General features: G+C 46.1%; 14 protein-coding genes, 4 long non-coding RNA genes, 28 other non-coding genes and 1 pseudogene across 59 annotated transcripts; 26 read left to right on the top strand and 21 right to left on the bottom strand.

Moving 5' to 3' along the window:
- Positions 1-1240: 1240 nt before the first annotated feature.
- Positions 1241-13827, top strand: BTN3A3 (butyrophilin subfamily 3 member A3). Of its 5 annotated transcripts, XM_053915667.2 has the most exons (12): positions 1241-1457; positions 2098-2246; positions 3769-3960; positions 4625-4757; positions 4977-5318; positions 6965-7246; positions 8505-8705; positions 8816-8836; positions 8917-8943; positions 10159-10185; positions 10601-10627; positions 12405-13827. In XM_053915667.2, the coding sequence occupies exons 4-12, from the start codon at positions 4679-4681 to the stop codon at positions 13139-13141; spliced, it is 1743 nt and encodes a 580-aa protein (XP_053771642.1). In that variant the 5' UTR covers positions 1241-1457; positions 2098-2246; positions 3769-3960; positions 4625-4678; the 3' UTR covers positions 13142-13827. The 5 variants fall into 5 exon arrangements, with proteins under 5 accessions (XP_053771642.1, XP_045059690.2, XP_045059689.2 ...); XM_045203755.3 differs by lacking the exon at positions 2098-2246; XM_053915668.1 differs by lacking the exons at positions 1241-1457; positions 2098-2246 and adding an exon at positions 1707-1727.
- A 926-nt stretch (positions 13828-14753) lies between these two features.
- On the top strand, positions 14754-15362 carry LOC123480761 (butyrophilin subfamily 2 member A2-like; annotated as a pseudogene).
- Positions 15363-21122: 5760 nt separating this feature from the next.
- BTN1A1 (butyrophilin subfamily 1 member A1) lies at positions 21123-28453 on the top strand. The gene is made up of 8 exons (XM_024570201.3): positions 21123-21201; positions 21814-21911; positions 22114-22467; positions 24350-24631; positions 25443-25592; positions 26077-26097; positions 26187-26213; positions 26577-28453. The coding sequence occupies exons 2-8, from the start codon at positions 21833-21835 to the stop codon at positions 27248-27250; spliced, it is 1587 nt and encodes a 528-aa protein (XP_024425969.2). The 5' UTR covers positions 21123-21201; positions 21814-21832; the 3' UTR covers positions 27251-28453.
- A 1849-nt stretch (positions 28454-30302) lies between these two features.
- TRNAT-AGU (transfer RNA threonine (anticodon AGU)) lies at positions 30303-30376 on the bottom strand. The gene has a single exon. It is a non-coding gene; the product is annotated as a tRNA-Thr (tRNA).
- A 3391-nt stretch (positions 30377-33767) lies between these two features.
- On the top strand, positions 33768-33840 carry TRNAR-ACG (transfer RNA arginine (anticodon ACG)). Its single transcript has one exon. It is a non-coding gene; the product is annotated as a tRNA-Arg (tRNA).
- Positions 33841-34260: 420 nt separating this feature from the next.
- On the top strand, positions 34261-34333 carry TRNAV-CAC (transfer RNA valine (anticodon CAC)). The gene has a single exon. It is a non-coding gene; the product is annotated as a tRNA-Val (tRNA).
- Positions 34334-34340: 7 nt separating this feature from the next.
- Positions 34341-39486, top strand: HMGN4 (high mobility group nucleosomal binding domain 4). 2 transcript variants are annotated; one of them, XM_024570268.4, is made up of 2 exons: positions 34341-34599; positions 37851-39486. In XM_024570268.4, the coding sequence occupies exon 2, from the start codon at positions 37907-37909 to the stop codon at positions 38174-38176; it is 270 nt and encodes an 89-aa protein (XP_024426036.1). In that variant the 5' UTR covers positions 34341-34599; positions 37851-37906; the 3' UTR covers positions 38177-39486. The 2 variants fall into 2 exon arrangements, with proteins under 2 accessions (XP_024426036.1, XP_053771675.1); XM_053915700.1 differs by lacking the exon at positions 34341-34599 and adding an exon at positions 34664-34787.
- Positions 39487-40647: 1161 nt separating this feature from the next.
- Positions 40648-41344, bottom strand: LOC123480764 (uncharacterized). Its single transcript, XR_006656872.2, has 2 exons — positions 41070-41344; positions 40648-40986 (listed from the first exon to the last, which is right to left on the bottom strand). It is a non-coding gene; the product is annotated as an uncharacterized lncRNA (long non-coding RNA).
- A 2988-nt stretch (positions 41345-44332) lies between these two features.
- TRNAK-UUU (transfer RNA lysine (anticodon UUU)) lies at positions 44333-44405 on the bottom strand. The gene has a single exon. It is a non-coding gene; the product is annotated as a tRNA-Lys (tRNA).
- An 802-nt stretch (positions 44406-45207) lies between these two features.
- TRNAA-CGC (transfer RNA alanine (anticodon CGC)) lies at positions 45208-45279 on the top strand. The gene has a single exon. It is a non-coding gene; the product is annotated as a tRNA-Ala (tRNA).
- Positions 45280-45780: 501 nt separating this feature from the next.
- Positions 45781-45854, top strand: TRNAI-AAU (transfer RNA isoleucine (anticodon AAU)). Its single transcript has one exon. It is a non-coding gene; the product is annotated as a tRNA-Ile (tRNA).
- Positions 45855-46823: 969 nt separating this feature from the next.
- Positions 46824-46895, top strand: TRNAP-AGG (transfer RNA proline (anticodon AGG)). Its single transcript has one exon. It is a non-coding gene; the product is annotated as a tRNA-Pro (tRNA).
- Positions 46896-48029: 1134 nt separating this feature from the next.
- Positions 48030-48102, top strand: TRNAK-CUU (transfer RNA lysine (anticodon CUU)). The gene has a single exon. It is a non-coding gene; the product is annotated as a tRNA-Lys (tRNA).
- A 1879-nt stretch (positions 48103-49981) lies between these two features.
- TRNAY-GUA (transfer RNA tyrosine (anticodon GUA)) lies at positions 49982-50069 on the top strand. Its single transcript is given in 2 exon segments — positions 49982-50018; positions 50034-50069. It is a non-coding gene; the product is annotated as a tRNA-Tyr (tRNA).
- A 2574-nt stretch (positions 50070-52643) lies between these two features.
- Positions 52644-56466, top strand: ABT1 (activator of basal transcription 1). Its single transcript, XM_024570221.4, has 3 exons — positions 52644-52919; positions 53947-54152; positions 54305-56466. Exons 1-3 carry the CDS (start codon positions 52679-52681, stop codon positions 54683-54685), a joined length of 828 nt encoding a protein of 275 aa, XP_024425989.2. The 5' UTR covers positions 52644-52678; the 3' UTR covers positions 54686-56466.
- Positions 56467-58794: 2328 nt separating this feature from the next.
- ZNF322 (zinc finger protein 322) lies at positions 58795-70769 on the bottom strand. 2 transcript variants are annotated; one of them, XM_045203766.3, is made up of 4 exons: positions 70615-70743; positions 69856-69922; positions 63663-63737; positions 58795-63071 (listed from the first exon to the last, which is right to left on the bottom strand). In XM_045203766.3, exon 4 carries the CDS (start codon positions 62894-62896, stop codon positions 61670-61672), a length of 1227 nt encoding a protein of 408 aa, XP_045059701.2. In that variant the 5' UTR covers positions 62897-63071; positions 63663-63737; positions 69856-69922; positions 70615-70743; the 3' UTR covers positions 58795-61669. The 2 variants fall into 2 exon arrangements, with proteins under 2 accessions (XP_045059701.2, XP_024425975.2); XM_024570207.3 differs by lacking the exon at positions 69856-69922 and having other exon boundaries at positions 70615-70769.
- Positions 70770-70893: 124 nt separating this feature from the next.
- Positions 70894-76154, top strand: LOC112313682 (uncharacterized). The gene is made up of 3 exons (XR_002975715.4): positions 70894-71231; positions 75484-75648; positions 75960-76154. It is a non-coding gene; the product is annotated as an uncharacterized lncRNA (long non-coding RNA).
- A 2767-nt stretch (positions 76155-78921) lies between these two features.
- On the bottom strand, positions 78922-78994 carry TRNAM-CAU (transfer RNA methionine (anticodon CAU)). Its single transcript has one exon. It is a non-coding gene; the product is annotated as a tRNA-Met (tRNA).
- A 3524-nt stretch (positions 78995-82518) lies between these two features.
- Positions 82519-82591, bottom strand: TRNAM-CAU (transfer RNA methionine (anticodon CAU)). Its single transcript has one exon. It is a non-coding gene; the product is annotated as a tRNA-Met (tRNA).
- Positions 82592-83104: 513 nt separating this feature from the next.
- Positions 83105-83177, bottom strand: TRNAA-AGC (transfer RNA alanine (anticodon AGC)). The gene has a single exon. It is a non-coding gene; the product is annotated as a tRNA-Ala (tRNA).
- A 1853-nt stretch (positions 83178-85030) lies between these two features.
- TRNAA-AGC (transfer RNA alanine (anticodon AGC)) lies at positions 85031-85103 on the bottom strand. The gene has a single exon. It is a non-coding gene; the product is annotated as a tRNA-Ala (tRNA).
- A 2082-nt stretch (positions 85104-87185) lies between these two features.
- On the bottom strand, positions 87186-92839 carry LOC112313681 (uncharacterized). Of its 3 annotated transcripts, none has more exons than XR_006656869.2 (8): positions 92600-92839; positions 92280-92395; positions 92092-92185; positions 90235-90366; positions 89463-89676; positions 88916-89055; positions 88634-88771; positions 87186-88263 (listed from the first exon to the last, which is right to left on the bottom strand). It is a non-coding gene; the product is annotated as an uncharacterized lncRNA (long non-coding RNA). The 3 variants fall into 3 exon arrangements; XR_006656868.2 differs by having other exon boundaries at positions 89022-89055; positions 92600-92838; XR_006656870.2 differs by lacking the exon at positions 88916-89055 and having other exon boundaries at positions 92600-92838.
- A 5630-nt stretch (positions 92840-98469) lies between these two features.
- TRNAS-GCU (transfer RNA serine (anticodon GCU)) lies at positions 98470-98551 on the top strand. The gene has a single exon. It is a non-coding gene; the product is annotated as a tRNA-Ser (tRNA).
- A 1862-nt stretch (positions 98552-100413) lies between these two features.
- Positions 100414-109576, bottom strand: LOC112313685 (histone H2B type 1-K). Of its 2 annotated transcripts, XM_045203769.2 has the most exons (4): positions 109444-109576; positions 102934-103312; positions 100814-100884; positions 100414-100718 (listed from the first exon to the last, which is right to left on the bottom strand). In XM_045203769.2, the coding sequence occupies exons 2-4, from the start codon at positions 103308-103310 to the stop codon at positions 100714-100716; spliced, it is 453 nt and encodes a 150-aa protein (XP_045059704.1). In that variant the 5' UTR covers positions 103311-103312; positions 109444-109576; the 3' UTR covers positions 100414-100713. The 2 variants fall into 2 exon arrangements, 1 of the variants encoding a protein (XP_045059704.1); XR_002975717.4 differs by lacking the exon at positions 109444-109576 and having other exon boundaries at positions 102775-103439.
- Positions 103513-104095, top strand: LOC112313638 (histone H2A type 1). The gene has a single exon (XM_024570238.4). It carries the CDS (start codon positions 103618-103620, stop codon positions 104008-104010), a length of 393 nt encoding a protein of 130 aa, XP_024426006.1. The 5' UTR covers positions 103513-103617; the 3' UTR covers positions 104011-104095.
- On the bottom strand, positions 104194-109844 carry H2BC12 (H2B clustered histone 12). Of its 2 annotated transcripts, none has more exons than XM_045203773.2 (2): positions 109444-109844; positions 104194-105208 (listed from the first exon to the last, which is right to left on the bottom strand). In XM_045203773.2, the coding sequence occupies exons 1-2, from the start codon at positions 109818-109820 to the stop codon at positions 105196-105198; spliced, it is 390 nt and encodes a 129-aa protein (XP_045059708.2). In that variant the 5' UTR covers positions 109821-109844; the 3' UTR covers positions 104194-105195. The 2 variants fall into 2 exon arrangements, with proteins under 2 accessions (XP_045059708.2, XP_053771672.1); XM_053915697.2 differs by lacking the exon at positions 104194-105208 and adding an exon at positions 107839-107962.
- Positions 107740-108569, top strand: LOC123480762 (histone H4). The gene has a single exon (XM_053915699.1). It carries the CDS (start codon positions 107748-107750, stop codon positions 108057-108059), a length of 312 nt encoding a protein of 103 aa, XP_053771674.1. The 5' UTR covers positions 107740-107747; the 3' UTR covers positions 108060-108569.
- A 289-nt stretch (positions 109845-110133) lies between the features above and the next one.
- LOC112313665 (histone H2A type 1-H) lies at positions 110134-110525 on the top strand. Its single transcript, XM_024570266.3, has one exon. It carries the CDS (start codon positions 110139-110141, stop codon positions 110523-110525), a length of 387 nt encoding a protein of 128 aa, XP_024426034.2. The 5' UTR covers positions 110134-110138.
- Positions 110526-115135: 4610 nt separating this feature from the next.
- Positions 115136-115209, top strand: TRNAT-AGU (transfer RNA threonine (anticodon AGU)). Its single transcript has one exon. It is a non-coding gene; the product is annotated as a tRNA-Thr (tRNA).
- Positions 115210-116943: 1734 nt separating this feature from the next.
- Positions 116944-117017, bottom strand: TRNAI-AAU (transfer RNA isoleucine (anticodon AAU)). Its single transcript has one exon. It is a non-coding gene; the product is annotated as a tRNA-Ile (tRNA).
- A 140-nt stretch (positions 117018-117157) lies between these two features.
- On the bottom strand, positions 117158-117230 carry TRNAV-CAC (transfer RNA valine (anticodon CAC)). The gene has a single exon. It is a non-coding gene; the product is annotated as a tRNA-Val (tRNA).
- Positions 117231-120529: 3299 nt separating this feature from the next.
- On the bottom strand, positions 120530-120612 carry TRNAL-UAA (transfer RNA leucine (anticodon UAA)). Its single transcript has one exon. It is a non-coding gene; the product is annotated as a tRNA-Leu (tRNA).
- Positions 120613-122116: 1504 nt separating this feature from the next.
- TRNAV-AAC (transfer RNA valine (anticodon AAC)) lies at positions 122117-122189 on the top strand. Its single transcript has one exon. It is a non-coding gene; the product is annotated as a tRNA-Val (tRNA).
- Positions 122190-124793: 2604 nt separating this feature from the next.
- Positions 124794-132884, top strand: PRSS16 (serine protease 16). The gene is made up of 12 exons (XM_024570202.3): positions 124794-124863; positions 124939-125099; positions 125916-126015; positions 126153-126282; positions 127575-127698; positions 127932-128009; positions 128095-128142; positions 128645-128941; positions 129175-129316; positions 132248-132427; positions 132507-132652; positions 132773-132884. Exons 1-12 carry the CDS (start codon positions 124794-124796, stop codon positions 132839-132841), a joined length of 1545 nt encoding a protein of 514 aa, XP_024425970.2. The 3' UTR covers positions 132842-132884.
- On the bottom strand, positions 130053-135995 carry LOC123480763 (uncharacterized). Of its 2 annotated transcripts, none has more exons than XR_011650641.1 (2): positions 135912-135995; positions 130053-134080 (listed from the first exon to the last, which is right to left on the bottom strand). It is a non-coding gene; the product is annotated as an uncharacterized lncRNA (long non-coding RNA). The 2 variants fall into 2 exon arrangements; XR_011650642.1 differs by having other exon boundaries at positions 130053-134077.
- Positions 135996-140843: 4848 nt separating this feature from the next.
- Positions 140844-140915, top strand: TRNAQ-CUG (transfer RNA glutamine (anticodon CUG)). Its single transcript has one exon. It is a non-coding gene; the product is annotated as a tRNA-Gln (tRNA).
- An 8325-nt stretch (positions 140916-149240) lies between these two features.
- Positions 149241-152252, bottom strand: POM121L2 (POM121 transmembrane nucleoporin like 2). The gene has a single exon (XM_045203673.2). It carries the CDS (start codon positions 152250-152252, stop codon positions 149241-149243), a length of 3012 nt encoding a protein of 1003 aa, XP_045059608.2.
- Positions 152253-159711: 7459 nt separating this feature from the next.
- ZNF391 (zinc finger protein 391) lies at positions 159712-164608 on the top strand. Of its 3 annotated transcripts, none has more exons than XM_045203765.2 (3): positions 159712-159975; positions 161361-161440; positions 162422-164608. In XM_045203765.2, the coding sequence occupies exon 3, from the start codon at positions 162502-162504 to the stop codon at positions 163570-163572; it is 1071 nt and encodes a 356-aa protein (XP_045059700.1). In that variant the 5' UTR covers positions 159712-159975; positions 161361-161440; positions 162422-162501; the 3' UTR covers positions 163573-164608. The 3 variants fall into 3 exon arrangements, with proteins under 3 accessions (XP_045059700.1, XP_045059699.1, XP_024425979.1); XM_045203764.2 differs by having other exon boundaries at positions 161168-161440; XM_024570211.3 differs by lacking the exon at positions 161361-161440.
- Positions 164609-168320: 3712 nt separating this feature from the next.
- Positions 168321-190628, bottom strand: ZNF184 (zinc finger protein 184). The gene is made up of 6 exons (XM_045203750.2): positions 190535-190628; positions 189847-189977; positions 183061-183128; positions 176374-176500; positions 175920-176015; positions 168321-170728 (listed from the first exon to the last, which is right to left on the bottom strand). The coding sequence occupies exons 2-6, from the start codon at positions 189851-189853 to the stop codon at positions 168783-168785; spliced, it is 2244 nt and encodes a 747-aa protein (XP_045059685.2). The 5' UTR covers positions 189854-189977; positions 190535-190628; the 3' UTR covers positions 168321-168782.
- A 2604-nt stretch (positions 190629-193232) lies between these two features.
- TRNAS-AGA (transfer RNA serine (anticodon AGA)) lies at positions 193233-193314 on the top strand. Its single transcript has one exon. It is a non-coding gene; the product is annotated as a tRNA-Ser (tRNA).
- A 7597-nt stretch (positions 193315-200911) lies between these two features.
- TRNAQ-CUG (transfer RNA glutamine (anticodon CUG)) lies at positions 200912-200983 on the bottom strand. The gene has a single exon. It is a non-coding gene; the product is annotated as a tRNA-Gln (tRNA).
- A 1924-nt stretch (positions 200984-202907) lies between these two features.
- TRNAS-AGA (transfer RNA serine (anticodon AGA)) lies at positions 202908-202989 on the bottom strand. Its single transcript has one exon. It is a non-coding gene; the product is annotated as a tRNA-Ser (tRNA).
- Positions 202990-203681: 692 nt separating this feature from the next.
- On the bottom strand, positions 203682-203788 carry TRNAL-CAA (transfer RNA leucine (anticodon CAA)). Its single transcript has 2 exons — positions 203751-203788; positions 203682-203727 (listed from the first exon to the last, which is right to left on the bottom strand). It is a non-coding gene; the product is annotated as a tRNA-Leu (tRNA).
- Positions 203789-205916: 2128 nt separating this feature from the next.
- TRNAK-UUU (transfer RNA lysine (anticodon UUU)) lies at positions 205917-205989 on the bottom strand. Its single transcript has one exon. It is a non-coding gene; the product is annotated as a tRNA-Lys (tRNA).
- A 3072-nt stretch (positions 205990-209061) lies between these two features.
- On the top strand, positions 209062-209134 carry TRNAT-CGU (transfer RNA threonine (anticodon CGU)). Its single transcript has one exon. It is a non-coding gene; the product is annotated as a tRNA-Thr (tRNA).
- A 3442-nt stretch (positions 209135-212576) lies between these two features.
- TRNAI-UAU (transfer RNA isoleucine (anticodon UAU)) lies at positions 212577-212670 on the top strand. The gene is made up of 2 exons: positions 212577-212614; positions 212635-212670. It is a non-coding gene; the product is annotated as a tRNA-Ile (tRNA).
- A 3648-nt stretch (positions 212671-216318) lies between these two features.
- On the top strand, positions 216319-216391 carry TRNAF-GAA (transfer RNA phenylalanine (anticodon GAA)). Its single transcript has one exon. It is a non-coding gene; the product is annotated as a tRNA-Phe (tRNA).
- The last annotated feature ends 4719 nt before the right edge of the window (positions 216392-221110 follow it).

Genomic DNA, 221110 nt, shown 5'->3' with positions numbered 1-221110 from the left:
GTGTGTGTGCTCAGTTCCAATATGAAATGTATTTCCTACTGTGGATCCCAGTTTTTAAAAAAAGATTTGAACTTATATTAAAGAAAGACGTGGGAACCTGCCCCCCCCCCCCCCCCAGCGGAGGGAGGGCAGAACGGTTCCCACGCGCACGGCCTGCAGTGAAGCGCAGCGGCCACCAGGGGGCGGAGGAGCCTCAAGATCAGCGTCCGAGAAGTTAGAGGAAGAGGGGGGTCCGGGTACGGGGACGTGGAGACAATGATCCGATGAAGGGGGAGCGAGAAGAGAGTAGAGAGGTGCAGCACGAGTCCTGTAGTTCCCGGCCCCTGAATGGAGAGACCCGTGGAGCTGACCTCGTTAACCAGGCCCAGGCGTGCCCTCCCAAACCAGCTGAGCTCTGCGCCGCAGACCCACGACGGAGCGTCCTTAGAGTCCCCTGACATGTTGGGTGTTTGTTTTGAAGCACAATTGCAATAGTGTATTTGGAGGTCGCAGGCTTCTGTTTTCCCCAAAATCCCCTGACAGACGCATTCACAGCCTCTCCCATCCAACGTCAGAGAACAGAACCTGCAGGAGAGGAGGCCTGCGCACACCTGAAAACCCAAGTGCAGCTCGGATGAGGTGCAGAGGACGAGTGGACCTTCTCAGCAACCCCCACATAAACCTTCTCTGAAAAACACAGAACCTGCCCATCGGCCCCTGACAGCACCGCCTGTGGGAACCTGCAAACGGTGCTGCTTGGGAACGGATCTGAGACCTGATTGTCGCAGGTGCCAGGACAGGTGGCGTGGGTCTGCGTTCTCTCTGTCACACGTTCACTGGTCTCTGCAATCAAAGACGTTAGCAAAAGACCACAACGACCGTTTAATCCTGCACCCCTTCCTCTCCTCACACATTGCCATCTGCGAATTTGTCCCAGTTCCTCTGCTAAGCATATTATAATGCAAATGACATAAAGCAGGTGTATACAGTGAGATACTGCTCACACCCACCCACACCCAGGAGTGATTCACACAGGTGACCACAGAGAGAGACACAGAGGGTGGGAGTCAGGGCTGGAGCTGGTCTGCACTGTTCCATCCAACATGGGGTCAGAGTTCATGCCAACCTTTCTGCCCAACAAGTGACGAGAGACACAGCTCTGAGCCAATCAGGAAACAAGTGTTTTCATAGAGAGACTTTGCCCTGATTCCCTTGGTGAGCACCCTTTCGTTTTCCTCATCCTTTCTTCCAGATAAGAGACTCACCTATAATAGAGAGCAATCCAGTACCTTTGCCCTGTGATTTTCATCTGGGAGAACGAAGGGGAATTGAGGGGAGCTGGTGAAAGCCAGGGCCCCAGTCCCCCTAAGGAGGGAGGCTGAGAAGCTGGGGGAGCCTGCAGGGTGTCCCTCACCCAGAAGAGTGTGGTGCTGTGAGCCTGCAGGTGAGGGCACAGGAGGAGCGTGGAGCCAGGGCAGGTAAGGCCTGAACTGGGAAATCTGTGGGAGGGACACACCCGGGACCAGGGAGCTGGACACCTGCCCATCTCTAAGAACTTCCTGTGGTCAGAAAGGAGCAAGGCCCCTTACTGTCTCTCCTGCTCATCTCTGGGAGCATGTTCCTAGAGATTCAAGAAGAGAGATTGATACAAAACCCAGGTTCAGCTGCCTGCTGCTCATAAACCAATAATGGAGAGATGGACTGGTGGGAGGAAAGCAGGTCTATTCAAGGGTCAGCAGCTTGAGAAGGTGAGGATCTCACCTGAGAATTGGACACAAGTAGGTATTTTTGTAAGGAAAAAGAAGAAAGGAACAAAAAGAACTCAGCAAAGACACGGAAAGGAGGGTGTTGAGAGTTCTGCATTGAAGGGACAATGAGCAAGCAACACAGTCTGCTCAGATCACCGGTTGAAGGTCAGCAAATCCCCGGGACTGAATGTCTGAAGGCCAGAATGAGCTTCTTTTGAAGTTATCTTCTAGAATTGCAAAGCAAACAGGCTGTTTATCTGCAGTCACAGATAAGTTAGCAGGCCATCCTTTATGGAAATAACGTTAGAATGGTGGGCTGTGTTATAAGGTGTGTGTCTTAAAGATTTATATGTAAAAATGTTCATTACAGAATTATTTGTAACATAGAAAAATCTGAACCCACCACATACACATCCGTTGGAAAGTGGATCAACACCACATTGTCTGGCCAGAGAGGAGCTTCCCATCCATGTGTCTGCTGACCTTGCATGCCTCCTCTGTGGAGAATTGTCTGTTCAGGTCATCTGCCCATTTTTTAAACCACATTGTTTGGGTTGTTTAGTGTTATAGTATCTGAGTTCTTTATAAACTTTGGATATTAACGCTTTATTGGACGCATCATTGGCAAGGATATTCTCCCATTCAACAGGCGGTCTTTGTTTCGTCGGTGATTTCCTTTGCTGTGCAAAACCATCTTATTTGATTTGGTCCCGTTTGTTCATTTTTTCATTTGTCACCCTCACCTGAGGAGACATATCCATGTTACTGAGTGGTGTCAGAGACTTTATTGCTTATGATTTTTTTATGGTTTCATGGTTTCAGGTTTTACATTTAAATCCTTAATCCATTTTGGTTTTATTCTTGTATATGGTATAAGAAAATGATCCACTTACGTTCTTTTGCAGACGATTGTCCAGTTTTTCCCAAAATTTTTAAGGGACTGTCTCTTTTTAATGGTGGGGTAACCATTGTATATCCCTGCCTCCTTGTCATAAATTAATCGATGGATGAGTGAGGGCTCGTTTCCAGGCTCTCCGTTTGTCCCACTTGTGTCTGTTCTTGTGCTTGCACTTTGATATCAGGGAGCCTAATGCCTCCGATTCTGTTCTTTCTCAAGATTTCCTTGGTATTCTGGATGTGTTTGGATCCATATGGATTTTAGGATTAATTGTTGTACTTCTGAGAAGAAGGCCATTGGGTTTTGTTTTTTGCTTAACAAGGGTTGCCTGGAGTCCGTACATGGCTTTAGGCAGAAAGCACATTTTACCACTGTTACTCCTCCAACCCACGAACACAGCGTATCGTCCTGGACTCGCATCCTCTTCAGTTTCTTTCTTCCTGGAGCACAGCTGTCAGGCGACAGGGCTTCACCCGCTGTGGTTACATCTGTTCCTAGGTATTTCATGCTTTCTGATGAAAGTGTAAATGGGGTTTTTAAGTTTTTTCTTCTTGATTATTAATTACTGCCATATATAAACATAGCATGTTTCCGATTTTGTATCCTGCAATGTTATTGAACCATTCAGTACTTCTCAGAGTTTTTTTAAAAATTTGGTGGCGTCCTCAGGCTTTTCTATATATTGTATCATGTCATCTGCAAATAGTGAGAGTTTTACTTTTCCTTTATGGTTTCTGTGCTTTTTATTTCTTTGTCTTGTGTGATTGCTATGGCTAGCACTTCCAACACCGTATTGAAAAGAAGTGGTGACAGTGGGGGTCTATTTCTCATTCCTGATCTGAGAGGAAAATGGTGATCTTATTTCACCATTGAGTATTATGGTGGTAGTTGGTTTTGGAATCATGTTTTAAATAAAGAGTTCTCATTTATAATTGTAACAAAATTAAACACAATTTGGGCATTTAAATTGAATCTACATTTTGCTATTGTAGATTTTACTATGACAAACAGCTTTAACATAAACCTCTGTGTTCATGCATGATTTTTCCTTTTTTAAAAAGATATTATTTATTTATTTTTAGCCAGAGGGGAAGGGAGGGAGAAAGAGAGGGAGAGAAACATCAATGTGTGGTTGTCTCTCAGGTGCCCCACACTGTGGACCTGGCCCACAAACCAGCATATGCCCCGACTGGAAATCAAACCACAGACCCTTGGGTTCACAGGCCAGTGTTCAATGCACTGAGCCACACCAGCCAGGACTGATTCTTTTCTTCAAGAGCTATTGCTGCAAGTGGAATTTGTGGATCACAGGACAAAGTATTTTTAAGGCATTTGGTATGTAAATGTGGCTGAGACACATCCAAAATATTTACATTCCTATGAAGCAAAGTATAAAATTACCATTATAAATTATTTCTTTGTCCATTTTTTTGTATTTTAAAACTGTCTATAATCAGGTATAAAAAACAATCAGTAACAACCCAAATAAATAGAATATATTCTTCACTATCAAAACTTGTAAAATTTAAAACATTCAGATAATTGTAAAAGTACAGGGTGCAAAGGACTCAGCTTCTGCCCTGGATGGATGGAATGGGAGCCCCGGGAAGGGGTGAGGGGTCAGGATGAGCTGGCTGCTGTGCGGAGCATGGCCTGCAGGGGACAGCAGTAGGATGGGGACTCAGAGAGGAGGGGCTTGCGTTCCTCAGAGGGTGATGCTGGAGTCGGGCGCGCACCTGGCTGTGGCAGGGAAGTGTGGGCAAGTGGAGGGCTACTGAGCACTTTCGCACAGAAGAGCCCAGGACTCCCTGATGGAGACGGTTAAGGTACGTACACTACTGTTCCATGTTTCATGGGTGATTTCCATGTTGGAATCCAAGGTGAAGAGACTCCCCAGCGGGCATTTGCATGGAAGGCTGTCCCGTCAGCACCGATCACGTTTGCGCCTCCCGTCCGCCTTGGTGAGGCAGCGTCTCCATATGGAATCCATTTCTTCCAGGTCGTCATTGCTACCCAGCTCCTGTTGGTGTCTCTCTCTGCACAGCAACTGAGGATGGTGCGGTGCCTGGTCCTCCGTCTGCCTGTCCTCCCTGTCTGCCTCGTCCTGGTCCAGCTGCTCAGCCCCTGCTCAGGTAGGACCGGCTCTGGGTTTATGCATCTAAAGCGTTTACATTTGGGCCCCACTAGAACCCTGGGCTGCACCCCATCCCTGCAAGGCCCGTCCAGACGCACCTGTGTTAGGACTGAGTTCCTGTCTAGGTGTCTCTCACCTCGCCCTCCCTGTTAGTTCACCCACCCCCGGCCCTGTGGCCCCAGCTCCCCGTGATAGAGCACCCCCTTCTGATGACCAGCTCAGTTTGCTGTGGTTGGACCCCGTGAGCCCATCCTGGCCATGGTGGGTGAAGACGCTGAGCTGCCATGTCACCTGTCCCCTAAGATGAGCGCTGAGACCATGCAGTTGAAGTGGGAGCGATCCAGCCCCGAGCAGGTAGTGCGGGCCTATGCACATGGGCAGGAAGACACACCCACAGCAGAGTATCGAGGGAGAACTTCAATTTTAAGAGAGGACCTCACTGCGGGGAAGGCTGCTCTCCAGATTCGCAACATCAGAGCCTCGGACACTGGATACTACCTGTGTTATTTCCAAGATGGAGATTTCCTTGAAAAAGCCCAGGTGGAGCTGAAGGTTGCAGGTGAGCCTCAGGTTTGATCTGTGCTTGTTTTCTGTGGGGTCAGGGGCAGAGGCTCCAAGCCTACCTGAGAGCACTCTTGGCTCCTCACCAGCATCTGCCCGCCCCCTGCCCCAACTCTGCTTCTCTGAAGCCCGTGACAGACCCAGGTTGTCCCCCAGGAAGAGTTGCTATTGCATCAAGTAAAGAGTCCCTCCCGCCGCCCACCAGGTCTCAGCAGGGTAGTGAAGGTCGGAGGTCAGGGTCGGGGAAGGATGAGGAGACCTCCTCACAGTGGGTGGCACACAGGTGTTTGGGTTCAGCCTGTTCCAGACAGTGGTCGTGGGCCCCCCAGGTGCCTGCTGCTGTGGGACCAGGGGTCTGAGCTGCAGGGACAACACCTGTGGTGCCCACATCCTCCAACCAAAGGCCCTGGGAACACACGTGCAGTTGAACAGGGTGTGTCCATCCCTGGTGCAGTGAGGGAAGACACACCCGTGAGGAAACCGGTGTGTCTCAGAGAGAGGGTGTCAGAAAGAACTTGGTGTAACCTTTCGGCTGTTAGGGGCCTTGTGGGGGATGTGGAAGCAGGGCTTTGCTCTGGATTGGATGCTGTCAGGGTGGTGCAGGGGTGTCATTGGCCACTCACAGCCAGGATGGGGGAGGTTGGTCACTGCTGAGGTCTGCACACTGTTCATGCTTCCTCTTGCTCAGACCAGACTGCGGACTGGCCTTGACTTTGTCCTGACCCATCCCAGTGACAAAGCACCTTGTCTGAGGTGCTGCTTCATGTAAGTGCTCATGTCCTGGCGTCAGGGCCGCACTTCACCTTCTCAGGAGACAACCCTGCCCCATGGATTCTGCCTGATTAGTCACAGGGGAGCTCAGCAGAAGATAGAAGGTGGGGGCTCATGGCTTTCTCCCTGCAGGGCCTCCTCAGCTAGCTGCTCTCTTCCTGGCGTTCACAGCTTCTCAAGGAAGCTCTGCCTACCGACTCTGTTTTTAAAGGATTGAAAGGGCTTCCTTTGACCACCCATTGGAATTAGAGGTTTAGAGGCAGATGGTCACAACCCTACTGTTCCTGGCTTTGGGTCAGCTCTCTCCCATGCAGTGTATTTCCCTCCCCACAACCACATTATGAAAGTTTCTCTAGGCCAACAGACCCAAAAATAGTCTGACAACTCTACCATTAATTTCAGCAAGAGTTTCCCGCAGGCACTTATATACACACGCAGCCAGGGAGGCGGCAAGACAACGTGCATATATTTCCCCCACATGGCGGGACAGGCGGGATGGATAGGGGCACTGGGCTGTGACTCGCTTCTGCTAAGCAGAAACCATCTCCGCGCTTGTCCTGGGTGGGGTGAGGGGCTGTTCCAGGCACCAGCATGTCTGGGACATGGCAGAGGGGAGGGTCCAGCAGTCTCTAAGGGGATTTAGGGGAAGCAATGTCTGTTCTGGCCCAGATCCCCCTGGATCTAGCACAAGGGTCCAGGGACCCTCAGGCAGTGGTCACACTGTGGGTCAGTCTCTCCTGCACAGCACACTCTGGGAACAGCTCCTGGTGAGTCCCTGAGGGGCTTGTCCAGGGTGCGTGTGCCCCTCCCTGCTGTGGGGGCCCTCACCAGTACAGAGGGCTCCCCACGATTCAGCTCACTTTTCCTCCCCAGCGCTGGGCTCTGATCCCCACATTGAAATGAAGGGCTATGAGGCTGGAGGGATCCGTCTGGAGTGCGTGTCTGCCGGCTGGTACCCGCAGCCCCAGATCCAGTGGAGAGACGCCAGGGGACACAGCTTGTCTGCTGAGACGGCCACAGAGGCTGCAGACCCCCAGGGCCTTTATGCAGCCTCAGCCTCTGTGATCCTGGAAGGCAGCTCTGGGGAGGGGCTCTCCTGTGTCACCAGAAACCCCCTGCTGGGCCAGGAAAAGTCTGCCAGGCTTTCCATTGCAGGTGAGTGCCCTGTCCACTGCCCTGGGCTCCTGGGCGGCCCCTGTGGGAAGGTGTGGTTGTCTGCTGCTGACCTGGGTCCTTGCAGGGAACAAAAGGCACAGAACAGGGACCTGGTGCTCCTTCTCCAAGAAGCTGTTTACGTCACAGACACCTTCTGAGCACTTCCTGCACGCCACTAACTGTGACAGGCAATGGGAATTGGGGTCAAATGGTCAAGATGAGCGAAGGCATGAGAAACAGGGAAAAGTATGCGCAACGTAAATCTTAGGAAAAGGGCTAATCTCCTTAACATATAAAACAACCTAGTAGAAAAACAAGCAAAGAAGATGAATTATCAGTTTACAGAAAAGGAAATAACTCTGGAAAGTATGCAGAATCTCACTGTGAGACTGGCAGCAAAAAGAAAAACAAGGCCACTGATGGCGGGACTGTGGGGAGACAGTCACTCTTAGACATTTATTGCTATTATTTGGTATATTTTTAAATATATTTTCACAACTTCTGGAGGGGTAGTAAGGCATTTTCTTATTCAACATATTTAATTATTGGTCCAAACTCCAGCTTCTTCAGTCTGGCAGATCAGCTCATGTTTGTATGAAATGACCCACATAAAAGGTTATTTCTTATACGATTAATCATTTTAACAAAGGGCTGGAGATTGTGCAAGTGCCCCCGTGGGGCCCGTGCGTGCAGTGGGTGCCGCACTGTGAGAACGAACAGCCCTGCTCCCTGTGCTGAGGTGGGAGGGTTGTGGCGACACAGGATGAACAGCTTGTAGAGACTGCTATTTTGGGTATGAAGAAAAATATATAAGAACATGTATTTTTTAATTTAATAAACACTTAGGTATCAGTGTGTGCCTGGCACTTTATAAGCATTAATTTAATCCTCTTACCAATCAGGACACCAGGAACGCATGGTTAAGTCATCCATTCAAGGTCACAGAGCTAGTCAGGCAGAAGAGTCGGAATTTGAACCCAGGCCCTCCAGCCCCAAAATTCACGTTCTTAATCACCAGATCAAGCTGACTCGTGAGACGCTAATAAATGGAGATGGAGGGATTGGAGAGACACTTTAATAACTTTGTAAATATTTCTTGATATTTGAACTTATCCCATGTAAGAGGCAGACATTTCCAGAAACTGTACTTATTATGTGACAGTAAGAGTTCTGGACACTTTGGGAAGAGAATGATCACCTTCAGTCCTGAGGTGCCCGCGACCCCACTGTGCCAGGGGCTCAGTCTAACCCTTTGCAGGCCCCTTCTTCCGGAACGCACAGCCCTGGGTGGTGGCCCTGGGCACGACCCTGCCGACTCTGCTGGGGCTCCTGGTGGGGACGTGGTGGTTCCTGTGGCGACAGCAGAAGAAGAACCAGGCCCTGTCCAAGGAGAAGGAGAAGGAGCAAGCAGAGAAAGAAGCATTTCAGGCACAGGAGCAGCAAGAGCGATATGCCAAAGGTGACGCCCCGCTGCAGGGGGTCGCTACCTCCCCACCCCAGCCCGCGCCCACCAGGGGGTCCTCCCCTCCGTCTCCTTATCAGGACTTTTTTTTTCCTGCTTTTTTCCAGAGAGGCTGCAGGATGAACTCAGTAAGTCCACATCCTCGGCCCCACGCATCATGGGGTCCCTAATGACAGTTGTCACTGACCCCTCACGTTGTTCCCTGCAGGGTGGACAAAGACCTGGTACCGACCACGTGAGTGCCCAGACCCGCATCTCTCTGCCCGGATAGTTCAGCCCCTTTCCGCACCCCTAACCGCCCAGGGGAAGAATGAGGACGCTGATGGGGGACTACTCAGTGGTCTTTCTCAGTGGGGAAGGGGCAGCCGTCTCTCTCCACCAGGGGGCGCTCGCGCAAGACACCTCCCCCCTCCCCCCTCACCAAGGAAAGGAGAGGGGTTGTGGGAGGTGACTCATAATGTGAGTCCTTCTCTCCCTGGTTGGTTCACAAAATCTGTAACCGCTGAGAAGAAAAGCAGAAGGAGAGAGAGAAAAGTGTTTCTTAAAAAGGGGAGGGGCCTGTGTCAGTTCATACAGATTTATTATAACTGCCAAAAACTAAGAGTATCTAAAATTTTCTTATTACATTGCCCAATTGCCTAGGGAAGATGGCAGGAAATAATATAGATTGAGGTGGATAAATTCTAGCACACAGGTACACACACATATGAACAAGGCGAGCATGTGCCCAGGTACATCCAGGTAAGGTGATCGCCCCTGACACGAGTGGGACATGGTCCAAGTCCCCAGTGGATGTCTGACCAGAGATAGTGCCGAACCCTGAATATACGAGGTTTTTCCTTTTCATGGAAAGGAAGGCTTCTCATCGGCATACCAGCGGCATATCACTGTTCTTGCACGTTGGAGCCATTACTAAGTAAAATAAGTGTGACTGAACACCAGCACTGTGATACTGCGACCGTCCATCTGTCTCAGAGACGCTCCGCAGTGACTAAGAGGAGGGGTCCACAGGGTGGACGTGCTGGCCTCAGGGCGGATTTTGAGGGGGCAGGTCGGAGCGGACCACATGAGGTCTCACCACGCAGCTCAGATTGACGTGCAATTTAAAACTTGCAAATTGTTTATTTCAGGAATTTTCCATTTAACACTTTATCAGCATGGTTCAAGAATGTAACTGCAACTTTGGAAGGGAAATCTGGGGATGAGGGGTGACTGCGGCACAGACACGGACAGGAGAGCTGTGCGGTGACAGCGGGACAGATAGTGGAGGGCGCCCGCGGGGTGCTGAGCTGCACCTGATGGAAAGAGGAGGGGGAGCCGAGGAGGGAACAGGCAGAGGGAGAGGTGGGGAGGGTGGGGGGCAAACAGGAAGATGACAGGGGTGCACAAGGGACAGAAATGAACCGGCTCAGAAATGACAGTTCAGGTGACTCTCTGCCTGTCTTTGCAGGTTTGGAGCCATCTCAAGCCTATGCAAGTGAGTGAGTCTGATGCTCTCTAGTTTCCGGGCTCCTGTGTACAAATTGTTTACACCCTTTCTCTGCTGGGTGAGGAGTAATCACACCCAGCTCAGAGGCTCATTTGCTGTGTCTGATCCACCCCTGCCTTTCTGGACACTCAGAGAGGACCTTCCAGACACAGAGTCCCCTCACCCTGCTGGCACACACGCCCACACCCGGCAAAGCATGGCTTTGTCACCAACGACCCCAGTGTGATAGAGGGAAGCCCAACAGTGGGAGGAGAGGTTTTAGCCTGGTCCGCAGAGCTGTAGATGAGGAAAGTGGACATTGGAGGAGACTGAGGAGAGGGGAGAGAAGAGGCTCAGCGAGGACAGTGGGTGGGGGGAGGACAGAAATAATGACCTTTCCTTGTCTGTGTCTCCTTCCTTCCAGAGTGGAAGATGGCCCTCTTCCAGCCTGGTGAGTGGATGACTCTCTGTTCCCAGGACAAGCCCCAAGGGCCCCTGCTCCCTCTTTCTTCTCCAAATATTGACGGGGACAGTTCTGGGGGGTGACCTAAGGTCCGCGTCTCAAAGGTGTGCCCACCTGCCGAGAGCCCAGGGACCAGGGACAGTGGCTGTCCTGGGGTCCACAGGTCTCTGTGGGAGGAAGAGGCAGGAGGAAGGGGCTGCAGGGAGAGTGAGGGTGTGACCTGACCAAGCTCCTGCCCCTCCTGCTGCTGTGTGTCCTTGAGTCATGCCGTGTTCCATAGTCATTCCTGCTCTGTGAGGGTTGGGACAAGGACTGAGTGAGGTGATGACTGTGTTGGTCAGAACACCCACAGGAAACAGATGGGCTGTTTAGAGTGGGTGTTTGTCTGACGGTAGTGCCCATGGTGAGGAGAAGGTGGTGTAAGACCTAAAATCAATGTGGGCAACTCCTAGAATGTACAGACTGTGTTGTAGGGTGATTCACTCACAGGGGTGCAGGATCAGAGTGCACAGAGGACCCCACAACCTGCACAGATTATTCACTGATAACAGACCCCTTACAGAACTTTTTTACACCATGACTCGGGCACTAATGACTGAGAGGAACAGGGACCAAGAATGTGGCAGCACCAGCCACACCTCCTGGTGGTCTTGTGACAGATGACCCTTCATAATCAATATGATCACAGGTGTGGAGTTGACCTCGGTGCTCCTGTCACTCTAGCTGTTACTGACAAAAGTGCTCACGGCCATGTTTTAGGGAACACGGATAATCGTCACCTGAGGCTTTGGTGTGCTGGCTGAGGCCAGTGAGGTGGGTCAAAGGTCCCAGCATGAAGAGGTGAAAGAAACCTGTGACACAGAGATGGGGTTGGATTTGTTCACAGCCACAGGTGGGATGACATTAGGGAAACCAACAAGGACAAGTGGGGCCCCAGGGCTCACAGCAGTGGGAGCTGTGACCACCTCTGGGCCAAGGGCACAGGGACAAAGTGGAGCCTGAAGGCAGCTGGGGCTCAGGGAGAAGCTGCCTGGGAGGAGGCGTGCTGTGGTGGAGCACCTCCCTGGAGGAAAATGGGGTATCAGCCTGTGCCTCCTTTCCTTCCTCCTTCCCGTGTTCAGTCTGCGCCTCTCCTTGGCCAAACCCAAACAGTAACCAGAGTCTAGTGAGCCCAGGGATGTTGCCCATGGAGGACTGACTCCTGGGGCCAGAGGGGGTGGGGACAGGTGGGGAGTGGACCCCAGAACACATGGAGCCCCAGCCTGGCCCCAAGCACAGTAGGGACATGGTGTCTTTATCACATCTGGCACTTCCTCCATGCTCAGCCTTGCGCTAAATGTCCCACTGATTTTGTCTTCTTCCACCACAGAGATTAGTATTTTACCCCCATTCACAGATAGGAAGTTGAACTTGAGATATTACGTAGTTGGTGTCTGTGGAAAGAGAGACTGCAGAAAAGGACGTCATCCAGCTCAGGGGTAGAGCCAGGGCTGATATTTAATCCACGTGACTGTACAGCACAAGTGGGCACCCGAATTTGGGAAGGGAAAGGGTAGAAGGAAGGTTTCAGATGATTGGCGGTTCCACAGTGCACTCAAGACCCCTGTGGACCTCTTGGCATGGCTGAGGGTCACTTCCAGGGTGGGATGGGGACCCCAGACTCTGGCCTCAGGCCTCCTTCCCAGACCTATGTCCTGAATTGAAGGCTGAGGCTCAAAGGTGTGGGAGCCGTGACTGACCCCACCCCATCCTAAACTCTCTGCAGCGGATGTGTTTCTGGACCCAGACACCGCACACCCCACCCTCCTTATTTCTGAGGACCAGCGGATCCTGCAGAGAAAAGACACATGGCAGAACCTGCCTGACAACCCCGAGAGATTTACCTGGTATTACTGTGTGCTGGGCTGTGAGAGCTTCACATCGGGGAGACATTTCTGGGAGGTGGGTGTGGGGGACAGGAAAGAGTGGCTTTTTGGAGTGTGTAGGGAGAACGTGGAGCGGAAATGCTGGGTTAAAATGACACCTGAGAATGGATTCCGGGTCATGAGGCTGTCTCATGAGAATGACTACTGGGCTCACACAGACCCTCAAACCAAACTGACAGTTGTCAACTCTCTTGAAAGAGTCGGGGTTTTCCTGGACTATGGGATGGGGGAGGTCTCGTTCTACAATGCCGTCGATGGATCTCACATCTTCACCTTCCCACACACCCGCTTCTCTGGGCCTCTGAGGCCTGTTTTCAAGATTTTGGATGTGAAGCACACTCCCCTGACCATCTGCCCAGCTCTGGAAGGAGTGGGGAGATCTGTTGTGCTTGACCCAGGGCCTGACCCTTCCCCGGAGACCCCAGTGTCCCTGGGCTCAGCTGAAGGGAATGGGGACCCTCGGGCCGAAGAAACGTCTCTGCTTCTGGCCACCCAGCCTGGAGCTGAGGGCCTCCTGAACCGCAAAACGTCTCAGCAAGAAAACACTGAAAACACACTGAGGGGCAGACTTCACTAACAGTCCCTCGGTTTTACCGTGTGACATGCAGAGACAAAGGTGCAGACAGCGCATCACCATGCCGCAGCTGACTGAGCTGGAGTCGAACAGTAGTAGCTGACATTTAGAGGTAACTTCACATGCACTGGTGTCACGCCAAGTGCTTCGGGTGAATCTCACTCACCCTCACAACCCTGGGAGGTAGCCTCATTCTGAAAGTGTGGAAACTGAGACAGGGCCAAGTTAATGAACATATAATTCATACAGAACTTAGTGCATCTGAGAGATATTCGGCTTCTGTCCTTCCTTTTACCTCTCGTCTGTCCCTTTGCAGCTGATTGTCCCTGTTGGGCAGGGTCATGGAGCCCTTAGGGTCCCTTCCCAGGGTACCAAGGGTAAAGGTCACGTTATCATCACTGTGACTGTTCACCATGTGTCCCCTCCACCCACATGTGGTTGTCATGTGTCATTTGTTAAATTAATTTGTCAATAATCACCCTGGCTGGTGTGGCTCAGTGGATTGAGTGCCAGCCTGTGAACCAAAGGGTTGCCAGTTCAATTCCCAATCAGGGCACATGCCTGGGTTGCAGGTCAGGTCCCCAGTAGGGGGCGCATGAGAGGCAACCACACATGGATGTTTCTCGCCCTCTCTTTCTCCCTCCCTTCCCCTCTCTCTAAAAATAAATAAATAAACCTTTTTAAAAATTTTGTCAATAATCTTCACTGTTCAATACACTTCTAGATTTAAGCCCCCAGAGATAACTCACCACAGTTTCACGGTTTAGCTCCTTGCAACATTTTCACAAAATCCTAATTGTATTGGTTTTGTACTGCTGCTGTGATAAATAACCACATTTCCTGATCTCACACGGCACACATTTACTCCCTCACAACTGCGTAGGTCAGAAGTCCAGCATGACTCTTGCTGATCTACAGTCCAGGGGTCACCGCCTGGGTGCTCTGTTGAGGACCCAGGGCCCAGTCTGTGTCTCGCTAACTCTGACTGCTGGCAGAGCTGAGTTTCCCGCAGGGGCGGGACCCAGGCGGCCCTCGTGCTGCTGTCAGAAAAGAGACCACTCCAGGCTGGGAGCTTCTGGGGTCATTCTCACAGGGACAGATGTGAGGAACAAGACAGGTGAAAGGAACAACATGGGGACAGAGTCCCGATCCTAGAACGATTGTTTGGGGCCATTGCTCTGGGGTAAGCGCACTGTCCAGTTGAGGCAGTAACAAGGGGGCAGGTTAGTTGCCTGAATTGCTTTACTGGGGTGTGGAAGGGACGGTCTCAGGTGTTTTAGGCAATTTGGAAAGTTTCCAACTAAAAAGAGTCCCCAAGATCATGACTTGAAAAAAAAAGGGGCAGATCTGAGAATGTGGAGAGAAAGTGGGAGACAGTAATTTCAGCTTCTTTGCTAAACTCTCCGCATCACTTAGCACCCAGGTGTCTCTCCCTGAGGCCCCTCCTCCCTCACTCAGCAGGTGGACATGCAGCCTCAGGGACTCTCCTCTGTGAGCTGCCTGGGGTCTGGGATCACCTGGCCTTCATGGAGGTCGCACCCTGTCAGGATATCTCCCCACTTCCTGAGACCCCCTGAGCGCCCAGACCTCATCCCAAGAATTCTGGGTGGCTGGCATGCTCCTGGACCCAGACACTGCTCACCTGGAGAACTTCCTGTCCCAGGACCGGAAGAGTGTGCGGCGGGGCCCCTCCAGCCACAGCCTGTCTAACAACCCGGAGAGATCTGCCTGCTGGCCGTGTCTTGGGTGGGGACAGCTTCCCTCAGGGAGACATAACTGGGAGGTGGAGGATGGAAACGTGATGGTGTGGGCTGTGGGTTTCTCTGCAGACTGTGTGCAGAGGAAAGGGGAGGCCCTGCTGGTCCCTCAGATTTCTGGGTCCTGGAGCTGTTAGGACACCAGTGCCGAGTCCTGTCCTCTCCTCAGAAGACCCTTCCCCTGAAGGAGCGCCTTCGCCAGGGTGGCATCACCCTGGACTACAATCTGGAGATATCTCCTTCTATAACATGAGGAACCGCTCACACATCTACACGTGTCCCCGCTCACACTTCTCTGGGCTCCTGAGGCTCTTCTTCAGGCTGGGGTCTGATGATAGCCCCTCTTCCTCTACCCAGCATCATGGGGGCCCCCGTGGGTCACCATGCCTGAGGGTGGCCTGGTTCTCCACGGGGCAGGGACCCACCGCAGCCACCAAGGCCAGCGCCCTGGTCTCAGAGCCCAGTAGAGAAGGCCTGGCCATCTCTGCTCACACAGCACAGCACCCAGAGGACACGGCCCCTCCCTCTGGCCACATCAGAGAACATGCTCCACAGGCCCCGGGACCCCCTCTCCAGTCCCAGCCCATTTCCCTCCACAGGCTGTTGCTTTAGCAGCTTGTGAGCTTGTCCCCACGAGGCTTGAGCCAGTCTCAGGGGGACCAGTGCTTCCACGTGGCTCCCAACCAAGGAGAATGTGGGACAGTGACAGGCTGACAGCCTGCTCCTCTGACATCAGGGTGACCTGTCAGCATGGGACCTGAGGTGACATCAGACCCTGTGGACTTAGGGTGAGGACAGCAGGACGCACCAGGACCTGAGAGGGTGAGGAGCCACCACTGGAGGTCAGAGGTAGAGGAAGGGGGACTGAGAGCCAGAGGCCCCAGGCTGTTGGCGTGGTGGCCCCACCATGACAGCCAGGGGTCCAGCACCAGAAGGTCCATCCCCGCCCTCCCCCAGATTTCCAGCCCTCACAGCAGAGCTCCCAGGTGCAGAAGGACAGCAGACAAGGACACACCCGGATCTGGCCTGGCTCAGGTGTCCCTGCATTAAATGTTCTCAGTCAGTGAGGATGGCCCCAGGTTTAAGGTCCTGGCTGAACAGATGAGTGTAAACCACACCATTCAAGGTCAGGGTCAGTGTGGAGGCCAGCAGTTTCCAGCTTCTTGTTCTCAGGATGCGTTAAAAACTTCAAAATTACCAAGTGCACTTAAGAGCTTTTGCTCATTTTGCTTATGTCTGACAATATTTACTATATCGGATTGAAAAAACTTAAGGCATTTTTATTAATCTCTATTTAAATGACAGTTATAAAAATTACATGCTAATATAAATAACATGTTTTGTGAAAAATAAGTTGTTTGTAAAACAAAATAAATGCTAGTGAGGTGTGTGGGATTGTTGGATTTGTTTGCACATTTTAAGTTTACTTTGAAAAGACTGGATGCTCATCTCTGTTGGCATTAGCACGTGGAAACCTGCAGAGAATGTTTATGAGAGTTAATTTGAGCCAAAGTGATAACAATGTGGGGAACAAGAACTTAAATTCTTGGCTCGGTGACAGATTCACAGTTTCTTTCCTGTATTTGGAATAATGGGGGAAGGCAAGGATGCCGAGAATGTGGGAGAAAGGAGAGGGAACAAGACCCCGAGCTCCTTGGAGGGCGATCACTCTCCCAGGGCTCTGAGGAAGATGACTTCTGGCCTCTCAAACGTACGTTAATCTAGATGCCCAAGGTCAGTGGACAGGGTTTGCTTAAGGTGAAGAAAACCTCTTACTAAAGAAATATCCTCCTAGGGCCTGACTCCCAGCGTGACATGCCCAGGTAGGGGTTTGCAGTCAGATCACCCCATAAGGTCACTGTGGTCACTGATTTGTTTCAGAGCCTTCTTCACTTGCAGCACCGGAGTCTTGAGAATGTAACAGAGTGAGAGGCATCATATTGGGTTGGCCAAAAAGTTTGTATGTTTTTGTCTGTAAAATAAAAGATACACTTTTTGTTTTCAGCAATGACCTTACTGATTTGGATATTGTGAGTATGTTGGCTATCTCCCACAGGTTATAACGTTGCTTGTTCTCAATTAATGTCTCTACTTGATCACTATCAACTCCAACTGGTCTACGCAACCATGGAGCACCATCCATCGAGAAATCTCCGGCACAAAACTTCGCAGACCACTTTGGCACGTCCCACCAGTCACGACACCATCTCCATACACTGCACATTTCTTCAGTTGCATTTTTACCTTTTTTTTAAATGATGAAGCAAATATGCCAAAAATGTCATGTGTTTTATTCTGTCTTCACTATTAAAATGGCTACACAAAATTCACCAATGTTTGATGTTTTTTTTAAATGCACACTGCCATGACAGCTGTCACAATACAATCTGACAAAATTGTTTTGAATGACGTTAAAGACAATTACGCACTAGTAGAGCCATTTTACAGGGAAAAATATGAACTTTTTGGCCAACCCAATAAATGCCAGAGTCCAGATAAATAGATAATCCTGGTTTCATTTTCTGCAGGGCAATTTACTGTGTGAGAATTCCCCTCTTCCTTATCCGGGCACTGTCCGTCCCTTCTCATTACCACACCCAGATCCAGAGATTGCCACTGTGTGCCCTGTCTGTTGCTTCCCTGGAAGCTCTCACCTCCAACCCTGGTCTTCCTTTGACCGAGTCAGAGCTCAGCCAGTAAACAGCCTTTTCTTCAGGGGAAGTTTGTGAAACCAATTGGTAGCAATTATTTAACTTGCACCTGCTTGAGGTGATGTATAGCAGTTGGAAGTAAAGAGAGGAAAAAACCTACCTTCGATGGAGGGGGCGTCTCTCTCCAGGTGACAGATAAACTCCTTTCTACACAAGCGACAACCCAGCCAAAAGAAACCTGAAGCAGCCACCCAGGACAACTCTGATCTTATTTATGTACTTTTAGAGAAAGGAAGAGAGGGAAAGAGGGAGAGGGAGAAACATCAATGTGTGGTAGCCTCTTGAGCGCCCCCTAGTGGGTACCTGGCCCACGACCCTGTCATGTGCCTTGACTGGGAATGGAACTGGCAACCCTTTGGTTTGCGGGCTGCCACTCAATCCACTGATCCACACCAGCCAGGGTGCAAACATGTTCAATTGTATGCAGGTGGGTGGCTCTTCACCTCCCTCGACTCTGAATCCACCCCCCATGGATTCAGAGCCTCGGGACATACAGAAATGGAAACACTGAGGGCCTCTTGCTGGTGAGGACAGAGGAGAGATGGTGCTGAATTGTCCTCTTCTCCTCAGGAGACCAGCAGGGCTCTTGGCTGGTGACCTTGAGATTGGCTGACCTATTTTTTCTTCCCAAGTAACTTGAAGGCTCAGGAATCTATTGCTGATGACTAGAAAATAGGTTGGTCTGAAAGTGGGCGGGTTTGGGGCGTAGGGTAGAGGGCTGGGAGTGGAGACCAGTGCGCAGGCAGAAGAAGTCTTCTGAGAAGACTGACAATCTCTAGCATGGTTTCTCATATTTTTGGAGAAAATGAGATGCCTTCTGAATCTCACATTCCCTTCCTCTCAGTCTCTCCACTCCTCTCCTCCTCCTCCTTCCTCTCTCTTTCTCTCTCACACACTCACACACATACATACCCTCACATCTAAGTGTTCATTCTAGGAGACCCTCAGCCATAAGGAGCTGGACTGTGGATGAGTCCTTCTGCATTCTCACCCAATTCTAAGTTGGGTGGCCTCCAGTTCCACACGAGCTCTCAGAGTCCCCAGCAAGATGGAGCCCCAGCGCGCCCACGGCACCCAGGTTGCATCACACTCTCTCGGCTCCTCCCTGTCTCATTTGCTTGCTCCCCCACAGTGTTTCCTGGGACCGCATCCCAGATAAACTACTGGCTTCCCATCTGTCTCAGGGTCTGCTTCTGGGGCACTCAGACTAAGACCAGGTCTGGTAAGGGAGCAAGAGCGTAGGCCATGACAAGAGGGGAACACCGTGAACGAGTTCATGGCCTGCTGCTGAAATCCCTAAACTCTGCATTCTCGTGTTTCCTGGAGCCTGTCCTCCAGAGGGTCAGTGGAGCCCTGGCTCTGCCCCACCAGGGGCAGGGAGAGGCTGCCATGGGGCAGATGCAGGGAGAACTCAGAGCAAGTCAGTCTCCCTGCCCCTCTCTGCCTCCCCCGAGTTCCCCTTGCTCAATCCACCCTCACTGACTGGCGTCTCTCAGTTCCCTGTCCACTCCTTTGCTTTACTGGAGGCAACCTCCTCTCGAAAAGCATTTCCGGCTCTAGGATCCGCGAGGTCTCCCCTGCACTGACCCCAGGGCCCCTCCAGGTTCTTCACGCCCATTGGTCCCTCCTCTGTCCCCGAACCTTCCCCTGGCTCCTCGCTTCCTGCGGGTCCGCACAGACGCAGGCCTGGGGTGCACGGTACACAGAAGCTCAACAGGGGCTTGGAAATTAGGGGGATGATGTCAATATTACAGTGTTAGCGTATCATTGGGTCACATCTGAGTATCCCCAGCGTGCCAACAGCCTGTGCACAGGACAGAGCGGGGGCACCGAGCTCAGCAACGAGCCACGGAGCGCAGAGCCCTGCAGGGGCGTCCCCAGTGCTGTGTCTGAGCTTGGTTCAGCCACGGGCGAGAGAGATGAGCCCTAAACTCGCAACCGGCGCCCTGTCCAGGGCGTCCCCGCAGTCAGGGAAGCCGGGGGCTGAGAGGAGGGGAGATGGCACCACTGTCCAAAGGCCTGAGCAGGTGCTGAGGCCTGAGACAAGCACATCTCCACCCAGATTGGGCCGTGGGCGGGTCGGCCGCGGAGAGCAGGGAGGGGAGGAAGGAGGCAAGAGAGCACTAGACCCTACAGCGTTTTCGTGACCACATTAAGGGGTTGGAACTTGGTGCTGGGTCACTGAGGAGATGTGCATGGATTTTTAGGCAAAAAGTGGCAGGATCAGATTTGCTTTTGGGAAGTGGTTCTCCTGGCGGGCGGGGGGGGGGGGGCCGTCAGTCTTTTGTGGGTCTTAATCACCGACCCAATTAAAAGGCCAAGGACAAAGTGTGGTGGTGCAGGATTTTTGTCACAAATATCATACAGTGAACCTCTTTAATTTATACAAAGCACATACAGATTTATAAGAAATAACAGAATCTAAGGGGAAAAGGGTGTAGCGGGGGCAGAAATTGGCCTGCGGAGCTCACTTCCAGAATATATTTAATTTTTAATATGAAATGTGACCCACCTCACTATCCTATAAATGCCCAGTCCGACAAAGTCATCAGTCGTCCGCGTCCAATCAGGGATGAGGAGGAACAGCAGCCTAGGAAACGCGGCGCAGATGGTGCGGTCAGCTCTGGGTTTCAGAAAGGTGCTTTATGTGCTCATACCGTTTGCCCAAATGACGATATTTCTTGGAATTTCTCGGGAAATGTATTAGAAAGTTATCAAAAACGTGGACAAGGAATATGTGTAAAGTGCACTATTTATAGAAGCAAATACCCACTATGTGCTGCAATCTTGGGAGCTATAAGACCCTACAATATGATATCATGTAGCCGTTCACCATGTTTAGAATTGTGCAAAAACCTCATCAACTGTTTTTATTTTACTCTGTTGTTGTTGTTTTAATATACATGAGCGTGAAATAGACACCGGGAGGAAACACGTCAAAATGTCTGTAGAGGTTACCATTAGGTACTGACATTATGGGTGATTTCTGTTTTTAAATTTTTTTTTTACTTTTTAATTGTTCCGTAAAAATACGAGGTTTAGCCTCAGATAAGTAACTGCAGGCCTCGTTACTGACTTTTAGGGCGGCCGCTCGGGGCCCAGGAGACCGAATCGCAGGCGTGTTCTCACGGGCCCCTTCGGCTCTCGCCCCCCACACGGTGATGGAGAAAGAGGCCCCTTCGGATTCTGCGTCCCCACTGTGCGCCGCGAGCGCTGCGCGCTTCTTCTCCTTGAATCCGCCCGGCGCCTCCCTGACAACCGCGGTATTAACAACATTCCCGTTTTGGAGGGAGAGGAACTGAGGCCTCTCGGCGCATCCTGGGGTTTTCTGTCCCGTTTCTTCCATCCTGGCCGTGAGCGCAGAGGCCGCTCCGTGCGCAGCAGACCAAGCGGCCACACGCCGTCCGTCCGGTCCCTCGTCTCAGGACGTCCAAAGTAAACACCTGAGGACGGGCGGGCTTGCCCAGAGTTCCTCCCCGCCCTCCCCCCGCGGGCCTTAAGAACTGCACCCCGGCCGCTGCCCGCCTCGCACTCCGCTCCGGCCCCTCCCTGAGCGCCGCGGCCCCGGGTCCGCGTCTGCGACTCCTCTCAGCCGGTGCGTTCCTCTCCCTCCGTCCCCCAAGCCCAGGCCCTCTGCGCCCCAAGCCCTGACTGTCCTCAGCTCCTTCCCGCCCTTGCCTCCGACCTCCCCTCTTCTCCTCCACTGCGTTCCCCAGACTCCGCCGCTGCCTGCATCGCTGTATCATCCGGGCTAAAGGCAAACACCAACTTACTGTATTCGAAAGAAGAGGGTTTCTTTTCTTTTCCTCCTTTCCTTTCCTTTCCTTTCCTTTCCTTTCCTTTCCTTTCCTTTCCTTTCCTTTCCTTTCCTTTCCTTTCCTTTCCTTTTCTTTTCTTTTCTTTTCTTTTCTTTTCTTTCTTTCTTTCTTTCTTTTCTTTCACAGTTGTTCCAAGATTTGCTCACTTAATTGCACCCCACTAACGGGCACTACGTCTTACCGTTCTCCTCCCCCAAGTCCCCTCGGGGTTTCAGGCCGGTTTTGTTGCGCTACCCGCGCCTGATCCGGCTTAGGGTGGCGGGTGGCGGGCGCGTAGCAGCGGGACCGGCGCGGGAGAACTCCGTGCGAGGACTGGCACCTCCCTAGTGGGGGGCCGAGGAGAACAGTGTCCGGAGGACCCGGGTCACCTCCTGTCCGTTGTCTCCTAGACTCCAGCGTTGGTGAGAGATGGCAGCTTCCCGCAGCCCCTGCCTGCGCGGGGGGTTGCTCACCCTCCTTCTCCTCCAGCTGCCGGGGCTGCATTCAGGTGCGTCTCCCCTCTGTCCCCGGCCTGCAGGGCCGTTCGGTTTTCCCCGGAGGCTATCGTGGGGCCCCAGGGGGACTCCGTGGGGCTGTCCCTGGAAGAAGAGGAATGGTGGCAGGGACGAGGTCCTTCGGCAGGGAGCCGGGTCTTGGTCATTCCTCAGCCTTCTGCCCCCATGCTGTCTGACCCGCCTGGTTTCTCACAGCTCACTTCGACGTGGTCGGGCCCCCGGAGCCCATCCTGGCCATAGTGGGCGACGACGCGGAGCTGCCCTGCCACCTGTCCCCGAACTCGAACGTGAGCGCAGCCAGCGCGGAGCTGCGGTGGCTCCGGGAGCGGGAGTCCTCCGCGGTGCTGGTGCACCGGGCCGGGCGCGCGCAGGACGCGGAGCAGATGGCCCGCTACCGGGGCAGAGCCGCGCTGGCGCAGGACGGCCTCGCCCAGGGCCGCGTGGCCCTCAGGATCCGCGGAGTCCGGGCCTCGGACGACGGGGAGTACCGGTGCTTCTTCAAGCAGGACGACAGCCACGGAGAGGCCAGCGTGCGCCTGAAGGTGGCGGGTGAGTACAGCGGGTGCCTCTCCCCGTGACTTCCGTGCGATGTCCGTCTTCCTACGGGTCTGTGTCTTTGCAAACTTTCAGACATTCCCCAAATCCCGCGGAGGTTGGAAGGGGTTGGCAGGCCTGGCATGGAAGGTGAGTGGGAAGGGGTTGCGGCTGAGAGTGCAGAGAGCCCAGTGAGTTGCCGTTCTTGTAGAATTTATTTCGCGCATCTCCTGCCTTTTCCTCTGGATTTTAGGATAAGCACTTCCTCGTTGTATTCATTAAATCCATGTTAGACGTAACGGCCCTCTGACACTATTAGTACTCCAGGTGTACCTGATCGAGTCCCCGACCTGAACACTCGCCTAGCGTCTCTGCTTCATCAGCGGCAGAGGCTCCGGCGAGCGATCCCATGCGTGCGTGGAAGCTGCTTTACGGGTTAATACCCAACATCGTGTCCCCTGATTCCCTAAGATCCCAAAGCATGCCTGCGTGTTTGATGCACTTGGAAAAGGTCTTGCTTTTGTTTCTTTCTTTTCTTTTTTTTTTTTTTTTTTTTGCGTCAAGCCCAAATTCAGGCTGTCACTGCAAGGAACATGGTAAACCTTCAGGTGGAAAGTGTGCCCAGGCCTGACTTTCCCACTGCCTGGGCGTCAGGCAGATCTCTTCCTGAGCCGTGTTTCCTCCGGTAAAACCTGGAAGCATCTACCCCACAAGCTTCTGCAAGATTGGAACAAAATTAGGCAAAATATGGCAAACTGTCAACTCTAAACGCATTCTACTCTTGTAAGATATACTTGCCCCTCGGGCAGCTCTAAAATATGTGGTATACAAATACATCACCCTTCATGTCTGCATTCGAGTGCAGACCGTTTGCAAACCTTGGGTGAAATCTGGGTCCCTGCCTCCTAACAGGCTGCACCTGGCGGCAGCATCACCTGGAAGTCACTTTTCCTTTTTAGAGAATTACCTTAAATGTGTATTACAAAACCCCAGAGAGTTGATATCATCAGACTGTCATTGTCACCTTTTACGAGTGACAGGCACCTTTGAGAATCTGCTGAGAGTGGCAGCCCTCTTCATGAGAAATGTACACTTTCTCTCATATACACACATCCACTTGGAGTATGGATTTAAACCGATAGTAATGGACATGCATTTAAGGACTCTTCTTTGTGGCTCGGCATTTTTCTGTACTCTGTGGAAGTGTAAGAAAATAATCAGGCTGAAGAAAACAGAAAAACAGGTGTTGATTTATGTTAAGATATAATGGTTTGAGGGAAATGAGATTGAAACCATTTAAGAAAATTTCTGAGTCAGTATCACAGGTAAAGGAAACTTAAATTGTCAGCTATGATCTCAGTGCAAAGGTTCTCCAGCCAGCTCTTTCTCCTCAAGGATATGCCTTCTCTGTGGGTTTTTGTGGTTTTTTTTTTAAGATTTTTATTTATTTATTTTTAGAGAGAGGAGAAGGAAAGGAGAAAGAGACGAAGAGAAACATCAATGTGTGGTTCCCACAACCCAGGCATGTGCCTTGACTGGGAACTGAACCTGTGACCCTTTAGGTTACAGGCCTGTGCTCAATCCACTGAGCCACACCAGCCAGGGTTCTATCACCTGCCATTGGTCTTGGTGTTTCTGCTGACTGGACAAGCACCCCATGTCTTCCCATAAAACCCACATGTCAGCCACCAAATCCCAGCTGGTGTCACTCTCTAATGAGGTTATGAAATTCTTCTTATTGACGCCTCAGTTTCCTTGTGTAATGAAGAATGGGAAGGAGTCCCCTTTCATTTCCCATCCTCCTGTGCTTTCTGTTCTCAGACTCTGTAGCCCTGTGGTTATAAGGCTCCCAGGGGCGTACCCAGTGAGGGAGTCAGACCAGCTTCTCTCTCTGCAGCTCTGGGCTCTGATCCTCACATCCACGTGGAAGTTCAAGAGAATGGGGAGACCCGGCTGGAGTGCACCTCAGTGGGATGGTTCCCAAAGCCCCAGGTACAGTGGAGATCACCCAAGGGAGAGGAGTTTTCATCGACGTCGGAGTCCAGGGATCCCGATGAAGAAGGCCTGTTTTCTGTGGAGGCTTCAGTGATCATCAGGGACACCTCTGTGAGGAATGTGTCCTGCTGTATCCAGAATGTTCTCCTTGGCCAGGAGAAGGAAGTAGAAATTTCCATACCAGGTCAGTGACTCCCATACTGAGTTCCAATTTGACACAGCTTTAGGGCCACGTCACCTGGAACCCCCGTGCAGTGTGACCTTGTGGCAGAATGGTCTACTTCCTCCACCTCAAATCCTCCCACTGACTTGAGGGAGCCCCACCAACTCACTTGAAGAGTAAAGATTCTGACCTCTATGCCTAGACCTCATGGAAATTCCAGATTTTCCGTCTTAGGGGATACAGCTCAGACAGAGAAGCTTGGTCCTGGGAGGCCTGCCTGATCCAGAGACTCTCTCGTTGAGTGACCACGGAGACTGAGGTCCCTTGTTTCCACCCCATCCCCCCACCCCAGGGTAGTGCTCTGTCCCTGTCCTCAGGGAGCAGATCTTCTCATCATCCCCACCACACGGCCTCCAGTCCAGGAGGAACTGTCCCTTGACCTTTGGCCATTGAGTTCTCTGCGGTTGCGGCAGAGGTGGTGTTGCCCCTTCCTCATTCCCTTCCCTCATCCCTGTGGCCCAGATCCTCTGCTGATCACTAAGGAGGGGTTTCCATAACAACATGAATTAGTCCATCTTTTCTGTGTTTCACAGGTTCTGCCCCAAAATGACTCTTGTTCATCTTCATTACTCTCTTTTTCTGCTCTTTCCTACCTAAGACCTAATACATTTTTGAAAAACCCAACGGCATTGGGGGTACTGTTTTCTCCATGGGAGGAATGGGAGAGGTTCAGGTTATCTATCTCTTCCTCCAAGTCCCTTTGGAACCAGAAGAGAAGCTGGACTCGCTCAAAGTTTCTTAACAAATGTCCATTTTGGGGACTTGGTTTCAGCTCCCTTCTTCCCAAGACCGACGCCCTGGATGGTGGCTGTGGCTGTCATCCTGATAGTCCTAGGAGTTCTCACCACTGGGACCATATTTTTCACCTGGAGACTCTACAAGGAAAGATCCAGACAGAGGAAGAATGATTTCAGCTCTACAGGTAAGTCAGTCATAGAATCCCAGGTGACTTGCCAGGAGTGCTTCCGAGTGAGGTCGGAGCCAAGTCCTCTAGGGTAACTGCCAGCGGAAGATATTTGACTCTAGAATCTTGAGAGTCAGGGGATTGTACGGCTCCTGAAGTCACTGATATGCAGCCTGAAGAAGAACAGAGGCTCGGGAGCAGGGGGAGTCAGAACGAGTGCTAACAGACAGTAGACCTGGTGTTGGCTCACTCCTCACCCCGAGGCTCTGTCCCTGGTTTTCCCAGCAATGATTGACGATCTGAGCCCAAGCCAGTAGGAACTTCCTGCAAATTTCCTAGAAAACAAAACAATCCTTGTTCTTCATTATCAACACTGTTTCAGTAATCGGGCCCCAGTGAGCAGTCACGAGTCACAGTCGCTGCTTTGTGTGTCTCATACCATTTCGTGCCTCCCGCCATGTCCACAGTAGAAGGTCATTGGGTATTTCTGTTTGTTTTCCAGAGAAACTCCTGGAGAAGCTCAGTAAGTTCTGACTTCTTGTCCTTATTTCACCTTCAAGATTCCCCCCTTTTGTATAAAACCTGTCTGTGACTGTCTCTCTCTCATTGCAGAGTGGAAGAAGGCTACGCTGCATGCAGGTTAGTGGCTGTCAACTTCCCAAGGGCTTCAGGGCGCCATTTTCCCCAGGATTCAAAGTCCTACGTTACTGGGAAATAAAAGTACCCACACATGTTAGTGATGAGGATAGAGAGGGGAAGAATGATGGCAAATGGCCTCAACTTTTTCTTGAGGCACATGGCGGCCCTTGGGAGGTGACTGGGAGACAAGCCCTGTCGGACACAGGGCATTGGGCACTGGGACTGTGGGGGGGAGAAGGGAACAGAGACAGCCCAGCAGGCCCAACAGCTCCTAGGCTGCTGCCCCCGTCTTTGGAGGAAGAAGAACAGGTCTCAGAGCCTCATACTCACTCACGCTCACCCCCACTTCCTCTCCATGTCCAGTCGAGGTGACTCTGGATCCAGACACCGCCCACCCCCACCTCTTTCTGTACGAGGATTTCAAGTCTGTCCGGCTGGAAGACGCTCGCCAGCAACTGCCTGAGAAACCAGAGAGATTCGACTCCTGGCCTTGCGTGTTGGGCCGGGAGGCCTTCACCGCGGGGAGACATTACTGGGAGGTGGAGGTGGGAGACAGGACCGACTGGGCAATCGGTGTGTGTAGGGAGGATGTGGCGAAGAAGGGATTTGACCCCATGACTCCCAAGAATGGGTTCTGGGCTGTGGAGCTGTATGGCAATGGGTACTGGGCCCTCACACCCCTGCGGACCCCCCTTCCCCTGGCAGGACCCCCCCGTCGGGTTGGGGTGTTCCTGGACTATGAGTCTGGACACGTTGCCTTCTACAACATGATTGATGGGTCCCTTATCTACACTTTCTCCAATGCCTCTTTCTCTGGCCCACTCCGAGCCTTCTTCTGCCTGTGGTCCTGTGGCAAAAAGCCCCTAACCATCTGCCCGATCACTGACGGGCTTGAGGGCGTCACAGTAGTTGTTGATGCCCCGGACCCTTCCAAGGAGATTGCACTGTCCCCAATGGGCGAGGATGCTGCCTCTGGGGAGACAGACATGCTTCATTCTAAACTAATCTCTACCCAGCCCAGCCAAGCTGCACCTTAAGGATGACCCCAGCCCAGCGGTTCCCCTTTGCTCTCTGTCTGCCTCCCCCTGCCCCTGGGGCCTCAGCTGCACCCAGCTCCCCTGCTACCTGTTGCATAGGGACCCTTAGTCAGGAAAGTGTCATTGCTGCTGCTAGAAAATGTGGGGTGTAGGACCTTCCAAATCTGTTTCTGTACTGATGCTCAGGGGCCAGGGAGGTGAGTCTTCAATACTCCTGTTCTCCTACCCCTTGAAGCCAAATCATAAGGGGAAGGACTTGAAACAAATCAAAAGAAAGCTCAGGGATTGAGATGGGGTTAGGTTGTCATGGGGTTATGACAGGAACATCCAAGTGTCCAGACTAGGGGTACATAGAGGAACAGGCAAGCAGAAACCTCAAAGGGTTTTGGGAACATAAGACTGAGGCTGAAACCCCATAAAGAAACCTGGAAGGGACATTATGATGGAAGAAAGTGAGGTGACCCCGGGCCAGTGATGTACAGCTGGCCTGCCCCTACAGGATTAGGCCTGTATCTTGAATTCCCTGAGCCTGCCATGCAGGGCAGAGGAAATGGCCCCGCTGTTGCGGGATCTGAGCAGTGGGCAATGTAGAGCAGAGAGGAGATGCTGGAGTGGCCCACAGTGTCAGCCACAGCTGGAGAGAGCAGTGGATTTCAGACAGAACCCAAGGCTGTGTGCAGAGCTGTCTCTCAGACCCTGTTCTCTGCACTGGCTTGTACCTCCCTCGCCTGGGGGTCACTCCTCCCCCATTCCGTGGGCTCCATAGTCTCCACTTCTTCTCCTCCTTACGACGTAGACTCTCTGTTTCAGGGGCATTTCCAGAATCATCCCTCAGCGATCCCACCACCACTTCATCAGCCACTGTTGCAGCCTCGGGCCCCCTCAGCCTTCATCCCAACGTCGTGTTTAACCCCACAAGCACACCTGCAGTTAGCACCAACTGCTCTCTAATCCCACACGGCGCCCCATGCACTCTTCCCCCCACGCAGCCTTCCCACCATGCTCATCTCCTTGGGTTCCCTGAATGCGGTGTCTCTGCTCAGCACAGCTACCCTGATTGCTCCTGCCTGTATTTGCCTTTTCCTTGTTTCCTTGTCTAGCCAACAGGCCACAAATTTATCCACATCTCCCACTTTGATTGTATTTTTCCAGTGTTCAGATGCATGTCGCCAGGGTTGTAACCTAATAAATAAGTCTGTCTGATTTCTGAAAGCAGCAACTGCACCTTCCTTTCTGTATTCCAACAAGTGGAACCGAAACAAAAACAGGAGCAAAACCTTCATGGGAATGCTGCTTGCCAAGCAGTGAGTCTATTTATCCAAGACTCATCCCAGACCCGGTGGCCGTGGGCCCTCCAGGGAAAGTGGCACAGGGGCTGTTGTCCCATGAGGGTCCAAGCACTTAGAGAATGGCCACAGTGCCAGTGGCAGCCACCCTCAGCCCCTGATTGGGTGGTGACTCCATTTCCTCTGCTCAAAAGGTAGTTCCTGGTGAGGTGAGTGAAGCCACATCTCGGAATTTTAACAGTACTGTTTCCAGGAGGAGGAAATGATTGGGAAATTTTTAAAGGTGATGCCTTGTAACCGGGAAACAAACAAACTTGGGTGATCTTTGGAAGTGGTTCAATAGTGGTTTCCTTGTGGTTCAGTGAGATGCCCTCTTTCTCCTGCTTTGCCCCAAGCGAGGATCAGGAACAGGTGGTTTCCCAGAAGGTCTGACTTTACCAACATTCAAGCAGCTCTGCTGCCCAGAGGGACAGCAGGTGAATCTCCAGTGTCCTTTCTTCATCCTGCCTCAGACACCATTCCACCCCACACTGCCCCCTGCATGCCACCCACCCACACTGGATCCCTGGGAGAAAGATACGGTTTGTCCCTGCTTTAAAAGTATTCATTTTTGTTCAAATTGTGCTTTTAGGAAGCCAAAGGGAAGCAAAGCCCAAACTTTCTTGAAAATACTTGGGAACCTCAGGCAGTTGTTTTTCTGGTTTAATGTGTAACCTCACCCAGAGTAGACAGGGCTGCCACATGGACCCCTGCGCTGAGGGTAGAAAGAAAACTGGCCACAGATTTTAATCAGCCGACTCCCCTCCTCTCTCCTTTTCCCCTTCAAGGAAAACGGTCACCAGACACAGCACTAAGCTGGCACAGATTCCTAGGAAACATCTGTGTCCTTCCTTTCCCAAGCGCTGGCCTCCGGGCCTGAGGCCCCCAGGTAGACCTTATCTGATGAGCCTGGAGGCCCCCTCGGGCCGGCGCCAGGTGCCAGTACTTGGGGGAAGTTATCTTCGTAATCCTGGCTTTACTTCTGAATCTTCTGAAGGAGAATTGTCACCTGGCAGAGCCTGTCTTCAACCACCTGAGGCAGAATCAGTGATGCTGTGATTTCAGAAACCTTCCAGGTGTGGGCACAGAAGTTGCTGGCTGGAAGCCTGGTGTCAGGCACCCTTTTTGCCAGGTTTACTCGACACAGAAACTACTCGTCCTTTTGTTTTCTTTTAAAAACTATTTATTGCAGTGTAATGTCCATTCAGCAAAGTCCACCGATCTTTAGTGTACAGCTAGATAAACCCGGAACAAGCAGCAAGATCCCCGACCCCTTACGCCTTGTTGTGTTAGGGGGTCGGATTTCAGCGGCTGCTGTGCACCGGGAGCTGCGGCCTTCTCTACAGCACATCTCAATCATTCCTTCCTCCAATGGAAACGCTGCCTGCCGATTGTGGGAGGGCGTCCACTGGGGATTTTCTCGGGAACGACAGAACGCTCGGAGATTATGATGTTGCTTGTAGTTTAATTTTGGCGACTTTGCCTTCTGCTTTCCCTGGTTCTGTTCTGTGCTTGCCGAAAAAAATATATGTGGCACAAAAACATAAGAACAGGAAGGATGGAAGTTTTCTTCAAAAGAACCACTCATCTTGGTATCCTGTTTTTGAAATAACAACCATCTTCAGACCCATGTAAATGGTTAGTGTGAAACTCCTTGGGGGAGAGTAACCTTAAGATTTCACTTGGATCACCCACCCCCTCCGTTGAAAGGGGAAAAAGCCACAAAAAGGCCCCGCTGGGATTCGAACCCAGGATCTCCTGTTTACTAGACAGGCGCTTTAACCAGCTAAGCCACGGAGCCAGCACGCCGGCTCTCGTCCAAATCGATGAGGAAAGAGAAAGATCTTTGCTTTTGCTCGGCGTGCTGAGTTATTTTTCCTCTACGAGAGTCAGGAGCAACCCAGAAGCTTCCCCAGACTCCAAGGATGAACCTCCCCCTCGCCCCAACAGCCCCAAGAAACCGCGCAGCTGTAGGAAAACAGTCGCCTCGGCGCGGGCGGGGGGGACGTGGGAAGAGAGGACCAGCCACACGTACACGGAGACACGCCTTCGGGGCGTGTAACACAGTGACACCTGGACACTAGGACACTTCTAGCACCTAGAACTGGGCCGTGCAGGAAGCAAGCTCTATATCGTCTATTTCACGGTTTTTAATTAAAATTCCAGCCATTCCTTACCACAAGTCTTTGAGTAAATTTGGTTTCCGAATGCCTGCTTCTAGCTTATCCTGATAACCGATGCAGTTCCAGAGTTGCACCTTGAACATTCAAGCCTTGCCAATTAAAACCTAGTCTTGGAAAGAAATGATAGAGCGATCCCCTCTCCTCTGAAGCTACGGACGGAGAGACGCTTTCTTATCCTAAAATTTGTCCAAAGGACCTGTTGTTGATAAGGTATCACATTGAGAGCATTCACAAGAACTTCTACTTTGTTCTGGGGGCTTGTGTGAGGATTCGTAATTGTTCCCGATTTATTCTATGCTCTGTAACGTAAACCTGTCCTTGGGAATATAATTTGAACAATTGGCTTTAGTGAAACTTGGAACAGTTTACAACTTTGCGCCAGAGCTGTGAAAGTATCTTCCCTAATGAGGCCTGTAATTATGATTGCCTGTCTTGCTTGGTATCTGTTGTTAGGGTGATAATGCTGAAATCAACTGTACCGATATTTGACGGATTTCTCTGAAACACTATAAGGCACTTACTTTCGCCTATGTACATGAGTGGGGGCTGCAAGACTCTGCTAGATTTATTTTTGTTAAAATTTGTAAGTCAGTGACCTCAACACACAGTTGGATTGAGACGCCATGAAATAAGCACCTATTTCTTTAATATTATAAGATGAGCTATCATATCATCAATGTGCTTAGAGCCAGTATGGCTTTGAGCAAACTGTGGCAGACTATCAGAAAGACAGCAGAGCCTGCTGTATCTGGTTTGCGTTTTTTCCTTTGACTGTTAGCTGTCAAAATTGGCCCAGAAATTCTGGGAACTCAAAGTTGTTTAACAAGCCCGAGGCAAGTCTTGGGAGAAAGTTGAGACTTAGAACAATCACTTCCAGAAATCTGGGCAGGAACACTATCTTCTACTCAGTTCCAAGTGTGGCCATCAAGGACCACGGAAAGGCCCCTCGTGCTGGTTTTGTTCCACACACCTGAGATTGGAGAAGGTACCAATTGCTGAGTCACAGATGATTACAACAATGTAAAGATACGTGGGAGTGGCTGACAGTGCCATTTTCCCGTTTGCTTGGGAGAGAAACAAAAAATGGAGTAGTTCGTAAACTTGGATGGGAAAATATAATTTTGACTACTTAACAAGTAATCACTGAAATTTTGTGTTTTAGTCCATTACGAATATAGGCAACAAATCACAGCTGTATTTTAGCAGTTTTGACTTTATCACTCTTGGAAATCCCAAATATTTTCTTCCAAATTTGACAAGTCCCAACTTTCTTAAAATATCATTATGCTCATTACTGCTTTGAAATTTCAGTATTTATCAGACGTCCTGCTGATATATTCATTTAGTGTATTAATAAAGGAGCACAAATATTACTGTACCATAAATTTTTAATATTTTAAGAGCATATTTCAATATAGTTGGTTTCCTTTTGAAATTTTATGGATTTATCTTTTTATGTATAGTTAAAACTATTATTTCAGGATGGAGTCCATAACCACCAAACTGCCCTTCGGGACAGAACAAAACCTGGACAGATGACTCCTGTGCTGTGGTCCAGAGAAGAAACCATGACTAGGTCCACCTTAGTAGGAGCAGGAACATGTGTATTTTTCATAAGGACTGTGGCGACCTCACCAACCGAAGACAAATATTCTCTAATCTCAGTGTATTTGTTCTCAGTGTCAGGCAGGTTTACCCCCTCTGTTTAGTACCCCTCACGTGATTCACGGAGCTCATGGGGCATGGGGATAATGCTTCCTCCTCAGAAACGTGGAGAGGCTGAAGCGCACACACGAAAAACACGTCTGGGTTTCTGGGCAAGTAAACAAGTGAGCATTCATGTGCGTGCGAGCTGTTTTCCAAGGTGTCCTGTTCTGAGATGTAGGTCGCAGGCAGAGAGGGTGCTTAGCGCAGTCTTGCTTAGTAAGTTTTAAAAAATAACTTCTCTTAAGGACCCAAGAAGAGACAAGAAAGAAAGTCAGATCGTGCCACTCTACATTGGCTTTCAGTTTCCTAGAGCAGCAGCCAAAGTCCTTACAAAGGCCTGCGAGGCCCCGGTCCTGTCCCAGGGCTGCTGCCCCTGTCCACTCAGCACTGGCCCCTCACATTACTGGACTGGCCTAAGCTGGCTCCCACTTTCAGGCCAGGATTAACCCGGGCCCAGATGGCTCTGCTCCCCAATATCTGCATTTGTCTGTCGTCCACACCTTCCCTGCTGGGCTGGCTTTTCTATTTCTCCACGAAGTTTTGCTTCGTTTTTCTCCAAGCGCTCACCAGTGTTATTTTACTTATTGAACCGAAATATGGGTCAGATGATGCAGGACGGAGGGAGGTGATGCTGGGGTGAAGAGGGACTGGGCTGCCTCCTCTGCCGAGAAAGGAACCCCAGCCTAAACGATCGCAACCTGTAGCGAATTTTTATGAGTTTATTTGAGACGAACTGACATACAGGGAAGCAAGATCTCAAATGCTCTGGAGAATGACAGTTTTATAGCTTGTCTGCATTTGGAATAAGGGAGAGAAGGTGGGAGAAAACGAGGTGCAGGAGAGTTAACACGACCGTGTGGTCCCTGGAGGTTGGTTTCGCCTCCGACGCGCCTGAGGAAGAGGATTACTTCTGGCGTTTCAGAGGAGTGTAAACCTAGCGGAAGGACAATGGACAAAGTTTGCTTAAGGCGAAAAAATCCTTTTACTAAAGAGTCCTAGACCGGGTGTGACTCCCCACCACGACCTGCCCAGTTAGGGGCTTGTGTTCAGATCACCTCGTAAGGTTACTGTCGGTCACTGATTTGTTACTGAGCCCTTTTTCGTTCACAGGGTCCAGGGGCTGGTGTGAACAGGAGAAGGGGCGCAGGTCTTCCGGGGCCGCGGAGCCGGGAGGTGCGGAGACCCGGCTTTCAGCGGGGTGGCAGACCCGGCGGGGGAAAGGCACCGCCGTCTGGCCTCCGACGCAGACGCCCGCCGCCTGGTTTCTGATGAAGAAAACACGTCGCCAACGAGCCTCTGCGTGGGCCAGTGGCGCAATGGATAACGCGTCTGACTACGGATCAGAAGATTCCAGGTTCGACTCCTGGCTGGCTCGGTGGGCGCAATTGCATTTTACTCCCTCCTCTGCGGACCCGGGAGGAGCTCGCAGAGGAGAAAGGCACCGCAGTAGGCGCGGGCAGCCTCTGCTCTGCGTTCGGCGCGCCCGCAGCCACGCACCCCAGCGAAGGGCGGGTGGGGTGAAGGAACCTCAGCAAAAGGGGAAGCAATTAAGATGTGGAGATTCAGGCTGAGGGGTTCCGGCAATAATGAAGGACAAGTCGTAAAGATCAGAACCTCTCTTTTGTTCTCCCCTATGCGGTTATTTCCGGTGTAAGCGGTAGAATTGGGAGCGGTGGGGGGCGGTGGGGGGAGGGGTGGTTGATGCACGCAGGCGCACAAGGCGAATCTAGTGCACCAGGCAGGAGGGGCGAGTCCATTGGGGTAAAGTGTGAGATCTAGCGGCCAAGCTTGCAGTGTTTCCGTAGTGTAGTGGTTATCACGTTCGCCTCACACGCGAAAGGTCCCCGGTTCGAAACCGGGCGGAAACAGGAAGTGGCTTTTTACTTTCCCCATTACCGAATGAATTCCTTAAAAAACTATTTTGCTTGATTTTTTAAATTTCACCCCCTCATAAACACGTGCATCCTCTTCCTGTCTCGCACGCCCGGGACTGTGGAGCTGACGAGGGTGCGGAGTCGGGCGGTTGCGGGAGGGGAGACGCGGCCCGGGCCCCGGAAGCGCATCCCCAGCTCGCAGCCTTCCTGCCCGCGGATCTCGGGTCGTCCGCCCCGCGAGGGGACGGCCTGGACTCTCGGTGAGTGCGGGGCCTCCGGGCGCTTCCTGTCCCCGCGTTCCGCGTGGCCTGGGACGGCGGGGTCGGCGGCGCCACCGCAGCCCCAGCGGGGAGGTCGCGGCGGGCCGCGCCCTGGTTGGCCTTGACCTGTCGGGCACCCGGCCGGCGGCCACGTTAACAGGATCATCAAACGCGTTCCTGCGAAACAGGTCTCGTTATTGCACCTGTCGGGCTCAGGGCCGCGTTTCTAGACGCGGTATCTTCACTGCTTTTGTTTCTACCCCTATTTCTAAGGGTCAGAAGCATTCGCTCAGATCACGTTGCTCAGGTTCCCTCAGCGCCTGGCGTGACCGGGACATTGGTGATGTGTTTATGGCGATAAGGAAAGGGCACGCCTTCCCTAAAGACCTGTTTTCTGTTTTCTGTATGTAACCAGGCTGCTGGGCTCCGGGCTCCGTTGCCTTGCCGTCCTCACGCCTTAGACCCGTGTTTTTCGCCTCGCTGGGTCCCTTGTTAGCCAGAGAGTAAGCTGGGGCCTGCGCTCAGTTCCTGTTTGTCTAAGACAGCTTTGTTCGTAGCCTGGTCTACACCGCTCAGGAGGCAGGGGCCCGAGGGCCAGGCGGGGGACGGAGATTGTCCCCTCCGCCTTTCCCGAGTGTCAGAGCAGAGCGGTGCGTCAGCTGGGAAGGCGGGTGCACGTGGTGGCAGCTCGTTCCACGCTTGTGGCTCAGCGCACGTGAGACCCCGCCCTGTGCCACCTTCCCTGTGGTCCTCATCCCCTGCGTGGGAAGCCCCGTGAGCGCCCAGCGGCCGCCGACACAGAAGGAACCCAAGTCCAGCTTGCTGGCTAATGAGTTTAACAGGAGATTTAGTGCAGAAGCGCAGTCCCGAGCGGCGGGACGGAGGGGGTCTCCTCGCCCACCCGCAGGCCCGCGGTTTCGTGGATGAACCCCGGGTCTGTGCGCCCCGAGAGGAACGTGGTTGATCCGAAGGGCCCGCGCCGGGTATGAGTGGAGCTTCTCGGGGACACGTCCAGGCGCAGCTCCAGAGAGAGCTCCCGGGATTCTGTGACTACACAGCGCCCTCGTGAGCGCCCCAGTACACGGAGATTAGAGTCAGGGCAGAGTCGCTCGGGTTCCGAACACGCTCCCTAACACCCCAAATGGGAACTCAGAATGCGGACTTGCCTGACATTTCCTTTGAAAAGTAGGGAGCATGTATCCTCTTGCCCTCCTAATCATTCCGAGGCCTTCCTGGAAATAAAATGACCTTTTATCCAATGGCCCTTTTTCATTATTTGTGTATGTCTCCTACAGATACACAAATAATGTATCTATAGGGTCTCTGGAAAGTTAGCAGCCACCTGATCTCCTGATAAGTTCCCCAAAGGTTTCAAGGAACTAATCAGTTTTCAGATACTCAGATACAGCATCTAGCCAGTGGGCTCCTTGCCTTGAACTTATCTTTATTGTCATCTGTTGTGCTTTAATGATTGTGGCCCCCTGTTGAGAAGGGAATCTAACACAAAGAACACCGAACCAAGATATGTAAGCATATATGTGATATCTCTGCAATTCAGAGAGCATTTACATACCAGGAATGGATGGCAAACACGTTTGGAACAAGATGGAAGGAGAATGGTACACAGTGCTGTAAAACAAAAGCTCATTCTTTGGTTTGTGAATTGTGATAAAGAAGACACCTACTAAGAAGGGCCCCTGGCGGCAAACTGAGCTAAAATTTTAAGTAAAAGAAAGAAGGAAGGTAAAAGAGGAAAGGTGAGGAAAGGAAAAGGAAAGAACCTAGCAGCCATTTCTGCACAGGCATTTCTCACTTTTCCCATTGCTGAACAGCCTGCCTCTGGCTGCCGGCACGTGTTTCTTCCAGCTGAGCCAAATTTATAAAGGAGTTCCTAGAATCCTATTTCAACCACTAGGACTGAGGTTCCCCCATCCAATCAGCACCTCTATTCTGACCAAGAACAGTATCTTGAACCAATCAAAATGCAAAGAGTTAAAGTCTTCATTTGCATGAGACAGACCAGTCAGGAACCAGGAGTGGGGACTTCTGTGCTCACAAGCCAGCTCTCCTTCAGCGCGAAGAGTAGAGTTTCTGTTTCCGCTGAGGTTTGAATCTTGCTGAGCTGAGACACTACAGGGCGAGCAGACCGTGAACGAGCTGAGCTGAGCTGAGCAGGGAGCACAGTGAGGGAAGAGTAGGGAGGGCCCAGCGAATTCCACACAAGCTTTTCAGTGAGCTGTGCAACGTGAGAACAGAACTATTTCTCCTCAATCTTAACCCCTGTTCCCAGAGTTCCTCACAAGGCGACAAAGGAAATCGTGACGCACTCTAGGTACACCCAGCTTTGGTCCTTCCCTCTCCATACAAATCTCATCTCTCCCTCTACAAGAAGGAGGGAAAATGCAAATTTTCCAGTAGTTCTCGTTAAATTAAAAGTATGGGGGAGAAAAAATAAATAATTTGATGTTTTAGTACCTTTTGTAGTGGCTGCTTTTGTTGACCAAGGAACATAAAAATCAAATCTACCCTCTCTCAAAAAACACCATGTTTGCTCACTGTATCTAGGTGGTGAGGTCAGCAAACCCCTCTTGCAAAACACTCACACAGGCGCACACAACATTCTGGAGCAATTCAGAGATGAAATATTTTTCTTTCCAATTTGATGGGTGTAAAATATATCCTACCATTTTAGAATGCATTATCCCATTTTACTAATGATGTTTATTACTAATGAGCATATTTTTATGTACTAACTATTCCTGCTTCTTCTCAGAAGTGCTTAACACTTTGCCCATTGTTTTTAAATTCTTTTTCCTTTACTCGTGGATCTGTAGGAACTCTTTACATATTCTGGATTCTAATCCTTCATCAGGTATATGTGTAATGAATATCTTTGCTCAGCTTTTAACTTATTTTTTTACATTTTATGCTATCTTTTTGATATACACAAATTATTAATTTTTAAAATTATTTACTTATTTATTTTTATAGAGGGGGAGGGCAAAAGAGAGGGGGAGAAACATCAATTATGGTTGCCTCTCTGGGGCACCCCCTACTGGGGACCTGGCCCACAACCCAGGCATGTGCCCTGACTGGGAATTGAACTGGCAACTCATTGTTTCTCAGGCTGGCACTCAGTCCACTGAGCCAAACCAGACAGGGCCAAATGATTAATTTTAATATAGTCAAATGTGAATTTTGTCAGTCTTTCCCTTTATGGTTTACACTTTTTGTGTCTTGTTAAACTCTAGGAGCAGGGTAAGGGAGACAGAAGGACCTCCTGCACTAGCAGAGCCCTGCAGCCGCCATGCCCAAGAGAAAGGCAAAAGGAGACACCAAAGGTGACAAAAGGAAAGTGAAGGACGAGCCACAGAGAAGGTCGGCACGGCTGTGTGCTAAGCCTGCTCCTCCAAAACCAGAGCCCAGGCCTGAAAAGGCCCCTGCACAGAAGGGGGAGAAGCTGCCCAAAGGAAAAAAGGGAAAAGCAGATGGTGGCAAGGATGGTAACAACCCTGGGAAAACCCGAGATGCCGCCACATCCCAGTCACAGAGAGCAGAAAGCACCGGGGACAAGTGAAGCGGACGTTTCAAATAGTTCTGTACTTCTAATGACTCCACTGTTTGAAATGCTATTTTTAAAATCAGTTTTATTAAAATGTAGGGTTTATTTAAGTTACATTGTCAGCACACAAGACTCGCTGTCTCTTGTGGAAAGGGCAAATGCCACTAGTAGAGCATTTAGGAGCTGAATTGAAATGGGGCGGGGGTAGGATTTTCTATCCTTGTTTTTGAAGGTTATTCTTGATTCCCTGCACACGTCAGCCAATTTGGCTCAAAAGCCTGGCAGTTCGGGGAAGCCAGATGTCCCATCTTCTTTTCCGGTGCCATTGGCACGGACCTGGCTTCCTGAAACCAAGACCTGTGAAGTGGCCTTGGCACCCCTGAAGCCGGTGGTACGGGGTAGCATATCCAGGGTTTCTGGCGGGGACATCGAGATGGTGTTGCTCAAAAGATCCAAGATTTCTGTCTGTAGTTTGTGGATCATCCCACTGAGAATCCTGCAGATTTCAGGGGTTTTGTCTAGGTCATAGGTGACCTGTGAAAATCTGTTATGTGCCTCATACGAAATGTCTGTCCCTTCCAAAACGTTTCCTGTTCAAAACAGCAACAGAAGAGTTCCTTGACTTTTGAGGAGGGGATTTTGGAAGTTGTAAAATTTTATAGATTGTTACTCAGATTTTGCTGGAAGTAACTGTTTCTGTTTTTTTTAAGTATATGAAAAAGTCGGATACAAATTGGCAGTGGGAGGGGGATCATTTGCTACCCAAACTCACATTTCTTACAGCCTTGTAAATGTATAGTTTTGCTTTTCACATCTATCTTTCATCTTTCCTGAACTGATTTTTGTGAAACATACGAGAGAGAGGTTCAACATCGTGTTTTTTCCATATGGATGTGTTTGTCCCGGCACCATTTTTTGAAAAGTTTATCCACCCCTCACTGATCTGTAGCACTGGCTCTTCCATAAACCAGTTTCTGTGTGTGGGCGGGGTTGGGGGGGGTTGGTTCTATTCTGACTCATCAGGCAGGCACTTTGCCTAACCTGTGGCAGTGCTACACAGTCCTGGGTACTACAAGTTTAGAAATTGACCTTGATATCTCAGGTCAAATCCAGCTTCCACCCCCAACACCTCCACCAAAGTTTTCTTCCTCAGGAGTATTTGGCCATGCTTAGCTGGTGTGACAAGTTGTTAATCAAACCAAACAAAAAAGTGTTGGAATTTTATTGGGCTTGTACTGAATTTATAAATTGCAATGTTGAGTCTTTCGATGGATGAACCCATTTATTTAGGATCTTTAAATGTCTTTCAATAAAGTTTTGTAATTTTCTCCATAAGTGTCTTATTTTATTGATATTTCTTAGGGACTTTACATGTACTTTTTTATCCTATTTTATACAGTATATTTGTAGTTACTACATTTTCTGGTTTTAGCTAAAGTTGATTTTTGTATCCAGCAACCTGCCTGAATTCTCATCAATTCTTGAATTTGTGTCTTCTTGTGGGTGTTCTACATAGACCACTGCAGATTCTGTACATGTAAAAGACTTTTTTCTTCAGCACCTTATACCATTTTTCCTTTTTCTAATGCTAGACTTTGTCCAAGTACCCAGGGAGAGGGGAGGGGGTACAGCAAACCAAGTCTGTGCTTTCACCAAGCTCATATTCTAGTGGTGGGTGAGGTAGAAACACACACATTTATAGGACAGGGGGACTTAAGTAAAAAAAGTGTAAGTAGGTACTGCTTAAATAGGGTAGTTAGGTGGTATTTCCGCAGAGCACTTAGTGAAGTAGGGGAACAAGAGATGTGACTGAGGGGAAAGCATTCCAGCTGAGGGAATAGCAAATGCAGAGGTAGGTGGAACTAGTCGTGCTGAGGAAGAACTAGGAGGCACAAGTGGCTGAACTGGAGTGAGGGCAAGAGTGATAGTTCACATGATTGCAGAGATGAGCAGGGGCAGAAAACGGGTGCCTCTCCAGGCTATAATGTCTCTCTGAGGTGGGATGCCTTTAGAATTTTGCGCAGACAAGCGACGGTCTAAGGGGTGGGTGTGTGGCTGAGGCATTGGCTATAGGCTGTAAGCCGGCAAGAGTGAGAGGAGGAAGACCAGTCTGTCGGCTGTCACAACCGAATTGCTGGAAATCCTACTTCATTGCTCTGTATTACCATCCTTCTGCTCAACTATGCCCATCCCATTTTTTTCTATGAACAAACATTTATATGTGCTTTCTTGCCAAACAGATCAGGATTAAAAATAAGGATTCTCTATTCTCAAAGTCAAGTGATAGATACCACCACGTGGCCGTGTGCTTCCTGTTGTGGTAATGTGCAGCAGACCTAACTCGGAGGTCAGAGGTTGACGGGTTTTAGGGAGGGCTTCCGGAGGGCATTCTGACACAAAAACAGCAAAATGAAAACAAACAGAAGTTGGTCGAGCAAGGAATGGGGGAAAGGCTTCTTGTAAAAGTAATAACACTCGCAAGAATGTGAATATGCTGCACAGAAGATGTTTAATGAATTGTTAAGTCAGTAATTAAAATACACAACCAAGTTAGTTGTACACTACTCCTTGTGTTTGCCAAAGACTGTGTCTGCTCAATGATTTACATGCATGATTTTATTTCCATGACTATGAATTCAGTATTATTATCCCCCTTTCACTTCAAATGCATGTAGTAAAAATATTCTACAAGCTAAACAGTGGTAATTTCCAATGACGAAGAGTAGTAACGAAAGGACAAACTCCAGGAGGAAATTGGGCGTGGAATTCACAGCGTTGGTGCGTCTCCAGCAACAGGAGGTCAGAAGGACAGTTTCTGTACACTCCTGGAGCGGGAAAGAGCAACTTAGGAACGCTAAGTCAGCCTTTAAACATGCTCGCCCACTCTTCCGATCCATTAGGCACTTACATTTATTTCTGTAAAGTCACAAACTAGCATCCTAGTTCACAAACACCCTGAGAAACTGGGTGTCTGATTTGAACAGCCTGGAGATCCAGAGCTGTCGGTAATCAAATTCATTATCCTCAAAACGGAGGCCTTGGTCCTGGAAGGGTTGGGAAGAAGACGAGGGACACTTGTTCCCCCGTAGCCGCCTTCGTCTCTCTTCGTTCCGTTCTCAACTGTGCTCACAGCAATCCCGCAAAACAGACAGCATTCCTCTCCAACACGCTCCAAGGGTTGCCCGGCCTGGTCACAAAGAGACTTACGGAAGCTTACCGGAGGTGTTGGAGGACACGCCGCACCGCGCGGATGCACTTCCGGTCCCCTCTAGGCCGTTCGGAGGGCCGCCTTCTCGCTGACCCGCGCGCCCGCGGGCCTGGATTGCGCGCCGATTCCCAGGCGGCTGGGAGGCTGCGAGCGTGAAGTTCCCTCCTTGGGTTGCCCCTCCCGCCCCTCCCGCCACTGGCACACCAGGCTTGGGCTTCGGTGCCGGGCTCTAACCCCACATCCGTTGTAGAGAAATTCGGGCGGAAGGGAACTGCCAGCAACCAGGAGGTCGCGTCGGGGCGAGGCATGGAGCCCTTCGCTAGATTATAGTTTTAAAAAGCAACAAAAATCAAGACATAGGTAACAAAAAAAACCAATTATACTACGAAATAGTGTAATTTGCAATATAGTCATATGTGTGCATCTTCATTAGTGTAATGCATTAAAAATTCAACATCAAGACCGTTCTTTGGACATCCGTCTTTTAAAAATAGTTAAGTAGGAGATAATTTGTAACAATTATCTGTGTTGTAACATGATAATATCTGCGATTTTTCTGTGTGACAAAGCCACAAGTACTACTCTTCTGACTGTAACTTGTTGCTTACATTTAGGCATGAAGGATATGCTAAATTTCAGTTAGAGGTTAGAGATTTTTAAAATGTAATTTTTAAATCTCTTCTCATCTAAATTAACCGGTCCCCAAGTTCATCTCTGCAAAAATGCTTAACACGGTGCCCGTCACATAGAAAGCCCCTCCTCCACAATGTAGATATTAGTAATTTTATTATTACTTTGTTTGCCCCTGCTGAAATTTCTTTTAGGCGACATGATGGAGTCGATTACATGAAGTGCTGAGTTGGAACAAAGATAAATTGAGTTCAGTCCGTCAATTCAGGTATGTTAACCTAAAAGTAAAAGGCCAAAGTGAGAGTCAACAAGGATTCATTTGAGATCAATAAGAATCGCTATTTTGGACGAACCGGTTCAGGCAGAAGCCCAAATAATGTTCTCGTTAGGAGACAAAGGCAAGGGGTATGCGTGAGAAAGGGAAGGGGAACAATTACTGATATATCCATAGAAGGAAGGCGTTGCTAATGGTGCAGATAAGCTAGCTTAGGAATATTTATTCCAAACAGGGCTTTTAATTTTCAGTGCAGTAATCGTTAGTCCAGTAGTCATTGTATCTGCTTTCTTGTCATCTTTGCAAACAGTTCTTTGGGGCCCAATGTTGATTTGGACCCAGACCAAAGCATATTTTGTCCTGTTTTAACGTCCAAAGGTTTGAGACATAAGATGTACAAGGTAGTTGCAAAATGACTCCATTTTGAAGTGACTCCGTTTGTGTTATTTTTACATTCTCCCCCACTTTTGAGTAAGATTTTTCCTCGAAGGCCCCACTGATCAATTATTGGAAAGCAGCACTCATCAGTTATTAAAGCAGCATTAGTTCTCCATTGGTAGGTGGCCCATTTTGGGCATGTCATGTCATTGTAGGTCTCTTGTCACCAGGAAGGCTCATTCATGGTGGGTCATGTCCCATGTAGGAGGGAAAATGGGTTTTTAGGAGCCTGAGCCCATGTTTGAGCAACGAGAGCGCCAGAACAGAGGAAGGCTTTACTGTCACGTTTCTTTATGGGCAGGAATGCATTTTTCTCTATTTTCTTTCTTTTCTTTTTCTTTTTTTTGTCTTTTCTTTTGTGTTCTTTTGTTTGCTTATTTCGTCCGTAGTTTCTGGAAGTTTCTCATATGGAGCCTCATAGACCTTAGTGATTACCTCAGAAATGTTGAGTAACCATTAACGGAGGTGTGTCTTTCTAACACTGAGTTGTGCAAAACAAGCAAAATTTTCTGTAATAGTAAAATGCTAAGTACAACTTGAAAAATAGATTTGAACTAGAAGGCAATATTTGAGGGCAGTCAATTGAAGATTTATCTTTACAGTTAGAATTAAGGAGGAAAAGAAAACTATTGCAGCAAGTATTTGGCCTCTCATGTTATCTGTGAGATAGGAAGGAATTAAAGCAAGAATAAAAAAGAAGAATGAATGTACAGATTATACAGGCCTGCTCCAGAATCTTGGGTTAGCTGTCCACCACAGATATCATCTCCTTTATTTCTTAGTAATTTTAATTTCAACCCCCCTGTTGGCTGATTGGTCCAGTTAGGAGATGTTCTTTTTTTTTCTATAGGTTTAGTGCTCATTTGCCGATTTTTAACAGCAAGGAAAAAAAATCTATTTTTTCTGTTATCTTCTGGATGCTTTAGGATGAAGTTTCTGCCTTGAACAATTACCAGGTGAAGTCAAGGGCTGCCAAGCAAGGCAGGGAAAATGTCAGTGCCCGGGGAACTAGGTGACTTGAGTCTTTGGGTCACTCCAGGTCAGGGGACTCGGGTTTAGGAGAAGGAATGGAGCAGGCAGGTTACTTAGCACAGCACCCATCGCCCAGTTCACCTTCATGGTTCCCCTACAGTCGGATATTTTCCAAGGAGGAGGACCTGAAATCAACGTAATGGCGGGCAGAACCAAGAATTTTAAAAAATCAGAATCTGAAATAGCAGAATGCAGAGCACGTAGAAGAGTGATTGCCAATTAAGCAACCTTTGGTCCTGTAACCTGTGTATTTCTGGGTACAGAAGTAAACTAAACTTCAAACTGGTCCTGGCCAAAGAAGTCTGGAAGCCACCAGGTGTTCTGAGTGCCGGCCCCACTACAGGCGTGCAGTTTACCCGGGCATCCGCAAGGCTGAGAGAAACAGGCGATTAGAAACGAGCACACTAATGAGGTGGTGAGGGAGCAGTTTCACGCTTTCGTTGCTTTTTAAAAACAGTCTGACCTGTGATAAACGGTAACTACTGTTACTAAAACTTTTACTAATGCTGTAGATGAAATATTTCATACGCTGTGGCTTCCAAGCACCTTACTATTTTTTTCTTTCTATATTATGAAAGCAAAACGGAAGCGCCCGAACAGGGACTTGAACCCTGGACCCTCAGATTAAAAGTCTGATGCTCTACCGACTGAGCTATCCGGGCCCGTACAAAAGCTCTTGCTCATATCAACTATATTTAAGTTAATACGAAATGGAAGGAGCAAGTCACTTTAGGTTTTCCTGGGATTTTTGTTCAAAGCTAGTCATTCAGAAAATGCTTGTTAGTACTAATAAGCATAGAAACTCAACCACAACGAGAGTTTTCTTTAAGACCGATGTCAATCCTATCACATTGATGATAATGTCGCCCAAATTCTATAGGCTATAGTATATGTACAGATCCTGTATATAGTATATATAAACACATACTGGACTGCATAGAATTCAGTGCGGTCAAGAACGCTGGCCTTCAGTTCCTAAGATTTCCGGAGAAATAGCTCAAACATTCCACACTTGGGCCCCAGCAGAGCACTTTCAAAAGGAAGCCAATCCGATGCTGTGCGTTAACGGCTTAATTAAATCACCTTTTTCCGCAGCACTTTGGACAGCTAATGAGGGACAGAGGAAACAGTTTTATTTTGTGCTGGGCTTTAGCTGCCTTTGGAGAAAAGAAAAAAGAAAAGAAGTAAGCTTTTAAGGGAGAGCTCCACTCTCTTTTTCTCGGGTGGGTTTCCAGCATCTAGCTCTATCCCTGTATTTCTAGGTTCAGCACTGACAAGGGTCCGATGGCTGCAAGGCTTCCTCCACTTGGAATTCCGATAAATGTCCCATGAACCATTTCAAGGTGTTTTCTGACTAAATAAAAGAGAGTTTGACTTTAACATTCAGAGAATATTAGAATTGTGGAAGGGAAAAGTCGGATTTAAAAAGTAGGGGAGAACATCAAAACGCCTGCTTGCAAGGTGGGGGATGTAGCTCAGTGGTAGAGCGCATGCTTCGCATGTATGAGGCCCCGGGTTCGATCCCCGGCATCTCCAGACTTTTTTTTTTATAACTACATTTTAAAAATGCCTAATCGTTTCGCGCTGTATGCTCCTTTTCATTAATCTGGTACAGTGTTTTATTAGCGTCTCTTTATAGAACTCTTTATGTAGAGAAGGAAATTGTATTGCTTTAAAGTATTTTGGGATATCTTTACTTGATACAAAATTGAAAGAGAAAATATAGAGGCCGAAGAGGGGCAACCTGGAGAGTTGCCCAGGATTCATTAAATTAACGGCCATCTTGTGTGTGTCTGGCTGGCCTTTAGGACAGAAATAATCTTATCTTGAGAGCTCAGAAAAAGAAGGAATCCTATTGTTATCTTCTGGCTGCTGCGTCGCAGCACGAAAACACAGGCCCAACAAGGGAAAAAGGAGAAGCCCAACTTGGTGTGGTCGAGTTCAGCTGCCGGGACTCACCACAATGATGGCAGCTAAAAAGGAAAGTCAAGAGTAAGATTTCCTTCTACTAAAGTTTTGACAAGTACCTTCCTAAGCGGCCGGTTAGCTCAGTTGGTTAGAGCGTGGTGCTAATAACGCCAAGGTCGCGGGTTCGATCCCCGTACGGGCCAGTCACTCTTTTTATTTCCTTTTTACACCACCACGCACCTTCCAAGACAGCCCAGACCGCGGGCCTGCGCTGGCACAGCGCTCACAGCGTTCGCTCCGCATCAGCAGAGAAGCAGCAGGTTACCTTAGCAGTTACTAAATCCATCAGGAGGAAAAAGAAGGTCGCCAGGTTAGTGGCCAAACTCTTCCCTCGAAATTCTACTACACAGATAACTCTTGAGCGAGTGGAACGAGGGCCCGTGCGACCAGGCTGGACTCAGGATCTCCAATCCTAGTGAAGGGTTTCCATCGGGGTTATCATCAGACTTACCCCACCTTGAGTCTTTTTCCAGGATCTACCTGGCCCTTTGTCATCGACCTGTCCCTCTGTTCTGTCATTTCATGATGTGACGCCTGTCGAGTCAGCCTCATTTTCCACCAAAACAGTTTCAGCTCCCTAATTATGTATCTATCTTCTTGTTCCTCGTGCAGCCCATATCCTTCATTAAACATTACCTCACAACTTCGTATCCTGCTGAGTGAACTTTACCTGTTTTTACTGTTTTCCGTGGGAAATGCTGAGACCGAGTCAGGAGCTCCACGTGGATTTGGGAATGCAAACGAGGCCTGGTTAGCCTGGCACTTACAGCTTCGGGGGCCTTAGGGGGCTTGTCAAAATGCAGCCTCTGGGGCCTCGCTTCAGAGAAAGGGCCAAGGTTTCTGCTTTTCTAACGCCAAGGTTCTTTCTTACAAAGGATGGGTCAACGACTTCTGAGAAATAAGACTTTATACAGTCTTTAGAAGATTGGGTAGGGGGAAAATACGGGGAAGGTCTGAGAGCAGCGTTACTCTGGTTTTCAAAATAGGAAAAAGAGGAGCGAGGGCCGGGGAGAAAAAGGAAATATCAGTCATAATTACACATTTACAAATGAAATGCAAAAAAATCAGAATTTACTATATATTTAATGTATTCAAGAAACGGAACATCGTGGGGCTCGTTGGTCTAGGGGTATGATTCTCGCTTAGGGTGCGAGAGGTCCCGGGTTCAAATCCCGGACGAGCCCACTTTTTTGTTGCTTACTGGACATTTGTAACCGCGTCACCCGCAGCAGACCTGGAACAGCTACTTTCCGATGAAATTAAACTCCTAGAACTCCACGTAGAAATTTGCAGGCTGGGCTCGACCTGCGCTTGATCCCAGTAAGTCACTTGGTAACTTCTAACAAAAGGGACAAGTACTTTCGTATTTAGGCTTGTATTCAATTTTCCATCAGCTGCAAAGTAACTCTTGCAAAGGCAAATGTTTCTTCTTCCTGAAGGTCCACCTCCACGTTTGTGATCATATAAAATGTATAGGAAGACGATGGCCACATCTCAGGTGGCTGTTATCCATAATTCCCTCACCACAACAGACACCTGGATTTAAGTGGAAAACTCCAACACTGATCTATAGAGTTGGGATGTTGGAAATCTTTGCATAAGTGATTTACTCGTGAGTATAGCGTTGAGTATTTCCCGTAGTTCAGGAGACGGGATTCTGCATCCTTACTGAGAAGTGTCAGATTTGTTGAGCATCCATTATATTCAATAAAAGTTTGCGGTCAGTGGTAAATAAAAAATACGAAAATCACTGGATTCTATATATTTCAGTGGTTATCAAGTATTTTATATTAAAATAAAATTGCAACCTCCCCCACCCTTTTCTCTGTGTGTATCAGCCTAGCCTGTGAAGGACAATAAAGAAGCAAAAGGAGCCTGGAAAGGAGGGCGAAAACCACAGAGATTTTCTGCAGGGCCATGTCTGTCTACACAGGGTGGCTGGAGGGGTGAAAGTTGACAGGCGACGGACACAGGAGAGGGGGGCCTCAGTGGGTTGCAGAGACAGCCTGGGGCTGTGACTGGGCTCCAGGACCTGGGGCCTCCCACACTCTGTGCGCAACCAAGTAGGCAACCAGGTTGGAGCGCCGGGAATGCCAGAGCTGGGGTCACTGTGGTGTTTGTGGTCTGTCACACTACAGGTTGGTGAGAACGGGGCAAAGAGAGAAGATGTAATCAAAGTGGGTGTAATGTACGCTAATAGTGTCACAGAATGTTTATATTCTTTGAATTTCATGTTATTTTGCCTATAAGCAAGAACAGAGGAACTGCTAAAGGAATTTTGATGTTGTTAGAGTACATAGGCCACCCCCTTCCTGGGTGCCCGGCTAGCTCAGTCGGTAGAGCATGAGACTCTTAATCTCAGGGTCGTGGGTTCGAGCCCCACGTTGGGCGAGTTATTTTTAATCTGCTTCCAATGCTTTTCTACTTGATCTGTATACACCCATTAGCTCCAAAAAGGGCCTGTCACTTCAGGCCTCACTGTAACTCCTGTGTCCTCATCGCCCCCTGGCGGGAATGCATCTCTTGGGATTATTACTTGTGTTCATACTGGGTCTGTAGCAGGGAGTTTACTCTTTATAGTTGAAGCTCCTCGGATGATTCTCAAGCACTATGCCAATCAAAAAAGTCTAGAATGCAGAAGGAAGGTGCAGAGATGTTGGGAAAGGTAGAGACTGAAGGTGGACAAAACGACCCAAAGGGAACAGTTTGATGGGCAGGGGCCCAGAGGCAGCAAAGTCCATGGAGACTCAAATTTTCTATGGTCACTGCCTCCTACGCCCTTTCAATGCCTAATCACTCACACCCAGGGAGCACAATGGACCCAACAAAAATGTTTCCAACCTCTCTGCCCTTCCTATGGCAAGGAAAAGAACCAACCAAGCCACTACAGGTTTCAATTGCCTACAAAATAAAATCGAAAGTTTTAAGCCTGTGTTTCAAAATCCAGACTGCATTTCTACCCCAACTCCTCTGAACTTTCTACCCTGTAGAAAATACTGCCCTGCCCAGCCACCGATGATTGTTCGCTTTGCACCCACCATGTACCCTTTTTGTTCACACAAATCCATGCTGGTTGTAGAGCAGACCATTTCAGCCCTGTGCTTCGCCAATATTATCCCAGATAGGGGCAGATTTTGCTGTTAATAGAGTGACTTGAAAATCAGCCCTTTGGCCAAATTGACCAAGGCTTTTTGAGATTTCCCCACCCCTCTGCAAAAATCCTACTGTGCATGTGTTCTTTTTTATTCCTTTGAAGCTTTTGTAGGTTCATTGGTATGTGTTTCATCAAAACGCCCACGACAATGAATAGGAAAGGCAGACATGTATACCTCTCCATTGATAAAGCCCAATTAAACACACACTAATGTTCTTTCAGGCCTCAGGACAATTCAAAAGAAACGCTTGAGTTTGGGTATCCAGGGTCTGGCTGTATATGTGAATCACCTGAGGAGTTTCTCGAATTTCAGATTCCTGGGCTCAATCTCAGACATAGTCAACCTGAATCTCTGATGGTTTAGAAACCATTGCTTTTTGCTGAGGCTGCTGATCCAGTTTAACATGGTGGATATGCAATGTGGCTGTCTATTCAGGCTAGAATTCCCCAGGAAGTCTACGGGAAACACTATTCTTATGGCCCTGTCGGCAAAAGGTCGGTGCCACCAGTTCAATGTCAATAGGAGTCCCCAATCTGGGTTTCGGTGAAGGGAAAAACTTAATGCAATCAAGAGGCTGCATTGGAGCTCAGTCGTTACATTACTGAAGACATTATAACCAGTAATGGAGAACTTTGTGTTGAATTGTGTTCTGGTTCCAAAATCAATACAATACATCATATTCGTGGGATAATTGGAGAAATTGGACCATGAGCTGATTATTAGATACGGTGGAATTATTGATACTTTTCTTAGGTGTGATAATGATGGGATATGTAGAATGCCTTCACACATAGGTATGCACGCTGAACTGTCTAAAGATGAAAGTCGTGATATATGCAACTTATTTTCAAATGTTACAGCACAAGAAATGCGAACGCGCACGAAAAAGCGAAAGGGGGAGAGTAAGGAGAGTGGCAAGAAGCAGGGACTTCTGTGCATGGTGCCGATTTCCTTTTTGCAAACCAGCGGGTGCTCCCCTTTTCTCCTTGGTCCACGGTAGTGAGTCTTTGAGGGACAGGGCCGACTTGTCCAAGACGCGGAAGCGTGAAGCCAAGGGCATCTGGGGCTGCGAGCACAGAGTTGGCACTCGCGGATTGATAGGTAGTGGCGTGCTTCCTTCGATAGCTCAGTTGGTAGAGCGGAGGACTGTAGTGGTGTTCCCCGGACATCCTTAGGTCGCTGGTTCGAATCCGGCTCGAAGGAACTAGCATTTTTAAGTCCTTTTTCATCCCTGATCCATCTTAGTTCTTTAAGTCTTGAATGGGCATTTCTTTAAGACTATCCTTATTGTGCAACGAATCAATATTTTTACATCATTATTCTCCACCATTATTCACTGTAACCAAGACTAATACCTTCATACTTCAGCCCCTCGGCTCACGCGCCCCCTGCTGGTCCTGTAGTCCTGAGTCTCGGGAAGGATTTTTCCAGGTGACGTCCACTGCCCCGAGGGCAGAGAGAAACTCGGGCACTGCGCCCCCCCTGCTCCCTTTAATTAAGTAACGGCGATTCTCAACCCTGGGTGAGAACGGTTGGTGAGAATCAAAATCTCCTGCGGAGATTTTACAAAGCGCTTCTGCTCCGGCCACTTTGCAGCTGGGCCCCCGCATTAGTAGTTTCAAAAAGCTCCCAGGTGATTTTAACGTGCTGAAAGATTTCAGAACCACTGCTACGAAAGAAACAATCATTTTTGGATAAAAAATAGAAAAATGCGTACGATTTTCTACTCGCTTTAGAGATTACAAAGTAGAGATCTCTCCTAACAATAGAAAAAGACTTGTAATTTTGTGCCAATTTCATTTCTCCCCTGCCTCAAAAATGTGATCCTGAATACTTATTGAAGACTCCGCACCAACAAAGATACAGATCAAGGTAAGGAAGAGTTGCTGAAGATTTTGTGCCTGGAAATCCCTTGTATCTTTCTCCTCAGGGTTTTGAACTTTTGTTCAAACCTGCAAACGTGAGAGAAATCCCACAAAGTTGACTCTTGCCTTCCTTATTCTGATGATGAGGTGGTCCCCAACACGTGGCTCTTAGCACCATGTCCATCCCCTGTCCTGAAATGTGCTATGAGAAGTCCGGAACCCCGTGACCTACGGGATCTGTGAGCTGAGAATGTTTTTTCAATGCTTTTTATAAAACTGGAGAATGCGGGCATCGATCCCGCTACCTCTCACATGCTAAGCGAGCGCTCTACCATTTGAGCTAATTCCCCACCCGACGAGACACACTTTTCCCTTACTCACCCTAATATTTGAAAAGAATTTAGAATTCCAGGATGTAAGTTATAATTGGTCTATTAGCCAATAGGCCCAAGAGTGGAACTGTGGGTCACTGGTGATCAAACAGCCCCCGCACGAATTCAGGCCACCAGCGCCACCTGTAACCTGCTGCACGGAGCTGGATCCTGTGTGGAGATAATCCTCAGAGCGCGGACACCACTTTACTTAATACTGGAATCCACCTCTTACTGAAATTGGGGCAAGAGGATCAAAACTGACACGCAGAAGGTGGAACGTCTTATTTGAGAAAGTGACTGTCCCTAGGCTGTGCAGGGCATACACGGCAGACCTTTCCAGGTCTTCACTATGTCCTTAGTGCTTGCTCTCTCTCCTGCTTGCTTTTGATTTCTTTTTTTTCTTTCTTTCTTCCTTCCTTTCTTTCTTCTTCTTTCCTTCCTTCCTTCCTTCCTTCTTTTTCTTCTTTCTGCAATCAGAGCTGACATAAAGTGCATAAATTTCTGTGGGAAGAAACCCGCCCCTCCCACACCGTTTTAGACAAATAAGTTCAGAACTTAGATGTTCCCAAAGTGGCTCAAGGTCAGCCTTGCCTTGATTCTCACCACCACCTGGGGGCTTTCTCCATACTCTTTCATGGACAGAATTTGCCCAGCTACAGAACTCCGTTTGGCGTCTGCTCATTTGTTTATGTTCTGTGGTTCTATTGGAGTGCAGGTGTAGAATTGGAGTGAAAGAAAGTAGCCCGCCCCATCCCGTCGCTCAGACCCATGGAGCTTTATCACGGCTGACTGTGAACTGTATGAGGTCTTCACTCCCCAATCCCGGAGAACATACTGGACATTGACATTTTACAAAGGCAGATTTGGCAAACTTCGATTGGGGAATTCAGCCTCCGAGTACGAGTAACCAAATCAGTACATAGAGGCAGGGATACCGAGAGCCCATTAGGGGAGCCAGGGAGGGTGGTGACCCGCAATACCAGTAACGGGGAGGACACACGGAAAAGGTCCAGGAGCGCCATCGTGTGGGCATTGTGAGCCCTGCACAAGGCGCCTTTAAGAGCCTGTGTCGCGGGTAAGAAAGCCGGACGGCTCCTGAAGAGTGACAGTGGACTGTAGAGAACCGAACAGGTGCTGCCTCCTATTCATGCAACCATGCCTAATACTGCCACCACACAAGCCACTTCAGCCACTCCCGAAATCCCGGGACAGTCTGCTGCATCCCGCCATTCTCCGCCTCCCGAGGCGTTCTGTAGGGTGTGTCAGACTAGAGAACCGGCTTCTTCTATGAGCCTCTTCCAGTCTGCATTTCCCAGTCAGCCTCTCCAGCCCGGAAGTCAAGCGACTTCCGCTTTCTTGAGCCCCGGACCAGCTCTCTTGGTTTGAAACTCCCGGGGACTTGGGACCCACTACTGTCCTCCGCACTAGACCTGGACCCACCCTGCTGCCCAATGTCGTCCTTTCATTGGTCAGAACCCTCATTGGCCCCGCCCCCTCGTCGCAGGCTGTCCCACACAGCGCGCGTCAGACGGCGCGGCGCTTTACGGCTCTAGTGCTTCACGTCTCGGCAAATATGGAGGCGCAGGGTTCGGAGGAGGAGACCGCGGAGCAGGAGACTCTGGAAGGCAGAGATGGGGAATCAGAGGCGGCGGAGGAACAGGAGGAACCCCAAGAGGCGACTGGCGGCGCCAAGAAGCGGGTGATTCCGGGCATTGTGTACCTGGGCCACATCCCGCCCCGCTTTCGGCCTCTGCACGTGCGGAACCTTCTCAGCGCCTACGGCGAGGTGGGGCGCGTCTTCTTCCAGCCCGAGGGTAAGTGTGGGGGTCGGAGGCGCTGGGGTCAGTCCGTAGTGTGAGCAGGTCCCGTAGGGCTGGGGTGGGCAGTAGCCCTATAGGCCTGTCCTCGGAGAGCTGACTTGGATTTTAATCTCGCCTCCGTCCACCTGTCTTCTCTGGCCTGAATTTACCACTTTTTGTTAAGTGAGTACAGCCGCCTAAATAAAATATCAGCGGCTTTTTCACAAAACTGAAGCCATCTCATCACTGCAGCCTAGGTGAGGAGGCAATATTGGTCAGTTGCCCCTAACTCCCCAGCAGTCACTCATTGGAATGGGAGTTGGAGTCCTGTGCGGGTTTAAAACAGAGCATTCAGGGGAGTCCTGAGTAAGGAGTGTTAACCCCAAAATTAAAGGCCTTTCAAAGTGAGAGGTAACGAGCACTTACTTGACATCAGTAAGAAGAGCTATTCGGAAAAGCACTGATTCAGGCAGAAGCCCAAGTAGTGTTCTGATTAGGAGACCAAGGCAAGGGGTGTGTATGAGAAAGGGAAGGGGAACAATGACGTCAGTAGGAGAGCGTTGCTATTGGTGCAGGTACCATGACATCGTGATGCTAATCCTAAAACAGTGTTTTTAAATTTCAGTCTGCTAACTGTCAATCTGGTAGTCATGGTATCTACTTTTCTGTTATCCTTGCAAGCAGTTCTTTGGGGCACAAAGTTGTTTTTGGCCCAGTCCAGAGGTCATTTTGCCCTGTTCAAAAATCCAGAGGTTTGAGGCATAAACATGCAAAGCAGTTCCTTTGGGCTGTCAGCTCCGACTCCAGTTTAAAGTGGCCCCATTTATATTTTGACAGGAGTTCACATTCAGAAAGGGTTGAGTTAGGCATGGGGGCGAGGGTGGGGGGAGGTGGACTTCACAGTTCTCTGCTGCTTTCCTGGCAAAGACCTTGAGGTGGGATCGTAGCCCGCAGACAGGCTTTGAGAACGAGGCAAGTGGGCGATGCAGTGAGTGGGTGCTGCGTCTGTCTCCATGACCACCCCTCTATCTTTGGCACACAGAGGGGTTTGTGCGGCACAAGAAGAAGGCAGCGGCAGCCTCGGCGGCCGGAGGGAAAAAGCGGTCTAAATACAGCAAGGACTACACCGAGGGCTGGGTGGAGTTCCGAGACAAGCGAGTAGCCAAGCGTGTGGCCACCAGCCTGCACAACACGCCTATGGGTGCCCGCAGGCGCAGCCCTTTCCGTTATGACCTATGGAACCTCAAGGTGAGGGGATAGGCTTGCCTCCCACATCTTTCATCCTCCTACCTTCCCGACCCCAGACGAGGCACCTCTGTGTCCTCCTGTTAGCCCTGCTCCCTCGCATTTTCTTTCCACCCCTGACCTACCCAGAACTTTTCTTGTGTTCCTGTCTGCAGTACCTGCACCGTTTCACCTGGTCCCACCTCAGCGAGCATCTTGCCTTTGAGCGCCAGGTGCGCAGGCAGCGCCTGAGAGCTGAGGTTGCCCAGGCCAAGCGTGAGACTGACTTCTATCTTCGAAGTGTGGAGCGGGGGAAGCACTTCCTCGCCGCTGATGGGGACTCTACCCGCCCAGATAGCACCTGGTCCTTTGCCCAGCGTCCTACCGAGCAGGAACTGAGGGCCCGGAAGGCAGCTCGTCCAGGGGGTCGACAACGGGCTCGACTGGCCAATGCTCAGGACCAGGCCCGCTCCAACCGAGGGCTCCTTGCCAGGATCTTTGGAGCCCCACCACCCTCAGAGAGCATGGGGGAACCCTCGGTGGTCAGGGACTCTTGAGGGGCGGGGAGTCCCCTTTATCTTCTAGCCCAGCCCAGAGTTCTGTCTACCTGAGAATGACTCCTCAGGCAGGCATGTGGGATCTCAGACCAGGAGTCACCGGTGAGTGTCCAGACCTAGTTTTGCGGGCCTCTTTCCCTCCAACTCCATACAAGCCCAGCTGAAGCACCTAATTCACACTCGTAGTGTGATTATGACTCCTGCAGAGGCCTATTTTCTTACTTGATTCTTGGTTGCCTGCCTCCTGCCCATTGAGGTCATATAAAAATCCCACTTCCTGGGCCCAGGAAAAGCCTTATATCGAGGTAGAGTGTAAATGGCCAGTCCAGGAGGCCACATACCAAGCACAGGTTGCAGCCTTGCATTTAGAAAAGGTTCACAGGGATGGGGGTTAATGGGGTGGGACTGGCTGGGGAACCACCTTCCAAATGTATTTATAGAAAAGAAATGTGTGTGTGTATTTAATACAACTTTGCGGGGGTGGGTCATAGGATAACTTCCATCTCCCGTGTCCCATTTACTCGCCTTCACTCTGTTCTGGTCTCGGAATTCATTGAACCCGGACCCCTTCCCATCTGCCTAATTAATTTTTAGCCCATTTTATCAGTCAGTTATCCAGTTCAGTGTTTACCAAGTCACTCTGTGAGCATGTGCTGAGTACATGACATATGGTGCTTGGCACTGAGAGTCTCACAGACCACTAGAAAAAGCGGGGTATTTCAGGAGTAAATGTTCAGAGGTGCTTCCAGCATCATGGCAGATGTATAGTGTGTAAGGGGTGGAGTGGGGTGGTGGGAGGGTTGGTGACACCATCTGGAAGGTAAGAGAAGCCCTCTGTGGAGCTGAGTCCCAATTAGAGGGGGGCATTTTTTACCAAGTTTTCGGAATCGTCCCTGGAAGGTGAAGAGAAGTCTAGAAGAGCCTGGTGAACTACAACCGCACACAAAACTCCCTGGGTGGAGTGTTGGGTTGGAACCATTTCAGAGGTAGCGGGCACTGTGACTCCTTCGGGTGCACTCTGGTGCTAAGACCAGAGGGTCACCAACAACACACAGAGGCGACAAGACTCGGTGTAAACCACTGAAGACAAAGCGGTGTCACTACAGCTGAGAAAGGAGGCTGCGTGCAGTCTCACAGATTGAACCTCTGGTCAGAATCCAGATGTAGCTGGGCAAATACAGTGGTAGAAAATCGAAGTTCAACTAAATTTAACACTGTAATGATAAAAACCCTTAGTAATCCAATAATAAAAACTTTTCTTTAACCAAATGAGGGGAATCCAGAAAGATCTTATTACAAATCTCAAAGTGTGAAGCCTTTAAAATACCCTAAAGTCAGGAATGCATGAAAATACTCCCTATTCATACACTGTCCAAGGAACCTTGGAGATTCAGAGACAAAGATGAAAACAAAAGTCCAGAGGAAAAAAATTGACATTATCTGCAGGTGATATAATTTCAACATAAGTCTCCAGAAAATGGGTTTTGTTGCATATTTGAACATAATATTGTACATAAAAATAAACAGCTCCCTGATGCACCACATAAAGATGCCACACACATGACAGAGTACTGAGGTGGGCAGTGAACGCAGCAGAGACTCACTGTTGCCACCAGGCTGTACAGGAATGGGTGAGTGTTCACAGCAACCAGATCAACGTCAACCCGGGCAGTCAACGAGGCAGGAACTGCTAAGTCAGCTATGTAGCAGAATGCTGTGCAAGTGTTTAAAACAAGTTCATGTGAGTGAGCAACAGGTTAATTTTTTTAAAGATGCAATTTTAAGAATTCTATGTAATATATACCAAGCACAAAATGTCTCCATATGATTTTTACAAATACCTATGGATTCAGCAAAATAAGCCATTACTGGGAACGCTAACCAGAATGGCAGAAGGGTAAGAGGGAATGACTGGAGAGTTACAAGGAGGCATCAGCTCTGGTGCAAATTTATTTTCATTAAAAAAAGGGGGGGGTCATGAGGTTAAGATATAATAAGCTCTAACTTAGATATTTGCCTACTATGTCATTTCGTACCATGTGTCATTACAATATTTTACAATGCTAAAAAAATTTTAAAGTGAGTTATTGCTAGGAATAAAATACTTATTTACCTAGTACCTAAATGAAACTTCATGAGAAGATTCAGCTGGTTACTGGGAATGACACAGTCGGTTACTCAGTCTGTAAGGGGAAGATCCTGGTCTGATGCAATGAACACAGTGGAACCTACTGTAGCACCATCAGTAGATAGAAGTAGTGATCTCATGGCCTAACTATAAAGCTGATTACCCGATTATACTTTCCGTGTAAAGTATCCTGGATTCATCAGAAGTGCCTTTAATTCCAGATGTATACAAATTTGTTGTGATGTGATTTTCATGTTACAGTTGGATTTGGCCTGCAGGAGACAGCATTCCTGTCAGAACAGGTCTAGTTCTACTAATCAGTTAGCGTGGGCTGGTTACATGGTAGCTGATTTGCACACCACTTTGGCGGATGTCTATTTACTCCTATCAGGTCACTCCCGTCACACAGCAGCAAGGTAACCAACAGCTGTGTCCTTTTGAGTTTGCTAATCATGGCATTTCCCCCCGTTCCTGGCTGCATTTTGCTGCTAGGCCCCAAAGAACCACACCAAGTTTTATACTTTCTCAATTATGCAGTTATTTAACTGGATTCCCTGGGTCTTCAACTCTGCCGTGCTCATTAAAAGTTTTTGCTTCCCACAGGACACCTCATTTAATGAGTCTCTGAACACTTCTAAGTCCTACTGAGCTCAGGATGGAGACCAACCTTCTAGCACTCACTCAAGATGGCAGCCACTCCAACCCGGGGTAGAGAACATCACAATCACACTCAGAATAAAGTTTAGATTATAACTTCCAGACATGTTGAAACCTAAAAGACATATTCCAGCAATCTCATTATGAAAGATAAAATTAGACATAAGTGCACAAACTCCTTCAATGAACTGGTGAAATTTACAAGTTCAAACATAAACTTGTAAGAAATATATAGGACCAGAAAAAAAGTGACCACCACAAAAAAAAAATTTCATTATGTGAGTGTTTGGGTCCTCTCCAATCTTGAATGTTTGATGTGTTAAGATTCCTGAAGTTTGTAAGCTTGCTTTGATGAGTCTGTACAATAACCAGAAATCTGACCTTGATGAAATGATTTTGAATCTGGACCTCAACAACTACGCATGGTTAGTGGTGGGGTGTAGAGAGGTCCTTTGCAGCTTTATTGTTATAGTAACACAGTGGAACTTACTCTAAATTAAGACGTTAGCTGAGTGGATTCTGAGAACCCTAAAGTTATGCACACTTTTGTGCCTCAGTGAGAATACTTATCCCGACACCAACATCACAAATGACAAAGCCTCCCCCTCAGCCTCAGACCAGAGAGGCTGGAAGAAATGGTTCACTAATTATATTGAAAAGGATAGTTAACCCATTCCCCACACACACCTAAAGATCTCTATCCTCTCTCAGCCAAGGGCATGTTCTCACACTGATGCGTTATTAGTAACAGCACTCCTGCCAGGGACTGGAGCAGAGAAAATCACAGCTGAGCAGAATTGAGCTGCTCTACAGGCCAATATTCTCCCAAGTGTCTTTCTCTTGCAAACCTGGATGTGTTTAACTTCTGTGAGTAACGAGGGCATGGACTCCACGTGGGTCATTGATGGAGCACAGGTCGCTACTGAGTTTTAGCCCCATCTGAATTTTAGTCAGATGAAGCTAGGACTCCTCCCTGTGCTATTATGCCATGCAGTGTTGGGGAGCTCCGAAAGCACCCACGGTCCAGAGAAGAGCACAGACCACACTCCCTCTGGGTTTTGTTCACTCCCAGCCAGAAACTCCTGGAATTCTAGAGACGGTGCAATGACTGTCCCTGCACCAGAACTGAGGCCCACATGAATATCCACTTTATTCTTTTTTTCAGCTTCATTCAGGCATAACTGAAAAGTAAAACTGTAAGGTATTTAAAGCATGCATCATAACTGATGACGTACACATACACTGAGAAAGGGTTCCTGAGTATCTGCTCTATTCTACTGCACGTGTAGGGGGACATTGTTTTCTTAGTACAGTGGAGACAAAATGGAGTTTTTCAGAACAAATGTTTATTTAAGAATTGAGGGCAAACAAAAACATTAAAGCATAGGAATACACTGGATACAAGTGTCTCGTTTGGTCTGAAATCTTGAAAGTGACTCTAACTACTTACCTGAGGTAGATCTAGGTTGGCACTGTTTCAAGAGAACCTCCAACCATCCCAGAAGTTGCCTTCTAGTGCTGGTTACAGGCTCCCAGGTGGTCCTCCCCAGCCTCAGGCTATGCTACGTGAGCAGTGCCAACACCTCTTCCCCCATGGTTAAAAGACCTTGGACCTGTCTCGAACCCACAAAGTTCTGCTTGGGGGATGGTCCATCCTTAATTTACTTAAAGACTAGATACAGCTAGTTACCAGTGAGATTAGCCAAAAGAAGGGTCATTACCCTGCCAATGAGGCCAACTCTGTCCCCTTCTGCAGGTTCTAATGACTAGCAAGCAGCCACAGGACTAATTTTCGTCGCTGCCGTGCCATACACCCATACTATTTTAGTTACAGTGATCAAACATACACTAGCAACAGGCATCAAAGAAAAACAAATACATCTCGTGTGTTTTACCACACTGGGCAACTTTCCATGGTATAAGAGCTACTTATGGAAATAATCCTAAACCATACCAGAGTGAATAACCTTCCAGGATCTGTTTACTAAAAGAAAAACCCTAGACCCAGATTCCTTCCTATCACTATGAGCTATCCCACGACCCTAAGATTATCAAGGTCATTAGCCAGCCATTAGGATCAGAGATCAGAGCCACACACAAAGCAGCCGCTGGCCACCTCCATGAGTCCGAAGGCAAGCGCTCCTGGGTTCAAGGGTTTGCTGAGATCGACTAGATTAGTCAGACACAGACTAGCAACAAAATATTTATTCACCAGTCTACAGTCCCAAATACTGCAGGAATCTTAACTATTTTTATTACATGTCTTTTGAGGGGAAAACCCCCCTCAGAACTGTTCATTTATAGATCCCTGGATTACAGTACTTCTAGAGAATGTTGAATATAATAGTTATTCTGTTAAACTGGAGATAAGTGCTAATCCCTAAACCTCTGATGTATTTGGCAACTACTTTTCCCTTCTAGCATTTAGAATCCTACATTCCAAGCCAAATAAATACCTTATATTGTAGTGATTGCAATCCTTTCCCTGGGAATAAAAAGTAGTCTCTCCTTTCTTGGCAGAACTGAAATAAATGAAAGGCATATCATTATGGGACTGAATTAAACAGCAGGATAATGGAGAGAAAAGAACACTGGCTTTTGGAGGCAGGATACTCAAAACCAGAAGCATGGCTCCTCCATTAACAAAGCGTCACCAGGCGTCACCTGCCTGCGCGGGCCTAACATCCTTGCAGCCCTCCCTTGGCCATTCTGCACGGAGCTGCTAAGGAGATGTTAGCACCGGAAGAGGCGGCACATGAAGCCACAAAGATGTGGATACTAGCATGTGGACACTAACACCATAACTGCTCCTCGAACTGGCGTTCTGAGTTGAAAAGAGATGAATCTCTGAAGCAGAAATTTCAAACACCCCAGTGATACTCATTTTTGGGAAAGGAAAACTTTGAAAGTTTGCTTCCACTCACACCAAGTAAAATGCTGAGTGTCCTGCCTGTGTATGAGGTTGGCCCTGCAACCTCATACACAGGAAGCTTCTGGGAATCCTGACCCAGGAGAGCTGATCCCCAGCTGCCTAGTTTCCACTTCCAGCAAGTTCCCCAAGTGACTATCAAAATCAGTCCCCAATCTGGCCAAGAATTTTTAAAAGAATAGTAACCACCATGAGGCAAAGTCAGTCTTCTCCTGTCCCCCACAGTAACACATGCCACACCGTCTGTCACAGGGCACAGTCCTTTCCTTTATTGGATTTCCACATTTTAAAAAGAGAAAGAAAAGCGATCATAATGAAGTGGTTCAGATAAAAGAAAAGGATCTTTACCTGAGTTTCCCATCAGGCCTGCTCTGACCTGCCCGAGCTCCTCCCACAACAAGCTCTTGGGCATCTAAGAACCCTCCAGGTATGGACTCCATGAAAGTCACCCCTACACACGGGCCAGCTAACTGGAAGCGCAGTTACCCTCACACCTGTGATATGTACACCGCCCCCGATTAGATCTCGCACTAGAGCATGATTCCCTGCAGAGCAGGTTCTTTGGGGCCCAGAGGTGGAGGTTTCTAGCAAGGCCTTTTTCAGACTCAAGACATTTATGGGGTTTTTCACACGTGTGAGTTCCATGGTGTGCCAGCCAAAGAGCTGATGGCTGACAGCTTTTCTCCCTCAGACTTCATAAGGTCTCTTCTCAGATCGGTTTTGTTGTTGTTGATACAAACCCGAGAAGGCTCTACATCTAATGCTTTTGCCACACTCAAGACAAATACCTAAATTTTCACTGATATGGCTTCTTTGATGGTTAGGAAGGTCACAGTTCTGTTGGAAGCTTTTACCACACTTGCTGGGGTTTCTCCCGAGCGTGGGCTCTCTGACGTCAGCGAGCTGTGCACACCAAGGGCGTTGTCCTCTGGTGTGAACTCCCTTGGAGGGAGGGGAGTGAGTGTGGCTAGGAGGCTCTCTCCCTCTCGGCACCTGCAAGGTTTCCCACTGGTAAGAGTCCTCCTGTGAGTGACCAGACTGGAGCTCGGACTAAAGGTTTTCCAAGCCTCAGGGTCTTCGAAGGTTTCTCACTGGAGTGACCGGTAGGATTCTGTTAGGGCAGCTCTCTGGGCAAACCACTTCCCACACTTCCTACAATCGCAGATTCTCTGGTCCCCACCGAAGTCTGAGCTCTTAGAAAAATCTAAGCTTTGCCTAGAGTTCCTCATTTTAATGAGTTCTCTGGCTCATAAATGTTTTTTTTATGGTGTTATAACTTCTTGTCTGGCCAAGACATTTGTGAGGCTTCTGGTGCATGGGGAGGGCTGAGCTCAAGCCCCTTCTCCCCTGCATTACAGATACAGGGCTTCTCGCCGCCGTGCACCGTCTGATTCTGCAGGAGGGCCGAGCTCTGGCGGAAGCCTTTGTCGCACACACTGTACGGATAGCGCAGCTCCTCTGTCTGAGTTCTCATTTTCGGCTGGGCAACAAAGCCCATGCCCAGGAGGAAGCCACTCTCACAGGCAGACCACTGATGGGGCTTCTCTTCCATGTGAATTCTTTGATGCACAATAAGGTCTGAGCCACAGCTGAAACTTTTCTCATATTCAAGGCATTTAAAAGTGTGCGTGTGAGTTGCCTGGTGCCTGATTAGGTTGGCACTGCGAGTGAAACTTCTCATACATTCCAAGCACTTGTAGGGCTTCTCCCCTGTGTGGACCCTCTGGTGGACGATGAGGTCTGACTTCTGGCCAAAGCACTTCTCACAGGCACCACACTTGTAGGGCTTCTCCCCGGTGTGAACTCTTTTATGAACAATGAAGGCTGAGCGGTGTCGGTAACTCTTCTCACACTTAGTACATTTGTAGGGCCTTTCGCCAGTGTGAGTTCTCTGGTGGCTAATGAGATCGGATTTCCCACTAAAAGCTTTTTCACACTCCAGACACTTAAACGGTTTCTCACCAGTGTGAGTTCTTCGGTGCCGAATGAGGTTCGTACTTCGACTGAAGCACTTATCACATTCGCTGCACAAATACGGTTTCTCACCGGTGTGGCTTCGCTGGTGGACAAGCAGGTCAGAGCTCTGTCCAAAATTCTTGCCACAAATGTCACACGTATAGAATTTTTTACCTGCGTGTGTTCTCTGGTGTCCTGAAAGGGCTAAGTGGTGCCAGAAGCTCTTCTCACATTTGCTACATTTATAGGGTTTCTCATAATTGTGGATCCTCTGGTGTGAAATGAGATCTGAGCGTTGGATGAAGGTTTTCTCACACATATCACATCGGTAAGGTTTATCTCCGCTGTGGGTTCTCTCACACATAATAAGAGCTAAGTTTTCGCAGAAGTTTTGCTCACGTTCAAGGCACTGGTATATGTGGTCATCTATATGAGTAATCTCATGCACACGAATAAAGATCTTCTGACCCTTCTGAGGGTGCGCACGATGCACTGTCCTCCTCTGAGTTCTCTGATCACGTCCCTCTTCTGGAGTGTGCATCTCTGTGGCTCCCTCCTAGGGCGCCTGGCCACCCTGGCCCCTCATCTTCTTCACTGTCATTTTCCTGATAAGAACTTGAAAGATACGCCTGTTTTAGGCCTTTGAGTCATGAGCTGTTCATCTCTACAGGTTTCCAGCATCATATACACTAATTCCTTACTTGGTATTTCCAACACTGTGAGACAAAGAAGAAGTATTATTTATATTCCTATAACTGAGAAAGAATGCTCAGAGTTAAAATCACTGTAGAAAAGACAGAAGTTCTGCATCAGCCTGTAAATGCCCCAGGTGTTGCAGGGGCTGAGACCAGTTAGTTTCCCTCTTTGCCAATATAAAACCAATCAGCTACACCAGTGCAAAGTACTAGGGATAATTATTCCTTTCGTGACCTGGGTGACCTCAAACCCAGGTTTTTCCTCTTCCCCCTCGCTCTGGCCCAGGGGTGCTGGCCCCACTTTCCCTGCCCCTCTGCTGCTCTGCTTTTCTCCACACGCTGTACTCACTGCCCAGTACAGCGTGCACGAAACTCACTGATGTGCTGTCTGTGGCTAGAGTATGCACGCTGTCTGTTTTGATTTGCTGCTCTTTCCTCAGTGTACAGAGCAGGCATACAGTTGGTGTTTAATAAGCAGCTTATTGCAGTTCTACTTGGATCCTCAGCTGGTAAAGGACAGGGCTGAATGCCACATGGTTGGAGCTGGTCTGAAGGGATGTGGTTCAGAAGAAATAAGGTGTGCTTCAAAAGACTGAGGAAGCTGGAGCTCACCTGGAATGTCAATGGAGAGAAAGCAGCATTTACTTCCTGGTCCTGAGACTTTGATTTCTCAACGAAAATCGCATTCTGTAAAACACAAGGACAAGAAAAGGGTAGACAGTCATAAATGAAATGATCTAGACTCAGCACTAGATCATTTCACTCAAAGAACCTAAAACAGGTACAGTTTCCTTAAAAAGAGCTGCAAGGTTTTCTTATACAAGCCCTTAGGTACAGTACTGAGGAGAGTACTCACAGTCCTGTCACCCCATGTGCCTCTTGGAAGAAAAAGGACATAAAGAGTCTATAAACCACCCATGGGAATGTAACGGCATCACAGGAAAGGGCCCCTATCTACCCTCACTGGCACACTGAGGAGCCACCTTCCAAAGGAGCGCAGGCTGCCCTGGCCTGAATTACCTCGGGGACCATGTGTCCCCAGGGAGGGACGACACCACCCCCACCTTCTCGGGCAGGCATGCCATCATCACCATTTCGGCTATTCACAACTTCTATTTCAGCCACATACCAGGATGCAGCCAACTGTGGGCATACTGAACCAGACAGCCAGACCTGTCGGGGATTTCTTCCCTCGCAGCTCTAACCGGCCTGTTCCAGGTCACCAGACTTTCAGGTCCCTCCACCACCCTCCTGCCACTAAGGAGCAGGAGGTAGCATGGGCTTAGATGTAGACAGCGGCGGGCACGCGCACCGAGGCCACGGCCGCCAGGACTCACACAACGCGTTCACGGTTCTGGTTCCAGCAAAGGCGGAGTGCACGCATGCCAACCGGTTCTCCCACAGAACGTGAGCCTGAGCCCTGCACAGACGGTATGACTGCACGGAGCGGGGCCGGGGACCAGCAGGGGCACGCGGACCACGGGAGCCCAACCCGACCTGCGGCGAGCTCACTATTTTTTGTCCTTTCTGTATCCCTTGGCCGAACTCAGTACAGGCGGAACCGCAGAAGTCAGACTGTAAAATGTGAGAGTCCCCTGGCATTTTTCTCAACGCCATGGGCTTCCTGCCGACGGCTTAACACTGACTTCAGTAGGTGCACAGAAAGCAGAGCTGGGCTGCCCGGGGCAGAGCCGATCTAAAGCCCACTCTAAGTACGAAAACACTTTAAAAGAATTCTGATCAGAGAAGGCCACAAGGAGGACACTTAGCATGCACGCGGGACTGGAAGAGGCGGCCCTGGAATGACAACTGCTCGCTGGCAAAGAGGAGAGTGGAAAGGGAGGAGAGGAACCCTGTGAGCGCACAGCCAAGGAAGAAAGGAGCAGAAAAATTTCAGGTCCTTCAAAATGAAGGAAAATTTTTAAATGCACAATCTCTCTCTCCAGTGTCTTCTAAAAATGCCATCCAGTTTTCAAACAAAAGCAAAACTTTACCACAATGGCAAAGTGGTAACGTGCTGCTACATGAACAACCTCGTAAAACATTTTATGTTCCAATAAAATCAAAACAACTCAACCAAACACTGGGAGAAGAGGAAGAAAACAAAGTCAAATAACCTCACTGGTTACTGCATTAATGGGAAAATCAGATAATTAAAGGCTCAGTAAGAAAATGGGACTAGAGGCATTTTAAAAGGTAATTGCGGGGTCGGTGGTGGTGGTGGAAGAAGGTATAAGGGGAATAAATGGTAATGAGAAAAGTACAATAAAAAGCGACATTAAAACATTTTTTAAAAAGGTGTAAGTACAAAGATAGCCATAATAACAAAACTCAGACATTGTCAAAACTTTTAAACAGAAGAGCAATGAAAACACATTGGACAAATGTTACATAAACAATATGGCAGTGATGAGACCAAACACATCAATCACATCAATAAATGTGAATGAGTTTAACTCACTTATTAAAAGTGATTTTTAACAGGGCTCACAAAGCAAGGCCAAATGCGCTAAATACAAGACACCTACAACAAGATGATTCAGAAAGGCTAAAAATAAAGGGATGGAAAGGAGCACCAGGCAAACGGAAACAATAACAGTAGGGCTTCTATTCGCAATATCGAGCAAAGTGGAGTGCAAGCCAAAATGCATTAAACATGATTAAGGACACTTTTTAAACTGTGAAGGCCATAATTACAATAAGCTTACAACAGTTTTGATTATCCATGTACCAAATTACACAACAGTCACCTGTTTAAAGCAAGACCAAGAAGATGCCAAGAAACATAAATAAAAACATTAATAAGAAAAAATACTACTGTCAGTAAAAAGACATACAAAGTGGACCAAAAATAAGTAAAGATGCAGAAAGCCTAAGTAATGTAATCAGGAAGTGAATCTCATGGGTAGCTGATGAAACTTACGCCTTCATTACAAAGAATAAACTTTCTTTTCAAGCACAAATGAAAGAGTCATATATTATTAGGCTATCGAGGAAGTATCAGTAAGTTCCATAAAGTGCCATAAACAACACTCTGCAGTAAAACTAGAAATGCCTCAAATAGCAAATAACAAAGAATCACCCCCAGGAGGAAAACTAAACTATTGTAACAACTCTTCGGTGAATGAGAAAATGGAAAATTAAATGAATTTCTAAATGCTGATAATTGACTATTACATATTAAAACCTATAAAATAAATTTAAAGCGGTGATCAAAGGAATATAGTCTTAAATAATTTTTATCAATAAAAATAAAATAATTAAATGAAGAAACTAAACTCTCAGATCAAAAAGCTAAGAAAAATAAAAACAAATAAGGAAGAAAATCAACATAAAAATAGAAGCCAATGAACTAAATAGAAAAACAATGAACCTAATTATATATCAAAATCCTACTTATTTTGATAAACCTAAATAAATAAAGTACTAGCTAACATCATCATGGGGGCAGGGGAAAAATGGAGAAATCACACATTTACAAAATAAGAAAGGATGAGGAATAAATAACCACCAAAACAGAAAAGGAACAAACAAACCCACATATACACGAGACCACCCTGTAGACTTCTACACAAATAAATGTGATAACCCCTGAAATAAGACTGTTTCCTTATGAAATACAATTTACCCAAATCAACCCCATTAGAGCCAGGAAGTTTTAAAACAGCAGTATGCACAGAATGAACTGAAAAAGTCACTAAGGAACTACCCCACAAAAAACCACTAGACCTCGAGTGTTTCAGAAGAGAATGCTAGCAAACCTACAAAGATACTTTATAACTGTTTTCTAGAGCACTAAAGAAAAACTTCTAATTCTTTTGTGAAAAAAGTTTAACACTGATCACTACATCTGATGAAGTATAAAAAGCCACAGCCCAGTATCAATGTGAAAATTACTAACAAAGTCCAACACCACATCCTTATACAAACTGAGGCATACATTTTGGTACTTTTTATATTGTTGCATATAATATACATTATTACACAAAATGTAGCATACTCTTTTATACTATTGCTTTTTAAAATTTACCATTTATCCTAGAAATCACTCCACATCAGCTTGTAAAGATTTTCTTCATTCTCTTTCACAGCTGCATAATACCCCATTATATGTGGGTATATCAAGTTTATTCAACCATTTTCTTGCATTTTTTTTCCTTTCCTTTTTTCAACCACTTTCTTACATATGAGCATTTCGGTTGTTTTAAAAATTTCAAATTACAAACATTGCTACAATGAATAACTTTATGCATGTGTTCTACCATATCGTTGCAGGTGAATCTTCAGAGTCAATTTCTACAAAAGGGATTGTTGCTGAGTCAGATGTAAACTGCATTTCTATGTGTATAGAGAGAAACAAGTAAACAGAGTCATAAAGCAAGCATAGTGAAGTGTTAACATGTAGGAACTATGGGCAAAGGGTATGTGGGCCTTCTTTGCACTATTTTACAACATTTTTGTAAGTCTCAAGTTATTTCAAAATTAAAAGGCACTTTATTATTTTTTTAAAAAGCATGGTAGGAGAGCTGGCATACTGTGCTAGTTAAATTAAATGTTCAAGCTCTGAAATCAAATTTTGGTTCAAGTTCCCCGTATGCTCCTTTGTAGCTGTCAGAACTTGGGTAGTCAAGGTCCTGCGGCTTCGATTTCCCCTTTGATTCAGTAGGTGAGCTACCACTACAGGCCTCACGGAGCTGCTGCGAGAACGGAGACGGGGTCAGGAAAAGACACGGCTCAGTAGTGCCTGGGTCTCCGCGGGTGCTCAGTGAATATCAGGTTCTATTTGCCCAATCCATCTCCACGTGCACAAAACCTCTGATACTCATTGAGCCCACCCTCTGTGCCTGTCTCTAGCACAGTCTCGTTCAAAATCTATATAAAATAATTAATAAATAATAAAATAACTCAGCAAGTTAATGATTAACATGAAGAGAGTGCAAAAACTACAAAAGCAGTTGTGGAGAAATGTTAGGAGGGAAAGGAAGAATAGAGAATCGCAACTTTCTATAAAGATATGCAGGCCATCTAGACAAATAGCTAATACAAGATGGTGGGTTTACGGGAGTTTTGCCTTTGAAAATATGTATTACTGTTAAGGCCAAAAGGATATTAGAGTAGAAATAAAGGATAGTGAGCCTGAAAATAACCTGGTAAATGAACCAGAGTATTTCCTAAAGTTATCAGCCCAGGGTATTCTATTTTCCCTAAGGCTTAGCTGACAACTATGGGGCACAAAGAAGAAAAAAAAAACTGTAAACAAGGAAATAATTTTCTTATGCATATCTAAGTCTTTTAGATGTCAGCTCCTGGCAAATTAACAGTCTAGTTGTCAAAACTCTAAATAGACCATAACACTTCCCTAGTTCAAACTATTTTAACTATCTCCTATCACTAAGAATAAACACAAAATTTTCACAGCTCTATGTAATGTGGCACCTCCACCTCTCTCCAGCCCCACTGGCCACCTCAGAACCTCTGCACTTCTTCCTTCAGCCCAGAATGTTCTTTCCCCAGGTAGCTTTTTCCTTTAGCTGATTCAAGTGTCTGCCTAAAAATGACTTCCTCAAATAGAGGCACATGGGGACTTTATCTGACATAGCATTTCCCCTTAACCCACTTTATGTCTCTGCAGAGCAGGCATTACTCAACTTTGTGGGATACGTTTTGTGTTTGGTTCATTGGTTTTTCTGCCACTAGAATATAACTTCCATTTGGGTTAGGACTTAGCCTTTTGTTACAAAAGAATACACTAGTTGAATGAATGAAAAATATGCATGAATAAATGCCAGAACGCCCCCCCCCCCAAGAAAAGGTCCATCATCACCCTTGGAGCCCCAGCTGCAACGCAACTGGCTAGGCTAGTAGCCCTGGCTGGTCCATCCGGCAAACCTACATGTATCCTTCCAGTCTTAGATTCAGGGAACCCTCCTCCAGGAAGACAGATACTGGTTCTCTCTTCCATGGCTAGGTCAGAGGCAGGCAATAAAAGTCCAAGCACACAGGCTAAGTAGAGAACTTCAAAGCTGAAGGTAATCCTTACAGTTAAAGGCTATATGGGGCAAGCAAACAAAGCCTGTAAAGCATTATCTAAAAGAAAGATGACTCTTACCCTAGGTTAGAGATTGTCTTACTTATTTTTCATTGATTACATGGATTGCCTCATTTAATCTTCCCAAGACCTCTGTGCAGTTGGTGTTAATACCAATGTTTGCACCTTACCGATAAAAAGCCTGATGCTTAGGGCAGTTAAAATATTACCCAACAAGTCTCAGCTAGTAGAGCCAGGACTTAAAGTGCCATCTCTGACTCCTAAGCCTGCCTAAACCTTGGGCATACTGCCTTTTGGGGGACTGCAAATCAATCAAGAAGCAATTACTACAAGTCTATTGCAAATAAACATGTTGGAATGGAATGTAAAATACACTTAAATTGGTAGAATAGGACTCAGTTTTATCACTGCTCTCTCACAAGCGAAAGGGGATCATTCCCCTTTTCCACGGATCTTCTATTACTACCTGTCCTCCCCCTCCGAAACCCACCACTTTCGTATAGAAACATACAGCCTGGTGTGCCCCTCACCATAACAACAGAGGCCCAAGGCTGTCTTCCTTTTGGTTCCAAAAGGTCTCTCTCTAATCCATAACTATTCACAACACACAATTCTTCTCTCTCCTAGAGAAAAAAGAATCAATAATGTTGAAATTTATAATTTTTTGTGAAATTTATAATTTTTATGAAGCTGAACATCTAAATATTGGTCCCATTTTCTCCCCACTCCAGTCAGCATCTTTCAGCCATATCTTACCTTTTCCCACCTCTGCTTGCATTCTGTTTCTCCTGCAAGAAGTACCCGCCACTGGTAGCCACGGTTCCTTCCCATTTCAAGACAAAATTATCAAGAATCCCTCTGGATAACTAACTTTATAAAAAAGCCCCAAGACCTCTTTTGCTAATTGTTTTTTGTTTGTATTATGTCAACCTCTAAGGGCAAGGACCCATTCTTCTAGCACTGGTAAGTGTATATAACAAAGTTACATATAATGCAGTTTCCAAAAATAGCTATGGAGTGATTAAACCAACCGGATTCTCCTGCATCTAGATTCGAATGCAACATAACTAATCTCTGCGTTAAAGACGGGGGTGGGAGGGCTCCATTCAAGGCCCTCGGGTTTCTTCCCCAAGACGAAAGGCACAGGTCACGTAGAAAACTGCCCGGCAGCGTTCACTGTTACCATCTGCAGAAACTACCGTGCTGAGCTTCTCTTTTTTCAACTTTTCATTGATCGCCTTTCAGTCGGGGTCGGAGGTCCCGGAGCCGCGGGGACGCGCAGAACAGGGCGGCTCCCAGGGTCTAGGCCCGGGGGTTCCAGTCCGCCGCGGCCCAACCCGACCCTGTAGGCCCAGCCGCCCAGGTCCGCGGCCCGCTCGCCCCGCGGCCACCGCACCGCCCCTAGGCCGCCGCACTTCCGGTTACTCGCGGACACTGGGTCCCGGCTTCCCGGCGGCCGCAGGCTCCGCGGCCATAGACCGAACGGCCACCCTCGGGCAAGGAGGGAAAGCAAACCTGGGGCCGACGAGAGCCAGGAGCAGCTCCCTCTGCGCGCCGGGGCAGGGAGCTGGAGCTGGGGCCGGACTGTCCGGAGAGCCTCCACGCTGACCAGGCCGGCTACGCCAGCCTTTTCAGCCGGGCCGGTGGTGGCGGCGCAGCCCCGCCCCTCGAGTCACGTCGTCACTCGCCCGCGGCGACAGCGCGCCCCGCCCACGCCTCTGTGCCAATGGGGCCGCACCTCGGGAAGGGGCGGGGCCCGGGCGCGTGCGCGCAGGTCCCTGGGCAGTGGTGGACGGAGCCAGCGCGGCGCCGCCGCCTAGTCCAAGCTGCCGAGGCCCCGGATGTAGAAGTTGTTCGCGGTTTGTGTTGCCGTTTCCGAATCCTGCTCTTTCTTCAGGGCTGTGAGACCCGGACTGGACGCAGGAGCGGAGTCGCACGGATGGATGCCGCCAACCCTGAGAAAAACACCCGAAGAACCAGGAAGAAATGGAGGATCCCAAAATGTTGGGCAGGACGAGGGTCTCAACATCTGGCCGTTCTTAATAGATGCTGTTCTTGCTGAATATTAAAATGCACGCCAGGATTTTGTGGGCGAAACTGTAACCAGATGAGCTTGACCGGAACACAGCCAGGTAAGTGTAGCCGACTGCGAAGAAGAAATCAATGTGCAATGAACCAAACAGTGTGCATGAGCCTTGGCCCAGCCTCCCTGCTGGCAGTCGGAACTGGGGAGTGAATCCTGGGCCCTTTACCTGCTTGCCAGTCAATAAAACCCCCTTGTGACAGCCACGTCTCCTCTTTGAATACAGCACCCCGAGCTGCGCGCCCCCTGAGTGGGTATCGAACCTCAGACGGGGCTCCTCTGGGGTTCGGTTGGTCCGCAGCTCGTCCGGGACTCGCTCCGGGGTCCCGACCTGACGGGATAGGACTCGTCCTGGGCGTGCCCCCCAGGGCTGGCCGCGGCTATGCCGTATCGACCGGCCTCAGCAGTGAAGTCCGGTGGCCACCACAACCTCCTTGTTCAGACCGTTCAAGAGGAGGTGGGTGAGTTGGTCCCAGCTGCCTCGGTAATTGGTGTTTCTATTCCCGTTTGTGGCATAGGGTTGTCAGAAGGATAGTTTCATTTCTGGAGCGCACTTAGGTTCTGGGACTTAACAGGGAAAACAACAAACAACACAAAGCAAGCCCTTTGTCAGGATGCCGACTGAAGGTGTTTCTGAAGGGGATTTTCAGGGGGATTGAAGGGATTGTAGAGAGACCTGAGACAGCCTGGGGCCCTGCCTGGTTCGGGATTTCTGGAGGTCATCCTGGGGGTCCTGTTCCTGGCCTTCCTGCGGAGCCAGGAGCCTTCGCGTTCGAAGACCTCTTAGGGGAACAAGAACAGAATTCACTGATGCATGGCATACCAAACCCATAAGGTTTTGTTCAGTCAAAGCAGCAGGTTTTTAATTTAAACCTCTTCAATTAGACTGTGAACTGGTCGCTAGTCAATGCCGGGTTGTCTGCGAAGTTGGAAATACCGCTTAAGAAAAATGGGAAATCAACCTTCAGTTCCGAATTTCAGTCCCATCCTGATACACTGGACACTTTTTGAACATGACCCTTTAACAAAGAAACAAGAAGTTTTCTTTTGCAATGTCACATGGCCCCAATGTCTTTTAGGGAACCAGCAACATTGGCCAGAAAATGGCTCTTTTAATTATAATACAATATAAATGGAATGAAATCTCATACCTTCAGAATTGTATGGCATTATATCAAAATCTCAGCTTACAAAAGAAATGTGTGTTAAAGAGGACCCAAGGATTAGAAACTGAGCCCCCAGCTCTGACAGCCAGTCCTTGAGGGCCCCTGGGAAGACCTTGATTTCTCACCTCCAGGTGCTCCCAACAGGGGCCCTTGTCTTCCTCCTGGGGAGGTCTGTTTTTTTTCTGAGTCCCCTTTGCCTCCCCCTCCCAGCCTTCAGCCTCCTGATTCCTTTGGTCTCTCTAATCTGGGAGGGATGCCTTTGAAATTTCCCCAGAATAGAGAACGAATACTGCCATCCTGTGTCCCCCGTTCCCTGAGTCCGCTACCCATCAAGGTACTAGTATTCACCCAGAGGCCACACTGGACTCTGAGTGGAGAAGGAGAAATGGCTACTATCTGTGTTCCTGTCTCGACATCAGATCTGTATAATGAGGAGGGAAATACTGAGGGACTTCAGGCTGACTTGAAGTTTGTTAGCTTGATTAGTGGTATATTCACCCATAATAAGTGGAATCACCCATAATTCCACTTGGGGAGATAATTAATCCATCCTTACCATCCAGCCCACTGCTGAAGATAAAAACCTTTACTGTTAAAAAATAAGGAAGAAGCTGATGAAAACATGCTCTTCAACCTAATAATTAGAACTGGTGGCTGGCAGATGAGTCAGTTGCCAGTACTGACCCTCAGTCATTGGCCCCAGTGACTGATGAGGCAGGGCTGCCTTGTTATTATGGGAGCCTACTGCTGAAGGTATGGTCGTCACCCCACTAGAAACATTCCACAAGAGGTCAATGAGAGCCCTTTGACCTTCTGAGAAAGACTGAATGAATGTTTAAGACAATACACTACAGTAGGCCCTGAGGACACAGGAAGTGACACTATCCTGAACACCTATTTCATATCCCCAAGTGCTCCAGACTTCTGCAGGAAGTTACAAAAGATAGTGGTGGGTCCTACCACTCCCACCTCCTATTAGCCAAAGCTGACCTTTAGGGTTTTTAACAACAGGGATGTGTCAGAAGAAAGGAAGGAAAAAGAAAAGATGAAAAAGCAGGCAGCTTTTCTGGCCATCTCCCTCCAGGCTTCAGGTAGTCTGGGGAGGAGAAGAAAAAGACCACCTTGGGTGAGTAACCCTGCCCCCCGTCTTGGGACCAATCAAAGGTGTCCAGCAAATCTGGAGTCTAATCAATGTGTGTTTTGCAAACAAGGGGGACACTGGAAGAGAGAGGGCCCCGAATACTCTGAGGAAGAAGGAAAGGGAAGCTCCCAATTCTCTGCAGTTGCCCCAGGTGGAAGGGGAGGACTGATGGGGCCAGAGCACTGCCCTCTTGCCTCCAATAGATAACATTTCAATCTCCTGTGAGGAGCTTCAGCTTACTCTGAATACAGAAGTGGAGGAAATTGATTTCTGTTACATGCTGGAGCCACTTACTCTGATTTTACCACCTGGAAGGGCCCCCTTTCCAAGACGGAATGTGATATTAAAGGGGTACCAGGGAAGCCAGACACAAATTCTTTGAGCTTCTGACATGTGACATAGGATTAAAACGGCTGTCATACTCTGTCCTCTGTGTACCTGACTGTACTGTTCCCCTCTTAGGAAGGTACCTACTAAGTGAATTAGGGGCTGCCATCTATTTAGATCAAAAAAAGCTGAAGTATTGATTCCCAAGGGTAAAAAAACTGAGTACATGGCCCTACTTCACCCAAAGATCAGGGATCTATATGCCTAGAGATTCTCAATCAGGTTAATCCAGCTGTTTGGGCACAAGAAAATGTTGGAAGGTTAAAATATGCCCTACCTGTTAAAATAGTACCACTCCCAGAAATTTTTGTCTTTGAATGGGAAGATTCTGACACCCATCAAAAGTCCCAGTGTTGCTGAACTGTGTTACCACATGGTTTTAAAAACTCCCCAACCCTCTTCGGGGACCTCCAACTTGAAAATGAAGCTGTTCTACAATATGTAGGTGCCATTCTAATTGCCAGTCCTGGTAAAGAACTTCAGACAGGAATACCAGCAGAAAAGGGATACAAAGTAATCCAGAAAAGGGCCCAGATATCCAAACCAGAAGTACCTGGGTTTTCTTATTTCCCAAGGACAGAGAAGCCTACATCATAGTAGGAAGTAGGAATACCTAGCCACAATTGAGAGGTTTTCTCTGAATAACAGGACTCATCATCTGAATCACTAATTTTGGTCTTACAGCCAAGTCCCTGTATGACAAATTGAAAGGAGACCAGAATAAGTCTGCAGTGGGACAAAGAGTGCCAGAATGCTTCTGAGAAACCAAAGATCAAGGGAAAGGAAGCTCCTACCCTGGGCTTTCCTGATTTGGAGAAGCCTTTTGAATTGCATTGTGTGTGCCTGAGACTCAAGGAATTGCCCCAAGGGGTTAGTTCATCTGTGAGGCCTCTAAGTCAGGCAATTGCCTTTTTTTCTTAAAGCAACTAGACACAGATGCTGCCTGAGGGCAGTGGTTGCAACTGGCTATTAACTACAGAAGCAGGAAAAGTTAACAATGGGACAGCCTCTAACTATGTGGACTTCACATCAGGTAGTGAGGTCCTCGAAAGCAAAGGAGATAATTGGCTAACAAGAGGAGAATGATTCAATACCTGGCCATGTTCTTGGACAATCTGAGCATCACTATAAAAGTAGTCCCGGCCTCAATCCTGCTGCCCTATTTCCAGCCTCCTTCAAAGCCCCAGATCATAACTGCTGAAATAATTGTGTTCTAGTAAGAACAACCTTAGGAGTTGAGCCATTAGCCAACTTAGAAGAAACATGGTTCACCAGTGGGAGCAGTTTTATAGGTGGGGAGTTAGGAGGGCAGGGTACCCAGTGATACCCTACCATTGAAGCAGGACCCTCCCCTGGGAACTTCTGCTCAAAAAGCTGAACTCAGGGCATTGGCCAGAGCCCTGGAATTAGGAGAAAACAAAATTGTAACTACCGTATTTTTTCGGACTATAAGACGCACCCCCCCAATTTGGGGGGTGCATCTTTTAGTGTGAATGTAGATTACCTGACTCACTGTAGGATTTCTGCTTTAAAGGATGTTATTAAATATTTTACCACATTTTTTGCTTCAAATTTTTTTTTTCCTATTTTCCTCCTCTAAAACCTAGGCACATCTTCTGGTCCGAAAAATATGGTATATTTCTTTAAAATACAAGACAGAGCTTCCTGCATATATCACTCTCAAGTGAGACCAGCCGTACCACTGAGAACGAGGGGCCAGATCCACAGGACTCTGGTGAAGCTCTGCCTGTCCTCAAGCTGCTCTTCAAAGGGTAAGTGATGTCCACTAAGTCTGCCCTTACCTCTCACAGTATTTTACTTCCTGTCTCTGCGCACATTCTTTTTCTCAGGAGTCCCAGAACCTGGAGTACCCCAAGACTTTGATAAGTCAGGTAGCCAGAGACTTTCACTGTAACAAAGACATACTCTGTCCATGTTCAGTGGGACGCATTTACAAAAGTATGACCCTGTCCCCATTCCCTCAAGAATGAGGAGTGGAAGACCTCAGGGGTGGGGGAATTGTTAGACAGGACAAGGGGCTAAAGGTCGGGCGGTTCTTACTAAATGTTAAAATGTACAACAGTATTTTGCAGATACAACTGTAACTGGATGAGCTGGACTGGAACCCAACCAAGGCCAGCCAACTGCAAAGAAGAAATCAGCAGGCAATTGACCAACTGGGGTATATAAGCCATGAATAAGCCTTCCTTTGGGGAGGCGGAGCTTTAGATACGAATCCAGTTCCCTTTACCTGCTGCAAGTAAATAAAACTACGTAATAACAACCACGTCTCGTTCTTAAATAGACACCTGGAGCTGCAATCCCCACGAGTTCAGTAATGAAAGCTCAGCAGAAGAGCTCAGTCACTGAAGGTGTGTCCAGTGAGAGGGATGAAAGGCTGTAGGAGGGCTAGTGGTGGCCTTGTGTGGGTGGAGACCACTGCAGTGGAGGATGGGGCTGCTCCCCTATCAGGAGGTTTCCCAGTCTTCTATGGTTATGTTTCCCAGCTGGAGTCAGCTATGAGTGGTAGCAGAAATGAGATTTCCTTCAGAGTGAAACATATACATTTACTTTCCATGCTCAGTTGTTACATGAAACAATGTTTTTAAAAAGCCCTCACACATCAAAGGGAAAGGATGAATACTAACAACACAGAGGTCAAAAGCCTGGGCCAGGTGACCAAGGATTTGGATTGTGAGCAAAGCACTGAGCTTAGGGAGTGAGTGGTGAGAGCATCACCGGCTCTTCTACAGCCACATTCCAAAGTCAACTAATCACAGGCTCTGCTGCTGGAATTCTTCACCAGAGGAGAGGCAGCTTAGTTTCATGTTTGTTTTCAGTGAAAACTTCTAAGTAAAGCCAAACTACTCTATCCAGGGTCTTCTTAATATCTGAGATAATAGATTTTATTTACTTTTTGAGTATGTGGTATGTTCCAGCCACTGTTCTAATCACTATTCGTGTATTATCTCTAACTTGTAACAGACATTCTATGAGATGTGTATTATTGTTTTTATCTTAGCAGAAACTGGTGCACAGAGAGACTCAGTAACTTGTCCCAGGCCCCGTATTTAGTCACAGGAAGCTGAAATATTAACAGTCTGATATGAGAGCCTGTGTTTGCAAGCACTACATTTGCATGCTACTGCATTAAGCTTTTGTGTTGCCATCTAGCATCCTTTTATTTCAACTTGAAGGACTCCCTTTAGCATGTCTTCTAAGAGTATATTGAACTCTCTTGGTTTTTGTTTATCTGATAAGGTCTTTATTTTTCCTTAATATGTGAAGAACAGTTTTTCCAGATATAGTATTCTTAGTTGGCTACTTCTTCTTGCAGCACTTTGAATGTGTCATCTCACTCCCTCCGGCCTGTAATGTTTCTGCTGAGAAATCCACTGATAATCTTATGAAACCTCCCTCATCATCATGAGTCACTTTTCTCTTGTTACTTTCAGGTTTCTCTCTTGTCTTTGACTGTTGACAATTACAATGAGTCTTGATGTGGGTTGGGTTCATCCTCATCAAAGTCCTTTGAATATCCATTTTCTTCCTCAGTTTTGGTAAGCCACATTTTATCAAATAAGCTCTCTGCCCCTGCCTCTCCATTTTCTCTTTCTGAGACTCCTATAATGTGTATTTTATTCTGCTGATGCTGTCTCAAGTCCCTTACACTTTTTTTTCTTTTTGTTTCTCTAACTTGATAATTTCAAATGCCTTCACATTCACTAGTTGTCTGTGTTCTCTCAGAGCTCACCGAGCTATTTAAAGATGATTCTTTTGAATTACACCTGTTTCTTTATAGATTTCTGGATATTCATTTTTTTCTTTCATTCGGTCAGATTTCCATGTTTCTTCATATGCCTTATTTTTGGCTGAAATTTGGGCATTTGAAAATATTGCTCCTTCCAGTCTTTGTAGATTGACTTTGATCTTCACCAGTCAGCCTGGCTGGAGGTTCCGAATACCTCTCAGAGGTGTGTCTTCTCTGAACTTGTTCCTGTATGATGATTTCCCAGAGAGGTTGCAGGTACGCTCAGCCACCACCCCGCAACAAAAAAAACACCTCACGATCTCTTGCTCCCTCTGGTGTTTATCGCTGTTGCTGCAGGTTCCGTGGTGCAGTCGAGCTCTTTATTCTCAGTGACCCCCGGGCATGAAAGTCAGGGCTCCCAGTCAGCGCCGCTAGTCAGGCGAGACAGAACCCAGTTCCCTGGGCAGTGTCCCGCCCCTCCCCCCTCCCCGTCCCAGTGGCTTATCCACTTCAGTGTGGCTGTTCTTGGCTTTGCCCTTGCTTGGAATACTGCGACTTCACTGGTTTCTGGAGTTCTCATAAAGGATTTGGGGGCCCTATATTGGTGCTAAATTCGGGTCTCTGTCAGGGAACAAGGTCTGTGGCTTCCCACTCCGCGCTAGCACAGTAGGGGAGAGGCTGAGCGGGAGGGTTTGGGGGGCAACTTGGTTCTCATCGGTCAATGAAGCTGGTTGTTCATTAAAAAACAGACTATTCCTCTGAAAGCTGGACGTGCTATCGCCACGCTCCCCACTCCCTTCACTGCCTAATGACTACCCACGGTAGACATCTCCTCGTCTAGCTTATGAGTTTTCTCCTTTGCTTCCAAATGGGAGTTCCAGGACGGAGGGAGATTTTTGCATTTTATTCATTCTCTAATCACTGCACCCAGAACAGTGCCTTAATGAGGTGTGCGCTCCAGCAATATTTCTTGGATGATGAAAGAATGAATGATTTTACCCTCTGTCCACCCGTTCAGTGCTATAGGGCGGGCGACCTTCAGAGCGCGAAGTCGGAAGTGCAATTTCCGCTTCTTCCACCAGAGGGAGGGAAGAGCCTAAACAGGAGCAGCTGGTGGTTTCTGGTGTATTTTGAGTTTCTTCCCCAGACATTTGAACCAAAGCCCTGGGAAGCCCAAGAAAGTTCAAAAGTGACTTCCCAGTGCGGGGGCTACGGAGTCAGTTTGGAACGGTTACTGGTAAACAGTTGCCAGATTTCCTTTCTGTCGCGTACGGGCGGCCTGTCACCAAAAACGTGCCCTCTCTGAGGCTCGAACTCAGGACCTTCAGATTATGAGACTGACGCGCTGCCTGCTGCGCTAAGAGGGCACTTTGAGGGTGGCGTTTGCATAGCAAGTAACATAGTAAAATTACGTCCCAAGTATCTTCGTGTCACTAGTTTCCAGATGTAACAGAGCGCAATAGAAGCTATTTGAAAAATCACTCCTCAGGAGCCGGTGCTGCTCCCAAAGGACTCCACCGAGGCACCGCGGAGCCCACACCTTTCCCGTTTCTCCCGACGGTAAGATCCTCTGGGCTGTGGGACCAGGGACAACTGTCCTATTTTCTGCTGCTCTTGTGTTCCAGTGATGTGGTTTTTCCTGCCCATACAGATCTCAGTCGATCTTTCGCCTCCCATGGTCTCCTTTGTTGAAAAAAATGTAGGAGGTGCCCAGTTAATATTAGTTCACTGACCCGCTGCGTAAATGAATAAGTGAGCAAATAAATCGTCCTCAAAATTGTCTCTGGTCCGCATTTCTCTGTCTTACTCTATATCTTGTATAACAACCTTTAATCTCATATATAACAATATATTGAGTTTCTTTTAGTCACATTTATTTTTAATACATTCTGACAATCTCTGATTTTTAACTGATGTGTTTATATTATGTACACTTAATGTTATTATTGATATGTTTGCATATAGACTTACTAATTAATAACTTATTAATGGTTTGTTTCCTTTGCTTTTTATTCTTCTTTGTTCTGCTTCCTATCTTCTTGGGCTTATTTCAACATTGTTAGTAGGTGGTCTACTGACTACCATATACATACTTAACATTCACAGCATACTTAGAATCAAATTATTGTTCAAGTTGAATATAAAACCCTCCCCACCATTTAGTTCCTTTACTATAACCCCCTTATGTCATGTACATAATAGATACAATGAAAACTCCATCAGGAAATGTTATGATTTTCACTTTCAATCATCAAATATACTTTAAAGAACTCCAAAAAGGAAGAATAGTCTATTATATTTACCCAGATATTTCCTATCTCTGCTATTGTTTCTCCCTCCACAATATTCTAAGTTACCTTCTGGTTCATTTTCCTTGTCTCACTAGTCTACTAATTCTTTTCTTATCCTTCCACTACTGCTAGCAATGGATGCTCTCAGTTTACCTTCAAATGAGAAAGTATTTCTTTCACCTTTATGTCTGAAGGATATTTTTTGCTATTCTTAGCATTTTGGGTTAACAGGTCTTTTCTTTGAGCATTTAATGAATGTCATGTCATTTCTGAAGGCCCTAATGGTTTCTGATGAGAAATCCACAGTGATTCAGATAACAACTTTTCATTTTTCTCTTGCTGCTTTCAAGGATTTCTCCCCTTTTGTTTCCAACAGTTTAATTGTGATGTGTCTGGGTGTGGGTTTATTTGTGTTTATCCTACCTGAGATTTGCTGAACTTCTTGAATCTAGTTTATGTCTTTTGCCAAATTTGGGGAGTTTTCAGCCATTGAGAATCAAATGCCCCCCCTCCCCGACAAGGTCCTCTTTCTCTTCTCCAATGCTGTGAATATAAGATCTTTGTTATTTTCCTAGTTGTCCCTGGAGCCCTGCCACTCTTTTACAGTACAATTTTCTCTCCATCATTTAGATTGGGTAGCTACCAGGATTCTCTCTCCATATTCATCTACTTCTGTCATCTCCTTCAGCTATTGAGACAATCCAGTGAAGTGTTATTGTTTATAATTTTGGCAATACATTCAGTTCTGAAGTTTTGATTTGGATTGATGTCTTCCCATTATTTGCTAAGACTTTCTAACATTCCATTCATTTCAAAGAGTTCTTACCCCTAATTCTAGGAGCATTTGATAATTATTGTTTGAAAGTATTTATCAGATGGTTCCAACAGCTGGGTCATCTCAGTATCAGTGTCTGTTAAATTCTCTCTCTCACTCTCTCTCTCTTGAGTGAATTACGATTTTCTTTGTCCTTCACATGCTGAATAATTTTGGGTTAAAACCTGGCCACTTTTCTATTATAAGAGTTTGTGTCTTGTTCAAACATTGTGGAGAATTTTCCAGTTTTGCTTTTGCTGGCACTTAACAGCCTTGTGTTCAAGTTCCAAGTTCCAACCAACATTTTGTGCGGTGGTTTCAAAGTCCACTCCATGTTCAAAGCCTGTTTAAATGGGTAGTATCTGGAGATCTCTGGAGTGCGTGTAACCCAGTGGCCTTGTGCAGGGGGCAGCACTTGCTCCGTTTCTCAATTGGTTGTTTAGGGTCCGAGGCCATTCCTTATTCACAGCTGGCAGGGCATCCAGGAGCTTATCAATAACTTCAGGTATTGCTTCCCCACTGTTTGTCTCTGGCCTCCTGGAAGAAGGTGGGTGATTTCTCCCGGATTCTATTAGGAAAAGGGCAGTACCTGTTTCCATTCAGTCTCAAGCCAAGGATGTCTCGTGCGTTGGGCGAGTATGATGACCACTGCACCACAAAACCCAGTCTGCATCTTATATCTGAATATGTTCTCCGTTCTTGCTAAGGTGTGTCATGTAGAGGTTACGAATCCACGCTGCATGGGAGAACAGCAAACTACAAATACTACAGGCAAGAGCCATATGGAGTAAGAGGCGGGATCATAGCAGAATGAAGGATAAAACAGGAACATTTTGTGTACAGAAGAGGAGTGAACACGGGGAAAGGAGCAGGCATGGACGTAGCCATTCCTGTGTTGAGAAATATCCCTGTTCAATTGGAGTGGGGTGTGTATGAGTGTGCACGTGTGTGTGTGTAGTAACATGGAGGGGGTAGTGATTGACGAGCCTGGACAGCACCTGCAGATATACTGGGCAGAGCGTTGGAGGGGCTGAAGAACCTTTGGTAACACTCCAGGCAGATGGCTTATGTAACCAAAGTAACATTTTAGGAACACTTTTAAATTCTGAGTGCCAAAGAGGTTAGAAAAGGGGAAGCTAGGATTGGAGAGAAAGGAAAAGAAGATATAAAGGTATTAACGGGTTCAGGTTTATGCTGTTAGCCCCTGAGATGAGCAGTAGCATCAGCCTTTCTGCATCTCCAGTGCCCAGTACACTGCATGGAATACACCCTCCTATCCCTCTAGAACGAATGAAGAAGTAGGTGAATGAGAAGAAAGATTCTGGAGAAGCTGTGCAGGAAGGATCCACAGTGTTGGTCAAGACGCTGGGTATTCAGCACTGAGAGGGAAGGAAGAATCAAAGACACTTAGAAGCCTTGAACCGAGGTACAGACACAAAGAGATTTTTGAATAAATGTCTGATGAATGGAAGAACAAATCCACTCATTCATAAGTATTTGTTATTTAAAAAAGAAGAAAGACTGATAAGTATAAAAACAGATGGTGAGACTGTACAATAGGTTAAAGGGAAAGCTCACATTTTTAATTTACAAAAAAAGAAATCAGTTTCCCATTTTGCCCCTAACAGCTATGTGACCTTAGAAAAAGAGGTTTGGCTTCTCCTGTTTCTACGGAAGACTGAGACCCGGTTTGTAACGGGTTTCATGTTGCAAACCTGTGTTTTTTAAAGGGTGGTGTCTCACACGCTCGCGTCCTTTAATCTGGATGGACTGTAACCAAAACACGTGCCCTCTCTGAGGCTCGAACTCAGGACCTTCAGATTATGAGACTGACGCGCTGCCTACTGCGCTAAGAGGGCAGGCTGCTTTTTCTTTGCACATTGCAGGTGAAACAGTAAATGCTGCTTTCCAAGAGCACCGCAGTGTCATCGTTAGTTTCCGGCTTTCAAAGAGCATAATGGATCCCTCTGGAAACTACTCCGTTTGAGTCAGTGTAGGTAGTTGCCTTTCATTTTCCTCTGGCAGCGTTAGGACTTTTCTCTTCTTTAACCTGTAACAGTTGGTAATATGCCTGAATGTGGCTTTCTTTGGGTTTGCCCTGCTTAAGATTTACTCAGCTTCTTGAGTCTGGGTTATGCGTTTTTCACTTCCCTGGACTGTGTCGAATTCAGGGCCAAGTTGCATGGAGAAAAATAGCACCGTTGCGGGCCCAGAGCTCCCCTTGGGAAACAGAAAGGGTCCTTTGTCGGCCCCGCACGCAGGTCAAAACTCGAAAAACGGCCCAAGGACTGCAGCGTTGAGAACACCCCGCATTTTCTTCAATGGGGCAGAAGATTTAAGGATGCCGCCGAGGGACCCGCGGCCGACAAAACTGGAGAATGTGGGCATCGATCCCACTACCTCTCGCATGCTAAGCGAGCGCTCTACCATTTGAGCTAATTCCCCAGCCGCTGCACGCTCTTTTCTCTTACTTTTTTCTTTTATAGCAGATGTGCCTGTCTGCACTATTCATTCTTTCTGGCAGCTCAGGACACAAGGGGGTGGAACCGCGACCTAGAGCGCATCCTCCCCGGGACGGCGGGGTCAGAGCGCGGTAACCCCCTCTGCTGGGGAAGGCGACTCGTAAGGAGTAGAGAGTCTGCGAGGGTAAACTGGCGCCCTCAGCACTACACTTTCACGTTTTGGGGGACCAAAGACATCACGTCCCAGCTGGACGGACCCGCCCAAAACAGCTAAGGCGGCACAGCTATCGCAAGATGATACATGTCCCTTAAAAAAATTAAAAACTGAGATTATCACTTGTTTCTTGCAGGTGGGTCTGCCTGGAAGGAGGCTGTGGGGCAGCTTCTCGTAGGTTCTGGAGGTACAAAAACAAACAAAAAAAACCAACAAAACCTGTAACCTACCAGCTGTTTCCACTTGGTTTTGAAACAGGACCTCTCACGTGTGAGGCCAGTGGAAAAGCCTCTACCCTACAGGACCCTCAAACTTGAGTCCTATCTTTGCTTATTTGCATTGAGTCCTACCAGGTGTAACATGTAGAACTCACACGAAAGTCAGACCACATGAAAGTCAGCAAAAAGCACAAAAGTGTTCCAGACAACAGTCTTGGGGATTAAGATTCAAGATCACGTTAGAGTAAAGGACTAAGCATTGGTCTTGAGGGTTAGGACGGACACATGCAGGGTGGGAGGTTCAGTCGTGGATGGAGGAATCCCTCCGTGAGGAAACGTACCTCTTTCATTGGATTGTGGGGCCTGAGAGTGCATCCACACCCACCATAAAACACACATGAAGGGAAGTAGTATTAGAAAAGCCTTGACCCTTGGAGATATAACCAGAAAAACATTCTAGACGCTTAAAACTCATGAAAAAAGTCCAGGCAGACAACTTATATAATCAATTTTACATTTTAGAAAAAGGGTTTTAGTTTTGAATGCCAACGACCTTGGATATAGGAACTGAAATTGGAGAGAAAGGAAAATGAGTTATGAAGCGACTAAAGTACTGAGCTTTATTCACATTTATCCTGCCAGCCCCTGAGGCAAACAGCATGAGTCTTTCTTTCTCCAGCTCCTGCCTCCACTACCCTGTCTGGCACAGAAAGTATCTCCCTGTAAACATTGCTGAGTGAATGAAGGGGCAGGTGACAGAGAGAAGACAAAGGTTCTAGACAGGCTGTGAAGAGAGAATCCACAGTGTTTGTGTGTAGTGATGTGAGAGAGAAGTCTTAAATATCAACAGGCACACACACCAATGGAATAGAACAGAGACCAGAAGAGACCTCAGCACATTACTTTTTTTCAGCATTTAAAAAATATTCTATTTCTTTCTAGTGTCTATGGTTCCTGTAGGAAATCCCCAAACATACAAACATACAAACTGTAGCTGCCCTTTCTTTTTCCTCTAGCAGCTTTCAGGACTTACTTTCTCCTTTTCATTTCTTTTCTTTTTTTTTTCTTCCTTCCTTCTCCCCTCCCCCCTACCTCTCATTTTCAGACATTTGATTGTGATATGCCTGGAGGTGGCTTTCTTTGGGTTTGTCCTCCTTAAGGTTTGTGGAGCTTTTTGAATCTGGTTGTACGTATTGCGCTTTCCAGGACTGTGTCGAATTCAGGGCCAAGTTGCCTGAAGAAAAATAGCAACTTGGTATATCGCACCCTTGCGGAATCAGAGTTCCTCTGGGGAAACAGAAAACTAGTTACAAACTGGTAGACCTAAATACACTGGTCGCGGTTCTTGTGTAGGCCATGCCCACAGGTCAAAGCCTGAAAAGCGGCCCAATGAGGCTGCAAAGCTGGAAAATGCGGGCATCGATCCCACTACCTCTCGCATGCTAAGCGAGCGCTCTACCACTTGAGCTAATTTCCCGGCCGCCGCACAGACTTTTCTCTCGCATTTTTCTTTTATAGCAGATGTGCGGGTCCGCGTTATTCACTCTGGTAGCTCTAGGCCCACGGGCGCGGAGCCAGGACTAAGAGCGCACGCTCTCCGGGACGCCTGGCTCAGAGCCCGGCGGTTTCCCCAGGCTCTGCTGAGGGAGGCGGAGAACAAAGTCACCACGAGAAAGCTCTGGCGCCGCCAAACCTTCCTGTCACTTGTGATGGACACAGATCAGATCGTCCCGGTCACCGTGTGAGGGCCTCATTTCGCGAGCTGCGTTTCCTCGCTCGCAGTGCTTTAAAGCGGACCCGGTGCGCGCGCTGCGCCAACCCCGCCGAGCTTCCCTTCCAGCTGTGTGCTCAGCGGTCTTGCCCATTCATTGCATATTCCTAGGGGGCAGCACCCTCAGTGTCTACAGTCGCTAATTTTACATTAAAAGCCCGTGCGTGTGAATGACCAGCTGCCTGAGAAACATGCCTTTGGGCACCGGGAACGAAGTGTGACTGGTACAGGGAAGTCCCAAGTCTGCGGTTCCGTCTGCCACCCATTTGCATGGAGGAGCAGTGGCGTGCTGTGTACAGTGGTGGTATTCTCATCTCTGAACACAGCTGTGAGGCTCACAGTGGCTGTGTATGGGCTCAAGGGCTGTGGCTGGGCCCGCGTCCGTTAAGTCTCCAGCCTGTGACGTCAAACAGCACGGCTGGGCTGGGCTGGAGCCAGGCGCTGAGGAGGCCTCTTAAGTGAGGAAAATGTCTAGTCTGCTGATACCAAAGAAGAGTTCAGTGAAACAAAAGCACCCCAAACCCCTTTTCATCAGGAGGATTTAGAACACAATGATACCACACTTGTAAGACCTCCAGCCAAAGAACCCTCTGCAGCAACAGGAAGCTTTCAGTGATAGCTCCACAACAGTTGCAAAAACTTGCAACTGGCTTAAAGTGGCTTAGTTATCACATCGAGCAAGTGCAGGATGTGGCGAGACTAATGTCCGGTTAATTCAGTGGCTCCATGGCGTTATTGAGATCCAGATTTTATTTTGAATCTATGCATTCTGTCATTCTCAACATACAGATTTCATACTCCAGCTGGTTCCTCTGCAGGACCTCAAACTCTCACAGTCTGGAAATAAAGTCCAGAAGAAAAACAAACAGGCCTTTTTCTTGTATCCCTTGTTGAGGATAACTCCTGCTACATGCTTCCCTCACGTTGGCTAGATCTGTATCATATGCTCTCACTGAATCCACTTAATGCCAGGAGTGGGACCTGATTGATGAGATCCATCATCATTCTGCTGCTGGAGCTGAGGATGAGGTCCACCCGCTCCAAAGCCAACGCAGTACATGGAAGCCCAAATCATCCTTCTGTTGGAAAGAAGTGGGAGCCCTGGTGTTGATGGCTGGTGTGAGCAAGCAGTGTTAACTGCTACACCTGGCTCCATCCCCATATTTGAAACAAAATGAAATAAGCATTTTTGAAAGCCAAGAGCTCTCTCTGTTCCTTACATTAACCTGATGCTAACAGGTGCATCATGGTGTGGAGACCTGAAGCTCCGCCCACAACAGCTGCCTCCATGCCCCTCTCCAGGACAGGGCAGGAGTCCTGTTCTTTACTCTGGAAAGCAGTAATTTGCACTACCTTACTTTGTCTATGAAATATACAACTCTCATTGGCTAGTAAAGTGTGGCCACTGTCGACAGAATGTCCAACTCCTTCCCAGTTCCCTAAAACTTTGTCTCAGTAACTCAAAGAGTACTTATTAGATATCCATTTGCTTTACCAAGCAAAATGTGAAACCCTAAAAACTCAAGGAAACAAGGGCCCCAGGATTCAGGATGGGTGGGACTAGCAGCTACCACAGGTGCCCGGCAGAACCGGAGGAGAGCAGCGCCAGGAGGGACTGCAGCGGCTCACTGCGGCTCTCTGATATGCTGGCGATATTGTGTTTTTCTAGATCTGGTGGCTCCTTTCTCATCCTTCCAACTCTATACATACATTTAATACTTTTCTCACATGTATGACATGAATCACAATAAAAATATGTTAAAACATTTTGAAAGGTAGTTGGTGTCAACTTGTAAAGAACTTTATTTATCAAGACAAGGAATTTATCCCGAAGAAAAGACCAGGGCAAGTGGATTTTTAAGGGGAATGTTCTCAGCTCTGTGTCCTACGCAGCTGGGGTCGGCAGCATGGCAGAGGTAGACTGCAGTGGAGAGGCACTGCACTTAGAAGCCCCCTCGTCTGGCCCATGGGTGTGAGGAGGGCTCCGACAGGGGAGCAGAGGTCTGCCTGAGGTGGAAGGGACAGGCTTTGAGGGCTCACTGAGAGTTGTGAGCAGGGGAATTTAGAATAGTGCTTGCATTTATGGAGCAGAGAATTCCATTCACCTTAACTGAACAGTAAAAGAACAGTATCCTGAGGCAAGAGCTCCGCTCCCCCCACCCCCAGTATCTTGTGTAGCCCCCAGTCTATCAAAGTGTCCTGCGAGTCCATGGGCGACCCCTGCGCTTGTCCAGTAAGTTCATTCTTTGTTATAGTTTAAGGTAGTTTGGATGAGGGTTTGGTATCTGCCACAGAGTCCTGAATAATATGACAGGGAAAAGGTTCCACTCGTAAAACGATCAGAGGGCAGAGACTTTATATCAAAACTCAGCCTCCACAGGCAGAGAAAGAGCTTTGTTACTGTTAGAAAATGACTTCCAGGTTACAAGAAACACATAAGAGGGCGGGGCGGGCCTTGGTCATCTTCAAGGTGAGGCGATTTTCATTCCAAGTCCCCAAGACTCAAAGCACACTCATCGCTCCCCACCCCCAACTACGTCTTCTCTCTTGTGAAAACCCACGTTCCTGGAACCCTAATCTTCATGTGAACAACGGTTAGGAAGAGGCCAACCCTTCCCAGTCTTACACGGTAATTAAACAAGAGAGTGTGTGTAGCTGTGAAGTCTTGAGTTACAGGCTGGACATGCGTTTCCGCTGTTAGCCTCCTCACTGCTGAGGTCTGGCTAGCTGTCACCCCCTGGTTTCTTCTCTGTGACTGTCACTGGGCTCCCATTGGCCACGGCTGTTTGCCTGGGTTTCACGTGGATCGGCTGCGGTAGCACACACTGAAGCCAACAGCGGTGGGAGCTGAAGAAGCAGAGAATTCCTGAGGAAAAAATGATGAGGCTGAAGATGAAAATGACTCAACACTTGATGTTTGTTAAGAAATTCACAGTTTTTAAACAGGCTGAGCAAATGAGTGTGGAGTCACCTCTTTTCCCTATGACAGTCTGTTCTACAAATTCTCGGACATGTTTCTTATTGAATGTGCAGGAGACAGGGATTCTACTTTTCTATGAAGGCACAATTCTAACATAGAGTAGGGGAGGCTGCAACAAGCCAATGAGGTGTCTTTGCACCAAATCCATGCCCAGAAACGAACAGTACTCGACTGGGACATAGTTGAAACCCATGGGCATGATTGTTCTGGATTCAGGACCTACCCCAAGAACTCACACGGCCCCCAGAACACTCACCAGATAAGAAAAACAGTGTGATGCTGAATGAAAGGATGAAAGACGGGTAGAGAAAGGTGATTTTCGCTTCCTTGAATATGTCCGTTACTTTCAAAATATGCAGAGAGTGCAGCAGTAATGCAAGGAACACACAGACACCTGTCACTCAGGAAAAAAAGTGGGTGGGCAAAGACAAGTCAGGTTAGTTTAGTGTTCGGCCTTTGGGCTAATTCCCAAGACCTTAAGTTGTCATTCCAGCTCTTCTACTCCATTTCTTTCTCTTGCCATTGCATTATCTTTTACCTTAGCAGTCCTTGAACAGTTTCTAAGGAGAAACTGTGTCCAGTGGAATGTCACCCTAGCCCAGAACCAGGACGATTGAGGGAACCCTCTTCCTCCCATCGCTTACCTATAATGAAGAAGGTGATCGTGAAGAAAAAGTACTGTTTCCAGGTATCAGGAAGAGAATGAGGGAACGCCAGGAGTATGATGTTCAGGAAGAAGGAGAGAACAAGGGCGCTGATCATGAAAATTCGACCAAATATGAAGTAGTCTGAATTGGGGAGGGAGAGGGGAGAAAGGCCAGCAGCTCCCTCTAGGGCCCCCTCCTTCCTGGGTCTGAATCCACAGAATACTAAGGAAGCAGTGTGGAGACTGTAAGGAAGGAACCAGTGGTAGGGGACCAAAAGGCCTAGGACAGCGATTCTAGTGGCTCACCCTGAAATGAGCCAGTGTTACTGGGGGGAGTATAACTGCTTGGTCCATGTGAGCTGGGCCAGAAAAGGAGGCCAGCAATTCCTGGAAGGGGCAGGGTTGGAGCAGGGCCCTCCCTTTCCGGGCCAGAGCTTACTTGATTTGGATGGAGGAACCCAACATGTGACCTCGCCACTGCAGATTGCGAAGAGAGCGCTGAAGAGGGCTTGGGAGGTGCCCGGGATTTCTATCTTCACCCAGGTGGGCAGGCTGAAGGCCCACCACAGAAGGGCAGAACCCGTGAATGCACAGGTGAGGATGACAATGCGATATGGTCTAGTTATCCCACATTTCATACAAAAGGGTGCTGACTAGAAAAAAGGGGGTATGGTAAATGTGTTATTTTCCCTCAGTTCCTTTGGGATTTCTCCCCATTCTTTGACACCCGCCCATATAAGCCCAATCCTCTTGTCTTTTCTCATACTCAGCTCGCAGGCTCTCCCTCCTCACCCCCTAACCAAATACCCTTCAGTCCACAGGCTGACCTGGGTCCCTTACCCCTTGGGACTGAGATCTTTCTCTTTGGTCTTTGCATCTTGTCTGAAACACTACTCACACACAATCATCCACGGCCTATTTTGTTACTATGATTTTCCCCCTTGTCCTGTCCCACCACCTAGATTAGAGTCCCTAGGAGACAAGAGCCCTGACTCCTTCATCGCCCGCCACATTTAGCACAGTCTTTACATGTGGGAGGAGCTCAGTGAACACCTGTTAACCGAAAGGGGGAAAATCATAGCATATTCTGAGTACATTCCTTGGTGATGTCGAGAGAAGTAAAACTTTTGGATGCTCTTGCAGCCTCCGCACACCTCCTCCTCCTCATTACCCTCAAATCCCTCCTCCTACTGTTAGTGATCCCAGCTAACCTTTTGTCTTATTTCTTTTTTGATCCTTTCTGTTTCAGCGTCCATCTTTTGATCCCCTGTTTTCTGTAGCGCCTTCTTACATGGAGGCCCATCCTGGCCTTCTCTTCAACAGTAGAATGTTGTGGTCCCTTCCTGTTCCATTGGCAGGAACATTTAGTGACATCACAAGTATGTGAACTCTGCCTCCCAAGAAAAATGTGAGATCCCACCCTGTTGCCCCTGTTTTTAAAAACATGTCATGTCCCAGCCCCTTCACCCAGCAATGCCTTTGTTTTCCTTGGCATATATGGGCTTCAAAAGCTATGGCTTGTGTCCTTAGCTCTAACTTCCAACACCAAGTGTGCAGAAGTGCTGTACTCCCATACGAGATAGGACACTTGACAGAGAACACAGGATAACCAAGGAAATAACTGGGAAGACCAGTTCTGTGTTAAGGGTACAGTGGGTCATACTTTACCCTTCACATCCTTGACCAGAATGATCTTAAGTCATGTAATGCCTTTTTACCCCAATCTTGCACACTGGTTGGCCAATGGTGATCACTCTGCATGTTTGTTGATGAAGGAATGAATAAAAATGAGACAGCCCTGGCTGGTGTGATTCAGTGGACTGAGTGCTGGCCTGCTACCCGAAGGGTTGACGGTTCAATTCCCAGTCAGGGCACATGCCTGGGTTGTGGACCAGATCCCCAGTAGGGGACATGTGAAAGGCAACTGATTGATGTGTCTCACATATCAATGTTTCTCTCCCTCTCTCCTTCCCTTCCTCTCTAAAAACGGATTTTAAAAAATCTTTTTAAAAAATGAGACAAAAAAGCAGCAGGTTACTAAGAATCTCTGTTTAGAAGTTTCTTAAATGTAAACTGTGGGAATGTTTAACTTTGTATATTCTATTCACTAATGTATTCTGAGCACCTACAACATTGTCTGGCATAAAGCAGGTGTTACATAAATATTTGTGGAATGAACGATCCAGGAACAAAAGGCTCATTGGAACACAGACTTGGCCTATCTCTCACTTTCCCTCAGCTGACCATTTGTGTTGGGTATACACTATTTCCAGGACTCACTGGGATGTTGGAGTGGGCAACAGTAATGCATTCCCAGCGTTATATGTTTATGTGTTGATTGGTTGTACTATTGAAAGCAGACAGCATGGCAATGCCATTGGCCAGAGAGAGAAGAAATATTTATGGCAGAAAATCAGAGGTAACTCAACAAGGTAAAGATTGCTTTTTTTAAAAGATTTTATTTATTTATTTTTAGATGTAGAGGAAAGGAAGGGATAAAGAGAGGGAGAGAAATATCTGATTAATGAGGGAAACATCAACCAGTTGCCACTTGCACACACCCCGACCGGGGGACTGAACCCATAACCCAGGCATGTGCCCTGACGGGGAATCAAACTAGCAAACTTTCCCTTTGTGGTATGATGCCCAGCCAACTAAGCCACACCAGTCAGGGCTAAAGATTACTTTTTACAATCTTGTGTGCACGTGGAAACTCAGCCAGGAGACTTAGGAAGAGTAGAAATTTCAAGGCAATATGTTTAAGTCTCAAGGGTGGTGGGAGCCCCATATTTTCTCCTGAGCTCTGACCCGGAAAGCAGAGTAGATGGGCAAATAGATTTCTGCTGAGGTCAAAAAAGGAATAAAGGGAAACTATAAATACATTTACAAGCAAATTCTTCACTGTCAACATTGGTCAGTTACTCTCAATCCACACATTAAAAACTTCATTAATTACTCCACATTCACTTTAAGGCACACGCCCCCTTAAAGTGAGAAAACTGTTCTTTCGATTAAATGACTTGGAGCCCTGGCTGGGTGGCTCAATTGGTTAGAGCCTCATCCAGTACCAGACAAGGCTGAGGGTTCGAGTCCAGGTACAGAGCACATAACTTCAATCCCTAGTCGAAGTGCATACAGGGATGTTTCTCTATCATCCGTCATCTGAAAAAAAAAAAGAATCACCCACTTATAACCGATTAAGTCAGAATCATCAGGGGTGGTTCGAGGTGTGTCTTTTCAAAAACTTGCTACTTACTATTTTTAAAAAGCTCCCGGGTTATTCTAGTGTGCAGGTAGGAATGAGAAACACTGGCCTCTAAGGGGCCTGGCTGCGCGTTGGACTCGGATTTGTCTCAAACACAATTTCCAGGGCTGGCGGGAAGGAACAAGAATGAGATTTAAACTAACAACAGAGGGGTTGGGAGAGAAAGGGCTGGCCGGTCCTCGAACGCCTGTGAGTCTGGACAGCGGCCAGCCCGCAGAAGGGGCGCCCTGCGCAGAACAGCATTCCCCGCCCCCCGGCTGCAGGTCGAAGCAGGGCTGACCCCTCGTCCGAGCCGCAAGATCAGACCATACCCCGAGAGGGACACGCGCACTGTCCCTCTTCTCGGTCCGCGGGGAAGTCGGCGCGTCCCGCCGCAGGGGAGAGGACTGGAGAGGTCCCGTCCGTTCTACCCTTTGTCCCCTTTGTCCCTCAGCCTCTAGCAGTACTTTGTCGCGGATCCAGAGTCAGACGTCGCAACCAGAACCCCTGAGAGTGAAGACACCTCAACTTCCGGAGGGAAAAAGCGCGGCCGGCCGGCCGGCGGGTGCGCGCGTGAGTCGCCCACTTCCGATCCCCCCGGCGCTAGAGCCCGTGACGATAGGGTTCCGGGGCCGCGCAGCCCCAGGGGGCTCGCTCGCCGCTGCGCCGCAGAGGGGGGCGGCCGCAGCGGGGGTCTTCCGGTTACCCTGGAGGTGTCCACCCGCGCGCACAGCGTCCTCCGTACCTGCAGGAGGAGTGGCCCGTGGGGTCCGGGGCTGGACCCAGCGCGCCTTCGGGCGGGAGACGCAGCCCCGGGGCTCCGGGATGGCGGGGACACTGGCGCCAACGCCACCCGCACGGACGCGGACGTGGACGTTCCTGCGTGGGGCAAGTAAGAGTGACCAGAAGAGGGGGCCAACACTCCAGTGGCGCAGTCGGTCCGCGCGCGGTATTTATACGCTAGTAAGTGTGGGAATTATGTCCAGGTCGGGAGTTCGAGCCTCATCTGCAGCATCTTTTCCAACCGGAGAGCGCATCCCTGTCCCCTGTGCTTTCCTGTGTACTCAAGAGTTTCTGAAGAATTGTTCTACTTCCTCTTTAAATGTGGATTTCATTAGTAGGACTACCTGGGCTTGAGCTTTTTTTTTTTTTTTTGAAAAATTAATTACCGACTTTAAAATTTTTATTATATGTCTATTTTTTTCTTGTGTTCATTTCCATAATTTACATTCTCTGGGAAATTTTTCATTTCATCTAAGTTGTCTAATTTGTTAGCATGACGTCCACAGTGTTCTCTATGATGTTTTCAATTTCTGCAAGATCAGTAATAATTTTCTGTTTTCTTCCTGAGTTTTTATCTTCTCTTTTTTCTTGTTCATTCTACCTAAACTTTTGTTCATGTTGCTGGCTTTTCAAAAGACCTATCTCTTCGTTTCATTGGCGCTCTTTATTGTTTTTCTGTTTTCCATGTCATTGATTCTACTTTAATCTTTATTCCTTTCTTGTACTGGCTTTGGGTTTAGTTTCCTTATCTTTTTCCTGGTTTTTGAGATAAAAGTTTAGGTTATTCGTTCGAGGTCTTTCTTCTCGAATATAGGTCTTTAAAGATACAAGTTTCCATGTAAGTACTGCTTTAATGAAATGCCATAGTTTTGATGTATTATGGGTTTTTTTACTCAGTTAAAAATACTTTTAAAAGAAAAAAAATTCTTTTAATTTTTTCTTCAAATTTCTTTTATACGAGTACCCATGGATTGCTGATTCCTTCAGTTTCCTTCATTATTGACTTCTAATTTGATTTTATTATGATCAGAGAACATATTTTGTATTTTAATCTTATTTTTATCAAGACTTTTAAATAATATATAGTCTATCCTAGATTACAATCCATGTATTCTTGAAAAGAATCTGTATTCTGCTGTTACATCTTTTCCACCGTAATGGGTGGAATGTTCTGTAGATGTCAGGTCAAGTTGGTTGATATTGTTCAAGTCTTCTTTATATTTGCTGATTGTCTATCTCATTGTTGTATTATTTATTGACAGTGGAGTACTGAAGTCTCTACTTATTACTGTTGAATTGCCTATTTCATCTTTTAATCTCTAAATGTTTGCTTTGTGTATTTTGGGGTTCTGTGGTTACGTACATATATTATAATTGTTAGATTTTCCTAATGAATTTTTTGTCCTTATAAAAATGCCCTTCTTTAACCATCCATGTTTGTAATGGTTATGCCTTGAAAGTATATTTTTCCATTATTTTATTTTTAACATATTTGTGCCTTTGAATGTAAAGTATATCTCTGGCAGACACATGAAAAGATGCTCAAGGTTACTAATCATCAGAGAAATGCACAATAAAACCACAATGAGATATCACCTCACACTTGTCAGAATTACTATCATCAATAAATCAACAACCAACAAGTGTTGGCGAGTGTTGGGAACCGCCCTGCCTGATTTCAGAGGCTGTAACCCCCCATGGTTAAGGCTGAGTCAGAGTTGGGACCATAAGCCACTAAGGAGACAAAGCTTATCTCCCTGGCAGGTGTGCCACCTCTGCCCACTTCACCCTGCTTGGCCCTGAGCTTGGCCAGTTAGCCAATGACGGGTAAGAATCCTCAAGGGAGGATCAACCTAAGACAGGCTCTGGTCACCAGGAATAAACGCGCAGGGAAGGACTCGGGGGGCTGTGGAAAAAGGGGGGGATGGACCCTCGCCCCTCGGCTTTGAAATAGCCTGAGTCCTCATTCTGTCTGCAAGAAGTCTCCTAATCTCTTGGCTGCCTTACTTCCCTTGCCTGACTTAAGCCTAAAGCAATAACAGAGGGCAGTGCAGTCCTGTGCTGGGAGGGGCGGATTCCCTGGGGAATCAGGCCTAAGAAAAATACATACATTCCTGTGAAACCTACTTAATTTGTACCCTCAGTTTAAGAGATAAGGGTCCAGACCTGAGATGAGTCTGGCGCCTAAAGTTTTATAGCCCTCTAACTAGTTGGCTGTAACTCAGAATAAGCCCTCAAAGTTCTCTGTAAATCTTGTATTGTTTAACCCTTACCAGCTGACAATGATTGATGAGCTTTATCTGTATTCCTGTGCGAATGAACCTAATAAAAGCCCCTGGAGAGAAAGGCTCTGGGCCCTTCTCCTTTGAGAGAATCGGCCACCTCTCCTCCCCAAGCAGATCATGTCTTGGTAGTCTTATTCTTCATCCGTGGCGGACCGGGGGGCTGCATTAAAGACCCCCGACAAGCGAGGATGTAGAGAAAAGGAATCCCATGTGCACTGTTGGTAGGAATGTAAATTGGTACAGTCATTATGGAAAAAGTATGAGGTTCCTCAAAAAATTAAAACTGGAGCTGCCTTGTGACCCAGAGATTCCACTTCTGAGTATATATTCAGAGAAGTTCCCAACACTAATTTGAAAGAATATGTGCACCCCTATGTTTACTGCAGTGTTATTTATAATAGCCAAGCTATAGAAGCAGCCCAAGTGCCCATCAATAGACAAGTGGGTAAAAAGTACATATGTGGTACTTATGTGCAAGGGAATATTACTCAGCCATAAAAAAGAATGAAATCTTACCATTTGTGATATCATGGATTGACCTGGTGGGTATTACACTAAGTGAAATAAATCAGACAAAGACAAATACCATCTGATTTTTCTTTTATGTAGAATCTAAAAAAATAAAATAAAATAGAAACAGACTCATAGATGCAGAAAACAAATGGATAATTGTCAAGAAGGGGGGAGGACTGGAAAAAGGTGAAGGGACTAAGAACTACAAATTGGTAGTCACGAAATAGTCCCAGGGATGTAGTATGCGTGGGGAATACAGTCAATAATATTGTAATAACTATATACTGTGCCTGGCGGACACTTGAATATCAGGGCGATCACTCTGCTGTACACCTGAAACTAATATAACATAATATTGAATATAAACTATAATTTTAAAATAATTTTTTTAAAAAGAAAACTCCTCACTTTTAAATTCATTTTCTTAGTGATTAAACAAACATGCAGTTTTTTAAAATGCCCCTCATAAATCATGGAGTCTCATCTGGGTCGGTGAATTCTCTGTTTAATCTTGACTAGGTTATTTAATAAAAACCTCGTCAGGATATTTGACAGGTGTATGGCAGGTTGTAAGTGGAAGGTGGTCACTGGCCAGTTTCTCGTTCACTTTCTGCAGCAGGATGACTCTTGCCCAGGCGCTTGACATTCTAGGACCAGAAGAGTGTGTCCACCTGTGTGCAGAGCCATTCACTGAGAACCTACTGAGCACTGGCTCTGTGCGAGGAACAACATCCTCTTATCCTCAGAAAAATAACAGCAGTAGCTACTACTCATGAAGAGTTGCTGGGTAACTCTTGAAAGGTCTGGGCTTTGCTGTAAAGGAGTTACATGTCTTAACTCATTTAATGATAATTAAATTTAACTATAATTGTAGTATTGCAGTTCTCATTTTCATGTGAGAAGACTTCAGAAGCAGTTGTAGTTACACATTTCAGGGATTTCTCAGCCAAAAGAGGGAGGAAAACTTGGACACACGTGGAGGCCTTCATGTCGGGAGTGTGTTTCCTCCATATCCTTCCCTCTGATGTGCCATGGCCACTGGCTTCCGCATCCTCTCTGGTCCTGTTCACTAATATCCACAACTTTAATTTCTTTAGGCCAATGAGCACCTGTCTTCCCGAGATCCCACTAGAGGAGTTGTTTGAATATGTCATGGATTTTATGTCTTCTTTTATGTCAGGGCTCATTTGAAGAAGACATTGCTTCCTCTATTCGAATGTGTCCAGAATCCAGATATAGAAGGGATTTGACCCTATAGTGGATGCTTAACTATTTGCTGGAATGACTAACTATCATGAGGCAATTAGAAGACTGGAGGGAAAGTACGTTCTGCTCAACTTCGCAAAGAATGAGATGCTTGAGCCAGAGTTGGACATATCCAAAGTCTTTCTCCCAGGATTGAGTGTTGCAGTTGTGATAAGGGGGTGATGTTAGGACAGAGGGGACAGGTTGCAGGTGTAGGCAGTGGCTCTCACAGGGTTTCCCACAACTGGGTTAAGTGCAGGTAACCATTCAGAGTTCTCAGGGGTGGGGGAGGAGGCTGCACCCTCTTCCTATTCTCAACAAGGACTCAAGAGGCCGCATCACACAGGAAGTGGCTGCCCCTTTGCAGTGGGGAGGGTCTAACACCTTTACCCCTAGGCTTGCAGGTATCTGGAGGGAGACTAGGGACTCTCATCCAGGAACTGCGTCACCTGGAACCTGATGGAGGACAAGTCAGACAGCTGAGGTTTGTGGTGAGGGGAGACAATGATTTGGGCAGGTGGACCAGCCTGAATGAGGATTTGATGTTGTAGGAAGGACTAGATACAACTACATATAGACATCTAGTATATGATAAAAGTAGTATTTCAGATCATTGAGGAAAGGGTTTTAATAAAGGTTTTGGGATCGATTACATAGTTATTTTGAAAAAGATAAAATGAGATCTATCCCTCACACCATACACAAGAATTAACTTGGTGCTATAAATATAATATCTTTGGGGGCTCTGCCCTCCCTGTTGCCTCAAGAAAACATGCTCTTCAAGACTCACCTTAAACGTTATCTTCTTGTTCCAGGCATTTATGACTCAGTCTAATTAATCAGAGTTAATCCCGACCCCTGTTCCCTCGGAAAATGGAAGGGAAGTTGGGCAACTCTTCCCCTGGGAACCACCCAAGGAGCACACACACAAGTATTCAGAACTCATAGTCCCTCGGACACGGGCGACCCGGGACGTGAGCCCACCAGGGAAGGATCCCTCTGTGCTCCCCCTGGAGCATCGAGGGGCGTTGCCCCGCAGACCCTGGTGTCGCGTTTCCAGATGAGTTTACACACCGCGTGTCAGGAGTTCAGATGCGCCCGGTCCCCGAGGTTGTGGAGGGGACTTTAAACCTCTGTCGCCCCCCGGGGGGAACCAGAATGCCTGGAAGGAGCGCAGGCCACACATACGTGTTTCCATCGCGTCCCAGCCGCTTCCCTTTCGGTTCTTGTCCATAACGCGGAGGAAAGGAAGCCGTACCCATGCTCCCATGTCCCTGGACAGCTCCCGGACAGGTCCCAAGGTCTCTATCCGAGTGGCCTGTGGGTTCTCGGGAATGAATTCAAGGATGGCACGCCCAAGAACCTGGGGCTGTGAGGACGAGGTGGCCGAGTGGTTAAGGCGATGGACTGCTAATCCATTGTGCTCTGCACGCGTGGGTTCGAGTCCCACCCTCGTCGAGCGTCTGGGCTTTTGGTGTGCAAATCTCCAATTTCCCTTCCAAGTGTTTGCCCTGGAGAAGGCTGATTCTTCCCGGGTCACTATGACCTGTGCGTTTTCCTGCTCCCTGCCTCTGTAAGTGATTATTCCTGCATCTCCTTGGCTCTAGACCCCCAGGCACTGTCCTTGTACAAAGGGTAATACACAGCCGAAAGGCCAGAAATAACCCTCTTTTAAAGGGAAAAGCACTCTCCAGGAAGCACAGGTTCATGGTAACAGTCCTGCACGTTGATTGCCTCACCGACTTGTCGTCTTCCTTACCTTTCCTCCATTCCGAATGCACAAAAGAACCTGGAAAATTGTTGTTCCCTGGAGCATTTTCTCAGTCTGTTGGAATCTTGCTTCCAGGCAGGTTTTCTGTTTAGCTGAAATAAATTCTTACAAAGTTTTCTACAGGTTTGGACATTCTTGCATCAACAAGACCGTGAATAGTAAAAGAGAAATTGGAATTTTGGAAGGGAGTTTCCAATAATTGGAACAAAAGAAAAACAAGACTAGCCAAAGGTGAACTCAGTTGTCCCCACGCAGGAGACCACAGGGTCCTCCTGCACAGCAAGCACCCACGTACTACCCTAACGCATTGGTCGTTCTAAGCACAGGGATGGAAAGGAAGCCGCTTCCGCTCTGGTGGAGAGAAGTGCTTAGGAGCTGGTGTTTCCCTGGAGGGAGGAATGAAAATCCAGAAAGCAGCTTGGTAGAGGCCGGAGATTTGTAGCATCCTGACAGACTCCACCCCTGAAGCCCATTAGGCGGCCACATCTTCCCTAATGGAAGGGTCCTGAGTTCAAGACTCACAGAGGCAGAAAAATCTCTTCTAGTGACACAGTATTTCAATGGCTTCATTTGGTATATATTTAAAAAAATGTGTGTGCCTATAATCATTAATCAAAAACATTGAAGGAAAAAGAAACAGTCAGAGTTTGAACAACACTGAAGGGTTTTTGTTTGGGAGAGAAAACCAGGAATTCAACCAGTCAGATCACTCACAGTGGTGGGAGTGGATAGCAATTTGTCTCTCATCTTTGGGATCATCCACTGAAGGAAGTAAATAAAATTCTTTGAGAGTCTTCCTCTTGGCAACAGTGGAGCCAAGGAATATTACTTCACTTATTTATTCAGAGATATTTTCTGAAGAAGAAGGGGGAGAAGGAGGACAAGAAGATGAAAGGAAGGAGGAGAAGAAAAGTCCAGGTGTCAGTGGACTCACGTTCTAGTGGGGGGGAGGTACAGTTAAGATAAGCAAGTGACCCAGGAAAATATAGAGCATGTCAGTTCTTAATACATATTGTGAAGAAAAGGGACAGGGAATGGGAGGGTGACTTCATTACAAGATGGCAGTCAAAGAAAGCCTCACTGCCAAGGGGAGTGCCTGGGGTTAGCACCTGGACACCCCTCCTCATGGAGCATCTCGTGCCCATTTCAGGAAGGGGACAGGAATTCGGCCTCCCCACAGCTGTCCAGACCAGTTCAGCCCCTGGGGGCTCCTCAAAGAGCCCCAGGTGGGCTCTTCCTCTCACAGATGAACACTACCTTTCAGGGGAGGTGCAGCCATTGTGGGGTCCCCGGTAGGAGGAGGTTACCCAACTGGGATCACTAGCTCGACTGCACCTGCCGAGAACTTTCAGCCACTCTCCTTACTAATTGGAAAAGGTCCGAGCTGACTAATGAGAAAAGCGAGAGACAGTACTGTGAGAGGAACATGGGGCCATTGGCTGTGAGTTAAGAGAGGTAACGGGAACCCATGTGTATATTTGTGTTTATATAAATTCCAGAAGGGGCAAAATAAAAAAAGGAATAAAGAAGTTCTAGAGGAATGCACAGGAAACTAATGAACGTGTTTATTTATTATCGTTGGGGAAAATGTGCGGTTGAAAACTGTTGAGAACACGATTGTTGTATTCTTTATACGTGCAATTATTAAACCCTAGCAATAGACTGCCTAACAGCAACCCTAACAAATTTTGGCTGTATTCCCACAAAGGGCCACCAGATGGCGGTAGCATCCCTCCTCCTGGCGAGGAGGGAGGGGTCTGTGTTTGGGAGCATCTCTGTGGGCGGATGGCGTCTCTTATTCCCTTAGTTTAGTCTCAGGATTTCTGCCAACACTTGATTCTTCTCAGTATCACCCTTTGTTAAACAAAAGAGAAAATACGTTAGTTAATTGGGCCGACCTTTTCATAAAACTTTTTGGGGGCAGAGACTACGCACACAGAATAACCTACCTCCAAGTACCCAGTACGCAAGCTTCAACAATGGCCAACATTTCACACTTGTTGCTTCACTATTCTGCCTCCTTTGGGCAGGAGGGAGGCAGTGTAAAGAAATCACAAACATGTTATTGCAACCACGGATACTTTTACAAATGTCCTCACATACACAGATCTAAACACAATACAAGTTTTTCACACCTAAGAAAATTAAAAATGATTTGTAACATCATGCAATATGTAGTCCTTCAAAAAAATTCTCAAACGCCTCCAATATTTCCAATAATCTTGTCTGAATTAGGATTCCATTAGATCTACCTTAGTTGCTATGTCTCTTAAAAATATTTTAATTCATAACATTTAACCGAAACCTCCAAGCACAGTTTACTCTTTGGAGAAGGAGTTGAGAAACTATAATCTGCATGATGGGAATCTTCTTTTCATGAATTCATTGCCTGTAGGCCTTTCCTGTGAGAAGTGTTAGGGGAAAAAAATGTTTACTAAGATCATACTGATATTTTTCCATTCAAATTTAAATCAAAATACTTGGGGTGGTGAACACACAATATACAGGTGTATTATAGAATTTTTACCCTTGAAACATATAATTTTATTATCCAGTGTAACCCGATATACTTTTTAAAATTTTAAGTCAAAGGGCTGTTGACATAAGAAAGGTCCAAACCTGTAGAGAACTTTTTAGTTTATTTGAGCCATGCTGTTGACAAATGCAGGGAAGCAAAATCTCAAATGCTCCAGGACACAAGTTTCAGTTTCTTTTTAAACATTTTAAATTAAGGTGGGGACAAAAGATTACATGAGGGTGGGAGAAAGCAAGGCAGGAACTGGATTATAGCCTAGTTAAGATTATTTGAATAGTGGGGGAATTGCCTGAGGGAGTGGGGGATGCTGAGTGGAGGGGGGCAAAGGGGATAATGTCAGGGCAACTGTAATAGCATAAGCAATAAAATATACTTTTTAAGAAAGATTATTTGTCCTCTTGAGGGTGGTTACCTCTTCGGAGGAGCCTGAAAAGAGATATTTCAAAGGTGTGTTAACCTATATGCATAGAAACAATGGACAAGGATTAAGGCATAGGTAAGTATTTAACTAAAGGATTACAGGCCTGGGGCCTGACTAAGCAACATAACCTGCCCAGTTAGGAAATTACATTCAGATCACCCTGTGAAGTAACTTTCTGTAGAACCTCTTTTTGTCCGCGGTTTTTCCCTAGAAATTAAAATCATATTCTCTGACTAGCTAAATATGCCATTTATTTTCTAGCTTTTCATTTCAAATTTTGCTTCTGGTATCATATTCTTCTGGTCCTTCAGTCCCCTTCACTAACCAAAGGAACTTTAAAATAGAAAATGAACATTTACTCCAGAGGACTCTGGGATAAATGCTCTCAAGCCTTTTTGCCTTCATTGGACAGTAAGTATTCGTGTTTTGTCTTGCAATATTCAACATACGAAAATACGGCAAAGGGAAAGCAGTATGTCAAGCACTGGTATTTCTCAGTCTGGAAATTATATCTTCCAATAACTTCCTCTCCAACAAAAATTCAAGAGGAAATAAAACTACTGCCAAATGCAACACAACGCTAAAGAAAAGTGAATAACTAGCAGGATCGACTAGCAGTGCTTATCAAGCTGGGAGCCGGGGACCTCCAGCACCCCAGGGTGAGGCTTCCGGGAGGGCGGGGCCACTGCGGGCGCAGAGCGCAGGCGCGCACACACGGGCCAATTCAAATTGCCCGCGCACCTAGGCCCCGGCTGGGTCCAACACTATCTCACTTAGGTGACCCCAGCGTAGTTGAATTTGGAGTTTAACATTTTCCGATCTTTTCTTAACCTCGAGAAAGGGTTGTAGAGCCCATTTAAATGTAGTAAGTTCCTAAATGGTACTGGAAAGCTAAAGGAGTTCTAGACATCTGAAAGGGTCAAGGTTCTGTGGTTAGTTGATCTCGAGCTTACCTTAACAGCCGCTTCTCAAAGGATTGTTGCCCGGCTTCGCAGACTAAACGAGTTAAGAGGCGCAGCACAGGAGGCCAACTGAGCAGCAGCTCTCTCTGAGAAAATAGGTGGCTCTGAAAAGAGCCTTTGGGTTAAAAGGTGCCTACAGCAGGCACTTACTTGGCGCTGGTGTACTTGGTGACGGCCTTGGTGCCCTCGGACACGGCGTGCTTGGCCAGCTCCCCGGGCAGCAGCAGGCGCACGGCCGTCTGGATCTCCCGGGACGTGATGGTCGAGCGCTTGTTGTAATGCGCCAGGCGCGACGCCTCGCCCGCGATGCGCTCGAAGATGTCGTTGACGAACGAGTTCATGATGCCCATGGCCTTGGACGAGATGCCCGTGTCCGGGTGCACCTGCTTGAGCACCTTGTACACGTACACCGAGTAGCTCTCCTTGCGGCTGCGCTTGCGCTTCTTGCCGTCCTTCTTCTGAGCCTTGGTCACGGCCTTCTTGGAGCCCTTCTTCGGCGCGGGCGCGGACTTGGCTGGTTCAGGCATGGCTGGGAGGAAGGGCCAAAGAAATGGGAAAAAGGAGCGTGAGGCTGCGAGTGTCCTCTCGGTTCACAGCCTCTTAAGGAGGCGGTGAGCAAAGTCGAGTCTGACTGGCGGGAACTCCAGAAACGTCACATGAATATTGTCCAGTCAAAGTAAGCGTATTTCACAACATGGATCCTATTGGTTTAGGTGAAAGGCTGTAACTTTTCGCCAATGACAGAGGTTCACTTTCGAGCCCGGGAACGACTATAAACAGGGCATATCTGGATCTCTTAATCCACTCTAACCCGAACCTATTTTCTAATCCATCATGTCTGGACGCGGGAAGCAGGGCGGCAAGGCGCGCGCTAAGGCCAAGACGCGCTCGTCGCGCGCCGGACTCCAGTTCCCCGTGGGCCGCGTGCACCGCCTGCTCCGCAAGGGCAACTACGCCGAGCGCGTGGGCGCCGGCGCGCCCGTGTACCTGGCGGCCGTGCTGGAGTACCTGACGGCCGAGATCCTGGAGCTGGCGGGCAACGCGGCGCGGGACAACAAGAAGACGCGCATCATCCCGCGCCACCTGCAGCTGGCCATCCGCAACGACGAGGAACTCAACAAGCTGCTGGGCAAGGTGACCATCGCGCAGGGTGGCGTCCTGCCCAACATCCAGGCCGTGCTGCTGCCCAAGAAGACCGAGAGCCATCACAAGGCCAAGGGCAAGTGAACTGGACGATTTGGGTCTTTCTCAACTTTAACCAAAGGCTCTTTTCAGAGCCACCCATATTTCCATTAAAAGAGCTTGCCTGTGTCGTGTTGTAGCCGCTACTTAAAGATGGTTTTTAGCATATTTCACACATGTCAGTACATAAATGCCCGTGAAATGAGATAACTGTACATTTGAAAGTTAAGTGCATGTCACCATCAGAGTAAAACGGACACATACTGTGTATCAAGTGAGTAAAGTGATCAATGCCTCGGGCCCTCAGGGTTAAATACCTCAGGATTTAAACGTGAAGTGCTTAACTCTTCTGGTAGAGTTTAGCATTTGTTTTTATTGGGTAAGAAAATGAAAGTGAGGCATTGATGATACACATTTCCCTCTAGAAAGCAAAACATTGTGAAGAAGTTGCATGAAAAAATGAGGTATTCATATGCATCCTGTATAGACTTATTAAATCTTTGCTAGCCCTAGCATAAATTCTAATATAAATTCTTACAGTAAAAAATGCTGGCCACCGTATATAATGATGACAGACACTGAAATGGCCCCTCGATTTTTTAAAAAACTAAATTTTAGGTCGTGATCAGTACTCTAAGGTGAACTAAGTCAGGTCCAGGGACTAGAGAGAGGGGCAGGGAGCTGGGAGTGTTTTCTTTCGTGTTACTGTTAATTTAATTTACTGGAGCTCCCAGTAACAATGTACCACAAACCGACGGTACTAAACAACAAACACTTGCCCCTCACAGTTCTGGAGTCCGGAAGTCCGAGACCACGATGCTACCGGGGCTCGTTCATTCTAGGGAAGGAGTGTCCAATCTTTTGGTGTCTCTGGGCCACACATTAAATACACAAACACTAACGAAAACTGATGAGGGAAAGAAAGGCTTTAAGTAAATTTATGATTTTGTGTTGGGCCACATTCATAGCCATCCTGGGCCGCATGCAGCCCTTGGGCCGAGGGTTGGATACCCCTGTTCTAGAGCCTTTGAGGGCGAGACTGAAGGGCACTCACAGCTGTGGGTGGTTGCCTGAAGTCGCAGTGTTCCTTGGCCTGCAACACACCTGCAACCTCCACCTTCTTCACAGCCTCCTTGTCTGTGAGCCTGTCCTTTCCTCTTCTTACAGAATGACTGCTGTCTTCAGATTCAGGACCCGTTCTAAATCCAAGATGTTTTCCTCTCGAGATCCTTAATAGTTACACCTGCAAAGACCCCATTTCTAAATAAGGTGGCATGTGGGGATCCAGGTAGACAGGAGTGGGGGTGAGCGGGCACTCTTCAAACCATTACCAGGACTCTGGAAACATTTTCACTAGCGTGTATTTGAGCAAAAATTTGAATAAAACCAGGTAGTAAGTTAGTTTGCTCTTTTGGGTGATGCTGTAAGCATAGAAGATACTACAAACTCCCGAGACCGTCATGTATGTGGAATGTCTAGCGGGCTCCGGGGCTGAGGATGCAGGGGTGGAAAGTGAGTTCAGAGACAGGCAGAGGTCAGGTAAGGAGGAGCTTTAGGATCCTGTAAGGTTTTATATGCCATGCTGAGTTTTCCAAATCATTCTACATGTCAATTCTATGAGGTCTGAAGAAATGGCATAACCTGACTTAGGTTTCTTTGAAAGTTCACTAAGGCAACCACCTGTATGGTGAATACAAACCGTAGAAGGATATAAATTACACATTCCAGTCATCTTTGAGAGATAACCATGGCATGATCTCATGGGTGGCAGTAGACAATGGGTAGGTATAGGATGTATTTTGCAATTGTGACTAATAGTTTATTGCCACATTTGATGTGTCCAGTGTAACAGAAGAAAAAATCGTTTTCCCTGTGCCATTCTGGGTTTTTGGCTGATAGTCCGTGATAAAGACGAAATAACAAGATAAAACCAGAATTTTATCAATTTGTATACCAATATATATGTCACAGATACTCAGGAACAAAGACTAAACTCCCCAAAATGGCCCAAGCCATTTCCACCTTATTTACCATTTCCAGTTAAAGACAAAAGACTGGGTGGGGTGGTCAGAGGCAGGGCAGTCAGGAGAGGCTACCTGGGAGAAGGTAGGTTTTGTCCTGCAGATTAAGTAGGCGCCTTCTCCATTGGTGAGCCTTGGGACTGGGAGTGGGCAAGCTCTTGCAGGCACAGGGAGGGAGATTTCCATTATAGATCTAAATGTCCTTGACAAAAAAAGGAGCTTCCACGTTTTTCAAAGACTTTTTCTGTTGTTTCTCATAATCAGCTGAAAGTGATCCTTACACCAAAGAGGTGTAATTAGGGGTGGTGAATTCTGCTCCCTTTAAAATGAGAAATTATGTAAAGATACAAGAAAAATACCTTGATTGTAAGTATTTATCTTGATATATTAATTTTTAGTATATTAGAAAAAAGCCTGAATAGCACCATGTTTTTATAAAATAATGTTTATAGAAGAATAAATGCTTTCGCTATTAATTTCAGAAACTACAGAGAGTCTTACAAACTTATCCATCCATTGCTAATTTATCACTAGTTTCATACAGGCAAGGAGACTACAGCATGGTGGGAAATTTGCTGATTTTTAAAGTAGAGAAAGGTCTGGAAATGTATTCCAGATAACTAAAGTTGAAGAAATATAGTAAAAAAGGTATACTTTTCCCCCCTTCATTTGAATTTTCTACATATTCCCTAGTAAAAAATTAATTGCTCTTGTTGCAAGTTTTTTTAATTTTTCAAATGACATGTTATCTGGAAAATAGTCTACTGCGGTATACATGGATTGGTAGTATAACTTTTCAGGGAACCAGGACACAGTATGGCAAAGATAAATTTACGCAACCAACGGATAAATTTATTAAGAAAATTTATGTGTTACAAGTGCATAAAATTATTTTTAATATCTTTAAAAGACTCGTGATAAAAGAAATTTTTTGAAAAAAAATTGAGGTGGGAATTTACTGTCAAATACCAAAATACTGTTCAACATTAGAAATAATAATAATACTTCAGCAATAGACATAGACTGATCAGTGGAACAATAAAACTCGAGAACTGTGAGAAATATTCAATATGATAAATTAAGTTCCTCAAATCAGCAGGGAAATATATGATGTCCTGATTAACCAGCTTGTTTTTTTTTTCTTTTTTAAAGTTAATTCTCTGTATCTGGATTGTTGGAATTAGTTTTGAAGTGGTCCTACTCATCATTAGTAAGACACACTAGGAGCTGCTGTGGAAAATAAAAATTGGTAATTTGGTGGAACAGAATTGAACGATATATCTGGAAGATCTTAATATTCTCTGCTTTATTATTCCATCTTGGTCAACTTCTGTGCAGTCAGCATATGGACTATATCTCTCCTATATATTAAGGAGAGAAACATTCCAAAGTTGTGGCCTCAGGCAAACACTGTTAGACAGTACATGTATATACGCAGAGATAAAAACACAGTATTTCCTTCACTGTTTTTGTGTATCCTCTACAATGTTAAGGTTCCGTTGTTTAATTTGGATGAAGCGCAAGGCACATTAAATAAGAATAGAGGGAGAAAAACAGCCAGGGTGTTCAGGATTCAAAATCTTTGAAAAGAACAGAAAAGAAAGAGACCCTACTATAGTAGGTTTTCTGTTTTTAGGCCCCTTCCTGCCACCAAGAACAACTTCCTGCGCGGCTCTTTAGGTTTTCACTCTCGTCCTCCGGGGTTCCCTATAAGATGGAACTGCTGACATTCTTGGCGGATTACGGGTCTTTGTCTTCGGAATGTCTGGTCGCGGGAAAGGCGGGAAAGGTCTGGGCAAAGGCGGCGCCAAGCGCCACCGCAAGGTGCTGCGCGACAACATCCAGGGCATCACCAAGCCCGCCATCCGGCGCCTGGCCCGCCGCGGCGGCGTCAAGCGCATCTCCGGGCTCATCTACGAGGAGACCCGCGGGGTGCTCAAGGTCTTCCTGGAGAACGTGATCCGGGACGCCGTCATCTACACGGAGCACGCCAAGCGCAAGACGGTCACGGCCATGGACGTGGTCTACGCGCTCAAGCGCCAGGGCCGCACCCTCTACGGCTTCGGGGGCTAAGTTACTGTATTTATCACCATAACCTCGTCTCCACCAAAGGTCCTTTTCAGGGCCGCCTACTTTTGGGGAGGAGCTCTGTGCAGCTTTCTTAGTTCGCAGGGATAATGAGGCTGGTAGAACAAAGTAAATTGGAGAAGATGGGGCACAAAGGATTGTAATAGCCCCTGTTTGCGTTTGTCCAGAGTTTCCTGGAAACGGCAACGAACCCTTTAGCTTTGCTCTTTGGAAGTCTCAAATCTCAGTAAATTACTAAACACACCCACAGTCTGCAACTGTTCAGCCGGCCGCCTAGAAACCCAGCCGGTTAAAACGACATAAAGACCAAAACGCTGGGCCTCAATTCGGTGTTTGCCCAGGATAAGCACGGGAAAATCTTCCCACTCCCTTTGCCACCGAAGCCCATTTTGGGTTTACGTGTAACTAAGGGAGTTGCTGATTGTGGGAAGTGAGGGTGGGGCCTTTGTGACCTTTGCCTGTGGCCTTCCCTGTTTCTGGCTCTGGGTTGGAACTGCCTGGAGCCTGATTAACCATGTATCTGAGGCCTGGGGTCTAGATGGTCCTGCCCCTCACTAACCTCATTGGTCCTTTTAATCAGGGGTCTCCAACCTTCGGGCCAGGGACTGGTACCGGGCCGCACAGCAGGAGGTGAGCGAGGGAAGCTTCCTCTCGCTTCCCATTGCTCACATGACCGCCTGAGCTCCACCACCCACTCCGGTCCATGGGAAATTTTCTTTCATGAAACCAGTCCCCGGTGCCAAAAAGGTTTATGACAGGATGAAGGGGTCTTAACAAAGGAATGGAGCTGGTTTGTCCCGTGGTGTTCTTTGGCACAATGTTGCACTAGGCCCAGTACAAGTACTTTCCCGTTTGAACTCTCCAAGGTTTGAGGTGTAATACGTACAAGGAAGTTCCTCTGGCATGGCAGCACTATTTTAAAGTAGCTCCCTTTACATTGTTTACCAACTGCATTACACATTAGAGGCGTCTGAAGTCTTGATCATAAATGCTCTTCTTGTTTACTCTGGTACCATATTAAATACTAAAATGTCAGGAACACACAACATGCTAATAAAATCAACACACAAGTATGGTTACACCACTGTCTCTTCTCAACAGCACCAGCTGTCTGTCCCCGTGCTCCGGGATTCACAAGTGTCCTAATTCTAGTGCTTGCAGTTGACACCTTTTTAACTTCCAATGTACATACTCCTAAACATAGTACTACGTTCACTCAGTTTTGTAAGTATTTCTGTTCCTCCACTGATGTAACATTTATGTACTTCACCCCCAGCTTGAGATATATATATCTACAGCTCTAATATCGACGACTGAGTGGCTCTGAAAAGAGCCTTTGGGTTAAAAGGTGCCTACAGCAGGCACTTACTTGGCGCTGGTGTACTTGGTGACGGCCTTGGTGCCCTCGGACACGGCGTGCTTGGCCAGCTCCCCGGGCAGCAGCAGGCGCACGGCCGTCTGGATCTCCCGGGACGTGATGGTCGAGCGCTTGTTGTAATGCGCCAGGCGCGACGCCTCGCCCGCGATGCGCTCGAAGATGTCGTTGACGAACGAGTTCATGATGCCCATGGCCTTGGACGAGATGCCCGTGTCCGGGTGCACCTGCTTGAGCACCTTGTACACGTACACCGAGTAGCTCTCCTTGCGGCTGCGCTTACGCTTCTTGCCGTCCTTCTTCTGCGCCTTGGTCACGGCCTTCTTGGAGCCCTTCTTCGGCGCGGGCGCGGACTTGGCTGGTTCAGGCATGGTCGAGAAACCCACCAAACTGTGGTGAAAGACAGCAAACTAGTAGCGTAGCGTGACGTGCCCTGTTTATATAAAACTTCACATGCAAATAAGGCGATAAAGCCCTTTGTCTGATTGGTGGATAATCGGAACGTGAAAAAATTCGCTTAGTCCAATCATAACTCAAGAGTCCAAAAGGTATGTTTTCACTGGCCAAGATGAAGCTAAAAAGTTGACCAATGACAAATCTGCTTTTTCGCTCTTAAGATCGTTTATAAAATGTGCCATTCTTGTAGTTTCACTTTTATGCTTAATTGTTGAAAGAGTCCTGAAGTAAAAATGTCAGGACGCGGGAAGCAGGGCGGCAAGGCGCGCGCCAAGGCCAAGACGCGCTCGTCGCGCGCCGGACTCCAGTTCCCCGTGGGCCGCGTGCACCGCCTGCTCCGCAAGGGCAACTACGCCGAGCGCGTGGGCGCCGGCGCGCCCGTGTACCTGGCGGCCGTGCTGGAGTACCTGACTGCCGAGATCCTGGAGCTGGCGGGCAACGCGGCGCGCGACAACAAGAAGACGCGCATCATCCCGCGCCACCTGCAGCTGGCCATCCGCAACGACGAGGAGCTCAACAAGCTGCTGGGCAAGGTGACCATCGCGCAGGGTGGCGTGCTGCCCAACATCCAGGCCGTGCTGCTGCCCAAGAAGACCGAGAGCCACCACAAGGCCAAGTAAGGAGGAACCGGGTTAGGAACTCTGGAAAACAAAGGCTCTTTTCAGAGCCACTCACACTGTCATAGAGAGTTGGTACACACAATCTGCCACATTCTCTTAGCAGTCACCTCCCCTTTCACTTGCGAATTAATCTGAACGAGAATTAGGTTTTGTTTTATTGATTTAGCATATCAGAAGTTACACACATGTTGGTAAGTTCGTGATCCTATTCCTTTGGAGTACGTGTATTTATCTCCTGAGCTCACAGCAGCTCAGCGTGCAACAGAGAATGCAAGCTAGAGAACAGCCTCCGTGCCAGCCCGGTTGGAAGAGGCAAATGCGTAAACGTGTGCTGTCAGGTGATGGATGTGCGGTGAAGAAAATAACAGTGATTAAGCTACAGAGCACAATGGGGCTATTTTAGGTTGAGTAAGTGGAGATAAACTGGGAAGAGAGCAGTGGAAAGGCCGAGTCAGGTACACCTGGTGGCACACTGATGCGATAGTAGTTAGTACTGTGTTGTCACAGCAACCTCGGTTGGAATCTGAGTTAAGGCAGGAGCTTGAGGTTGCAGGTGTACTTTCGCACCCTTTTCAACTGCAGTGCAGACTGCAAAATGCGTGCGAAGTTGCAGAGATTTGTAATCTACCCGGAACCAAGAGAGACAAATGCACATCTCATTGTGCTGCCTTACCACCCGCTTAAGCCAGCCAAACAGCAAGTGCCCCTAGTTTTTTTGTTTGTTTTCCTCTTTCTCTGCAATGCTTCTCTTCCTAACTCTACTCAGGTCCAGTTGGCATTGGCTAGGAGTCCTGAAGAAGAAACTGAGGTAATAAAAACAAAAATAGAAAACTTCCTTTTGAACACGAGAAAATGACTTCAAATGCAGGTCCAGGTTTCCTGTGCCACCTTTCCCAGCAGACTGTTCATGAGTCAGGCACTTCCAAGTATTCTGGCCAGGCAAGTGCTCAGAAAACTGACAATCTGGAGAAAATTGGAGGAACCCTTGAGGGGGGAATCATGGCTCAGAGGAATAGCTCCTGTCTCTAACCTCTTCTGTTTGTACAGTAGAGTTACAAAGGGGCAAGTGGACCGGGCAAGGTGAGTGTGGAGGAGAGTTGACCTGAGGAGGGGAGGTGACCGGAGATAAGCAAGTCCCCAGAGGAGCTTCCATGGGCCCACTTCTCCACAGCACCACACTCTGAGACACACAAATGACACCTCTCCCCTGGACTTGTGGATTGTGGGAGCTCAAAAACTACTGTCTTCTTTCTCCTTTCTTGGTGACAGGCCGACCCACGATTGTGAGCCAGAGCTGGCAGTACGTGGCAGTGGATAGCAAAAGACCCCTTCCGTTTACCTTGGGGAGGGGGAAGGGAGGAAAAACCACCTATTATTGGTTCCACTGGGGGGGTGGAACCCAGGACATTCTGTGTGTGAAGGAGACGTGGTAACGGCTGCGCTATGAAACCACACGCTCCAGAGGCCCACGTTTCTGAGTAAGTACATTAGAAAAAGTTTACATTTATTAGATTCAAAGATAATTTAGGAATGTGTAGTTTTGGTTTTTGTCTTTGTCTTTTTGGTGTTAAATTACATTTCCCGTGCATCTTCCTAGCAAGTAGAGTCATTGTAAACACACGGGAAAAGATTATCTAAAACCACATTCTTAACCCTTGGAACACTTCTATGTTCATCCATTCATTCCAAGATTATTTATTTGGAATAATAAATAATCTTGGAATGTCCACCGCACCACGTGCCCAGTAACTGTCGAGGTGCTGCAGACAGAGCAGTGCTGCGATTAGAACCCTGGTAGGCACCCACCTTACAATGTGGGGTCCACACAACCTGTCACAATTAACAGGTGCTGGAGAAGCGGATCTTTATAAACCGCTCCCATAACCTCCCTTTACTTGTAACTGGGTCAGAACCGGCTGCTGGGGACTGCTCACTGAGTTTTGCTTAGGGTATTTGTGTTTAAAATGAGAGGCAAATAAATGTTTTGCATTGGAGGGGGTCAGAGGATGCCACCCCCCAATACATATGCCTCTGGCATATTGATCATTTTGAATTAAAGGCACTTGAAAACAACAGATGCAAAAACGGGGGGGGGGGGGGCAGGCATTCTGGCCCTTATTTTCCTTTCTAAAAGCAGGAGATAAAATTCCCACGTGAAAGGGTATCTTTCTACACCAGCAGGAAGAAACATTCTTATAACCAGAGACAGGAAGTTGAGACTCAGAGAAATCTGGACCAAAAAAATTAAAAAAAAAAAACAAAAAAAAAACTAACCCTTTTCTTCCTAGTCACTTTTCTACTAACTGCCCTAGCCTCAACGCTTTCGTCTTGTCACGTGATCATGTTTGTCCCGCCTGGTGTGTAAGTGTTGGTTCTCAGAGACTTCACTTTTTTGTGTGGGCTCCCATGTACATGTAAAAATTATTTAATAAAATGTGTATGTTTTTGCCCTATTAGTCTATACCATGTCTTTTTAATTCTCAGGCCCAGAGAGAGACCCTAAGGGAGCAGAGGAAGAATTTTTCCTCCCCTACACAATCTCTCTCCCACTGTCCTTCCCTGTGACACAGCATTGGTATGACAAGTCTCCTGCAAACTCTGGGATCTGCCCTCCACAGCCTTTGTGAGTGTTGGGAGCCTTTCCATACTCAAGTTGCTGGTGATGCCACCAGGCTAAGGAAGGTTGTCTGTGGGCCACAGATCCTAGCAGCTCCTTTGTGTTGTCCAAGGCCTTCTCAATTTCATTCCTTAGGATCAAATTACAGTAGACTTAGACACTGATAGACGGAGGGTGATTATACCAAATCCATGGTGAGCTAGGATCGTGGTAGAAAGATTCAGCCACGCACCTATGAAATACTGGCTGTCAATGTTTTTTCCCAGGCTTTGGTAAGGAGAGAGAAAAATAATCAAATAGCCTGAGTGCAAAACAGAAACTCGTAGGTTTTCTGGTACCATTGAGAGTGGTCTCCAGTTCTCATTGAATAAGATGAATTAGAAGGTAAGATCAAGCAAGGATCAAATCCATGTTGATATAATTATAAACTTTAAGTTCAAAGGGTTGCCACTCACTCATCGAAGCAACATAGAACAACTCATGTATTTTTCTTGTAAGAACCAAAGTACTGTTTACAGTTTGGGGAGCCCAGGAGAGACTGCACAGATCCCTGAAACACTGGCCCAGGCTTACAGGAATATAAACAAAAACACGTTTTATTCAACACATAATCATATGAACTGTGAGGAGGCTAAGATAAAGAAGTGCAGGGTGCTAAGTGAGCACCCACGCACCCTGGATACCCTTAGCAACCCAAAATTTGGGGCACTAGAAGACATGACTCCAACGGATTGTCACATAAGAACCATACACTTGTCTAGATATGCAGGTTGATCAATGTTTCAAATGTGAAAAGGAAAATCTGTACATTTTTGAGAGAAAATTTATAACTTAGTAGCAGAGAAAGACCCTTTAAGCATAACCTCAAAGTACAAATCATAAGGGAGGAAAAAGACAAATCCTTAACAAAATCAAGTTCCTGCAACTAACCACGGGTCTGTGCATAGCAGGTAAAAGCCATGACGGGTGTACACATGGCAACATAGATGGGTCTTAAAGTCACAATGCTTTTTTAAAGGCATACGAATATATACTATACCATTTACATAAATGTGTAATATATGCACACACACAAAAAGTCAAATTTGTCCAAAAAATGCATGTGATCAAAACGATGCTGATGCACGATAAACAAGTTAGAAACGTTGCTTATGGGGAGTGGCAGCAAGCGGGACACGGGGACAACGGGAATACGTGAGTCCAAACCCTCCGCTCAGATTTACAGTCTCTGAGGACAGGAACCAAGTCAGTTCAAGAGCAGATCAGGACGGGGCCCAGCGGCGTTTCCTCCTGCTGCCCCACGCGGAGCCGGAGCCACCGATCACCGAGGCCCAGACTGTCCTTGAAGGAGGGGCCTGACGGCGCCTGGTCTGGGCGAGATGCTAGTCTCCTCCGCATTCGTATGTCCTCGGCTTTGCTTCCTTTCTCATGCAGGTTACATGAGACAAAAAGAGCGTGACAGTCTTGCCACGTGCAGTGAATTAGCTCAGAAGGTAGCACCGTGGGCTCTGTCACCTGGCGACAGCGGAATTGGTTCTGGCATCGCTTGTTTGCTTCGGGTTTGGAGACCAAGTTTTTAAAACTTGCTTTCTTTACCTTCCTCTAGAATACAAATTCTATAGAAGAAGGTTTTGTCTGTTTGTTTGCTGATCTACCTCCAATACCTAGACGAGTACCTGAGACACAATAGTGACTCAACATTTGTGGACAAAAAGATTTACGTAAATAATAAATTTAAAATGTGATGCAATAACCATCATTTCCTCTAGAGGGCAACAGTCACCATGAAATAGGAATTTCATTCATTTGAATTTAAGATTTTTAAAAATACTGCAATACAGAATGCATTTTTTTTAGTGTTGATGTTTCTGCTTTAGAATGAATTCAAAAACAAGATGTGTTCTCTGTCACAGAATCAAGTAGGTCTGGCAAATTACTATATTTCACAGAAAAAGTTACAAATGTGATATAACTGAACATCTACCTAAAAGGGGGCCCTGTGGCTTAGCTGGTCAAAGCGCCTGTCTAGTAAACAGGAGATCCTGGGTTCGAATCCCAGCGGGGCCTGCTTGTTCGGTTTTGTGTTTTCAACAGGGCGCATGCCATTAAATAAGGTAGAGCGGCATGAAGGAATTTATATAGTTGATCAAACCTATACTGAATTATTCTTTCAATTATAGAGGGTCTCTTGACAGCTAATTGCATCACAACATGAGGGACTGGCATGAAGGAGAAATGACCATGGTTTCTGTAGTTGATAGAAAAGGATGAGTTTCAAAGGCAAAAATAAATGTATGGGACTACATCAAATTAAAGAGCTTCTGCACAGCAAAAGGAACTTCAAAATATATAAAGAACTCATATAACTCAGCAACAACAAAACAAACAATCCAACTTTTTTTAAAAATGGGCGGAGGACCTGAACACTTTTTCCAAGAATACATACAAATGGCTAACAGATATATAAAAAGATGCTCGACTTCACTAGCTAGGAAAATGCAAATCAAAACCAAAATGAGATACCACCTCACACCTGTTACAATGGTTACTATCAATAAGACTGGAAATAACTGTTGGGGAGAATGTGGAGAAAAGGGACCCTCATTCACTGTTGGTGGGAATGTACAGCCACTATGGAAAACAGTATGGAGGGTCCTTTAAGAATTAAGAATAGAGTTACCATATGACCCAGCAGACCCTCTTCTGGATATCTATCTCAAAACAAAAAACAAAAAAACAACCCCCCCCACACACACATTTATTTGTAAAGGTACATGTGCCCCTATGTTCATTGCAGCATTATTCACAGTGGCCAAGACATGGATGAGTAGGATGCACTGGCTGTTAGCACGTTTTGCATGCCACAGGACCAACCAAAATTCCTTGTTAGAGGTGTTATGTTTGTTCTATATGTCTGACTTTCAGCGGCTCTTTTGCTTTTTAAAATTATGAGCAATAAAGTAATTACAACCATTTTGAGTCTTTCGTCATCTATACAGAGTTATTTTGTTTACTTTCAAGCTTCCCTGAGAGCGCCTGCAGTACACAAAGGACTGAACGCGTCACAGAAAAGACGCCCGCTCAGCTGCTGCTGGGCACAGGTCCCTGGTGGCCTGGTCTGCCGCGCCCTTCTGTACGCGAACTCGCTAAGTACATCATCTAACACACAATGGAGTATTAAGTACCCTTTATTAACATTTTGAGTTTTCCCCGGCGTTGCCTTCGAGCGGGTCACTGTCCCTCGCCTGGAGTAGGCAGCACCCGCCACGCAGAGGGAACCCTGCCTTCCCGGGTTTCTTGAGCGCCCACATGTCCCTGGCAGAGCCTTTACGTACGTCATTGCGTAATCAGGACAAGGGGTGAAATTGTCCTGGGAGCCGAGGAGAGCAGCAGATGGCGGAGGCAGTGCTATCCGCCCCCTCTCGTGTCACTCAAATCTTAAATGACCGGGGAAACGGTCACATGTCACCGCAGGTCTGAGCTCCGGGCCAGGGCCCAGAAAAGAAACACTGAGCTCTGACCCCAGACGACAAGATCAGGAATCTGCGGCCCTCACACCGCAGGTACCGTCCGGAGCCCACCGAGTCAGAGGACCAGGGAAGGAAGATCTTTCTCCAACTCCTTCACAAGTCTTCCCTCAAGCTTTGCATAGAGTGGTGCGAGGGGTCCTTTCTATAGTATTTCTCATAGACTAAACAAAACAAAACAAACAGAAAAGCCAAATCGTTCTGTGGCGGCGAGCTAAATAAATGTCTTTAATCCGATGTGAGCAGTGACCACAGACACACGGAAAAATACGGTTGGCCCGTACGGGGATCGAACCCGCGACCTTGGCGTTATTAGCACCACGCTCTAACCAACTGAGCTAACCGGCCGCCGTATGCAAAGCTGCCTTTCTTTAGCCTTTCTAAAGTTTTGCATGACTAAGGTCACGACATTGTTTTTTCACAAAAAACTGAGAAATGTGTATAAATACGTTGAAATTTCTGAAATCAAGTGCATTTCAGGAAAACTGTGTTCCCGCCCGGTTTCGAACCGGGGACCTTTCGCGTGTGAGGCGAACGTGATAACCACTACACTACGGAAACTCCTGCTGGGTGCTCCTGCCCCTCCCATGTAGGAAGGAGGAGAGTGACTGTGAGGCCTGGATTTACTTTCATTTTAAATGTGTAAACACCTGTAGCCACCAATTTCTTCAATGTTGGCAGTTGGTTTCCATGAAATAAGTTACATGTTTATTAACTTTCTTCAGTTCTGGCTTAAAACAAAGCCTACCTTGGGTATCACACCAATCCTTCAGTCATTTGGTTTTTAAAGTTTTGCTGCTACTCTTTATTTTCCAATTATCGTTCTTCTGTGTTTATGCCTTAACAACGGCACCTCTTTTTACTTTGTTAGTGTGGGTCGTTGAGTAGGGAGACCTCAAAAGCCTGCCTTTCATGTGCTGTTAGTATAAGTAGGCCTGTCTGTGACTTACTGTGATTTGTCACGGTGCTGGAGGCCCAGAATAGTATAGGAGGCAATGAACAGGATGCCGTCATTTATGTCAGACTAAAAGCCTAGAGGCCTCTAGCGTTCACCCTAAACTTTAATCTTCGTGAACGCATGAGAGAGAGCTGAGGTGCTTCCAAGTAGAGGTGGGATGTGTACACTGGCTCACCTGATAGCAGTGGGGTGGAGATGGGTCTTTCATGCATGAGAAAGTGCAGCTCAAGATCAGTATTTATAATGAATTGCTCAAGGCCACGTGTGGGCCAGCTATGAGTATGGAACCCCTGGGATCAACATCCTCCAAAGGAGACTGAAACATGTGCTGAATATCACAGGACAGACTGGTCAGGGCAGGAGGCCAGAGGATGCCTCCTTCGTTGCGCACCCCGGCAGAGGGGAGGGTGCGCCCCTAAAGAAAAGATGTCTTACTGCTAAGGGAGTAGCAGCAAATATCATCTCATCAGGGGGCAGGAGACTCATGGTAACTGGAGAAAGTATAAAAGAATAAAATTGCCCACCCTGGGGGAGTGTCAGAAAACTTTATAGGGCCCAGATAATTAGAGAATGCCAACCTCCTGGAAAGGGCCGGATGACTGAGAAAGCCCCACCTTGACATCTGGGTACATGCACCTAGACTGAGGCTGAACTGCAGCAGAAGACCCAGGCACAACCCACTGCATGAGGACCAAACCCAAGCAACAGGTCTACCCCTGGGGAAAGGCAACAGACCACTGAGAGGTCCTCTCTGAAGCACATGCAGGCAGGCGAGGCCTAAAGTCCAGGGTAGAGCAAAAACACTAGAAAGCACTCCAGCAAACCAAACTCCAACCTAAACCCAAAGTAACGCCAGAGGAATTTGAAGCCAGATACACACCAAAAGCAGTCACAACAACAATAATCACAAAAATATCCCAACTCCTGCTTGAATTGACTCAGCCTCATACATTAATAGCCTTAATAACAAAACAAGACATGCCCATTTCCAGGCATAGACACTATCTACCTCACCCTCTACAGTCCTACACACTATGTCTGACGGCAAACGAAAAATTATCAGATAAGAAAAAACAATGTATCGTCAAGAGAAATAACAACAGAATGAGATTCAGATATGCCCCACACGCTGGAACTATCAGGAAATCTAAAATACCCATGATTAATATTTTAAAGGCTCTAGTGGAAAAGATGGACCATGTACGTAAACAAGAGAAATTTCAGTAGATTGTTGGAAACTAAAAATCAAATTGATATGCTAAAAACTGAAAACACACACATACTAACAGAGATCAAGAATGCTTTTAAAGATTTTTCTACAGGAACTACTATAAAGGACACATGGACAAAATCAAGGGGGAGGGTGGAGGTGGGGGAGGGAGGGGGGTTGGGCTGGGGTGGGGTGGAGGGATAGGGAGAAAAGGCATACAACTGTAATTGAATAACATTAAACATTTTTTTTAAAAGAATGCTTTTAAAGATTTTATTTATTTATTTATTTACTTACTTACTTATTTAAAGAGAGGGAGAGGGAAGGAGAAAGAGAGGGAGTTTTGTATGCGTCCCAACAGGAACCTAGGCATGTTCCCTGACCAGGACTGGAACTAGGAAGCTTTCACTCTGCAGGACGATGCCCAACTAACTGAGCCACACCTGTCAAGGCAAAGAATTTCTTTAATATGCTAGTAAACTCTATGAAACTGAGGAAGAAGTGATGAACTTGAAAGCAGGTGATTAGTTGCTACCAAGCTGAAATACCAAGAAAAAAAAGAATGAAAAATAAAAAGAGCATTGAAGAGTTATCGATTAATGTCAAATGGTCTAATATATTTATAATTGGATTCCTAGAAGGTGAAGAAAGAGCAGAAAAAAATATTTGAAGATCCAATGAGAAATTTCACAAAGTAATGAAATACATCAAACCACGACTCCAAACAGGTCAGAGAAGCGCAAGCGATTCATATAGGAGAGAAGAAAAAACTCTATTTACACCATATTTAAACTGCTGACCACCCCCCCAAAAAAGAGAGAGTGGTAATATTGAAGGCACCCAAAGACACAATACATATTACATATAGCTGAAAAAAGATAAAAAGAACAGAAGACTTCTCATCAGAAGTTAGGTATGCCAGAAGACAATGGAATGACATTTTAAAGTGCTGAGGGACCAAGTTAAAACAAAACAAAACTTTTAACCTACAATTCTTCACCAAACAAAAAATATTTTCCAAAAATGAAGAAAAAAAGATATTTTCAGACACACACACACAAAAAACAAACCCTGAAGAGTATGTTACTAGCAGACCTCTAAATAGGAAATATTGTAAGAAGTTCTTTGGGAAGAAGAAATATGAGATCAGAGAGATACAAAGGAAATAATATCTACACAAATGGTTACAATGTAGGTGCAAATAAGAAAATTTCCCAATTTTAATCACACTAAAAATAATTGATTACATAAAGCAAAAGCAGTAGAAACATGCTGTACAGTAACAGTGTACATGAAAGCAAAATGTATGACAACAATAAAACAAAATATAGGAGGGAGTAAGTGTCTCACACTACACAGGAACAGCATGATATTATTTGAAAGCAGACTGATTAATTGTAGCTGTGTATAGAGAATCCCAGGGAATACACTAAAGATTGTTTTAAAAGACAAACACTTGACATAAAGTCAAATCATGAAAAATGTTCATATATTTCAAGAGAGGAAGAAAGACTTAAGAAGAAACAGAGCAAAAGGAAAACAGAAAGCAACCAAGATCGACTTTAATACAAGTACGTCAGTAATTACATTATATGTAAGTTACCCAAAGCCAACAATTTTAGAAAGATTTGAAAAACGTTTTAGATTTGTTCAAGTAATTAGTTTCAGGTAAAATACCTCCTGAATGAAACCTACCGGGAGTGGGGTTCGAACCCACGCGGACATATATCCATTGGATCTTAAGTCCAACGCCTTAACCACTCGGCCATCCCGGTGGCAGAACTGAGGCTATTTCTTAAATATTATCAAGTTAGCACTAATTAGATTTGCTAGTTCCTGGAAGATTTTGAATAATAAACTTGTGAGACCATTTGACCCTTAAGCAGTAGAAAACACTCGGTGCCCTGCACCCACCCCCAACCTCACCCCGCAAGGTGGTCAAAAGAAAGTGAGCCCAACTTGCCCTGCAAAGTTGGCTCTTCAGTGATGCCCACTGTCCACAAAGGCCGAGGCTCTGGGGGACTACTCTGCAGTAACCGGCTGACCCCAGGGGCAGGAGAGCTTGTCGGGGAACTTAGTCTCTGCGAGTGAGAGCGGACGTGCTCAGCAAGGAAAGCTGAGGACTAATCCCCAGTCGTAAAAGTACATGTGGGTGATCGCTGTAGACTTCTTCCAAAATATTCATTTACACCAAAGCCAAGAGTTCTTTGGATGGAAATAGAAATTGTCATGTTCTTCTCAAAACAGTCGACTCTTCCCTGCCCATCGCATTCACGTTAAATCTAAATTCCTACTGTGGAAGGTCTCCCTGAGCCCTGTACCCCCTACACGTCATTTTACTTACTGTCAGTGGGACGAATTTCCACGAGAAAAAGGAAGAAAAGCGAGCTCTGGTTCACAACTAGAATCGGAGCTCTCAGACCCACTCAGGCTCTGGTCCAGGTTCACCCGGTGCAGGAATATGCTCTCCATTCTTCGGCCCTTCGACCTTCTCCCGTTTAAGTCACATTGCTTCCCTCAGCGAGTATTTCCCGACCATTGAGACTGGAGAGGATGCCCCTATTCTGTGAGAAATCCCTGGGACTTTCATAGTTGTTGTCATTCCATGCAGCAACTTTATTGTAACTAAGTCACTACGTACAAACATCATTTCGATCAGCTTGGGGACCCCTTCCCTCATGGCGAGTTTGTGGACAAGACACTTTACTCAGCGCCTTCTGGGGCAGGAGGGGGGCGGGGAGGGGATTAGAAATTCGTGGAAGGCAGGCAGCTTCGGTCCCGGGAGGGACGGTGACTTGGGACAGTGAAAATGGGGTGAACCCCGGAGGTCACCTTCCTGTTGTGAGACGTCCCGAGCACATAAGACACAAGTGTTCACGTCCCAGAGCAATGACAATGGAGACAGAGAACGGGACAGAAAAGTGTGACGACAGACAGACGGACTCGCAGCCCCTCCCCTTTGCTGGCTGACTAGGTCTGGCTCACCCCCGCTGCAAGCCTTCTGCCTTTGTCCTCTGAGCTCGGCCAGTCGGCCCGGCTCCTGAAGGGTAATTACAGTCACCGACAGACGGGGATCGGAGGAATGAGCGCAGAACATACCGCGACATTTCTCGAAATGAAATTTCCCAGGCGCCTGAGCTCCCCGCCCGGTGCTCGGACAGTAGCCGGGGCCCCGGGAGCGGCTGGTGCTGAATGACGGGCTCAGACTCGTGGACGCCGGGAGCGCGTTTGAAGTTTCCTTTACCTTATTCTAAAGTGCTGGCGAAACCGAGCAGCCCAGTTTCCGTAGTGTAGTGGTTATCACATTCGCCTAACACGCGAAAGGTCCCCGGTTCGAAGCCGGGCGGAAACATAATCATAACCTTCTCTTTTGTTCCAGAAATTTTCTATCTGAATCTCTTTACGTCTATTTCCACCAAATCTGAAATTTTCGCTGTCTATTTACAGTCCCGGACTTTACGTTACAAGAACTATATAACAAGACCTCACCTAGCTAAACAGGAAATCTTCCGCCGTGTCCGTCCGGGTAGAGCCGATGGCGCCTGGGCGCAGTGCAGTCCTGAGACGGAGGCGGTACCCCTCCGCCCTGGACAGGACAGAGAGCGAACAGCCCGGAGACAGCAGTGTGGCTGATGTGTGCAGGAGGGTCAAGAAGCCACTGTAACTGCGCAGGATGGGCCGAGTAGGCAGAGGTAGCAGAATGAAAAGCACGTGGAGCCTTGTGAGGCCACTGTTTCAGGACTTTGGTCTTTACTCTGATAAAATGAGACACTGGATTTTAAGCAGTGAAGAGAATCTACATGACTTAGGGCCCACCATCCGTAACAAATTATTTCTAGCTGAACTGATGCACAAAGGTCAAAATGAAAACTGTCTTTTTATTACCCAGTTATGTACTCCATATATTCCAGTGTCGTATCCCCAACTCTGCCATCATCCACACTATGATCATGGCCCGTCCTCACCCTGTCCTTAACTTCATCTCTGCTCTTCTCCCCATCACTGAACTGAAAGTTAAACTCCGAGATAAAATTGGTGTTTTTAATGTACATTACTTGGATATTGAGAGAGACAGGAAGGAAGGAAGGAAGGAAGGAAGGAAGGAAGGAAGGAAGGAAGGAAGGAAGGAAGGCGGGAGGGAGGGAGGGAGGGAGGGAGGGAGGGAGGGAGGGAGAGAGAGAAAGAACAGACTTTGTTTTTAGGTCAAAGTAAAATGCTGTGAACATAAACTAATCACACACTTGGAAAAAAATGGATTGTTCTGTAACCATAACAAGTAGCCACCAGAACTGATCTTAAACCAAGTCCATCTATCATCGATAATCGTCTTGTGAACATGTTTGGAAGACAATCAATCACTTTCAACCCCAGCCTCATGAAAGACAGCCAGGGAGAGATGGACGAAGTTCAATAAACATCTTTTGAGTGCCAAACAACATAATCTCTCCCAAATAGCCAGGTCTGTCAGCCACTCAGTCCATGAAAGTCCTGAATTCCAGTGTACCCTGACCCCCAAACATCAGCCACTGACTCTCTGGAAGGGACTGTGATTTACTGACATCACTCTCTCCTTAAATGAGCTTCGGCTTTAACTTCACCACCTTTTGAAAATGCCCCTTTGTCAAATCTGAAACATCTAAATGTCATTTTTTGCTGGGATTATACTTGTCACTAATTTTTCACTTCTGAAATTCTTGTGTATTCTATACAGTAATATGGCCTTTACAAGCACATCGTTTTGTCATAAATGGTGAATTTGGTAGGCTTTTGTTCCTTTATATAGGTGTATTAATCAGATTCGCAAACAAAATCCCAACTTTTGAAAACACGCTCTGACTTGCTCTGCAAATACAATATTTACCCAATGCCACGTGTGTTCAGAACTGTCCTTGGTGCTGAAGATCCAGATGAAGAAAAAAAATCTGTCCTCGTGGACAAAAATTCTGGTGGAAGCCTACCGATAACTTAATTTTTTTAAGAAAGGAAGAAAAGGAAAATACGCATTGTGGCTGACTGTGATTCTTTTAACAACGATAAGTACTGCAGAGGAGGAGGAAGTCAAGGAGATGAAGAGCTAACGGACCCAAGGAAACCGTGGCGCTCACCTGGTCAGTGGCCACCGGACACACATCTCACCTCCTGGGTCACCCCTACTCTCTTACCCTCATTCTCTTCACTAGAATTTCTATTTGAAGGCTTTATGCCACTTTTCCACAAGTTGGGGTTTTTTTTTCCTTCCTTTGAAGAGAGGGACAAAAAAGGTAGGTGTCACTGCTGAGGATTAAGAAACGAAGTCAATATTTACATCGGAGAGGCTATTTTCCATGTGTGAAGTAACTGCAGCAAAATTAAATACCTAAAGGGGTAGGAAAAAAAAAGACGAAAGGTACCCCTCCTGGCCCATATAGGAATCAAATCCACGACCTTAGCGTTATTAGCACCAGACTCTAACCAACCGAGCTAACCGGCCAGCTGTGGCGTTTCCTTCAACTTAAAGGAACAAAAAGTTCGCTGACATTCCTGTGTGTTCAGAACTGAGAACACCTTTCTTCTCTTAAAAAGAGACTTTCTCATTTAGTCCATTTTAAAGATGACTGAAGGACGACGGGGTGGAGGAGAGGGGACTGTTGCGCCATGAGTGGAGACTGAGGGACAGAGGAAGGGAGGTCACAGGATGAGAAGAGGAGGAAATAGGCAGGAGAGAGAAGAAATTGGATATCCAGGTGCCACATCATCAGTCCTCTGGACACAGACTCTGGCGTTCCTGCCCCGCGTTGGTGGCTCCTACAGACGCTTGACCTGTCCTGGGAGAAGCGTCTGAAAGAAAAAGAAAACAACCCTCCCCCCCCCCCCACACACACACCCCTAAGCTCCTGAGGAAAGGTTATAAATCTAAAGGCCAGCCCTGGGAACATGATGAAGATCCCTGGAGCCCTTGCGCAGAGCACTGGAGAGCATGGCCATGGGCCCTGCCCTGTGGCTGGGCCCCCTGCTCCTGGTTTCCCTCTGGGGGTCCTCAGCTCCAGGTAGGAGAAGCCGGACGATCAGGTAGGGAGTCCTAAGGTGGCCCGGCTTGACTCCATCCCCTCCGCATCCCACAGCTTCTCTTCTTAGGCGCCTCAGTGAGCATGTTCAGCGAGTCCAGGAGAGCTCTGTCCTGACCCTGAGCCTGGACCCGGGGACCATGACACTCCCTAAAGAGGGGTGGCTGGAGCAGCCACTGGACCCCTTCAACGCATCCGACAGGCGGTCCTTCCTGCAGGTGAGGTCAGGGGAGAGGGAATCCACCGTCCTCTTCTTTCCTCTTCACTCTGCCCCTCAGCCTCTGTTCTTCCCCTGTCTCCACATTTGTCTCCTCACCTCTCTGACCCTCAGTCTCACCCGGCCTTGCTGTTAGTATCCCTGATAGCCTTTAGTCCAGCCACCTGTGTCTTAGATGTACTCTCTGCCCCCTACTCCCCCAATTCCTTTCTCAATCTCCTACTTTTTTTTTTTGCCCCTCCAGTCCTATCCTTCAGTTCTCATTCCCTCTCTCTCCATCTCTCTTCACTGTCCCTCAGCCCCCCTCCACCCAACCCCCCATCCTTCATATTAAACACTAAACCCAGCACCAGGTCTTGATATGCAGAAGGGATTTGGACCAGATTTGGAACCAGCCCTGGCTCACAACAAACACTTGAAGATATCTATTGAACGAATCAACAAGCTTCCCATGTTTCACACCTACTCTGTACACAGTCTCCAAAGGTCATCTCACGGAGGTGCTATTCCTAAATCCACTTGTTACTTATTCTACAATTATTTTTTCAATATATGACAGGTGCCTGCCAAGTGCTTGCCATTAACCTTGACCCTGGGGATATAAGAGAGAAAACGTTGACAGAAACATCTGCTTTTGTAGACCTTACATTCTAGATGATGAGACAAACAGGAGGGAAATGAACACATAAATAAACAAGCCTGTTTCAGATACTACTAAGTATATAAGGAAAGACCCAGTAAGGGGGACTGGGATGAACAGGAAATAAAGAATAGGTCAAAATACCTATTTCTTCTTCTTCCTCATCCCACCTCCTAGCGGTACTGGATAAACGACCAGCACTGGGCCAGCCAGGATGGACCCATATTCCTGCATCTTGGGGGCGAGGGTAGCCTTGGGCCTGGCTCAGTGATGAGAGGTAAGGAGCTAGGGCGGGAAAGACATAGCTAGGAAGCTGGTGGAAGCCAGGAAGGGCGGCTGCATACTGCAGTGCTTCAACAGCTGAGGGCTGCAAGGGCTTACACCCACACACAGCCCCTTCCATCCTCTTCACAGGGCACCCTGCATCCCTGGCCCCAGCCTTGGGGGCCCTGGTGATAGGCCTGGAACACAGATTTTATGGTCTGAGTATACCTGCTGGGGGCCTGAGCTTGGCCCAACTCCGATTCTTGTCCAGCCGCCATGCGTAAGTGTTTGGGGCTGTGAGCCTGGGGATATCCTGTGTCTGCCCTCCACTGCCTGAAGTTCACCTTGAGTCTTTGGCTCATGTTTTCTTCCGTGCCTAAGTGTCTTATTATTTCTCTCTCTGTCTCTGCCCATCTCTTTCTTTCTCCTACACTGTATTCTTCTCTCATTCTGCCTCACTATGGCTACTAATCCGGACAACCAGGTCTCTGACCTGGATGACATAGCCTCCTCATTGGTCTCCATTTCTTCCCTTGACCCCTTCAGTCTGTTCTCCAGATGAAGCCAGAGTGACCAGTAGAGCACAAACTGGATCATTGCTCTCCCTACCTCAACTTCCCCCCATCTCTCATCTCATGGTCAAGTCAAATCTTTACAGTGGCCACGGGCTTCATGGCTCTGGCTCTCAGTTAACTCTGACCTCCACTTTCTCCCCGGACTCCAGCTGTGTTGCTGCCCTTGCTGCACTCCAGACATTCAGGCACATTGCTGCCTTGAGCCTCTACATCCTTGCTTCTGCAAGGAGTGGGTTCCCCCAGATATTGCATGCCCCTCTCACCTCCTTTAGGGCATCCTACTCCTATTAACAACCCCACTGCTCTCCTCTCACCTGCTCCGCTGTTCTCCCCGCACTTGTCTCTCCCACTCCTGCTTGCTGTCTCTGTATCTGACCCTCTTTGTCTTTTTCTGTCTCACGCTTGTCTCCATCACTCTGTATCTCTTTGCCTCTATGTTATTCCCTGTCTCCCAATCTTTCCACAAGCTAAATCGGTTTCTTTAAAAAAAATTTTTTTATTGTATTTCTCTCCGTTACCATTTAGTCCCATATAACTCTCCCTCCCGCTGCTAACCCGGTTTCTTACGGCAGCAGGATGGCACTAACTGCAAGCCGTTTCGGAAAGGTTGGGGAGGAAAGAACGCCTAAGACAGAAAAGATGTTAGACATGTCCCAACATCTTTTCCTGTCTCTCCCTTCCCCCAGTACTCTCACCTACCCAGCTCAGGACCCCTTCTCTTCCTGAGGAACTCTCCTCGACTGCTCCCGCCCTCCTGTATTTGTCGGGTTTCTGCCTAATCCGCCTTGAGATTTTTTCCCTCTCCCCACTAATCTGGAAGGAAAGGGAGGGGTGTCCCCTGGCCCAGCCACTGTCAGAAATGGATGTGTGAGTGCAGTCCTCCGAAATTCCCCATGAGAAAGCAGCCCTGGCTTCTGGGCAGACCCCCACCCTCGCCTGCAGAGTGGGGAATGCTCGGGGACTCCAGAGATGACCGACCAGCCTCCCCTCCACCCAGGCTGGCCGATGTGGTCTCCGCCCGCCTTGCGCTCTCTCGCCTCCTCAACGTCTCGGCCTCCAGCCCCTGGGTCTGCTTCGGAGGCTCCTACGCCGGCTCCCTGGCCGCCTGGGCGCGGCTGAAGGTCCCAGGACTCCTCGGGGCAGACACGGGGGTGGGGTGGGCTTGGGTCCCGTCTCGGGTGAAAGGAGCACTCTCTCCCCACACCCTCCCCGCAGAAGGGCTTTCCAGAGCTGTCTTCACACGGGTCCGGGACACAGAGGGCGGGGCTCACCCGGGGCCCCTCGAGGACCGCGGGGCACAGGGCGGGAGATCAGGGTCCAATCCTCAGCCCGCCTGACGACTTCTCCTCCCCAGTTCCCGCATCTCCTCTTCGCTGCGGTCGCCTCCTCGGCCCCGGTGCGGGCCGTGCTGGATTTCTCCGCGTACAACGAGGTGCGGGCGCGGGCGGGCGCGGGAGGAGCCGGGTCTCAGGGGCCAGGCCCCTAAAGGCACCCCTCCTCCCACGGTCCGACCACAGGTGGTGTCCAGGAGCCTCTCGAGCACGGTGATCGGCGGGTCCCCGGAAGTAGGAGCGGCCCAGCCCGAAGGGGAGGGGAGGGGGAGGGAAGGAGGCCTTCAAGTTGCGTCCAGAGAAAGCGTGCCCCCCCCCCCCCCCCGCACGGGGGCGGGGTCTGGGGAGGTGGGAACCCAGAGAGAGGGACGGATCCTAGCTGAACGCTGGGGCTGAACAAAAGTGCAGTCACCCGAAGGGAGGAGCTTCAACGGGGCGGAGAGAGGGGCGGGGCCCGAAGAGAGACGACCCTATCAGCAGGTGAGGCTCAGTGTAGGGTGGGGCCTGAAGAGAAACCGCCCTATCATCAGGCGCGGCTCAGTGTGCAAGGCGGGGTCTGGAAGACGATTCCCCCGCCCCCAGGAGGTGCGCTTTAGTGCTGGCCCTCGGACAACAGAGTTCTACTCCGGAGGGAGGGTCGGGCTGGGGGAAGTTGAGAGCTTAGGAGGATGCTCGTGGAAGAGACAGGCCGGGCCAAGGCCCGGGTCTCCCCCGACACTGCCTCTCCTCCCCGCAGTGCCGCGCAGCGGTATCCACTGCCTTCGCGGAGGTGGGGCACCGCCTGCGCGCAGGAGGGGCGGCCCGGAAGGCGCTGAGGGCGGAGCTGGGAGCATGCGCGTCCCTGGGCCGCGCGGAGGACCGGGAGGAACTGCTGGGGGCGCTGCAGGCTCTGGTGGGAGGCGCAGTGCAGTATGACGGGCAGACGGGGGCGCCGCTGAGCGTACAACAGCTCTGCCGACTCCTCCTTGAGGACCAGGGCAACGGCAACGGCAGCCACCTGCTGCCATACCGCGGGCTGCGTCGGGCCGTACAGGTGAGCCACCCTGAGTACGACAAGAGGGTCAGCCCACCAGGGCCACAGCTCCATCTCTGCTGTGCAATCTTGGGCAGCTATGAACCTTTCTGAGGCTTACTTTGCTCATGTGTTACTTGCATAAGGTCTGACAGGTAATAAAGTCCCAGTCTTCTACCACCTTAACCTCTAATCCACAGACTCCCAGGACAACTCGGGAACTCCTCTTCTGACATCTGACCTTTGACTTGTAGGTTGTCCTACACAGCCTGGGCCAGCGGTGTTTAAGCTTTTCCAGAGCAGAGACACTGGCCCAGCTGAGGGTCACAGAATCCCAAGTGTCCGGCGTGGGTGACCGGCAGTGGTTGTACCAGACATGCACTGAGTTTGGTTTCTGTGAGTGTCTTGCTAACTCTCACCTCTGATACCTTCCCCCTCTTCCCCCCCCTCCCCCTGCCAAATGCCTATTGAAGTGATAGGGGATAGGCAACAAGCATTTATTTGAGATCAATAAGAATACCTGTATGAGAAGCACTCATTCATGCAGAAAACTAAATAGTTTTCCAGTTAGTAGACAGAGACAATAGATATTTGGGAGAAAGGGAAGGGGAAAATTTATATCAAAAAAAAAGGAAGGCATTTACTTCTCTTAGTGCAGATAAGCTAACACAGTGAATTAACATGATAAAGAATGTTTTATTTTCTCAGTCCAATAGCCATCAGTCTGGTAGTCGTATTATCTGCTTTCTTGTTATCTTTGCAAACAGTTCTTTGGGGCACAATGTTGCTTTAGGCCCAAGCCAAAGGTTATTTTCCCCTGTTTTAATATCCAAAGGTTTGAGGTATAAGACATGCAAGGCAGTTCCTCTGTCATGGAAGCTCTGACTCCATTTTAAAGAGGCTGTTTATATTATTATATATATTTTTACGCTTCTCTTTTTTTTCAAATCCTCAAGGATATATATTTTTTAATTGATTTTAGAGAGAGGAAGGGAGAGAGAGAAACATTGATTGGTTGCTTCCCATGTGCATCCTGACCCAGGCTCAAACTGCAACCTTTTGGTGTGCAGGACAACACTCCAAACAACAGAGCCATCTAGCTGGGGCACACTTTTCCCTTTTCATCAAGATCCTTCCTCAAAAACATTGCTGATCAATTATTGGAAAGCAGCACTGATCAATTATGGAATCATCATTGGTTCTTAATTGTCAGGTGGCTCATTTTGTGTATATCATGTCATTGTCAGTCTCTTGTCACCAGGAAGGCTCATTCATGGTGGGTCATGTCCCATGTAGGAGGGAAAGTGGTTTTCTAGGAGTCTGAGCCCACATTTGAGCAACAAGAGCGCCAGAACAGAGTAAGGCTTTACCGTTATGTTTCTCTAAGGGCATAGAAGCATCTTCTGTAGTTTCTTGAGATTTCTTACATGAAAATTTTATAGGCCTTGGTGATCATTTCCAAACATGGAGCAATCATTGTCAGAGTATTGCCAGAGTGGTGACTTTATAACATCAAGCTGTGTAAAACATGAAGACTTATAACAGACAAACATGTTCTATAACAAACAAAATGTTAAGTCCCATTTGAAGAATAATTCAAAACCAGGATCAATACCTGAGGGCAGTCAACTGAAGATATTAGAGAACCATGAGGTGTCAGTGGGAACCATATTTAATCATTTGGCTTGTGCTCAGATTTTATCTAGTTCTATATCTATTTTGTCAGACCAAGTACAAGAGGAGGTATTTACAATAAAGCAAACCCCATCTTGTTCAGCTAGGATATGGTTAAGAGCAATTTTATTCTCTAATACAACTCACATGAGGACATTGAAAGATTTTTCCTGGTTGGCTATTACTGTGGCAGCCATTGCAATACCTGCCCAAGGGAAAATTCTGGTACCTTTACTAGAGCTGACATTGCCAGGCTTTGAACAGCCTTGACTATGTGTGCGATCAGCTGCATGTTTTGACCTGGGAAGTAAGTTTAAAGATGACGCCCCATGTTGAGTTATCTTTATAGTCAGAAATCAGAGGGAAGAGGAAGCAATAACTATTATAGTGAGTGCTTGACCCCCATACTTTAGGAAGGTATAGATTTCACAGGCCAGGCCTGGAATCTTGAGTTAGTTGTCCACAACAGGTGTTACCTGCTTCACTTCCTAGTAATCATTAAGTTTAACCCTCTGTTTTTTGAACAGTCCAGTTAGGTGCAAGAAACTGTCTTTAAATTAGAAACATGAATCTAAGAGTTAACATGTTTAAATATGGTTACATGTGGATTAGTTAAGAGTACCTGAAATTCCAGACAGATAAGGTAGGAAGGAAAAAAACTGTTTTAATTCTGCTTGCAAAGGTGTAACTTACCGAATTGTTGTGGGTCATAGGTAGATTAGGATAAAAAAAATTCTTATATCTGAAAAACAAAGATCAAATCTAGTAACATTTCATATAAAAATCATAGTCATCCTTGTCAGTTCATTTAGCCCCATGTTATTAATTTTTGTTGATCTTGGTATTTTTGGTAGTAGTTTTATGATCCAGTTTTTTAGAGCTCTATAAATCTTTATGCAGTTCAGTGTTATGTTTTTAAAGTTGTCTCTTTGAAGATGAAACATATTCATATGAACTTTTTCTTCCAAAGCATCAGAGTAAAACAGTAGCTGTCTCTAATGATAACACTTTAAAATGGCCATGGTTGAAGACCTGGTGAGGGTTCACATACATATATACATACATACATACATACATACATACATACATACATATATACAAGTGATGCAACTGACTTAGTTACCCACCCGATCTTAGTTACCCACCCGATCTTAGTTAGCTTGACTATACATAAAATTATTTTTATAGATCCCTCCACAAACTTTCTGCAGCTTCCACAAACCTTCTGCAGCTTATATATACCTTTCAGGTTTTGTCCTTTTTTCATATTTTATTTTTTTATTGTTTTATTTGTGGAGAAAATTACTTTCCTTTTTCCTTCTTACAAAAAAAAAAAAAGGTCCTTTATATCCTTCCTTATCCAAAAAACACATTCTATTTTCTTTTCCCTCAACCAGATGCATCTCCATGCTTTATACGTGCTTCTAGTGAGAGCATATACCCTATTTTTTATACACAATCATTTTGTTTTATCCTTATTACTGTCCCATCACAGCCCTATCATTCTGGGCCATCACGATCTAGGACATGGGGTCATCTCTGGCAGGTCTGTGAACTCATTGGTCATTATTGGGGAGAGGTCTGTAAATGATTATTGAAGGAGACTAGAGAATTGGGTTTATACCCCACACTTACAGATATCTCCCTCCACAGATGTCACTTGTCAGGGCCCTAGATGTCCTTTCTCCCAGCTCCCAGCACTGCCCTCCCAGCTAGAGCTGTGTGAGAAGGTGTTCGGGCTTTCAACCTCATCCATGGTCCAGGCTGTGACCCAGACCAACTCCTACTACGGAGGCCAGACGCCAGGGGCCACCCAGGTGCTGTTCATTAATGGTGAGCATGCCATCAAAAGTTGACCCTGAAGTCTCCACCATGCCCCCACTCAGCACACCACTCTCTCCTTTTTTTGCAGGGGATGCAGACCCCTGGCATGTGCTCAGTGTAACACAGGCCTTGGGACCCTCAGTGCCAGCCCTCCTCATCCCTAGTGCCTCTCACTGCGCAGACATGGCACCTGAGAGGCCCTCAGACACTCCCAGCCTCCGCCAAGGGCGCCAGGTAAGAAAGAAAACGCTCTGGGTGATTTACATTTGCATTTTCATTTGCATACAATTTGCGTGTTCCTACCCTTACTGGTGCTAGGATCTGACTTTCAAAATTCTCTACACCTCTCCACAGAGCATCTTTCAGCAGCTGCAGACCTGGCTCAGGCTGGCCAAAAGGAGCCCTCTTAGGGGTGGGCTCTGAGCCCCACACCCTCACCACTCCCTGCATGGCCCTCTTTGGCCAGGATATATTTGTTCACTGGACAGAAGAAAGCAGCTGATTTGTAAAGAGGAAATTCCCAGGAATTAGGATTCAGCCCCTGTTCTGCATTTAACTGACTTGTGTCTGCAACCATCCTCACTCCCAACTAAACCTGCTCTGTTACAGATAGCGTTCTGTAAATATAAGTGGATGATTATTCTCATTGTGAATGTTGGTATTTTAAAGTCAAATGTCAGAGAAATGTCACTGCCCTCTCTCTGCTAATTGGCTAAAATTCTGCTCAGTTCCCTGGCTGGCTACCTTGTGCACGTCTCTCGCTGGACCTCAGGCCCTGCCCTGTCTGCTTCTCACCCTTCTCCCACTGTTTCCCTCTTCCTTAGTCTCTTCCTCTCTGTCTTGTCCGTCTCTATTTGTCTCAGTCTCCTCCTGTTGCCCAAACACCTTCATTTCTCTGTGTGTCTTAGTCTGTTTCGCTGTTTATTTCTCTCTGTGCCTCTCTCAGTGTCTCTGCTATCTTCCTCTCTCTCCTGCTCTGCCCTTGGTTGTCTCCATTGCTCAGTTTCTATTTCTCATTTTGGTTTCTGTGTCATTTCTGTCTCTATCTCAGCCTCTGTTCCCCTCCCTCAGACATTCCCTGTCCTCCTTCACTGCTTTCTAACTCTCTCTGTCTTCTGAGACTCTCTATTTCTGTCTTATGCTCATCCTCACTGCCTCTGTTTCTCTTCACGTCAGTATTTGTCCTTCTCTGTCTGTCTCTCTTTTAGCCTTACTTCTAAACCTGTCACTCACCAACTTTTCTCAAAATCAAATGTCACTCTCTGACTCTTCCAACTTCTAACCCTAGGGATTTAGGGCTCTGGTGAAACCTTCTAGATAGGGACACCCCAGGGTTCTGGAAGGATGGGCCCAATCCCAAGGGTCCTCTTAGCCTGGCTCAGCTGGGCCATCTGAGCGCCAGTTCCCCACCATGAGCAGCAGCCAACAGGTCGCAAGTCGGAGAGCTGGGAAGTAGGGGCCATGGAACAGCAAGTCAGGAACTTGGAGTGGGTGAGAGAAGCCCTGATGCCCGTTCTCCTACGAGGAAGTACTTCTCTGTCTTCCGTGACTCCAAACCCTGAGGAGCAACTATTTTTTCTTCTAAAGCCGAGTCTCAGTGCCTCCATTTGTGTATTCACCATGTCCACTGTAGTCTGACACACCATGGGTCCTCAGTGCCTGCTGAGAAATGAAAGGATGAGGTCTAACCTTAACTCTTGGCATATCCTTGATCTCCCTCTTGCTTGCTGGGTGCATCTTCTCTCGATGTCCTTTGCAAACTTCTTTTCCACTTGATATCTGATGTGTTTGTGTTTGGTGTGGGCTGCTTTGTCTTGTCAAGCATTCTCAGAACTTCAGAGCTTGGGGAAAAAATTAACCTCACACCCATCTCACACCAAACACAAAATTGATACAAGATGGATCATAGATCTAAATCTAAAACTAAATCAAGACAAAAAAAAAAATAGAAAACTTCTTCATGACCTAGCTGTAGACAAATATTTCTTAGGGAAAAAAAAGCATAAAATACACTAAAAGTCACAAATTGAACATTATCAAGAAGTCTGCTCATTAAAAGACATCACTAAGAAATGGAAAGACAAGCAAAAGACTGAGGGAAAACATATATAACACATATATCTGATGATGGGCTTGAGTCCAGATTATTTAAAGAAGTGCCAGAAACCAATAAAAAGACACTCAGAGACACAGACAACCATGTGGTGGTGACCACAGGGAAGCCTGGGTGAGGGCCAGGTGGAGGTGGGCAGAGGGAGCTGGGGGAGCGACAGGGACATCTGTGATAAAGACAACAATGAATAGTTTTTTTAGAAGACAAGTGAGTAACAAATGGGCAAAGCACTTGCCTAAGTACTTGAATTTAAAAAATGCATGTATAGCCAATAATCACATGAAAAAAAAAGCCCAACCTATTTAACCAGTAGAGAAAGGTGAATTAAAGCCACAATGAGGCTTCCAGTCAAGATGGCGACATAGGCAGACAGGGCTCACCTCTTTGCACAACCACGTCAAAGTTACAACCAAAATATAGAACAGCTATCACTCCAGAACATCAGAAGTCAAGTTGAATGGAAGTCTGACAACTACAAAATTGAAACAACATCCGACCAGATGGTAGGACAGGCGCAGACGCAGAATAGGCTGGCCTGGTACCCACATGGATAAAAATTTGGGAGGGATATATCAGGAGCAAGGAGTCCCAGACCCACGCCAGGCCCCTCAGCCCAGGATTGCAGTCCCCACAAATTCTGGCTGCAAAAACCAGAAGGATTGGGTTGGTGGAGGAGGCTGCTGGAGCTCTAAGCAGTTCTTCTTGGGGAAACCCCACAGGACTCATGTACTTAGACTTGCTCCCGCTGAGCTCCAGCACCAGGGTGGCAGCTTGAAGTAAACCAGTGGTATACAGGGAGAGACTGAAGTGCCTGGCAGTGGGACGAACAGAAGCCATTGTCCCTTGGCTGAGCCCTCACCGCACAGAACCAGTAGGTACCAGTACTGCCATATCCAAGACTCCATCAACCTTGTGCATGTGTTACCAAACCACAATTGGTGTCCTGATGCCTGCTGCTACCCTCTAAGGAAAATTCCAGAGGTAAGGCAAAGCTTTGGTGATAAAGGAAAGGAGACTTTACTCAAAAATTACACAATTTTGGAATAACAGTTTTCCACATGGGTTAATGACTGAAGCCTATCAATTAAGGCCAAACTCTTTTAACACCTGAGTTCTATCATTCCCCTGTTAGTTTTTAATTACCTTTTTTCTATAGGATTAGTTTTACAAACTAAAACAATATAAGATACCAAAGCTACACAATTTTGGAAGAATGGCACGCCTCTGCCTCACAGCTCCTCTCCTCTGGAACGCCCAGAGAAGAATAACCTTCCCACCTTCTGCCAGGCTAGCCCAACCTAGGCTGCGAACAAAGTTCCTTATCCCATTCAAAATCCATCCAAAGCCACCCAAAATACATCCAAATTCAATCCAAATTACCTTTTGTTGGGAAGCGAGGGCGGCTTCTGCACTATCATGCAGGAGTCCTTGAGGAAGAAGAGAGAGCAGGACTGAGAGCCCGCAACCCGGTCCTCCCCTTGGAGTTCACATCCGGCCCATAATTCCATGCGCATGCAGTCTCTCAGCCAATCCCGTCAGAGGCTGTTTACCGTTGCCTGGGCAACCTCCTTCCAGGGAATTGCTCAGATCCCTCAGCATCACCCCTGCCCTTTGCCGCCCCAGGCCTGTCCGAATTTTCGGGACACCTGGTACTTTCAGAGCCTAAGACGGGATTGGGCACCTGTGAGCGACTCCTCAATTTCTTTAAAATGAAAGTCTAATCAAATTGTTGAAAAACAATAAAAATAATTGTCATCCATGCTGCCAACTTGATGTCAGGAAAAAAAGAAAAAGACTCCAGACCTTGCGAATCGGGAAATTCTGCCTCTCTTCTCTGTTTTCTGCAACACTGACCGATCCACGTCGCAGTCTCTAACAGCGGAGTTTTCAATGCCGCTGTTCGTCACACGCAGACGCAGCGCTGTCCTGTCACGAAGGTATCACCGCGGATCTGAGCGGAGAGCATTTCGCGGATGAGCACCCTCTAGATCCCGGGGGAAACGCTGGGAAGGGACAGAAGACAGTGACGAGCGTCAGCATGAAAGGAAAAAGTGAAGGACAGGCGAGCACATTACCTGTGGAGCAGATGGACGTCAGTCACTGAGCACAGGTGCCCCAGGGCGGCCTGAGGGACCCCGATAATAGGATGGCTCATCGCGTCAGCACACGTACCCCCTTTGTCACCCCCCTGATGGAGACCTGGGCACCGCCCTCGGGACCAGCACCACCCTCGAGGACGTTGGAGGTCCCCAAGGCTCCGGGCTGAATCGTGGCTCCTTGGAATCAGGGAGGAAGATGGAAATCAAAGCCACAGGGTAACATCTGGTAATTCCTTGAAATCCAGGCCCCAGGAGTCCAAGGTTCCCCTGCCTGGTGTTGGAGAAGGAACTTAGACTCTTTTTTTGAGCGATATTTGATTAGGAGTCACGGCATTTCTATGTTTTTATTTTAACAAATAAAAATGTGAGGAAAAGAAATACACCGGGAGTGAAAATATATTAAAGTAAAAACCACTCAAAACTATTAGCTTCGGGGGCATCCACGAAATGAGTGGGTAATTCTGTTGTACCTTGCCGAAGCACCCCAGTACAGGATGTTGTTTCTGTAGTGCAGTGGTCACCTCGTTCGCCTGAGGCGCTAAAGGTCAGAAACTGGGCGGAAACAGTGGTCACCCAGGGCTTTTTATATTTGTGTTTCTCCTCAATGTCTCAGCCTTCTTGGGCTCTGACCTGAGGTTTCCCACGTCCTTACTCGTGTTGTCAGCTCCGGGACTACCTGCAAAGGATTTCTAAGAATAAGAACTCAAATCACTGGATAATATTTTAAAATTTGACCCTTCCCTCAATTGCACTTTGGGAGTTCTTTATGTCATCTGGATCCACGGCCTTTTTACAATGTGTGTATTACGAATATCTTCTCCCGCTCTATGGCTGGTGTTTTCTCTCTCTCAGGGGAGTCTTTTGATGAAAAAGGTCCAGAATACCAATCTTTCTTTTATGCTTAGTGCATGTCTACGAAATGTTTGTTTATCTCTGAGGCATGAAGCATTTTCTAATTTTTCTTCGATAGGTTTTAGTGTTGGCACTTTTGCTTTTGGTCTGTGGACAAGCCCTTCATGAAAGACAACCGAATGGCCAGTAAGAAAGTGAGGTGTGCCATACTGCAATTATAGATAGGTAGATGAGTGGCTGATGGATACATGACAGATAGATGATAGATGGCAGATGATTGATAGGTAAATGATAGATTGATAAATGGGTGAGAGATGAATGGATGATAGATAATACATGGGTAGATAATACAGATGATGGATAGATATATCAGATTGATTAGATTGATAGGAGATAGATAATACATAGATAGCTAGGTGACAGATAGCTAGACAATAAGTAGGAGGTAAAGAAAATAGGAAGGAAGGAAGAACCTAAGACCAACCCCCATCGCCAGGCAGAGGGATTCCAGGTGCAGGCACCTAAGCTTAACCTTGACTCCATATCCGGGCTTCGCTGGCCTGAGTCTGACCCGCGTCTCCAGCTCTGCGCGTCGTGTGCAAGGACCTGAGCTGGACCTGCCTCTGCACACCAGAGCTTCCCCACCGTTCGGACCTGCGCCTGACCCGAGCCTGACCCAGTCACCTGCCTGAGGCTTTCTGGGTGCTGCAGCCACTAGCGGCCAGAAATCGTCACCTGGACACCGAAAACCTCCACGTCGGTGGGTTCAACTTTTAGTTTCATTTAGCCCAGAACAGTCCCGGATGGGATTGCTATGCGCTGTGGGTCGGTTTACTTGGGTGTGTGATTGAGACACGTCTGCGGAACAGGCACGCAGGAGACCCGGCGTTTGGGCCTCGAAGGCAGGTTGTCGGGACAGCCAGCTCTTCTCCTCGGACATTTCCAGGGCCCGGCATCCAGCTCAGTTCCTGGAGCGCGCCCAGCACGCGGTAACCGTGGGCTGCACGTAGTCAGGACCACGGACAGCGCTCCCTGGATTTGCGGGTCGAGAGAGGGCTTTTTTGGTACCTTGAATTGGTGATGTGTGTTTTATTCACAGACTTTTTTTTTAATTTCTATAGAATACATTGTTTCTATTTGCGTGAGTGCAGGCGGGCAAATGGACACAACCTCATCAAGGAAATACTTCACCATCATGACTGTTGGTGTGTCTGCACCAGGTTAGCATCTTCTCATCTCCACTTTTTCAGAAAGAACTTCTCCAAAACTTTCTAAATAAATCTTCATATTTCTCTTAGCACTACGTACCTTTTTCGTTGCATATGTATGCTAGTTTGCCCGGTGACTTGAGTCCTCTGTCTCTCTCACTAGAATAAAACTTACAAGAGAGTAGATGTAGTGTCCAGCTTTGTTCGCCAATGAAACACAACAGATATTTAACAAACATGTGAGCTCTTACCACGGTCCAGGTGGATGTTATCACAATTTTGAGATGAAGCACTCAGAGAAACCCCATCTCCGAGCCCTGGAGGCTCCATCTGATCACATACCTTTGGGAAGCTCTGTGTTTGCTGTGGATTTTTCTGGAGAAGCAGGATAATGGGGGGAGCTTTTGTGAAGGACCCCGCCCTTTTCTTTACTATTCAACTTGGACATTTCCTGCAAAGATTTGCTTACACGTTTTTACCCAAGAGCTGCAGTTGCGGTTGGTTTTAAAAATCAGTATATTTCTTCATTATTGAAGAATATACTTATCCTACAATATGTGAATAGGATATATTCACCCTATTATTTTACAACCAATTGGTTCTCCAAAAATCTTTTCTTATCTACTCATTTCCAGCCTTTAAAAAATGTTCAACCTGAAAGACGCCTCTCGAACTCTTTTTACTGAAGTTCCAAGATAGCAATTTTATCCAATACTCACTCACTATAAAGCATTTCATTTCTCCCATTTTCATTGTAAGTTATTGATAGAACTTGTAAGAGAGCGCTGGTTCTAAATAGTACCTGTCTGCTCTCTAGGGATGTCATGGAAATGTGTGGGAATTTTTGGTCTTCATCATGAATGGCATTTGGTAACTGAGTCCAGGGCTGCTATATCCTGCAATAAGCCAGACAGTCCGCCGACTGTCCTGAGTTCCCCTTGACTTCTAAATGTCCTTCTGGACTTTCATGTAAGTGAAAATGCTTTACTTACCCAAGCCTAAACTGAACTCTCTTTACATATAAATGCAAACACTTTACATAGATTTAAAGGATACCAGATTGATAAGCTGAGGGTCTTAATGTTTGTTTGATGACTTTCAAGACTCATTGCAAGTTAAGCAACAGCCAAGATTGTGTCGTGGGGTGGCAGCAACAATCCGAGGGAGCATTTCACAGTAACTTAAACAAAATGCACATAAAGATTAATGAAAGAAAGCCAGTCCGGCCAGAAGTTAACCCTACAATCTTCTGACCCACAGTCAGGTGCATTTGCAATTACACTGATGGCTTAGCAGGACAGGAACTCTTAAACACGACATTTTAAATGAAGCATCAGAATCATTGGTATATAAGTGACAACTATTTTGAACTTAACATTAAAAAAAAAACATTTTATTAAGTCCAAGACCAGTTAGATTATTTGGTTAGGTCAGGAGTTTAATAACTCCAGGCTGTGAGTTTGATTCCCATACTTGCTAGGGGGTTGTTTATTTTCTTGATTCTTAACCGGTACAAAGCAGAGAATAACGTATAACGTACAATGCCCTAAGAAGTTTCAAATCCATCGCTCTTGCTATCCTTTAATTCACTGATGACCCAGTTCAGTTCCTATAAATTCGACATTTCACCTGGCACTGGATCGTTCTCTTTCCTCCAGGAGCAGTGGCTGAACACAGAGAGCTGCAGCTGCGCAGGGCAGAGGGCTCAGAAGTGGGAGCTCTGCCTAATGTAAAAAACAAAAAAGTGGGAAAGCTAATTGGCAACGTTTTAAAAAGCTTATTTGATTTTAAATTGTGTTTCCAAATAGCAACTAACCTTCTTTTTCAAATCAACAAGAGATACAAGGTAAAAAGAAGTTCTTAAAAGGTTGTTTTTCCATGGCTCCGAAAACTCTGATTTAACCGACAGCCCTGGTGGCCCCGTGAAGAAGCACCACGAAAGGTGGGTGCGTTCAGGACGCTTCCTCTACCCACGCGTCTTTTCCATGAAGACTCTGGTGTGAAAGGTGTTGGCGGGCACGGGGCAGGTAACCGTCCACCAGTTAATTCTCGAGAAGGGAAAGCAGACAGATTTTATACCTTTAAAACTGCCAGGAGGGCTTGAAAGGCAGAACTATATCATCAAATAGTTTAGGAATGATCTTTGACCTGTGGGTCCCATGGTGTAGTGGTTAGCACTCTGGACTCTGAATCCAGCGATCCGAGTTCAAATCTCGGTGGGACCTCTCCGTGTGCTTTTTGCCTTACTTCCTCTGTACCGTCCACTTCTTGTTCCTACAAACCCCGGCACCCAAGTTCAGTTCTGATGTTCTCACATCGCCCGGTGTCTGCAATCACCAGCCAAAGTGCAGGTTAACGCTTGCCCTGTGCAGTTTGTTTCTTGGGGGCGGGGCCCGGAGAAATCGCAAAAGAAAATGCTCACGAGAAGCCCCCGAGCTCGCTGGAACTGGAAATCTCTAGAGAAAACCCGTAAAATGAGGAGATAGGTGGCCGGCGGGAAGAGCAAGAGGAAATTTGTGATAGTCGGGGACGGAGAAAAGCGAGGATGGGATTTAAGGAAAGGATCCTTCCCAGGCCACAGCGGCGGAGGCCGAGAGAAAACTGCGCCCGCGAGACCACAGGGGGGTGGAGCCCGAGCTCCGAGATCAGCGGGGAGCGCGGGGAACCAGCCAGCGATGGCCGGTGGTCGGTGGGCGCGTTTATCCGACTTCGCACGAGCGTCCCGGCTTCCGGAGGCGAAGACGTTCGCCCGTCAACAGGGGTCCCTTCCCGGCTCTGCACGCTGCCCCGATCCCCCGAGCGTAAATAACCCAGGGGCTTCTGTCAAATTAAATGGCAAAGCTTTATTCAAGGGTCTTAAGCGAACTGCAATTCTGGAAACACTACCAGGAAATACCCGGAGTGTTCCAAAGAAAAAGAAATGTTGAGCGTTTTTATAGTAAAAAGCACCTTACTGAGAAGCATCAGTCCTGCATTCGTAGCCTCTGCATTGGTAGCCATCGGATGTCCGGTGGCCTGGACGAGGGAACGTTGTTTAGTAAATTCTTTAGAGGATTGATTGATTTTCCACAGGATTTATGTTCGTCTGGACACTGACTCACAACTGAGGAGCTCAAAAGTTTAAGTCCTCAGGTTAATTGAAGGAAGCTAACAACCTTTCAGCCCATTCTGATTCAAATAATCTTGTTAGCTGGACTGTAGTGTCTCCATTTTTCCCCTTCACTCTTTCCTCACCAGCGGGGGTGCGCAGGATGCTGCGGGCGCGCCGCCCTCGGCTCCCCTGCAGGTCCTCGTGGGGCCCGCAGTCAGGACCAGCGTGTGCAGAACCGGAAGCTCGGTCGCCCAGGCTATTGCTGGGACGTTTAGTTCTGGACAGAGGCCAGATGGAAGAAACATATGGGCAGGAAAAAGCAGCTCCAGCGTTAGATCATAGAGGTGGTGGAGGGGTGTAAGTCGGAAAAATGATAATGGCAAAAAGTACAAAAGGGGGGTGGGGGAAGGGGAGGCCCCAGGACTCAGCACGCTCTCCCAGGGTCAGGGTCAGCACAACGCTCCACAGATGCACCTGCCTGACCACATGCCTCTCCACTTTTGTTAAATTTGGTACAACTTCTGACTGTGGCAGGCTACCCCAGGGCTAAAAATACTCCCTCTTGAAGAAAACAGTTGGAAATACTGGTGTCTCCCTGTAAACAAGACTCAGGGCTGCACAAGACACGATTTCATGCCGGAGGGATGACAAATTCCTCATCTACTAACATTTCACTTTTAATGAAAAGGAACATTATATGTCAAGGAAACAATGCTTTACTTTTCTTACACTTACTCAGACTCATGAGAAAATTACTCTTTTGTCAAAAATAATATGTACCCATATTTCCCCTGGCCAGGTGGCTCAGTTGGTTGGAGCGTTGACTCATATGTACCCATATGTACCCATATTTTGTAAAGCCATATTTTTACATGATTGCAAGTTCTCTGCTCGCTATTAATTTCATTTATTGCTACCATTTATTAAATTTAGATTAACAGTGGAAATGTGTTGAAATAATGCACCTGAAATAATAATTTTAAAAGCACCATTTGTAAGCCCCAAACTTGTTCGAAACCACAAACTTGTGGCCTTTTTGCTGTTAATATCCACCGAATTATTCCAGCCATAAGAAGTTTTTATCCGCGGACGCATGAAGTGGAGGGTAAAAATACTCCCAGTCCTTTCACTAAAAAAGACACACTTCCAATGCAATTATACTTTACATATATAATAACTTACCAAATTTATTTATTTATATATTTTAGTGTATGCTACTATTAAATGCGAAGGTAATTCGAGTTCAGAAGAAAAATGCTTAAACAGATGTATAGTCACTGGAAATGCCTAAAAAGTTAGATTTTACTGTGTGAAAGTACTTTGTTGTGCAGAGTGCCATGATAGGGTTTTGAGCATAAAATACATGCTCAAATTAGGATATAATTCTGTGGCAGGTATGGAATATAAAAATATGCTTGTGGGAGAAAATGTATTCCTGAAAAATTTTAACTGCAAAACCTCCGTAAAAAGAGGTGAAAGGAGGAAGAGGGGGAGAAGGAGAAAGAGGAGAGGGGAGGGGAGGATGGGGGAGGAGACGGGGAAGGGGAGGGGAGGGCTGTAGGGTCTAAGCTGAAACTGAGGAATGAGCAGAGAAGGCAGGCCGGTGAAGTGAGGGCAGAGGAATGGCCTAAGGAGTGTGACAGAGCATGAAATTCAGGAGTGCGGGGAGAAAAGAAAGAATTTCACCTGGACTGGAAGGCAAGTGTGAGGACTGAAGAATGATGATTGAAGCTGCAGAGGGCAGATTAAGATACCATCATTCGAGTGTGAGAGGCTCCCTGGAGGAAGGTGCCAAGGCCTGGTTCCCTGTGAACATTCTCTTAAGATGTCTGCAGTTTAGAGAACAGTACATGCTACATGTCAGGTCAGAGTGCAAGGCTTTGTGGAAAGTAACACTTCAAGGAGTATTCAAAGTACAAGTTTCTGTGGGACAAGGGGGTTGAGTAGTTAAGGCAAAGGACTACTAATCCATTGTGCTCTGCACCGGTGGGTTTGAATCCCAGCCTTCTTGGGCACAGGAGAGTGGAGATGTGTGTTTTCTGCTCTTTATCTCTGAGCTGCCAAAAGAAAACTTGCACCTTACACAACTTTCCTGCTTCTTCTTGCCTCTCCCTTCACTCAAGTAGTTTCATTTCATTCTCACATGGTGTAAATGCTCTGCTGTTTTAGAGCTCAATTCCATGAACTTCACCTGGTGACTCCTAGGCAAGGATTAAATTTCAGAGCCAAAGTATTACGGAACAGCAAGAGGGGTCCTGCTGCCCGCTGTCACCCTCTAGGCAAAATTCCAGAGGCAAAGTTTTGCTGATAAAGGAAAGGAGTCTTTATTCAAAAGCTTCACAATTTTGGAGTAACAGTTTTCCACTGTGATAGGGTTAATTGATAGGCGTTAAGCCTATCAATTATTAAGGCTAATTAAGGCTAAACTCTTTAGTTATAGCTTTAATCACTGAAGCCTATCAATTAAGGCTAAATCTAATACCTGAGTTGTCCTAGCATTGCCTTCAGTTAGTTTTTAATTATTTTATTTCTATAGGGTTAGTTCACAAACTAAAACAACATCAGATACAAAAGCTACATAATTTTGGAAGAATGGCAGGCTTCTGCCTTGGACTTTGTCCCCTCTAGAACAGCTAGAGAAGAATAACCCTGCCACCCTCTGCCAGGCCAGCCAGATCCGAGGCTGTACCTGGAGTGCCTTCCACTCCAAAGTACCATCCGTTGGGAAATGCAGGCAGCTGCAACACGATCAGGCAGGCATCTTCCAGGGAAAGAGAGCTAGAAATAGCCAGCACAGAAGCCCAAGAGTCCTTCTTTTATTTCAAATTTTCTAGCCCAAAATGCCATGCGTTCTGGAGGAGTTCAACTTCTCAGCCAATCCCATCCTAAACTGTTTACCATTGCTTCCGCCAACCTCCTCCTACCGCCCCTCCCTGCTTCTTCCCGGTGATCTGATTGGATCTCCCTGTATCAGAAGGAGCAGTCAAGTCTTTGGCCAGACCCTGCCTCCCCATTTCTCTGAATAATTGATGGGCTTCATATCACTTTCTTCATTTCCTCAAGTCAGGGTAATTCTCACCTTTCTTGTTTATTGTCACAGCAAAGCCCTGAGGGAGTCTGCTGCTAAGAGACACGCCCTACCAGAGAAATGCGAAAGGACCTCCTTCAGGTTGAAATAAAAGGATGCTAGGTAGGGACTTGAAGCCATTTGAGAAAATACAGAACTCCAGTAAGAATAACTACATAGGTAAACATCAAAGCTAGTATACTTTTTTTTTTCGGTTTGGTAACTCCTTTTTCCAACCCAGGTGATTTAAAAGGCAGATACATAAAGCAAATCTATATTAATGGGCACACAATGTATAAAGTAACTTGTGGCAACAACAAACTTAAAGAGACATAGCTGCAGAGGAACAGTTTTCGTATTCTATTGAAACTAAGTCGGTAAGTTGATATCAACTCAAACTATATTGTTTTAAATTTAGGATGTTATTTATAATCGCTACAAACTCTAATTAACCACTAAGAAAATATCTAAAAATACACACAACAGGCCCTGGTTCCTGTGGCGTCGTCCTGCAAAGCGAAAGGTCTCTGGAGCTTCTGGTCAAGGCACAGACCTGGGCTGCTGCTAGTCCCCAGTGGGGGCCCATGAGGCAACCAATCCATGTTTTTCTCTTTCTTTCTCTCACCCTCCCCCTCTCTCTAAGAATAAATAAATAAAATCTTTTTTTAAAAAAAGGTACGAACAAGAATGAGAAAATTATCAAAATACTACACTACAAAAAATCAACTAGACATCAAAGACTGCAGTAATGAAAGAAATTAGAAACAAAGATGATATAAGAAATACAAAAAACCAAATAGCAAAATGGCAGAAGTAAATTCTTCCTCATTGGTACTGTAACTGGAAATGGATTCCGTTTTCCAATCAAAGACAGAAATTGGTTCAATAAACAATGGCAAATGATCCGAGGATGTGCTGTCCATGAGATACTTAGATCTAAGATCTAAGACACGATTACACTGATAACAAAAAGATGGAGAAAGATATTCCATGCAAATAGTAAGCAAAAGACAGCTGGGGTGGCTATAGTAGTATTAGACAAAATGGACTTTAAGTCAAAAAACTGCTACAAGACACAAAGACATTATATGTTGACAAAGGATCAACTCACCAAGGAGACACAACAGACACATCGTACCACAGAGCCCCAAATGTATATGAAGTAAACATTGACAAAACTGAAGGGAGAAGTAAACAGGTCTACAATATTGGTTGGTGACTTCAATATTCCATTTTAAATGATGGTCAGAAGATTTCAAGGAAATGGAGAACTTGAACAACATTATAAGTCAACAAAATCTAATAATATGTGTAGAACACTATACCCAACAACAGTCAAATAAACATTCTTCTCAAGTGCACATGAAACAGTCTCCAGAACAGAACTTACATTAAGCCAGACAAGTCTCGGGAAATTTTTAAAAGGTTAAACTGATACATCTTCTCCAATCCCAATGGAAAGAAGATAGAAAGCATCTGTCCTGAGGAAAGAAGCCCCAAACAGCCCAGACAATGGAAAAGAGTAAAGGGGTATCTGAAAAAAATCTGAAAGTATATGTTGATTAATATAAGTATCACTCTGCACAAGGGGACCTTTGGGGTATTTGCAGTATTTTAGTTTCTTGGGTGCTAGTTACACTGATGTGTTCAGTGTGAGAAAATTCAGGAAGCTTTACCCTGATGTTCAGGGTACTTCCCTGAATGTATATTATTCTTCAGTAGAAAGTTAAAAAAACTAAGAACTTGCAATCATCCAAAGACGTCATTATTTGGGTGAAATGCACATTTCCAAGTGGAAGAAGATATAGCAACCCAAATCCTTACGGTGAGGACAACAACAACAGAAACCTTCTATAACTCAATAAGAAAGACAAGTGAAAAGAAAACGTACAAAAGAAGATGAGCTTCCCAGACAAAAAAAGATCTTTCATCGGTCAAGGTCATTTCATTTGCTCCTCATAATGACCCTGGGCCAGGACACGAAGACCAACACTTTGGAAAGAAATATATAACAAGAGTCTGAAGGTGTTTCTCCATATTAACCCAATGATTCCACTTTTAAGCTTCAATCCTTTGCAAATACAGATGTAGATAAAGATTTTCATAGAGATGTTCATCTCAGCATTATTAAGAAAAATATTTGGAATATAAAAATTAACTATAATCTTTAGTTCATTGTAACAAATATCTGTGAGCTTAATGCATTTAGTATCTGTGAACACAAAACAGACGTGAAGTTCATGGTCCCTGAGTATCCTCCATTTGGGTAAAATGCATGGACTTTTCAGAATTACATTTTCAAAGAGTATTTGTTGTAATGGGAACAAGTACATTAGTGTAAGATTAAACAAAAAGGAATATTTAAAAATATGTAATATATCCCATGTAAAATAAAATTATTCAACAAATCCTTTCTGGGTGCCTTCTACTGAGTGGGCAATGCCCACCCACCCCAGCCTCATTTTTTCTCTTTCATCTTCCAGCTCGTTGGCACTGTAGGGCCCGGAACACAGGCAACAGAGGGTGGAGATGAGCTGATCGGAAACCAGCCTAACAAGCAGACTCTTACCAGGGTCCCTGTAACCCCCTCCCCCCACTAGTCATGCCCTTGTGTGATCTTATCCCTTGAGTGTCTAGCACAACCTGTGACTTTCTTCTAACAGAATCTGGCAAAGGTGACAGGAGGTGTGTGATTATGGACACGTGACTACGTGACTAAGTTATATGACATAGTATCACCCATTTATTTTGCTGGAGCAAACAGCATGAATACTTAAGAGTCACAGAGACCTGGGGTACAGTTCCAACCGTGGTGACTTGTCATATGAGGGAGAAGAAGCCCAGACTTTGGAGCCATTTGGGTTTAAATCCTGAATCTCACCTTCGCTACCTGGGTGGGCTTGGACAGTTTCTTAACATCTTTCTGCCTCTGCATCGGCATGCATTTCCCAGTCATTTCTACATCATTAACTTATTTTGACAATTTTTATTTTATTAACCAATTTAAGATGGCTCATTTTTCCAGTTACGCCTCTTCCAAGGTATCCATAAAGCAAAACAGGAGATAGATGTCTTCTGCGAGTCGTTCTTGTCCTTTTTTCCCTTCAGGATGCTCAGAAGTGCTAAACAATGTGTCACAGACCTGCTACTGGTTCCAGAGCCTTGGTGTCTGCCCTTTGCTTTCCCCTCTGTTCTCAGGCCCAAGAGACTTCCTGCCCTGCCTGCCCTGCCCTCCTGGGAGAAATGTAAATGTGGAGGAGTAACTTCAGGTACAAATTAAAACGAAAAGGAGGTGTAAGCTTTGGTTCCCTAACTGAGCGTTTCTTGCTGCTACTGGAGGTAACACAGCATAAGCTGTAGGGAGAAGAAGCAAGGTTGCACCACCCTGCCTGTCCCTGCTCTGACCCTTCTTCCTCCTGATGAATCCTCCCTTAAAGTCAAAAAGTTTGAAAATTGGCATTCGTAGCCATACTGTGCTGCAACTTGACTCATCCCATCAGCTAGGCCCCAGGCTTACATCGTACAGGTAAGTCTCGTTCCATCCTCAGGGCACCACTCCTGCAAGTCATTCGTTCTCCAGACTCAACTGAAAGTACACAGGACCATCCCATTAGATACAGGGAAGAGGAGTCTCTGCATACACCCTGGAGAATGGTGAGTGAAGACGTGGCAAGCAGGCAAGGCCCATCTGCCTGCTCCCAGCCTGGAGGGACGCTGGCCCAGAGCTCCCCTTTTCTGGATGAGGAGTGACTTATGGATCTGACAGCCTGAGTCTTCACTCACCAATCTCTTGGGAGCTAAACTGGCAGAGAGAAGGATGGGTCTGGAATGCCACCTCTCCTGGAAAACAGTTAAAACACTTTAATCGGAGGAAGTGGCACCGCACCCTCAGGGCTGACCATTGGTCCTCAAGGAAAAGCTGGTTCCAGTTCAAATTACATCAGAACTCCTCTGAGAACCCACTGAGGAACTGAGGACTCAGCATTGTCAGGAACCAGAGAAAGGGAGCCACTTCTTAGAGCCAAATAAAAGCTAAGACTTAGAATCCATTCCTCCTCCCAAAGATGCAAGGGGTTAGGGGTGGGACTGTACCTGTTGCCTTCCTGGCATGTCTGCTCCCAAGGAAAGCAGGAGGCAGTGTTCTGACTGAGCTCACACCTGAGGCAGAGAGGAGTGGGCAGGAGGAGACGTTTCTGTTCAAGTCCAGATCTCCCACCCGGTTTCTTTCTGCTCTCACCACTACCCACTTTCCAGAATTTAGAGGAGGACCTGCAGGTGAACATAAAGCTCTAGCCTTAAATCTGGGTACTTTTGCTTTAGAGGATTAGAAGATACTGAGGCTCTTCCGGACAGTACTGAGGTCCGAGTCAGGGTGACAATGAGGGACTCAGGCTATTTCTTGTGGGTATGATGCCTTCGGGAATGCCCTGGTTCTCGATTTTTGGGGGTTTTGGGTTTTGCACCAATGGAAAATGAAGGGGCTGATGATTTAAAAGACCCTCTCCCAACGGAGCCCTTGGCAGGTGGAGAGGGATTCCCAAAGCTACTGCCTGTCTTAACTGGCCTAGGGACAGGGATGCTCTGAACTAAGGGGGCCATGGGGGAACCCCCAAGCATAGTCTTCCTTGCAGAAATGCTGGCCCTCCCCGAGGCAAAAGGGGTGCTCTGGCTGGTCAGGCCCTGGGTGTTCTGACTCCAGCCTTTTCCAAAGGGTGTGACAGTGTGAGTGGCCCCTCTTGGCATTGCTCCAATGGAGAGCACCCCAGACTTAGAGCTCATGTTTGGGACTGCAGACTCCCCACAGTCCATAGGGGTCACTAATCCCCCAAAGGCAAATGGTCGTGGGGCCGTGCTGCCAAACACTGAGCCGTGAGCCCCGTTCTTGCGGGTCTCGGTGATAACTCCAAAACCAGTGGCGCGGGCTGGACGGAGGGGGAAATCTGCTGGGGTGCTGGCAGGGGTGTGGAAGGCGGGGACTGAGGGTGTCAACACCCCAAAAGCTGACTGTGTGGGGCTGCTGAGGGCTGGCTGAACTGGACTTGGGGTAGGGGATGCCACAGCTGAGTTTCCAAAAACAGAACTATTGAAGCTCAGGCCAAGGGCTGGTTGGGGGGCCCCTTGCTTTTGCTCACCTGCAGCCCCAAATGCAGGCTGGGGGGTGGCTCCCAGAGATAGGGGGAAAGGTGGCTTTGAGCTTGACCCCAAAGGACCTGTGACTACTGAGGTCAGATTGGAGATGCCAGATGACAGTGTGGGCTGGCCTGTGGCTACGAGGGCAGAGGCCAACAGAGGGCTGCCCTTGCGCTTAAAATTGGCAGTGCTTTTACCAGGGGATGTCTGAGCAGTGCTGGGAGGAACCTGGCTACCGATGTTGGCTGTGTTCCCCACAGGAATGGTGGAATGCTGGGGAGGTGGGACAATGAAGCCTGTGCCTGGGGAGAAGCTGGCCCTGAAGCCATGGGAAGCCCCAAGGGGAAAAGTGTGAGAAGTGGAAGGGACGGAGTAAGTGTTGCCCACAGCACCAGTAACATCCGCTACATCCAAATCCAGAGGTGGCTTGAAAGAAGAGTCTTTGGATGTGCTGCTTGGGGGGGTGGACATGGCCACTGAGGCCGACTTGACCAGGTCCTGGAAGAGGGGGATACTAGCAGGAGGAGCTGGAGGAGAGGCCTGCTTGAAAGAGGGAGCTGTCACAGGCATACTTTTAAGCGGTTCTACGCTGCCAAAGATGGGCTTGAACGTGGGCACTGAGACGCCTGGAGGTGATGGTGCCACAGCTGTGACTGAGATCCTGGAACATAAGGAGTCCCCAGTGTCACTGGTGGGTGGGGGCCCCCAAATGGGTTTCCATTCGCGGTCAGCAGAAGTTGCAGCAGGAGGTGCAGACGCAGAAAGATGGCGAGCTGGTCTCCTCGCCATTCCAAACAAAGCCCTCCGTGTAGAGGGCAATGCAGGGGTCACGGTGGGTGGGTCTGGGGGTCTGGCAGACCTGTCAGCCTGCCTGGTCAGAGGCGGCCCTGTGGTGTCAGTGATGGGTGACGTTGGAGAAGCAGGGGTCAGACGGGTGACGGTGGCTGCAGGCTTTTCATCCCAAGAGGGGCCTGGAAGGGGCTCTGACTGCGAGCACAAGGGTGGGGCCAGCAGCCTGGGTGTCTTCATAGATGAGTGGGCCACACTGATTTCTTCTCCCCTCAACGGTGAGGAGGCCAGTGGGCCTGGAGATGCCACCTGAAGATTTGTGCCCTGGGTTGCAGCTGTGCCTGCAGCAGGCAGAGTGACACATAGGGGAGGGCCTGTGGTGATCTCTGTTGTATCTTGTCTGGTTTTGCTGCTCCACTGAAGTCCAGCTTTCGTCCCCAAGGCCAGGTCCTCAGCAGGGACTGCATAACCAAGCTGGGGAGGTAGGCTCAGGGACAGCAGGGTCGCAGGGTGAGAGAGTAGCTGTGGAATAGCCTCACTTCGCTGCCCAGTGCTGTCAGACGTTGCTGCCCGGGACTCCTCTGATGGCAGTGCGGCTGCAGAGTGACCCTGCTGGCCGGCTTTCTTTTTCACTGGCCACTCGGGCATGTGGAAGGATGAAGAGAGAACGTTTCTCTTCCAGGTCTCAGAGGAATCTCTGGAAGAGCTATAAGAGCTCGTAATTGCATTTCTCCTGGAACGGAGGGGCCCGCCTGCGTGTGAGCTGCCCAAGGAGCTCACGGAGGAGGAAGTGGGCCTCCTCCTCAGGCTGTGGTCTGAGCTCCAGGAGCCCAGGCTTCTCTTCAGGGGCCCAAGACTCGGCACAAAGGAAGAGAGGTCTCCACTTCTCCTCAGAGGCTTAAACGCGGACGGTCTGGCATCTGGACTCCTCCTCTCACCGTCCAGCCTTTCGGGGGGCGGGGACGGTGTTTCTTCCAAGCGCAGTCTCCCCTTCTTGCACTCTCTGAGGGCCCTGAGCACTACCTCCCTTGCACGTGGGTCTGGGGGCTCCTCAGACAGTGAGGGCCCCGCTAAGCTGATGGCCTGCGCTGGGGACTTGGCGGGGAGCCCTCTCCGAGGAGTGATTTTGATGGTCACCGGGCTCCACACTGCCCTGGGGTGCCGGAGGGACCAAATAGTCCGCTTTAAGTAACTTTCCCACCAGTCTGAGGGGAGAGGCCCCACGATGGAATTCTGGGGCCGCTTCATGGGAAAGCGCTTCCAGGCCTCATTCACTACCCACGAGGCGGGGTTGGCAGGGTCCCAGGTCCTTGGCCTTCTCGCAGGTCTGAGCCGAGGGGCAGGGTGGGCGCGGTGGACGTGCTGAACCCGGTGGACCTGGTGAAGGGCCTGAGAGGGCCGGCGGGTCACCGGCGTCTGGGCCAGATCTGTGCGCCCCTGTGCCGCGGCTGGCGAGGGCCCCAGTTTACCCAGGTAGCTGCCCATGATGGGCAGTGGGGCGGCTCCGTGACTTCGAGGATGGTTTCGGCCTCCGAGGTTTCCGACATCTGCCGACTCAACCGAGTCCAAATGCGCGGGGTTCGGTGACGGTTGGGATCCGGGCGCGCGGAAAGTGCGAGGGTCTCGGGGCCCTCGACACCCACAGGCCCCGCGACCGCAGGTCAGTGCTGAGTGGGAACAGGGACACGCGGGACCCCGTAGGCTCTGCTATTTGGAGGCCTAAGCCGGGGGCTCTGGCGAGGAGAGGGTTTCGAGGGGGAGTGCGGAGCACAGTCCTGGGACCAAGCGGCCGAGGTCACCGAGTCTCGCAGAGCTGGCGAGAGTGGGCGCCGGGTTCCCGGAGTTGGAGCGGGGAGCCCAGGACCGCAGGCCTGTGGGTGCGCCCGGGCAGCCCGCGGGCGGTCGTGGCGCAGCAGCCAGGGACACTGGACGCCCGATTTGCTGGTTCCTCTTTCCCGCTGCCCTTGCCTTTCTGAGGCCAATAGGTGCCAGCCATCTGTCCGGAGGACACGCTGCAGACGCAGCCGCCTCCGGCCTTATCCAGGCTTGCCTCCCGCGAAGAATCCGAAGAATCCGGGGCTCCCTCCCATTGCTCGCCTGAGTCAGGCGGGGCCTCGGGACGACTCATCTACCCACCCAGAACCTGAGCCCCGCAAGCACCGCTGGCCCCGAGCTCGGGCCACCCTCCCTTCTCTCGCCGCCCGCGGCCCCACCTGGAGCAGCGGGCCCGGAGCTCCGGGAGCGGAGGAAAAAAGTGGGAGACTTCCGCACCCGCTTTCGGACAAGACTGGGTTCTGAAGGGAACTCATTTTCGGACGACCTTTCTCGAAAGAGTCGGATTCCATCTGGGCCGATTTTATTCTAATTAAAAGGAACTGTTTTAGTAATCTTTAAAAGTTACTTGTTTTTGATATTTTCAGAATGTAAGTCACAGTTGACTCTGGTTTCGCAAAATATGGAGCCGCAAATTAAATGAGACCTTATGATATTTGTGTAAGAATCAGCTATTTGGCTTCTCCATAATAACTGCATCCAAGTTAGTCGTCTATTGTCCCCTTTAAAATGATATATTTTCTAATTTTAAAAAATTATAGAGAAAAAGCATTTTATTGTTTTTATAGTAAACGATCACAGACAATGTATTCTTCATTCAGCATGTTATTTTTTGTAGCCAGTTTTGTTTTTTCCCCCTTTTTAAGTATTTCTTTGGTAGCCGGTTTCAGTTAAACTGTAAATATGCACTTCGTTTTTGCAGTTGATTGTATGCATTTATTCCATTTTCTTCTTCAGAAATATGTAAGAGGATTAAAGTGCACTCATTCCGTAAACGGCACCCATCGGCTTGCAGCTGGTCCCCGCGCTTGAGGGCGGTTCGCAGGGTCCAGGTGAGCGCGGCGCTGACTCTCCTTCCCATCTGCGTGGAATCTCTGGCCTGGGCGCGCGTCTTCCCCTGCCCCCTTCCTTCCTGTGTGGACGTCAGGGAGGGGACGCGTCTCCCTGACCCACCTAGATCTTCACTTTTGGCTGAAAATCCTTTCCCCGAGGTGGTTCCTGGGCGGCTGGAGGGAAGACAGGAGGGACGTGGAAAGGTGCGCCCAGTCCCCTGTCCCGATGGGGTTCCGTGCGCGGAGGGAACTGCCTTCAGTCCGGGGTGGACGCGCGTCGGGAGTGGAGACGCGAGCGAAAGGCCCAAGAAAAAACCCTTTGTGGCTCTGCTTTTCTTTCCTTCCTTTCCCGCGCCTCTCTCTCCCGCGCACGTCGGGGACCCGCGCTTCCACAAGCAGATGGCCCGAGCCCTCGCCTCTGGGCCTGCGCTTTTCCAACCCGACAAAATGTCCCAAATCAGGTTTTTTCCCCCCAGGAGGCGTTCGTCGCGCAGAGTAGACCTGGGGGGACCCTCTTGGGCAGCACCTGAGGGGTCGCGCAGCCACTCTGCGCCTGGAGGGGCAGGTCAGTTAACCGCCTCGTGTGTTTCAAGTCACGTCTCACAGACAATCTTTTGGATAAAAGAAGCCATTTTAATTTGCTTCCAAGGGTGCAGTTTTCACGGGGAAGGTGCCCCTGGAATACAGAGAATAAACGAGATATATTGCTCAAATTATTACTTGGTGGCCACAATTTCTATTGGATGTCGTTTGGGGTCAGAGATAATAACAAGAACAATAATAATAGGACCTCCTGTCCCCGTTTCTTATATCCAGAGAGCAGAGCTATTAGGAAGTCCCTGAACACCAAACACTTGTTGGTTAGCAGCTGCCTCTGTGCAGACGCTGGACAGGCCCCACTTACAAGGTGGTAAACCTTTGATCTTTAGGAATGTAGGCTTTTGAATGTGACCTTTAAGATTGGTTGTTTCTGCTCTAGCTGGTGTGGCTCAGTGGGTTGGGCCCTGGTCTCTGAATGGGAAGGTTGCAGGTTCAATTCCTGGTCAGGACACATGCCTGGGTTGCAACCAAGTCCCCAGTTGGTGGGGTGTGAGAGGTAGCTGATTGATGTTCTTCTCCCTCCCTTCCCCTCTCTAAAGATGGGCAAATAGAGCCTTCAAAAAAAAAAAAAAAAGATTTGCATTAGATGACTACCTTAATTATAAAAAAGTATTTAAAAAAAGATTGGTTGTTCTTTTTCACTTAGTACAATGTCCTTGAGATCCGTGTCAACTGTTACATGTATTGATAATTCTTTTTTAAAAACTGCTGAGTAGTATTCCACAGTGTAGATGTACCACAGTGCCTAACCGTTCACGTATTGAGGGACTCTTCAGTCGTTTCCAGGTTTGGGCTGTTACAAACAAAGCTTCTATGTGTAGCAATGTGCAGGTTTTGGTGTGGGCATAAGTTTTCATTGTTCTGGGATAAATGCTGGATAGTATGACAAGTGTACTTCTTCTAAGAAACTGCCCAACTATTTTCCAGAGTGTCTGTAGCATTTACAAGGTGTGACAGATACAGTGTCTCTGCATCTTTGTGCCATTGTCAGTGTCATCATTTCTTAATTTATCTCTTCTAACAGGTGTGTGATGATAGCTCATCATGGTTTTAATTTACATTTCCCAAATGACTAGTGATATTGAACATCATTTCATGGGCTTACTTCCCTTCTGTATACCCTGTTTGGTGGAACGTCTCTTCATGCCTTTTGCTCATTTTCTAATTGAATTGATCATTGTTTTAGTGTTGAGTCTTGAGAGTTCTTTGTATATTCTAGTATGAGCCCTTTGTCACATATATTGTTTGCAAATATTTTCTGCCAGTCTGTACCTTGCCTTCTCATCTTCTTAACAGGGTCCTTTGCAGAGCAAAAGTTTTTAATTTTGATGAAATCCAATTAGTCAAAATTGTCTTTTATGGATTGTGTTTTTGGTGTCATGTCTAAGAACTCTCCACCAAGCCCCAGACTCCCAAATTTTCTATGCTTTTTTCTAAAAGTTTTATGTTTTACTTACATTTATGAACCATTTCAGCTAATTTTTAAATAATATAAAGGGTTTTCTTTTTGCCAGTGGATATCCAATTGTTTAACTACCACTTTTTTGAAAAGACTAAGACTTTTCTTACTCTACTGAATTGCTTTGAATCTTTTGTCAAAAACAACTCAGTGTACTTGTATGTAGTGATTTCTGGGTTCTCTATACTGTTTCACTGACTTATAAGCCTATCACTCTGCCACTGGTGCACAGTCTTTATTACTGGGCTCTATAAGTTCTGAAATCACAAGTGATTTTTTTCACTCTATCCCTCTTTTTCAGAGTCATTTTAGTTATTCAAACCCATTTGTATTTCCATTTTGGAATACTTATGTCTATTTCTACAAAAGAAAAACTCGCCTGGGTTTTTATGAGAATTGTGTTAAACTTACGTCATTTTGAAGAGAGTTGGCACCTTTACTATCCTGAGTCTTCAGATCAATGAACACAGAATACTGCCCTCTTTATTTAGGTCTTTGACTTCTTTCATCAGTATTTTGTAGTTTTTAGCATGAAAGGTCCCAGTAGATTTGCATCTAATATTTCCTCTCTCTCTCTCCCTCTCTCTCTCTCTCTCTCTCTGTAGATGTAAGTGGTACTGTGTTTTAAGTCTGGTGCCCATGTGTTTATTGCTCGTATAGAAATACAATTGATTTTTGCATTTTGATCTTGTATTCTGTGACTTTGCTGAGCATACTTATTAGTTCTAGGTATTTTGTTTGTTTTTAAGTTCCTTGGGATTTTCTACATAGACCACAGTTCTATCTTCAACTGGAATGGGAAGTACAATCTTTCAGCAGAGAAGGAGGGGAAAATGCATATTTCTAAAGAAAAATGCAATCCACTGAGCAGTCACCTGCACCATCAACGCACAATTGGCCAAAACTGCAAAATGGTACAGTGTTCTCATATTTCTGGATAGGCTATTTCACCTAAAGACCATACTGCAGTATTGGTCAAACGACTCCCTACTATTGTGCTTGCCACTAGAATGTGACATCACCATGAGTGTGGGAAAGCTTTCCCCAACTGCCAAGTAGCTCAGTTGTGAGAGTGAAGAGCTAAAAATCTAAAAGTGCTGGGTTTTGTCAGGGTGAATACTTTACTCAATAAATACAGTTTTCAGTTCCTTTTTTAAAACACCCTAGTCTACAGGGTGTAAGAACGCTAGGGATAGCATTCTTACATGCCATGGACTGTAAGCCTGTTGTGCTATGTTCCTTAGGAAATCTCCATTATTAAAAAACTGCTTAAATCACCTTCTGCTTGGACTAGAGTAGCAAATCTCAGCTACCGGTTAAGATTGAAGATAATTGATTTCTTGGCATTTCCTCACTCTAGGCAGGTACAAGTCTTGAAACTTTAACCCAAATTTCCTTTAGTCAAAAATTAAGCACCCTTTGAACCAGGAGGAGCAAGAAGATAAGTGCCCGGACATGACAGGGGCTTGAGCCCTAGACCCCAGACTAAAAGTCAAGTGTTCTGCCATCTGAGCTACTTAGATCCCAAGGAAATGTTCTCGACTCTGCACAGGAATGGGATCAATGACCCTTTCAGTTTCAGAGTGCGGCAGATTCATTCTTGAACTCAGGAAAGGTAACCAAGCAGATATTTAAGCCCCACAGAACCAATTCATCCAGCACCTGTTGACGTTCAGTGCATGTCAGTAGAGAAGGAATGCAAATACCACTGAAAAAGCAATCCTTGTTTTCATACAGTTGTGCCAGGAAAAATAAACAGAATGCAACGGATTATTTCCATTAAATAGCTATGGAATAGTTGGTTAAATCTGTCAGCCCTTATTTACTGGGCACCAGGAAAAAACAAACAAACAAACAAACAAACAGGGCAGTGAAAAGCAACCAGTGGAGAACAATGGTAAGAATCTGACAAACTTTTTCTTGGAAAAAGGAAAAACGCTTGTCATTACATAGAGAAATGTTGTGGTGACCGTGTGTGGCCCTGCTGTACACTTCACTGCCTTAGGGTTTTCTTACCCCCCTAAAAGTATTTTCACAAACTTGGTATTCCCTGTCATATTTTTCAGTGAACATGTAACATTTTTCTTCATAAGTGTAAATTCCCCTGAAGGATATCATGCCTTCTATCAAAAGAATCTAAAAACTATAGTAATTAACACTTACCCACGTCCTGGGGTGGAGAGGACTTGTTCAATCTTTAGTGGAAGATTTTATATTGATACTTTGTTTCTTTGAATTTGTTACTTCTGTTCCATGTCTCCCATAGAATTTTATCCAAACACAACCTCATTTTGTGTTTAGTCTTTTTAAAACCTTCCTGCCATACTTCTCTCTACCAAATAGTTATACACACTGAAAACTGATGTTTTTCCTGTGACCCCAAATCTACAAGTTAAAAATACTTCTTGTAGATTGTGTTATATTTGCATTTGCTTGTAGTGCACAATCAATCGAGGCATAGTACATGGACAATAATCTGAAAATCCCTTTAATGGAAGTAAATGTGGAATTTATCACCCCCTTCTCCATGAAATAGTGTAGGAGACAAATGAAGGAGGAGGCATCTCTGACTCAGTATTTTAACTGTTCCCCTGATGGGAATCCTGGGGAAGGGCATTTTACCCCAGGGGCAATGTGCCACAGTCAGTGAGTCTTAATTTATTAGACATGTCTTAATTTTTCTAGTAGAAGGCAAGATCTTTGTGTGGAAGGAGAGGACATGGGACTTGTGCACCACACTTGCATGGCAGACTGATCCTCAGGCGAATCTTGGGAAGGTTTACCTGTATAAGCTCTCGAAGGAGATTTAGCTCAGCTGCTGAATACAGTTTAGCAGCGGATTTGCTACAAAATCCACAATGAAGGACGGTCCGCGCGCTCCAGCTGCGCTCTGCGTACACACGGAGGCCCCTCGCTGAGGTCCAGCTCCATCATCACACCTTGTGTTTCCAAAAGGAGAACGTTTCAGTTTTCCTCGTCTTTTCCCCTGCTCCCCTTCCGTCTCTTTTCCCAGCGTTTTACAATCACCCTTCACCCCCAATCTCCTGAGAATCGGCTGGTTATAGCGGTGCCTTGAGTCCCGACAGCCTCTGACCCCGCCTCTTCCAAGGCTGTCCGGGCTGGTGAGGAAGAGCAGAGGGAACCGAGGATGCGCCGCAGAAGTAGGCCCGAGGAAACCGCCACTGGAGAAGAACCTGGGGGCGTGGGGTTAGCACACCTGCCTCAGGTGGAAATGTCCTGACCCATCCTGTCCCATCCCATCCCCTCTCCAAGACGTGGTTCTTTGCCTGCGAGGGAGCCAGGCTTTCAGAATCCCACTTCCAATCGAATGCCTCTGGATCCGTTCCCACAAGGATCAGGAGTTCTATTGTGCTTTGGGGCTGATTCCCGGGACTAGGGTTCTGGAAGCCTCCGCACACCAAGGCTCCTGTGTTTCCCGTACGTTCAGGAACCACCCAGACAGATGCAGTTGCATTTTGCACCTCCCACAAATATGACATTGCACTTTCACTCCACACAGAAGCGATCAGAAGCCACATAAATATTGCCCTCCGAATCCAAATTTTGAATCTCTCCAATGTAACTTCCCCCAAATGTGTCTGTAGTCGCTCCCCCCTCAGGAGTTTCGCAACGGACAGGAAACTCAATTTTATCTGAGAAGATAGCAGAGGGCCAAGAGATGACCCTCGCGAGCAGGCAAAGCTGTGAAGAGGCGCAAACGTGAGACTTGCGAAGTGCAGGCGTGATCATTAAACAGAAACGTTGACGATCGCTGAACAGCAGAGTGTTATTTAAGCCTCACAAAAACCAGTAGGGCGGATCCTTTTATTGTCCACACTCATTTTGACTAGCTCTCGGGACACGCTACTTAAAACTACCTAAAAAGCGTGGGCCGACGGCTGGGCGTTCGCCTCCGGGGACTCGGAGGACGAGCTCAAGGTTTCAGCACCGCCCGAAAGCCGCTCTCTGCGCATGCGCAGCGGGCGTACAAGCCCCGAGTTCTCTAACGGGGCGTCTTCGCCTGGAGCATTAGTCCCCGCGGCTGAACGGCGTGGACCTGCTCTGACCACCACGCAGGAAGTACCAGGGGTCTGAACGAAGAGTGTGAAGAGCGGCTGGGACCCCGGGAACTCGGCTAGCGCTGGAGAAGACGGTCCGTGCAGTTTCTGCTAATGCTTCCGGCTTCCCCACACGCCGAGCACTTAGGTTCCGGGAGAGCGCGGGTCCCCCGGTGACTGAGGCGACGCTAGTGGGAAGGCGGTCGGTGAGTGGGGCGAGCAAGACTCTGTGGCGGGGCCGGGCAGGTGGGCCGGGGCTCTGGGAAGTGGTCTTGAGGGGACACAGGGTTCCCTGAGGCAGCGGGCGATGGCCCGGGGGATCTGTCTGCAGATCGGCCCGGATCGCTATGCATGTGGGCGGGGTGTCTCCGAGCGCGGCGCTGGCCTCACGAGCGGGCTCGGCCGGGTCCCTGCCCCACCGACGCGGGTGCTGGTCCTGGGCATCCCCGGGAGATGCGTTCCTCTCCCCTCCGGCAGGGCCAGGATGGCTTCTTCACTGGGCAGTTTGCCAGGCTCTGTCTGCAGAGTTTTTACCAGCGCTACCTCGTGAAATCCTTGCACTAACTCCCTGAAATGTACCGTCATCATCCCCCAGGCAGATGAGGAAACTGAGGCACAGAGATAAAGCACCTTACTTGGAGCTACAGAACCTTTATTTTATGGTTCTGATGATGAGGGTTGGTACTTGACTATAATAGGTGTTATTTGTTGGTGGAGGTGTTGACAAATTCTGTACATCAAATTCTGTGAATTTGTCGTGTTTTTGAGCCCATTTCCATGTACACTTGTCTGAAGCCCGTCTTTGCTAGACCTGGGGATGTGGTCATCTCTCTCCAAGGGCCAATTCCTCTGTGCAAAGGCCCCAGGAAGCTGGCAGCCCAGAGAAGAGCTGCTCCCTAACCTTCAGAACATGCTTCCTTCTGAATGACATGATTTTTTCATGTTGAAGACAGCAGAGAAAAGGGAGACTTCTTCTCAGATCAGGAATTCTTTATAAGAGGAAGTGGTGCGGGCAAAGGAGTTTCAGATGGTGAGGACAGGAGGTGGCCAGCACTGTTGGAAAGTTAGTCACTTAAGAGCAGGTGGCGTTTGCTGGTGCCCCAGTACTTGGTTACTGCTGGACTTCAGACCTTTGGTAGGGACACAGAGGTCGTAGAGCAGTAAGGTGATGTAGATAAGGAAGTATGACAAAGAAAGCAGGGTAAAAAGGGAAGGAGAGGCAATGTTTCACACCGTGGTAGAGGAACCCTGGGTGAAACCTGGAGAAGGGCATGGCCCTAAGCTTGTGGAGATCATGATCACCTGGCCTCGCTGAAATATATCTGGGGGCTCACCTGAGACGTTGGTCACATCCGCCAGGCCTCTCGTCACCATTTCATGTGCATCCTCCACTTCCAGGAAAAGAATGCCTCTGTCCAACCGTGGAGCAGCACCTGCTGAAGGGAGCCTCTCAGATCCTCTTCAAGCATCTTTCCTTAAACGTACCCCATTACAATTTTAAAATAATTCATTTGCAGTAACCACAGCAATAATATAATCTCCTTTTGTTTTATATGACATTCCTTGTCGTCTGCCATCTTTTAACTCATAGCATTCACAGAAGCTTTGTGAAGAAAGACAAGCAAGCCCCAGTAGTGCCATTTTGCAGTGTGGGGCCAGGTTTTTATAAAGGTGAGTGACTTGCCAGAGGATCAACAGCCCTACGGTAGTGGAAGAGTCAGCTTCCTTCTGTTTTCACCCTCAGGAGAAAGCTATACCCCCTGTGAACACATACCCAATGTGAGGAGTTTGACAAGGAGGCTGGATAGATGCCTCAGCTCACCTAGAGAGTTTGGACTTGGCACAGCTCCATCCCCTTTACCTTTTATCATGAAAGAACTAGGGACTTACCCAGGCATAAATGTCTATTGTCCTTTACTTTGTATCTGGGAAGAGTTGGGATAAGACCTATTCCCAGCTTTGCCTTTGACCAGAAAGAAAGCCAAGAGGAGGGGGAATACAGAAAGGTAACTGTCTAATTTGTCATTATATCTATAGCCCACATATATTAAGGGATCTTCCTTCTTTTCTGAAAGTTGAGTCATCTTGCTGAGCAGAGACACATTTCTCTTTTTTATAGAACTTCCCTTTCTAGGTGAGTTTGCCAAATTTTGCCTAGTACAGGACTATTTCCAATTTGCCTGCCAACTGCTCTCAATGTCCTCCACACTCCCCTATCTACTCTTTCCTAGGCCATTGCAGAACACAGCCCTATTGGCCTGTTTCTCGAGTGGTTTCATCTGAAACACAGACATGGGGCTGTCATGTGACTCTGGGTATTTGAGTCTGTTCATTCTAGTCTCATTTCAAGTTAGGTAGACAGTATGTGCCTGAGTTGGGACCTAAAATTAAACTGTAGGAACCATAGCTTTGGACCAGATCATCGAGTCACACATCTTTTTACAGTTCAGGGTACATAAAACCAGATTGGTTATTTCCTTCTTGTTTTTATATAGTTACCAACAGACCTATGCTGAAAATCCAGATTACTCTTCCACTGCCTCATTTTATTTTCTCTCCATATAAATTTGCTAGTGTGCATGAAGAACAAATTAGTTGTCTTTGCTCTCCACACTAGACAGAGGTGACATCTGCACTTTAAATGTCTTTCAGATATAGGAAGATTTGAACTGAAGCAAAGCACCAACAGCAGTCAGGCTATTTCTGAAGAACTACAATTCTCAGGGTCAGCAATGGAAAATCTCATAGGGAGTACTACTCCAGGTCCTACAAAAGCAGAAGCCTGTGGAAATGAGGGCCAGCTGTCAATGAAGATAACATGTCCTTCACTGAAGAAATCTTCTGAGAAAACAGCTGTCAGAAGACTGTCAGTGACTGTCAAGGAGCTCGTCATTGGGAAGAGAGGCCCAGAATCCAGTGACCTTAGTCTCAGATCAAAACTTAATACACAGCATATTCCAAAGGCAGCTAGATTCCCCACATCCAGGAAAAACTCCAAAGATAATTCAGACTTAATTAAACACCAAAAAGTCTTCCCACAAAAGGAACCTTGTAAGTGCAATGAATGCAGGAAAGCCTTTAACTACCAATCAGAACTTTTTACCCACAGTAGAATTCATGGTGGAGAAAAACCTTTTGAATGCAAACAATGTGGCAAAACTTTTAGCCGAAGTACACACCTGATTGAACATCAAAGAACTCACACTGGAGAGAAACCTTATGAATGCAGTGAGTGTGGGAAAGCTTTCAGCCGGAGCACCCACCTTGCGCTACATCAGAGGATCCACACTGGAGAAAAGCCGTATGAATGTAGTGAATGTGGAAAAGCCTTCAGCCGAAGCACAAACCTTAGTCAACATCAGCGAACTCACACTCAAGAAAAACCTTACAAATGTAAAGAATGTGGGAAAGCCTTCAGTGACCGTTCAACCGTAATTCAGCATCAACGAATACACACGGGAGAAAACCCCTATGAGTGCAGTGAATGCGGAAAAACTTTCAGCTGGGTCTCATCCCTCGTTGAACATCAGAGAACACACACAGGAGAGAACCCCTACGAGTGCAGGGACTGTGGGAAGGTGTTCAGTCGAAGCTCATCCCTCACTGAACATCAGAGAGTCCACACTGGAGAAAAGCTGCATGCATGCAGAGAATGTGGAAAGGGCTTCGGTCGGAGCTCATCCCTTGCTATTCACCAGAGAATTCACACCGGAGAGAAGCCTTACAAGTGTAATGGCTGTGGGAAAGCCTTCAGTCAGAGCTCAACACTCATCAGACATCAGCAGCTCCACACTAAAGAGTGAGCTTGTGTGAATGTTAGTGCAAAAGCACATTGCATGACTTCCTGCAGCTGAAAAGAAAAATGAATGTGTGTTGGATTTTCCTTTCCCACTAGCTAGCGATAAGCCAGTTTCATGCCAGCCTTCCTTTCTTTCTGTAAACTAAATGCTGAAGTGAGCGATCCATACAATAAGGAGATGACTTCAAACACCTAACATCAATCTAATAATATTTGGGAGGGCTCCGATTTTAGAGTGTACAACTACCTGCCACCTTGCATTTCCACACCTTGTCTCGTCATTCCATGGGGCTTGGGTCCCTGGGCAGCCGGTGAACCCTGTTTTCCATCCGCATCAGCCCCTTCACTCACTTAGGAAATCCTGTGTGTGTTTGTTCATGGTTTCTGGTGCCAGTCGCAGAAGAAGAGGAACTGGCTTCAGATCGGGACAAAAAACTTCCCACCAGTTTGGCGGTAACAGTGTTGAGGCAAATGCAGTCTCTGCACTAAGGGCAGATCTTTCTCTTCATCTTTTTTTGCTGTAGCATATTTTTTCAAGTTCTCCTAATGTGCCTGATTAATCCCAGTGTTATTTTATCTCATCCTTACCAAGACTGTCCTTAAACTTTTTTACAAACATTTAATTCCTCAGTTTTCTTGGAAAACCATTGCTGCCCCGGTTTTTAAACTTTTGTTTACAGACTTCATGAAACCAATTCCCTCTGGCTCTGACCAACCTTGTACAACTAAGGACAAACTCAGTGCTTATGTGTCCATTCTTTTCCTACTTGACATTTGTAGAATTGGCACTTTTGGCCATTCTTATGCCTTAAAAGTTGAGCTTCTGGGACCCATGATTCTGTCCTGAACCACACTTTTCCTACCTCCTAGCATTTGTTTGATTAACAATGATTAGCTCAGTGACTTTGGGCAAGAGTTGTACCAGATAATCTCATTTTTGCAGGCTATAAGATGAGGTTATTCAATTGGATTGTAAGCTTCTCAAAGACAGAAGTCTTGTTTGAGCTCCCTATAAAACTGAGATTTTCAACTGGTGTACTGCAAGGATTTTTAAAATATGCAATAATACCTGACTATTTAGTCAGGGGTACTGTCTTCTTTTTCCTTAGATTGTCAAATAAAGAAATGACAATGACCAACACACTAGACATCTGGTGTGGATGAATAACCAATTATACCTTTCTTTTTTTTTTAGTCAGATTGGCAAAAATTTTTGGTGTGCGACAGAATTTTAGTAATTTATGTGTACAAAGAGCTCCTCTGACACTTTCGGTCTGCCACCTTCTCAGAAATCCTTGTTAGTGGCAGTTTGCATTATTCTGATTCGCACTCTGATGTCTGATTCTTTCAGGTGCTTTTTTCCATGATTTTTTTGAAGTTAGAATTGTCTTAAATTTCGTAGAGGTCGCATCTAACACATAATGCAATGCAGGCCTGGGCTCTGGTTTTAATACAAACCAGGAGAATTTAATTTAACAGCAAAACCTCCTTAGTCTCTTGAATGGCAAGAGACCTTCCTCCATGGGTTGGTCCTTTCTGTGCTACCCAAGTTACGTCCTTGCCTCGGGACAAGCTCGTCCGCGCTCCGGAGAGGCCGGCAGCTGGGCTTCCCGGCGCGCGGAGCGACGAGAGCAGCTCCAGCTGCGCGGTCAAGGCCCAGCTCGCCCCGTCGCTGCGCGCAGGCGCCCCGTCCCCCGCGGCCTCTCCCTTCCCCGGCGCGGGCCTGTGACTCCGTGACCGGAAATGGAGAACCGGGGGCACAATCCCGAAGCTGGGAGGTGTTTCCTCCAGCCGCCACCTCCGTCGCGTGTCACCAACGCCTCACGATAGCCTACAGGAGGACAGACAGACCAGCGGGCAGGTTCTAGTCGCACCGGAGTGAGGTCGAGGCCAGGACAAGCCCGCGGTTCGCCCTCGGGCTCCTCAGTGCGAGGGGCAAACCAGGCGCCTGGCGACGGGCGCGCGTGGGTCCTGCACGTTTGGACAGCAGAGGTCCGTTTTTTGAGGAAAGCAAGGCTTTTCCCACAGGGAGGATTTCCGGGGGGGAGGTGGAGTCAGGGCCCAGTGCTGGGGGGTGGGGTCGGCTTCCTTTGATGGAGAAAGTCAGGGCGACTTGGCCAGCGCTTCCGGACAACTTCAAGAGGGCCTGCCCCAGCCCGCCCGCGTCCAGGCGCCGGGTGCGGCCCTGCCGCGGGGGACGCGGCGCGCGAACGCGGAACTCGGCGCTGAGCGCGCGCTTGGCCCTGCGCGCCGCCCCCCCCGCCCCCGCCGTCTGGCACGCCCCCTTGGCTGCGGCCGCGTCCTGAGCGCCGTTTTCCTCACAGGGCCGCGGGGCCGCTCCGGAAAGTCGCCGGGTGGATCCACCAGCCGCCCCCAAACTCCATTCTTTCCGCCGCCGGGGGTCTGCGCTGAGGATCACTGGCCGGCAGGCCGTGGTGGCCGGGGCAGGGTTGGGGGGCGGGACCCCCGCGTAGGGCGCCCGCTGGGTAGCGTCGCCCGCCTTGGCCCCCTTCTGCGTGGGGAGCGGGCCCTCCCAACACGGGGCCCGCTGCTGTTTCTCTTCCTTTCCAAATAATGTCTGGCTTTATTTTTTTAAAGATTTATTTATTTTTAGAGAGAGAAACATCATTGTGTGGTCGACTGTCGCTGACGTTTTAACGTCCGGACCCTGGCTCTCGGTGGCTCCGAGGAAGGGTGTGAACGCGGCTGACGCTCGGGCGGAGCAGGGCCTGCGGGGGAGCGAGCCGGGTCCCACGCCCGCTCGGGGACCCCGGCGCGGGGACCGCAGTGAGTCGGTCGCGTCGCTCTTTGAAAAGGACAGTTGCGTCACATTCGCTGATTTCTTCTGTAATGAAAACTACTCGTTAGTGGTACACGGTACCTGACTATGCGCCAACCGTTTTTAACGTTCGTTTAATGCTCTCTGATAGAGCAATTTGGAGAATTGACTAAATTCAGTTTAATAGTTGGTTTTAATGAGAAAATAAGTGCCGTGTTGGCTATGCTTGCTGATCATTATATTCATTTTTAAATCCCAGCTTTAGGCAATGGTTTGTGTTGAAATTCTGCTAGTGATTTTTCTTTTCTTCCTGGTATGAAATTTGTTGTTCTTACAAACCAGTTAGAGCATGTTGTATTTTAAAATTTTTAAGTTAAAAACAGAAAACAGAAATAGATGGTTATGAACCCTAGGTGTCTGAAACAGTGTAAACATGGACTTTTGAATTTGCTGGCTTTGCCCTAATTCCTAGTTGATGGCTTTTTATGAAGTTCTGGGAGGTGGAGGGGCAGCTGGTGATAAATTTTTTATACTCCATCAAAGCCGCATCTGTCTTTCTTTGTGAAATATTTTATTTATTTTTAGAGGGAAGGGAAAGGAGGGAGAGAGGGACCGGATCATTGCCTGTACTACACACCAGACCAGGGACCAAATCCGAAACCCAGGCAGTGCCCCGAGGGGGAATCAAGGTGTGATTCCAGGGACCTTTCGCTTTAGAGTACAGCAGGGACGCTCCAACTGAGCCACACAAGTGAGGCACAGCCATCTTTTTTTTTTTTTTCTTTCCACCTTTAGCCTTTACTCTCTCAACACACTGTCTTTTACACTTTTACCTCTGCTGGTGAGAGGAAATGGAGTTGGAAAGACAGGGCCATCAGAGATTGGTAAGATTTAAGAAAAGGGGCTGGAGGGCCATCAAGACACCAAGACCATACCTTTTGAGGACTTAACAACTTTAATATGTGGCCCAACACGTGCATTTTTTTGTGATTTAAACTATGAAGCTGTTTACCAGGCAAGACTTGGCTCTCTGGGACTCTGAAGCTGCCTGGAGGGCAGACACATCCTCTCTGCACTGCAGGTCCCATCAACCCTGGCTCCCTGAGCTGAAATGGGTTGACCAAATCTCTCCTGCAGTCGTGAACTGAGACTTACACAATGATAAATGTTAAACCATAGGTTTCTCGTTGCTGTCTCATAACCCTATTTGCTGACCACTGAGTCAGATGAACATTGAAGGTCCAGCTGCCTCCTGCAGTCAGAAAATTAATGACTTAATTTTTCTCTGGAACTTTTTAATACATTTTAAATAACCATTTTGAAGATTTTTTAATCTCAAAAAATCATACAGTCAAATCTATTTTAAACTCGTTAAGAAATAATTGATAAGACATAATGTTCTTATTAAAATAACAAATTTAAAACATGTAAAATTAGAGAATAGTATAATGAACTCCCATATGCCAATTGTAATGATTCTACAACTATTAAAATTTGCCACATTAGCTCTGTTAGTCCTTTTTTCTTCCTTTGTTTTGTTCATTTGCTGAAATATTTTAAACAAAACTGAGACATGTAATTTCATCCCTAGATAGTTCATTATGCATTTCTAAAAATCATGGTCTCTAAAATAGACTACTATCATACCTAACAAAATTACTTCTGTGAACACCCTTTATTTTACAGATGAAACATAAGTAGGAGTTAAAAAAATATTTTGATGCCTGTGTCCCACCCCTTAGGTCAGTTAAATTAGTCTCTGGAGGTGGAGCTTAGCAATAAAATGTTACAGTTCCGGAAGTGATTCCACTATGCAGCTATGGTCAGGTAACACTGGTTTAGGCTGTAGAAGAGAATCTCTGTAGTTGTAATAAACTAGAATGTTAAAACATACTAGAGGAGAAAACAATAGGAAAGTTCAACACTTGTGCTCAGTTAAGCCATTATATGCTACTGAATTATTAATGTAAGGGTATTTTATACTTCTTTTTATTAGGAACCGGTTACTTAAACAATTTAAATGCATTAGAACAGAAGCTTAATAGATCTCCAGTCTAGTTACTGAAGCATAAATGCTTCCTATTAGCAAAACATGCATAAATATATTTTAGATGCAACACAGCAAAATCTGACAGGTAGCAATCCTATTCAAGAATATATTATGAATAGACCTCCAAACAACATTTAAAATCATCTACTCCAAATCTCTCATTTCACAGAGAAAGTGAAGCTTGGGGTAGCTGAATTTTCCAATGTTACAAAGTTGCTTAACACAGTTGATTACCTCAGCCCAATGCACTTCCCATTCTGTAGTGTGACAGTGAAAAGTTAAAATGATTTAAGCAGTTTCTCAGGTCATTCTGGTTCTGCAGTACTTAGCAGAAGGACAAAGTAGAGTAAATGCATCGCCTACGTTTATGATGCTCCTGAAACAGTCATATGCCAGGGTGCAGCCTTTGATGCTTGTTGAGAGCAGAGCGGTACCTGAAGGCTTTTCCACAGTCATTACATCCAAAAGGCTTCTCTCCTGAATGAACTCTCTGATGCTGAACGAGGTAAGTGCTCTGGCTGAATGTCTTCCTGCATTCATCACAGTTGTACAGCTTCTCCCCAGTGTGAGTGCTCTGATGTTCAGTCAGATGAGTGCTCCGACTGAAGGCTTTGTCACATTCATTACACTTATACGGCTTCTCTCCAGTGTGAATTCTTTGATGCTGAGTCAGATGGGAACTCTGACTAAAAGCCTTTTCACATTTATTACACTGGTATGGCTTTTCTTCTGTGTGAGTTTTTTGATGTTGAGCAAGAGATGAACAGTGTCGAAAGGCTTTGCCACACTCACCACACTCATAAGGCTTTGCTCCTGTGTGAATTCTCTTATGTTGTGTAAGGTGTATGTTCTGGTTGAAGGCTCTTCCACACTCGTTACACTTGTAAGGTCTTTCTCCAGTATGTATTTTCCTGTGCTGAATAAGGGATGAGCCGTAACTGAAGGTTTTCCCACATTCATGACACTGATAGGGTTTCTCGCCAGTATGAATTCTTTCATGTTTAGCAAGAGATGAACTCCGAATAAAGGCTTTCCCACATTCCTTACACTTGTAAGCTTTCTCTTGGGTATGCGTCTTCTGATGCTGATTAAGATTTGAGAGGTAACTGAAAGCCTTCCCACATTCACTGCATTCAAAGGGCTTTTCTCGGGTGTGAATTCTGCGATGCTGAGTAAGGGAAGAGCAGTAACTGAAGGCCTTTCCACATTCACTGCATTTGTAAGGTTTTTCTCCAGTATGAATTTTCAGATGTTGAGCCAGGGATGACCAGTAACTAAAGGATTTTCCACATTCAGCACAATCGTAAGGCTTCTCCCCAGTGTGAGTTTTCTGGTGTTGAGTGAGGTTGGAGTGCTGACTGAAGGCTTTCCCACATTCATTGCACTCATACGGTTTTTCACCAGTGTGAATCATATGATGACGGATAAATGTTGAGGGCCCATTGAAGGCCTTCCCACATTCATTACATTTATAGGTTTTCTCGCCAGTATGAATTTTTTGATGTTGAGTAAGGTGAGTGCTCCTGGTGAAGGTTTTATCACATTCATCACATTTAAAAGGTTTTTCCCCTGTATGAATTTTCTGATGTTCCATAAAGTGGCCTCTCTGGCTAAAGGCTTTTCCACATTCATTACAAGTATATGGTTTCTCACCAGTGTGAATTCTCTGATGCTGAACAAGATGGGTCCTCTGACTAAAGGCTTTCCCACATTCATCACATTTATAGGGTTTTTCTCCAGTGTGAATTCTTTGATGTTGAGCAAGAGATGGACCCTCAATGAAGCCTTTGCCACACTGATCACATTTATATGGTTTATCTCCAGTATGAATTCTTTGATGGTTTATAAGGTTTTCACTCCTGCTGAAGGCTTTCTCGCATTCATTACACTTGTAGGGTTTTTCTCCAGTATGTGTTCTCTGATGGCGAATAAGTGCTGAACAATAACTAAAAGCTTTCCCACATTCATTGCACTTACAAGATTTCTCTTTTTTAACTGGTTTTAAATTCCGTTTGATGCTTGTTTTAGTAGCCGATTCTTCTGGAGATATGTCTTGTTGTGTTACTGGGTTTGAACTAATATTGATACTTTTCTCAAAGTTATGATTTACATGGTCTTTCTCCAAAGTGGGTATTGTTTTCTCAATTATTTTTATTTTCCTTGGCAATGTCAGTTCATCTGCCTGCTGCCTCTGTGGACTGCCTTTAGACACCCAGGACTCTGAGACATCATCACTTTTGTGTTTCTCCACTACTGCCTCTGGAGAGGGCTCTTCTTCAGGAGTGTCTGGCTCTGGGACTGATATGTTATTTTCTAGTCTTGTTTCCCAGTCTGAAAGAAAAAATGATGCCAGTATTCTCTGAGTAGAGGGGGAAAACAACAACAACAAAAACCCAGAAGAAAAAACTGCTGTTCTGGGAATGACCTAATGAAATTAAATATAAAGCCCTCAGGAAATTCTGAGGATTTTCAAAAACAGCCCTATTATTTTGGGAGAAATTTGGAAGGAGCTAAGGAGAATGATAAATAAGTAAAAGTTAAAAATAGTATGAGAATATTTCATTCAATTCCATAGATCATCTCTAAGAACCAGTAAGAGGACTGCCTTTAAGGAAATAGCGAGTTTAACAAGTGACACGGAGATGGCTAAGAGGAGACACGTGGCCTGAGAGGAGGCAGTCTGAGCTGAGATTTCTGACTGATGAACAACAACACAAAAATCCAAGAACTCTGATTTCAGTAAGAGTAAACAAGAAAGGCCTGGCTACAGCTGCATGGTTTTTAGCCTGGAACACTGACGTAACAGTCATATCATTGCTAAAAATGGGAACGTTGTAAACAGTACAGGAAATCATTTAAGAGGAGAATTAGGAACAGAAAGGGAAACGATAGTAGTGTTTGTAGGGAAGGAAGATGCCAAAAGTAGCAGAATAACCAAGATATTCAAATATAGGTTGGGAAGTATCAGCTCCAAAAAGAAGGAAAAGAATAGCTGAAGCCATAGGAATGTATGTGCGAAAGGAACAGAGGTTACTGTGTAGGATAATGGGATGAATAAAATATACTAATGAAAGGAGACAGTTTATCAGCAAACAAAATATAAGAAACAAGACAAAAATACATAACCAGGAAGCTGACTTTTCTAATCTACTTTCTACTCTGAGGAAGTTTGTCTTGTCCCAAGAAAAGAAAGGTGGCAAGGAAATGAAGCAGGACAGCCAATGCTGGCAGATTTGGTAAAGAAAAAAGGCCATGTTTAAAAACTGGTAACAGGAGAGTACAGCAGACCCCCGAGAACCCTGAGCCCCTGAGCTGCCAGCCCTGTCACTATCACTGTGGTCACTGCAATAGCAAGCGTGGCAGAGACCCAGCACTGCTGCCTCCCACCACACCTAGTGCCATAGGAGCGGTCAGCCTATGCAAGTGCAGCCTCACACCACAGTGCTGCTCCAGCAAGGACAGAAGATCTAAGCAACACAGGTTTGTGGAAACAGCCAATTGTTCAATATAGGAAGTGACACTAAGAAAGATATATTTGTACAGTGGATGGCCACAAAGATGACCTCCTACAAGTACTTTGCAGTGAAGAACTGGAGACCCTGACATCTGAAGCTCTTTAGAAAAAGCAGAGGAAACATCTGATCTCCAGCCCTCACTGGAATTCCAGTTGAAGTCAATAAACATGCAACAGACTGTAACCTATGTCATCCACAGTCATGACACTGATAGGGTTCCACACACTAAGCAGCAGAGTTACCAGAATATCAGGGGTGGGCACAGAATGAAGGTCATCCTGGAGAAAGTTCCAGAAGGCAAGAATGAACAGCACCATAGGAATTGCACAAAGCATTCCCCACTTCACCACATGGGGAGCCTATGGGCATCAGCCAGTTTTCCAACACCTTTGCACAGAGAAAACCAGCTGCAAAAGAACTCTGTGAGCCAGTGAGACAGAAGACACATGAGCATATGGCAATGGCTCTGCAGGGGCCAGGTCACAAGAAAGCCTAGAGAAGGTGTCAAGAAAGAGGATAAGGAAAATGATGCAGACAGGGCCCAGGGCCAGTGCCCACCTCAGTGTAGGTACCTTCACAACCTCAGTTACCTGTACAGATGCCTGTAGAACTATATACCACATTGTAGAGATGAGAGCAGCCAAGTTACCAGCTAAGAATAAGTCTGCTCCCAGTGCTAAGGATGGCAGGACCAGGGCCTGGCTTACCAGGACTGTTAGTACCAGGTCACATTCCAGCAACAGAAAGTAAACAAGAGACTAGAACTAAACAGTTCAAGTGACTGACTAAAGCATTAAAAAAAAAACCAAAACAGGATTATTTCAATACATTCTAGGTATTTTAAAATTGATTTCTATCTGCTCAAGTTGGGATTTTAAAAAATTCATCTTTAATTCATAATAAAACTTAAAAACTCATTTTTTCCAAAAGTTAATAAACTAAGCACAAGTTAATAAAGCTCTTATTTTAGAAATATTAGTTTTCTAAATTATGTTTCATGAAATCATGTTCTAAGAGAAAGGGCATAGCCCTGGCTGGTATAACTCAGAGGATTAAGCACGGGCTGTGAATCAAAGGGTCGCTGATTCGATCCCCAGCCAGGGCACATGCTTGGGTTGTGGGCCAGGTTTCCAGTTGGGGCCATGTGAGAGGCAACCACACGATGATGTTTCTCTCCCTCTCTGTCTCCCTCCCTTCCCCTCTCTCTAAAAATAAATATAAAGAAATAAGAGGGAGAACCAAGATGGCGGCGTAGGTAGACACACTGCGCCTCCTCGCACAACCAGAACTGACAGAGAATCGAACAGCAAGGGGGACCAACACCAAGGAAATAGAAAATAAACATTCATCCAGACTGGTAGGAGGGGCGGAGACGGGCACCGGGGTGGAGAGGACTCACGTGGCTGTGGCGGGAGTGAGACTGGCGGAGTGTGGGGCAAATGGCGCAGGCAGTCTGAGCACTAGCAGACCCTGCGGCCCCACATTTGCACAGATAAACCCAGAGGGCCGGACTCAGAGTGGCGGAGAACGGGGCAGGCAGAGCAGTGGGTAGCACCCCGGGGCCCCACATTCGCACACAGATAAACCAGGCGAATGGCGGGGATCGAAGCAGACTGCGCAACCCAGGGCTCCAGCTCGGGGAAATAAAGCCTCAAACCTCTGATTGAAAGCGCCCCTGGGGGTTGGGGCGGCAGCAGGAGAGACTCCCAGCCTCACAGGAGAGGTTGTTGCAGAGACCCACAGGGGCCTAGAGTGTGCACAGGCCCACTTACTCGGGAACCAGCACCAGAGTGGCCCAGTTTGATTGTGGGTAGCGGAGTGAAAGATTGAAATCCACAGGAGAGTGAGGCAGGCGCCATTGCTCCCACTCGGCCTCTCCCCCACGTACAGCCTCACAGCGCTGTGACCAGCATTACCCTGCCCCGGTGAACACCTAAGGCTCCGCCCCTTAAAGTAACAGAGGCGCCAAGACAAAAAAAAAAAAAAGGCCCAAATGACAGAACACTTCAAAGCTCCAGAAAAAATACAACTAAGCGACGAAGAGATAGCCAACTTATCGGATGCACAGTTCAAAGCACTGGTTATCAATATGCTCACAGACTTGGTTGAATCTATTTGAAAAACAGATGAAAAAATGAAGCCTATGCTAAGAGAAACAAAGGAAAATGTACAGGGAACCAATAGTGATGAGAAGGAAACTGGGACTCAAATCAAAGGTGTGGACCAGAAGGAAGAAACAAACATCCAACCAGAAAAGAATGAAGAAACAAGAACTTGGAAAAATGAGGAGAGGCTTAGGAACCTCCAGGACACCTTGAAACGTTCCAATATCCGAATTACAGGGGTGCCAGAAGGAGAAGAGGAAGAACAAAAAATTGAAAACTTATTTGAACAAATAATGAAGGAGACCTTCCCTAATCTGGCAAAGGAAATAGACTTCCGGGAAGTCCAGGAAGCTCAGAGAGTCCCAAAGAAGCTGGACCCAAGGAGGAACACGCCAAGGCACATCATAATTACATTACCCAAGATTAAACGCAAGGACCTACATCCAAGATTACTGTATCCAGCAAAGCTATCACTTAGAATGGAAGGGAAGATAAAGTGCTTCTCAGATAAGGTCAAGTTAAAGAAGTTCATCATCACCAAGCCCTTATTATATGAAATGTTAAAGGGAGTTACCTAAGAAAAAGAAGATCAAAAATAGGAACAGTAAAAATGACAGCAAACTCACAGTTATTAACGGCCACACATAAAACAAAAACGAGAGCAAACTAGGCAAACAACTAGAACATGAGGGTTGTCATTAAGGGAGTGGGAGGGGGAGGGGGGGAAGGTACAGAGAATAAGTAGCATAGATGATAGGTGGAAAATAGACAGGGGGAGGGTAAAAATAGTGTAGGAAATGTAGAAGCCAAAGAACTTATAAGTATGACCTATGGTCATGAACTATAGGGGGGGAATGTGGGAGGGAGGGGGGTGGGCAGGATGGAGTGGAGTAGCGGGGGAAATGGGACAACTGTAATAGCATAATCAATAAATATATTTAAAAAAAAAAAGAAAGAAGAGAAAGGTCATAAAGGTGCAGGGTGAAAAAGGATTCATGGCTGGGGGAGGAGAAATGTTATATCCCAAGCAACCCTGCTGGAAATTCATAATGCCCGACTATATATTTTAAAAATCACTGACTGGTTCTCCTGTAAGTAACTTGCTAAAATTTAAGCTAATCCAGCACTTCCCAAATTTGAACATGGCACACTTTTTTTTTTCTCCAGAAAAAAGAACCCCCACTCTCATCTAATTCACCCTAGAGTGTTCTCTGTTACATAGAGTAACTAAGGTTGCACATTTTTCCAGGATCTAGTCTTTAAAGAGGTCTTTCTGTGCAGTTTGGGAATTAATGCCTTACAAGAAAGTATTTATAATTTCAAGAATAGTCTGGTAAAGTGACAGGATCAGAAGCTACACACTGAGATTAAGACAGGTATGTAACTACTTTTGAAAAGTGTGGTTGGGAAAGCAAGGAGGCAGATTGGATGGTAACCAAATTACCAGCTTGGTGTGAAAGTGCTTGGAAATTTAGGTTACCTGCTTCTGTTTGAAGGTACTAATGATAGAGCCTATAGACCCAAAAAGAAAACTCTAAGGGCTGAAAAGTGAGGTGATAATTATGAGCTAAGGTTCTCAAAGGAGGTGGGAAAAGATGGAATCCAGAGTCCAGGGCAAGAGGTTGCCTTTACAAAAAGGCAGGAAGGAGGAGGAAAGGCATAAAACTGTACTTGAACAACAATAAAACTTTTTTAAAAAAGAAGGCAGGAAGGGACCTTGTCTTAAAGGAGTATAAAAATAGAATATGTGTCAAGATAGTTAGTGTTTTGACAAAGCATGAGGGAGTCCAGATCATCTCATTTCCCTATGAGTGGCAGGTACATGTGCATTTCGGACAGGAAGCCCTTTCATCAGGCTGGTGTCTGAGTCAGTGACCCTCATCTCCCCAGCCCAAGACTTACCTCCAGAGCCACCCACTGGAATGCCTGGCTCCACGATCCACGGCTCTGTCCCTTGCTCTAACTGGAAGATTACATCAGGTTTGGAAACTTGGAGTCCTGCTCATGGACAAGAAAAAAAAAAAAGGCACCTGTCTGCAGGAAGGGAAAAGTGCCCTATCAGAAGTCAGTTTCACCACTTTGTCTTCAGAAGAAAGGATATGTAGGCCCAGTGGGAATGAACAGCATGTCAAGCTCCAATATTGCAAGTTCCCTGACATGATATAATCTGGGATCTGTTCTGGATGCAGAAAAATTACTAGTCTGTATTACTTGCTAGGAGAGAGAAACCTTGTCAAAGTCCTTCAACATTTAGGAATCCTTGGATCCTTAATTAAAGGGCAAAACTCCCTAAGCATGAGAAAACCCTCTTCCTCCTTTATACCCCCAGATATTAACTCAGAGAAGTCATCCTTACCTATAGAGACCAGGTGTGTATAATTTTCCAATGTCACATCCCTGAATAAATCTCTCTGTACGGGATCTAGCTGTTTCCATTCTTCCTGGGTAAAGTCCACTACTACATCCTTGAAGGTCACCGATTCCTGAAATACAAAACACGCTTCTGCTGAGCCATAAAATCTATGCCTATGAAAGGGGAGGAGTCAGCAATGCTGACAGTTAGGCGAGCCACAGACTATCTGAAAAGTGATATTTCCTCTTTTGTAAAATGAATATGAAAACAGAATCTGACTGATAGGATTATTGTAAGAAGTAAATAAGAAATGTTCCATATGAAGTGTCTAATTTAGAGTGTGGCACATAACAGGTTCTCAGTTGGTCAGTGTTGGCCATTGTTATTATTCATTATTATCAACTCTGTATTCCAGGCATTAATAGTAAATCTAGTAACACCAATAATATGCTTTACTACCCCAAATGTGCAAAAATGACCAGCAATGTTTTTCCAAGAATTTGGAGAGAAGACTTGCTCTAACACATTTCAAAATACACCTAGAAATATACCAAAATATATCAAACGATAAATATAAACTAAAACAGAGTGGCCTAGCCCTAGCTGGGTAGCTCAGTTGGTTAGAGCATCGTCCTATACACCTTGAACAAGCTCTAAAAGCTAATGCTTAGTCACCAACTGATGATGTTATTGTGTGCCTGGAGAACCAGGGCAGGATGTACCAGAAGTCAGCACGGTTTAAAGTACATACGCAGATTGGTGATGCACAGTGGTGCCTAGTTTGGGGTCTGCGCCACAGCTGGTAAATGCCAACGTGATCCATTTCCTTTCAGAGCTGTGGACTCCAAGACTCAAGCAGGCTTCCTGGGTAGAGACATTTCTCATGTCTCTGTGGATCACAGCTAGAGAGAAAGGGAGGATCTGGAAGACTACCTGATTTCTGTGCGTGCCACTTATGCACATCTTTCCTCTTGATCCTGCTATGTATCCTTTGTTGTAATAATTGTTAGCCAAGTTATGCTACCAGGTTGGGTGAGTCCTTCTAGCAAACCATTGAACTAAAGAGTGGTCATAGGGCCCCCGGAAACAATCCTACAGTAAGGCTAGTCCCTAACAAGGCTTAGATTTCAAAGACAAACTTCAAAAGGATCACCCTGTGGCCAAGATGGGATTAACAAGGTTTGGATTTACCCTCCTACATAAATTAACCAATACAATTCCAGACAAACAGAGCAGCAGTTTCTCAGACACTGAATCCGTGATGACAAAAAATGGTGGTTCCCAAAAATCAGGAAACTGATTAGGTGAGCCCTCTGGTTGCTCTGATTTACTGCCTGAGAGTCTCCAAGCAGTGAGTTAGGAGCGGGGACCCAGGAGCTGCCCAGTAGGCTCTCTGAACTAGAGAGATAACACAGAGTCTGGTGAAGTCAGGGTGACCAGTATTCACAGGAGACAGCTACACAGAAAGGAAACAAGGAGAACTGAAGCCTAGTGCCAGTCAGCACGTGGGTGTGTTGAGACTATTGGAAGCAGGGAAAGAAACATCCAAAAGGATTCAAGGGAGCAGTACTGGTGCTCCAAAAGGGCTGCAAAGAATCTTTGAACCCATTACTCTGGGAACCCATTAGTCAAAGTGGAAAACTTCATAATTCATTAGGCATTGGGTAGACTTGCTTCACGTTGGAGACTAAATGGCATTAAACTAAATGCTGTTCTGGGATCACCTAATAAACATTAAAAGCAGGATCTGAAAGAAGCATACTGTTTTCAAGTAACAACTGCATTCTAGAAAAAGGATCGAGAATGTTTTTTAGAAATACAGAAGTATGCAGAACTCTGTAAAGTAAAATTCATAGTGTTTGGAATTCAGTCAAAGATTATCAAGCATGCAGAAAAGCATGAAAATACAACCTATAAGGAGGAAACAAATCAATCAATTGAACCCAACCCAGAACTGACACAGATACTAGAATAATCAGTTAAGAACATTAAACATTATAACTGTGTTCCATATGTTTAAAAAGTAGAGACACGAAAGACATTTTTAAAAACTGAAATGGAAATTATAGAGCTGAAAATGAGAAGAAAAATACACTAGGTGGTATTAACAGATTAGGCATCAAAGAAGAAAAGATGAACACATTCAAAGACATGGAAATAGAAACTACTGGGTTGGACAAAAAGTTCATTTAGTTTTTTCTGTACAATGGCTCTAGTAGCGCTTGGCTGTCTTTAACTTCATTCAAAACAATTTTGTTAGATTGTAGTGTGACAGCTGTCATATCAGCATGCATCAAGAAAAACTTATCAAAATTGGTGAATTTTTGTGCAGCCATTTTACTACTGAAGATAGAAGAACATAAACAGCATTTTCAGCATATTATGCTTTATTATTTCGCGAACGGTAAAAACACAACTGAAATGCAAAAAAGATTTGTGCAGTATATGGAGAAGGTGCTATGACTGATCAAATGTGTCAAAAGTGGTTTGTGAAGTTTCTTGGTACTACTGACATTCTGGCCAAATAATTCTTTATTGTGTGGCTGTCTTATGCATTGGAAGATGTTTAGCAGCACCCCTGGCCTCTACCCACTAGAAGCCAATAGCGGGAGATAGCTAACATACGTAAAATACCCAAATCAATAAAGTTATTGGTGAAAATGAAAAATGTGTTTTTTATTTTACGGAAAAAACTAAATGGATTTTGTGGCCAACCCCATATCAAAAATGAAACAGATAAGAAAAAACAATTTTTTAAAGAGATAACATCAGGGAGCTATGGGACTTCAAGAGGCTCAATATATGTGCAACTGGCATCCCTGGACCATAAAGAGAAAGAGAGAAGAGAAAAAATATTTGAAGAAATAATAGCACATTGTTTTTGAAACTTGATGAAAATTATAAACCCACAGATCCAAGAAATTCAAACTGCAAGCATAAGGAAGACAAAGAAAACTATACCAAGGTATATCTTAAATATGCTAGCTCAGTTCTAGTAATAGAGAAAAATCTTACAAACACCCACAGATAAAAGGGCATAAATATAAAAGAACAATGATAAAAATGACAGATTTGTTTTTATTGGAAAACATGGAAACAAAAAGAGAATGGAACAACACCACTGAATACTAAAAAGAAACTAGAATTGAAAAACAAAAGCAAAATACTTTCTCAGACATAAAAACTTGAAAGATTTCATCGCTAGCAGAATGCACTATAAAAAAAACTTAAGGAAGTCCTTCATGAAGAAAAAAAGATACCAAATGAAATAAGGATCTACACCAGGTTTCTCAACCTTGGCACTATTGATATTCAGAGCAGAGAATTATTTCAAATGATTGTGAGGGGCTGTCATGTGTAATGTAGGTATTATTGCTGGCATCGTACCCATTCACTGTATGCTCCTGTCACTTCCCACTAAGTCATGACAATCAAAAAGGTCCCCTGGGAGCAGAAACACCCCCAGCTGTGAATCACTGGTGTATATAAAGGATAAAGAACATCAGAAATAGTAACCAATAGACACATGCATACAATTTTTCCTCATCATTTAGATCCCTTTAAAAGATAATTAACTGCTGAAACAAAAGTAACAAGTATTATGGAACTTATGACAAGTATATAAGTAAAATATATGGCAATAGTAGCATTAAAAACTGGAGGGGAGAAATGGATGCATACTATTGTGAGGTTCTTGTATTATTCATGAGGTGGTATACCACCAGAAGGTAAATGGCAATAAATAAATAAATAAATATATATATATACATATATATATATAAAGCTACAATTAAAATAACTAAAGAGTTATGGCTAATAAGCCAATGAAGAAAATAAAAGGGAATCACAAAAAGTATTCAGTCCAAAAGAAGGAAAGAATAGAGGCAAAGGAAATACAGGCAATAAAAATAGAAAACAGCAAGATTACTGACAAATGGCATATATCAAAGAACACATTGAATGTGACTGTACCATATGAAACGTAGAATCACATTAAATGTAAATGCTCCAAACAACCCAATTAAAAGGCAGAGACTGCCAGATTAGACTGATAAAAAGTAAAACCTAACTACATGTTTGTTGCCTATAAATAAGTACTCACTTTAAGTATAAAGGCAGAAGTCAGTTAAAAGCAAAAGGATGGAAAAAGATAAACCATGCTGACACTAATCAAATATCAAAGTAAAATTCAAGGCAAACACTATTACCAGGTATAAAAAGGTCATTTCTCAATGATAAGGGGTCAGTTGATTAAGGGTACATAATCCTAAATGTTTATGCACCTAATAACAGAGCTTCAAAATATATGAAGCAAAAACTGATAGAATTTTAAGAAAAAAAAGACACCCACATAATTACAGCCAAAAATGTCAATATCTCTATCACAATAGTTGATAAGACCAGTCGACAGAAAATCAATAAATATATAAAGCACTTGAATGATCCTATCAACAAGCGTGACCAAATTTACATCTGTGGTATACAGAATAGTGGCCCTCCCAAAGATGTCCATATTTTAATCCTTGAAACCTGTGAAACTACCTAATATGGCAGGAGAGTTTACAGATGTGATCCATTAAGGACTTTGAGATAGGGGAATTATCCTTGAGTATTATGTGTGGGCCCAATATAATCACAGAGTCCCTATAAGGGGATGGCAAGAAGGTCAGAACAGAGTCAGAGCAGGAGCTATGAAGAGGGAAGACAAGTCAGAGTCAGAGAAAGAGGGAACTGAAGGTACCACACTGATGACTTGATGATGGAGAAAGGGGACACAAATCAAAGAATACAGGTGCCCTCTAGAAGCTGGAAAAGGCAAGAGAACAGTCTGCCTTAGAGCCTTCAGAGGAATGCAGCCTGCCAACCCATTCTGACCTCTGAAATCGTAAGATAATAACTATGTTGTTTTAAGACACTAAGCATGTGGTAGTTAATTACAGCAGCAATAGAAATATAATACGTTCATACAGCATTCCACTCAACAACAACGAAAATACATTCTTTTCAAGTGCTCAATGATCACTTACCAAGACAGGACATATTCTGGGCAAAAGAATGTCTCAATAAATTCAAAATGACTCAAGTCATACAAAGGATACTCTCTGAATATGAACATGTCCATTATCTTGATTGTGATGGTGTCATGAGTATACATATGTCAAAACCTAATATGTTATACACTTTAAATTTGTTGTCACAATTTCCTTCAATAAAAAATAAACTGATACCAAAAGTACTTGAGCTGATAATTGGAAAAACTGGGACCAGATGATTAAGTTGCAGGACAGGACCTAAGTAGGGGGAAACAGCCTAAAAAGAAGTGCCAACAGACGCGTGAAAAGCTGCTCAACATCACTGATTATCAGAGAAATGCAAAGTAAAACCACCATGAGCTAGCACCTCACACCTATCAGAATGGCTGTCATCAACAAACCACAAGCGCTGGTGAGAATGCGGAGAAAAGAGAACCCTTTTGCACTGTTGTGGGGAATGCAGACTGGCTCCAATATGAAGTTACCTCAAAAAATTAAAACTGGATCTGCCTTTTGACCCAGCGAATCCACTACCGGTAATATATCCGAAGAAACCTATAACACTAATTTGAAAGAACATTGCAGAGTCATTTACAATCATCAAGATATGGACACAGCCCAAGTGTCCATCAGTAGATAAGTGGATAAAATAGCTATGGTACATGTTCATAACGGAATGCAACTCAGCCATAAAAAAGAAAATTTTACCCTCTGTGACAGCATGAATGGACCTAGAGATCATTATGCTAAGTGAAATAAGCCAGTCAGAGGAATACAAATACCATATGATTTCACTTATATGTGGAATCTAATGAGCAAACTGAAGTAACAAGCAAAATAGAGACAGACTCATAGATGGAAAATGGACATGAAAAACAGTATAGTGATTGCTGGGGGAGGTGGTTATAAGGGGGTTAAATGGTAAAGGAAAAAATACAATAAAAAAAAGAAGTATCCTGATTAAAGGAAGGCTTGGATCAATTATACTGTATGGAACAACTGCTAACCCTTTTTGTTTTAAGTTCACATTCAGTTAGTGGTTCATCTTAAAACATTAAGCAACATGTCACTTTCTTCATGAAAACCAATTAATCGTTCTCAAATGGTCTACAGAATAACACCTGGAACTTCTCATCTAGACATTCAAGGACTTTCATATTCTGACTTTATTCTACCAGTTGTTTACCGTCTGCCAAAATAAACCCTCTCCTCCAAATTTTTCTGAATCCTATATAACACCTGCTAATTCTTATCTGTTAACCTTTGCTCATAATCTTTTTCCATACACAGAATCCACCCTAACCCTCCCAACTTACTTATCCAAATATCCATCCTTTGAGAGGTAGTAAAAAATCCTACATCCTCTGTGAAACTCTCCTAACCCCTCCAGAGTACAATTTTTGCCATTCTCTATTTTCCATGACACCCATTTCACCTTTTTAATATTTACCTGCCACACTGGAACATGACAAGATACTAAGCAAGAGGTAAGTGGTGAATGCATTAGTTAAGCTGGAGAGGCAGAACTAAGAACAATGTCAGATGGGAGCCCAGAATGAAATGTCAACACTGTTTTTGTATAAATATACCCCACAGCAAAAGAATATACAATCCCACTCTAAGGGCTGAAATGGCATTGCAGCAAATCCCAACTTACCTGAACACTGACTGATGGGAGTAGAGTATGTCCCCCTTGGAGAAGGGCAGAAACTGCAGAGGACAGATCTAGGGAGGAAGAAGAAACCACAGTGAATCCTGTCCAACAAAGCTGCTCCCAGCAATCAGTAAGATCCACTTATTCTTATTTTTTCTATTTGAAAACAACAGGCACTCTGTGATTTCCTTTCATTCACAGAATCCAAAACAGAATCAAGGTAACTGCTGACTGCTGACTAGGCCCCTGATAGTCTCATTGGAGGTTCAGAAGGTAAATCAATGTGTGTGTGTGTTTTTTTAAGATTTTATTTATTTTTAGACAGGGAAAGGGAGGGGGAAAGAGAGGGAAAGAAACATCAATGTGTGGTTGCCTCTCATGCACCCCCTACTAGGGACCTGGCCCGCAACCCAGGCATGTGCCCTGACTGGGAATAGAACTAGTGACCCTTTGGTTCACAAGCCATGATCAATCCACTGAGCCACACCAGACAGGGCTAAATCAATGCTTTAACATTCACAATCATATGGATCATACAATCTATGTTTTTGAGGCAAAATATTTCTGTTGCCTCCTCTGTTACATAGAAAATACAAATCATCAGACTACTTTCCAAAAGTCTCCACCAGGCCTTTTGAAACTTTGCTAGTAATGAAAATTAAATACCACAGTTAAATGACTTATACTACTTATACTACCTACAAGAATATCTAAAATTAAATAGCCATGGTCAATCCAACTGCTGGCAAGAATGCAGAGAAATACAATGGATTGTAATTGAACAGTCATACATCAAAAATTGGATAACCTAGAAGGAATGGATAAATTCCTAGAAACATGGAACCGACTGAGACTGAATCATGAAGAAACGTAACAGTAGGGAGAAAGCAGACTGAATCAGTAATCAAAGGCCTCCAACAAAGACAAACCCTGGACCAGATGGTTTCACTGGTGAACTCCACAAAACATTGCAAGAATTAACGCCAATCCTTCTTAAGCTCTTCCAAAAAACTGAAAAGGATGGAACACTTCCCACACTCATTTTACACAGCCAGCATTACTATGATACCAAGCCAAATAAGAACACTACAAGGAAAGAAAACTACTGACCAATATCCCTGATGAACACATGCAAAAAATCCTCAACCAAATATTACCAAGCTGAATTCAATAGCACATTAAATGGATCACACATCACGATCAAGTAGGATTTATTCCTGGGGTGTAAGGATGGTTCAACATACCCAAATTAATAAATGTGGAACACCACATTAACAAAATGAAAGATAAAGTTCATATGACCGTCTCATAGAAATGTAGAAAAAGCATTTGATAAAGTTCAACATCCTTTCATTAAAAAAGTTTTTAACAAATTGGTGTAGAAGGAATGTACCTCAGCATCATAAACCATATATGACAAGCCCACAGCTAATACACTCGATGATGAAAGTCTGAAAGCTTTTCCTCTAAGCAAGAGGAAGGCACCACTCTCACTGTCTAATCACCATAGTAATGGAATTCCTAGCCAGAACAGTTATGCAAGAAAAATAAATAAAAGGCACCCAAATTAGAAGGGAAGAAGTATAATTGTTTCTGTTTGCAGGTAACTATATAGAAAATCCTATGGACTCCACCTAAAAATAAACTTAGAACTAATAATAAATTCAGTAAAGTTGCAGAAAACAACATAGAGAAGTCAGTGGTATTTCTATACACTATGAGGAAATATCTGCAAAGTAAATAAAACAATCCCATTTAGCATCCAAACCAATAAAATACTTAGGGAAAATTTTAACCAAGGAGGTGAAAGATCTGTATACTGAAAACTATTCAACAATGATGAAAGAAATTGAAGATACAAATAAATTTAAAGATATTCTGTACTCGTGGATCAGAACAATATATATTAAAATGTCCATACTACTCAAAGCCAGCTATAGATTTAATGTAATCCCTATCAAAATTCCAATGGCATTTTTCACAAAAATAGAAAAAATATCCTAAAATTCATATAGAATCATAAAAGACCTCAAAATAGTAAAGCAATCCTGAGAAACAAAACTGAAGGCATCACACTTTTTGATTACAAACTACATTACAGAGTGATCCTAGTCAAAACAATATGGTAGTATTATAAAAACAGACAGAATCGTGAGCCCAGAAATAAACCCTCTTAAATACAATGCACTAATAGTTGACAAGAGAGCCAAGAATAACCAATGGGTAAGGATAGTTTCTTTGATAAATTGTGTTGGGAAGACTGGATAATCACACGCAGATGAATGAAATTAAACCCCTATTTTTATACCAGCCATGAAAATTGACTTGAAATGAATTAAAAACTTGAACAAGACATAAAACTGTTAAACTCCAAGAAGAAAACCTAGGGAAAAAGTTCCTTGACATTGATCTTTGCAATGATGTTTTTTGATATGACACAAAAAACCACAAGCAACAAAAGCAAAAATCAACAAGTGCGTCTACATCAAACTGAAAGCTTCGACACAGCAAAAGAAACCATCAACAAAATGAAAAGGTAAGGTATGGGAGAAAATATTTGCAAATCATATATCTCATAAGGGGTTAATATCCAAAATATATAAGGAACTCAAAAATACAGCTCAACAAATAATCTACTTTAAAAATGTACAGGGTAACTTCCCTCTGGGACCCCTTCCCCACATACAACATCACAGCACAGCACCCTGGGTTGCCCTGCCAGGGTGAATACCTAAGGCTCCACCCCTTTATGTAACAGGTGCGCCAAGACAAAAAAAAAATGGCCCAAAGGAAAGAACAGATCAAAGCTCCAGAAAAAATACAACTAAGAGAGGAAGAGACAGCCAACCTATCAGATGCAGAATTCAAAACACTGGTAATCAGGATGCTCACAGAATTGGTTGAATTTGGTTGCAAATTAGATGAAAAAATGAAGGATATGCTAAGTGAAATAAAGGAAAATGTACAGGGAACCAATAGTGATGGGAAGGAAAGCAGGACTCAAATCAACAGTATGGACCTGAAGGATGAAAGAAACATCCAACCAGAAAAGTATGAAGAAACAAGAATTTTAAAAAATGAGGAGAGGCTTAGGAACCTCCAGGACATCTTTAAACGTTCCAACATAGGGGTACCAGAAGGAGAAGAGGAAGAACAAGAAATTGAAATTTTATTTAAAAAAATAATGAACAAGAACTTCCCTAATCTGGCAAAGGAAATAGACTTCCAGGAATTCCAGGAAGCTCAGAGAGTCCCAAAGAAGTTGGGCCCAAGGAAGCACACACCAAGGTACATCATCATCACATTACCCAAAATTAAACAGAAGGAGAGAATCTTAGAAGCAGCAAGAGAAAAGGACACAGTTACCTACAAAGGACTTCCCATAAGACAGCTGATTTCTCCAAAGAGACCTTACAGGCCAGAAGGGGCTGGAAAGAAGTATTCCAAGTCTTGAAAGGCAAGGACCTACATCCAAGATTGCTCCACCCAGCAAAGCTTTCATTTAGAATGGAAGGGAAGATAAAGTGCTTCTCAGATAAGGCCAAGTTAAAGGAGTTCATCATCACCAAGCCCTTATTATATGAAATGTTAAAGGGACTTATCTAAGAAAAAGAAGATAACAAATATGAACAGTAAAATGACAGCAAACTCACAGTTAATAACAACCACACCTAAAACAAACACAAAAGCAAACTAAGCAAAGAACTAGAACAGGAACAGAACCACAGAAATGGAGATCATGAGGAGGGTTATCAACAGGGGAGTTGGAGGGTAAGAGAGAGGGAAAAGGTACAGAGAATAAGTAGCATAAATGGTAGGTAGAAAATAGGGGGAGGATAAGAATAGTATAGGAAATGTAGAAGCCAAAGGACTTATATGTATGACCCATGGACATAAACTAAAGGGGGGGAATGTGGGCGGGTGGGGGTGTGCAGTAAGGAGGGGAGTGAAGGGGGGAAAATGGGATAACTGTAATAACATAATCAATAAAATATATTTTAAAAAAATGTACAGGGTACCTGCATAGTCATTTTTCCAAAGAAAACATACAGTGGCCAACAGGTACCTGAAAAGGTACTCAGCAGCACTAATCCTCAGGAAAATGCAAATTAAAACCACAATGAGTTGCCAACCCAGACCTGTTAGAATGATATTATCAAAAAGATAGGATCTGTTTGGTGAGGATGTGAAGAAAAGGGAACCAATATAAAAGTCTGGCAGAAACAATGCCCCTTTTTTATGAGCTGGTAATCTATACCAAAACTTTTATTACAAAGTCATAAGCATGTATTTCAGGAACAAGACAATATCACACTCAAGCACACCATAGGACATTTTAGATGAAATGCTCAAATTGCTGCCCATTTTGTACAAGACATTCACGTACCCGACCAACCACACTCAATGGCGTTACTTCTGCCAGACCCTGTATATTGTTGGTGTGAATGTAAATTGGTATAGCAACTATGGAAATACACATACCACATTTTCTTAATCCCTTCATCCATTGACGGATGCTTAGGTTGCTTCCATGTCTTGATTATTGTAAATAATGCTGCAATAAGCTGGGCTGGGTTGAAGGGGATGCAGATATCTTTCTGAGATAGCAATTTCATTTCCTTTGGATAAATACCCAGACATGGGATTGCTGGATCAGATGGTAGTTCTATTTTTAATTTCTTGAGGAACCTCAATATTGTTTTCGATGGTGGGAATACCAATTTACAGTCACATCAACAGTGGGAATAGGTGTATATATGTATACAGTCACAAAATAGAATTTCAGCCATAAAATAGAAAGAAATCCTGTCATTTGTGACATTGATGGACCTTGAAGGCATTATGTGAAGTGAAATAAGGAAGACAAATACTCCAAGATCTCACATGAGGAATCTAAAAAAGCTCAACACATGGAAACAAAGAGTAGAATGGTGGCTTCCAGGGGCCAGGACAGGGGTGTGGGGTGGTGAGGGAGATGTTGGTCAAAGGATATAAACTTCCAGTTACTAATTAGTTCTGGGGATCTAATTTACAGCATGGTGACTGTAGTTAACTACATTATATACTTAAAGTTGCTAAGAATTAATCTTAAATGTTCTCACCACACAAACACACAAAAGGCAAATATGTGAGATGACAGATGTGTTAATTGGCCTTATTGTAATCATTTTGCAATATACAGGTGTATCAAATTATCCCATTGGGCTACTTAAACTTACACAATATTATGGGTCAATTATATCTCAGTAAAGCTGGAAAAAAATTTTCTTAGCAATGTTTTATAGCTTTCAGTGTACAGATCTTGAATATTTAGATATGTTCCTATTTCATATTTTGGTTCTATTATAAATGAAATTATTTTTATTATGATTTCCAATTGTTCATTAGTAATATAATGGGAGAGCTGATTTTTAATTAAACATTTTTTGAGATAACTGTAGATACACATGCAGATCTAAGAAATAAAACTGATTCTTTGTACCCTTTAAAAAACAGAATTGAGACAAATATAAGGTATAGCTCAACATATATAATATAAATAATACTAAGATTTCTAATGATCTTAAAGAAATGCAAGGAAAAAGCCTGTATAATAATAGGTTAAACCAAACCTGACTGCATAACCATACCTAAAAAATGTAAAGACAGTGACAATGCAGTGGAAAGTCTAAAAGGACATGTCACTAAGGTCTTTCCTTACCCTGATCTGTTCAATGACATGTAGGAAGAAATACAAGGAATACTCATTAAACATACTAGTTACATAAAGTTGGAAAAGATAGTTAAAACAGTGAATAACTAAATTATATTCTGACAAGCTGGAGCTCTTGGCCAAAATATTAAACAATCATAAATGTGAAAACCTGACATTAAGGATAAAAAACAGTTCTATTAACCAAAGATGGCAAGAATCTAGTTCACTGCAATTTATGTAAAAAGAAAAGATCTAGGGTATTTAGCCTAATAGCGCTACTTTTTTTTTAAAGCAAATAGAATCTGATATTAAACAGCAGAAGTATAATCCAAATTGTAAGTAGTTAGTACATCATACTTTTCTTAAGGCATTTTTCAAAGCATATCACTGAACTATGTTTAGTTTTTAACAAGCATGCTGTCATGCAATAGTTTTCAGAGAAGACGTCTTAGTACATCACATGAACGTGCATCAAAGGAACTGAGGTTATTTTGCTTAGAAAAGAATTTGTGAATAGGAGCTGTAACAGCTGATTTGACATATCTGAAGGACAGCAGTGTGAGAGCAAGAAGAATTTTTTTGCTTTGGGGGACTAAGAACTAAGATCGATGCAGAAGTTAAAGAACAGGCACTTCTGCTTAATATAAGGAACTAAAAAAAGAAAGAGTCACAAGGGAAAAGTCTGCTCACAAAATGGAGAGTTTAATGCCACACTTGTTCAAGCAGAGGCTTAACAGGCGGCCATCTCCCAGAAATTAAAAAACAACAACAACAAAAAAAACCCTGATTCTGGCATTGAAAGGATGATTACCAAGATTTTGTTTTTCTGACTGCAAGAATTATCGTTCTGATATTTAAAAAACAAGTCACGTGAGGATCACAGACATTCTGAATCATTGCTCCTTTTCATTCCAGAGACAGTTAACTCTTCCTCCAGGTCTCTCCCTGTAATGTAATCCGCTCTCTTTTGTTGGCCATTAAATAAATATAAGGTTTCCTCCTTCCACCTCTTCCGGCTGTCAAGTATTTGATCTTCAAGTTACACTGTTCTTTTGCCTCCATCATCGCTCTCTCCCCCCAGTCGTCCCCACTACCTTCCATCTCAGGAGCTCATCCCGTTCCTCTGGAACCTGGTCACCAGGGTTTCCCAAGCTGGGTCCTCCGTCTGGGGCTGAGATGTCCAGGCAAGGACTCTGAACCTTAACACAGGGTGAGGATGGCTGGCCTAAAAGACACAGGATGGGTCAGCAGCATGCGTCGCGATCAAACCACAGAGTTTTGCGTAGTGGCCAAGAGCTCCTTGGGAAAGAGAAGTGCCCGGAGAGAGCACTAACAGGCAAGAGGCACTCCCGCTGAAAAAGACCAGTGGAGCTCGAGTGAAGGTTCGGCCCGGATTAAGAAAACCCTTGGTGCCTCCCCTAGAATCAGGCCAGAGGCGTCCACAGGACCGCCAGTTACCTCCTCACACGCTCGCGGGCTGGGATTTGGGAACACACACCTGTTGCGGGGGCGGAAAGCTGGAAGGTGGCGGGGCGGGGCCCAGCTGCCGTCCTTCCACCCAGAGCGGAACAAAAGAACAAAGCCCTCCACGGGATCAGGGCGGAACCGCCCGCGCTCTGAGCGGCGAGGGGCTCCCCCTTCCAGGACTCCCCCTCTCCCTCCCGCAGAGACCGTTCCCAACAAGGCGAGGAGGGTGACGTCACGAGACCGGAGGCCTTGCGGTTGCCATGGTGATACCTGGGCTTCCCCCCCCCCCCCGCCCCCCCACGGCGATTCACACACTCCGATCGCGCGTCCGGAAGATCCGGGACCGTCAACAAATCTAGGGAAAGGTACCAGAGCGGATGAACTTCTCCAGCACCGAACTGTTTCCCCGCCTACAGGGGCTTCAACGTACACTTCCGGTCGCGAGCAGAGAGCCCCGCCCCCGCTCGCGGGTGCTTTAAAGCACCGGGTGGACACGCGGAACTACGATTCCCAGAATGCTTCACGCGCTAAACTTCACTTCCCAGAGGCCTCCGCCACCTTTGTAACTCCGGCCTGGAAGACCTAGCTGCCAGTGTTCCGGCCCTGAACCGCTCAGGTGGAGGTGTACGCCGGAGAGTTGACTGTGGCGTTTGTATGACTGGACGGATCGTTAGAAATACACATTTTCACACGTATAATTGTAAAAAGCAAACAAGTATTACCCATGCAGTGCTTACCTTTATGACCTGTCCAACACTCGATTCAGTGTTCTATTCCTTTGTTTAAAAATACTGGCTGTGACTTCTATTCAGTGTATTGCTCTTACGACTCCCAAATGGGTCACAACCCACTTTTGAAGAAATGCTGAAGGAATCAGGAAGTGACGTAACCATGTTTTGCTCCACTATAGAGCTGTGTATGCCTGCGTTCGCCAGCATGTAGATGTGAATGAAGCCAATGCCAGTCACCCAGCGTGTCCTTGGCAGGAAAGAATCCAACAGAAGTTAGTAGGTTTTTCTATTTTTAAATATGTGGCCCACGCATTTTACTGTGCTGCTCTATGTCCCCAGCATTTGGACAGGGGCTAAGATCAAGTCATTCAACCTGTTAGTTGGAAATCCTAATATTGAGTATGTGAAACAAAGTGGGATATAGTCAAAGGAAAAGGAACGATATCTAGAAATCTCTTAAGAGCAGATTTCTGGAAAGATCTAAAGGAACTAGAGAATGTAAAAAAACAATTTGGTATTCTCAGTGGATTGCAAGAAAACACGGCTTAAATGAAACGGGAAAGAAAGCTGTGAGAGAACACGTGGAAATAAAGATATTAAATGAAAAGGGATAAAGACATATAGCAAACATATTTAAAACTCAGCAACATAAAGTTATACTAGAGAAGAATTCAACTGATGCAGTGGCAAAGTGAATCAGTTATGTATCTGATATTCTTTTAAAGCTCCTTCATGATTCAAAAGAGGCTTGATGAATAAAGACCAGGAAAGAAAGCCAATATGTGGGTAATTGGCCTTCAGAGAGGTGAGACCACAGAAAATCAGCTATCATTTAACACTCTGTGTGTGCCAGGCAGTGTTTTAGAGCATTATGTCTATTTATTCAAGTCTTGAAACAACCTAATGAAGTTATTTCTGTATTATTGTTCCTACTTTACAACAAAAGAAAATGGAGCACAGATTAGTTGAATAATCTGCCCAGGGTCACATAGCCAGGCAATGGGGAAGCGAGGACTTCAATTAGTAATGATCCCAAACTCTCACTTTTAATCTCTAACATTAGACTCCTTAGTAAAGAGATCAGTAATTTTTTGAGTTTAAGAAATAATACACCTCTCATTCATTGCTGGTGGGCGTGCAAAGTGGTATAGCCATGATGGAAGACAGTTTGGCAGTTTTTTACAAAACTAAATAGGAGAGGATGGAAATACACAGCATATACATAAGTTAATAACTGAAGATAGAACCCTGCCTTAGTTATTTGCACAGTGAGTTAGATTTTGGTAATAATTTGTTATTTTTTAACTTAAAATAGGTAATGAATATATTAGTATGTCATCAATAAATATTCATGTATAACATACCTTTCAGTGACAGCAAAAGTATTACATGCTGTGGATGGATTTTTTTTAAAGAAAAATATTTACTAAAGTTTAATAGATACACAAAAAATCATATGAAGGTGAACGACTCAATATATTTACACAAAGCAAGCACGCCCCTTTACTCAGCACCCAATGTGCAAGCCAAAATCATTATTAGATTCCCAGAAACTTCTCCCAGCAGTAATGGGACCTCCCAGTCTTTACCTTCCAAGGGTAATTATTACTCTGATTTCCAACACCAGAGATTAGTTACACCTGTTTTCAAACTTTTAAAAAAAATGTAATGCACTATAGTATGTATTCTTTTGTGTCTGGCTTTATCAGTTTGTGAGCTTACATTTATGTGGTTGTGTGTACTTACAGTCCCTTCACTCTCCTTGTGGTGTGATATTCCATTGTGTGGGGAAATTTTTTTTTTCCCTACTGCAGTGAACATTTGGTTTGTCTCCAGTTTAGGGCTAAAATAATAACTGAATTAATTTTTTCCCCTTGCAACTCAAGCCTTACTCTCTTCCTTTACTGAAATCCTTTCTGCCAAATTTTTTTTTGAGCCAATAAAACAAAGTTGCAGCTGTGTTCAGTCCCTGTTCATTGTGACCCTAAAACAAACAAGCAGTTGATTAATAATTTTAGTTCCAATGCATCACTAATCGCTATTTTTCCAGTTTTATTCAATACAGAGAATTTAGTATTTGGTATCTAACATCAATTAAACTGTGTGTTCCAACTGACTTGGGAGGTGGGGTGATCATATATGCTTGATTAAATAAAAATCGATACGCATAAATAATGGACAACAATCATTTCACCTGACAGTTTGTATTCACCTCACAAAGCCTACGTCTTACCCTTGTTTGTATACTTTATTATCTATAACCCAAAATATCTCGCAGGTGTGTAGTCGTGGCCGAGTGGTTAAGGCGATGGACTAGAAATCCATTGGGGTTTCCCCGCGCAGGTTCGAATCCTGCCGACTACGGTTAGAGGGTAACTTTTTCCCCTTAGAGAGCAAGGGGGTGGAAATAGAGCACAGTGCCCTTGGTTACATTTGCCAGAGCGAAGCCCCACAGCAATGGGGATGGAAGTTACAATCACCCTTTCATTTACTGAAAGGCGCGCGATCACTGCTCGGTCGGCGTTGCCTCCGCGCACGTGTGGGGATATCCCGCACATTCTCACGGGCGTTTTCTTCCCCCGCAAAAATGGCCCTGTTCCTCTTTGCGGTCTCGGGTCAGTGAAGGATTCCTGGGACCGGTGGTACAGACAGGGGTCGTCCTCGCTGGCCCAGTGGTGAGTCGCTCACTGCCTTCCCGCGTCGCGCGGGAGGCCGGGTTTCAGATCCTCCAGGAGCTGGAAGGACCTGTTTTGTACTCAGTCCCCGCTTTACACTTTCTGGCAATGCTTCGGATTAAGTGTTGTATCCCACCTTCTTTAACGTGAAAGCTGCAGAACTCGCGGGTGCCTCAGATTCTGCCGCGCAGCTGCCGCTCCTCTGCCTCCTGGAATGCGCGGGGCGACCGGCCGCTGCGGGGCTCTGGGAGGTGAGCTGCAGGGGACCCGCACCTCTCCTGCTGGCGTCGCTCCCAGTCCGGCGCGCTGACCAGAGAAACACTAAAGTGTCATTCTAAGAGATGAAAGACGCAGCTACTTTAAGGCCCAGAGGAGAACCTGGGTTTAAATCACAAGGGACTTAGAAGACTCCGTGGAAGTTAATACGAACATGGTTGTCTGGCCTTTCCTCCCATTTGCATGCCCGAAGAGCTACTGGGGCCACATGCCAAGGTCGAAGAGGCCATACAAGTGCTTTAAGTCCTCCATCCTCTTAGACATCAAATCCTAGACCCTCGAGTCCATGGCACGGCTGGGGGCCATGTGCGCTCTATCCGGCTGCACTGGCTCACCTGGGCATCTCCAAGCTGATGCCCCTGGACTCGAGCCTCCACAAGATCAGATGTGTGGAGGCCAATGGCAAAATGGTCACACACCTGCGGGAAGAGGAGACCCCAACTTCCAGGAGCATTTGAAGAGTGTCAACACTGCTCCTTTCAACAAGATCTGAAGCTCCAAGCAACGTGCTTGTGAATGTATGTTAGACTTTATGAATTTTTTTCTGAAAGGAAAAAAAATTGCTATTATAAAGCCATGGCAATCAAGACAGTGTGGCACTTCCTTGGATGGATAACTAAACATTGAAATTGAAGAACACATCCTAAACAGACCCACTCATACAGTCATTTGATTTAAAACAAAGATGATCCTGCAGTGCTTTAGGGAAAGACTGTTTTTGTTTCCAATAAATTGAAATTCAATAAATTGGGGGCTCATTTGTATATAGATATGGAAGTAAATGAATTACAACATACACAAAACTTAATCACATGAAATGTATATTTAAACATGAAAGGTAAGGCAATAATGTTTCTGAAAGATAACTTAGGGTAATTTCTTCATGACTTTGGAGGATGCAAGAATTTCTAAAACAGCACAAAAGAAAATATTTATGCATAAATTAGACTTCACCAACATTGGAAAATTTTGTTCATTAGCTACCAGTAAGCAAGTACAAGGCAAATCTTAGAGAAAATACTTATATTACATATGGCTAAAAAAAGACTGTGTCCATAGAGTTCTCCAGGGGAACAGAACCAATAGGATGTGTACGTATATAGATTTATTTTGAGTGAATGACAGGCAATTAATTACAGAGGATGGCAAGTTCAGATCTGCAGAACTAGTCGAAATCCAACCTGAGCGCAGGTACAGGTGCAAGAGTAGGAAGGGTCTAAGAGCTGAAGGAAATGATCCTGGAAGAACTCATCCCTCAGGAAAACCTCTCCTCTTCACCTTCCCCAGAGAAGGCAGCTGCAGCCCAGGGACCAGGTGAATAGGGAGAAGCTATTGCAAACCCCTTTTCCGTCTGGAACAAGGCCCTTGTTGCCACTTTAACAACTTCTAAATTCCACCATGGAAGCTAATTTTGGAGAAAACTCTTCTAGGGAAGCAATCCAAACTAAAGGATACTATTTATGTACACATTTATGATACTTTTAGTTATAATAATAAAATAATTAAAATAACACACATGTTCAACAATGGGGGAAGGGAATGATTATTTAACTTAGGTTGTACACAGCTGGAAGATTATTATAAAGTATTAAAAACAATATTTTGGAAGTTTGTGATAGCACAGGGAAGAAGCACATGATATAATGTTAAATGATAAGAGTAGGATGAAAAATGTATATACTGTATTCCTTCAATTAGGTAAAATATTTGCATTATAAATATTTGGGTGGTGGGAGAGAATACACCAAAGTATTGCTAGTGTGGTTTCTGAGTTGTGGGGTTGTGGGGGTTTTTCTTTTGTTTTCTATGATGTGAAGCAGACATTATTACTCAAGTATTTTTTAATTTTTTTACTTACTGATTTTTAGAGAGAGAGAAGAAGGGAAGGGGAGAGAGGGAGAAAGAGACATTGCTTTGTTGTTACACTTATTTATGCATTCATTGGTTGACTTGCATGTCATTGTTGACATATATTTAAAGTCTATATTCATCTTATCCTGTATAAGACATTCAGATGATTTTATTCAGGCAATATTCATTTAGACTTACCCACATGTACAATTTTTAGTCACATTTTCTTCATCTCCAAACTTGAGATTTCATCCCATTTGACCAATGATTTCCCTTTAAATTACCCTGTGATTAAAATGAGCCTATTCCTCTCCATTCCATCTGACCTACCTATGTCTGAGTCATCTCCCCAAACAGCATATCCAGAATCTGCACCTCAAGAGCCCTCTGAGAACCGGTTTAGCTTGTACCTTGGCTTCAGTCATGGATGCAACGTCGACCTAATTTACAAGACCCAGATTACCGAAACTTTCAGCCACGATTAAGAGATGATTTTACTTTAGCAATATAATGCTTCATTTCTTATAGAATTTGTTTCTTATTTAGTTAAAACTTAGGTTATGACATAGAGAAGAAAGTCCAATGCAGAAGATTCTTAGCTTGAGGAATTCAAGTGTTCCAGGAGCCCTCTGAAATAATTTGCAACATGATATGTGTGTGCCCCTAGGGGCACATTGGTGAAAAAGGGGTTTCATAGATTTTATTCAATATGATACAGAGCCAAAAGATATGGTATAATCTTTGCTCTAATAAATTCTTTATCTTGGGGGAAGCGGGGGAAGAATTAGCCAGCAGTATTTTGTTTGGGAGAAAATAAATAAAATGCGTATGAGTGAACATGAAGACTTCGATCCAATTCCCAGAGACTGACCAGCACCTCCTGAGATGTGGAATGGACCTCAGTCCACACTCACAATTATACTGAGGGCGGAAGCCCAGGTAATCTCCAGTGTTCCTTGAAGTCACCCGTGGTGCTCCCTGCCTTTCACAGTTCAAAGCGGGCACGTGGGACCCTAAAGCCCTAGTTTAGACAGGGGTCCCTTCATCAGAGTTCCCGCCACTCCTCTTTGACTTTCACTATGCAATTGCCGCCCCTGCAACCAGTCCATCGACTGTGCTCCTATCTTGTATGTCCAATCTCTGCTCAAAATTGAACATCCAGTTTTTATTCTTATTTGAAGAATATGCTATCAGCCCCCCGTTACCTTCAGTACCCCTAAGACTTCCAATGTGGGTGTTATTTTATTAATACTTTCTGGCTTTCCCATCATTATAAACCAAAATCTCCAAGGGCAGAGCCAGTGCTTGGCGTCCTGCTTAATTCTGTGTCCATAGCACGGACACAGCAGTCGGCATGGAATTTCTCCTTCCTAATTGCTAGTCTTCATGGTCTTAGGCGCGGGGTGCGCCACGCAGGCTGCATCACTGGGTCTGATCTTGTGGCTCATTAGTTAACAGAGGAGGGGCTTGCACATTGCAAGCCAGAGTTCTGAATTCACGTGAAGAAATAATTTCCTGTGGTCACGTTCTTGTTTTTACTTCAGGTAGCTCCTCCCAGTCACTGTGGCCTCTCAGGGAGTGAGCGCATGAGAAGCCGCGCGTGGGGGAAGCAGCCGGAGCTGTCCTAGGTCACTCACGGGCAGAGCGCACCCTGCGCCCCGCCGGCGTTAACAAGCGGTTCGTTCCTGCGGAGGAATTCCCTTCCGCGGAGCAGCTGTCTCCGTGCGGTGAAAACGTCCTAGCGGCTCGCGCCCCTCTCCCAGGGGCCGTGTGGAGGCCCCCCGTACCGTCTTCTGCCGCGGTTACCCTCAGGCCAGACGCCTGCTCCGCTGCTCAGCGCTCCGGTCCGCCGGTCCCCATCCTTCCGGTCCGGCCTTGTGCCCTCCATCCCCGGCGGTGTCCCCACCACCGCTAGGCGGCGGCGGACAGGCCCGGATACTCCGTCCCCTTCTGGACCCAAGGACTCTCACTGCCGAGGAGCCTGGGAGAGGCAGATCGAAGCTTTATCAGACAAGCCCCGGTCTGAGACACTGGAGCTTTTAGTCGCGCGTCATCCTCTGGCCCACACGTGGCCGAGCGTTTCCGGGAAACGATGCCAGCCTTCCCGGCGTCCCGGCGTGGGGTCGGGAGCGGCCGCGGGTCCCCCCGCGGCGCAGCGGACGATGCGCGTGGAGCCGCCCTGCGGCCGGGCGGCCGCGCCCGCGAGCTGCGGAGAAGCGCCGGCTGCTTTCTGCGCCCTCGGAACCCGAAAAGCTGTAGGATTTGGCCCTGGGAGCCAGTGCTCACAAGAAAGGGGCGGCGGCCTAGGAGGCAGAGGGCGGGAGCCTGGATGCGAGTCTCCGCCCCTGAAGGGAGGACTTCTCTCGAGTTCAGATATGATGACACCTCCTACCAGGAAGGATGCTGACAGCACCCCTACCTGTGGGGTCCTGTGGTGTAATGGTTACCACAATGGGCTACCAACCGAGTGGTTGGGGTCCAAAACTTGGCGGGACTTACTCTTCTTTCCGCCGTTATTTCTAGTTGTTTTCTTGCCCCCCTTTCAGGGATGGTTGGCTGGGAATCCCCGGCTCACATGAACCCAAAGTGGGATCTGGAAGGGGAAAACGACACTGACTCTGTGGACCCCAATGACTCCGCGGTCTTTTCAGAGCAGGAACTATCCCTCCCCCGCCCTGCCCCCCCCCCCCCACTGTACAAAAACGTTTACTTGCAACTTTGTGTTCTCAATAGTAGAATAAGTCAGAGGACTGTGCCGTGTTCTTACAATGGAATGCTGTATGGCAATACAAGTCAACAAATCCCTGATATACTACTAAGTGAAGAAAACAGACACAAATAGTAAATTTGGACACTTGTACTTATACACATTTTTTTAATGCGAAAGTTTCCTGTGCTATTAGATAAGAAGATAGTGTTTATCTTGGTGCGAAGTGTTTGGGGTCCTGTGGGAGCTTCTGGCTGCTGGTTGTGACCTACTTTACTCTGGGTCACACTGGTGTTTGGACATCGTGAAAAGTCACAGAGCCAAACGTTAGAGAATTGTGCACATTTTTTTTGCACCTGTCTTACTTTCGTAAAAAAACCAACAAAAACCATTCTTTGCCTTCATTGAGATATTTATCTAGCAAAAGATATAAAATCCAGCCTTTAATGTAGAGGTTGCTCTCTGCTAAGGATGTTTTCTAAGCACTTTGAAACATATTAAACCATTGCATTCTCATTGTAAAGGATAAGAAACTGATACAGAAATCTTAAGTAACTCACTCAAATCACAGTTAGTAAGTAGCAGAGTTGATGTTTGAACCCCCTAGCGAGCCAGGGGAGTCTTGCTGCACAGTCTGGGTGTGTAATTCTCAATCTCTACTAAACAGAAAAAGAGTTTTCAACGCCATTCTCCCACAAAGTAATTCCCAGACTGAGAATGGTAACGGACGTGGGGAAGGATCCGTCCAGGACTGGAGACCTGCATGGACTGAATATTTGCTGGAAGCTGTGTGGCAATGATACTGATGGTGATGTGCAATGTAGGGTGGGAAAGAAGACAAAACTCAGAGCAGATGGACACAGGGAAGAAAGAAATAATGAAGACAGAAACCACATTCAGAATGGAAATGCAGGTGTTGGGCAAGTGGGTAAGATTTGAAACTATAAAATACTAATGTGCTTACAGGTTTGAGCAGAGTGGCGCAGCGGAGGCGTGCTGGGCCCATAACCCAGAGGTCGATGGATCGAAACCATCCTCTGCTAGGGTTTTTCTTCTCACGTGCAGACTCTGCTTCCTTCACCGTAAAGCAAAAATTCTACTAGAAGGGGTACACATCTGTCCACACAACCTTCCTGTCCTCTTTCTGGGGCACAGATGGCCTCGTTTTCATGGCTCCAACTACGTTCAAAGCTCCCAAAATAGAGGAAGATGTCCTCAGGTTCATTTAACTTCTGCCTCTCAACTGGCTGCTCCCTCACTGCTTGCTGGACTCTCAGAGATGTTTAGAAATACATGATGAAGCAGGGGAGCATGACCACGAATGACCATGACCGTGGCCGTGCACATTTCTCTACTGCAGGGCATCCGGTCCTTAAAGGAATTGGAGTCCCCGTCCACTGTGGAGGAGAGGGTCAGAGAAGAACCGAGAATAAGGGTATTTCCATGTGTGGGAGGAGGTAGGCAGTGGGTTTACGTGATTCTACCTTGTCCTGGAGGAAGGGAAAGGGAGGGAAAAGTGTTCAACTTGGAGATGCTGGAAGAGGAGGAGCAGGGAGAGGATGGGAGAGACGAGGGTGGACACCCATGGGCATAGCCACAGGGAAGGAGAAGAGATGGTGGGATAAGGAAGGACAAATACAGGGCTGGACAATGTGGGGTTTGAGGAAGATGGTCCTTGTCCACTGTAACAACATACCAGTAAATGGTACGATCATCACTGTAGATGATCCAAGATTTCCTGGAATTTTCTACATGCTTGTAGAAGGGTCCAGCTACTTGGAGAGCAAACACTGTTTTCTGTAGGAAAGGCTGCCTTCAATGCAGGGTTTTGACTGCAGGAAACACGAAGGCACCACTAAAGCCTAGGCTTTCTTGGGGGTGGTAGGGGAGAAAAAAACACTATTAGGACTGTGGTCTAATTCCTTTTTTAAAAAGTAGCAAATGGTGGAGAAGTACTATTCAGAGGGACATATGGAGTTTTTCACTGAGACCAAGAACTATCACCTCGGGAGATTTTCCTTCCTGGGAACCACAGCCAGTTCTCACACGAGTGACATGTTGACCATACCACGCAGAATTGGAACTGGTGTAAAGACATCCCAACAGACTTTTAGTTCACCAGCTCAACCACTCGGCCATGGCTAAACAGTGAATCTCTGGCTCCTTAACACAAGTAGTCCTCACCGAACTTCATCTCTCTCTTCAAAACAGGTCAAATATTCTATCACAAGGTGTATTTTCTGTCAATGTTTCTTACTCTGACATCATGATGCTCTTTTCTTCCTTATAAAATAAATTCCATTAAACCAGGGTGGAATTCTATTCCTGCATCCTCACAGATGTAGGTGTGTGGGGACTTAAGGAACTCAGGAGATGTCAGGAGATATCAGGTCATTTAACCTGGAGAATAATTTTTCCCAGAGACGGGGAAAGAAAAAAAAAGGTTAAGTGTAGGTTCCACCGAGATTTGAACTCGGATCGCTGGATTCAGAGTCCAGAGTGCTGACCATTACACCATGGAACCTCACATGGCATGAGGGTTCCCATAATTCTGTATGATGAGTTAGAGTAATTCTACTGACCGTAGTATGTCAGTTAACATTTTCAATCTACACCCACTCGCGACACTCTTTTGAAGAAAATCATTAGGGATTTTATCTTATTTTTCTAATTTCTTTTTTGCTGAGTACCCGAACCTATGAAGTCTACCCTCCCCCTGCAATTAACTCGGAAAGTTAGTAGTTCTAGTCCTTGCTTTCTTCATTGAGCAAATGAAACAATGAGCAAGCGTTTCTTAGATATAACATCCCTGGATTGAACGTCTTTTATTGATGATGTGATTTAATATTTAAAAACTTGGTGAAGTTGGTATTTTTAGTTCCTACTTAGACAGATAGGTAAACTGACTTTAGAGATTTCATATCTCTTATCTACAAGTCTGCTGAATCTCAGCCATGAGATATTTTTCTCCATCTAGATTACGTAATTATCAGGTCTAATTCCTGTAAGAAAGCGAGCTTTAATGTATCGATTTCTGGCAAATTCACAGAAGAAAACCTGCAATAGAAATGTGTTTGAGACAAAATGGGAAAGTTGTGCGTGAAGAAAAAATCTGAATTTTGTTACGTGTAGCGATGGGTAAAGAGTGTATCAGGGACGCCGCATTTCAAGGTCATCCGCTCGCCTCCGTCGCGAGGCAGGTGCTCAGCGAAGGCTCCCAACTGCACTGAAGATGTCCTTACTGCTGTTGCACAGACCTTTTCCTGGACCCAGTTACAGAACAGGTTTCCAGGTCCTGAACGCGGTTTCCCCGGAGTCCACCCTCCGCCGCCCTGCACAGTCCCGCCCCCGTCAGCATAGTCTCCGCTGCTGCGCGCACCCAGGACGCTCCACAGCTTTGGCCAGATGCTCCTGGAAGTCCGTGCTGGTGGGATTCCCAGCGGGTATGCGGCATCTCCCAGGACGGCAGAACGACTTCCTACTCAGTGGAAGAGAACCTGCAGCTGAGCTAGGCGACGCTGGGCAAGTCCGCTGCACGAACACCCGCCGGTGCTCTGCGCGCGCTGCGCTCGGCCACCGCTGCGCTCGGGGGCGCTGGTCGAAGGAGGAGACCGCAGAAGCGAACTTGCCTGCTAACCCGGATGACCTAAAGTGCAAAGGACGCACCTCTCCTTCCAATTGTCCTGGGGATTAAAAACGAATAAATAAATACAAGGAACTTGCAAAACATCTACTCCGTGCAAAACCCTTATAGTGCACACCTTCTATGGCCTGGGACCTTGTACCAGACTGGGCTATGTTCTCCCAATACAACTCCAGCGCCTGAAGAAAACGTTATCCTGCAACTCACGGGAGTTCAGAGCCAAAACATAGCCAAAGGAAGTAATTTTAAAGAAATGTCTAAGTAGAACTTGCAAAATATAGAGATAAAACCTCGTAAACAAGCTATTCTCTCTGGTGGGTTATAGCCGGTGTCCTGGGTAGTCTTAATAACTTTTTTTTAAAAATCATATTCTTTATTTCCAAGAGATCTTGATTTCTTCATCATCATAAAAATATTTTCCTGAGATCCTATTACCAATTTTACACTATGAAACATTTTAAAATAAAATAAAAACAGCTTCTCTCTTGAGACTTTGACTAACTATTCTCTCCTAAGTAACACAAGAAACTCTCTTTTAGAAATAGCTTACTTCATAGGGTTTGGGAGAAGCTTGGAGACAGCCTTGAGCCCTGCCCTTCCAGCAAAGTTTTTGAGGGAACAACCCTATTCCTTTGGCTTTTTATGGGCAACACGTGGCAGGGAACGGGCTCTGGAGTGTTGCGGAGACGTGACAGGACACGTTTAGGTAAGAAACCGGCAGCCACAGTGGTCCGAGGACAGGTAACAGGTGCTCTCTGGTCCTGCAGGAACTCCACGGTGAGCGGATTAGCAAAACGCAGCTAATCGTAGTCGGCAGGATTCGAACCTGCGCGAGGAAACCCCAATGGATTTCTAGTCCATCGCCTTAACCACTCGGCCACGACTACGGACGAAAGAGATACTATCTTAAATTCTGAAAGGGAATAGATAGATGCGACTTCTGTGTAGCAAGTTGGGCAAGTTCCTCAGGTGAACAAGAGGTAGGGTGGGAGGTCACATTCTCCGACAGCCCCACATTAGAAGCACTAGGCTGAGAGCACAGTAATGCACTGTACATCTTCGTTTTCGGGCAAAGTTAGGGGCAGTTCATCGACCAGCTCCTGCTTCCTCGCGGATGAGTTGGGCTCGTGCTGAATGCTGGATTCTCTGAAATGGAGCTGAAATCACTGAGCACCGAGGTGGAGTCAGGGTGACTCTGGTTTTAGGCCTGGGTGGGACCAACCCCTGTGGTAGGACTTGCAGGAGGCCAGCCTCCTGGCTGAACTAACTGCACAGCGCTTTATGGTCTCCAGAGAAACCCGTGCTCCCGCTGATTCAAGGGTCCAAGGTGGAGGGAGAGAAAAACAATGCTATAAACCAACCCTAGTCCCCTTACCCACCCTTCCTCGACAAGTGGGCTGACACCATAAGTACCCATTTCGTCGTGTTTGGTGAAACGCCAACACGCTTTCACTTTCTAGGCGTGCTAAGATGAAACTTACAGGAAGAGTGAGTCCGTGAGCTTCACTTCCTGTGCGATCCTTCTACCCTCTCCTTTACCCCCCGCTACTGCAGCTGGCCCCGCAAGAACAAAACATCTTGTCAGAAGTGGGATTCGAACCCACGCCTCCATGCGGAGACCAGAAAGCCCAAACACGGGAAGCGAAAGCTTGAGTCTGGCGCCTTAGACCACTCGGCCATCCTGACAAGCTCGCTTTCCTAGCCTGAATGATGACTGATGTGGGTTTCTTCACGTCCAGAACGTACGCGATGATGTAAGTCTGAGAAACCCAGAAGGGGAAAAGACCAGTTTTCATACATGCGGGATGCTGGCTCTGTGGCGCTGGCGCAAGCAGCCCACAAATCAAGGAGCCTCTCCTGCCCCGTCGGCCAGCTCATTTCTGACTTTGAATGAGTTAGAAAAATTTTGGGTTGGGGGCAGTTAGGGAAAGCCCTGGAAACAGAGCCACTTTAAAATGGAGTCAGAGCTGCCTCTCCAGAGGAACTGCCTTTACCCGTTTCAGGTCTCAAATCTTTGGATACTAAAACAGGACAAAATAACCTTAGACTGGGCCTAAAGCAACATTGTGCCCCAAAGAACTGTTTTCAAAGATAACAAAAAAGCAGATATGATGACTACTAGACTGAAAATAGAACATATTGTTTAGAATCAGCATCACTAGATTAGCTTTTCTGCACCAATAGCGACGCCTTCCTTCTATTGACGTCATTGTTCCCCTTCTCTTGCTCATAAATACGTCTTGCCTTTGTCTCCTAGTCGGAACACTATTTGGGCTTCTGCCTGAGCCATTGCATCCCAAATAGCTATTCTTAATTGATCTCAAATAAATGCTTGTTGCCTCTCACTTTGAAGGACCTTTTATTCCTAGGTTAACAGAACCTACGCGCTCCATTCTGAAGCTGCAGGAAAAATATGGAAGGGGACCCTGGACTTGATTACGCTGCATTGTGTCAAAGTTACAAGCTTCTTCTTTTCATTCTCTGGAAGATTCATGTCCTCGGCGTCCCCCTGAAGCTTGGTGAGAGAGCCTGAGCGTCGCTCTTCAAACCTATATGAGGAGTAAATATGGTTTCCGAAGACACTTGTGCCCAGACTGAAGAATGCCCTTTGGCAATAATTGACTCTGAGAATAATTTTCATTCTCCCCCAAACTGTGCACATTAATTGCCTGTTTAATGAATGCAATGTGGAGGTTAAACTGTCTGCTTAGTGATTAACAGCCCAGTTGGCCGAGCCACACTCTTGGAAGATCCTGCGAGTTTTTGAAGCTATGGGTGTCCCCAGCCCTTTCTAAAGATATAAATTATTTAAGGAACTTAGTTATTTATGGGACGAGTTATCACTTATGGTGGGATACTGGATAGCTCTGTGGGTATAGCATCAGAGCTTTAGTCTGAGGGCCCAGAATTCAAGTTCCTGTCCAGGCAGGATTTTAATTGTTACTTCAGCCAGCTGTAGCTGAGCCAGGAGAACTCATCGTCTTTACCGAGTTTAAGGTCTAATCTAGCTTCATTTAATTACTGCATTCCTGCTAAAGACCAACTAAGACATGTATTCACAAAAATAATACAATGAACAAGGATGGGGCAGAGAGTCTAAATGGTATGGACCTAATTATTTCAAATTAATAATATAGTGAGCAAGAGAGAAAGAACTAACACAATGGATTTTGTGTTAGTGCAGTATTTTGACTGCATATTGTTTGGCTAAACACAAAGAATTAAACAACACACTGAAGTCTCAGTACCTGCATGGCCCAGCGGCATGATTTAAGGCACAGCCCACAGACACCATGCACTAGAAGGCCATGATTGGGGTCTTCAACCATAACCCAACCCCCTGGATAACAACAGGAACTGTTTAATGTCAACACAAAGCATGATAGCTAAGACAATTTCAAAATGTTTTCCAACCAGGGTGACACCAATTTCCCATGGAGGAAGAGTTTGTTGAGACTGTGGGGAATCTCAGAGAACCTAGAAGTCACTGCTCTCTCACATTCTGGTCGGGTCCACCCAAACTGCTCCCCTCCACTCCCAGATTAATGAATCATTTCAAGGGAACTTTAAATTGACTTATTTTTCAATCATCCTATCACTAGTTTATTTCTATATGGTGACTTTTTTCGACTCCTCTCTAGAAACTTGGGGAAGTGTTTCCCTTAGTAGTGGGAAAGGATAATTAATGAAAACATTGGAACTTAAAGTATTTTAGGGCAATGCCTTTGTCTGCTGTGGTTTCCCACTTGTGGAAATGTTCATAAACATGCTCTGTTACCTGGACTTTGTTAACTAGGATAAAATGAAGAGGATTCGCCTGGACAGGGACTTGAACCCTGGGCCCTCAGATTAAAAGTCTGATGCTCTACCAACTGAGCTACCCAGGCTCTCAGTTCATAGTTCCCATTATTTTGTAAATCAATACAGTCTTCTAGGAACACTGGTCCCATCCTCTGGTTTCAGTGCTGCCGCTGAGTTTGATTATATTGAGCATTCCATTTAACCCTAAGTTCTCTCCTCATTACACGGGCAGTTGGTAGGGAGTATTTCTTGCAGGGGGAAGACTAGGGAAGTTGTGCCCCAGTAGGGTGGGGAATATTTCTGCAATTAATGCTGTGGACAGAGCCTTGGAGACTGTTCATCTGTGGAACACACAGGCCTCTGACCCTGGATTTCAGTAAGTGGGAAGAGCTACCTTTGGGAGCATCTAAAATTTGGCAGGAGGGTCGATTCGCATTTTTTTCTCTGTTGTTTTCTTTCAGAGTTGGGGTTTCCTAGAATCTTTATTGTCGTGCCTCTGTCTGGAAAATGAACTCCCTGAAAACCCACTTCAACATTTGTGTACCTCGCACTTTCAGCATGCCCACCTTTCTTCCCCTTTCCCGAAGTCTCCTCTCCTCTTCTTCACCCCCCTCATTTCTCCACCTGCATTTGCCATTTCAGCCATGTCTCTGCCCACTCTTGCCTCCCATGAAAGTGGAGACGTAGGCAACATGGAGAGCCCACTTTTACCCTTGTCCTATTTTGTTTTTTTTAATTTCACACTTTATCTTGAGCTCCATCTGATTTAAAGACAGGAAGGATCAGGCAGGTGGCCTCTGTCATGGTGGGTCTTCTATTCATGAGACATGTTTGCACCGCAGCAAAGAAGCAGTGATAGGATTGCAGCATATAGAAAATTAGCAAGATGCTACATTGTTTCCCAATGCAATATTGCTTTAAAAAAGTTAATAAAGACACAATTTTGATAAAGGCTGATTTTCATCAACATGCAAAAGAGGACAAGAAATACAAAGCAACAGCATCACTGTCATGAGTGATAGAATTTGTTTTTTCTGCCTGGTGTTCTTGTGTGAATCTTGGAATCTAACAAGACAATACGTGTTGACTGGACACTAGCAGAGTATGGTTTCAATCCATTGACCTCTGGGTTATGACTTCCACTGGGCCACTCTGCTCTTCAGGAGTGGACACCTTCTTGTTTATTATTAATTTGAATATGCCTTAACAGACATTCAGCTCTGTCACAACTTTCTTTTCCCCCTTTTCTACCCATCTAGCCTAACCCCTGTCTTTCATTCTGGGTCTGCCCCCAGAATTTCTTTCTTGAAATCTCTAAGTGTGTCTTTGCAACTTATTCAAGAAAACCGAAGCTCTGAAACTCTTTCTCAGGAACATGGAATTCAGCCATCTCGTGTTTCCTGCACAGATTTGTAGGGATGGGTTTTTGTCAGAGAAGCCCGGTTCTTCCAAACAAGGAATCCTTCAGAGCCGGTTTGAAGCATTTCCATTTTTCTTCATTTCTTAGATAACGCCCAAGCACTCACTAGCTGCCTTTCTTCCCTTATTTCCAAGGATGTTCCTAGGAGCATGCTTGAAAAAGTGACCATCTTTCTTTTATTCAGATGTATTTGAAGCTCTTCTCAGTTCATTCCAGTCATTTTCCCTCTTCATCTCTGGGAAATTGGCCTGATAATTATCAAAATCCAAGATGGTCTTTCCTTGATGAAATCTCTTCACACCTGAGCTCATGGCCACCAGCTGCCTGCTAATTCAAAACCAGATTTCTCCTTTCTCAGCTTCATGGTTACAGGCTACATTCTTTTGTATGATTTGGGTTGTTCTAATGTAAAAAAAAAAAAAAATCTTGGACATAGAAGGTGCTACTGGAGAGGTGAAACATTTAAGCAGATTTTTACAAAGATGGGATATCAATATTCCAAACTTCTTAAGAAACCAGATATCATTATTCTCCAAATGCAGAGGTGGAAAAAAAAAGTTACTTTGGGATAAACCTAGCCACCAATATTTTGAATGCAGAAGGGTGGTTTTTACTGCATAAACTCCAACCTCACAAGATGCAGATTGGTTCCTTTTCTGAGCGGTTCTTTTCCTCTCAGTTTCCCCTCGGTGTCCTGCGGGGCACGGCTTCTACTCTTTTTCATTTTTGCTGCTACAGAAGCTGCCGACATTGTGTTGACCTCCTAACCCAGAAGCCTTTCCCCCAGATGGCTTCACTCCCAGTAACCTCCCCGTCTGCATTAACAGAGTAAAACCATGGCCTTCCAAAAGAGAAGCACTGGCTTCTGGTCTTGTAAACCAGTGACTTTTAGTCCTATGTAGGTTCTCCTGCAGGAAAGTCTTGAAAAGAAGGTTTGGAAATGTGATGAGGACTTGTGGTCTAGACCTTGGCATGTTAGGGGCCTTCTATAAAACCATTCGAAAGCTCACTGCAAATGCTATTCCTGGAAAACTAACCTGAGGCCTGTGGGTGGGCCCCTCTAGTGAAATGCGGCGGTTTTCTTGTATCTTTGCCAGGACTCCCGTGGACAGAGCTCCTGTGTCTGGATCAAGTGACGCAGTGGAGGGAGAAGCAGGCCCGGACCCACCGTCCAGCTCAGGAAGAGCTTTGTACCGGCCAGCTGCCCCCCTGGCTGCCTGAACCTCGTCCTGTCCTCGCTCTCGGCCTCGCTCCTGACACCTGACGGAGATTTGAGACCAGGCACCGGGAACTGAAGCCTGGAGACCTGGGCGACCATCAGAGCGACCAGCGCTGCCGCAGGAAGGGCGTGAGGGGAAGGAAGCAGCTGCACCTGGTCCTCGCTCCAACCCCGCATCTCGGCAGGTGGGCCAGGCTCTGCTTCCCGTTGACACCCCATCTCACCCCACGTCACACCCCCGCACCCCCCACCCCCAGCCCCGCGCCTCTGCTCTGGTCCCCGCCAAACCCTCCCAGGCGGGTTGGGGGGCGCTACTCTTCCTTTGACAAAACCAATTGAACGGGATGTTGAGACTCTTAGAGAGCGTAGTAATATCTTTGTCCACAGCCCAGAAAATTGGAAAGGGGCTGAGGGTGAAACGTTAGATTTCCTCAAAAGCAATTAAAAAAAAAAAAAAAATCCCTAAATATTAGACCGTGTGATCAACTTTAAGAGGAGGAAAAAAGGATGGCGAGCTTGGGCTCTGTAGCTCAGGGGTTAGAGCACTGGTCTCGTAAATCAGGGGTCGTGAGTTCGAATCTCACCGGAGCCTTACAAAGTGGGGTCCTTTCACCAGAAGTGCAAGCAATGCTGACAGTGTAGTATTCCCCTTATTCCCTCTGAAATCCTACGGTTAAAAAGTAGCTTTACATTTTACACACATACCTGTGATAATGCTTAATCTAGAAATTAGGCACAGTAAGAAATTAATAATAATAAAATAGAACAATTATAATGTTACCTATGATAACTTTTAATTTATAAATTAGGCACAGTAAGAAATTCATGGTAATAAAATACAATTATAACAATGTACTGTAATAAAAGCTATGTAAATGTGGTGTGTCTCTCAACACATCTCGTGCTGACGTGAGATGACAAAACGCCTGGTGAGATGAGTTGAGGGGAATGACGCAGGTATTGTGATGTAGGCTGATGTGGACCTTCTGACGACATGTCAGAAAGAGGACTCTGTGCTTCAGGTGATCCTGGATTGTGGAGCCGTAACTGTGGATTGTTGGATGTCAGGAGTACACCACGCCCACAGGTGAAGATCCTTCGTAGTCGACGGTTTTCTTCCCCCGAAACCTTTTGAAAGAACATTGTAATTGGAAGTGGTCTCTTTTTCACGATCAAAGTCTTGCTACAGAGGCTGTAATCCTTCAGCGGTCGTGTGGGTGGCTTTAATGCTGCGATTTCATCACTCTACTTAGAACAGCGCCCAGTTCAAAAGTTATGGATTATTTATTTCAGGAATTTTACATTTAATATTTTCAGACTGTGGTTGACCACAGGTAACTGAAACAGTGGAAATCAAAACTTCGCATAAGGGGGTACTACTGTGTAAACCAGCTGATAAACCAATTTGTTTTGAGTTTCAACCACTTGCAACATAAAGAGTCCTGACTATTTAGCCACTGGAAGCCAACAGAGAATATGTTATAATGATCAGTTTTATCAGACTTACCTAAATGGACGCTAAGCTCCCCTGGAATCACATCTTACTTGATATTCTCTCTCAAAGCCTTGCAGAGTATGGACGCTGGTCTGTGCTCAGTAACTGTTGAATGAAGCCTCGCTAAAGAAACGTAACCAGAGTGTAGTGAGTTTGCAGACACCTTATGAGGCATATAAATTACCTGAAGGCCAAGGAACCAATGCCAACTAAGAGAGAAAAACAAAGAAAGTAACTCAGCCCTGACGAATATCCTACCTAACTATGAAGTGATGGATCCTCCTGGTCTCAGTGTGTTATCATATAATTGGAATTAGCTGCCCCCCCAAAAAGCCCTTGATAATATCTAAATGGCTCACATAACAATTACAAAAATCAATAATCTATCAAAGATTAAAATGATGGAATTTTTTTCCTACACCACATCTGCATTAAATAATAATATAAGAGTACCCATAAGACACAGATAGTTTCTCAAAAATTACTCTGGATTCCTAAAAAAACCCAACATGTTTTAAATTGTACCATGTTTGAAAATTTTACTGTAAGTTGGCAAAGACTCAAGACAGGCACAGGTGATTCACCTCCATTAAAATCAACCAGGGCAGCTGCCTACTGCTGGCAACTACAACTCCGGTTGCTCTTCAGTCTTCAGGGTTCTTTATGCTTCCACAAGCTCAGGACACTGCTCTCTCTGCTCGAAATATAGCTCCATCCTTCTAGCAAAGTCTTACTCGTCCTTCAGAATTCAGTTGTGATTCACATTACCCTCAGTGTAGGTAAGAGGTAATTTTTCATAGCACCATTTGTTCACCTATATTATAGCATATATCACTTAATAACTAATAAAGAATTGATGTAATTTTCATCCTTTCCTTACTAAAATCACATTTCATAGTAGGGACAAAGCTTTCTTTATGACTGTATCACCACAAGCCAGTCGGAATTCAAATATGTGTGATTAATAAAAAATTTAAAAAATGAATGAATGCTACTGTAACTACAGAACCAGCTCGAAGTGGCCCTATTCTGTCTCTTAAGAAATACTGAGTTGTTTTCAGAGACGGCAGAACAAAACTGCAAGCCATGCAGCTGAAGCATCTGCAGAGGAGAGAATATTGCAAATTATCCCTGGACGTGACCGGAACCTGAACGCAGGAACCCTTTCAGAAGTGACGGCTGCGCTGTCCAGGGAGATCTGGTGCTGAAACCCCTAAAATCTTGCCTGGAGCGCTGAATCAGAAAGACAGATTCTAGCCTTCTCCTGTCTCCTTGCCAGTGGGTTTCAAAATAAGGCCTTTTCTTTGCAGAAGCAGGTGCCATAGCACTGGGGTTTGTGTCCATCGGGCAGTGGACCCCTGCTTGGTAACACTGCATTTCCAAACCTGCATGAGCTCTACAGCAAGATGAAGTTCTCAGGAAATTATTTAACCTGGTGTTAAAAGAAAATAACGTAAAAAACTAAAGTCATCTTTTTAATAATTTTACTCTGGTAATGTCTATAATATTTCAGTTCATCCATTGAAATTCAGGGGTATGATTTTGACTACATTGATAAAAAGCTGTTAATTACAGAGTGCTGTGTTCAGGAATTAAAAAAAAACTTAACACAAGATTTCCAGTTCCTCAGGTAAGGAGCTTGGAAGTCACCTGTCCATCTTAGCAACAATTAAAAAGCTGAACAGACTGAAAAATCAACAACTCTGTTGACACCATAAGAGAGGGGAGCTCATAGGGAAACCCCTTTCCCCGAGACTGGAGACAGACCTAGGTGAGTACAGGGAGTCATGGGCTTGCTGGAGCAGAGACCCCAAGACACAGTCTAGTTCCTTCTCTGCACAATTCTCCCCAGTGACAAGAATCAGTCCATAGATGCCAGAAGACTTCATATCTCGCGTGTCTGTGTGGTTTGACAGCTGCACTTGCCCCAAGCCCAAAACAATCAAGCCAACAAACCAACAAGCAAAACTGGCCTTTATAATTAGAGTCTCCGAGGAGGAAACTTGGATACTGGGGTGGACATTCCGTCGCAGAGGCGGACTATCTGTAATGACTCCCTAGAGGCCCACACAGGGGGAGGGGGTGGGGGCGGGGCGAGGAGGGGGCGAGGGGTGGGGACACCGCCGTCCAAGGCGACGCGCGCAAAGCAGAAGTGGTCACTTCTCTAGCGTTTTCCCGCAGGAGATGCCGGGCCTGCGGGCTCTGACTTCCAAGGAGCTTTTCCGGCGCGCTCGGGAGCTTTCCGGCGCTCGGAGCGCGGCACGGTGGCGCGAGGGCGGTGCGCTCAGCTTTCCGCTCCCAGGTCCCTGGGAAATGCTGCTTCCGCGCGGCGCGGAGGAAGCATCGCCTCGTTCTTCCCGGAGATTTGGCAGTGCCGGTGCCAAAACGTGTCCTTTACGTGCCGGGCCAGCCCCTGGGAGGAAAGGGTGCAGGTGCGGGGAGCGCGGGTCCGGGGTGTCTGGCTCCCGCCTCCGCGACGCGCTGGGCGTGCTGCGTGTCACTCTCCGTAGAGCGCGCGCGGGCGGCCTGGCGAAAGCATGCTCCAGTGGCGCAATCGGTTAGCGCGCGGTACTTATACAGCAGTATATGTGCGGGTGATGCCGAGGTTGTGAGTTCGAGCCTCACCTGGAGCATGTTTTCTTCCCTTTCCGGTGTGAGGAAAGGATTTCCTTCTTACGTGTTTCCCCCGTGTCTTTGAAGAAAAAGCTAAAAAGAGGTCGTTATATTTTCGCGGGTTAGGCAGCTCAGTCCCCCGTCTCCCGCTGCTTTCTCTAAAGCATTCCTTGGCTCTCTGGGGACTAGGTCTTGCGCTCTGCGATTTTGTGCAGGGTCACCCGGCTCATTGCCGTGCGGAGGCTGCTCCCCGCACCCTAGCTTTGACATCCACAGGTTTGCGGTGAGGTTGCCGAACCCCACCTGTGAAATCTGAACGCGCATAGGTGGCGCGGCGTTTATTTCTCCCTAATGTCATCAGAAAATAAACAGACGGCCTTGTCTGGAGAACTACGGGCGTCTGAAATAGTCACTGAGGGTTGCTTTGCTTTCATCCAGCCCCTCCCTGGTTCCATCCTGTCTCTTGTCTCTTAAATATGGATATTCTCCCAGTTTGTCCTCAGCTTTCCTCTCATCTACATTCTTTGCATTATTTACTGTGATGCAGCATCTTTACTTTGGTTGTAACATTTCTCTCCCACTCAGTCCTGTTGCTTTAATGCAGAGCGATGCATCCTGCTGACCACTGGACACTCCTGACGGGAAATTCCCGCAGGTGTGCAACATCAACACGTGGAGAACGATCAACCTCAAATCCACTGGTCCTGAGGTTACCCCCGTGAAAGAAACAGCCTCTGATCTCTGGCTCCTCAGTTCTCGTAGGGAGAAATAAATAATAAACAATGAAAAATAAATACATAATTACATAAAGTGGAGATACTTTTTATAGAGAAAAATAAAAATATGATAAGAGGTGTAGGGAAACCCAAGGTCTGTGCTGGGGATGCTATTTTACATTAAGTTGTCATAGAAGTTCTCTCTAAGCAAGTGACATTTAAGCAGACGCCTGAAGGGAATAGGAGAGAAAGCCTTGGACATGTAAGGTGAAAGCCAGGTCTAGGCGGAGGCAAGAACAAATGCACAGGCCTGGGTGTGGGTATGGCCCCAGAATCACAGAGAAGAGTGAGGAAAGCAGTCAGCATTTCACCATTACACATAAGATTAGCTGTAGGGTGTTGTTTTTTTCCTGGACACTCTTTATGAGTCTAAAGAAGATACTTTCCCCCCTAGTTTGCATTAGTTGTAATTATAAATGGGAATTGAATTTTATTCAATTATTTTTCTACAGCTACTGAGACATACATATAATATTTTCCTATAGTGTTTAGTGTGCTGATTATATTGATTTTATATTTAAGCCAATCATATTTATAGAGCAAGGTCATGTGGTCATGATAGATTACTCTTTTAATATGTTGCTGGATTCAATTTGCTAATATCTTGTTTAGGATTTTTCATCTGTTTCACTGAGATGTCTTGGCCTGTGTTTTTCTTGTTTTATAACATCCTAGTCAAATTGTGATGTCAGCATCATACTGATTTCATTAAATAAGCTGGCAAGCTTTCTCCTTTAATGCTAATATTGGTAATTTGTGTTTTCCTTCATTTTTTAATCATTTGCTAGTGATTTACTGATTTAATAGATTTATCTCTTATTTTTGGTGTTTTCTTTCTTTTACTATCTTAGGATCAGTTTGCTCTTTTTTATCTAGTTTTTCGAGATGGAAGCTTACATATTTAATTTTCAGACCCCCTCCCCCCCCCCCCCCGCCACAAACATGTACATTTAGAGGCAGGGGTTCAAAGTGAGAAATTTCCACGGTGTTCAGGCTGAGTTTGCCCTCCGGGCAGTAATGTGTGACTGCGCGAAGAGTAGCTCCAGCTCAGGAAGCTCACCCAAGCCTCCATGTCCACTGCTTCTATTGCGACTTCATTACATAGACACGAGTGACTGATTATGCTGTTATCAGATATTATTACTTATTTTAAGGTATAGAAATTAAGATTGTATGATGTTGGTGTAAAGATAGACAAACAGACTAACAGGACAGAGTAGCCGAAAACCAAACCAAAACAAAAAACACCCAGATGCTATATAGTTCCCTGTTTTACGACAAGGAGACATTGCAATTCAGTGGGGACAGGCCTGACTGTTAAATAAATAATACTGACTCAATTGAAATCATATAGGAAAAAATAAAGTCAATTCTTACTCCGTATATAAACTCAAGATGGAATAAAACTTACTGATTAAAAGTAAAACTTCTAGAAGAAAACATAGGAAAACAACTTCACAACATTAGTGTAGGCAACTATTTGTGAAATAGAATACAGAAATCAGTAACCATGAAGATTGATAAATTGGAATTAATTAAAATGTAAAACTTCAAATACAAAATGAGGAGTGCTTAAAGCATGCCACAAACTAGGAGAAGATATTTGCAACACATATATCTGACACAGAACTCTATTTACAGTATTTAGTGAACTATGAATCTATATTTTAAAGAACTATAGAAATGATCCCTAAAAGTATAGTCTTTGAATCTATATTTTAAAAAAAAAACCTGGTAACCAACCTAATTTTTAACTGGAAAAAGCATATGAAAATGTGTAAACTATCATTAGTCATCAAAAAATACAATTTAAAATACTAAAATAATATCACTACATCCTAGTCAAATACCTAAAATTAAAATGACTGGCAATACCTAGTATTGACCAGGCTGTGAAACCACCAGCAGCCTCATAAATTGTCGATAGTGGTATTAACTGGTACGTTTATTTTTGAAAACTATTTTAGAGCATCTAATAGAGTTAAACATACACATACCATACAGCCCAGCAATTCTTTCTTTCTATCTATCTGTCTATCTATCTATGTATCTACCTACCATCTATCTATCTGATAAATGAGTGTTTGTGTTCACCTGAACCCATGCACAAGAAAGCTAGTGCTTTTTATAATAACTCCAAATTGGAAACCATGCAAATGCACATCAACATGGAATGGTAAGTACATGATGGTATATCCGTTAAATGGAACAGTGAACACAAACAAACTGCTTTTACACATAAAAACATAGGTGAATCTCAAAGATACAATAATATTGAGTGAAAGAAGCCAGACATCAGAGCAGATTCTAGCTGATTCAGTGTGTGTGAAGTTAAAACAAGTGACATTCCATGAGTGAATGAGTTTGAAACAGTGGCTCATTTTTGGAAGTAATCAGCTAGGTAGCTGGTGGTGGATCCACAGGGATGTAAACTTGCAAAGTTCACCAAGCTGTACTCTTACGACCTGCATGCTTTACCGGATGCAACTTATACCTAACAGAACAGAAAGGGAAGGAATGCAAACACCTGAAAGAATAAAATAAATATGAGCGTGAACTAGACATGATCCCAAATGGATTCTAGGGGGCGTCCACTCCAGCGGGCAGCTCTGAACCTCGGCCAGCCACTGGGTACCCTGAGGAACCACCTGTAGTTTCCTTTATCATTCTGGGTTTTTTGTTCTTCCTATCATACTCAGTAAACTTTTGTGGGTTCCCCCAGTTCGATGTTACGTTGGTACACTTATTTTTTAAATGGGCAAAGTGCCACTTTTTCAGGAAACAAGACAAAAATTAATCTTCACTTTCTAATAGATGACATCCAAAAGAAGAAACTAAGGCGCTGAAAAGACTATTTAAAAGTAATTGACACGACCAATGGCACCACCTCCAGCTGAAATAACTCAATTGGGAGAGCGTTAGACTGAAGATCTAAAGGTCCCTGGTTCGATCCCGGGTTTCGGCAAAGCAAAGGGTCACTTTTGCGGGAGCCGTTATATTCACACCTTCACTGCGCGCTGCGCGAACAAGAAATAGTGACTTAAAGAAAAGTCTTACTTTAATGTAAATGGAAAAGGGTGGAAGGTATGGAAGGTATGGAAAAAAGTCCTCTTATTTTTTCAACACAAACTTCTTTTCAAAGTTATCATTCCACTAAGAGAAAAGGGTGCTGCCAAGTGGTCAGCGAGTTCAGGTGGTTAGAGCGTGGGCGTAGTAACTCCAAAATCATGGGTTCCATCTCGGTACTGGCCATTCACCTTTTTTTTCTTAATTTTAATTTATCCTCTCCCAGACAGAGTGGACCCTCCAATTTCAGCCAACAATTTAAGATCACTTCCCTTCAGAACTGGAAGTTCGCACCTTCTCCCTCTAATGGAACATGAGGGCTATAAGTAGTATTGCTATTGTTTTCTTAAAAACTAATATAAAAGAGTTAGGAAGAGTTTATTGAAAATTGGAGGCATAGAGTGGGAGTGAGGTGGGTGCGTTTTAGGGAAGGGGAAACTAAGAGGTAGGAGAAGTTCCCTTTATTTTTACTTAGACAAACACAAAAATGTCAAGGAATTTATTTTTTTCTGAAAAGATGGTGTCTCGTTGAGTGGCTAGTTGACTCAGCTGGTTAGACTGATACTACCCAACTTCAAGACTTGCTATAAAGCTATAGTGATCTAGACAGCATGGCACTGGCGAAACAATGAACAAATAGACTAATGGAACAGAACGGAGAGCCTACATAGAGACCTGTACCAACTGACCTGTAGTCAACTGACCTTTGACAGAGGAGCAAAGGCAGTTCAGCAAAGAAAGAATAGTCTTTTCAACAACAGGTCTGGAACAACTAGGCATCATCACGCTAAGAGAGAGACTAGACACAGACCTTACAAATTTTCCCAAAATTAACTCAAATTAACATATCAGAACTAAATATAAAACTTTAAAATTCTCTAGATTACTTAGGAGAAAACTAGTTTGTTTGGGTTTGGCGATGACTCCTTTAGATACAACACCAAGAGTATCATCTATGAAAGAAAAAAATATAAGTTGAACTCCATTAAAATTAAAATCTTCTACTCTGTAAAGACCCTTGAAAAGAATGCAAAGATAAGCCACAGTCTGGACAAAATATTTGCAAAGCACATGTCTGATAAAGGCCTGTTTTCCAAAATAGATGAAAGAATAACCCAGGTGATAGAATATTATTCAGCACTAAAAAGAAATGCATTATCACGCCAAGAAAGAACATGTTGCTAAGTGAAAAAAAAGCCCGTCTGAGAAGTCCACAATGACATTATGGAAAGTGCAGAGAGACAGATAAAAGATCAATGATTGCCAGGGGTTTGGGGGGTGAATAGGCAATGAACAGGGGAGCATGGGGGGTTTTTAGGGCAGCGAAACTATTGTATGTACTGTAATGGTGCATATATGAGGTTATCCATTTCTCAAAGTCCATAGACCCTAATGTGAACTACGAACTGTAGGTAGTAATAATGTATCGGTGTTGGTTCATCCATTGTATCACATTAATGCAAGATGTTAATAATAGGAGAGAGTATGAGGTGGGGGGAAAGAGAGTAGATGGTAACTCTCTACTTCCTGCACAATGTTTATGTAATCCTAAAAATATTCTACAAAATAAAGTCTGTTTCAAAAAGTAAGCATCGATTCAAAAATGGAAAGACTTCAAGTAAAAAAAAAAAAAAAAGATTAAAAGAGAGAATCCCAGTAGTTAAATTAGGCCATTTTTGGAGGTAATGAACTAAATTGTCATAGTGCCAAAGCATTAATGGGGGGCGCTTTTGAAAGGGGTTGTCGGGTACATTTAGAGTTATTCATCATACCAAGTTTCAAAGAAAGCCAACAACGTAGCAACACCAAAAGAATGCTCAAACCAAGCATCGAAATCAAATCTTTACCAAGCTGCTGCAGACAGACGCCTGGGCACAGGGACAAGGAACTGGACTCTCTGTGGCATTCCCAGATTGCCACCAGGCCAGAACCACAGCACACCTGAGAGAACTCAGTGCCTGGGTGGAGAAGATGAGTGTCCAGGGTGGGCTTCCCTCCTAAGCGAGTCATGGCACCAAACTGCCAAAGACAAGCATCTGGTAAAGGAGCATCTGATTTTCCTCAGGGGATTGTAACAGGGAGCGAGCCCTGCAGGTTCAAATATCAGAGTGTCTCTGCAAGGCGGTGTGCCTTAGACTTCCACAGGGAATAGCAGGCAAGTCACAAGTGAGGTGGTTTACATTTCAGGGAAGTCTCATTCACATGAATGGAAAATATCTATCTCTGTGTCTAGCTACTTCAAAGAGGATTGCACAGAAAAGGGTTAACATAGCAGGCCTGAGATTGCTATCCTTAGAAAGACCGCTTTAAGATTGGCCTTTAGCTACCAACCGAGAACTGAGAGCTCGCGCCATTCCTTAGATGACATGGGGCTTCCCGTGCCTGAACCATTTGTGAAAAAAATGTGGAAGAGTCTCTGATGAACTTCCCTGATGAACATTCCCCACGTGTTGTCACGACTTTTGGCTGAAGGAAGAAAGCACGTCCTGTGTGACTTGGGCCTGGTCTCCCCAGACCTTGCCCATGGGCGTTTCCCCTTTGCTGAATTTGCTTTGTGTCCTTTGCTGTAATAAATTGTACCTGTGAGGACGACTATATGCTGAGTTCTTCTAGTGAATCATAGAACCAAGAGGTGCACAGGGGACCTCCAGCACCCCCCAGCACAGGGAAAAACAGTTCTCATCTTAGCTAATTATTCATGAGATGAAGAACAGGAAGTTGGCCAGGAGTGAGAGGGGAAGACTCTGGGTCTGCCCTTTTCACCAGTTTCAGGCAGAGAGGAAAGGCTTGTGTTTGGCCTTGTCCATACCTGAGTATTATAACCTTTTGCATTATGTAGGAATTCAGGCTTGTTGACTTCAAATGCCTTATGAAATTTTTTAATATAAGCTACACTAATGAATTGCAATGTCTCTTTGTCATAAAACAGAGAACTGTGTAGTGTCTGGGTCACCTCCCTCCCACTAACCCTCTGTTCTCTGCCCGCCCCCCCGTCTATGTGTCTCTCTTTACCCCAATATCACCATGTCTTAATTTTTTTACCTTTAAAATAAGTAATAATTCTGGATAATCTGAAAATGTAGGAAAATTCAGTAGGGAAAGATGGACTCTTCCATACATAGAAAACCAGACAAAAATAATCTTAATTTTTCTGAGATGGGACATTTAAAAGAGAAACTAAGAAGCTAAAAAAGACTATTTAAAAGTAATTGAAAAGCATTGGGCCCGACCAAAATAGCTTAGTTGGGAGAGCATTAGGCTGAAGATCTAAAGTCTACTGCTTCAAACCTGGCTTTTGACAGCTGCTTTTGTGAATGTATTGTACTATATCTTTATTTCTCAATTATAACTTACATTCAACATTACTTTGTGTTAGTTTCAGGTGTACAGCATAGCGGTTAGACGATCATATATAATACTTTACAAAGTGTTCCTCCTGATATTTCTAGTGCTCACCTGGTTCCATACACAGTTATTAAATATTATTGACTATATTTCCTATCCTGTATTTTATATCCCCATGACTATTTTGTAACTACCGATTTGTAAGTTTTAATTTCTTCATATTTTTCACCCACTCTTCCTACCCTCCTCCCTTCTGGCAACCATCAGTCTGTTCTCTAGCTATGGGTCCGTTTCTATTTTGTTTGTTCATTTATATTGTTCTTTATTTTATTTTTTTTATATCATTTTCTTTCCCTTTCTTCCTCTCCCACCCCCCTTTTCTAGACAAGGTGGTTTTGAAAGTCCACCTTGTGGGAAATAAGCAAGGAAAAAAATGCTAGGAAAACTGAGGAAAGAAAAAAGAGAAAGTTATGTACAGTCTCAATAATTTGAAGAGTGTGGTGCCTATTTTGGTAGACAAAGTATGTGGCTATTTGTTACATTTATTTTTTCAACAGTTCATTTTTTATTGTATTTTTTCAATTACCATTTATCTCCCCATACCTTCTTCCACCTCCACCCACCCCTCTCCCTACTACAATCACCACAACTGTTGTTCGTCTCCATGGATTTTTTAAAAATATATTTTATTGATTATGCTATTACAGTTGTCCCATTTCCCCCCCTTTATTCCCCTCTGCCCTGCACACTCCCTCCAACCCGCATTCCCCCCCTTTAGTTCATATCCACGGGTTGTACATATAAGTTCTTCGGCTTCTACATTTCCCATACTATTCTTACTCTCCCCCTGTCTATTTTGTACCTACCATTTATGCTTATTGTCTGTACCTTTCCCCTCTCTCCCCCTCCCACTCCCTTGCTGATAACCCACCATGTGATCTCTATTTCTGTGATTCTGTTCCTGTTCTAGTTGTTTTCCTAGTTTGTTTTTGTTTTTTTTTTAGGTTCAGTTGTTAATAACTGTGAGTTTGTTGTCATTTACTGTTCATGTTTTTTATCTTTTTCTTAGATAAGTCCCTTTAACATTTCATATAATAAGGGCTGGATGATGATGAACTCCTTTAACTTGACCTTATCTGAGAAGCACTTTATCTGCCCTTCCATTCTAAATGATAGCTTTGCTGGATAGAGTAATCTTGGATGTAATCTTGGATGCCTTTCATGACTTGGAATACTCCTATCCAGCCCCTTCTTGCCTGCAAGGTTTCTTTTG

Source organism: Desmodus rotundus, chromosome 12 (genome assembly GCF_022682495.2).
Source record: "Desmodus rotundus isolate HL8 chromosome 12, HLdesRot8A.1, whole genome shotgun sequence".
NCBI lineage: Eukaryota > Metazoa > Chordata > Mammalia > Chiroptera > Phyllostomidae > Desmodus > Desmodus rotundus.
This window is presented reverse-complemented; position numbering and strand designations above follow the sequence as displayed.

Coding starts and splice junctions, on each gene's coding strand:
- HMGN4 (XM_024570268.4), top strand. CDS start 37,907: ATGCCCAAGAGAAAGGCAAAAGGAGACACCAAAGGTGACAAAAGGAAA.
- POM121L2 (XM_045203673.2), bottom strand. CDS start 152,252: ATGGGCAGCTACCTGGGTAAACTGGGGCCCTCGCCAGCCGCGGCACAG.
- BTN3A3 (XM_045203754.3), top strand. CDS start 4,679: ATGGTGCGGTGCCTGGTCCTCCGTCTGCCTGTCCTCCCTGTCTGCCTC. Junction 8,837..8,916: donor GAGGCTGCAGGATGAACTCA/GTAAGTCCACAT, acceptor TGTTCCCTGCAG/GGTGGACAAAGACCTGGTAC. Junction 8,944..10,158: donor AAAGACCTGGTACCGACCAC/GTGAGTGCCCAG, acceptor CTGTCTTTGCAG/GTTTGGAGCCATCTCAAGCC.
- LOC112313638 (XM_024570238.4), top strand. CDS start 103,618: ATGTCTGGACGCGGGAAGCAGGGCGGCAAGGCGCGCGCTAAGGCCAAG.
- LOC123480762 (XM_053915699.1), top strand. CDS start 107,748: ATGTCTGGTCGCGGGAAAGGCGGGAAAGGTCTGGGCAAAGGCGGCGCC.
- BTN1A1 (XM_024570201.3), top strand. CDS start 21,833: ATGGCAGCTTCCCGCAGCCCCTGCCTGCGCGGGGGGTTGCTCACCCTC. Junction 24,632..25,442: donor AGTAGAAATTTCCATACCAG/GTCAGTGACTCC, acceptor ACTTGGTTTCAG/CTCCCTTCTTCCCAAGACCG. Junction 26,214..26,576: donor GAAGGCTACGCTGCATGCAG/GTTAGTGGCTGT, acceptor CTCCATGTCCAG/TCGAGGTGACTCTGGATCCA.
- PRSS16 (XM_024570202.3), top strand. CDS start 124,794: ATGGCCATGGGCCCTGCCCTGTGGCTGGGCCCCCTGCTCCTGGTTTCC. Junction 124,864..124,938: donor CTGGGGGTCCTCAGCTCCAG/GTAGGAGAAGCC, acceptor CGCATCCCACAG/CTTCTCTTCTTAGGCGCCTC. Junction 128,143..128,644: donor TGATCGGCGGGTCCCCGGAA/GTAGGAGCGGCC, acceptor TCCTCCCCGCAG/TGCCGCGCAGCGGTATCCAC.
- ZNF391 (XM_045203764.2), top strand. CDS start 161,323: ATGACATTCCTTGTCGTCTGCCATCTTTTAACTCATAGCATTCACAGA. Junction 161,441..162,421: donor GGGGCCAGGTTTTTATAAAG/GTGAGTGACTTG, acceptor AATGTCTTTCAG/ATATAGGAAGATTTGAACTG.
- LOC112313685 (XM_045203769.2), bottom strand. CDS start 103,310: ATGCCTGAACCAGCCAAGTCCGCGCCCGCGCCGAAGAAGGGCTCCAAG. Junction 100,885..102,933: donor ACCAAGTACACCAGCGCCAA/GTAAGTGCCTGC, acceptor TCCTGCCCAAAG/GAGGCAGAATAGTGAAGCAA.
- ZNF184 (XM_045203750.2), bottom strand. Junction 176,501..183,060: donor TCCCATCAGTCAGTGTTCAG/GTAAGTTGGGAT, acceptor TTTGTATTTCAG/GAATCGGTGACCTTCAAGGA. Junction 176,016..176,373: donor TACACACCTGGTCTCTATAG/GTAAGGATGACT, acceptor GTCCATGAGCAG/GACTCCAAGTTTCCAAACCT.
- LOC112313665 (XM_024570266.3), top strand. CDS start 110,139: ATGTCAGGACGCGGGAAGCAGGGCGGCAAGGCGCGCGCCAAGGCCAAG.
- H2BC12 (XM_045203773.2), bottom strand. CDS start 109,820: ATGCCTGAACCAGCCAAGTCCGCGCCCGCGCCGAAGAAGGGCTCCAAG.
- ZNF322 (XM_024570207.3), bottom strand. CDS start 62,896: ATGCACACTCCAGAAGAGGGACGTGATCAGAGAACTCAGAGGAGGACA.
- ABT1 (XM_024570221.4), top strand. CDS start 52,679: ATGGAGGCGCAGGGTTCGGAGGAGGAGACCGCGGAGCAGGAGACTCTG. Junction 52,920..53,946: donor CGTCTTCTTCCAGCCCGAGG/GTAAGTGTGGGG, acceptor TTTGGCACACAG/AGGGGTTTGTGCGGCACAAG. Junction 54,153..54,304: donor ATGACCTATGGAACCTCAAG/GTGAGGGGATAG, acceptor TCCTGTCTGCAG/TACCTGCACCGTTTCACCTG.